The sequence below is a fragment of the Seriola aureovittata genome, chromosome 21 (genome assembly GCF_021018895.1).
Source record: "Seriola aureovittata isolate HTS-2021-v1 ecotype China chromosome 21, ASM2101889v1, whole genome shotgun sequence".
In the NCBI taxonomy this organism is placed as follows: Eukaryota; Metazoa; Chordata; class Actinopteri; order Carangiformes; family Carangidae; genus Seriola; species Seriola aureovittata.
Genome location: NC_079384.1, coordinates 16,753,787 through 17,035,306, shown reverse-complemented (window position 1 = coordinate 17,035,306; position 281,520 = coordinate 16,753,787). Strand labels below are relative to the sequence as shown.

The 281,520-nt window shown below is 40.9% G+C and overlaps 5 protein-coding genes across 11 annotated transcripts; 4 read left to right on the top strand and 1 right to left on the bottom strand.

Moving 5' to 3' along the window:
• The first annotated feature begins 1,486 nt into the window (after window positions 1-1,486).
• ormdl3 (ORMDL sphingolipid biosynthesis regulator 3) lies at window positions 1,487-18,725 on the top strand. Of its 6 annotated transcripts, XR_008826296.1 has the most exons (5): window positions 1,487-1,797; window positions 3,013-3,221; window positions 3,741-3,892; window positions 12,705-12,818; window positions 17,008-18,725. XR_008826296.1 is itself a non-coding variant. In XM_056366434.1 (4 exons), the coding sequence occupies exons 2-4, from the start codon at window positions 3,048-3,050 to the stop codon at window positions 17,123-17,125; spliced, it is 444 nt and encodes a 147-aa protein (XP_056222409.1). In that variant the 5' UTR covers window positions 1,487-1,797; window positions 3,013-3,047; the 3' UTR covers window positions 17,126-18,723. The 6 variants fall into 6 exon arrangements, 5 of the variants coding, with proteins under 5 accessions (XP_056222409.1, XP_056222410.1, XP_056222408.1 ...); XM_056366434.1 differs by lacking the exon at window positions 12,705-12,818 and having other exon boundaries at window positions 17,008-18,723; XM_056366435.1 differs by lacking the exon at window positions 17,008-18,725 and having other exon boundaries at window positions 12,705-13,742.
• Window positions 18,726-77,181: 58,456 nt separating this feature from the next.
• Window positions 77,182-215,490, top strand: thrab (thyroid hormone receptor alpha b). The gene is made up of 11 exons (XM_056366540.1): window positions 77,182-77,721; window positions 98,364-98,446; window positions 133,748-133,816; window positions 174,589-175,006; window positions 183,685-183,746; window positions 188,263-188,363; window positions 189,435-189,582; window positions 189,935-190,140; window positions 197,414-197,560; window positions 199,773-200,031; window positions 200,860-215,490. Exons 4-11 carry the CDS (start codon window positions 174,951-174,953, stop codon window positions 201,108-201,110), a joined length of 1,230 nt encoding a protein of 409 aa, XP_056222515.1. The 5' UTR covers window positions 77,182-77,721; window positions 98,364-98,446; window positions 133,748-133,816; window positions 174,589-174,950; the 3' UTR covers window positions 201,111-215,490.
• A 7,985-nt stretch (window positions 215,491-223,475) lies between these two features.
• Window positions 223,476-233,556, top strand: LOC130162739 (ATP-dependent RNA helicase DHX8). The gene is made up of 23 exons (XM_056366535.1): window positions 223,476-223,645; window positions 223,948-224,033; window positions 224,143-224,215; window positions 224,534-224,625; window positions 225,085-225,191; window positions 225,331-225,729; window positions 225,962-226,106; window positions 226,198-226,404; window positions 226,524-226,611; window positions 226,831-226,928; window positions 227,240-227,387; window positions 227,908-228,089; window positions 228,523-228,717; window positions 228,911-229,096; window positions 229,191-229,401; window positions 229,503-229,684; window positions 229,995-230,135; window positions 230,308-230,463; window positions 231,118-231,255; window positions 231,474-231,602; window positions 232,173-232,369; window positions 232,464-232,643; window positions 232,757-233,556. Exons 1-23 carry the CDS (start codon window positions 223,537-223,539, stop codon window positions 232,974-232,976), a joined length of 3,669 nt encoding a protein of 1,222 aa, XP_056222510.1. The 5' UTR covers window positions 223,476-223,536; the 3' UTR covers window positions 232,977-233,556.
• Window positions 233,557-235,690: 2,134 nt separating this feature from the next.
• On the top strand, window positions 235,691-244,573 carry LOC130162740 (ATP-dependent RNA helicase DHX8-like). The gene is made up of 23 exons (XM_056366536.1): window positions 235,691-235,822; window positions 235,962-236,047; window positions 236,125-236,191; window positions 236,281-236,372; window positions 236,536-236,642; window positions 236,782-237,117; window positions 237,209-237,353; window positions 237,536-237,727; window positions 237,816-237,903; window positions 237,977-238,074; window positions 238,790-238,937; window positions 239,440-239,621; window positions 239,759-239,953; window positions 240,073-240,258; window positions 240,367-240,577; window positions 240,782-240,963; window positions 241,234-241,374; window positions 241,510-241,665; window positions 241,842-241,979; window positions 242,257-242,385; window positions 242,596-242,792; window positions 243,110-243,289; window positions 243,845-244,573. The coding sequence occupies exons 1-23, from the start codon at window positions 235,720-235,722 to the stop codon at window positions 244,062-244,064; spliced, it is 3,579 nt and encodes a 1,192-aa protein (XP_056222511.1). The 5' UTR covers window positions 235,691-235,719; the 3' UTR covers window positions 244,065-244,573.
• A 405-nt stretch (window positions 244,574-244,978) lies between these two features.
• On the bottom strand, window positions 244,979-276,893 carry etv4 (ETS variant transcription factor 4). 2 transcript variants are annotated; one of them, XM_056366537.1, is made up of 12 exons: window positions 276,727-276,893; window positions 276,001-276,091; window positions 275,737-275,784; window positions 270,218-270,271; window positions 256,269-256,398; window positions 255,345-255,527; window positions 254,401-254,861; window positions 250,726-250,794; window positions 249,977-250,024; window positions 248,834-249,006; window positions 246,788-246,889; window positions 244,979-245,493 (listed from the first exon to the last, which is right to left on the bottom strand). In XM_056366537.1, exons 1-12 carry the CDS (start codon window positions 276,781-276,783, stop codon window positions 245,266-245,268), a joined length of 1,644 nt encoding a protein of 547 aa, XP_056222512.1. In that variant the 5' UTR covers window positions 276,784-276,893; the 3' UTR covers window positions 244,979-245,265. The 2 variants fall into 2 exon arrangements, with proteins under 2 accessions (XP_056222512.1, XP_056222513.1); XM_056366538.1 differs by lacking the exon at window positions 276,727-276,893 and adding an exon at window positions 276,307-276,514.
• Between the last annotated feature and the right edge of the window lie 4,627 nt (window positions 276,894-281,520).

The following is a 281,520-nucleotide window of genomic DNA, read 5'->3' as shown; positions in this document are numbered from 1 at the left end:
TTTTATCGTTTAACAGTCCCCTGAAGTGTATTTATTTTGCCGAAATGACCCTTTAGAAAATGTCTCTAAATGTCGCATATATATCCAGATGAGGACTTGCTGAAGTCGGCGTCATCGTTTGCCCCCCTCTTGAGGTGTATTTTATCAATGTCATGTACTTGGCCATTGTTCCCGTGCCAGCGATGATCTCACAGCACTGTCATCCATCGTCCACAGTTCAACAGAGCTCTAGGTTTACATAGCTGAGACAGCCACAGCACCCAAGGCTACGAGCATATGAGAGAGTCCACTGTCAGCCGGCCAAACCTGTCTGATGCCACTCATCACAGGGGTGCCCTTAGAAACAGTGGGTGTCGTGTAACATCGCATGCAAGTAGAACACAGTTGACCCCTCAAGCCTCGGGCTACTGTGGGCCTAAATTAGTATTAGGGCTTATCTTGGGATCTAGAACATGACACTGTTGATCTTTGATTTTGGGACAGGAGTATCAGTCCCGTCAGTCAGTTTTCTTTGCCTCTAGCAAGGTCTCCTCTCACCTTGGCTACACAAGGAGTCAAGGGCCTCCTTCACAGAGGTATCAAGTGCTAACCAAAGAGCCAGTGACTGTTTTAATTGAATGCAAATGACAAAACTCTTAATAAAGTGAAATTAGATTATATCTTAAGACCTTAACCTTATCTCAAGTTTATTTCTCCCTTGTTTTGTAAATATCTGCAAGAGCTACTTTATTTTTAGCCACACAAGTGGCTCAAGAGGTGGCTGTAGCCCAGACTAAAATATTTCATCAGTTATTTGATGGATTGCCATGACATTCATAGTCCCCAGAGGATGAATCCTTCTGACTCCTGTGGTAACATGACTTTTCCTCTAGTGCCACCATAAGGTTCACATTTGTGGTCTAAAATGTCTCAACAACTACTAGATACATTGCCATTAAATTAACAGACACTCATGTCCCTGTCAGGATGAAATTTAAAACCTTTGGTGATTCAGACATTTAAATTAAACCTCACAGAGCCGGTAACATGGAATGTACAAGACACAGCCTGATTTTTCTTTTTTGTTGCATTTTTACAGTATAACATTTTAGCAATGAATAACATTTGAAAGAGAAAGAAAAAAGAAAAAAGAAAAAAATGTTTTTAAAGTTAAAATCAAGAAATATAGTAAATATATGATATCACCAGAAGAAAATCAACCAATTGTTTTCATTATTTAAAAAAAAAATCCACTTAATCTTCAAGGTACAGCATTGTTTCATGTACTCCTGCAATAAAATATAGAATATAGGCTTTATTTATTTATTTATTTTCATCATAGCAGTGTCAATCATGCCCCTTTCTTCGGATTCCTTCTACGCCGTGACGTAGAAGGGGGGCGTAGTCCACGTATTTCAACACATTGAACGGTGATAAGTCAGCGTGGCCACGTGACAGAGGGCAACCAATGACAGCAGAATGCGAAGAGTAAAGAAACCGAGTTCAAGTGTGGAGCTGTGAAAACGGGCAGTGATGACGTTACATGATGAACTGTGCTGTGTTGTCACCAGCTGTTGGCTCGAAGACGAAGGAGAAGTGGTTGTGTCTCAATGGATTGTGTGTCTGCGAGCGGACCGGAACGCTGAGCGGCACGTTTGGAGCTGAACGGCGGCACCGGATGACTGATCAGGACACCGGAGCCTCGCCAGTGTCCCGGTGATAGTATCAGTTATATAACTGAAGGCAGCGTTAAGACAAAAAACTGTGATAACGGACTAGTGCCAATACAGGTCGGAGTTGAAGCCATTTTTCTCTGCAGTGAGTGTAATGATTTATCTTCTCAAATATGTGTGTACTTTTAACTCCATTACAGCCGGGCAGTCCACTTGTAGATCTTTGTGTGTCGCCACGTTACGGATTATTTTGTATCCAGTTACATTTTCAACTCCGACAACTTAGAAAACAACAACGTGCTGGAATGTCCAACGCTTGCTACATTGTTTACTCTTGTAAATTAATTTCTATTTACCAGGCAGATACTGACCTGTTCGTTATGTTTCTAACATAAGAAACTACTTACTTTAGCTTTAGTTACACGTTAGTTCCTTAAAAACTCATCGTGACAGAAAATACTGGCTTCTGATTGGCTGGCAGGTGTCACTTAAAATCATAATTGATTGGGTTTAATTGTACAATAGGCCCGTCTCAAGATGAGTAAAAGGTTGCTAATTGGGGATTGTAGTAAAAGCACTTAGGCTACAACACGTAGGACTGGGTCATGTGGTTAATCAGTATCACCATTGTGATGATAATGAGTATTTGTTTGAATTTTTTTTTTTATTCGAAATTGGAATTTTGTAAAATTAAGTAAATAAATAGAGCTGAAAGGATAAATCAATCAATCAATGAGTCAATACACTGAAAGAAAAATTGGTAATCGATTAATCATCTAATTTGTGAGAGTGCAGAATATTTGCAGATTTTAGCCTCTTAAATGAACCTTTGAAGACATCACCTTCAGCTCTGTGAATGTGTGATGGACATATATTTGGACAAATCATTATATTATATGTATTTACTACTTTATTTGCAATAAATTGAGAAAATAATAGATTAATTGATAAAGAAAATAGTCATTAGTTGTAACCTGTAATGAATAATATGATATGATCATAACATCAATGTTCATTCCTTCAATTTCACTGAAACATTGTAAATACATTAATGTGGATCCTTATAAAAGCAATAGATAATAAATAGTATGATGCCACTAAATTCCGGCAAGTGATAATATTGAATTATCACCCAGCCCTAGATAGAAGTGATTATTACAATTGCACAACTTGAGCAAGGAGCAAGCAAGTAATTAAAATCTACAGTCAAATTATACAATACATTCTGCTCAGGAACATTAACATGAGTCTAAATAACCTTCCTCATTATGATTTGTCTGATAACCCTTTGTAGATTCACACAGACTGTCACACCAGCTGTGTTCAAACAGAGACCATTTGGTGTCTGCCCAATGTACAGCAGGTAGAGTGCTTTAACGTAGCACCGCCGCCATCATGAATGTGGGCACGGCGCACAGCGAGGTGAACCCAAACACCCGGGTGATGAACAGCAGGGGCATGTGGCTGTCTTACATCCTGGGCATCGGCCTCCTGCACATCATCCTGCTCAGCATTCCCTTCGCCAGCGTGCCCGTGGTCTGGACCCTCACCAACCTCATCCACAATCTGGTTAGTGGAGCGGAATGCCCATAGGCAGCAGCACTAACACAGTTTGCCTTAACGTTTATCGAACAGGTCAGCTCAGTGAAGGACACATAGCAGTGCAGTGCTGGCCTAGTTAAAGAGTTTGGGATTTGGGGAATGAGAATATCTTTATGAAGGAGTCAGAGGAAAAAAAAAAAAAAACACAAAAAACTCTGCACTACTAGAAAGTATGAAAATGTCCTGCCTGCTGTTTCACTGCTCTTAGTAATGTTCTTTGTTAATAAATTAGTGCCAGTTTTTAATTTTCAGAGCTGGAAGATTTGTCTGGCCCACAGTTCCTGAGAACTGTATTATCTACAGTTTAATCTCTTACAGAAGTGTATTTTAAAGATGTGGTTTTGGCTGTACACAGATCATACAGTTTGCATTACAGTCAGAATTGCTAACTTCCTGACTTCCTGGGTAATTAGTCATTTATGTTCTACATATCTGTCGGAGCGGTGACTTTTCTTTCTGTCTCTGAGTGTCTCTTTCCTGTTGCAGTGCATGTACCTCCTGCTGCACACAGTCAAGGGAACACCCTTTGAGACGCCAGATCAGGGCAAGGCCCGCCTCCTCACGCACTGGGAGCAGATGGACTACGGCGTACAGTTTACTGCTTCACGCAAGTTCCTCACCATCACACCTATTGTCCTGTAAGTGGAACATCCAAACCTGACGCTTAGCTCGGCCTTCACAGGTGCAGGGAACAGCTGATCATTAGGCGTGGGTTCAAACTCGAGTACACGCTTATAGAGTACCAAAGCTTGACATAGGTGATGTGCAGACAGAAGACAGTTTAGAGGATAACTCCCGACTGCTCAGAAAGGACGTGATCCCTCACTGGCTTCCCACCCACCAGCACCAGTTGTGTCACATCACCAACACTGCTGCTCAGGATTGAGCCTGTGTCTCTGTGGTCATGGGAGCGTGCCTGCCAAGCTCCTTAATCAATAAGCTACCTTAAGTGAATTTATCCAGTGCACCTTTATTTTTGCCTGCTTGTACCTTGATTTGAAATGACTGTGAACCTGTTCTGGTTCATCTGTGCAAAAAATGTACATTAATTAAGAAATCGTGCTCCTCTTGTTCCTCTGTGCTTGAGTTTGCACTCACAAAGAGTGTTTATTGATTAGCATCCCTGCTGCTCCCTTGTTACCCAACTCGTAAATTGTTCAGGGGCTTAGTGTTTGCAGCAGCACCCCTTGCTGCTTTCATGCCCTTTTCTGTCCTTATTAACCAGCGGAGTTCAGTTTACAGGAAGCACTCCGGTTCCCTGGGGTTGATTTGCCAGCTCAGCCTGAACATTGTAGTGATAGCAGTTTTGCAGGTGTACACTTTTTTAAAAAAAAATGTTTTTTTTATTTCACAGTAGTTTCAAAGGGCTCTTCAACAGTGCCAGCAGGAAGAGACAAGGGGTCAGTCTCTCGTCTCCACATGGAGAAGAAAAAAAAGCTACACTTCTGTGAAAATCTTTTGGGAGGGTTTTTTTTTTTTTTTTTTTTTTTTTTACATGTCCTCACTTGTTCAGCAGAGAACAGGATGTGCAATTCTTCGTTCTAAGCTCACAAAAACCCTTAGTGGTGTGTGCAGCTATATTTAAAAATTCTGCTTACATCAAATCAGCAGAGCTAGTTTCTTTTTCCCTTATTGATTCTGGTGCTTCACCAGAAATGTCACACCCCTGCGTCTGGTGCTGACCTGAAACCAGCATGTTGTCAGGGTGTAATAAAAGTTTTTCTTCACTGAAGACCTTGTTGTATATATGAAGTGTATGAGTTAATCTGCTACCCATTACTTCTTCTTCTCCTACTTATCCCTGATTCAGGTATATCCTAACCAGCTTCTACACCAAATACGATCGAGTCCATTTTGTGGTCAACACTGTTTCCTTGCTCACCGTACTCATCCCCAAGCTGCCACAGCTCCACGGCGTTAGGATCTTTGGGATTAATAAGTACTGACAAGGAGGAAGAGGACTTCCTTGCCTAAGTCCCCATGGACTGCTGAGAGCACGCAGAGTATCAGGCCTCTGATTTGGCTGCAGATCCACAAGGATCCATAGCTCTTTGGCTCCCGACTCTGCAGAGCAGCGCTCTAAATGAAGCCTACTGGGGACACTGCCATGGTACCAAACCCCAGGAAAGAGACACAGGACTCTATAGAGAGAGCAAAAAAGGGAAAGTGTACTGTTGTGATTGTTTGACACTTATCTCCCTTGAGTTACAAGTTTTCAAGAGACACTTAAAGCATCTCTAAAGGGGAGTATTATGTCCATTTCTGTAGAAATGACAATTTGTTGATGTGACAGGTGTTGGGAGCGGAGGAGTAGTTGCACAAATAATCGTGCCATTTTACACCCATTGGCACAGTGAGACAGCGATCAAAGCGTTTTTTTTTTTTTTTTAAATAATACACTGCTGTATTTATTCAGCTTCACTTCCACATTAATCTTCCTCTTTCTAGGCTTAGAGGAGAGTAACAGTACGTTAATGAATGGTAAGAAACCTGCGAACTGCTGCAGAAGCGAGACACGAGAAACCACAAGGTTTTATATTTAGCTCTCACTGCTCTGCTCAGGGCCATGAATGGGAGGTTAAGCAACTCTTATTTTATCTGACCATTTCCATATTTGGACTCCTCTTGTCCTGGTTTGTGTCACAGCGAGCCTTCTTTTTGCAAGAGCGTCTGCCGTGTGAGCAGAAAGAATGCACAAGAGCGCACTACTGGTCCAACATAGTTCTGTACAACAAGTTCTGCAATCTGAGTGAAGACATAAGTGTTTCTGTCCTTACTTTACTCATAGTTACACTACATACGGGGACACAGGCTTGCAACTGCTCTGTAACTGTACTCAGGACACATAACATTCACACAAGCCTGTTATGTCTGCATCTTATTTTGAAAACCTGCAGGCAGACTACACACAGAGCTACCAGTTTATTAGGTACACCTGTGCAATATAATGCAATCCAGTGCAGTAATCATGAAACTGTCGTTTGTTTCTAATGTTTTCTTCACCCCTATTTACATATATGAAGGGGTCAAAATATTTGACACGCTCAACAACGAACTCATGAAATGTTAAGAAATAAAAAACATCAAAAATAACAATAGACAAACAATTTAAAGCTGTATTAATTTCCCCTTTCAGCCATTTGGTGGCACCAAACAATCTTTAAACACAGCACTGACATCATCTTAGAAAGTTCTTATGGTGTGAGGAAAAATTGTCTGTTTACATACTGTATTTAGAAGATAGTGAGCAACATTAGTATTTGTTCTGAGTCACGTGTTCATTCTTCATTTAACTTTGGTTTGGCCTCCACCAGCTAGTCGCTAATGTTGTCTGTCTATTGTTTGGTGCTGTGCTGCTCGCCTACAGTGGATCTAACTTGGCTTTTTTCTGATTGGACCTGATTGGGTTGGTCCTTTCACAGTACACACAGTCATTTGATCCACAGTTAATATAGAAATATTAATTGGTGCAGCTTTAAGATTCATTGGAAAGAGATATCGGTCAGCAACAGGTGATTTATTTATTTTTTTTTATTTTTTTTAGAGTATTGTGTCCAAGTCTGATCCAAATCCTTACCTTTCAAGAACATCAAGTCCTCACCCTGTTAAAATCTTTTTTTTTTTTTAGGATCCAAGGAAATGACAGTTATGTGCTAAAGGGATGTTACAAAGCTGCTTTGCTAGATTAGTCTAAAAGGCAACATAACATGCGATGTATGTTTTAAAGTTTTACATACTTCTCGACCAATGCATGTTTAGGATCCTTTTTCATTGTGCATGGCAGTGGAAGGCTGGAGTGTCTGTGAATCATTTCACCATGGCAAGTCTCAGCGACAGTGAGTTGGTAACGTGAAGTAATGACTAATAATATGAACATGTAGGGTGTGAGTCGCCGGCTTTATGGGGATTTGGTTCCTCAGTGTGGCTTAAGAAACGACTGTTTAATTTGGTGATGGTCATACCAACCTGTACAGTTTTCAGATAAACATGTGAGACTGTGTTTATTCATACAAGTTGAAAAACAGATAAAAAGCAGAATACAGTGTGTTTTAAACATGTTAAATGAAGAGGCAAAACGTAATATGAATGTTATGTTTCTGTTAAACACTGTTGTCAAACTGGAAGACTGGTTTTAAACTGAGATCTAGACCTACTTTATTTTTTAAAAAATGTTTCCTGAGGTTTGCCTGAACCACACATTTCACTCTCGGCAGTAGTAATAGCAGTAGCCATATTAACATTAATATTGACAGTAGCAGCAGTACTAGGTACAATAGTAGGTTTCAGTCCTGGTACTTGAGGGACTAGTTTTAACCCAGTTGGATTATTGTAATTCATGCTGTTTCATATTAATTATTGCTGAAACCAAAATGATTCCACTCAATTATTCCTTTTAGCAGACTGATGTATTGAATTGGCAGAATTTATAATTGATGCATCGAAGCACAGACCAAAGATCCAGACACTTGAGTTGTAAATACTAGTTGCTCTGCTGCAGCGTTTCTTTCTCCGTCATGATGTTTTCAAATGTCGTCATCAGTTATCACCATAAAGGGCTTTATTCAAGGACAGGCTGTAAGAGTTTGTAGCACAAAGTGACCATGTATTTTACATGTGTGTGTTTTTCTATTTTACTGGACTGTTGAAGACAACAGGTATTGAAAGATGGTTGAACTGAATGTTGGTTAAATGTGAAACTGTGTTCATGGCTTCTGCTCAGTGGTAACTGTACTTGCTTTTTGAAGGAAATGTCATTGTGACCCTCTGTAAGAGTGCTTGACCCAAAATACAGTATTTTTCAAGTATCATCTCAAAATTCTTTGGCTTTTGTTGTGTCTGATTTTGTCAGTGTTTCCCTGACATGCACAAAATGCCTTGGCTTTATTAAGATAGAAACCACTTCATTGTACAAATTAGTTCTAAAACTGTTGCTTGGTACGACGCCTTTTTGCGGCTTTACTTAACTCTTGTATTAAATCTACACATAGTTTGAAAGATTAGCAGGATTACTGTTAATCTGAACAAAAGCATCCCTTTCTCTTTTCAGTGAATATGGTATATTACCATGTCTTACTTGTTTTGACTTGCAGCCTTTATTTATGTTCACTTCAAAGGTTTAAATGATTTTTTTTTAAATGATTACGTCATAACAGTCAATTCATTTTACTGAGGTGGATTTACAATACTTACACTGCTGTTTCCACAGAAGTGATTATGAAAAAATGCACCTAATAAAAGTTGCATCCTCTTTTTAAAATTACATTTCTCAACAGTTAGCTTTCTCTATGGAAAATTGCATTTGTTTCTTCACCTGTTTTTCACTAGTTCCAGGGATTATTATATAGTATTACGTCATTCTGATACAAATGTCATCACATCTTCCTGATTGCTATTCAATAGCAATACTTGCTTCAGACAAATAAAACTTAAAATAATTGATTAATATCCCAAACCGTGCAGCTTTAACCCATAGTGCTCTGCACTCCGTCAGCTCCACCTGGAAACAAAGCGGCACTTCAAATCAAACATTCAATCCTCTGTCTTTATTTCAGCCTTGCAAACTGATACAGGTGCTGTATCGCGCTCGGTCTGTCACACAACACCAGAGGCTTTTTAAACATTGATTAAGTGAAAGTAACGATGAGGCATTAGTATGAATAAAAGTCTGAAATTCACTGAGTGAAAGGCAAACATTCACTTTTATGTACATTTCTCAGTCTTTCCATTTTTACAGTGACCATTCAAAGAAGAACAGAATCAGCTAAGACATGTTCGTGTAATTATCTAGCAGATGGAAATCTGCCTCCTATTCTAATACAAATTATTACTGTTGCTAAGGCAGCTAGGATAATTATGAACTTTAATTTAATTCTTTAATTTAATAGATTTTAAGCCTGATTGCCCTTCCTCTCAAGATGCTGCTGCACAACCCTTTAATTTCATATTCTTCTCATGTGATATGAGCTTTAAGAGACCAAAGCCTGGGGCCAATGTAAATGTAGATTTGTGAATGTGAGGTCATGGTCCAATTAACTGAATTACACCCTGTGCCATGTGGTTAAAATTTCAGGCATGTAATGCACAATAATGCGTATGCAATATACTGTGATAACAGTTGAATACTAAAGATTAGCCGTTCAGTGGTTAAAAATGAGGGATGTGGAGCTGATACACAGAATACTGTGTGTTTTTGAAGCTAATATTATCCACGGCGACAACTAGAACTATCTTTGTCCAGCAGAGGGCAGCAAATGGTTGTTATTGACCCTAATCTGAGGCCAGCCCCTGTAAATAGGAATGTGGTAAGGGAGAGATTGTTGGTCTGTTTTCTTTTTCTTTTTCATTTACTCATTTATGCACATAAAGATTTACAGTCTCATGGAGGAATTAATGATTTATTTTCCTTTTCCTTCTTTTTGTTAAACCTAGCTTTCTATGACTTTGCCTGACAGTAAACACATGACCCATAAAACTCACCACTTGTAGAGTCTGTGTGTAGAATGTGAAAATATGAGCAGGCACAGAGAGCAAGTGTTCTGTTCACTCATAAAATAAAAGTCAGGCGGCCCAGTAAAAGAAGGAGACTCCAGACATATCTGCTGTGTGTTTTATGCCGGAAAATGTGCAATGGTGTGTGTGTGTGTGTGTGTGTGTGTGTGTGTGTGTGTGTGTGTGTGTGTGTGTGTGTGTGTGTGTGCGCGCGCGCGCGTGCGAGTGTGCGCGTGTGTGTGCGTGTGCGTGTGCAGAGGTATATTTATATCTGCAATTGGTGCAACGGTGTAATGAGTAGCACAAGAAAAAAAGGAACATATTGTTTTGCTACTCATTACGCCGTTACTCTTTCCCACATGATTTCTATATCCAGTTTGTTTACTGTACTGCCTCAACATTCACACTCATTTGTGTCCTCTCCCTGGTGCTGGTGATTCAGAACCATCAAATAAAGATTAAAAATACACAAAAAAGCTTAAATGTTAAATAATCTGATAATTCTCTGTCCAGCCCAGCGAACACACCGTGCCTGTGTACGTCCAACAGGTGCAGTTTGTGTACCTGTGTTATTCGCAGTTTGCTTTCTCTTGTAAAGTGCTGATGCAGTTTCAGGGTGAGTGAGTGTGAATGTGTTGTTTGTACCTCACTGACTGACTGTGCCTCCTGTCTCACCCTTAGCACCCACACCACTGGGTAACAAGGCTGTAGTCGGGATTTACTTCCTTCGCTTCCTGTGAGATGCAGTTAAGACATAGTTAGCTGTAGTTAAGTGCTTGATAGTTTCCATTATTACTTTTGCTTCACTTCATTTATTTACCAGCTTTATTAATTACTTTTCAGATGAAGATTTTACATAAAAATGGATAAGCTGCAATGCACTGTTATAGATTCAACCAGTAGTTCCCAACCTTTTTGACTCTTGACCCCTACCAAAAAAAGTCCACTTGGGGACCATTGTCATGTGATCCATGATTTATTTTCCCTCTAAACTTCTCAAATTGTTTAATTTGAGTCAAATGACTCTTGTGTGACCCAGTTAAGTAACAATCTAAAGCTCCATATTTTACACTTTTCCTGTGTTTTATTTGTTGTGTTGATCCATAAGAAAATATAGTTGTGGTTTTAAGAACCAAAAACCATCTCAATGTAGTTTTACATCTCCTCTCTCAGGCTTCTCTCTGGAGCTCTAGTAAAACCAGGTCAGAGCCTCTCTTCTGATTGCAATACTTCAAGGTTGGATGGTGGGTCCAGGTGGGCGGGACTTGGGGCATGGCTAAGAGCGGTGACGCTTTGTTGTGACATCACAAAGTTACAGAAGTCCTCATGGCTTATTTTAGGGCTCAGGTTCTGAATACAGGCTGTGTGCATTTCTCTGTGGACTGAGCGTTTTGATATTTTCACAGTATTAATATAGAACCTAGACCTGCTTTATAATCAAAGAAGACACGTACATCTACCTTTATACAACATGAGACCTTTAAATGGAGGAATTTTACTTACTATACAATATTTTTACAGTGTGGTAACAGGGTCATTTTTACTACTACAAGTACTTTTACTTTTGATACTGTACTTTAAGTTAATTTTGCCAGTAATTCTTTTGGTTTTACTTTGGTAGGATCATTAATATTAGCCAGCCCTAATTTTAACTATTATTTTTAATTTAATTTGATTATTTTATTCTATTTCGTCTTGACTCATAACTTTATGAAGAGTTTATGCTGGCGCTGGGGCAGGCAGCGTGTCTGCTTCCCTCTCAGAGGAAAACAAAGTCACATGGCTGCCACACGACCAACATCATTCAATATGGATGGCAACCCTGCCAGAAAGGCAGCGCCCCAAACAGGCCCCGAGCAACCGGGGGAACACGTGGCGATGCCATCTACTCAGATTGAGCATTTGAAATATGCATGGCCCTATGTAGCGAGGCTCCCACTGCGTGTGCTCTGTTTTTCTGTGGATGTGACAGCATCAGGGACGAGATAAAACACAACAAACCTTGGATTCGTTTCTCAGCCGCCCTGCTGTGACATTGACACAGTTCAGCCTAATAGTAATAATGATGTGCTTGATCACGAGTGATGTGTGTTTCATTTATGAGGGGAAGAAGGAGGTGTAACTGCATGGAAGGGGTCAGCTATAAATAGAACCAAACGAGAGTTGGATCAATTAATTATGAGCTCTGGATACCCCACGGGGTCTTTGAACTCACTGGGAAAGCCAAGGGCAGGAGTGATGACAGGAGACAGTGCCCCCTCGAAGCTACTGCGCTGTCACTGAAATGCACTGTGGGGCTTCCAGAGAGAGCCTGTAGACTTTCTTAAGGTCAGTCCACTGTCTAATGGCTGCTCTGCCAAAACAGTAAAATCAGCTGTGCTATAAAAAGGCTTTAACAGCTTACTTAGAAACAGATGTGATATGAAGCAGAACAGTACGTTTGTTTGTATTACATGTTTGCACATAGCGGCATGGCATCAATTGTTTCTCTGCTGTGCTCCAAAACCTAAATTCTTATAGGCTACTAAAATTTGCATTTAAATTTGTTTTTATTTCCTCTGTGGTTGATGTTCTGTCTGTGTGCAACATTCCATACTTTCCGAATTCACAAAAACAAATTTGACCCTTCAGATAATCTACAAAATCACGCTTTTTATTGTAGAAGTGTAAAAAGTGGTTAGATAATGGAGTTTAGAAGGGTTGTAGGTTCGATGTCAGGAGGAGGGTGGGGATGGCGATGCTTCATCAAAACAACGCAAAACAAATCACAGATATATATGATGCAAATAACACCTTGTGCTTTCCTTAGTCTGATATGATAATTAGAGATAAAATTCTATGTGAGTTGCTCTTTAAAATCACAGTTTCAACAACAGACACCTGATTCTTTATAATAGCCAATGTTGTATTTTTATTTTTAACAAAACAAAGACTTAATCTTTTACTTTGTTATCTTTCCAGCATCTCTTCCAGTTCTTTCAGTTCTTCTCAGGCTGCCTGTGGAGAGCCTCAGATGTGAAACCCAGGGAGAGAAAAGTCCATCAACCACTCACTGCTGCTCATAACACCTCTGCTGTGAGTGTACAGAAAGATTTCAACATTTCTTAATCAATTCAGAGCTGGATCAGGGGAAATTAGATTTTGAAAAGTGACTGCAGATACTCATCATTGGATCTAGCTGGTCATACCACTATAGACAACCATTTACACAAGCTCATGTGAGCTAAAAGATCAACATCCAGTAAAAAAAAAAAAAAATTAAATCCTTCAATCCTCATTAGGATCCATGTGGTCTAAAAATACTATGGTTTAAAGCTCGTCAAAACTTGGGTCAGGGTTAGGTTGGTTGGTTTTCTTTGTAAGATGAAATATTCATGATAAGCAGTAATCAAAGTTAAAGTCTTGAAAAATGCAACATCCTTATTATTTATTAAGTGAGTTAACCATCAAAGACTCTTCAGGACTGTTTGGATGGGTCAGATGTGACTGACAGTGGCCTGTCAGAAGAAGCAAATAACTACTAATCATCAGAGTTTGATATAAATGTTGCTAAAGTCTGATTTGGTGCAACAGACATACACGTATGTGAATCTCTCATGTAAAATGACCAAAACTTTGGTAGAAAACTGTGAGGTCATGTGAGGTCACATCGCTCACTGGAAGCTGCTGATTGAGAAAAATAGGTTTTTAAAAATAGCTTCAACGCTTCCAAGACAGTCTGCAGGCCACAGTGGTTTTTCCATCATCAAAGTCAGCTGGAGTGACTTCAAAATAATAACAATAATAAGATAGATAATGTGCTATCTGACTGTAAGCAGCAAGAGCAGAAATTGACCTATAACTGATGGCTGGAGTTAATTTCTCCCTGACAACATGTCTGTTTGTTGAGGCGGTATTATATTACTGGCTCACCCCTTTAATAAAGTAGAAGAAACCACTGAAAATATATAAAAGATGTCAGATGCAGAGGTTTGGACGAGTCTCACAGAGCCCAAACTGTTTGACTTGAGACCGAAAACCACTTTAGTGCTGTTACAGATGAGACGGTCCGCGGTGACAACTTCAAATGACGAATAGCTGTTAAGAATGAGCTGTCTTCCCAGGGTGGAGCTATGAGCCAACTCATAAAGCCTTACCCAGATCTATCATAGGAACTATGAATATTCATAAACTGTTCTTGTTTTACATTATTAACACACTCATTCCGCCCAATAATAAGATTTATGATTGCTCTGTGACATCCAGAGTTCAAAACCAGCCGAATCACATTTTCCGGTCACCATGGCAGTGCCGCAGAAATGGAGAAAACGGTCCAGAAATGCAGTCATAAATAAAACACACCACAGCATAAGAGACAGGCCTAATTAGCTTTCACTTCGCTGCAATTTAGCACTGCACTGCTGGGTATTAAGCCATGACTGAATCTGAATATTCTTAATTAATTACCTGGGGCTTACTGAGCATTTTACGCTGGCTTTGTGTTATTTTTTATTTTCCCTCTTCAAGGACCTTCAACTCTATTGTTTTCCAACAGTGTTTGCGCATATGTGGGTGGTGTTAGCAGTGGCTTCTGTGCTGTATTATTATCTCACTTTGTGTCACAGAGGGGAGAGTGTGTTGAGAAGAAGAGAGGGGAGCAGTGTGTGTGTGTGTGTGTGTGTGTGTGTGTGTGTGTGTGTGTGTGTGTGTGTGTGTGTGTGTGTGTGTGTGTGTGTGTGTGTGTGTGTGTGTGTGTGTGTGTGTGTGTGTGTGTGTGTGTGTGTGTGTGTGTAAATCAGGTCTATATAAAACCACTCAGCTCGAGTCTGAGACTTCCTAAAACTCGGAAATCCAAGTCTGAACATGTTTCAGATCAAATGAGAACGGAGGAAAAACAAAGAGACAATGTTCTCCACAGTGAGAGTAAAATAACTTCAGATGCCACACATTTCCCGTGTCTAAAATAAGGATGCTTTGTTGAAACATTACACTATAGGAAACAAGAATCTTGCACACCAATAGCCGATCACAGTCCTTATTCATTGGCACTGAGCTCCTAGATCTGTTAGATCTGAGAGCTTATCTCTCTTGTATGACCCACGGTCACGACTAAAACAGGGACAGGGATGCATTTTAGATAAAATAGTCCTCTATTCGTCTCACAATGGGGACATTTGCAAAATGCAATTGGTAAAAATTGCAAATTTACCATTGTGTACACTGAAGTCACATCCTCAGTACTGTGTGTGTGAACTTATGGTTTTAACAACCTGAAAAGGAGTTTACATCAAAACACAAAGTTTGTTAAACCCCGCCCCCAACTAGTGATAGACTAATCGTAGCTTAGTAACTGCAACTGAGCACTTTCATATCTGTGCTGGTCTATCTATATCTAGACTTATATGAAGCTTTGTATGCTTTTAGAAAACAAACAAACAAAAAAAAGACAGTGTGTCTACTCTAAGCTGCAGACGTTAGCACATGCGGCTAACTAGCTTACCACCAAGGAGTACACACTGTATATATAGCTACATTTATATTTGTGGTGTTACAGATTAATTAAAAAAAAACGTTAATCTGAAATATTTTCTTTTGTGACTTTGAAAGTGAAAATACAATCATGTATGTAACAGTCTGAGCTACATTTTTCCTTATAATACACTACAATACTAGGACTAAACTACAGTAATGCAATAAAATAACAATCCTGTTTTCATGTCTTATACAATTATGCGACTTTTTGCCTGGAGCTTCCAGCTTTACCCTCAGTCTTTTAGCATGACATCTGCATGTCAAGACCCTTTTTACAGGGTTGTTTTAAAACGAGTCAGCCGGAAACATTAAAAAGTCTGCAGCATGGAGCTAACGTTAGCTTATTCTGATATTTTCTGGACTAAATGTCTCTAAATGGTGTTGTTTTTGGACAAAACGTAAAGCAAAAGGAGGGTTTGGAACAAAATTAGGGAGGATCAAATTTACAGAGAAAATTATTTAACATTTAAATTAATTAATCAAAGCTGGTGTCTAGTCAAAAATGTCATCAGGGTTGGTGGCACTTGGGGATTTGCATTCATGATATCAGTATTTCTGGCTACAGCTGGGACTTGAGTGCTACAATGCTAGGGTGTGTGTGTTTGTCATTGAAATTCTTAAGTGTTCCTCTTACCATCCAGCCTGGACTCTCATCACGAGTGCCCCCTCAAGAATGCGGTAATTTCATAGACTGTAATACAATTACATTACTCTCCCATCACTTTGAGCCTGCTCAAGGATGAAAGCCTCTCTCTTTAGGTGAGAGGACATTTTCGACGTGTTAGGAAGACATATGACACACGGGTGTTGCATACTGTATGTCTCTCAGACTGACGTGCTTGTATTTAGCTGACCTTAGTGTCTTTTTAATCTCCTTAAGGGGCCCAGGTCCAGAGCTCCTGCAGGATCAAAACAACCAAGAGAAAACTGCATCTGGCAAATCACTCCCGCATCGTTTGTTCTCACCCTGCTGCCTACACACATCTTAGTATTGAATCTTATTGATTCTATTGATTCCATATCTGTTTTCATCGGTTGGATCATAGAGCTTTTATCCAGCTATGGTATTTCTTGCATTTGCATTTGCACGTGCATGAATATGAATGTGCAGTTCAAAGGGAAATGCAAAGTTAAAAGCTACATTTTAAATTCAGTCACTGACCCTGTCCAATATGATGATTAACAGTAATTCATGATGATCACCGCACTGATATTCAGGCTGTAATGTAGAAGAATACACCACAGTGTTGTCTTGAAGGTAAATCATTTAACTGAAATTATTCTTATAAATGTCCTATAATTTGGAAGTATTGCTTTTGGTATGCAAAGTTAATCTCCTTTTTTGCATTCAGTGACAAAAAGTTAAAGCCTCACTGGTAAAGGAAGCCTCTCCAGTGGGTAGTTATGTGGAATATTAATCATTTCATCTATACTCTACTTTTTAAAATAGAATCACTCAAGCTTTCTATCTATTTATCATTAAGTTTAGAGCTTCTCTCCCCTGTGATATTACCAAGTCTCATTGACAGCTGCTGCCAGAGGGCATGTTAGTTCTAAAAAATAATTAGATGGGATGGTTCTACTTTGAAATTTGGACAGTTTTTGCATTCAAAAACATTTTTTAAAAAGATTACAGAAGCTTTCAAAATATTTTCTTTGTTCTTTTTTGGGGACGATCATGAGAACAAATGATCTCTCTCTGAATAAGATCACATGCTAAGAAGCTTTCTTTCTTCCTTTCTTTCTTTTTTAGTGCAGACTTCTGGGAAATCCATACAATCAGGTTCAGAAGACTCTCCAGCCAAGAAAGCCTGACTGAGCAGTTTCTTCATTGCATGTCTAAAGCAAGGGACACTACGTTTAGCTATTAGAAGCGGTCTTGGAAGCTTTAAGAATTGATGTCATATATATTTTTTTTGATCTAGCCAATACTAAAATGTTATAACACATCTATCTCTTGTCTGATTGCCTGGAGCAAGACACTGTCGTGAAGCTGCAGTTAACTAATCAATATCGAGGAAAATTCACAAAAAAGGCAAAAACCTACAACTTTCATTGCAAATGGGAACATGAGTTTTTGTTCACTTTGGTCAAAGACAGACCAATATACCAGATTTGTCACCAAGCTGTTGCCGTGGGGGAAAAAATCCTGTGTGTAACTGGAGCGTCATCACACCACTAACTGCCAGAAATTCAGTGACAACTTTCCATCCAAAAGCGCTCTGTGTTCCAGCGAAGACTGAGTTGAAGTTGGCGTTGAAGGCCCAACAGTTGCTCTTTGACAAATCCATAGACGAAAGTAAGGTTGCAACAGAGTCTCCTTGTGTAAATCACATCTCGGCTAAACTGGTCAAGGAGGCCGTGTCTGTCACTGCTGGCACTTTATTCAAAGACTGTAAAAACAAAGACGATATTAAAAATGTGATAGTGATCGTACCACTTGGCCTGGCAACTGTAAGTGAGAAGAGGATGTGTCTCAACAAGTGCTCAAAGATTTGCCCACCTGCTGTTTTCTGACACTTCTTTTTGGAGGATGCAGCACGACGAACTGTCACACAATGCGTGGCTTCTCGATTTCTTACAGATCTGATGGCCGGATTGAATGAGCTCAGCTCTGAACTGCAGGGTAAAGGCAAAGAGGTATCACAGATGATAAGTGCTGTCAAAGCATTCAAAGCCAAAGTGGATCTGTGAACCTCTCAGCTGAGAAATGGGAGACTGAAACACTTCCCAAAACCTGAAGAGACTGGCACAGAATGTGAGAGCAGATAATGCCGAACAGTTCTGTGCCCATTTGGATAAGGAGGCAGCTGAATTTAACAGGTGCTGCATGACATGGAGGATACTGTCAAATTCATCACAAACACATATCTCAGTGAGATGGCCTTTTTACAGCTGAAAATAATCAAAACAAAGCACAGGAGCGGCCTGTGTGAGACTAACTGTCTCCAACTACAGAGCATTAACAGATAATGTGCCGTCACATGGAGGTTTTCCACAGTTTGGAGTAAAATACTGAGTATAGTTCCTAATTGCTTGTTTATTTCCCTTTTGTTGTCATGTGTTATATATTTCAGTGTGATTAATACTGCTCTTTTTACCTAGGTAAATTACATTTCATGCATTACTCTAATTCATATTTTAAATTTCATATTTTTTATTTTCATACTGCATCTTGACGAAACATATGATAGTTGTAACTGGACTGGATGTAAAAAAAATAAAAAAAAATAAAAGAAACTTTTTGTTTTATGTCCTATATTTTGGAACAATATATCTTTGCCTTTATTTGGTCATGAGAAGTTATCTTGGTAACCACTGGTCTAGAAAAACTGTCTTTTGCTGAAGGAACCTTGGAGGAAATAAAAAAGTCAGGTACAGTAAGGTCAGTTTATTCACTGCTGCATTGCTAACAGAGTCACTTTTACAAAACATGTGAAAAAGGCCTATTGAGAAATATTCTGTGCCCCAACTTAATTCAACATAATTGCATAAAGTAAGTAATATTTACAGATTTTCATATTACTGTTCTATTTCTTTCTTTCTTTCTTCTTCTTTTTTTGGCGGTCTATTTTAACTGCGTTTGCGCCGCCCACTAATTTCCTGCATTGTGTGTACAGGTTTGTCCGGAGTTGACACTGCTGCCATTGAGTGCAGTGACTGCAATTTCTGCTTTTTATTTTCGCATTTCACAACGAAGCTCATCTCCTTAAAATCTGGCCATGTTGCTAAATGAAGTTTTTGCGAGGGGAAAGAATTCAATTTTGGTTGTGCTGCCCCTTTGCCGAGATTTGAAGGGTTTTCCCTCCCAAAATGGCAGACGAAGAGAAAACATGGAGGCTGTCCAGGTAACAAACAAACTACTTAAGCTAGCTGACACCATGTAAAGTAAAAGTGTTTAACTGTCTGGTTGACTAACTGCTGGCACATTGTAAGCAACACAATTGTTATATAAAAGTTTGCCTGTTTATATTTGATTGTAGTTAACTGAATTTTAAACAAAGTGACAGTAACAATTGATACTTAATTTTCTCCACATGAGAACGAAGTACAAGAGAATGTTTAGTTTCACTAAAATGTAATGAAATGTATTGTAATTGATTTAAGATTTAAATACAGCCGTTGAATTGTTAATTTTGATATTTAAACAAAGTTGTAATGATATGAAGAAACCAAACCACACTTTTTCATTTGATTATCAAGACTCATTCTTTACTACTGAAAAAAAATCCTATTTAACTCCACCATACATCTTCTGTGCAGTTAGTGGACAAGTTGTTTTGCATTTGTTTAAATGACTATTTATATCTAACATTTGTTAACACTAATGTATTTCTATTTTGAAACGTCTTACACAACAATGTATTTTTCAAAGCAGCCACAGTTATTATGCGCGGCAAGAGGTCTGTGCTCGAGAGGGAAATCTGAAAGAGAAGAAGAGATGGAATCTGTGACCAGAATATTATAGTTCATAAAATGAGATTAGACTATAACTCTACTCTGCTAGACCTCCAGGCTTTAGAGCCGCCTTTAATGTTTCACACCTGGATCTAGTTCATAATAACGAGCTACTGTATAAGCATATCTTAATGAAATGTACTATATATAGCCCGTACATGGTCACTGCAGGGCAGTAGTAAATGCTAACATTACCTTATGTGGACTAGATTTCAGGGTGATGGGATGATCCTGGAGGACTCTTTGCCAGTGCTCTTTGGTTTTTTGGTTCAGTAAGACAGTTGGAAAACACATTGACACCTCTGAAACCATAAGTGTGTGCTTCAGAAAAAAAGGAAAACAATATATAAATACATAAAATACCTTTTTAATGCTTGATGGTGAGGAGTTCAACAATCTTTTCTTGTAAGATGATGGATCTTTGATGAGGTTACTCCTGCTTAATGCCACTAGCTGCACTGTACCATACCACACACTATTATTATTGTGAATGTTTACAGTATAGTTAGAGAAGCCATATTTAGGCTACTAGACATTGTCGTTGAAACGGCAGTGATTTTAATTCATATTTAATGATTTATTTACTGTTACCCACAGATGAAAGGAAGCTGCTCTGGACCAGCGATGTGGATCGCAAACTCTTTAGTGGCACCAGTATCTGTGTTTAGGTAAGAACTTCACTGGTACAGCAGAGTTCATTATCTCAGTTTCATCTTCTTTTTCATTTTATCAGAAACGGATAAATGCTAAATTATAAATAACAGATATGATCCTAGTTTCATAATACTGGGAAATTTCGTTTGCTTGCATTTTGTATTTTATGGCTTTATCACCCGTAGAGATGACAGTGTGAGAGTGATGCAACAAAGATCTGAACCACAGACATTGTGTTTCATGGTCAGTCTTGGTCCACTGCTGCTGTGGCATTTTTCTCTTTTATCAGTTAAATCTGTGCGTTTGTCTGTCAGTCAGAGAATGTAAAGCCTGGTTAGTTCATTTTTTGTCGTGACGTGAGATCAAGGACAAAGGAATCTTTCCATCAGCCAACTTGCAGCTCAGACTGGCAGCTCAACAGAGGGGACAACTGAGGAAGGATCTGGAAGAATTTGAAAGGTTCTGGAGCTTAAGAGCTTAATTACTGCACCTTATTAAAGAAGTTCTCTCAATATCCATGTGCTCCAGATCTCATCAATCCAGATTTTAGAAAGATCAAGGCTTAAATATCAAGATATTTTAAGCCATATTTTCCACCTCTTTATGTGCAATGAGCCACAGATAGGGATAGGTGATAGAAGATTTTGGTTGGGACCAGAATCACAAAAACAGACACGTTTAATTATCGAATGATGCCTCTTGTGTGTTCAACTATTTGACTGAGTGTTTGATCTAACATCACAGTCGTCAGAAGATGAAAACTTTCTATTGACAGGGCATTTTTCACTCTTTGTTGAAATAAACAGAAGAGATTTTTTGTATCTGTCCTATCATTACTAGTATCAATACGATGGGTATTGATTTGCCCACCCCTGCGGTGGACTCCATATTCATACAGGTGCTGTGGGCTTTGATGTTTTCCTGGTAGCAGCCCCAGAAGCTGGGCTCCTTCCAGTAAGTGCTATTTTTATTTTATCCTGGAGGCGGGTTTCACATTTTATGAAACATCGGACTGAATGAATAAATTATGTAAGAAACACTTCACCTCTGGTCTTTAAATTTTACAACCATGAATCACTGCAGTATGTTTAGCCGTAGCATCTTGTGACTGACCTCTAAGTCAATGTTTCCCTGTAGGGATCTCACCCCCATCCTTTATGGATCATCAGACGCACTACTCATTATTTTAATAATTCATAGGTGATATAGCATGTAAATGATGACCGAGGTAAGTCACCCTGGATGAATCTAGTGCTGCGATGAATAATGTAGACTGCAGCAGGATCCCAGGACACTGGACACAGCTCTCTCGACGTCATCCCCCACCAGCCCATCCCCTCCCCTTTCATGTTCAGTTCTTCTTTCCTCCATTCCTCCTTTTTACTCTGTCTTTATGTATCATCACGCTCCTCTACCTCTCCTCGTTCTCTTTGTGTCCAGTGCTTATTTGCTCTCTGTCTCACTATCATCCATTTCAACTTTTTGCCATCTCTCTGTCCGCCTCCTTGTCTAGCTTTTTCCTCTCCCCTTCCCTCCCCCTGACCCCTTTCTTTCACCCTCCCTCTTTGTTCCTCTGTGAAAGCATTAAGAAATTATTCACAGTGATTTTTTTTTTTTATTTATTTATTTTTTTTTTTTCCCCCCTGCCTGGGCTTGGGCTGAGTGCTTGGCTGATTCGTGAGGAGTACCAAGGTCAGCTACAGTGGCTGCTGCTGCGAGTACATCTCTCCCATTACCTCTTTCATACATTCATGGAGGAAAATAGCCTGCTTCCATGGCCTGGAGAAACGTGTGTGGCTGTTAAACCCACTTCACTTGTTTGCTTGTCATTCTAACTTGTATTCTGTCACATTGGCCATAGCAGCACTTTGGTCAGTCAGTGTTGGCATCACTTTAGCTCCCACTCCTCTATGAAGATAAGGGGGGGTTAGTTAGACCAGGCCACAGTCACAGGCACTGTAGCACATCCTGAACTTTGTCAGAGACACCCACCAATATTATGTTTTTTTGAGTATTTATTGAAGAAAAGGAATAAAATTTTAGTCAACTCTTTAAAAAAAAAACATAAAAATTATTTTTTCTGAGTCAGAGCTTGTAATTTTGGACTTTCCGACGTATCATGAGCGCAGCATTACACTGGACTAAGGTGATTTTATCAACCTCAAAGCTACTCATGGGGAAAAAGAAGGGGACAAGTGTTTTTGTTAAGATGTTAAAAATGATACTGACTTGTGCATTTGTAATTCTGACACTTGATGTTTGCAACCACACAACCTCAAGAGGAGGAAGTAGCATGATATTGTTACAACGCCTTGTATGAGTGAGATCAGGTTGTATGATTGTTTGCATCTGTTCTTTTACCAACAATGAAGTTAGGTTTCATTTACCCATGGCCACGTTCTTTCCCTAACCACTAAGTACAGAGGTTTCAGATAATAAAAAGATCATTTGAATTATTGTTTTCATATTAGTTGTTTGGAAGTGACAAACTATGTAAAGACTGCTACTTTTACAAATTTATGTTGTTTAACGTAACTAGTTGTTCATTTCATCTATCTATTACTGAGCTGGGTAAAAGAAGTATACATTTAGTTGAGTTGTCAGTTAGGTTACTTTTTAATGCCATTACAACAAAAGGAACTTGCTCATGTGAATTAAACATTTGTTTGCTTGTGTTTGTAGGTGATGCTTTCTGAGTCAGTGAAGATGGATTCTGACCAGCTACTTGCAAGAAAACTCCCAGAGTCCCACGGTAAGGCTCATTTAATCATTACAACTGGTCTGCAGCTAATGTTGCAAGTGTCAGTGCAGCAGATGTCCATTGTTTTCACATGAAGTCCAGATTCAAACTTCTGGAGGGACATGAGTTATGTGAAGCTTTCTTGTTTTGAAAATCTTGGGATGAGATGAATACGTGTTATTGGCAGAGTCAGATGGTCTTAAAAGAGAGTGGAACCTGCCACGTTGCACCACCATGTTTTTACAGAAACGCAGAACAGACAAACCAAACAGGCTGTAAGGAGGGTCCTTTTGCATTTTCACCATACCTGAAGGCCACTGTAGGTTCTGCTATACCATGGGAAAGGGAGGGGTGAGGAGCAGGGCTGTTTGTAGTCTGCATCCTCACCACTAGATGCCACTGAATCCTACAGACTGGTCCTTTAAGGTCATGCTGTCATGTTTAATTAAAATGGGTGCTGGAGATACATAGAGACTGACCCTGGATTCTCTGCTGGGTCATCTAATTCTAGATGGACTTTCTGTCTGAGATTATATTTCATTTACGTTTACATCAGAGGCATTTTCTTACCGTGAGAGCTGCAGTGGAATAATATTAATTCCTTAGATCCAAAAAGTTCTGTTGTCGGATGTGCACGGGTCAGTGATTCCCAATCTGGGGTCAGAACACCCTAATAGAAATCACAAGATGATTAACAAGATAGGAAACACTTTTGCGAAACAAAAATGATAGATATTGTTATGTGAATTACTGGATAATTTTACTTCTTGTGGTTTTTGAAAATATTCAGATGATCATTGTTTGCAGAGTTACACAAACTTACAAATGCTAATGATGGATCACAAGTTATCTTGGAAAGTACTTGTTGAAATCAGTGAGCAGAGAAAAAAAAAATTCCTGATTACGGTTGGGTATCATTTAAAAATGTTTAATATTGATGCTTTTATAAAAACAAAATGCTTCTTTTCTGATACCTTAGTTAAAAAGATATAAACTAATATAACTTGGCCCTGATTTTAATAGTTTAAAACTGGCAACTGGTGGATAAATATGATTGATGAATGATAAATCTGACTGGAAATTCACTGGTGCTTGAAAGTTTTCATCACTGCTATGCTACAGATTAATTTCAGTTGGTAGCAAAAGTATTGAGGTTCGATACCCAGGCTTAATAATGATTAAAACTGTAGTGAAGAACAAGAAAAAGAGATTGGAGCTGGTTCACTGTTTTCCAATTACTTAAGCCCATTTTATTATATAGGTTTACTTTAATAACTCAACTTTAATATAGTTTCTGTGATTTGATCCCAAGATTAAGGGATGTTGCATTTGTGTACTGGGGAAAAGAAAATATTACCCTTCTAAATGATTGATTTGGCTGATCTTATCGCCACCTTTTCAATATTGTGGAAAGATATCATCAGTGGACGGGCTGAACAGGGCTTTTCTCTCTGATTGCTTTTTATATATTACTTCAACTAAGTCAAATATTACCTTGACTATTAAAGTCAATGAATTCTAAAAGCCTGTCCAAATGCAGGTAATCTATAGTTGTGAGCATGTGTGCCTGAATACAAATTGTGGCTCTGCAGACCAAAGATGTTGCTGCCTTGGGGACTGGGGATGGGGTGGGGGGTGGGTGGGTGAGTGATAAATGTATCTGCATCCTTGTAACTGTGACACTTATCCATAACCACAGCACTTGCTATGTCCCCTGTGGGAAGGTGGCTGGAGTGGGACATAGTAGAGAGGGGTGAGGGGGTGATGTACAGTGTGCATGCATGACATTGAACTGAAGCAGAGTGGGGGTTGGGTGTTAGAGTGGAAGACATGGCCGGCCGGCTATTAGCCATGGCCTGACTGAGACACGAAGCATGGTGTAGAGGCGATTAGCTGACAATGAGAAGACGAGTGGCCTGTCCATCTGCGTGGCATACATCACGCAGACAGGCTGTGGTACTACTGCTTGCATTCGCGGTCCCATTAGGGAATCAGCCCTTGGTCATATTTCTTAGGTCCAGGCTGAGCAGATCAATGAGACGAGATAGACTTGCTGCCAGCAGGCCACTTGTGTCTGAGTGGGGCCATCACATCTCTCCTTGTCTGTTCTGAAGCGGACGTGGGTAGAGCTTTGCCTCAGCACTTTGCCTGAGGGGTGAGGAGTGTAAACAATGATGAGTCACATCCACAAGTTCTTTATTGATCGGCTGTGGGGCATAATATCTCAGTGCTCGTTAAGTATGCTGTCTTCCCGTCTGCTCTGCTTATTTGCAAATGGAAATGATGATCTTTGAGACTGACAGTGTTCCTGCTACTGAATCGGTTATCATGGTGTCTGAAGAAAGAAATGAAGCGGATAACAAGGGATCAGAGGTTTTAGTGTCTGTCAATCGGGCAGGTACATCTTTTATTCTATTCCAGATTGGTTTTGGTTTGCTGGAGATAACATATTCCTTCTGGCTGATGTGGGAAAATGAATTCAATTCAGGCGAGCACAGAGAGATTTTGTTCCACGAAATGTGAGTGTGTGTATGTGTGCAGAATTGTGTGGTGCCTATTAAAATTCCGCACAACATCCACACTGCACCACTATCACAATCTGCTCTGTCTCTCTTTGTGCCATTTGCACATTTCTGCAGAGATTAGCCATTTGTTTAAAAAAGCAAATCTCTAGAGGAGAGTGAGAGACGACTGAAAAGCTGTGCTTAGAAACCAAACAGCACTTTAACTTCATATTCTTCGGTACTGCTGCTAATTGAAGCTGAGTTTTGGCACTGAATACTTTTGAGAAATACAAACATGTTTTTCTACAAAACGTTCTTAAATGCTAAATGTTGGCTACAACACAAGCAGCAGGACAACATCTTTGCATGAATAGAAAATTGTCAATTTTTACATTTTAAATCAGGAAAACTGTGCTAAGACACAGTTTTGTCAGTATCAAAAAGTATTTAGGTCTATTACCCAGACCTAAACGTGAGTCTAAATGTGAATTCACCTCCTCTCTAATGCTGGAAAGACTATTTTCAAATGAATTCTGCGATGGTGCTACAAAACAAACATACTGCATGTCGTGGTAATGCTGACAGCAAGTGAGTAATGTTCACTCATCTGTTCCAGGGTAGAACGTCTGAACACGTGCCCTATTTTTAATGCTTCGCCTCCCTCTAATCTTTGCCTTTGGTCATTCCTGCAGACTTTGCTTCATGTGTAGTTTCCCTGAGCAACACGTACAACGTCTACAGCTACATAATGCGACTGAGGCGACAGGTGTTTGCGACTGTGGTCTGACACTGCATGTGTCCTGCGGCTTAACGATACTGGGATCCCTGTTGGCAGAATTCAGGCACGACCAGCAGGGCGTGTTGGTTATGTGTTATTTCCCCACAATAATATGTATGTATCAGAGCTGACAGCTGTGGGTTACACTATAGTTGGTGTACTGCATATATAATGAAAAATACAAACATGTCTACTTACAGTACTTTGTAAAAGTCAGTGCTTCAAGATTAAACACTCTTATCTTTGATTCAGAGCCAGCTGCGCTGCAATTTATGGGTGTCATAGGAAAAATGAAGTGATGTATTACAATATAAGATGGCAAGAAGTTGCTGCTTTGCCAAGTATTATCTGTACTACAGTGTTAACTGTGTTAATGGCAATAAGTAGAGACAGTGGCATCCTCCTCCCTTTGAAATATAGTGTTATGTTCTCATGTGCTAATGTGCTTATTATAAAAAAATTAATATAGTATTAATACAAGTTTTAATAAAACGCCAAGAAGCAGCATAAAATGAAGGAATAAAGGAAAGTCTGGAGGAGACAAGTGTCTGTCAGTGTGGATATGTGAGGAAGAGGAAAGGAAATACTGATCGCATGTGGCCTGTCCCGACAATGTCTGTAGTGATACATGATGTGTGATTGTGTAGACAACAGTCAGTGACACCAGTGACGCTGTCCTCCGTGTCAGGCTTAACGATAGATAGATAGATAGATAGATAGATAGATAGATAGATAGATAGATAGATAGATAGATATCATGGGCAGAGCCTGTGAAAATGGTTGTATAATGTCTTCGGTTGTTCAGCTGATTGCATTATGGGAAATGAAGGCTCCAGTGTTTTTTTTTTTTTTTTTTTTTTTTTTTTTTTGAGACCCACACTACAGATTAAAGGTCAGGATATCTTGGCCTCTGCTGCTTCAATTTTGTCCATTAATTTTTTTAAATTTGTCTCTTGTGCGTCACCCAACTTAATGGAATGCTAACCCCTCTAATCAAAAGATAACAATCAAGAGATAAATTGATAGTGAAAATAATCATTACTAGTAGCCCTAGTAGATGGATAGTGTTTCGCCGCTTCCCCACACTCTCCAATCAGCACGTCTCCCTTCTTCTCTTTCGCCACATATTTCTTTCTCCTCCCTCTGACATCTCCTTCCCACCTTGTCTCCTCAGACCTATTATGTTTTATATTTTTTTGTGCTGCTGTAGTGGCCAGCTCTCATAATAAAGACTTTTAACCCAGAGAGCTGACACTAACAGAGATAGAGCCTGGCAGCTTCGTGGAACCAAGCTTACTCACCTCTAAACATCCTCCAACCAATGTGAAAGCAAGTGTGTGTGTGTGTGTGTGTATGTGCGTGCACGTGTGCGCGCACGTGTGTGTGTGTGTGTGTGTGTGTGTGGTCAAATGTACAGTATGGTATTTTATTACAGTCAAGTCCATAAGTATTTGGACAGTGAGTAAATGTCAGTCTGAGGCACTGGAAGGAAAGCATGCAATATGATACAGACCATGTATACATTCCACTTCCATCAGGCTAAATAAATAATAAATCACGTTTCTACTGTATTTGCTCATAAAAAAGCCATGAGCGTGACCTCGTCTGCATGTCCAAGCTGTGAACAGAACTCGTTGCCTCTGAAATGTTAGCTTCACAGTTGCTGACAGAAACCAAGAAAAACAAATGTCATTCTTCACAGAACAGGACACATGAAGTGAGATTACCACAAAGTCCTAGTGTGTTTCTCTGTTACTTAAAACAGCTTTTTTTACCCCCAGAATTTTCCTATGAATATTGACAGCTGTTGGTTGCAGACACAAAAAGCAAGATACAATTCTCCATTCCTATGGTGTTTGATATCACACATAGTGACACAGGGAATTAAGAGATGGGAAACTGGGAACGTTTGGTGTATTGCATGATCTGACTGCAACATACTGCAACAAGTTGTTTGGCAATTTTTGCATCTGGAGGACTGCATAGTTGATTCACAGACAAGTTTATTTTCCAACTGTAAGTTGGCCTTTTCTGCACATACAGTAGGGTCCAAAAGTCTGTGAAATGTCAGAAAATAGTGGAAAGTGCAGATGACGTGTTCCCAGAATATTTCTCTCGTTTTGTCCAAAACCCAAAGATAATAATTTACATCAAATATAAAACAGGGAAAAGAAGGAAATCCTCTCACTGGAAAAGCTGGAAAAAGGAAATGGTCAGTCTACTTAAAAAACAAAAAAACAAACAAAAAAAAACGTAAAAAATGACTTCAGTGATTATCAAAATATTCGCTTGTTAATGAATGATAAGAGAACTGAGAAGTTCTCAAGTACGGAGAACACAGCAAAAGAAAATTTAGTAATATTGAATTTAACTCGCTGTGACGTTGCAGAGGCATACACTACACAGCATTAGCTGTTATGCATGAGCAAATCAAAAACAGAGTGTATTGCTTTAAGTTGCATCAATTCATGTAATTCTGGCAGTGGCATAACTGAGGGAGCATCATGTTAGTTCAAGCAGGTTACATCAGTCATGCACCAACTCCATATAATAAAACAAAAAAAAAACCTAGCTTCACTTTCTCCGTTCTGTTTCCCTGTTAATTAATATACAGATGCTGTATCTGATTTCTGCTCCTCACTTAAAAATCTGTATCTTTAATGTGACTTTCTATTCTAGTCCCTGGTGAATTTTCAGTCTACTGCATATACACAGTGAGTGTTCATGACTGAAGTTAGATTCAAACTCAACTTTTTTTTTTTTTTTTTCTTTTCCACAGATTAAATTGAGGTTTTTATTAATTTTTTTTGTTAAGATTGAATCTTGAATTAGTCCGTCAGTGAAGGTTTGTGCAAATTTGTATGCTGCCAGCTGGCCTCTGCACTGATTTAATCTATCTGAGCATTACAGTTGTGCTGCAGCAGTTCTAAAGGTCCATACTGTATAATTTGAATGTTAAATATATTCACCTTACTGCTCTGTACATCACATGTAGTCTGCCCTCCTTTTTAAGAAGAAAACACCCATGAAAGTCACACCCAAAAGGCGTTAATTCAGATGTTTTGACTTCAGTCTGTATTTGCATAATACAGTTATATTACGATTCTGTGACAGGCAGGCGGTCGCACTAACAGCCAGACAGCAGCCTGTTACACACCACAGTATCCACAGACTCGTTCAATGAGCAACATAAGGAAAATCCACTAGGACAAGTGCATTGCTGCTCAGCCAATTAGCTGGTCAGGTGCAGTACATTAAAAAAGCATAAAAATGTTTGTGCAAAATGTAACTGCAGTTAGTTTAGATGTGGTTCTCATTCTTCAAAACGGCTGTTGACAAAACAGGCTTCACCAAAGCACAGAATTTGTTTACCTTGTTCATTTAGTGGGTCTCTCCACTGTCACTCAAACAAGGCAACTTTACTTTTGACTGCAAAAAAGGATTATTAATTTAGCAGGCAGCAGTCAGGATGCAGTACCTTATTTTGTCTGTGGTCACTATGGTGCAGTGTAAAATGTCTCAGTATTGCACCTAAAATCATGTTACTATTACACCGGTGGATTGTTCACAATGACTCTGCTGATTTATATGAATGGACTAAAGGATAAATTGCTGACGCATGCATTCAGAATAATAATAATTTTAGCCATAATGAGGATTTCTGAAGCTCAAATTTCAACTCAAACACTCAGTCACTCTTTATTGTCATTGAAGCAGCTCCACACTGCTCTTACATTACAGTTTTTTCTTTTTGGATCTTTTTGGATTCAAGTCAATCTTAAGACAGTGTCCTCTGCCAAATTAATAACACAATGTGAATTTCTACTTCTATTGCTCTCTGATATATGGTATGTAATTCCACTGCTGTATTATCCGTATAACAAATAACATGTCTTTCCGATATGATAGAAATAGAAAACGTGAACCTCAATACAAACTGTCTTTTCTTGCATGTTTTTGTTTGAACTCTGTATGGGTTTAGAGCAGATTTATCTTCCACAGGAAATTAATTCTTTCTCAGTATTAAACTGTCTTAAGATCCACTGCTGAGATACGCCGCAGAACGACCAAATAATTGACTCATAGATAACCTATTACATAATGTTAGCTTATTTGGTACAGTAATGAGAACAATAAGCAGATAAGAGTATAAAGTTAAACAAAAACATACATCCTTTGTCAGAGAAAAATGTTTGAGGAAATGGTTAAAGCAAAGAACTTTTTTTTTTTTTTTTTTTTTTTCTAAGAATGGGAAGAGCTTTTAATAACCAAAACCCGAAGGGTTTACATCAAGGCCCGAGAAGAAAGTAGCGGTTCAGAAAGAGGGGAAAAAAGTGTCAGAGAGAGCCGGCTGCATCTTCATATGGATTCAGAGTGGAGCTCTTTGATGGGGTTTGCATTTTTTAAGATGTTCTCAATCAGAGAGCTTCTGAATTCATCCCAAGGTTTTAGTTTGGTGCTGTATAAAATATTAGCCCAGAAGAGTTGTCCATCTGACTTTCACAAGAAAATGTCCTTTTAAGTTAAAGAGGCGGAGAGCACGTGGGTGTTGCGCTGTGTATGAATATATACATAGAAACACACACGTGCACACACAGTTGTTGGCGCGCTCCTCCTCCACTACGGAGATTGCATTTCTCATTCCCTTTCTGCAGCTGTCCTCGTGTCTCTGCCTGGCCTTTTCCTCCAGCTGTTGCTTTGATATTAGCTTCATGAAATCTGTGTGAACACCATAGACCCAAGTAATCTGCCCCACTGCAAGGGCTCGTTCAGATAGTCTCTCTCATTCTCTTCTCATCTTCTCGTGTCTTCATCGCACTCTTTAATCCTCCCACCCTCCACAGAACACAAGAACTGTCAGTCATTACTCTTTTTTTCCCTCCTTTTCATAACTTGGAGCAAGTTGGGTGAAAGGATATAATGTTCTTCTGGGACATCTGACTGTGAAGCTTTTGATAAGGTTTCCTCCAGGTGTCCTGATAATCAGGTTCACTGTTTTGTCCTCCGCTCACCCATTCTGTACCCGAGGCAAGCTGTTGTTCTTAAAAAAAAAATGTTTCTCCGAAAACTAGAGATTCAAGCACCACAGTGAACGTCATCAGCCAGTGGCACGGAGAGCGAGTCCTAAACTGACCTTAAGCAAATCAGTATTAAATGAAAATATTATATTAACTTAAACACATTTAAAGGAAGTCAGCCCGAGCGCATCTGGTGCCCTATTCAAATTTAAACTTTAACTAAAAATGTTTTGTATATTCTTCTCTTGGATCTTATATAGTTTAATACATTTTCAATCAGTTAATAATTAGGTGTGCTTTGTTAATTTATATTTCATAAAACTTTTTAGTACTGATTGGACTGTGTTCAGAGCAGTAGCCTATTGAAAACTGATACTGAACACAATCCAAACCCTTTTTTTATTTACATAGAAAAATGGTTTTGTAGGAATATGTTCTCAAAGGTTTTAAACAGTATGACTGGTATACTATAGTACTGAACGTCAGGTATTGTATTTGTAGATGTAAATTGCTTTTACAGCTTCAACATGTGCTCACTGTTTTACAGTTTATTTAATAAGCACCATTTAGACACAAGGCATTTAAAAGTGCTTTACAGAGGCATGGACATACATTAACAATAAGACATTAAGAAGACATTAGAATTGCATTTAAAAGACAATAAAAACAAGGTCATTCAAAGTGGTTTATAGAGGCATCAATTAACATTTAAAACTAAATGATAAGAAGATTTAGAAATTACGTTAAAAAAACAAAACATTTATATAAGAGTTTTATACTTTAAATCACTGACACTGAAACAAGAGTCTACAGCCAAGCTGGAAACTCAGGGAGGCTATACAGCAAATTACCATAACTACCATGGTTACCATGGTCATCATTATTGTATATAGCATGTTTACATTTTAGCACTAAATACAATTTATACAATTCATTATTTTGGAAAAATAAATGTTTGTCTGTACCAAAATGTCATGCTTACCTCATGATAGTGATGCTCAGACTTTTCCTCTATAGCACCAAGCTCAGCCAGCTTCATCCACAGGGGGACATGAATGTCTGTGCAGCCACTGTGGCCAAAACAAACCACCAGTGGCTGCTTTTACAACCATTGAGATTTGTAGCGATGTGTAAGCAATGATTGTGACTGATTGTTTATATCTTAATGGTTATAGTTCTGACATTTGGTCAAGCGTCTCCTGTTGGAGCAAGTTGTATTGATTTGATGTTTAACACAATAAGCCTGCCCCTGTGCACCTCTCAGTTCAAGCCCCATTAGAAAGCTCTAAGAAGGTTGTTTACAAATGAGAAACCCCTCACTGCTCAAGAGACTTTTCTCAGACGGGTCAGAATCAAAGTATCAATGTTTTCTATTGACTGGCAGGTACAGCTGCTTTCAGTTTTGACCGTTAAATGTGATAATTAATGAGATGCTTCAGGACCTCATTATGGTATCGAACATGAGTAGAGAGTCTCTTTTGCCCAGCTGAAGGAGAGATGATGGAGCTAAGCCCATGTTACCTGAGTCTAAGTAAGCTTGATGCAATAATAGAGCCCTCATTTTTGTCGATTAGATGAACTCAGCTGCATGTCTGTGCAGAAACATATCTCCAGGTTTTACATTAAGGTTTTCAAACTGCTGATGTGACTGAGATGAAAGTGAACTAATTTAAAACCAGGACACACACGCTGTGACTACACGCACATTTCATTTAAGATGAGGCTTTGCAGGAATCCTAACAGACGCATTCACATTTCACATGCACGTAATACTCCACACATGAAAAATCCGATTAAGGTGCAGAAGGATGTGTCGCAGTGACATCCACCTTTAAGATTAAATATATTCCCCAAGAGGGAAGCAATTTCACATAAAAACAAAGTATTGTATGATCAGCATTTAGAGGCGATGTTTCCAAAGAGATGAGTCCCAATGTTCCTGTGAATGCATTGAATGAGTTTTTGTGCTGTGCTGCTGCAAAACCAGCAAAAATGATCATCATCTATTATTAAAATTAATATTACTGTCATTATCAGTATGAAAAATGTATTTTATGATTAGAGGATCTGTTCCAGTCATCAAAATAAAGTCCACATATTCTTTGTTGTCCTGCCAAAACTACCGAAAGTATTTATTTCTCAATATAGTAAAATGCTGTCAAGAAGATGTATGAGAGCTTTGACTCGGGCTAATGGAGTAAAACGGGGGATTAGCATCTTCCTCTGGTTAAAATACCGTCATTTATCTCTATCAGTAGAAGGATTTTTATGACCGGTGCTTTGCTAAATTAGACCCCCAGCAAGTCCTGGAGACCAAACAATGAGTTCCAGCATCTCAGAATAACTAATTTCTGTATCATTAATCTGAAACCTGCACAAGTTATGATAAATACACCTGTATATATATTTTGATATCTGAGATAAAAGGCGATTGCAAAGGTCGTTCACACTCTCTCAAGACTGTCATTTTGGGCTGAACCCTCGATGCAGATCTTCTAGTGTTTAAAGTAGTGTTATGTTTATTTTAGTCATGTAAACTCATGTAAAATAGATTATTATGTGAATGTTTAGTGTTGTTGTTTTATGTCTACACTCTGATCTTGTGACTGCCCACAAGCATACACTGAACTCAGCACAGCAAGAGCAAGGGGTGGGGAGTCGCCATAATAACTTCTTCTAGTAGGAACGAAGCCTCAGAGCCTGCAGATGGATGCTAAAGTGGAGGTGAGGCTTAGCTTTCATTAGAGTTGTGCTGACATGTATCGCAAAAGAGAGAGCAGAGCACTGACTGCTGTCATGATCAAAAGGAGGCCTAATATATATAGTACATTGCAGTCAGAGGAGACTGATATGTTAGGGTAGGAGAGTGTTGCCACAGACTAGGCTTTATTTAGTTAACATTTAAAGGTGGCACAACAAAATACTAATACTGTTGACTTGCAAAACTCATTGTGTACCTTTTGTTGCCTTCAGAGCCGAGTGCTGCCACCGTTACTGTGGAGGCACACTTGAAATGAACACAATTCCACTGAGAGTTTAAGGGGAGATGTTTAGGTTAATTACAGTCGCCCCCTCTGAGGAAGGTGGTCTGTGTGAAGCCTGAAATTGGTTACAACCAAGGCTTTTGTAGTAATAATAATAATAATAATAATAATAATAATAATAAATGTACCAATGTAACAATAATAATGAATGCACCACTTCTGTCTGACCTCCAGTCAAACCAGGCAGGAATTACTCACTAGCTTATGATTAAAATCATCAAATGTCATTATTTTTTGCATAGTAATCAACAAATGCATCATTTAATAAAAAAATCAGAAACACATGATACTGTAAAATTGAAAACTAAGGAAAGTACCAGAAGAAGGAGATATAGGGGCTAGCAGCTCACCATTAGCAGCATAAAGGCAAATCATTTGGCCATGAAGACTTGTCTAGCTCTCTGTTAAAACTATATTACAGATATTATATAATACACTGTCTTGTTTTATGCTGTCTTTACAATCGATGGCGTCTTGTCTACTACACCTACAACTGTAACTCTCCGTGGTCCTGACGGTGGTGTGAGGACAACAAGAACAAAACACTTCCCATCAAAGATCCACTCATCTAAATTTGCTGTGATTTTAAAAAGTTGCTGTTCTTCCTACAGCATCTTATTACTGTTACACTTTAGAAATAACTCATGCAGCTTGGCTGTGAAACACTCTGAATGTATATTAAACAAAACAATTTGTATCTTACAGCATGTTGCAGGGTGAGTTATGAGACCCTGAAGAGGAAATTATAGTGAGAAGCAATAAAAAGTTATTCAAAGTTATCCAAGAAGAACTTTTTTTTTTTGGCACTCAATAGCCCCTTTTCAAACTGCATAACTTGCATAATTATTCTGAAAAAGTAACACAAATGAAAGTTTAAAAAAAAAAAAATGCAGTTTACACAAAAAGAAGGAATACTGATGAACACCAAAAAGATTAACTCTCATGTAAGACCATTTTAAGAATAATGAGCTCTTGCATGAGGATATGTGTTCTTCTTGAGCTGCTTGTAATGGCAAGAATGACACAAGGCCACATGTTCACATCGCTCATATGTCTCTTTGAAGCAACTTGAGCTTTCCTCTCACTGCTTTCATCTCTTTGCATTCACATGCTTTTTGGTTTTCCTCCTCTCTGCCTCTCGCTCTCCATGTTCTCCCATGTACCTACTCACAGCATTTGATGTAAGAATTTCCTGTGTTATATGGAGACATCTGTGGAAGCGCGGCTCAGATTAGAATAGTCTGTTTTATTGAGGGGAGGGCACATCAGCCCTGAAGACTACATTGCTCTGCTGAAGTAGGTCTGAGTCAAACAGGCAATTTTCAACACTGCATGTAAACCACAATCTGGCTGGAAATGTCATCCAGGAAATTGAACCCGAACAGACAAAAAAAAAACCTAAATACACAGTCAAGCACATGCAGGCTCCTCAGTCACAACCTGCAGATACTGTACCATAAACACATATGGGTAAACCAGGTAAACAATGCACCAAGTAAACACATTCATATACAACTTCAGTTTTAATGTGTGTAAATGCAGAAATTAGCATCACATCCAGGCACTAACTGTGGAATCTGCAGCTTCCATCATTTATTTACGCCTTGCAGATGCTTACATGAGTCTAATTTGTATAATATTTTTGCAAGATAAACTGACAAGTGAAGTGTGTACGGAGCCCCTAAGGGGACATGGGGGGTGGGGGGGTACGCACCATAAACTTTCGCATGCTCACGTGAAATTTTTTGTGAGCTCGAATGCTGTGCACGTGTTTTCTGAGTGTGGACATATATTTTTCAGTGCACCCAGAAGTTTCAGTATAACAGGAAGACACCTGAAACGCAAGTGAGGACCGTAATTTTAAAGCTACTTCCGGTTTCACCTCTTCAAAACAAGTATTCCCATATGAGTCTTGAATTTCAACGAAAAGCCTGTCGTATTTTGTCAGTCAGCAAGTCATTGCATTTTGTAGATTATAGAGCGAAGTATAGTAGCTTTCATTAGCAGACAGAGAAATGAAGTGCATCAAATAAAGGTGACGAGAAAAAAAGTTAAATTTTAAAATCAGGACAGGATGCGGTGATTTCTATTTCCATGAACTTGACGCTTTTGTCTCTACGGTTTTCAGGAGCTTGGCATAATTGTCCAACCTGTAGACTCCGATGGGCACGGTGGACCATCAGCTCCTTGGACAAAGTAAAAACTTCATGGAGAGTAGTAATGGCAGGCAGCCATTCGGAGGAGGCTATCAGTATTTTGAAGAGGCTCCTTGGTTCACCAGATCTCATGACTGGTCTTATAATACATCCATGGTTACACTGAAGCAACTTCCAGGTGCACTGAAAAATACGCGCCCACACTCAGAAAACATGTGCACAGCGCTCTGTGCCAGTGCAATGAGCGCATATGTATCCAGAAGTCAGTACTTTAACACACACAAGCAGCCTATAACCTGCTGTGTTAAGATGGTGGGGTGTGTATCTGCAGGTTTTTGGTGTGTATGTGAAGTTTTCATTGTGTATGTGGTCAATTTGATGTGTATGTGCACACTTTCATGGTGTTTCACCCTAATCGTCCTCCCATAAATAAGCCTACTTTCTCGTGAGCACATGAAAACCTTCGCATGCGCACACGAAATATCGTCCAGCTCTATTTCACCGACTATTATATACATGTTATAACACAATGTTAATATTACACTGTAATGTACATGATGGGTTTGTGCAGTTAGCTGATTTAATAACTTATTTTTATGACTGGCTAAATTATTAAGTGTGATTGCATGTTGAAAGAAAGTGTGGCACAGTACATCCTGTAATGAGTTAAAAGTTCACCCATATTACAAAACACCTATTTTCTTACCTACCTCAGTGTTATGGAGCCATGCAGATAGTTCTGCTGTTTCTTGCCGAGGTTGTGTGATAACAATGTTTGATTTCTGCTTGAACTACTTTCATCTGAAGAAATGGCCCTTATAAAAACTGTTCACAGCAAGGCCTGAGGATTACCCATAGTAACAACTTAAGGGCACTGTTGCTCAAAGAGATGTTGCTGTTGAAATTTTGCTGTGTACCCTAATGAAATTCCTTTTACCTCATTTGTGTTGTTGTGGCAGCAGAAATTTTAGACAGGTTTCTGAAAACCCAGACATATAAAACCAAAATATCAATGGCTAGATACCATTAGAGGTAATTGGGGAATGTTTGTATGTAATTTGGGTGAATCAGTTTGCAAAGAAAGTATGTTTTTCCAGGATCATAACATACTGTGAAATGATACTTGCAACTTACGGTAGATGTTGTCACATTTGTGGCCCAGGGCTTTGCTGGTTCTCATGCCGGCCAACTAGTCAGAAGCCGATTTACACCTGTGATGCCAGCTGAATACATCTAATTAGATAGGAGAATGGAAAGCCGCACACTGGCTCAATTACCCAACACTTAGGCTCGATGACAGCTCATCAGTCTGAAATATAAAGGACGGAGTCAATGATTCACAGCTTAATTGGGTGCAGGTAAACCTTGTTGTCCCAATGGATATCTGCTGATGATGCTTTCTGCTTCTTGACTGGCACCTGGTCCTGCTCCCACCTGCCTCATGTGTAGGACATACTGTACATATTGCTGTATGTTGAATAGTGCCTGTCCTAATGTGTACTGTAGTTATTGGCACCTTAATATACATGCACAAGAATCCTCCTGCAAAAGGACTAGGTATGTAGGCATAAACCTTGGTAGCAACAACTAAAAGACAATAAACACAACATCCCCACCTATAAACGCCACATGTACAGCATATACAGTATACTGGGGTATAATTTTTTTGTTTTATTCTACTTCTGCTTCTTACCTTCACCTATTTAGATTCTGTTGTTGTCCTTCTGTCCTCAGCTCATCAGTTCTCTTCCTCAAAAGGAGCAGACATTGGGAATTGATCTGAGACCAATTGGTTCAACAAAGCAAAGTAGCCCAATGTAATCAGCTCAATAACCCGCTAATATAATCAAGCTAATTCAAGGCTTTTTTTTAGTATGATTTCCCTTCTAGCCTAAAGCCAATGTAGAGATCCACTGAACAAGAACAGGAAATCAATTCACAAGCTTTTAGAAGATGAAACTTCTTAACCAGCTGGATAGAAAAATGGATTTTCCAATTACTCGATCTTTTCATTTGCGCCTTTTCTCAGTAACATACGTCTGCGTTAAATTTAATTTGTAGGCAGTGGTAATTTGTTGTTAGTAGTTCAGTTAGGGCTGCACAATGTGTAAAATGTCTTTGCATTGAGTCAGTACAACATGCACAAAAAGGTTATTTAAGTTAAAAGTAATGTTGATGGTAGCTGGCTGTACAACAGTCACAGTACACTGACATGTTGTCTGTGCTGACTGTTGTGGCTTAGGATGGCTGACTCTGGCTATCTCATGGTGGATCTAGAGATCACATCTATGAGACTGAGAAAGGACTGTACACTGATCAGAGCTCTGTGTTTGTTTTCTGGCTACAAGATATGCGCCTGTGGAAGTCAAGTGAACGATGCATGGATTTCAAGCCGTCCTTGACGGGAGCTAATGCTGGCTAACAGCTGTCTGCAGATATCAGGCTGAAATCAGCACAAATGGTGCAGATGAATTAGTGAGCAATCCTTCAGTTTCTGTCCTGTCTGTGCTCAAAGTGATCATTGAGGTGCACATATGTATTTAGTTGTTCTTGCTCAACTGTTTTGCACGTTTGTTTAGTTGTTTTGCATTTGCCAAGAAAAATAAATCCTAGGTCCAAAGTTTTATGACTGGGAAATATGTTTGCAATTTAGTCTGTAATGTGCTCTTTACAAAATTTTCCATTCAAGGAAACAATGTGAATACAAGAGGTTGAATTGAGTTGCCTCTGTAAGGTAGCTGGTGCTACCTACTTCCCTCCGTTACGCTCTGAACTGTAGTTGGGAGCATTTGGATTTGTTTAACCTGGCTCGTACCTTAGTTGATAACTAGCTTTCGGTCTGGACCTCTCTGCTGAGGAATGATGAGGCATTGTTGAAGTGGTGTTTGGAAAAACACTTTCCCTTCCTGAGAGTCAACACAGTTCCCTGCTTTGTAGCATCTTTATGCCGCTATCCTATCGTAGTTTATCTAGACACTACTGACTACCTGTAGCATGTGGTTTTACTGTGGGTGCAATAGCATCTCACTCACACACGAAGGAGATCTACTTCCCATAACCACTGAATGACGACATCACAAATACAGGTTACCCACAAGGCCCCTGCCCTTAAAGGGGAAAGCTGGGCCGGTAACACTGTGCTCACCTTTATAGAAAGGGTTAGGAGCTCAGAGTAGAGCCGCTCCCCCTTCAAGATGAAATGAGCCAGTAGAGGTAGTTCAGGCATCTGATCCAGATGCCTCCTGGGCGCCTTCCAGTGAAGGTTTTCTGGGCACGTCCATCTGTTAAGAGACCCAAGGTAGACTCAGAAAAGGCTGGAGAGATTGCATATCTCATTTAGCCTGGGAACGCCTCGGGATCCCCCAGGAAGAGCGGGAAAACGTTTCTGGGGAGAGGGATGTATGGACTACCTTGCTTAACCTTCACTACGACCCAATTCGAGATAAGCAACAAAAAATGGATGGATGGATATAACAATGTTGTTCACTTGTTGAATGTAGAAAAAATTTTAGTTCCCAGGATAAATTCAGAGAGGCACTTAATCATCAAGAATTGAATCAAATTGAAGTGTTACTGGACTTAGTGGATCAAATTTGAGTCGGGAGATGAGTGCAATATACAGCCCTATTATTAGATATCTGGAGGCTGTCTAATGCCTGTTAGGGGGGATATGCTACATGTATGATATACTACATGCTCTTCTTTCACTGTCACAAATATCACTCTAGAAGCAGTTTCTTATTTGATAGTGTACTGTAATGCAGATTTAGGTTTCGAGGCAAAAGGCTGATTGAAAATGACCACTGCACCCAACATTTAGAAAGTTATTAGATGACTATTAGATTTTTGAATAGCAAGTGTATATCTGTAGTGTAGAGATAAAAAATACATTTGTATGAGAAGGTTTCCAATCTTTGTGCTCAGCTCAGTGAACCGGCTGCTGGTGAACCTTCATATTCAGCACCAAAGATAATAACCTTTGAACTATTCCTTCTAATAAAACCAGGAAATGTGAGTGATATAAAATTGGATTTGATTCCACGTAAAAAGTAGTCTTGAAGATGAAGAGGATGCCAAACATATTGTACATCTCTTTGATTCAAGAGACATATATGATGGTGTCAAGATATTTGTAGAGCTTCAATTTTTTTTGTCTTGAGTTTTGTCAGCAGCTTGAAAGAAATATTTGGGATTCAATTTTTTGTTTCTCCCGGGACTGATGATGGAGATGAGGAAGGGAAATATGATGGAGTGTGCAAAATCAGCAACATGTGACACAGCTGGTAGTGAGCAACTGTCCATCAGCTAATCAGTGAGTCTGTTTCAAGACAGAAATGACAGCTCAGAGCATCACACGACATAAAATTGCAGTAAAATAATTAGTTTTTGTTTGTTTTTTAAAATTCCTATTAATTTAAATAGAGTCAACTGCAAAACACTATCATCAAGGGACTTATATCCATCATCAAAAAAGTCATTAAATACCAAATCCTAAAGGTGGCAGCTTTATGAGGCAACAGAGAAAATTGTTTTCATCTTGAGGGCGTGTAGATGGTAATTTTTTTCAATGCTGTACAACTCTTGAATATCAACCTTCCCTTCCTGTTTGGATGCTCGCAAGAAAGTGAAGGGGGGGGGGGGGGATAGATGAGGAGGAAGCGACAGATGAGTGACAGTACTGCATCTAAATATGGTTGTGCCAATAAAGCAGTTTGAATTTGACAAATGCGTGGTTGAAACTGAGCCACAGGAAGCCAGCAGTTCATATACTTTAATCCCCCCGTGCTTTGTGTACATTTTTATGTGCTATTTATGTAGTTATCAATTTTTTACTTATGTCAGCTTTAGGCCCTTCAATGTCTGGAGGGATGCATCTCTTCATTTCTCTCATCTTGCAGACATCCTTGTGCCTTGTGTTTAATAGACTGCTGTGTACATCAGAGACATATAGTACAGGGCTCATGAATCCTAATCAACTGATAATAAACTCCAACCCTGTTTACAACTTTCATTGATGAGCATGCTGGGTTACCAGATTTTAATTAGTGCAAAATTAAATCTCAGTGGCAGTATCTGATCCTCCACACCACCTCCACAGGTGGACAGAGATGCATTAGAGTTGCCTTAGAAGACAACACTCAGTTGTTATCAAAGAGGCAAAATGCACCAGTCTTAATCATTAATCACACTTTCACTTCATTACATCTTGTGTCTTATTGTTTGGAAACTGATAACAGCTGAGATTCAGGAACATGGTGATTTTGCTAGAGAGAAATAAAATGGGGTGAGAAGCACAAACAGTCAGATGACGAGTTTTAAACAAACCCCCGGGTTAGTTAAACTTATCTGCAGGAGAAAACAAAGTTGAATGAAAAAATAATGAACTGAACTGTTTGTTGTGAACAGCTGCATCCCCAGATCTGAGGATAATTGTGTGAGAAGAATGTTATTATAACCGATAGACATGTGACTGGAAAAATAAGACCTAAAATGATGCTTTAAATTTAAGGCTAACCTTGTATCTCTTGTGTCTTCACACTAACTGCAATTACTCAGTCAAGTGTCATAAATACCTGATTATACCAGTATTTAAAACGGCAAAATATTGCTGCAAACTTGTGGATTTTTTCGTTGGGGTGCCGTTTAACTTTGAACAAATTTGCGCCATTGATTAAGGTGTCTTGACAGTGCTACACCTTTGAGGGAAAGGAAAGTTCAAAATGGAGGACACTTCTGTATCTTTTCAGCTCTGTCGCACCATTCATTTTTACCTGTCGTATGTATTAACCAGTATAAACTGGTCCACACAAGAGCAATGGTTTGATGACATTTGTAGAAATTTGTCTTTTGAATAAACTGACCTTACTGATCCATTAGTGATTAAGCTAACAAGCTAATAAGCTTGCTGACTTAGCGATGGTGTTCTCGTACCCAACAGAGAAAATAGAAAGAAGCCTCTAGAACCAAAGGTTTTGCAAATCTGCAGATTAATTTCATAGTGCCACTGGTGAGGCCTAAAAAACTATTTATTGATCAAGGGTTGAAAAATTAATCAAAATATTATCAAAATCACAACATGGCCAAGTGCAATACCCAGATTGGAGGGGCTGCATTTTTTTTTTTTAATGAAGGTAAAATGTGTCACATCACATCATTATTAATGAAGCATTGGGGTGCACAGAGATGTTCCAGCTTACAGTTCATATTCTACAGATGTAACAGGCAGGCAGGAACAGACTTGTTGGTACAGACCTCAGCAAAAATCTCCTCATTTTTTATTCTATATTTTATAATTCAAAAATTACTTCTCCCACTAAAATCATGACTCTCATCTCATTTATTTTGCATATTGTTCAGCTCTACATTGATCCTCTAGGCTATAAGACAGTCAGTCAAATTTCTGCTCTGGTGTTCATTACTCCCACATGTACGATTTTTATGACCATACAGAAACCTATTTCAGCTACTCAAGCTTCAATACAATCATACTCATAAAAATGTTAATGTGCACATCTGTAAATGTTGTTATATTGAAATATATTGCAAATTTATTGAGACGTATGATGTGCGAAAATGATTACAGCTTTGAGTAAAATGTAATTCAAATTCTCCATTTGATGTTATTTTCCTTTCTCTTTGATGCATGGAAGTTCACATATTGTCACAGTATGTGTGTCTCTTTTAAATGCCAGTTTCTCTGTGCAGTGTAGCACATGCGTCCATTCTGCTTTTTTGCACATGTATTATTTAAACTTCTGGCTCCAGGGCATTGTGAGAAGTTAGCACATAGCCCAAACGTTGCGTGGTGGTTAAAGAAAGCCTGACCAAAATAAATAAAGCTTTAATCAGACATACTCGGCACGCACACACCTGAATCCTGGCTTGGAAATCAGTCCCCCATCTTCCTTTTCACGACTCTGATCTCAGAGATGGTGCCTCACACATCTCAGCCAAACCATGACTCAAAGCTGTGAGTCACCACAGAGAGGCCGGGGATCGGAGAATTAGAGCTCTTCCTATTAGGCAATCATTTTGATCCAGAACACCCTTTTTAGTCATTAACTGCAGTGAAAAAAATACTCTAAACTGCCTCAATTTTATGATGTTGGCGAAGAAGTATTTTGCATAGCCCTATTTGTTCATTAGTTTTGGCTGACCCTGTTGCCCATGGTGACGTAACTCCGTTGGGTTTGGTCTTACATACATATGAGCTAAACCAAAGCAACCGCTATAGAATTCATTATTTCCATAGCTTTTTGGGATGTGGTTTTGTCTGTTTGCAATTGTGGAAAAGGGTGTGTGTGTGTGTGTGTGTGTGCGTGCGTGCGTGCGTGCCTGAATGGACAGAATGGACAGTGCTGAAAGTTTGTACCAAAATAAAGACAGCTTGAAACTAACCTTTCTGAATGCATAAACTACTGCTAAGGTAAGAGGTTAGTGAAAGTGTCAGATCTTAGGATGTGTTGTAGCATTCAGATCAAGGAAAATATACAATTGCTACTTAAAAATAATATTTATACACAACTAATTTGCATGAGCAAACACATTTTCTAGGAAAGTATTTATGGTTATATTTAGGCCACTCAAAGTTGAATTTTGAAATACTGAAAAACAATGGTATAAAGCATGAGATGGAACATGGTTCCTATTTAAATACTGACCCAAAACCGCAATAATTTTTCAACTTTAACTAAGGATTTTAAGTCTAATATCTAAACAACACATGGGGCACAGGATGCAAACCTCGTCCTGTGTTTTGTTTTATAAGGTGGTCACACTCTCGCTTAATGTAATCGTTTAGTACAACTTTGGTTTAATATTGAGCTTATTTAGGGCTGATTTCAGCTACTCAGAAAAGTTGTCTTATTGTCTTTTCCTGTATTATGATATAGGAGGAGACTGTTTTACCCTTATTTTGCCCTTTTGTCTGTTTTTATAGATTTGAAGAAGAAAAGTTGACTTCTTTACCACCTCTGAATAGATCATTTATCCAGTGTTTATGTACAAACAGATTCAAAATAGTGCTTGTTGATATACGTGATCAAAGTCCCTGAGACTGAAATATCATAAATAAATATACCAAAAGCCAGTGAGAGTGTGTGTGGGAGTTTTACACCTTTTTAAAAACATTGCCATGACTGTAATCCAGGCAGCTGTCATGTTTCCTCCAAAACGTCCGTGGCAAAGCATCTTAGAAAGACTCAGTTGGTACGTTTTAGTGCTATGAAATATTTAATATCTCTATATCCTCAGAAATTGAATTGAAGCATTGAGCCTGTTGAACTGTATATCTATAATTAATCTTTCAAATATGCCTGTTTATATCAGTTTATCTTTTTTAAGTTGCATGGGCTAAATCGGTCTTTAGTCTCCTTTTTAATGAATATATAAACATTAAACACTCACAATCTGACAACCTGCTGTATTTCATAGCGATACGGGTGCATCAGGACAACATGTGTAAACATATGCTGTCCAAGGCAAACAAAAAATATGCCCACTTTTAATCTTAGAAAGATCTCCGAGAATATATTATTAATAGTGAGCGGACCAGCAGCAAAGACATGACCCTGTATACTTCCCACTCCATCTCCTCATTACTGCCTGATGAGAGCTGGTACATCCCTTCAGGGCCCAGGCAGTGCACTAATAGCTTCTGTCTGGTGACTGAGGTCTGGTGGAGAGTGCAGTCACCCATGCCATACCAACCCTTAACCACTCATTTATTCAGCCAGAACAAATTGACCCCACTAGCAGCAGCACCTCCTGTCATCACAAGTGGTTGTAATGCAAGAAATACAAAATGTATAAGTAATCATATATACTTTAGGATAAGAAGGCGTAAAAGGTGGAGAATGGCTAAGATTAGCTCGCTTGTTTGCAGCCTATTCCTCGAGGAATAAAAAGCATGCTCCAAAGTGTAGAGTAGTGTGTGTTGGGATTCTTCCTTAGCACGGTACATAGAGGGTTCATCAATGAGATCAAGAACACTGAGCCTCATTCATGAAATGTTTGTTTTTTACAGTTAATTATAGATAAATTATAGTCAGTATTTAAGAACTCTGAAAATGCAGTTCCACACAGGTGTTCTCAGTAATTCTGACCGGTAAGACCACTCCTCATGTGGAAATCAGGTGGAGCTACAGCATGCTGGGAATTTTTTGAGTTCCTCAAACTGTCAACAAAGATAGGGTCAAACAATGACACAACAGAACAGGCAAAAAACTGGGTGTTCAAGGGACTGTCAATCAAGCATGGTCTCTACATGCCAGGGGTGAAAGAGTACTGGGATCTTTTACTTAGATAAAAGTGGCAATACTGCAATGTGAAAATGCAATGTGGGAGGGCTGTGGCTCAGGAGGTAATCAGAAGGTTGGCTGTTCAATTCCCAGATCCTCCTCTGTCCTTATATTGAACCCATAATTGCCCCTGGTAACAGTGTGTGTGTGTGTGTGTGTGTGAGTGTGAGTGTGAGTGTGAGTGTGAGTGTGTGTGTGAGTGTGAGTGTGTGTGTGTGTGTGAGTGTGAGTGTGTGAGAACAGCCTTTAACTCCTGTGACACGGGTCAGGAGAATTGTCGCTTTAAAGTTACAATGCAAATTTATTGGGAACCACCACACATTTTGATGTAATAGCTGGTTGGGGTCGACCTAATTCTAGAGCAGTACAGACGTTTTATTTTTTTCTTTTGGCCACTTAGTTATACTCCACCAGTGGTGCACTGAACACAGTCCTGAGAGGAGGTGTAAATCAGTGCTTTACTCAGCAGTGATTTGTATTGGTTTGTCTTTGATTGTACAGATGTATCCTACCTAATAATAAACTGCTACCTCAGTGTATCATTATCCTCCTATCTGCTGTGTTGACCGCCTTGGGATGCTAAATTATGATTCAGCAGCTCCTGTGTAAATACATAGAGAGCTACGCTGAGGCAGAATGATACTGGTCATAATTTAACTTGGCCTAGAAAAATCAGCAGAGTGGGGGTGAGAATACAGATCATATCAGTGAATACAGATCATATGAATTTGTTGTTTAGACATAATTTGGATTTAATGGATTTAATTTATGTTGTTAATTTCCATATCTTAACTGTTCAAGTTTTTAAATGTTGCCCTAGTTGTAAAATGAGTCCATTTTGTTCTGTTTTCTCATTCCTGTCATTTGTTATCATATTTATTCAGCCATACAATAAGCTGATAGCAAAGAGAACAGCTGCCAAGTTCCCACAATGCAACGTGCTGTTTAGGCTATATGTTTTCCTGCGTTTGTTGACATGGCAAATAAATTGCGCTTATTTCCAAGTAATCATTTCCTCATATTTACTTTGCCACTGTGAGGGAGCAGACAGCATTAGATTTACCGGCATCCTCTAGTGCAACATGTTATTGTGACGTGGAGGAAAGTGATTACATGATGTTAGTGTTGGACATAAACAGAAGCTTGAGTCTCCTGTTTTGTCTTCACAGCTGTCAAAGAGGAGCAGCTTATTTGTCTTACTTGCTGCCTCCTTTCTCTCCCTTGGAACTTTTCCTTTCACCCTGATGCTGTGGAGAATATTAAGAGTTGTAAAGTCCTTAATGGCACCAAACCTGTTGATTTCCCAATACCACATTACCATTATTAGGTCTAAATGATATAAGATTTATAATATGCCACCAGTAATTCATGGCCTCTAGTAGCAAATTTGGAACATTGTACTAAATCATACATTTATATTCATATAACACTGTGATTAACATCATGTCCAGACTACTAACAAGCCATGTAGTGCAGGATGATCTAGTCCAGGCTGCAGTGGGTTATGGGATACTGCAGGCTGCGAAGGACACTTGAATGGTGGGAGGCCTTGTAGTCCTGTGATGATGTATTCAGTCTCAAAATGAAGCCGTCAAGCCCCTGACCTGGCACACAGCTGATCTGTCCTCAGGTTACAGGCGAACCAAGCTGCTGAGACTTCTCTGTAAAATGGCTGGGGAAAAAAAATCATCTTTATCCAGAAGTTAATTGAAATGTAGTCATCTGCATTGTGTTCAAAGTCTCTCAGCAAGTACACCCACACAGGTGTAAGCACAGGCACGGAGAAATCTATTAACCTTCCTTACCTTCCCTTCATTCTGCAGATGTACTTTCAGTGAGTACATTGCTGAGTTTAATATAAGCTGTAAATTGGTTCAAGGGAAAAATATGATGTAGTTTTTAATGCTAATTAATTGACAATTAACGGGATCGATCTTCCACAACATTGGCCAGTCAGTTTGTCAGTTTTGGTTTGTTGTGCATAAAAATACCATGTCTAGGGCACTGCAGTTGATTAACAGTATTGATGTGAACGATGCATGTTTGGCATCTTAACCAGCTGTTACGCACATGGAGAGAAGTCTGATCACATTTACTTCTAGACGTTTGCCTTTTTCTTTTCTTACTTCTGTTTGTTTTTTGTGCTGGTTGGATTTAAGTCCATGTTTGTTCAGTCTAAGCCATTATCTGTGTGACCTTTTCAGATGCTTGGTTTCAGCCTGAGTAGGCGTACATAAATGATGCACTACATAAGTATACATCAGACGTCTAATAATCAATGCTCGCTCAGGATGCTGCTCACAGTGTTCGGTCGGAGGCTCTGGTTGTAAAACTGTTGAGGAATTTCCTTCACTTTAATGTGATATTAGATATTCATGAGAAACAGATGCAGCACATTTTGCCACATTAAAATGAGCATCTACAAACCAGAAACTATAGGGAACAGAAATGATGGCTATTCCTGGGGATTTCCGAATGGACACGATCACTGCCTGACAGGTAATTCAACATATCTGAAAAGCAGCTGTAGTGTTATTTGTATAATAATTCTTATAGGTAAAAATGGTCATGAATTCTGTTTTCTGCTTCAAATAATAATTTTTAAAGCAGTCATTGACAAGTTTGACAATACACCACCTCTGCTCCCTATACGGAATTACGTATTGTATCGATCTGACACTGGCTGCCTGATCTATCATCCATTCCTGTAATTTGTTCACATTTTTGTCCACAGTCGACAATAATGTGGACGGATGTTTAATATTTAATAGGCAGGAGAGGGGAAAATGTAGTCGCTGGCCCCCAGAGCCAGACCTCTTTCCTCTTCCTGTGCTGCCGCTGAGTTGGCAGGATGTCCTCAGCCACTTAGCCACTCAGTTACCGCTAAACAGCTACTGAGGCCCATTTCTTTCAAACAATACACACAAACACAGTGGTCAAGTTGACATATTACAGATATGAAATGGTCAGATGGGAATAGAGAGAGCAAAACACACACACACACAGACTGGCAGCAATGCTCACCAAAATACACCAAAATACTCAAGCAGCAAATGGACAGATTTGTCTTTTATTTACTTTTTTTTTTTAATGTGGATGCTTCTGGTGATACAGTTCAGGGTTCTTAAGTAAAAATAAAAGTTCCTTAGGTAAAACACTTTTTTATTCTAGTTATAGACTATGGTAGGTAACTGGCAGTTGGAGCTTGGATGTAAATTAAACTCTTGTCATGAATCAGCAGTACAAATGATGAGCAACTGTATTAAGTGCAACACACACTGTCCATATTGAAGTCTAGAGGATCATGATTTTTGACGGCCTTAGCACACACTGGACGTGTTGTACAGGCAAAATCGGTTCTGACTCAGTTTTGGATGAATTTGAATTTGAACACTATGTTCCAGTGTCTTGTTTCCAATTGTAACTGATTTGCACTTTTTAATGTATTCTTCACCATAGCAACAGTGGATAAGGCTCATGGGTAGAGCCATCTGTCATAACAGACTGATGGAAACAAACCATGATTTTTCAGAAACAAAGTTGACTTTAATCAAAACTGACAACCAAGACATACACCTATGGTTAATTCAGCAAAAAAGATTTCTCCAGTCTCTCTGTTGCTTTACTTCCTCTCAGCCTTTACACGCACACCGAATACCTGTAGACATAAGCTGACCCCAGTATCTGACACGGGTCACTTTGTGATATGAGGCAATAAAAAAAACCACAGCTTCCGTGTGGAACTACAGATCAGTGAAGCTTTGATTTTCTCACGTTGCCCTCCTCTGTCGAGCCTGCAGTGCCAACAAAACCAATAAAAGTCCGCTGGAAATATCAGTGTGGGCTTTGCTCGGGAAAGAAGAGATATTGAAGACAGTGGATGAGGAGAATAACACCGGTTTTAATGAGTCTTTCCTCAGCATTGAAGCTTAGGAGTAAAATGTCTTTGATTTTAGACCAGCTGGCATTTTCTTTACAGTAGTCTATGTGGCTGTTTTTTGAGTTTTGCTGGTGTTTGGGAGCACAAGCAAATTTTTTTTCTTGACAACACATGCAGAGTTATTTGCTCTTCACACACACACCACAAACTGTCTGCCAGGATGGCAAAATTAGGGAGATATTTACCTTTTAATCTGCATTTATTAAAGAGCAGCACGGTTTCACACCAGCATAATAGAAGAGGAGCTGCACTGTTGAAAATTGTGTGTTCTGCCTCATAATAGGTATTTTGAAATCAGTGATGCAGGGAGCAGGACCCCTGGAAAAAGCAGGTGTCAAATCTGTGACAGTGTTTCATGCAGCACATATCTGGAGCTAATGGTTCAGACAATCAAAACACCTTCGTGATAACAGCAAAGAATATTGCAGCAGTGCATGTAAGACCAGACTCATTTCCCTCGTCTTGCTTGAAAATGTCTTTTCTTCTGTCTTCCCTTTTAATGCTGTCACTGATCTTTTTGTTGGCGTGACAACATTCGGCAATATGACTGATATTTTCTTGCATATATATTGTCCCCAAAGTGTCCTCTCTTTGAATAATATTTCAATATTTCATTCTTTTTGAGCTCCATTGCTTTTCAGACATGCACAACACGTCTCAAACATCCCAGCATCAGGTCTTATTTCACTGCACTTCATGCAAATCAGATGAACTGCTGTAGGGCTCATTTACATGTACAGTCTCAGTAAACACCCTGCTAAATTGGAAAAAAATGTTGATGCAAAATGTTGCTCCTCTGGTGGTAATTTTCAGTAAAATAGTGTCCTCTTATTCCCCATAACCGTGTTCTCTCATCTGCTCCGTTTGGTTTGACCTTCTCTCTTCCTCTTTCTTCTCCTCTCTCGCTCTCTTTCGCTCTTAAGATGATTTACACTTGGACATTAGTTAGCCACAGGGATGCTCTCAGTCTCTCCTCTAATCGCTTACTGGACCTGCTCCAGAGCAAAGGGCTTGCATTCTTCCAACCTTTGAAAATGCCTGCATTGCAGAAGAGACTAGTTGAAAGATGGGTAGAAATGGGGAGATGAAAGGGAGGTACATTTACAGTATGTGTGGAGAGGAAAAAAAATGCTTGTTTTTTCTCTTTGGCAGGCTGACTTTATATTGGAGTGATGGGAGAGAGGGTTTAAGGTTACATGCCAAGAATGGAAGCTTTAGACAGTGTATGAGGGAGGCTCAAGCTGTGCCAAGAGTCTGCAGTTTTGCCAGTAAAAAGCAGCATATGCAGCATAGTTTATGTGTATATATCCATTTGTAATGGAAACAGAGTAGAAATAAATCTTAAATGAGGTTTATGGTTGAGCAAAAAATCTTCCATACTGTTTTTGCAGTGTCATCAATCCCTTTAATATCTCTGGTTTAATAAGGCTGTTGTGGTTGTGGTCAATGTTAAAAATGAATGAGCAGGACTGTTTCATTGGATTTAAATGATCTTTTTGCATCAATGTGATGCTCAGGAAAATGTACAAATACATTTATGATATAATTACCCCCACCATTATTGAGATTGTACAAACAAACAAAAATTGGATTATTTCTCATCCTAGAATTTGAGCCTCCTAATTTTTGAAAGTGCATTTCCTATGTCATTAATGCATAGTTTAAAGTTTAAAGATTCACAATGGGACACATTTTATTTTGAAGGTGCAAAAAACAAGATTTCAGATACAGAAACACGAGAGGGAGTGGGGTGTGAAGAAAGGGAAGTAAGTGAGCTGTGGGTTTGGGATCAATGGGTAAAAAGAAGAAAAAAATAAACGCTCGAGTGAGCAAAAGGGGGTTAGATGTGCACAGTGCAACACAGCCAAGGCCCTGTTGTGCACAGACATGACCTGTTAACACACTGGGCCCTCTATCTGCTCTGAATCGCTGATCCTTTATTTCTTGGGGTTGTGCACACCAAGGGCCAGCCCTCAGTGGACAAATCAATGTCACCATATCCGACAATGCCAGTGAAGACTATATCCTGTGCTGTGTGAATTTTTCCTCAAATTTCTAAGCAGGTATCACACCAAAAACAAACTGATTTAATCAATGCAGCAGCAATTTCATATCTAGTTTGCCCCCTGTGGTGTCTCTAATAATCTCAGCATGTGCCAAGTAAGATCCCATGCAATTACGGATACAAGAGATTAGAGAGCCATATTGGAAGCTGCCACATCATCCCTGTACTATGAGTGTATCATCCCAGTGAGTATTGCATGCCTTATTGGTGTAGAGTTCTTGCTTTTGGCATTTGTATGCTTATTTTTGCCCAAAGTGCTCATTACATGGTATATTTGATGATAATAAATTAAATCTCAGTTGGATTCGCTGAGAGCTAAACAAGGGAACAACAAAGACATTTAGTTTGGCAGCAGCACACATGAGAAATTAGAGCTCACATTCTTCCTGCTCGCATACCTCTACAGCTTCTCCCTGCTCTTGCTTTCAGTGTCTTGTTTTCTCAGGCTCGTGTGGAATAAGAGACATCTGGGGAGAAACGAGTGCACGGCAAACCTGCCGACGGAGCGGCTGAGGCTGTGTTTGTTTTTGGCTTCATGTCGTAGATGAGGTTTATGACAGCTGTACTTACAGGCATGCGACATTATAAGGCATCTTATGAGCTCTAGGCTACATCAATGGCAGACAAATTCACAAAGGTGAGGGGGAGATGAGTGGGCAAAGTTTGCTTGCATTGTCTTAGATGATGAGTTTGAAGAGAGATCACAGCTGTTGTTGCATCACATCTCCCCACGTTCCCTTTCTCCCTCAAGCTTATCTTTATTTAATGTAACTTTACCTTAACTTGACACAGACAGGAAACATGGAGTAAAAAAGGGAAATGATATGTGATGAAGGCTCCCTGTTGGACTCCAACTAGGGACACCAACACATGGACACAGAACAAATCTCAGAGCAAGTGGGCATCTTTTCTGCCACGCTACATTGTATGTTTTAAAACACACAAACATTACATGAAAAAAAGTCATAAGTTATTTACCGGTGTTTGACAGCGATATCAGAAAGACAGACAACCAAACATTGTTGCCTTGTTCCCAATTCTTCTTTTTATTTAATGTGGACATGACTGACTGCAGATGGTCCTCTTCACAAAAAGATGGAGTTTTCCTTTTGTGATGTACTTCAATATAAATATATGTAATGAAATATCTATCCAAAGTGTCGGATGTCGCATGTTGAGATTCATCTGGTGTGGAAGGCTCGGTGGCACAGTATATGTGTACTTGTGGGGCGAGTTGGAGAGCTACCCAGGAACATGACAACAGTAGCCAGCTAGCATAGTGAGCTAGATGGCTAATTAACTCCCAGTTAGCGCTCAGTTGCCAGCTGGAAAAAAACCATGGGCTCACTGTAAACCATGTGTCTTTACTGAAGCAGTTTATACTACAGCTGAGGACAGTTAAACAAATGTGGATGGTTTTGCATAGATAATATCAGAGCTTCCTCTATTTGCCAACAATGCCAACATAGTACACTGAGCGAAGTGTATCCCACAAATCACCACGGTGTAGTGCATCACATCGGACCGGATGCTGGCGGTAGTGCACCTAACAGGCCGATGTTGATAAACAGACATGAAGAAGTTGAAGTTTGTGACTTAATGTTGGATTCAGTGTGAATATTATTATTCAAGCCCAGATCCAACACAGTTACAGTGGAACCTCAACAGATGGTTTTCACATCGGTTTATTAACAACCTGTTCTTCATGATGGGACTGAACAGTTTAGTATTACAAATCTGACATTGTAAAGTTAAATATATCTTTTATCAAAAGTTTTGAGAAATATAATCCATCAATCCAAACACACGTCACGCATGTTATGTGTCCAATTAACTTGATTTTCCTCCTGAGCTCCTGCATGTGCTTTATTTTATTATTTATTTACTTTTACCATGATCTGATTGTAACTGCAATACTGTATACTTGATTTTATTGGTTCCAACAGACAGTGTTGTGCATGAACGCCGTTCATTGAACACCTTCATGTTTTTTGAGAATGCTGAACTGAACGAAGCGGTTTACAATTGATGCTGCTCGTGTTTCATGACAGTTTTACGGCACGCCGGCTGGCGTCTCCATAGACACGGCCCAGAATGGCTGGTGCTAGCGGTACAGACTCTACAGACGCATCTGCTACTGCTGAAGCCAGTTTGTTTGAGCATTTGAACAAACAAGTGAAGACAGATTATATTTATATGTGTATTTTAAATACAACAGAAAGTCCATTAACCAAGTGTTTCGCTTTGAGCTCTGATAAATTTCCACACGCTTGCAGCTTCAATGGGTGCTTGGGCGCTGTGGGCACTTGACTACTCACAGATACGTGTAAGTGCCGGGAGAGACTCAGAGCACCCGTTCACATTTACTTATTTGCTTTCATTTGAGTGGAACCGAGGCAGTCATGTCTGACTGGACTTGCTGTATTAACCTCTATTATGTTTTACAAACTATTTATACTAACTATTTATTTTAGGAGATGATGATCACATCCTCATCTTTACCTGAGCATGAAACACCAGTCACGTCACAGTGCCAGTCCACATCAGATAAAAGGGGAATTGGGAATGAGACATCAGTATGCAGGCAGTTTTTTGTCATTCCCTTTTGATGAGGGTCTCAATTGGCCATGTGCAGACTGGGGAAACATGGCCCTGACTGCTTTGCCAACTGTCAACACTGATAGATGCATTACACTTTGTACTGAATAACGAATGCTGCTTCCAGCTCCCGAAAACACTTTTCAATCAAGGCCACTCCAGTATAAACTAACCCATCTCTCCCAGGGCTCTTTTATGTCCGACTCCCAGGTCCTTAGCAATCACTGTGCCAGCACATCTTCCATTATCTTCAGCACAAAAGCTCATTGAGGTATTGGTGAGTGAGTGGCAGCCCTGGTGTAACACAACAACTTCATCAATTTGTAGAGTGCATGAAACCTTTTTCTGAGGGGGAAAAAAAGGTGATTATATTGTTGCTTGGTGTTTACCTGTGTATTTAGGGAGGAAGAGATTAAAAGCAATGTGCAGTGGTGTCAAGAGGTCACAGCAGATGTTACTGCAAGATTCCTGTTCTTCAGATCATTTAGGAATTAGGACACCTGTACTCAGCTGGTAGAGCTGGTGGGCCGTTAATTGTAACGTTGCTTGAAGTGTCCTTGAGATGAACACTGGAGCCCAAAGAGCTTGTTTATGTGAAAATTGTGAGTTGTTTGGATAAAAGCATCTGCCAAAATGAACATAATACAATGTACCAGGGCAGGCTTTGTTCCCTGGCTGAGCTCCAGCACTCTGACTATAAAGAGACTACATAACAAACGGAAATCGCTACACAGTGACCCATGTTTTCACCTGACACACTTTGGCTAACTATGGAAAATGGTTTTCTCCATCACCTATGTGCAACAGGAAAACAAAATGTTGTATTGTTTTATATGTGTTATATTTATACCTGTGACTCAGTGTGGCTTCAGAGGCTGTACAGTACTTACTTACTTTACTTTAAACAGCTTAACAGTAAACAGGAGCATATGTTTCATGGTAAACTGAAAAACAAGAATATATCATTACCTGAATCAATAACATTGTTCAAATGAAAAAACCATCCCTGTCCATTCAAATGTTATTTTAAACAGCTGCGTTTGCTGCTGCAATAAGAAAAAGTGTAGTATTTGAAGTAATTTTCATTATTGTGTCATTATCAGTGTTAAAAAATTGAATATTTATTTCTCTGTCATGGCATGTACTTACATAAGTATGTAATATATCCTATATAGTTGAAAAGCAAGGATAAACAGTTAAAGAAAAAAGAGAATTCTGAATTAATGAGGAAAAAAAGCAATATGACAAAGTCAGATCTTTTTGAGAGAAGTCATGAGAGAAAAAACTCTATATACTAATATTTTATAGTTGTAATATTATGAATTCTTTCTTAAGAATACAACTTTATTCTCATAACATTGACTTTTTCCTCAAGATATTTCTTCTTTGAATTTTTTTTTCTACCAGCCTAATCTTAACACTACTTTGTACCTCTGGGTTCAGCTATCATATTAACAAGCTGATCCATCACTATTAGCACAAGTTGTGACTTGACATCCTCAAAAATCTCCACCAGCTTTGCATAATGAGATTTTTAAGACAAACATCTTGAAGGTTCAAACTGATTCCCCACTGGAGTGAGCCCACTGGCCCGCAGTGCATGAACACGAGCGTCAGGGCGGCTTAGGACGGACACGGGAGGATTTTTCTGATTCATTTCCCAGCTGCTGTGAACATGGAGGCAGGAAGTCTTTTTTGGAGGACTTGTGCTCATTTTCTTCTCTTGGCCATGAATATCGAGCAGGACTTACCAGCCTCCTCGCTGTGGTAAATCCTCTGCACCTGCCGCGGTTTGATCCTCGGTGTCATCCAATCAATGCGGACCTTGTTTTTTTTTGGAGTGTTGATGTGAATACGATGAGTAATTTACATATACTGCAAAGACGGTGTGCGAGCGTGTGTGTTAGGGGCATTTTTGTTTCTGTGTAATGTTTATGTCATGAATATATAAAAAGCAAACACTCATCACAGGGAGCTGTAGGCTTAAACATGTATCATAGACTGCTACCTGTTTCTGCAAACTTTATGCATGGTTTTTGGATGCGTATGTGGTTATGGAGAAATCATAGGTGGTGTATCATGATGTTCAAAGTCATGGCATTCCTAGTTCTAGTCTGTTCTAAGGCTGTGGCTAATTATTCTGATTAGAAACTTGAAAAATGTTGTTTCTCAGTTGAAATGAATTAATAATCTTATAATGTACAGTCAAAAACTTCAAAAATATTCCATTTACTTGGATGTACAACAGAAAAAAGTGCCGACATTTGAGAAGCATTTTCAGTTGCTGCAGAGGGAATTGAATCATCTGACTCATGTGTGAACAACAAACAGATGAGTGCTCTTGAACACGTTTTAGGATATGGCAAAGTGATGTGTATAAAATGAACAGATTTTGACAGGCGATGTTCATTGAGCAAAGATGTCAGTCAAAATCAAAGTAAGGAAGACATGACAGAGCCGATCTTGCTCTAGGGTTCACTCTGCGTGATGGAAGAGTCTTGTCTTTTGTGTCTAAAAACTCTGGCAGCTCAGGCGGCACGGTTCCGTCAGTTGTCTCCGTCAGTTAATTATTCTAGTACTTTGATTTATGACCAAACTCCTGCTAAACTCATGACACTCTCACCAGCCTCAGCTGCTCTGTGTTTAGTGCTTATTAGCACATGTTAACATGCTAAACTTTAATGGAGATGATGGTCAACATCATGCCTGCTAAACATCATGGAGCACTCTCAGTGTTAGCATATTATCTTGGCCACATGCTTAGCATTAGACATGAACTCTGTTGTCTATGACGGTGAAAGAAATCATGCAGTTCATAGTTTGGATGCCATCATCTAAATGCTAAGCTTCACTGATTTTACTGAATACCTCAAAATTGTTGATTGTAGATAGAGAATAACATTATTTTCTGCTTCCAAAGGAGGGCATGACAGAAAAAACTGAGAACCACTATAACAGCTAGAATGGCAATAGAGCGCATGCGTCCGCCAAGCTCAAACAATCCTACACGTTGGTGAGATCCAGATTATTATCTGAATCTGTGTCTAGGTTATTGTCTGGATCTGCGCCAAATTGTGAAAAGCCATAGATCTCAACACTATACTGTCATTTTTTATATCAAGAACCATACATTATTTCCCGAGAAACTGATGAAAATGTTGAACAATGTTAAGGAAAGTGATTCCTGGATCTGCCCGAAAATGTAATGCACTCCTCTTTGGCCCATTCCCCATACCTGCACCAAGTTTGGTCTGAATTGGTTCAGTAATTTTGGTGTAATCCTGTTGACAAACAAACAAATACACAAACCAACAAATAGACACTGGATGAAAACATGACCTCCTTCACTGAGGTAAATTCAAAATTGTAGATTCTTTCCAAATAATGGAGAACAATACTGTGTGTGTTCCAGGGTACATATCTGTATATGAACATGCTTTCTCTTGTGGGCTCAGCACAGCTATAGACTGAAGTGATCTCATTTATAAACCTCTCCGTGTCTCTCTCTCTCTCGACACACACACACACACACACACACAGTCTCGCATGGACCAGAAATATTCAGAATTTGCTTGAGACGCATGCCAGCTCCCCGGCAGAACGGCTGGCATGTGTTAGGGGCACGTTTTTGCAGATCATACAGGCCTTCTGAGTGCTGCCAGGAGCCGGGTTTGCATGTGCGATCCTGACGCATTGCAGAGGGAAACCAGTCTTGGACATGACTTTGTACACACACACGTACACATAGTGTACATGCACACAAATTACACAGACACACATACGCATGGTTGTCTGTTATCATGCTTTCGCCCCACTTGTCACTCACACACTCATGCACTCAGCCCATGTATTAGATGGCGCCCCGCTTGGCAGAAGAAGAAAGGCAGTAGCAGTGGGAATCTGGAGGCTGTACATTCTCTCAAACAGCAACATTAGTATGCAGAGGAGCCCAGAAGCCAAAACACAGGCGATCAAGACGCTTCTATAGCTGCTTGAAAAGAGATGAGGGCCACTTAAAGGTATAATGGGATACAACCTCAAGTGTCCTTTTGGGCTTGACAAGCAATTTAGCACATTTACATGTAATATCTTAAACATTTGAGACATTTAAGTGTCACTGACATTCACAATGACCGACTCTGAATAGATATTTCTGTTGTTAACCTCATTGGTGTCCACCCATGTAGATAGTTTTTCTGAGGTAATCTTCTGACATATCAGTCTCTGGTTTTTGATCAACATCAAAGGGCTCATATCACTCCGCTGCTCATTGACCTCCACTGGCTGCCGATGGCCGCCCAAATCAAATACAAATCACTATTACTTGCCTACACAGTGGTTTCTGGGTCTGCACCCATCCACTTGAACTCAATCATACTGGCTTATATTCCTACTGAGGAACGTCCCCTGCCATTGTCATCCTTACACACAAGGCTTCTCAGTCCAGACTGTTCTTGTCTGGTTACACAATGGTGGAACAAGCTACCAGATCAGAGCATTTCTTGAAGACTCATCTCTTCCGAGAGCACTTCCTCTCCTAACACCCTAACATGTCTAACTAACACTTACTGTGCATTTCTTTACCTTCTCTCCTTGCACTTCGTCTTATGAACAGATTTGGTACTTAGAGTTTACCTCAAGGTCTCCTACTGCACTGAAGCTTTAGTGTTGTTTCTCACTTGTAAGTGACTTTGGATAAAAGCATCTGTCCACTGAAATGTAAACTTAAATGTAAATACTTGAGGTGAATGGAATTTAATTTATGCTGCTCAGCATTAAGAAAGATAAACTCCACAGTGATGTGTTTTTTCAGAAACATTTCTGAATAGACGACATAACTGATCCTGTGTGTTTAAAACCAGTGAGAGACTTTTGAGGTCATACCTTTATATTAAATGGGTTCTGAAGCAAACCACTGTTTTAGACAGTCTAGACAGTCAAATTTCTTTACACTGCAGTATGTGCTTGATCATTGATCAGCTTTAAGTGGAACCAAATTGCAATGATCGTGAGTTATTTGAAGTATAAGTTCAGTTTTTAGTTCTTCTTTTATTGTTGTTGGTTTTTTGTCTGATCTAATGTGTAACAGTGGAGCACATCAATCACATCAGACATCAATATCAGAAAACAATTCTTATTAATATAGTGATATTGTTTCTTAACATTTTGCCCAAGCCCTAATGTGATTCACTGTTTTCAGTGGAAAAGGTAAAACGTTTTCTGTTGTTGAGGAATTAGAAATGTGTTTTATGTATTATAAAGCATAGAATTTGACTTCAAAAAGTGCCGCATCAACATTTCACTGCAACAACTTCATATCAAAGGAACAGTCCCAGTGGAAACAGTTGAAAGGAAAGTCTGTGGACTGTTCAGAATAACAGAGACACTGTTTCTGGAAAGAGACGTCGTTATTGAGTTGTTCAGGTGTTTCTAAATATTTTGAGCGGCACAAATCAAATACCTTTTTCTTAACGTTGACCATGGGTTACAGCACAAATTTCAGAAGCAGATAAAACTATAACTATATGCATGATCAGATAGTCGTATTGGTAATTTCCTTTTTTTATGTGTAATTTTGGATGAACTGAGCCTGCGTGGTCGGACAGGATAGAGGTATTTTTTTCTTTTTGATCAATTGAATTTGTAAATTGAAATTTGTTGCACACAGTCAAGGTTGAACTGTTCTACCATAACATCACAGCTGTAAATGAATAATAAATTCACAGAGGTGTGGTGAAAAGTAGTTAAGAGGCAAACTATTTTTTCAGCATTCAAACACACGACGACTCACGTGTAATTCAGTGATGTTTTCACCGTTATTTTCTGTCTTCGGTCTTCTGACCTTCAACACAAGAACATGATCCGTAGTGTTTGTGATAATTTCTTCCTCTGTTTGCCATGATCTCTGTCGCCATGGATACATAAGCATACTGTCCACAGGCATTGTCAACCAGTTTGGATGCCCCCTCAGAGTACATGCTCTCGGTAGCCTACAGAGTGTGTGATTACAGCGGGCTTAAATGTGCAGCACAGGGCATCACACAGCGACATACGCAGTGTTGGATCCTTGATCCTATGATTAAAAGCTTCAAAGAAGCTTTCAAATGGTAAAGTGTTACAGGACGATAAGATTTTAAAAACTTGCTGGAAACATTTTCCACATTTATATATTAGAACATTTATTTCTGGTCTCTTTGCTTTTGATAATGTGATCTTAAGCGTTCCTATATGTGTAGAAAACAAGGTGTCTCTACGATCACAAAGTTCTCTTTGTAGGAAAATAAATGGCAGAGCACGAGCTGTCATGATCAATAGGAAAAATCATGTAGATTTCAACAGTGACAGCACATCAAAATACCTCAGCTGTCACTGTCGGTGTCAACTCATTCGTCAACTTTCAGAAAGAGACAACTGCTTCCTCTGTTGTACAAATCTTTAAACGTGTATCTTCCCACTTGTGTCGCAGGTAACTCCCCCGTGGTGAGGAGGGATTCTTTCTTTCTCAGCTTTCGTGTTGTTGTATCTCTGAAACTTCCTCAAACAAAACTTCTCAGCAGTGTTTTTTGTCGGGTGGAGGGGTGGGCAAAATGCCACGCTATTATTCTGAAGTGTTTACTGTAACTCCAGCGGCCAGCCCTGGCTTTACACCTGCTCCCCTGATGAATGGCAGAATGTTTACATCTTGCAGGGGTGTGATATTGATATTGTGTTGTCGAGTGACAGAGTCTCCAGAGACTCACGCACTCTGTTTGTGTATTCTGAGTTGCGCCTCAGTGGGGCGAGGATAAATGATGGACTAGCTATTACGATTGTTATTTGTATGCATAGCTTCACACGACTGCATCACTAAATGGTTGGAGCAAACAATGCAGCATACAGTAGAGAAGAGTACAGCACAAGCACTCCTCCTGGATTCTCCACCAGGCTTTGAAATGTTTATTCCTGCTGTTCAATCAAGGTGTCAGTTTCCTGTCGGACTGGGATCTTGATTATAGACATACAGACTGAAATATTATGTCCAGAGCTACAATTCTTTTCTACTTTTCAATTATGGTTCCATTACCAGCTGTGTGTCAACGCTTGACTGACTGCAACTGCTCTCTAAAAGCTTATAGGACCATGTTCCAACAGACTTTCCCCTTTTGTTCTATCAGTTCTAACATGGGATAAATAGTGGGCTCAATCTGGCAATCTGTCTGTAGAGGTGTGGGATAGTTGATTTTGCTAGCAGAGTTATCACACTTTCATTTAAAAACCTGTTGCTGCAATAACAGTTTCTCTTTGTGTGAGAGCTGCTAACTGAAATATGTACAAATGGGCAGTGTAAAAACCTTTTCAAATAGGTGAGTGACAATACGTCATCTCAGTGTTTTATTTCAGTCACTTCAGTGTACACAAACGCACCTTTCACACACAATATAGACTGTAAACAGCCAGGCTATCAGCTCTGTCAGGCAGATCTTAGGCACAGTAGTACTTTCAGTTAAATGCTAACATAAGCATGCTAACATACTCACTGTGACAGTGCTAACATGCTGATGTTTATTCATCATTTGCATTGTTCACCTACTAAGTAAAACATAATAATATGCTAGCATTGCTAATTGGCACTACATTTCGACAGCTGTGGGGACCGTGAATGTCTGGAAACGTTTAGTTGCCATTTTACTGATAAAACACAGTGTGTTAATTAGCGAGCTTTAAAGTTGTTGATTGGTTATTACTGGAAGTTCATATCATCCAATTATTTGATCTCTTTTACATTTTCTCAAATTGAAAGTATGTTGATCTGTATTTATGATAAGAGCTTAATATTTGTGGCCAGTCTTCAAATGATTGTAAACAGATTATCTGTTCTGTATGAAGGTCCAGCACCCCCACACCCCCCACCCCCATTGACTGCTGGACAGTGGAAATAATAGGATACCTATTCCACAGGTATTATCTTTAGCATATATTCAACACACCATGATCCCTTAAGATTTCCACTCATCTCCGCACACAGAGATATAAAACAGAGTAGAAAATATTGTAGTAATCATTATTCATAGAAAATGCTTGTAGACACTTCAGAAAACACTCACCATAGGAACTTATAAAGCTGCTGTGGATATCGCCATTAACAATCCACCTACAGGAGCGATGAGTGCTCATGCATTATTGCATTGCTTATTTCCACATGATACACAAACGAAAACTAAAAGCACTTAATAATTGAGTGACTCTTCCAAGGTTCCAAGATATTCGGCTGCTTTTAATTGGTTCTGTGAAGTAGCAGCGTACACTGAAAGAAAAAAAAGCCCCAACATTTTTATCCTCCACCCAGAGGCCCTCTCATTATCGTGCAACAAAAGCCAAACTCATTACTGTTTAGGAATATCAACTAAATGCACAGACACACAGCGTTCAGTGTCAATGCCAAGAGCGCTTTGAAATAAAGCATTCCTTTTGAAACTTGTGGAGCACCTTCTCTCCGTGCTTTTAGTTGATCCCCAGCCACAGGTCTTTTCATTGCTTTGTTCAAGATTTTTTCCCCATAAGCCTCCTCCACTTTGTTTGGTCTTTCCTGCACATCTTTCTTTCCTTTCGCTTCATCTTATCTCCTCTCTGTATTCCGCGGCTTGCTTGCATATGTGTGTGTTTTCTCAATGTAAGCACGCGGCCATGTGACCTTGGTACACGTGTTGATGCTGCTTCCTGAAAGATGCGCCTGTCAGTCAGAACCAACCGGGTCGATCAATGCCGGACCGTGTCCAGACCAGAGTCTATCAAATGTAAACTTGGGGTTCTACACAATTGATGGAAAAGTGCTATGTGACACACACACACACACACACACACACACACACACACACACACACTCTTAGTCTGAGTGATTGTGTGAAATGGACAAAGAAAGAGAGCAAACATAAGTGGATATTCTGGCAGGGAGAGAATTCAGAGAGGAGCAGGCAAAAGTGTTTAAGAAGCCCATTATTACTTTGCAGCCATTAGAGTTCAGCCACAAATTTTTCAGACACGATGATGACCAGGCATCTCCCATCAGCACTGACTTGTGTTGTACACTCACCATTAAAATAGCACCACTAAATAAATGTTTGTTCTTCCTAAAAGCAAATCTCCGCTCGAGCATCTCCAAACCTCTCTATGTATCCATATGTTTCCTGTCAGAAAGCGATGACAATCACGCTCGGTGAACGCTCCTGACTCTTGAGAAGCTAAACCCTGTGGTCTGGGTGGACAAAAAAAACACACACAATTAGAAACAATTGAACACAAACATATTTTCAGGCCAAAGTCGGATAACATGTTTGGAAGAGAGTGCATCTCAATCATTTCTCCATTCGACACATGCTGTGTAATTACTGCTGCTGTCAGATGCAAGTAGATTGTTGTAATTATGGGCTGATGAATGAAAACTGGATGTAATGATAATTGATACTATATAATTCTAGGTTTTGCTGCCTTATTTCATTGAGAGGATTTAACTGGACGAAATATGCTTTTTAAATATTCATAGGCCCTATCTACAATCCTTCATTGGTGTTCCAGCTGGTGAATACATCCTACAAGGCTACTATCACCACAATAATGATTTTTTATTTATTGATTTATTTTTTGTAAATCAAATTATATTATTTTATCACCGGGAGCCCTAAATACCACTTAAAGTTCATGGCTAAGAGTTTCCATACATCTACTAAGGGCGACTGTTACTAGAGAAGAGTGCTTGACCCTGTTGTTATGGATGACATCATATTTCATGAATGTGAAATAAAATATTTATAACTTCACAGGAGCATTTACAATGAATTCCATTAGGTAAATAGAGTAGCTGGCTCATAGTTCACACATGAAATACAGAATATTAAGTTTCAGTAGTTCAGCATTCAGTAGCTCTACTGCAGTTAAAGGCAAATTAAAAGTGGACAAGGAGTCCTGTCAGCAAAAAGGGGAAGGATGTACAACTATTTAGGTGGGTTTCAATAGTAAAAATCAGATCAGATGGCGGACCCTGGGACAAAATCTTATCAAATGGGTGGGCTGTGGTCTAATTTGTGTCAGTTTAGGGGTCACTGATGTGAAAAAAATTCTATGGGTAAACTTGATCTGCTGATGAAGATCTTATATAATTAAAAGCTCCAGAATAGCCACCTCTCAAGTAAAATATTGACTTGTCAGGTATATTGAATCTGTAATCAAACTCAACCTGCATGTTGATATTCTTCTATATTTTCCAAACAAATGGGGTGAGTGAGTCTGAAGATGGCAGATACAGAGCAACATTAGTATTCATTTCCTCTATTGACTTGTGTGTCATTCACCCTGACAAGGTTAAGTCCAGTATTCACTCCTGAGAAAAACATCTTTTGAGCTGCTAAGTGCCCTGCTATGTTCACAAGCTTGTCTCTAATCGTGTCTATCTGCTGTTTGGTGCTAGGTAGGAAGTTTAAAGTGGGTTTTTACAAGTTTTTCAAAAAACAGTCAAGTGCTGTATCAGGAAACAACACTATGAGTGCAGTAAGAATGAACCCAACAGTAAAGTTGTGAGCTGTAAAAGCAAAACAATGAGCTGAAAGTAGCTAAAACTTTCTTTAGAGCTGAGGTGAAGTGCACAGTTTGGTGGTTGTCACTACCAGCTGTCACATTACACAGTTATTTGATTCAAGTACTTATTACATTTGCTTTGAAGTTCAAGTACAGTACACAAATACTACCCTCTTTTAGGAAACAGGGACTCTGTGTGCTTCTCAGTGTGTGTGTCTGAGTCTGCACGTGTGGTTTAACGGATTTCAGCTAACTCCTACATCTCCATATCACACTGGGTGTTGCTAATCACTTCTAAACAAGGTATGTCTCCATGATGGAATGAGACACTTGGCGCTGTGCGTTTCAAAGAGTTCCCCTCATGACTGGCCATATCCATTCGGATTTTGCTCCACAGGGATTTTGTCTCTCTCATTTCCTCCCCGCCACTGCAAAACCAGGGGAAATCAGTATTTGCCGGTGCTGAGCTCTAGCCATAATGAGATTTGAAGGACATCAAAGTGCCTCTCCTTTGAGGAGGATAAATAGATGTGATGAAAAATAGGACCGAAATGCAAATATCCCACTGTGATGATGAACATGAATCAGCTTCCTCAGGAGCGTGGCACAAAGGGATGAGACAAGTTTGGCCAGCTGAGAAGTTTGGGAAATGAGTTGATGGATGTGTTCCAAAGATGAGATGTTGGTGTCTAAATCTAGATAAGAATCATGTTGTGATGGAAGGCAGCAGGGGGCTCCAGGCTCCAGCAGAAAGAGTGAAACTCACAGGTATTACTATGAAGAACAAGTCAACAAGACAAACACAGTGGTATCACAAACGGTGTTGTTAGTTCCTTGAAGAGCATGAATTTAGGTGGCTTCTGCTTTGATCACCAATCACTCACCTCACCGTCTCGTCACACAGGGTTAGAGGGTTCATTGTCAAACTTTAAAGTTAATTCCGGCTTTTCAGTCTCATATCGACGAGTTCAACCTGAGCTCCGTTGCCATGGTAACTGGGGGCGAATATCAGTGGGACATACTGTTGAATTAGTGGATAATGAGAGGGGCTGTAGATGATATATTAAAATATTTCACATATTATTATATTTCTCATTTGCTTTTTTTATTTTTATTGGTTTGCTTTCTGAAGATGTATTTTTATTCCTCAGTTCTGATTTATTTGTCTGCATGTGGTGTTCGTTGTGTTGTTTTGTCCTTGTGAAGCACTTTATAATCTCTGTTTTTGATAAGTGCTAAATAAACTTTATTATATTCGGGTTTGAGCTTTATTATATCAGAGATATAAGAGAGATATCTAATAAGTAGCTAGTATTTTTTATGTAGAAATGTTGAGTATAAAATTCTTTCATAGAACACTTCACAGAGTAAGGCTGACTTTAAGGCAAAAACAATAAACCCATGAACTCTTCACTAATGAATCATAAAGGCATTTTCTGTATCTGTGATTTATCTGCTGCGTTCCTCTTCCTCAGAAATCGTCAGTGTTTGTGTAGTACTGTGTTGCTCTCATCTGTTCATTAATAAACCAGCCATGTAGAGTCTCACTTGACCATTGATCATCTTCCCCCTCCAGCTACTGATACTGTCAGAGGGTGGCTGAGTGAAAGCTTCCTGTAAACACTAGAGGACAGATGACAAAAGTATGTGCATGAACAAAGACAGAAATATATCCATTCTTTTCACCAGATTTCTAAAGTCGCGTTTAGACATGATTCTGTTTTATGAATCTGTGGGCACACATGCACAGTGTCATGGAATAGCAAAGAAATGAAATCAAAAAAGTGCCACATCAGCTTGTTTCGTCAACTATGCTGTCACTACCCATGACCATTACAGGGGCTCGGGAGTAGGTAGATCCCGTCACATGACCATCCAGTGTATTGTGCTCGTTCAGTGATGGAAGAGTTGGAATCTAGTGATAAGACTATTTTGTGTTTGTCAATATGACCAGAGAGTAACATCTAAACTCACACAACGGCAACAACATGACATTAAACAACAGCGTTGAAGAACTTACACTAAGTCATCAACAGCGCTGACTCAAGTTTGCGTATGATTGCTTGGTGACAGAGCAAGGGTGCATATAAAGACTGAACCTCCATGACTGAACTTTAACTTATAAAAGATACATAAAACCCCTTGATAGCACATTGCCAAGTTACTGTCATCATCTCTGGATATTTAGCCATTTTAAGTGCCCATATATTTACACTGAGTTCTTTCATTTCTTTTGATAAATTGTTCAATGTCTCAGTGAGATGGTGGGAAAGAAATGTCGGATGTTGGTGTCACTGGTTCTGCCATCTGCCAATACAAAGACCAATAATAAAAAATAAAATGATGCCTCCAATAAAGGAATGATAAAACGGATCACACTAAATTAAAATTAAGTTGGTAAATACGCCTTTGATTGACATTTTATAAAAAATTATAAAATTAAAATAATTACACAATCAGTGAAACTGGCTGACAATCTTTTTGTCTGTCCATCATTTATCACCCTAAGGTCGATATTGGAAAAACAGTGTTTACGTCTTAAATTTCAATAACGTGAACAGCAATGTAAAAGCCTGCACCTCTGAGAGTTAAGGGTCATTTCCTGGCAGCAGTTTGAATGAAGCTTGACTGCTCTCACTGTTAATACAAGCAGAGCATTTCTAGGAACATTATATGAGTGTTGTGAAGGTTGCTGGAAAGTTTAGAAGCAGAGGATTATAAATTGTGTTTTAGCCTCTTATCCAAAAGTTAATTTGCTTAACCAAGCTGGTTAGCTTAATGGCGCGCTGCTCATAATCACTGTTGTTGTAGTTACAGTATACTGTAGGCTGCCTGAGCAGGAGCATGATTTTATTTGATGTACATTTCTATTCAAGCTGGATTTGGGCAATTAGTGTACAATTTGATGGACAGAAACAAAGGTAGAGAAAAGAAGAAAAGGAATGAGAGGTGAATTTAGACTGTGAGTATCATACAGTATAAGGAAGCTCAGCCTAGAGCCTCCAGGTGAGTTTGGAGAGTTGGTTGAGGTTAAATCATTTGGCTTCTCTTACACCGCTGGTCTCAGCGAACTCCTTTTCATCCCTGGAAGCTCAGTCTGTTGTTTAATGTAGAAGAAAAAAATGATGAAAATCCCATGGGGCTGGTAAAAACAAACATTTCTCTGGAAAACAGTGAAGATGACAAACAGTAATATTGTACAATGGAATGATGTTGTAAATGCATGTATTTCACAGTTACATGGTACATGTGGGGTTGCTCGGAAAACAATGATAACAGGATGTAAGAGCAGACATAGAAGATGATAAATGGAAAGAAGCCATTGAAAATATGTAGATATGAAAAATGGAAATTAATAATGGGTCATGATTTCAAATGGTCGCCTCTTCAGAGCATCTTAGCAGCTTGTTGTGAAAGCACGGACGGAAACATGTCGTGAATCCACAATGAGTGCCTTCAGTGGGAGAGTGACATCGACATGAATTCATTTAATAGACCTGATGAAATGGTTTCCTTTGGAGAAGGATAACTATTGCATGACATTTTTTATTGTCAATATCTTTTATTTAACTTTTTCACATATGAAAAATACAAAACAGGCCAGACAGCATCAGAGGGAATGGCTATGCCACACACAGAAGAAACAGGGGGTATATCACATCCCAGCACAACATCACAAACACCTAGACACACAAATACATAGACCAACACAAACAAACACAAAATCAATCCAACAGTTTCTTGCATGACAATCTCAGGTAGTCATACATTTGCCCCCCCCCCAAGATAACTGAAGAAGCTGTTTCAGTTGCATGTTTACAAGAAGTATGCAAACAGTGGAGGTTATGTTGTTTCCTCCTATGCTTTTACCTTTTGTTTAAGAGCATAAAAAAACAAATAGATCTGCTGTGAAAAGAAATGGTTCCTTGAATAATAAATTATTTTAAAGAGGAAAACTGTATTGCATCACACCACCAGTCTGAAATCAGCTGTATTTACCAGCCCAGTGTGTTGTCTCATTGTGGGGCTCCGCGTGAGATTTCATGAATGTTTTGTGTAGCCGAAATAATTTCCTATTTATTATTTTAAAATCGTCATCGTTAAGATTTCAGTCCTGGTTGACTCAGTAACGCCTGTGGTTCCTGGTTGTTGTGCAGCTACTTTGTTAGAAATACAATAGGAGAGCTTGTGGTGCATCTGTTTACAGAGCAGTCAAACAAACTCATGTTGGTACTAAATAAACCAATCAAAAATAATTGCAGCAGTGATCTGATTTCATGCCGCACACACCGAGAGCAGTTTTCCAACAACAGCAGGGCACAGTAGGGTTTTTTTTTTTTTTTTTTTTTACCTGGCTGGGGAGCTGGTGGTGTGAAACCTGTGGCCTGAAACCCGTCATCGAACAACTTACTGTCTTGTCACATTACTCCCCACAATATTTAAAACAACGTCGAACCAAATACATTGTGTTTCCTTTGACTGCTTCACAGTAAGCAGTCAGGCAGTAAGCAGCGCCTGTGTTTCTTCAGTTCTGTGCTTTTAATGTGAAGCAGTTGGACATTTTTGAATTAGATTTAGCAGTAACTTAATGCAGCTCTGACACAGTAGCAGGAGAATGAACAGCAAACGGTGTGGCTGATATCAGTTAGATAACATGCTGCATCACTTCCTGTGAATCCCTCATGTGTAGGCGGGCATTTCGAATCTAGTGTGGGATGTGCAGGCTTTGCCAAAAGCCATTGAAACTATTATCTAGAGTGGTAATTACCAAATGCAGTATAACTACACTGAATTGCTGAAAAGAACTGTATCAAAAAGGTGGTTTGATTTAACAAAAATCTCAAGGATTAGCCCTTTATCATTTAATTTCAAATTGAGAGCCAGGTTATTATACCTTGCAAGATAAAATCATGTAAGACTTGGATTCCCAGAGAGGAAATTGACATGTTACAGCAATACAAGAAACAGTCTGAAGAGGTAGGAAACAGATAATGAGCTATTTAAAACAACAATAATACAAAAACCCACAATAAAATAAAACCATATTTCAGCTAAAGTTATAATAATTTGACCTGTTCAGTGTTGTTTAAGGATTTCCTGAAGTGTTAATATCTTGAAATGAGACAAAGTAAAGCAAATGGATGCACTTCAGGGGCAATCATCTATACCACCTGTTTCCTATAATTAGAATTAATGTTATCTGAGTTTATCATTTTTATCAAAACAAGCTTTTACTAAACTTCTGTCTTAAGAACTTTGAAAAAGCAACAGTTTCCTAAATCACTGTAAGTTTTGCAGTCCATTAATAATGCATTGCCACGTAACCTTTAACACGGCAGTGTCTGTGTAAACCAGGGAGCAACATGTTAACATGAATCAACAGAGAACTTCATCAGGGGCTAAGGTTAGGCACCGGTGCCATTAAAGCAGAGGACAAGCTGCAGATGGAGCGATCCATTATTCAGAGCAGAGACTCTCCAGGATCAGGCTCTGACAGCCATTTGTTAGATTAACTCTCACTTGTTTGCATTTGGACAAAGGATGAGTCATAATGAAAAACGTATGGGCTAATTGGAAAGCGTTACATTTCAACCTATGCACATAAAACTCTTTGAGAGATTCACTTAAAATGGCAGATGCTGATTGGGCTCCTATGTTTATATTCAGAGAGGTTTGGATGACTCATTTGTTGTTGTAGGTTTTCAATGTGAGGATCTCCTGGCAAATGTCACAGGTGCAGCCTGCCATTAAATTTGCTGATTGCTGCTGATTGATTGTGTGCTGTTTTCTTGTTTGATAATAAAACGGCACACAGTCACTGAAAGGTTCAAGAATACGAGGGCAGATAAGCGAGAAATGGGTAAAAGGTCTAAATTCACTAATGACCACTTCAAACCACTTGTTTAAACCTTTTGTCCTCTCAAGTGTAAAAGAGATTCAAGTCTACTGGATGATTGGTATGAGGGGGAACTGAGAAAGATGATCCCTTTGAAAAACGTGACTTACACCATTCATGACAATGTTGAGAATTCATTAAGACATGGCAACAATACTTTGACACGGTGAAGCTCTCCGAACTGGACTTCGTTCTAGCTAATTAAGTGTGTGTGTGTGTGTGCGTGTGTGTGTGTGCGTGTGTGTGTGTGTGTGTGTGTGAGAGAGAGAGAAGTTGTGACTCCTGGTGATGTTTTGTTAAGGTAGTTCAAAACTGTGAAAAAATATTCTGTACATGTATTGAACTGTAAGCTCTTTCTGACCAAATACTAACCATACTTTGAAATCAAGTGTTTTATCTCCTATGTAAGGAAATGGATGACATCCATACAGCAGCTGATGTAATTGATATTCAACTTATTTTTCCCAATTTAAGAACAGAGCCATTAGCTCCAAAAATCCTATTTAGTTTTTGCTAAACAATAAATGGCACCAACCAAATACTTTTACTTTGGATGATAACATAGTAAAGTGCACCTAAGCAAGCTTTTGTGAATTGTCACAATTTTTACATCTTCACTTGTGGGGTAACATCAGTGACCTCATCTTTACATTTAGTCATGAGACTGATTAGAGCTTGAATAGTCGATGAAAACCGTCATGCAGGTTGGTCCATTACATGGTCAGCTGTGTGCATTAAGGGATGCACATGAATTAATGAAAAATAAGTATAATCTAAGATAATGATGCACACTGCTGTGGATAAATGTAATAGAGGCTATGCAGGAATTAATTCCTTGACTGCGTGCGCTAAGGGGCAAAGTACAAGGCACTGCAGTGCTACTACAGTATCAGAGTTTGAGAAAATCCACAGGCTGATCCAGTTCAACACACACACACACACACACACACACAACACACACACACACACACACCACACACACACACACAACACACACACACACACACACTGTTTTCACTGTTTTAATCCAATCATAAGTGCTGCAGCCACCAAATGGAAGCAAATCCTTCACAACATTCATAGTGTCAAGTGCAACCCTTGAGATACAATGAAAAAAGGAGGGTTAGGGTTAAAGCTGTACATAACAACTTTGCTTTTATATGTACAGACTGAAGTAAATGCAAAGGCCATTTTAAAGATGTTATGGAAACTAAAAGTGGACGAGAATGGTAATAATATTAAAGCATTGCATGTCTGTATCTGTGTGTGTGAGTCTGCTCGCAAACCCTTGCTCTTCAGTGTTTGATTTATTTATAACCTAAGCAATAAGCAGAAGTTTATTTATGCAAAACATTTCATCCCAAAGGTAATACACAGTGCTTGACAGAAGAGCAAAGATTGTTACAAGTAAGTAAGTATGTATGCATGTGTACATACATGCATACATAGTGTGCTAACAGAGTTAAAACAATCTAATGCAATTTAATACACAATGACACAAGAAAAATAATAAAATAAGCAAAGAATAAATATTAATAAAATATTTGTAGCTTGTTTTACAGGATTGCAACATAATCATTAATTTAATCATCGTAGCTGTTGTAGCATTTGTTCAAAATTCATGGCATCAATCTAAGCTGGCAAGCAGTTACTAGAAAATAACAACCGATACCAAATCAAGACATCACAACACTATGACACTTCAAAGATTTGCCTGTGGCAACATTCCCCTTTGACCACATTTGGATTTTGTGGCTTCAGTAATGGCTCTGAATAGTAAACCCACATGAAAGCCTCCAAGGTCCCAGATGCTGCGTCCATGTTTGTCTACAGTCTGTGGTGGGAATAGCTTCATAAAGAATCCGTGCATCCTTGCACTCATTCCCATATTCATCCAAACATTCTCCAGGCCAGACGTCTTCTTCCAAGGCAACTTCCTCCAGCTGCTTCACAGCCCAGTCTCTATCGGAATAATTTTCACTTCGATGATTCTGCAGCCAGTGGTGGAAGTAGAATGACATTTATAAAATGCAGCCAAAAGTAAGGTTGGAGTGGTGGATGGCAGCATAATTAACATGCTTAATTGGACACTGGAGCTTGGATTTGGAAGGATCTGTGTTTTTTTTTAATATCCAACCTTGAAAAAGATCTTGGTTTGGATGTTTAGCCACGCAGCGGGGCACCACGGATAGAATGACAGGGGTTGGTTCACCTCTTTGATGCAGACTGAAATATCTCAACAGCTATTGGATGGATTGCCATGAAATTTAGTACAAACATGCAATTTCCCCAAAGGATGAATTGTAAGAACTTAAAGAGATTCCCTGACTTTTCAACTGGCACCATCCCCAGGTCAAAATTTGTTTGGTTTATGACCGAATACTTGAGCATTTAGCTCAAAGCAGCGCTGTGCCTTTGTACAGCCTCACAGAGCTGTTAGGTTGTAGTCTACGTTTTTTGTCCCTAGTAGCTTTGAAGTGATCTTTGCTTACCGTGGATAGACTGTAAAAGATGAATTAGCCAAGGACGTATTTTAATGCATATTTTTTATTGGAGGTGATGTCCCCATGTAACATGTAACTATGAAGACATACCCTCCTGCAATGGCTCAGCAGGTCTGTGGAAACATGAAGAAAGAATCTCATGCTAACCAGATGCCCACCTGATTTAGCTAACTCATATTAGCATCACTACTAAGGATTTGTAGGGATATCTTCAAAATCTGTATGGACAAGAGGAATGATTACAACAATCAATAACTCTTTAATATGTATATATGGCATGAAATAGACCTATTCTTCGATTATTCTTTATTCTCTCTCTGTTACCTAACCCTATAGCTTTAGTTGCCTAAATTTAACCTTAATGATGCTGTAGATTCCCTGTTGATTTTGTAAAAATAATTAAGACACATTTTTAGCTGTATCATTGTATCGTTGGCTGAGTCACATCGGCATGATGGGAGAGGTCGTCCCTCCTGCCTGTTCCGGATCTGTCCGGAAATCTCCTCTGAAGGTCTGTAATGTATCCCTGCAATCTGAAAAACTGTAGGGAATCTGGTAATTGGTATCCCTCAGTAATTGGTATCCTTCAGAGTTGTCACAGCAACGGAAACAGATAACATTTGCTCTCTAAACCAGGCGCAAACTCTGTAAATCATGCATGCATTCAAAGCTAACACGACCAAATGCGGAGCTAACTCATTAGCAGGTGATGCTTCTCAATATGTTTCTTCACATCAGGCTGTCAGCGAATGTGGACGCTCTGCTTTGTTCCATAGAAAAGACCAGTCAAACTACTGAAACTTCTCTGAAACGTCCTGTTTCATGGTGTTTTATACACTCACACGTACTGAAATGTCCAAGCATTGTACAGTCAGGTAGACACACACACTCGCTCACACACATCGATAGGGGGTTTCAGAGAATAAGCAGGAATCCTTTATTCGAATGCTCTAGTGGCATTTGTGCTTTAAATAAACCTTTATTCTCTACCACAAGCTCTCCCACTTCTGCAATTGAAAACCATAAAATGTAAATGTCACACACGCTAGATCAGTCGGACAGTAATATCTGTGCGGCTGTTTGGAGGCTGCAATCAGCAACAGACATTCTCTCAGCACATAATTTCTGAACAGAGGAAGGAGAAATCTTTTAAATCATAGCTGAAGCCATCTTCATAAACCCTGCCTGCCATACGCATTTTAAGTCGGAGTTCACTCTAAAAGAGATGTGATGGTTTGAATTTATAAAAAACCTTATTCACTCTGCCATATGTTGACATCAGTATCCTAGATGTTTTCAGGATGGTGATGTCAGCATGTGGCCTATTTGAAGCAATTATGGTAATTTTGGAGACACAAAGGAAAAAAAAAAAAAAACGTTTAGAAAAAACGAAATGTTTTTCCAGCTGTTATTTTGATCAAAGTCAATGAAGTGTATTATCTCTCAACTTGAAATGGAATTCAGTTATGATGATGAGGAAGAATATTATCCACGTCTGTCTGTCTAGCTGTCCGCCGGTCTATTTGTTGGCAGCCGTTAAATAAATTAATGATGTACAGAAAACCAGGGATCAGAGTGAGTTCTTATCCACCCTGGTTGTGTTTACTCTCATAATGACCACCACATTGGAAAGTATCACTTACAAATTCATTCATTCAAAATCATATTATATGATAACTGTTACAAATTTAACAGGGTTATATAAAATATCTATTGCTTTTACTGTGTAATTGTCTTTGAAAAAACATAGAAGTCAAAGGTCAAATTTCCCAAAGAATAATTTGCTTAGATTGTAGTTCTAATTAGGACTGCAGCTAATTATTATTTTCATTGATTAATCTGTCTTTTTATTTCATTAATTTATTCAGTCTTCAAAATGTCAGAAAACAGTGAAAAATGCCAAACCCACATTTCCAGACCTCAAGGTGACGTCTTCAAAGTTGCTGTAACTTCCCAATGATTTCCAACAATTTTGGCAATTGATTAAGCGCCGAAGGCATTCATCAAGCAAATTGTCAAACATTCACTGTCTCCAGCTTCATAGATGTGACGGTTTGTTGCTTTTCTAAGTTTCATATTTTTGTACATTGAAAATCTTAGGATTTTGTTCTGTTGGTCGAACAAAATAAACCCTATGACTAAATTCACCCTGGATATCTTTCCCTATTCTGTGATTTTATTGACTAACTGATGAACAACTTGAAATTGACAGATTAATTGATAGTGAAAATAATTATTAGTTGCAGTCATAAGCAGTCAAAAGCAGCAAATCTTCACATTTGAACATGTGGACTCGGAGAAGATTTAACGTTTTTCCGTAATAAATGATTAACTGGTTATCAAAATGATTCATTTCCTGTCCATTAACAAAATGGTCATTCAACTTATTTTTCACTGTATCTTAATTTAGCTCAAACAGTCAAGAAATCGATCAGTCAATCAACACAGATCTATTTTTTTTATTTATTTTTTTTAAACTTAATGTTTTGAGTAGCAAAAAATATTGCAGGGACATACAAAACAATAAAATGAAAATGCACCAAGTTGAACACAGACAGAGGAAAACAACACATGAAGGCTGCCAGACGGTTTACAAAATAACAACTGGCTCTTAGAAATGTTGTCATGATATTAACAACTGGTGAGCGACGTAAAGGAACATGAATGCATGAATTAAGTTAAGCACTGCACAGTTTATTGAGGGAGGTCCGAATCCCTATAATTGCGTGGCAATATGACACTGTGCCAAGAAAGATCCTTTTGAATCTATCCTGCGTATTGGGTTTATGCAAATTCAGTCTCTATTTGTATAATGGACACCGTCTCCTTGAGCTGATGCGTAAAGCAGTTGGAGTGGTCGACTTCCAGGTCATGAGAACAAGTTTTTTAGCATTATTATTATTCTACAATGCAGAGCAATCTTCACGTCATACAGCAACTCAGAAGTCTCTGCAGAGCATCCACAGATGGCCAGGTTGTAGTGTGACTGCTATTTCTGAGTGGCTCTCAAAAGCCTGTTCCAGGGACATTCAGCCCAACACTTGTATAAAGTAGGGCAAAACCAAAGAAGATGTGCTAGTGAACCTACAGCAGAGCCACACTCATCACATACTGATGAGAAGATGGTTCAGTTTTGTTTTTGAGTAATGCAGTATATGTTTCACCTTGTACTGAATTAATCTTTAGCACGATTAAATAGGTCAACTTCTTTAATAATGGATTCATTTTAATTACTGATCATACAAAAATTCCAAAGGTTGACTTGTTCTAGCCTCGTCAATTTAGTTATATACAACAGTGAAAAGCAGAAAATTATCACATTGCTTATTTAGTCTGAAAAGCAGTCTTCACATTCAATTTAAAGACGCTCTGGATATATTTTCCATCATATTAGAGAGTAATGATCAATTGATTAATGAAAAATAGGCAGCTATACTTCTACGTGCATGTTTTGACCAAAAAGATATTCAATTAACAATGTTATGCTCAGTGTTAGTACTCATTTTATTAAGATATTTCTGACAAACACCTATTTCAGTAATACAAGCTGACAACTGACAGCTATAATAAAACCTGTAGACTATGTAGACTCGTCTCCCTCCACTGAATCTGAAATGTCCTATCTACCTAACACAAGGTGGACTAACCTCACCTTCCCAAAGGGAGGAGGGGGAGGGAGGAGGGGGCGATGATGAAGTCAATAAATAAGGACAGCACAGGCGACTCGAGGCAGACGGTGTTCCGTAATTCACATCTCGGCGTCCCAACATGTGTTTGTGTAGAGTTTGTGCTTTACAGTGGTGGTCCTGTAGAGAGCGGTAGATAGTTTTAATAAGTGGTTACACAGCCGAGCGCTCGCCTTACTGTACTGTACATAAGCGGAGGGAGGAGCGACCGTGTAGTATTTCTTTTTTGGTTCTTTCCCCCTTGTCGTTGCAACCCATCCAAACGTTTGTGGAAGGCAGCGAGAAGGGGAAACAAACTACTCTTTTTCACGCAAATACAAACGCTTTTTGTAGGAAGGAGGACTGGGGGAGCCGTGTGAGTGAGGAGCGGAGATAATTTGACGGTACGAGGCGCAGCGGCTTGGCAGAGGACCGGGCTCGGGAGTGAAGTGGGGGACGTGTAGCCATCCAGCACCGCCGCTTACACTTGTGCAGTAACCAGAGGAGCTCCCGCTGACTTTCTCCCGCTTCATTTCCGCCCTAATGCCCTAAATATCCAACCCGAAACTGGCGTCCAGACCGCGTGGGGGGTAACCGACGGTAAGTGTCGTTATCGGGCTCCAGCCTGCCCGACGTCCACAGCACGGTGTGTGCATGCAGTTGTTTGGCGGTGTTAGCTTCAGTAGCCTGGGCTGGTTTGACAGATCAGATCAGCAGCCAAGGTACACACGGTGTACTGTACAGGAGGAGAGCTCTTATCTTTGTTGATCTGCGGCCATTCTGTCCACTATTGTATCACTGTGCTCCATGATTGTTGTCGTTTAAACGCAAACACTGCCGGATGTTACTGTACAGCAGTAATGGTGCCTTTTTGCTGTATTATGCTTGTACTGTGTGCTGCACACAGGCCCCGAACTTGGATTTATGCCCGCTGCACTCTGGCGCGCGCATGGTCCACTCATGCATGCACATGTGCACACACACACTGAGACAGATAGCTAATCGATAAGCATCACTGGATACAATACACCCATAATACTCCTATGGGGAGCTTTTAGTGTGCGTGCTGCTCATTGTCTGTTCAGTTATCTGACCCTAATTTACTTTTCTCCTACAAATGTTGCAGAAGTGACATTTAGCCTACATATGTGTTGACATTCTTATTTCAAAAATACTGTCAATATTGTAATATTAATAACAATATTATCTAAATGAGGTACTATAATTGAGGCAAGTCTGTACTGAAAGGGACAACTTGCATTTGCCCACCTTATAAATGTTTGTAAACACCATTCAGTGAGTGCACTGGCTCATGTGGCTCATTAATATTCACATAATTCATGCATCTGGAAATATAGAGGATTATTGTGTATAATGGCCTCTGTGATGTGCACAGACTGGCATTCAGAGTTCATTAGTCCATCGTTTTCCTCATGGTTATATTATTGACTGTAATACAACAGATGCCCAGCGCAGCCCACATGATCACTATCTGATGTGTATTGAACTGCCAATATCAGAACAGGGCATTCTGGTTGGAAACAATGTGTGTTGCAATAAAATTGCCAGGGTTGGATATTAAATTACCACAGATGTTCAAAGACAGCATAGCCCAGGGAGTTGACTTGACATGAATGCACAGATTATAAAGGAACTCGAATGATAAATGTTGCCAAGGAACGGTGTAACAATACAGGCTGATGTCCCACAGCCCTGACTGACTGCTGACAGGCTGCGCTGACACTTTATCATTCACTCAGACCATGCGAAAATCCCCAGGGAATATAATCTCGGTGCATGATTGAGCACAGCGGATCACAAATATAATGGTGACAGTTTGCATAGTGCATTTGCAGCTGTTTGTGTGTGAAAGCCTTCATCACCACATTACAGTGCTGTAATAATTAAATCACTCAATGTAACCACTCCGCTCAAAGCCCTTTCAGGGTCTCGATTCTTAGTCAAGTTCATTTTCACAGTAGTATCTTGCACAGTGCTGATAGAAAGTGACAGTCTAAAAGCTGTATGCTCTCGCAGCTGAATCCATCAAGCTGGCAACACAAGCATTTCCTCTGGCACGCTGAAGCTTATTTTAAAAGGCAGAGAATAGATTTTCTGATCATCATGGTAACCAGTGAAAATTTTAAATAATTTAAACTCTTAGATGTTTAAGTTGTTGGACTCTAGACTTTAAAAAGGTTGTAGTCTCTGTGCAGTGTTTATAGTTATGAATACAGTAAATCAGGAACACATCTTTCCTAAAGCTTTTCTCAATATGGTGTAAAAGTTATTAAATGTGTTTATTTTAACATAGTGAGTTTAATGTCAGCCAATTTACACCTCAAAGTGTACTTAAGTGCAAAGGTGTCTGGAAGGTTTATAGTATTAATAAATGTTTCTGCTATTATTATGTAAATGTGTATGGTCCTAAACCACTGCAGTCTTAGGATTTTATGCAAAAAACAGCTAAAATAAAGATCATTTATGTCAGATGAGCAGGTATGGCACCAGATGCCCACTGTTCATTAATCATTATCCCTCAGTTTAAATCGCAGTGTTCTCTCCCTGGGTTGATTATTAGCCCTGGACAAACCCACCATTCAAGTATAAACATTTTCTCCAAGGATCCAGTTTTAATGCACCAAGTGTGGGCCATGTAGAGGGTAAAATCCCATGTAACCAAAGGCACATGTGTGCTCCATCTGAAACAAGCTCATCTCAGCATCAAGATGTTTTCTCACACACAGGTGATTTTGGTCCGTTATTGTAAATATTTTTCCCCATGCAAAGTAAAGCAAATGGGAAATATTGGCTTTGTTCCTGACGGAGTGATGTAACAGTGTTGTACATGAGATCTCTTCTCTTCTCTTCTCTTCTCTTCTCTTCTCTTCTCTTCTCTTCTCTTCTCTGTTGGGGCTCCTTTAGGGGGCCAGAGGTGACCTTCTTCAGTCTTTCCCTGCAGCGAGCACCCCAGCGGGCCTCTCTTTTTGTGGCCCTGTTTCTGTCTGTCTTTCTTCCTGGCCTCCTTGCTGCCCCCCCACCCCCACCCCCACCAAGAGTCTACTCCCATCCCTTCCTACTCCCCATAGTGGGGCAACAGCACTGAATGCTTAGAAACATAGAGCATTCACTTATATAACCTCGGCCATGTAGCTGATGTCCTGGTCTGTATCTGTTGTATAATGATGTCAGAGCTGTCTAGAGAGGCAGAGGGCATGCTGGGTAGGCTAATATGTCAAGAGCTATTCCTGAGCTGAGTGTGGTGAGTGGGTTGAGCTCCAGGGTTGCCTCTCATTTCCCCCTTTTTGTTCCTCACAGGGTGATTTAGGAAAATTCCTCAGACGTTTTATTTGTCAGTTTCAGTGAAACGTGTGAACAACGCCTTCCTGTATAAGGAATGTCTTTGACATGGCAGTAATTGTCCTGAGGGAACAGCTTCACAGTTTGCCCCATTTGTCAGTCTGGATATCTCAAGACATCGCCGCTATGATGTACTTATGTGACTTTGGAAGACGTTGTAACTGTAGGTCAGTGATGTTGACATATTTGGTGCAGATTAGCAGAGGTTAGCATCACACGTGAATTGTTTAATGCTGCCCCCTCCGCCTTAGATGCATGTCTTACACTACAATAGAAGGACATGGCTGTTATTCCCTCTCCTTTACATTGGCTTTGACCTCACTTGACTGTTGCTCATCCTTTAGAAGCGGGGCCCCAAGGCGCTTTACCATGTTGTCTGTGTTTTCGCCTATGACTAATTAGATTATAACACCATATGCTGTAGACTTGTAGGTTGGTTCATAGGATGTATTCAGCCAGGGCGGATGCAGCCAACCACAAAATGCCATATCATCACAAAGGGTTTCTGCACTAGAACTGAACTAATAGATATTGTGGCAGTGTACATTATAGCTTGTTTTAGCCAACATTCTGTGATTAGATGCGTCACTTCAACAAAGCCATCTTTATAAAGGAGCATGTTGAATAGAAATGTTTGAGATTTGAGCAAACAAATTGACTCCTTAATGCATGAAGAGATTGCTCAGATGACTAACCAAACATCACGCGCCTTTGTCTGTTTATGCCTGTGCATCATTATGTATACTAATTAACAGTGTGCAAGCATGAAAGAAATCATGATTGATGACCTGCTGAATTGGGTGCACTATAGGAGAGCTTGCCAGCCACTGATTGAGAGCCATCTACCGCTCACAAACCTCCTCTTGTTCCACCAAATTCAGTCATGATGGGAAATATACAGCATGTACAGCCTGCTGCTTCAACTGACAGAAACTGAAATGACAGAAATGCCAAACGGGGTCAGACGTAAACAAAGAAACAGTGTCACTGCTGCATAGTTTGTCAACTAGAGAGCACCAAGAAGCTGGTTTTTGCAAATTGTAAAATGTCCTGTTTAGTATGTCTCTGGGTTATGTTTTATGAAAAAAAATCTATCAATGTTGTACCTGCAAGATTTTTATTTTGTCTGCCAACAGCTAAATTTTTTTCAGTATTTTAGATATTTTGAATGTTTCAACTGCAAAATCTCAGCAGCGAGCAACATACATTTTAGTTTTTTAACATTTTCTGGTTCATTTTCCGGTTGTAATTTTAAATTCTAATATTAGAAATTTAAGAGGTTGCTGGTAGCCATGATATTGGGGGATCAAGCCCAGCTCGCCTGGGATTATTGCAAATGATCAGATTGAGTTCTGACTCGCACTGTCTTTGCGTTTAGTGATAATGACAACCACGCTGTATACAGTGTCTTTATGTGCAGTAGAGACCATCTCGTGATAGGATCACACCAGACCTGTCAACAACTGCTCAGAAGTCTTTTCCACATTATTACTCATGGGTCGGACCAAACCCATGTTCGAAGTCGGCCTTTGTTTTGATCTCACCTACACACCTGTAAAGTTGCAGGTCTGTATGTTGTACGGTTGTGACTTTATCGTGGTGACAAACTCTTACCATAGAAAGACAGACATATAGACACCTGCCAAAGTTCTCAAAACCACCTCTGTGGTAGTACGACCACATTTTACCATGATGATGACACACAGACTTGCAATGTGAAAACAATACCAGCCGTATAATACAATATATAGTGTGTGCGTGTGCGTGTGCGTGTGCGTGTGCGTGTGCGTGTGCGTGTGTGTGTGTGTGTGTGTGTGTTCATGTTGTGATTATATGTCAATTAATGGACTCATTGTTTCAGCTCTCATTCAAAGGCCGGGTCACGGGCAGTCATATGAAGTCTATTGAGCTACAGTCATTAGTGTCTTTGAAAACTAGGTCAAGTCTGCTGATATCTATACGCAGTGGGGGGCCAAAAGAAGAAGTGGTCTCAGACATTTGGACCCCACTGAATATCAGTAAGAATAATAGATTACGTGCTTCCTCTGTCCTCTCTGCCATAAAGGAAATGCAGTGCTGTTTCCTGCTGTAATGGCTGGCACACAGATTAATGAGTGTGTCCTCACTGGCAAGTCAAAGCTCATTAGCTGAGAAGAATGAGGCTAACTTTCCGGCGTGGTTGTTGTCGCTGGTTTATGTTGCACTCTGGGACTCCTGAAGCTCCACTGCTGATAAGCATGCCGTCATGGTGAACACGACAAGAGATTATCCGTGCGCTCTGCACCGGTCTTCACACGGACCACTGGGGGTCCTGCTGTCTTCAAGATACTGTGACAACCCATCCCCCCTAACACACAAACACACTTGCAGACACATGACATCAGATGTCAGGCCGCTGCTCCAAGTTTGTGGCTTGTTCTCAGTGTTTTGTTTTTTTTAACTCTTAATGTGTGTTTGATTTAGTTTTATTCTATTGTAGTCGTTTTTTTTCAGTTGACTCTGTTGAGCAGTGGTTTCTATGCAGATAGTTACCAGAGGCTCCCCTTTGTCTTTTTTATGCCTTTGTGCCATTGAACTGTTGTTACTCTCCGCTCAGCCAGCTTGCGCATCATCAGCTTCCAAATCATTAGGGAAAATAATAACTTGTAAAATGACCTTTTTTGGCCAAAGAGAGTAGCGGAGCTGTTTTTACACAGCCGCACTTCTCTCTTATTAACACCAGTCAGCTTGGCTCTGCCTGGGCACAACTGGGGCCACTCACAACTGGCTTCTCATCAACGGGAATACTTGGCACCGAGGCTTGCAAGGTTTATTTTTGCCAGGGCGAAGCGGAGCACTTTATGAGGAGGAGTCCATCCGACGTTTGCTGGCACTGAACCGCTCTCACTCCCTCTCTGTGAGAGCCTCTTCAATTTAAGCAGCAGTATCAAAATTTACTCACAACATATTTGCAGACATGTTAGACAGCAAGCAATTCCCATGACAATAAAGTGACTACTTTTTTCTCTCCTGTCATAAACACTGAGTCATTGAGGCGTGTACAGAGGGATTCCCTTCATGTGGATTATAATAACAATGATAATAAACTTTATTTATAGAACACTTTTCATACAAGATGTGCAGCTCAAAGAAAAACAAACAAAAAAAAGAAATTGCACATTTAAACAAGGGCGCATGGGAAGACAATAAAATTAGACAATAAAAAGACAGTATATAAAACAGTAGATTAAACTGGCAATAACAATTTCAGTCTCTGTGGCCCTCGGGCAGAAGATAATCAGTTTATAGTCAGAGTTCCTGAGAGGAATTAATGTGTGATTACAGGTTGGTTTGTATGTGGGGACTTGGAAATAAAAATGATAAAAAATAATCGGAAATTTACTCAAAATTGTTATGGTTTTGGGAGATGTATTAAATCATTAGTGGTTGCTCGATATACCTGCACTTAAAGTAAATATAACACCTGCAGAATTATACACATGTGCTACAACTCAAACAAATGATTGTGTTTATTATTGTTTCATCTGCCGACTAATTTCTGAATGAACTGATTAATCATTTAATCTAGAAAAATGTACAGAAGTGATGAAAAAGTGCTTATCACAAGTTCCCAGAGCTTATGGCAACATTGTGAAACAGTCAAAAGCCAAAAAATATTCACTTTACAATGGTAAAGAAAGATGGTGAAAATGAACCTTAATAAGAAGCTATTTTAATAATCCTTTGAGCTGTAGGACATTGTAGAGTATTGTATATTTGCTGGCCTGTGTGTATATAGACAAATGATTTTTACCACAATCAGCCACCTCCCAGTGGTAGAGGAAAGCACGGTTGATGGGTCTGATGATTAAGTCAATAGTGTTAAAATGCATGTGATAAGAGGCAAAATAATTAATCTGTTACACTGCTACCGCTTGGAATTTTTCCATGCTTCAACATATTATCTGCTGAGGTAATGAATAACTCTGAGCAAAGAGATGCTTATAAAACCCCACAATTAGGATTTTGGCTCAAACCCAAGTCCCACTATGGCCACTCCGCTCCTCCAACATGTACTGTATATGGGTCAGTATTTTATTACTGTTGGGGGGGAAGAAACACACAAGTAAAATAGAATAGTAGAATAGTTTGACCTTTTTTAAAATCCTATCAGAGTGAGTTTAATGCTTCTTCCTTTGGTGTTGTTGTAAATTAAACTTAACCAGGATTTAGCTTTTTTGGGTGAAGCTAGAGTTTGAGATGTTTTCTCTTTTTAAAGCCTCCACTGCTCGAATTCCTCTGCTGGAATAACCCTGAATTTGGAGCTGGATAAATGTCTGTCTCTGCCGAAAAAAAAGGCTGGAGTTTTATTGCTCCCTGTTTTGTAATCTGTCATGCTTGAGGAAATTTGGATGGACCTGTTCCAACGCCTGACGGTTTGGCAAGCTTTAACAAAACTCCACCTCTTGATCATTGTATTTTTAAAAAAAAAATTTATTGGGGTTGGAGCTAAGGCCACTTCTAATGCCAGACACCTATAGTAGTTTTGCTACAATAATTACAAGACCAAAATAAAGACCTGTAGTTGTACAAATGGCCATCAGAATAGAAACATGTAGCTTCTCATTAGGGCCACGGCCGTTCAGTCCAGACAGTGTGGAATTACAAGTGTCAGGAGTGAATGAGGCTTTAGTGCGCTGGTTGTACTCCTCAGAGCAACTCGAATATCTCATCCGCTCCACCTGTCATGTCCCAAATGTGAGTTTGAATTGATTTCAAACTGGACATTATTTAATGAATGTTGATATAGAAGTGGATACAACGGTCAGGTGGGGTTAAGTTTGTACTTCTTAGTGTGACAGAAGCTGCACATCACAAGCATTCATCCGTTTCTTTAAACTAGCTACTGACTCTTTATTTCATCTATTTTTAGCCATTTCAACTTTTTACTATTAGCTATTTCAATAACTTTTAACTATCGACAGTTAAGCTACAGACTCATACGTCTTTGTATGATTTATCTAGACATGGGGTGTTATGATGTACCGGGATTATTTAAAAATTAAATCTTAATATTGTGTTAATGATGCACATATGATAATATGGTGATGGCAGATATGAGGCCTTGTGGATGTTTTGTTTAGCAGTTTATCTGCTTTTCTTTTCCCTTCATGCTTAATTGTTCTTTTTGTATAGTTATGGTTATAGACTTATTTTCCAAAAAAGCGATGAAACACACAATAAACTAAGTTAAAATGAATTTGACTGATAGCATTATCATTATTTATGTATTTATTTCAAATCCTCTACAGAGATGATAATGTTGTTATCGTGAATTCTTTTGGCCACAATAATCAGTGAAAATCTGATGACAGCCCTCATCTGTACTGAAAATGTTTATTTATAATTAGATATCGGTAAAAGGTTGTTCAAGCTACGAATTGTTTTGTAATGGTTTTGATATGTTCAGTTATGGCAGGCTGCCTCTCTCTAGCTCTTACTGTACAGCTCTCCTGTCAATTTAAGGCAAGGTGCTTCCTCAGTTCAAGAATGCCCTAGATTTCGGTCACATGTCTGGTTTCCACAGCAGTCAGGTCACAACCTTGTCTGACTGAGGCTACAAGTGAGTGTATGAGTGCTTGTGACATATTCATTCCCCTGGCTGATGAATTAGAATTTGGTTTATGTTATGACTGTCTGTGAGGTTAAAGATCACTTCAGAGTTTAGATGGGCTTCTTTGAAGTGTGACTGACAGTGACCTGCTCTCTGCTGGGCCCCTCCGTTACTGCCCAACACGAACGCCTCTGTTTGGGGAAACTTTTCTTTTTCTGACATCACATCCAAGCCTTTTCTGAAACTGGAGTCATCTGTGCCCCAACGGCGATTTTTCCTTCCTCTCAGAGACTGAAGTCAGACACTCGCTGAGTCAGGTCAGTGCATCTGTTGAAGGAATCGCCAACAGCTAGGTGCCTTTCTTTCTCTGTGTGTGTGTGTGTGTGTGTGTGTGGGTGTGTGTGTGGGTGTGTGTCTGTGTCTGTGTGGGGGTGTGTGTGTGTGTGTGTGTGTCTGTGTGATCGACTAATGATAGTGGCGGAAATTGTCTGCCATTATATTACATCTGCAGGTGGGTACGCTGTGGTTTTGTGGCGGGGCATGTTTGAAACAGGAAACACAAGTGAGTCACCTTTTCGACAGTTTGTTGATGTTGTGATGCCGAAGCTGCCTTTGATGAATCCCTTTTTCTTTGTCACTTTCTCATCTACTCTTGCTTATTATCTCTAATTCCTGCACACACACACACACACACACAAACCTTGGCATTCTTGACATTCAAGACTGTCCCAGTTTTATTGTATATTGTATTGGTTTTTTTTTTTTAAGACAGTGATTAAAGGATGATCTAAAAAAAAAAAAGATAATTAAGGAGCAATGATCATTCTGATTAACCTAAATATGAGCTTTACAGCATGTGATTTTGAACACTTAAGTGTATATTTGAACATAATTCTATACAAAGATAAGACGGTATTTGTTTTGTCCATGTCGCTCTTTCCTCGTGGCTTTGTGGACAGAAAGAAGTAAAGCAGTAGCACGTGAAAGGAGAGGTTCACCTGCAAAAATGCCGCTAAATGTGGACAGTTTTTCTTTAATCCAGCTTGCTGTCCATATGGGTTTAACCTTTTTAAACTTTTTATTACAAACTCAAATGTGGTGTAGAAAAGCTCAGCTGGCTTTTCTCAAACCTGCACGCCCTACATTTGCTTCTAATATGTGTGGATTTCATGCTCTTCTTTATCATATCAGATCGTTAAGTGAATGTCGCCTGTGGTGGAAATTATAGTGGCTGTTTATCGATATTTTCGGACTTTCTATAGAAAAAGTAAGTAAGTTTCAGCCTTATCTGTGAGACTGTTGCACAAGGTGGAATAAGATGATTTCTCCAAACTTGAAGCTTCTTAAGGGGAAAATAAAACCGAGTATGATAAACTGCGTATTATAAACTGTCATTGAAAGAAAAGCGTGTAATTCAAATGTCCATGGTTTTTCTTTTCATATGATGTATCACATTTGTTTTAGTCATTAGGATTCCTGCGCTGCCGTGATGCCTTTTTATGTGTTCAGGGTATTATTCATGTGAAAGGTGTGTGCTGGCTTGTTGAAAGGGGAAGTTTGTTCAGCTCTAGGTGAGAAACAAGCAAATAATCAAACAAAAAATGGAATAACTGCTCTTGTGCTGACAGTCTGCCCTTAAACACAAAAGGGAAAGGCGGCTGCACAAGGGCATTCTCTAGCACACAAGCTCTGTGATTACACCTTTAACAACTGGAAGTAATAGTTGAGCATCAACGTGGGACACATAAACAAACATTAACGTAACTCTATATGTAAGATCAGCCTGTCCTCAACACAACCCAGATATTGTTGTCTGGTTCAAATGCCTCATAAATCCAGGGATTTGCTTTGCTCATTTTTACCCGTTTTCCACCTGATTTGGAATATTGAGAAAATCTCCAAGGATGTTTTAGGACCATAAAGTATGGATGACAGCAGGTGCCACAGAGCCAGGGAGAGTGTTTCATCTGTACCTCTTAGTGTTGCTAGCCAAGTAGAGGGATGGAGAGCTGGGAGGTCTATACTGCCAACTTAATGCCAGGTGCCCTGAGGCTGTTTATGTGTGTGTGTTTCTCTGTACGAGGATTGGAGACTTGTTGATCTGGCAGGCACGCACATTCCTCCTCTTGAGTTGTCTCAACTGCACCAATTAACAAAAGTTACAGTAGTTAGTGCAATCCAAGATGTTGAAACTAATGCCTCCTTTTTTATTTTTTTTATTTTAACAAACTTGCATGTGTCGGCATGTGGCAACACGACGTGTTGTATGTAGATGCTTATGTGTGTTTGTGTGTGGGTGTATGCATGAAAGGCTGTTTGTGTGAGCTCTGTATTTCTGCAGCATCTCTGTGTGTTTGGTGTGGGGGACAGGCTCATGTTTCCCTCAACATAGCTGGCCCACATAGCAGGAAACTCAATAGGCAAAGTGTGAAGCAATCACTCTGTGATTAGTGCACACTACTGGCCTGCAGTAGCTTTGGCCTGAAAACTGAAATTCAGGGATGTTGCATTCAAGCTTTACACACTCGCACAGCCTCTCATACAACTGATACTCTTGTTTATTTGGGATGCCAGCCAGGTCTCTCTGCTGGGATTAAAGATTTTGTGTGAAGTCAGTATGTCTTGGTGGTTTTTCACTTTAAAAACTTTAGTCAACCGTCAACAAAGGACGCAAGCTTAATCACACTTCCCTCCCACACATAGAATACAAATTAAACACACAAAACAAGTCTTAAAGCAAACATTTTCATACACTTGAACCATTTTGTTTTTGTTTGAATCCCCCCTTAAAAAAACAACTATCCCACACTGCACAGAAAAAAAAAAAAAAATTCCATTACTGGTTTTCCTTTTCAATACAACTCAGTTCAGCTCAGGTCAATTCATTTCAAGTTTAACTTTAGTTCAGTTTGTTTTCAGGTTAAAACAAAAAACAAAACAGCCTCAATGCACAAAAAAAATCCTTTATACTATACTATCTCATCAGTCTGTTTTTCCTGTCATTTTGCTGCTGTTATCAGGAGAGAAACAAACAGGTAGAAGTGTAGCAGTGATCCAAGAGGAAAGACACCTGTGAGGACGGTTGTCAGAAGTAATGATAGTGAGTTTACTTTTGAATTAATTTCACGGTAGTGAGTGTTTCACTCTGTCCACCTGCAAAAGTAGAAGTGGTTTGAATGGTGGTGCAAACTGGTAGCAAACCAGTAAACGTTCATGTGGGTGTTTCCGTGGGTGTTTACAAACAGCACCAGGAAGGTGAATCCTGGTTGTTACGGTGCATGTACTTTAACAGACATTCACACCAGCAGAAACGCATCTAATAACCGCACAATCATGTTCACAACCACATACATGCAGCTATTCTTGGTGAAGATGTTATCATTCAAACTTTTTGTAACTCTTTACCCTGTGAAGAACACATGTTGCAACAGATAGTGTTTGTGCATTACTGTACATAGCGATACACATAGAAGCACTTAGAGTTCATTTTTCACCTAGCCAGCTCCCTGTTTGTTCAGCCCTGTCTAAACTGTCTCCAGTGAGTGTTTAATGCTGTGCCCAACAACAGCTGTTTAATGCAAGATGACACTGAGAGGAGTAAGACGCTGCCAACAAGCCCGTGTGACTGGAACAACTTCCTGTATCAAAACAATTGTTTGTCGAGTTTGACAGAAGAGTTTTTTTTTATTTATTTTAAATTAATTGATTGTAATCATTAGGAGACTGTTGCACTGTTTATCCATACTAAAATCTAAAAAAACAAACATCTTTACAAAACAAAAAAAATTACAAAACTTTACAAAGGTGTGAAAATGAACAGCCAGAATAATCACATTGGCCTATAGAGGGTTCTAGATGGAGGCCCAGGGTGACTGACAAGGGTGACAAGCTGGCCGGGCCCTGAGATGAGGCTCCAAATGCTGCTTGTGTTCTCAGTCATGCCCCTGACCCTTGTCCAGGTTGGACAGGCTCCAGCTGGTCCCCAGAGCGAGCTCCCCCTACTTTCACATCTGTAGTCCTCCTCTGTGCCAAGGCAGGCAGCGCTGACCCTGCTGACCTTGTATTTGTGTGTGTGTGTGTGTGTGTGTGTATTTGTGTGTGTGTGTGTGTGTGTGTGTGTGTGTGTGTGTGTGAGAGAGAGAGAGAGAGAGAGAGAGAGAAAGAGCTAACAGATAGCATTAGAGCTGGGAATTAACATAAAAGGAGAGATGGTATACAGATCATGAGTTGGAGCGTGACTTAATGTATTCTCTGTGTGTGCCTGTTTGTGTGGTTATCATGTGAAAGTACATTGTTTACAGTCCATTGCTTCCCCTTGTTATTCCTTTAATTGTGTGTGTGTGTATGTGTGAGTTTTAATGTGCTAGGCACGAGTGTGTCGGCAGACCCTTATCTGACACGGGGAGGTGGGGGTGTTAGTTGACCGAAAGCGACCCCTGGTCTCCTCTACCCTTTGCCTGCAGTAATCCTTCCCCTTGTTTTTCCACAGATTGTCACTAAAGCAAACTCTGCAGCAGATACTGTACATTCATATAAAGGACCATACCGGCTGTTTTGCATGGTTTAGCCCAAATTATGTATTCTCAACATTCCTGTTAATCACTTCCTGAAGCGTATCATATGTTTCTGATTTTATTCCCCTCCTTCCAGGCAGCTGCTGCTGGTTTCCTTTCATTTTCATTTCATTATGTTATCAAAGGGTCAGTTTGTCCAAATTACCAAGAAATCTTATTTTCTAATGTGCTGTATAGCCATGCAGTTTTCATTAATTTGCCAGTGTTTGTCATTAAAGTCATAATCCTTAATTTCCCGAAATCAAACCTGATACAATCTATGGTCCGCATTTTTTCAGCCAAAGCCATTCAACACAGTTACATTCACTAATTACCTCGCAAACAATAGTTGTCATCGTTAGTGGCAGAGTCTTCCGTTCCCCTGTGACGTTCAAACTGCCTACAAGAGACTCACAGGAAATGATGCAGTGTGTCATCCAGCATCACTGTGCATAATTTAATCTCATTGATATCATCCTGCTAATGCAAGCCAATCATTCCCTGCATTTCGTACACATTCAAAGAGTTAAACTGATGAAACACTAGATGGCTTTTATTGTGAAGGAGTCTCAGAATTCTAGGTACCTGTAGTATTGAACCACGGTAACCAGACATCTCCAAATCATCCAGGACTAAACTCTATATGATTATACCTTTAAGTTTTCATTAGCTTCACGTAGTGCACACACAATTGAAGAAAATGGATGAAAAGAAGAACCTGACAACATTTTTTTTGCCATTTTGCGCCATTTTTGTGAGTCCAGTCATGCAAAAACACACACATTGCTACTAGTTTCTAGTATTGATATTTAAATGAAATTATATATTTTAAGATATCCATCTCTGAGACTTCTGCTTAATCACTAAAACAATGGTGGTGATGGAACATAGTTAGTGTTGAAAAATGACATTGAAAACTTAAAAAACAACCTTTATAGAAGTAGATGTTTCTTTGTAATTTGGGTGAGCTGCCCCTTTATAATTAACTTGCAATTACATAAAAGGTAACTTAAAGTGAAGATATAGTTAAAACGCGGTTCTGCTAGAACCACACTGTACACCACATATGCTCAAATTTAGAAAGCCATAGATTAATAATAATATTATTATTATATTGTGATGTGAAATTGCTAATATGCCCCAATGCTATCAAATGTCACCAGATCATTGTATGTAATTACTTGTTTGTATATCCATCATTTTTCCTTTAATTGATTAGATTAGATTCTTCAGAAATGTAATGATTAAATATTTTTGTCTTCACATCAAACAGTTGTGCATCTGATTTTATTATTAGAGATGAGCACCAGTGTGTTTCCAGCCAGTGAGTAATTGATTATTGAATTGTCTCTGTTGGAATACAGGCTTCTCATTATGCGTACTGATGAACACATACAGTACATGTGCCTGCCTCGCATAGGCTGCGCACACACATTCCCATAAAAGCCCACACACAGAATATAAAGCAGTTTCCAGCTCAGGCATAGCATGGTGTGTTTTCTCCTTCCAGTTATTGCAGTGCTATGCTGCAGATCAGGTTGGCATATGTGGGTGTGTGTTGTTGTAGTGTGTAGGTTTGAGTCCAGTGGCGCTGCTTTTCATAGAAACGCACAACTCGCTGCAGCCCCACTGAATCTGAGTCATAGTGCTTCTCTACCATAGATTAGAGGAAGGAAGGAAATCGGAGAGAAAGGAGCAGAGAGGGAGAGAGAGCGAGAGCAGAAAATAGGTCAGACATCTGAGAGCCAGGCATTCCTTTTTCTGCGATGGGTGTCAAGACATTATCCAATCACACCTCTTTTTCTACTTCTTTTTCTTGCCTTCTCCTCCCCTTATGCATGATTTTTTTTTTTTTTTACTTCCCACTTTTCCTGGCCAAGGAAAAGTGCAGAGAGAGGAGAGAGTTATTGTGCTTGGCATGTCTGCAGAGGACAGGCTTTAATTTGGACACAGCCCAGCTGATCAATCTCCACATTGGCTCAGTTACAGCACTGTGTGTGTGTGTGAGTGAGTGTGTGTGTAAGTGAATGTGTGTGTGTGTGAATGAGTGTGAGCATGTGTCGAAGTCCATGTAACAGCTAAGCTTTTAAACTATGCAAACCAGCCGGTTGGTATAAAAGTAAAAGCACACTGGATTAACCCTGTGTGGAAATGACTTATTCTACACACAGGGCCGTGGAGGAACAATGAATTGGATTAGAGCTGGAATGAGCTTTAATGGAATACATGCTGCACTCATCTGTAACAAAGTCAAAATAAAGGAAATTAAGTTTACTCTCTGAAAGGCAGTCTGGACAGGAGCACCAGTTGAACGCCTGAAATGGAAATGTGTGGTTTTATAGGTGGCACAGCTGATATGAGTGACATTAACATGTCATAGTAAACACACACAGAGATGAAAACGTACTCTGATTTATACTTAAGTAACTCCTGCTGATTTGCATAATATGCAAACTCATGGATGTGAGTCAGTGGGTGGTTTGGCAAAGTATAAACGAGCCTGCAACGCTTCCTGTTTTGAGGTCTTTCTCTGGCATCGAAAGCACTTTGCCAACTTGTGTTTGAAAGTCCGCAGTTTTAAGCATGACAGCGGCTCTCAGAAACAGACTGCAGACTGCAGCCAGAGTCCCCTCGCAGTTCATTCAGCATTAAGGAAGAAAAGTGAAACAATCTGCTTTATTCATACTTTTGCTGTAAAGAGACTAGAGCTGATTATTTTCTCAATCGATTAATCGTTTTGTCTAGAAAATGTCTGTATATAGTTTAAAATGTCTGTTACAATTCCCCTCAAATATCTTGTTTTTTACGGCCAACAGTCCAGAGTCCAAAAATATTCACTTTACAATTATACAAAACAGAGAAAAGCTGACATTTCTCACATTTTTTTTTCATTCTTGCTCAAAAAATGATCAAAATAGTTGCAAATTGATTTTTTTGTCTATCAGTTGATCAGTTGATCAGTTAATCATTGCAATTCTAAAAGAAACATGTTGAGTCCTGGTGTTTACAACTTATAAGATATGGAAAAACATAATATAAGTATGATTAGACTAAAGGGAGACATTTCATAACAGAAACTCAATGAAAGGCATTATTTTCTCCTCTATACATCCTCCTGTTTTATTTTAAAATGGAAAAGCTTGATGTTTACAACATAAACTTCTGACAAACAGCTTCGTCCCAAATGTCAGATTTGTCTAAAAAGATTAACAGTGGATGCAGTCTACTATTAAGAGATGCTGTCATTTTACAAGAGAGATTTTTTTTTGTTGTTGTGAGGATTAGGCAACATTGTCTCCCTGCAAAACTCTTCATCTGTGGGACTAGCATAGCAATCTGTCAGACATATTCTGTCAAAGTCACAGGAAAACAAAAGGGGGGGGCAATAATTCACTAAGTGTGATGCAGCTTTGGCATGAAAACATAGAAGGTGAAGTTTCTTATTCTTGGTTTGATGGATTGAGCAGACAGCATTAAAAGATGCTTTTTACAAACAATCAACACAGAAAATATGATGCCTCTCACTATTAAGATGGTGATTGCAGAGCACACGGGCAGTCTTATATAAATACCGTATCAGCGTGACTACCTTTTTTTTTCTTCTTTTATTTATCTTGAATAAGAAATACAGTCACATAACAAGGTGAACAATATGTCATCAGTTTTAGTGCAGAGAATCATCATTCAGTTTGTCTTCAACCTTTCTCTCATAAAAATAAAACGCATGCTTAGGAAATACTTAAACATTTACTCTTGACCACTTTTTTACATTCAGGATGTGGTCATGTGATGGAGGAACACCTTATATTCTTTAATGCTTTAAAAACCCCGCTTTAGGGCCCGTACCTTAACCTGCTGTGGCCATCTACTGAACGTCGAAATCAGTCGTCGACCAATTGATGTGGTTGTGTATTGTTGTGCCCTAAAGTATGTCACAAGACCAGAACTTTTAGACAAAATAATTCAGTGTCTTCCTGGTTATTAGAGTGCAGACAGTAATATTGTTGCTGCTCTTCCTTGTATCTGTTGTTCTGTCTATTAAAGGTATGTTGCAGGATGTTCCCGATAGGTTTCGATACATGAGCTATGGTTTTGGTCTGTACCTTCACAGTATTGAGGTTCTGATTGATTCCCAGCGCTAGTGTTGAATAAAGGGGATATTTTGATGCTGCTGTATGAACATGGTTGAATCATTATTGCATGTTTCTTATTTGCAGACGCTAACTTGCTACTCTGACATTCTGGTTAAAGAAATATGGAGCACCGACTGTAAATGGATTTGAGTGGTGTCAGGTTAAACCTCGTCTCTGACGCGCTCTTACCTGTCTCGTCTGCACCAATGCATATTTATCTGTCCTCGAGCGGCTGAGAGCTGGCTTACCATATGGATTAGCCAGAGAATCAGATGCATGGCCACATTAAATCGCCATAGCTGCTGATGAAAACAAGCTGGTGGTGCTGAGTACTTCACCTCAGACCTGAGTCGTGGAAAGCAGCAGCTTCAGGAGGTCCCTAGCTAATCATTCTCCAATATACAACCATCCTTTGACCAATCCTACAGATCCCACTACTCCAGAAGAAGTAGTTTGACCTCTTGAGTGCTTTCTGTTAAAAATTGAAGGCACTTAATGGGCTTGCAAATGTGAGGTTGCATATATATTGAAATTGTTACTGTAGAAAATACTGCTAGTGTATAATAGATAAATAAAATAAATGAATAAATAAATAAGCTGTTGAGCTGAATAAAAGAAAATTATGGTTAAATGGTTACTGTAGCTAAAACGAGATGTACGAATATTTGCAATATTTAAATATATTTTTGCTCTAGAGTAAGCTGTACCTGAGGGAAATAGAAAAGGATATGAGTTGGAAACATCTGCCTCTTATGTCAGTATGAGTGTTTTCACTGTTGAAGAAGCCTGTATCTTACAATATGTTCTAATACTGTTTGTATTAGTCTTTTTCCTGGCAGCTAACAGGCAGTTCCTTACAGCTATTTAAAGTCTCAAAAATCCATCAAAAGTGTGTTTCTCTAAAGCAGATGTGAAACTGTTTGGACTCAATAGAAGCATACCATTAGCTCATCCACTGTACCTTAAAAACCTTGCTTACTTGGAAGTGCATTTAGCAGTCAATGCTTTGCTTTGTGTACTTTCTGAAAAATGCTTAATAGTATCAAAGACTTATGCAGAAAGAAATCTGTTTAATGGCAAATACAGAAGTTTAGTTTAACATACTGAAAATGCATGAACTCTGCAGCTTCTATCTCCTGACTTTGATTTGTGAAAAGTTTGATAGCAAAAGGCCACCAGTTCTGTTTCACGTTTCCTTTGATTAACCCAACAAGCAGTCACGTTTGTGTGCGTCCAAGGATTGTTTCATTATCTCAGTGTAAGATAGGGATGGCCTTATGTTTGCCGCCTGCCACGGTGGAAAGGTGAGAATGCTGTGGTGCTTCTTGGCTGAATGTCAGCAGATAATGATACAAGCTGGAAAACATTATCTCGTATGACAGAGACAGAGATGATTATTATGTAATGATAGTCTGTCTGTGTGTGTGTGTGTGTGTGTGTGTGTGTGTGTGTGTGTGTGTGTGTGTGTGTGTGTGTGTGTGTGTTTTTCAATCAGGGATGAAAGTAAAAGTCAATGAATGGTCTGGTTGAAGGACAGGAAATATATTGGATACATTTTGAACATACTGTACTTCAGGCCTGCCTCTGTTGTCACAAGCATTTGTCATTGGCCCTGACATTTTAACAGCTACATGTAGAGGTGTGTGTTTCTCCGAGATCAGATACAAACACTATACAGATACATTTGTAATAATATGATATTATCAGTTTTCTATGGTTCATTTTTACTTTTATAATAATGAAAGTGATTGAAAATATAAATAAATTTCAAATATTGAATTAAAAATACCACAGTAGCAATAGTTATCTCTAGCCTTTTAGCTAGTCCATAGCAAAGATGAATTTTTTTCACAGAAATGCTGCTGACTGGGCGTGGTTCCTAAGTCAGTTTCTTTATTTGGTGTATTCAGTAAGACAGATGGCTTTGTTAACCAGGAAGAGCTGGCGGCCAGTTGTGAGTAGCATTAGCTGCTAACAGTAGTGTTAGTCGCCCTTCTGTAGGCTTGAGGTTTGAGGTGCCACTAAGTGATTGATCTATAAAATATAAGAAAATTGTGAAAAATTTCTCACAACCACAATTTCCTAAAGTTTTATGTTTTATGTAAAACCCCAAAGATAATAATTTTATTATCATATGAGACAAAGAAAATTAACAAATTCTCAGAATTTGAGAAGTGGAACTGCTAATTATTTTGCATTTAGCTTGAAAAATTACAATTAATCGATTATCAGAATAGTTGCACTTTTATAGGGATTGATTAATCGACTACCTGGTTCAGCCTCACCGTTAATGCTGGCTTCAGGCAACATTGTACATGGCACATGTCGTCATTGTAGGAATGTTGTGAGTGACTTGACACAGGTTTGTGATCAGGGAACATGGTGACCCAGCAGGAGAGGGGCGGGGCACACAGGGAGTTATTTGCGCAAATTGTTTTTTGACAGCCGTCAAGATCTGTAGTTGTGCATAAGTGAAGCTGAATCTCTGACTCTAATCTAACCTAATCTAATCAATCTTCATACCTCTACAGTATTGATCAACTGATCAAAAATCGAAATGAATGAAAGCAGTTTTAGTTGCAGACCTAATCTGCCTGTTTTTATTTGTGGATTATGTTCTTTGATACATGTTTTCATGTTAATGTGTGTATACAGCATAGATGTGATGCATTACTCAGCGTGCCTCTGCTACATCACTTTTATTTGATCCAATGCAAAGAGGCAGATTTGCTCCTGTTCAGTATAAAATGATTGAATGAGCTGTACATTGGAATATAAACATCAAGGTTAAGGCCACTATGTTCTAAACAGCAGTGAAGGTTTCTGAACAGGTATGTTAAGCATGCACACTCTGCGGTTTGACATTCACAGCAGTTATGCTAATTCACACACTAGTGCATTTCTCATCTTCACCTTGGTGATATTTGTCGAAGAGTGACTGCTAATTATTCACTTCTGCAGTCAGGTTTGTGACATCTAGAGTTTAAGTATGAGTGATGATAACATTCATCTCATCCGAGCCATCTGGTTGATATTGCCCGGAGCCTTTCTTTTACGTTAGCAGTACCACAGGTGTAAATAATAGGCCTTGTGGCATGGAGAGCAAAGAAGCCACAGAGATGATAGAGGGAGTACCTGCAACACATTCCTGAACAGATGCTCCTGGCATTTTGAGAGTCTAGCAAAGTTCATACTATAAACTCCCTTTGATTCCTTTGGCCAGCCTAAGCCTTAAGTTAGACACTTCATTTGGCTAAAGGATTAGACTACTAAGCCTTTTAGTGGTAAGCTGGTCACATGAAAATCTAACAACGGTTTGCATAGACAAGAAAACCTTGCACCTCCTTCTGGGATTTTCCTCTCTTGAACTCTGAGACTCCTCCCCATGTCATCCCTGACTTAGCAGTACATGCATGCATCAGTGGCCATGTGGATTCCCTTGCGCTAGAGCTGCGGCTATCTGTAGGATTTGGCTAAGTCTCTGTCTTCGCAGGATCACTCTGTAAGGCTTTTCACTCCTCGTAGTGTGTTTACTCCTGGCGGATGTTTTTCTTTTGTTGGCAAAGATATGAAGGAATCACAGATCGTCTGTTCTGATTACAGAGTTCCCTGAGACCTATGTTGGGATGAAAGCTGGGATCAAAAGCAAAGAAACAACACTGAAGTGAAGACAACTGACCACCAAGGTAAGGAATATTCCCATAGCTTTGTGCTGAGACTGACGTATCTGCTGTTGAATCACTAATTATTCCTGTTCCTGCATGCACCTAATTAACTGTGAACCTACATCAGTGGGATCTGTGAGTGTACAGTTACACTGATACCTCAATGGTGTCACAAAGTCAGAAGACTGGTGGGGCAGTGGTGGGGTTGGTTTCATTTTTCCATGCTGGAACACAGTGTATAATTTACACAGGCGCAGATATCAGATTTGGTGTCATGGGGGGAAAAGCCTGTATTTATAGTACATATGAGGTGTGCAGGGCATATGAACAGACCACTGACATGTTTGTCAGCAAGACTGTCCTGTAAATTGGAAAATGATCACAAACTGATCAGTGCAGCATCCACATACCAAGAGGCTGCAGCTCAACTTTCCTTTCAGCCTAGATGAGATATATGACAACTGCTTTCTCTCTCTGCCACCTGAGCAGCATGAGGGTGACATATGATGTATGATATGATATTCTGTAAGATAACAGAATGATGTTTTAGCTCTGTGTGATGTGACTGAACCTCCTTCACCTTTGTGCAGTGGGGATAAGCATCTCAACATCACTGCACTTTATTTGGGCGACCAGGATGAGAAATCACTTTACATTTAAAACAGTAAATGGACACACTGGAATTGGCTCGGTATTGCAACAGGGTTTTCTGGACCCGTTTTTCTTTACGCCTGCTGGCAGCGGGCCAGCGTGGCGTCACATAGTTCACAGACCCCCGAGTTGCAACAGTCAGCGCTCCTCCTGAGGAGCGATACCTCGCTCTGTGTTGAACTTGCACTTTTCCCTCTTTTCATCGCTGCTCTCCACAGTCCAACGTGCGGTGGCTCACTGACCGGTCACACATTCACTTCAAGGCAGTTTCCATGTTCGCTGATGATCTTTTTCATATTGCATTTTCATGCTTTATATGTGCACTGTGCGTTGACATGTGCTGCAGGATAGAGCAGTTATTGTTAGGGTTGAACCCTGCTGTGTTTCAGTTTTCAACATTTTGTTAGAAACATTAAATTTAGCTCTGTAATCATGATTTTGTGGTAGAAAACTGCAGTTTTGAGCAGCAGCCAAATTAATGTTCACAACTTGTAAAAAATGAGATGAACAGTGTATGAAATGTTGATTAAATGTGTATCTGACACATGAAAATAACAGCTGACCACACATTGAAATAACAGCTGTAGCCTACTGACTTCTGCATATCCTGCAGTTCCACTATTCAGAACATGATGAGCTTAAATTACTAATAATAATTCTCATGCTGTGATTAGTGCGATTGTTTTTAACAGAAAAGACTCATAACTGTTGCTCTTCTTACACAGAGTCTACTACTGGTTGTAGAGCGTTGTTGGAGAAATGCTTCATTCTCTAACTGACAATCTTTGGCTGAATACGAACACCAGCTTGCAGAGAGCCAAGATTCATTTTGACCCTTTGGCAAGTTTCTTAGGCTGGAACATGCTCCTCTGCACTGTGTGTGAGCAAATATGTACAGTTGTTATTTGGAGATATTTTTAATATTTATACGTAACCTAAACACAAGTTTTGCAATAACTTGGATCAACAACAACAATTTTCTCAGATAAAGGAAAAAATACAGAACCATACTCCAGCTATAGGAGACCGATTCTTCTGTTGTAATGTGCAGAACAACTGGACATTAGCTATTAGCCTAGATTTTGTAAGAAGCAAGTACTGGAATCAAAACAAGGTGACTTCTGTCAGGGATGAGAGGAGATCATGGGCGCTGCACTGCCACACACATCCTGCCCTTGTGCTTCTCAGGTGGCAGAGAGAACAAGCTGAGCCACTCCCTGCCCATCTGTCATGCCCATCAGGGGAATCAGTTTCCCGCTCTGGCACACACACACACACACACACACACACACACACACACACACACACACACACACACACTCACAAACATGGACGAGCCCACACACACCCAGACACACACACACACCCACCCATCTGGGCACGCATTCACTGACTCAAATACAAACATGCACACACATAATCAAATGGACAAATATGTACAAACATCCACATGCACACAGCCACAGACAGATACAAACGCACACTGTCTCTCACACATTCAAATTCATACACAGATAATCTCTGTGCCGCGCTGACATTTATCTTCAACCGGGGAGTACTAGGGATCCATGGAGCAGGATAGGCAAACTGTGAGTGGGCTCGGAGCCAGCGGTTGAATTACTTTTATTCTCTGACAGTTTGACTCACCACCTGGCCGGGTAATCCCAGCACTCGCTTTTGGACAGCTCCCGTACTAAACCTCGATTTCAATTTGAGTGAATTGAATTTCTCATATGGCCATTCATGCGCTGCCCGGCTCTAACTGGAAGAAGTGAGTTTTATGACCATTAATGTTGTGCAGAAGAGAGACACAATGACATTTAAACTGAAACCATTACAGCCAGACGGATGTGCTGCTCAAGCTGTCGCTATATTACTGCCGTCTCCTTTTCTGTTTGTGACATTTGAATAAGCATTTTTTCTTGATAATCAATAGACTAACTTAATAACGTGCCTGAAGGCTCTTGGATGTCTAGACAGAATAGAGAAGTGGCAATTTGGTTTTACTCTGCAAAGAAGCTGGGGATTAATTTAAAAAAGACAATTACCAAGCATGTTGCTAAATGACATTTCCAGGAACTGTGGAAACAATAAGTGAATAATGACGCCGGCTTATACCGGGTTCAATTAGTTTGTCTTTGTGCGGCTTAATTTGTGGTTGTGTTAATGCCGTGATACGTGGCTTTACCTGCACTGTAGCCGGGGGGCTTGGCTGGATCTCAGCGCAGCGATGCCGGGCGGCGAAGGCGTGACGCTCCGGGATATTCTTGTTGTGAAGGGCGAGTGCAGCTGTAATGTTAGGTTGCAGCATCGTAGAGCTGGAGTGGGTGGTATTTCATGAAAGTGTGCGGTTTCTTGGACAGCTCTCTCATTCACTGAAGGGAAGTGGTTTTTGCCTGCTCTCAGCAAAGCACAGAATGTTCCTCTTTTGCAGCTCTCTGTTTATACTCCGTTATTTCATTCATTCTTGTACGATCATATCAAAGTGTGTATTGACACAGGGTCTGTTCGGGGTCAGAGGGAAGCGGAAAACTGCAAACCACATTTGGCAGAGAGTACAGAGTGTTTGTGGTGTAATGTTAGGTAATATTGTTCCTAGTTAAGACTGCTTACCCCTCAGAGCTGTGTTTGTATTTTAGCTGTAGTTGATTGGTCCTTGTTTCCAAAGGCAGAACCTGTGTAGATTGTCTTCTTTTAAATTACATTTTTATGCCTTTTTATATGAAGTTTGAACTGTGAGTAATCCACATCATCGATCCACAAGTAACGTCAGGCCACTGCAGCAGAAGTCTGGATTAAGGAGCTGCAACAGTTAACACCAAGCATAATATGAGCTCTGCTATATTGGAGACATGGCGCAGAATTCATTGACTAAATTTCGTAGCCGTACAGGACGGTGTGTCTCAACCCCACTCAGTTATCTTGTGCTTTTTTTTTTTTTTTTTCTTTAATACTCTTTGGTTTGTTGGTCTAAAGTTATTTCAGATTGGATTCATCAGCAACCCTGTTTCTGGAATCGGTTTCTTAAGCCTTTTACATAAATATACCCTGTGGAGTTTCTGGTAAACACACACTCATGTTTACATTGAGTGTTCCTCACCAAAACACATTCTGTGTATCACTGAGACCGTAGAAAAGTACTGAATGCCTTTTCTTCCTGCATGAAACAAAGTTGATATTTGGATATGATAAAAGCAGTCTTCTTCTTCTTTGCTGCCTCTGGTGCATTGCTATGTTTCTTGGTGCTTTAAGTTGGTCAGTGAAACAGCAGGAAACTGTATTTGTGTGGAATGTGTATTTGTGTTTGGAGCATCAGAGCTGATAATACATTAATCGGTTGATATTTTCTTTATAATCTAACCCTTTTAAAAAGACAAAAAGTAGTGAAACATTTCCGTCTCTATTTTACTGCCATGGACGACAAAGAAAAGCATCAAATATTCACATTTGAGAAGCTGGAACCAGCAAATAATCGACTTTATTTTCTTGAGAATTGACTGAAACAACTCATTGATTATCAAAATTGTTGCAGATTAATTCGACTGACTTATTGATCAATTGATTTGTTGCAGCACTCACAAGCTTTTGCAAATATTTCACAGTTGTTTTCTCGTGTTCAAATGATCTAATGGCAACACTTCAAATATTAGATACATTTCGTACTGTAATTTCTCCTCACTTATCTTGGAGTGTGTATCTGTTCTGCGGTCAGACTGGGTGATGATATGAGTCATGCCGACATGTCAGGCTTCAGTCAAAAACTCAGTTTAAAAGACTGACATGTTGAAATACACAGCAAAAATAAGACGCAATGTTCCCTTTAAGACTGACATTCATTTTAAATCTTCAGCAGCTCAAAGGACAGGCAGCACAGCTTCTTTGCTGCCCTACAGAGTCTTCTTTAAAGTATATTTCTTGTGCTGTGATAGCTCTTTGTTTGATCACTCAGATACAACTGCGGATTTGAGCCCACGACGAGAAGGGGAAAGCATCAGATCTGACATATTGATTACAGCGTGTTTCGAGATGACAGCTGAAATGTTTGCTTTTACCCTGAAAAATTTTCTTGCAATTTCCTATGTGAATGGCAGCCCCCTCTGGCCCCTGCCTGGAAACCTGTGATCACAGCTTAGACTGCAAGTTACATCCACGTTGCATGTCACTGCAGTTCCTCGTCAGGCGCTCTGAATCGCCGGGCCACTGCAGCATCTCCTGTCAGACGGCCAACTGGATATCATGGTGTGAAACAGATATGATTGGATCAGCTGCTATGCAGCTTCAGACTAACAATGAACGACTTCTCTTCGCAAACCAGAGTGGACACATTGTTCTAAGTTCACACGTTTTACCGTTTCCTGATGCAGCAGTGACAGCCAGCCTGACAGGAATATAAATATTTTAACTTTGACATTGTAACACATTTACATACTTGAACAGTAATGAACATTTTCTATAGGCCTCCAGCTTTTTAGGTCTGTATATAGACAAAACCCTCAGTATTTTCCTAGCTGTAGTGCAGATAGCAGGATGTTTACATAGACAGTCATTATTGTAGCGCTACCTGCTCCTGATTTATCTGCTGCAGCGCTTTGAGCCTTTGGTGGCAGTTGCATGTTAGTGAGGTCTAGGGGATTGTGTAACTTAGCCATTTCTAATTACAGAGCCTGATAAGACATTTGATACAGATGGTAATGAAACATGGTTGAGGGCATATAAATTAAACCACTGTGTGAAGGGCCTCCGTGGTAATCACATCATGGCAGCGCCTGCAGAGATGGCCTCAGCAGTGCCTGTCAGGGTTGTCTATTTAGCTTCTCCCCACATGATACTCATATTACTGTCTATGATAACTCATCTCATATTGAGTAATGGCATCAAAATCCATATAAACATTTATAGCTATTGCCACTGTTGTCTCATGGCTGGTGTTGTAATAGCAATTAACATGCCCATCTGTATCATTTATAAGAACAGTGACTAGTGCTGATATGATTGATAAACGTGTAATTTGATCATTAATCAACTACAATTTTGATATTTGCTGAACTATTAATATAATGCTGCAACGAATAATCAAGCAGTTAATCAGGAAAAAAAATTTCTGCCATTTTTCAAGTAAAAATACCAGAAGGTTCCAACTTCTCAAATGTGAGACTTTGCTCTTTTTCCTTTTCTGACATTTTTAGTGAAATTAATATTTGGATATTTGGTCAGACAAGAAAGGCGATGATGTTAGATGGTGTTATCAGGGATGATTGGAAGAACCAAATGATTAGACCAAATAATTGGTGATACACAAACAATGAAAATAATTGTTAGTTGTATCCCTTCATTAACGCTGGCTGCAGCCTCTTAAACTTTTTAGATGAAGCAATTTAGCCATTTGTTAACAAATTCATTTATAAATTAAATAATCATTTGTTGGGAATTCAACAACAATCCAGTCATAGACTGATTTAGTAAATACAGTATAAATCCTGTCATTGTGCTTTTATGTCTGTTGTGTTCTCTGTCCATCTGTTTAATTTGAAAGAGCAACAACTTGGCCCAGGTTCAACAAGTTCTTCAACCTAAATAACAATACAGGTCCTTTGTCACTGAACTCTAAAATGACCCCATGAAGCGTTTCATGATGTGACACGTCCATCAACAGGATGACAAAACAACAACAGGCACAATTTGATAACACTGTTTTTAAAAAAGTACAAAATACACCCAAATGCAAGATGAGATAATGAAAATATAAATAGATAGGCAAAAAGATAAGAGAATAATACGTGCATTTTGATGACAGCAAATTTGATCAACAGTGACACTTTGTTTGAAGCATTAGAATTATTTATCCTGGTGAGGACAGCCTCCCTCTGTTTGTCATTATAATTATCATGGGTTAGCGCTTTCACTGAACAGTCACCAAGTTCTTTTTACAGATTATTTCTGTCACGTCCTCACACTCTGGATTTTTTTTGACACTGCAGATGAAAAGAATCAATACATCCTCTACATATGCAAATAAACGCAAAACACACAAGGCAGTGAACTTTGTGCACACTATAGTTGATGGAAAACCTCAACTGTTGACAGTCCTGTACAGTATGTGCTATGGTGAGTCATTTTATTGGTTGGTCATGTGAACACGCCTGATGAATCCCTCTGTATCTCTCTGCAGCATTTAATGCTAAATGTTTAAAAGGAGTTATATTGACGCCACAGATCTGCTGTAAACAACAACAAAGGATCTGAAGCAGTTTGTCTATGTTCATCACAGCTGTGTTTACGCTCAACGTGTATAAGTTCTAGAAGATATGAGGGCCTAATGCTGCATTACATTTTGTCCCTCTTTCTCTCCCGGTGTGCCACCTCCCCCCCCGCGTAATCTTTCCCCAAGGCGGTGTCAGTTGAGGCGCAGAACAGGTGCAGCAGCAAGTGATAAGAAGACACAAAGTTCCTGCTCAAACAGTTGGCCCCTGCCACATTATATATGTAATATACGGTCCAGACCGCCACTGCACAGCCATTTGTAGAGAAACAGGTTCAGAGTACTCGAAAGTACACACCAGACATATTCTCTTGTTTAATACCACCCTGGGTGTAACTGTGTCCACAATCATATAATGTATGTAATGAAGACTTTGAGGGAATTTAATGGAAAGGATCAACGGTTTGCTTCAGACCTCGATTTTGAGGGCAGGGTCTCTGGTATCGTGGTTTTGGTCTCGGTTTCAGAATTGTTAAACCCCAGGGTATTAAGTGTATTTGCAGAATATTATGATGTCACAGTGAAATCAACTTTCAAATGTCATTACATCATGATTTTATCCTTTTAGACATTTGTGTGAAATTTTGTCATAATTAGCATATGAATTCTTGAGTTATGGCTCGGGCTGAACAATATGCAAAAAAAAAAAAAAAAAAATTGCCATTATTCTGGAGTCACGATTTCAGATGGAATGGTAATTTTTGCATTTTCATTTTCACTGAAAAAAGCTTGTCTCCTTATGTTTGGAGAATATAGCTTGTAGCCCGGGGTTCTTCTCTAGCACCACAGTGCTTATTTATTGCAGGTTGTGACACATTTATGTGAGGTCACGGTGAACTTGACCTTTTTATCCACCAAAATCTAATTAACTCATCCTTGTTTCCAAGTGAATGTTTGTGCCAAATTTGAGGAAATTCCCTAAAGGCGTTCCTGAGCTGTCTCATTCACAAGAATGGGACATACATACTTATGCACGTACGTATGGATATGGACACAACGCCTCCAGCCGCAGCTGTCGCTGGTATGGAGGCAGCATAATAACATGTATGGCGCAGACTAAGACCTGACAGTATCTTTCACCTCTAGTTAAGGACACAATAGCAGAGCGTCTGCTGGTTTTCAAGTTTAATGAGTAACACATCAGTGTGGACAAGTAGCACTGTACAGTACGTCTTGTTTGGAGAGAAAGTAGCACATGGTCTGAGGGAGCACATGTAAGAACATGCTGGCCCATATGGTTCTATACCTGCTGTTTATAACTGTATATAGTCGTGTGTATGTGTCCGTGGTGAGTAGGGTCTGATAGTGTGCACTCTGGTGAACAGTAGTCTCAACTCCAGAGATGTGGGTGTAAAGAGTTGGTGTTAATTTCAAAGCTCCCTTCTGCCCAAGAAAGGATGCCTTTGTGGTCCCGGGCACCTCACTGAGACTCAAAACAAAAGCCGGTATATCTGTAGCCAGCATATTTATTATATGCATACTGTGGTAAACATGGGTACAAAGCTCTGGATACAGTGAAGAGTTCCATAATCAAGACCAGACCACTTTTCCTAGAGGGGCAAAGACACGGGGAGAAACAGAAAAAAAAAAGGAACACAAAGAACAGAAGAATTTGAGAAAGACAAGAGGGAAAAGAGGGCAGAAATAGCTTGAGAGTGGTGGGCAGCATTAACCAGTTTAGAGAAGGGCATTCCAGCTCTTTTGTTGTGGGGCCACAAGTATTCCAGTCTTCCCTGCTCGCTCCTACTCCTTTGCCACACATCCAAAGTGAACTTTAGGTGACTCCAATAAAGGCGGAGAAGAGGGAAGAGTATTAAATGCCTGGGGTTAGGAACACTGGCTCACTACATACAGTGGACACTCATTTAGCCATGACACTGACACAGTCTGGTTTGAGTTTTACGCAGGCATGTGGAAGAGTTTCGGGGAGTTTCTGTCCCTTTGCGTTTACTCTAGAAAAAGACAGACAAGGGGAGAAACAAACACAGGGGTTTGGTTAAAGCTTTCTGCAGATATACATGCACACACAAAAAAACCCATGCATACAGTTTAATATGTGCACAACATGTGTGCAGTGTTTGAAATTCTTCTCGTACTCACTCCAGCAAGTAGAGAGGGGATGGGCACAGGAATGCTTCAGCGTACCTTTTGTATTGTATTTGAATGAGTTCCAGATCAGTGAACCGTGTTCTGCACCTTCTCATTAAAGACGCACTTATGTAAGCTGGTAGGTTGGTTTCAACATGCCATGACTACTTAAAGCCATATTGGGACATTTTCCCTCCATAACTGTGGGCAGAGAAGTCGACTAGACTTCCATAGATCATGTAATTAAATGTTTACGCCTCATTTTATTCAGCTTGATAGTTGACTGGACATTCACTGAATGTAGGCTTTAGTCTTTGCCAGCGTGAGTGATATCATTAATAATATCAGAGCGATACGGAAGCCAGACGTATGACTCATATTATCTCCTATATTAGTCCCAAATGACTGGAGAGGTCTCATTTTCTGTCTAATTTTATTTAACTCTATTTCGTTAATTGCCCACGTGCCCTTTGGCAAAGCACTTCCTGTGTGATATCTCTGCCAAGTCTGTCAAGGTTGGTTCAGCTGAAATTGTGCCATGTTGGTTTGACACACCCCCTGTCTATGTGTGTGTGTAACTGTGTGTTGTTCAGCTGCCGTTAGAAACTTTCAGTTGAATCTTTGTTTTGTTTTGTTTTGTTAAATCTTAATACATTCCAGTTAAACTACTGGATTTAGATGAGTTAAAATGGCATGTGTGAGAGTCACAGTATGTGTGCTGTATGTATGCTGTGCTCTCAAAAAACATGCAGTCTCAGCCTTGACCTTTGACCTCTCTGCAAGACTGCATCAGTCTGAGCAAGGTTGCTGAGGTCATTATCAGTCAAGTGCCATGTTCAAGTGCTCCCCTTGACAGATCCTAGTCTGTGGGGTTCCAGCAGACAGAACTTGCGTTTGGCATTTCCTATAACTCGTTACTTTGACAGCACCCTCTGTGATTTTTACTAGGGTGTCGAGACATTTCACCTCGGACTCAAAATGAAACTCATTTATAAGGTCTTGAACGTAATGATTTATGTACGAGTGCACACTCAGTGGTAGAGTGGGTCGGCTCTTAATGGTGAGGTTGGTGGTTTGAGCCCTGGCTCCTTCTGCATGACACATGTCTAAGTGTACTTGAGCAAGACTGATGCTTGCTGTAAAAGGTAAGCTGTATTGTTCAGAATAATCTGCTGATTATCATTTTTGATTAATCAACTTATCTTTTGTTGTAAAAAATCAGAAAATAATGAAGAAATGTTCATGATAGGTCCCTTAAGTCCATGATGATGTCTTCAAATTGCTTGTTTTGTTGTACTAACAGTCTAATAACCAAAGGTGTTCAGTTTATTTTCATGGAGGGAAAGGGAAACCAGCAAATATTCACCTCTGAGGTATTGCCTAAATTTAATATATGCAGTGATAGATTCAAGTGTAAAACTTTTAGTTTATGTGTGTGTTTTTATCCCAGCCTGTGTCTTTATTTGACTCTACACAGTACGTGTGTCCTTAAATGTGTTTGCGTGTCCTTGTGTGGTCTCTCTCAGTGTGTTTATCACTGTCTGTTTGTCCCTGTATCTTTTTCTACGTGTGCACGCCCCAGGCTGTGTGAGTCCATGTCTGTGAGTATGTTATTGTGTGAGTCCCCTCCTGTCTGGATAATCCCAACACTCTCCTTGCGCTCTCGCATACAGCAGTGGGAGACGAATGCAGAGGCATGCCTGGGGATGTGGTCAGGAGAGGCCTCTGTTTTATGGAACATACTGTACTAAGCTGAGCCGCTGCAGTAGAGGTGCTATAAATAGAAGGTGCTGATAAAGAAGAAGAAGAAAAAAAAAAGGGGGGGGCTCAGTGTGAAACACACTCACCAAGCTGGTTCCTGCTAGAACACTCAGCCAGCGGCTAAAGGATCACTGCAAGTCCAGGCTGAGCTAAAACCAACACCAAGGTGCATAAGAATTATTTCCAAGAACAGAATTAAAAGCAGCAGTATGCTCAGATTTACTTTTTAATTTATGTGTTTATGTTAAGGGTTAGGGTTTCAAGCCTTGATGTATTTATGATTTTCATTATGGAAGTAACCTACATTCATATATGTCAAGTGTGCTAGACTGCAGCCACATCTGACACCACCTTGGATGTTTATTAGAGTATCTTCTGTCTACAAGTGAACAAATGTTTATCAGAGGGTCTAGAAAAACAGATATGTTGGTGTCAAATTCATTAGTGTTAAAACTTGTAAGGGATAAGTTTGATGAGGTTGGGTTCTTTCCATATTTACTTCACTGCAGCACAGTATAGTACCCTAGCCTTGACTCCGAGTTTGGACCCGATCCGTGGGAAACCGACCCAAACCCGACATGCATAAATAGACTTTTAAAAAAGAGGGCTGATCCAAAGACAGTAAGACCTGGTTTGAAATAGACCCCAGGATAATTAGACCTGATCCAAAAATGTGGTTCTGACCACACTGGAATAGAGAGAAAGAACACCAACACTGGTAGGAGCTCCATCAATCAACAAGCTGCAGTGGTGGAAAAGAGCGGCCATTTTTTCTGCACTTCAAGGTTCACACTCTGCCTCTCACTCCTAAAACAAACTATTTTCTTTCCCGTCATAATTATGACACACCCTGTAATCAGGGCTGATAGCAAGCTCACTACTCAGCTATTAGACATGTGGACTCACAGATCTCGTCTTGCTCCTGGTTCTTTGTACTATGTATGTACTATGTTTGTTACTGGGAACCAAGGGGACTCATGAGGACTCCAGAGCTCTGTAAACTGTAGCCTGCTGTACACCTTGAGAAGAACATGTGTTTTGTGGGATTAGCCATTTAGCTACTTGGCCATCTTGCTATTTCAATAAAGAACTGACATTAATGTTTATATTTCACACCTTCTATCCATCACCACTACTTCTACTAGACATCTCCTCCACTGTGTATCACATTCTTACGTGAAGACAATGAGTGTAGCTTGCAGATCGTTAACTAACAAACTGTCAGAAAATTTTTTTCTTCTTTCTCACTAATATAGTAGTAGTGGTAAATACAGTAATGGGATTTTTTGACAGTATTACATAATGTAGCACTATTGCGCATCAGCCATCATCACTTTTTAAAGCTTGCTAGTGCTTAGCCAGCTGTGGCTATCAGGTTTATAGAAGGCTGAATCAAGTAAAACCAATTTTATATTTACATTGCTCACGATTACAACGGTGTCTACAATCTCTACAATGTGTGGCACCCTCTCTCCGTAGGCATTCATGATTGTAAACGATATAACCAAAACATCTTGTACGTCATTGATTGATTCATCAAAGTGAATCACAAATAGAATCAGTGAATCTGGTTTTCATGAGCTTTTTTGACTTGAGAAATGCTTTCACACTGCAGCCTCTCTAGCTGCAGAGGGACTGGAGGAGGCTTGCTGGTTTTCTGGTGGTTGAGCTTGAGAAATGAGAGGAGTCTTAACCCCTGTGGTGGATGACTCATTCTCAGGAAAGAGGAGTTTTGTAAGTTCTCAAGCAAACTGCTTGCCCTCTGATCCCACAGGTTATAATGGGGCTTACATTGATGGATGAAGGCAGGGAGCTTTGTTTGCTTAGCCTCAGATGAAGGTGAAATACTTATGGATGGGAGAAGAAAACTGTAGCTCTCTCGTTAGTATATCTGCTGCCTCTGGTTTATAGCATGAAAAGGACAAGAAGGCCTTCAGTAGAATATGCCACAAAGAAAAACTAGTTTTTCTTTAGCTTGTGAAGGTGTCTACAAGCAATTAATTGCCTATTAAACACAGTGGACTCCTTCAGGTTGCTAATACATATTGAACAGATTTAGCCCCAAGGTTGCACCACATCAGTTTAAAAAACATGAATGAAAAAGCCGGTGTCATTGCCAGTTTTTCTTCAAAAGCCTCCTCCAAGAAATCCGATTTAGAAAACTTGCAAGGTGCTCATTAATTTGTTAAATTTCACCTTGAGCATCTTTTATCAATACTGGTCCTTCAGACTTGGTTAGGCACCATATGAGCTCACTTTCCCAGTAGTGTGACACTCTTTCTTTTGTTTGAAGAGGCTAAATCCTCAGCTGACACCTAGCCCTCTTAAATGACACTGTAACCCATTTTAATGACCTTGTTTTTCTTCTATTTTCTGTCTTTTGTCTCTTTCACACTGTCCTTGACCCTGATCTTCCCTCATCCCCTTTATTCTACCTCAGGTTGTACCTCCATAACACTCCTTCAAATGTACTTTATTCCTCTATGCTAACACAGTCATATACACACACACACGCACACACACACACACACACACACACACACACACACACACACACACACACACACACACACACACACACACACAAACACATATGCACATGTGAACCGTCTGGCACACACTGCACCCCCAATGTTCCCATTTGGAATTCTCCCATTCCCTCATTCCCAGAATATTGTTTCACCATAGCAACACCAGCATGTCTGCTCTCTCTCTCTGTCTGTCTCTCTCTCTCTGTCTGTCTCTCTCTCTCTCTCTCTCCCACTCTCTCTCTTTCTCTCCCCCTCTCCCTCTCTCACATACACACACACACTCATTTCATATTCACCACATTCCCTCTTTCCCTCTCTCCTTTTTTTTCTTTTTTCTTTTTTCTCTTTATACGCCAGTCCTGGGCTGGTTTTTATGGGGCCCCCCCACCCCCCACCCCCCACCCCCCACCCATGCCCTGCTTACTGTGTTCCTTCAGGAATTTTGGCTCACGTTCAAAAATCCTAAATCAACTACAGACTGCTACAGCACCATGGGCCCCTTCGCTCCGCGTCTGTCACCCCACATGTTGACCCCAGGGAGTGTTTTTTTGTGTGTGTGGAGAGGAGGCTGACAATCAGGCCACTGACAGTCTGCAAAACCTTCGTGGGACAGGTTGTCACCCCCCTCTTTTCTTTCCTCCTCCCTGTCTGTCATTTTCTCACTCTCTTACTTCCACTTTGCTCGTTTTTGTCACTACCTGATAAATCGTCCAGCAACGTTTAACTAACCTCTCTGACCCACATCACTCTCACTCTCCTTCAGGGACGGTTGAGTTTGTAGCCCCCCCACTTAAAATCTCATTATCTCTCACAAAGAGCTTCACATTCATCTGTATATCATGACATGTGCTTGCACAAGTTACATCTTCTTTGCCATTTTCCAAAGAGCACATGCAATAATAGAAAAATGACATTATAGTATCGTAATTAAATTAGAGGAACTTTCGTCCCCTCTGGATAAATTAAGGAAAGAAAAAAGAGGAGGGAAAAATCCTTTTCCCTATTACAGTACAATCAGAGCATCTTCCAATTCCCTCTGTAGCCTCAGAAACCCAAGATAGTGTAAGTTGTGTTTCACCAGTACTGTAGAAGAGGTAGAAATTATGCCAGACTTTCCAAAAGCTATCTATTAGCAAGTTTATTTTGTTTAAAGAAGTTTCAGCCTCCAGCTTAATTAATATTTAGAGGCCATAACACCCTCACAAAGTGCCTGCATAAGTGTTGTTTTGTATTCCTGTGTACATGTGCATCATTTTTGCATTTGGCAGCCTCATTCTCATTTTGTCTCTTTTCTCTTTTTCTTCCAAAGCGCACCCCACTGTGCGTTTCCTCTTTGTGAGGGGAAGAAAAGAAAAAAACAAAAAACAAAGTCAAGTGGAAAGAAATTTGTTCTACAGATGTTGTCTATCCTGGAGCCAAAAGCTTAGTCGAATAGAGGATTGCTCTCTCTTCTTACCCTTCCTGTCTTCATCTGAGTTACCCCTGTGATTCGTCTGCCTTCTCTCCACCTCTGCATGACCCTTCTGTCTCATTTTCTCATCTTCTCCGTCTATTCTCTCCAATACATCACGTTTGCCTGGTCTGTGAATGCTAATTAACAAACTACCTCTAATTGTTTTACTGTGTTGGCGTAGTGTAGTGCTCAGATCTTGCTAAGACACGTCAACACAGGAATTCCTCAGCTCTGCTTTTATGTGGGCTCATGGAAATAAGACGTAGCGTGTACAGGGACAGCATTCAAGTATTTTTTTGGTGCATGTGTGAGATGCTCAGATGAGAAGCCTGCTGCACATTTGTCCAGTTATTTAGTGAGTTTGGCTGCGGCGCCATCCTTATCCCCTCCTGCCTTGACTCCCTTGCTCATTCATCCCTCTATAGTAGGCATCTGTGGTCATCCATTGTTTTTGGTCTGGTTCAGATTTCCAGTTTGGTGGCTCTTCTGAGGGCGGAGAACACATGTGCAGAGCGGATGTGTTGTCTTGCATGTTTGCAGCCAAGTCAGCTCCCGCACATCTTGCCAGTTCCCTCTGTCATGTTAAGAGCCAGAACCTGTGTCACTGCAGAATGGCACTGCGCTGGTACATGTAAACACTTGTAGTTCAGCCACATTTAAAAATAACAGCATCAGAAATGATCCTTGTGTCAAAATGAAGAAAAAAGATACTGGGCTTATGATTTTTTAATGGGGACACATGGAAGTTTATGGCTGTGTATTAATTTAAAAGGCATCAAACATATCTGGGATATGTGGGTATGTGTGGGCCTGAAGGACTTTGGACATCAAATTCTTTGTAAAAGCATATCCTTTGTTGATGCTGCTTTCTGTTCTCAACTGGTAAACTTGTCCTAATCCATCCATCATCTTCTTCTGTTCCCGGGCCGTTTACAGTGAATGCAAATTCAAGTGTATTTATCCAGCCTAAGCCCATTGTGGTCCACGTTGAAAGCCAAACGCGGTTAACAGACCATTCCTAACTTGTTTAGGAATCACATTTTTTCCAGTATTACATTAGAGGTTGTCCTCTTTGGTCTGAGGAGTCAACAGTTCAATGGCCCTGAAGAGCTGCTTACAGCAGTGCTTTGTTTCTGGGCATTACACACAAAGCTGGTCTGTTTCACATCTCCAGTTTATTCAGCCATTCAAATAGTTCTGTTGTTGTTGTGCTCCTTGACAACTGTTGGAGAAACAACTGACAAATCAGATCTGTGCTTATTTCTTGTGAAAATGCTACTTGCAGCAACTGCTACCACAACTTCTTTGTTGTCTTCAAACACTATCACTCTTTACTGATTCTTTAGGGCAAAAGAAAACAAAAACAAGCCCCTCGCCCAAACACGAAATGGCCTGAATCTCACATGGTGATCAGACCAAAAGAAATGCCACAACATAAACGTAGCTTGGTGGCACTGTGACTATTTGCAGGATCAGTTGACAAACTACTGTAGCAATTAGCTAACTATAGCTAGCTACCCTTCTGCATCCATGAAAAACAGTCACCACAAAATGGTGACAGGCAATTAACCTAATTAGCATTATTAAGTAATTATTAATTAACCTAGTAACCACTTTCACAGCTTCCATGTTAACTGATCATTTTTGTCACTGGATACATCACCTACCACTAATTAGTTAGGGCAAACCGAAATAAATATAACCTTCCAAACTGAAAAATGTGAACATAATGTCAGACTGAATAATGTGTGAAGCTACACAAAGGCCTCTTACACTGCAGTGGAGGCTGTTGCATCAGGCACTCAGAAGTCTTTTAGTTTTTCTGCAACCTTACAGTTTAGCAGCAATATATTCATGCCAACAACCACAAAGCGTCCTCCAGGCCTGTTGTGGTTGCTGACATTTGTCTTTAAACAACAGCCTGTATTTTACCATCTCAGATTCTCAGGAAGATACAACAGGCCTGACTCTCTTTAACATTCCTCAGCTGGCAACTACTGTATATAATTGTTTGATATCTTCAGATGAGTGGATGAGCTCTTTGTTCTACCGGTAGACAACATTTCAGGAACCGTTATCAGATGTCAGTGACACAAGCCAGCAGAGCCAAAGCAGCAGGTTTCCTGACCCAGGGTTCACAGAAAATGTTTCCACTTTATCACCGATTTGATCACAGATAATATAGCTGTCACATCTCCAGTTCTCTGAGCACAAAAGGCAAGCATACAGTTACTCCTCAAGGAGTGTCTCTGTCGGAGATACGCGATCCGACCAAAACATAGCAGCTCATATGTTGAGCCATCAATTATGTACTTTGAGAATGGCATCACGTTTTCAGTAATGGGGAAGATCCACTGTGGGTGTGAAGCATTCTTAATTCAGGTTTGGCTCTGACGGTGTTGCACATACAGTAGTTATTCTGTAGTTGATATTAAATGGATGGTGATGTTAGTATAGTAAAACTTCATATATCATGTGATCCAGTGGCTCCATAGAGCTCAAGTGTAAACTACTACAAGTCATTTAGCTTAAAAGGGAACCTTCATGGTAGATTTGCCACAACTTTTTTTTATTAGTTATTAGTATTTGTTTTTTTGTTTTTTTTGTTTTTTTTTAATGCTTTTATTAGAGTAGCAGTGAGAGAGAGACAGGAAGGTTGAGGGGATGACGTGCAGCAAAGGGCCGTGGGTCGGATTCATACCCAGGCCGCTGCGCTAAGGACTAAGTCCTAATGGTATGCGCTCTACCAGGTGAGACACCCTGATTTCCCACAACTTCAACTGTTTGATGATAATAATAATAATAATAATTATAATAAACCTTCTCCTAAGACAACTGTATGACAACACTAACCCACAGGCTATTGAGAAATGAGTTTTCTCTGCTATGGCTGCAGCAGGTAACATACAGACGCAAAGAATGTAGAGGCACAGTATTGAATGTTGAATACCTGCAGGATATTGTTGGTTAGCTGCTGCTGCACCATGTGCTAAGTATCTGTGCTGCGCTTCGCAGCGCTGTTGTTGTTGCTCTGGTTTTAAAAAAGCAACACAGCACATGTACACAATCAGAGAATTTGGCAGAGCCATTGGTCAGAGTGCGAGGCTGCCAGTACTGACGCTTTTTCCTGCTGCCTGTCAGACGCCTGTCTGTTCCCCCGCCAGGCCTCTACTCCAATGTTGTTGTGCTATCTGGCGAGGAGAGTGAGGGAGGTGGGAATTGGCTTGAACTTATGACAAAGTCAAAGTTAGTCCAGATCAGCTGGGAAACTTTGGCTCCTGTGTGTTCATCAAGCTGCAGCTAAGCTCCTGAATGTCTTTCACTGGGAAACTGGAAACTAACACTGCAGTGTGTATTACTACACAGTTTATTTACTGTGCTTGTGTTTATTTTGATTCCTTCCAGCATTGATTTTGCAGGGTATTCAGTACAAAATGAAATACTGTTGTAGAGAATGTGACAGGAAATACTTAAGAATTTGATCTGAGTGATCATATTGTCAGCAACCTGTGATTCACATGCTTCTAAAGTCGACATATTTTAACTTAATTTTGCACATTCCTGACTGGTAATTTTGAGAAAAACATATAGCATGCATTATGAATGACACTAGAACTGTCATAGACTACAGTTATGTACATGACTGAATTTAATAAAAGAAGCTTCTCAAATGTTAAGTTTTCTAAACTCTAGCAGCCAGACAAGAATTTTTTCTTAATAAAATAGTTATAAGTGGGCAGAATTGTGGTATAATTTTAAGAAATATCTGATCAAAGAAAAAAATAACAAGATAATAAATCTGATCTTTCACTGCCACATTATGGTATGAAAATGTTTGATATTTGGTGCAAAAGACCTTTCTGCTTCTAGATTAGAAAAAGCCTGTTCTGCTGGTTGGCTGAGTTTGTGTTGTATGACTTGTGCAGCATGTTGTTAGTCCCAGGGGGAGCGCCGCCCTGACCTCATCCACACATGAGGAGGTGCTGAAGGACTCAGGCAGAGGTCACTGAATCCAGGGTTTACAGGAGCAACATCACCGGGGAAAACTATCCATGAAATCTGTGTCCATCCTCCCATCCCCCTTCATAACCAGCAACATTAGTCAAAAATTTGACTGAACACAGGTCAGCCTACATTGAGCAGCTTGTCCGTCTCCCAGAATGGTTTATAGATTGGCAGTGACCTCTCCACTGGAAGGGAGGAGGTAGGACAGGAGGTCATGAGGCTTCAGGCTGGGTAATAATTTTTCCTGCTGCATCTGGCAGCCGTCCCATTCTGCCCTTCCCTTCACACCTTCCCTCCAAACACCTGTGTAGCTGCAAAAATGTTATTAGCTGTATCTTTTGTTATTGTGCGCTCTGTCGCACTGAATGAATGCAGTCTTATTCCCTGTTTACAGAGTGTTGTTTATGAATTCCACGTTGAACCTTGAAAAATATTGTAACTAGTAAGTAGTAAAGTACCCACTTAATTTCATACATCGACTTCAGCTGAACCCCATCACTGACAGTGAAATTACTTTGTGACCAGTATGGACATGAGGAATAATTAAAGCAACCAACGGTTGTGTCGGTGTAGCTTACATGTGAAAAAAAATGTGAGACTGTCACCAGGCATTCACCGTACACTGTCACATGCCTCAAATTGATATTGCACAGGATTTTTATTAGACCCATCCTGCACAGTGACATACAATAAATTTACACTGCTACTATTGTGGCACAGTCTTAAGGCTACTACATAAACAGTAAACAGTGTCTTGACATGACTCGGGATGAAATTTCCCTGTTGCTCCGCTGTGCTTCTACAAACCTTTCCTACTGTTCCAATACTGAGAGCAAAGACGCCTCTCTCTTCTATGAAATATCCGCAGTGTTTGCAAAGAGGGCGTATTACTGTTTTCATATGAGTGAATGGGAGTCTGTCAATTTCATCATTCTTCCACCTTTTTAATGTTGTTAGACATAGTGAAAGGCCACAGCAGGGTATAACACCATCTGACATGCTGTCAGCTCTAACATAGACCTGCATCTTTGGCTTCACTTGATGAAGATCTCTCTGTGTTCATGGTGTAGATCCTCTGGCATCGCCTCTCCAGCTGGGACAATGCACTCTCACATCAGATTCACAGACCAACAGGCAGCGAGGTAGACTCCCTTCTTATCTGTGAGAGGAGACAGGATTACTAAAGCCTGGGACTGTAGCACAGCGCAATGCCATGGTCAAGTACATAATGTACTGCACATTTACACATGCTGTACTGTACACTGCAGGGTAGCATTAAAAGCTGGAGCCCAGCTAAGACAAATAAGGGTGTGTCTGCACTGCAGTATGTCCTGCTACAGAATTCAGTCATCAAAACATGACAAGAAATGAAAAAAAAAAAGCATCAGAAAAGCAAAACTGTTTTGTTCAGACAGACAGGAGGAGTGTACTGTGTGAGATATTATCTATGGACTGGGTCAGGGTTTCAGCATGTATGCAGAGCATTAGGTAAGGTTCTTAAGGGGGAACGGTGCAATGGAGAGCAGATGATGTGATTTCTCAGTCTCTCGCTCTCTTGGCCAATTTACTAACCCTCATCCTTTAGTTGCGGCCCCTGCAGATAAAAACTAATCTTAATTTCAATTATTGATACTATTTCTTTCAGTTAATTGATTATTTGATTGGCCCTAAATGTCCAGAGCCCAAGGTGATGTCTTTAAATTGCTAATTTTGTCTAAGATAAGAATTAACTAAAAACATATAAAAATAAAGAAAAGAAGCAAATTTTCTCATTTGAGAAGCGGGAAGACATTTTTCTTATAACATAAAAATAAAAAAATGATTCAGTATAATTTCCTCTTTGGCAGTTGTTTAAATTGAGGCAGATTGCAGCAATCTTCTTATGCAAAATTTCTTTGTATTGGCAACAGGGTAAAATAATCTCACCCCATTGGCAGAATTTCTTCTCAAGAAGCTGCACACAATGTCCAATCAGGCTGTGCAGACACCACAATGACTGCATTTGGTTTCCTCGGGTCGCTTTTGTTTTTCCTGGCACAGTGTTTCCAGCGCAGACCTTCTCTGTGCCGCTGCTGTTGCTGCACTGTATCTGTTTGACAGCGATTGTGAGAGTAGGCTGCAGGCGCCTACGGCAAAGCAATGGCAATATCTCGTCCCAGAAGTACAGCAATAATACAGCTTCTCTTCTTATAGTCGTTGGAAATCACTTTCACATTTATAATAATTCAAATTACGAGAAATCAGCCTTTGGATATACTCAGATTTAACAGTTTGTCCTTCAGCTCACCCAAGTTGGTGAGATATGGATGGAAAATTTCTAAAAACATAAAGCAAAGTAATGTTGGTGTTGAATTTATATTTCTGCTTGTAGCAGCCTTTAAACAAACTGTTGCCAAGAGTTGGATGAGAAGATCGATACCACTCTCATGTCTGTTCATTGAATATGAAGCTACAGGCAGGAGATGGTTTGGTTAGCTTAGTTTAATTAGCTTAGTATAAAGAAACAAAGAATTGGATAAAGAAAAAAGTACCATTTACATAATTAATTTACATTTTATTTTGTTTAATTTGCACGTTATGAGGTTACCAGTCTCTGCATCTGCCCAAGAACTATTCCAGCATGTAACCTTCTGCAAAACCACACAAATAAGATGCTAATTAGTGAGCTTTAGATGTGCTTGTATGCTAAGATAAGATGAGATAAGCTAAGCTAACTTGCTTAGAGCGTGAGCAGATGTCACGGGTCAAGAACAAACCTTAACACTTCCTCATGTGAACTGCAGTTTTTTTTTTTTTTTTTTAATTCTAACAAATTATTTTATTTTGTTTTAATCACGATGGCTTTAAATTCCTACTGCAAGTGCAGAAGTTTATCATTAAGGTTTGTTTTTCACTCTCTTCATTTTGAATGATCTGTTGCACCTTCTCACTCACACCCCCTCTGTTTTCCCTTTCTTAGTCAAAATTCACTCTGTCACTTTTGTCGGGTTGTTGTTCTTTGACACCCTTGGAATTTGTTTTTGCTCGCTGACACTTTAAATTCAGTCTCCTTCTTATCTGTCTCTGCCTCTGTGTAGTTGTATCTACAGGGACCATATGACACAGCTACAAGAGGCACATGCAAAACCTAAAAGAGAGGGAAACCTCACAGGCCTTGCATTATACTGTACGCCATCGCCGTGCATTTCTCAATGCAAAGAGAATGGAAAATCCACAGAGGAAAGCAGTGAGTAACAAGAGCCCAGGAAAGAAAAGAGGAAGATACATAGACCTACAAGTAGTTTGAGGCTTGAAAGGGTTTTCCAAAGGCTTTGTGTGTGTGGTTCCCATGACAGTGTGATATCTATATCAACCTACCGCCATTGTACTGACTTTCAGTGAAATGAAGGCGTTGTGGTTTGAAGCTTTCTTGCAATATGTCTCACGTTTGTTGGCTTTCCTGTGAGAGAAATACCTGGGGATGGGTGACATAAATACTGATATAATACAGGAGCTTTGGTTCTGATTATTGATGTGTCAGTCGCGAACGAGCCAGCTCAAAGAGCGAGAGTGAACGATGGGAGCTGGCTCCCGTCCAAGCGCCTTTTTTATTTATTTATTTTTTTTGTAAATTAATACAAGGCAGAATGATAGAATGATTTTCTCTGTGCCACGGGCAGGCACCCTATGCTGACTGTGACTGAATGATTTGTTTTTTGGATAGTCTATTATTTATTTTATTTTATTTTATTTTATATGGACATCACAGTATCATTAGAACTGTGACATATATACATACATACATACATTTATGTACGAGGACCAGATGCACTGTGTCAGTATATATAAAACGTTTAATACATGTGTAATTAAATGTTCTTACATTTAATCTTTTTATACTAAACATGATGTAAAATTATGGTATTATGGAAATTATAAGGTTTATTATAATTACATTGAATAATTTAAGTGATATATGTGCACAAATACTAATTATAGGTCAAAACAGCGCTAAATTTGGCTGAATTATAAAAGGTAGAAGTGATAAAATGAAGAGCCGTTTAGGAGCCGAAAGAGCTGGAGTTACTAGAAATCACTAGTTCTGATGCCTAAGTGATAAATTGCCTCAATAAACTCAGTCTCAAATTTGACACATTTTTTTCAGGGTTTATCTCTTCAAAGAATAAGTGAACTAAACTACAAATCAGTAAAATTATTCAGATACCGATACTAGTACTGCCTAAAATAAGGTATCTGGTATCGGCGAGTATGAAAATTTATGTACGTAATTTATTAATAAACTTCATAATTTCACATCCAGATAAAAGGGCAGTTTCCTCCGGAGATGAATTCTTCCTTGTTGCTCTAAAACAGTAGTCTACACAGCAAGTTGAGCTACTGTTTTAAAACGGCAAAGAACAAGTGATTTCCTGTCAATAGTGTAACGATAGCCATTAGCAAAATGTCAGCAATTTGGCAACATTACACTGGAAAGTCCCACTAGTAAACAGGCACTGTGTACAGTTTGCAAGGCCTTAATTTCATGGGAGGCAATTAGTGTGTATTTATTTCAAGATTAATTTTTTAAATGATTGACAGTCACATTAGGTAATAAAAGAAAGATCTCATGCCATTCATATATCTATTCATATTTTACGTTAATGTTAAGGGTTAGCCTCAGCCATACAACAATGATAGCAATCATATCACATCCATACAGGGTTAGTAGTGTACATTTTTGCTATTGGAATGGTATTGGATCAGTACTCGTTATGGGCCAATACACAAGCTCATGTATCAGGAAGGAAAAATGGTACTGGGACATCTCTATACATCAGACCTGACAATCAATCACAGCTTTTGATTGTTAAGAGTTTTTAACATTCTTCTTACTGATGCACATTTTGGGCAAAAAATAATTTGTTTAGTTTGGATCCCCCAACCTATCAATATGTGAAATCTAACATGTACTTAGATTGAAAAAGAATGTGATTTTTGAATATGCACTTTATTAATGTAAGCATATTTTGCTGACATTTAGTTTGCTGACATTGAACTTCCTGTCAGGTGTCACGTGCTGTTGACTTTACATATTCTGTCTCTATAGGTTCAATCTCAGGGTTAAAATATTACAAGTACAGTGAGGTGCAGTTGAGGTTAACGCGAGGAGCAACATTGTACAGACGTGCAAGTGGAAATAAATTGTAAATCTGTGAAAGTTCCTCGGCTTGTTGCAGCTGAGTGTTGTGTCTGTTTCTGTGCAGGGGACAGAGCCAAACCCACAACACAACAATCCCCTGTCCCTCTAAATATCTGACTGCATAACTGAGATTTAAAAATGGTTGTGTTGCAACTCTCAAGTCTTTGTCTATGATTGTGCGTCAGGGTTGGGACAAATAATCAATATGATTATACACAGTCATATGGTCTCTTGCAGTACTGTGTTCTCCTGCGACACTGAAGAGGAGGTGTTTTCTTCTTCTTCTGTTACAGACATTTGAACTCTTGACTGCTCCTTCTCTGGCAGGTAACCACTGAGCTATTTAATGGCTTCTTGACATTGAAATGATAAAATCTTGAGCAAAATATCATGGTAATATTTTATCATGAGGTACCTGTTTGATTCCTACCCCAAGCATTTATATGCATGCCTATTCTTTGAACCCAGGTGGACACACTGTGGGATGACTTCTGCTCTGATGAGTTATGTTACAGCCCTCACTGTCAAGTCCATAGCAATTTCGCAGCAAACTGTGTGTGAATCTCTGCACTTGTCTCTACCTCTTTATTTATTTGTGCAGTGGAGAAGAGGGAAAGTTTCAATTTAAAACAAAAGAAGTGACTGGGTGCTAAAAACGGTTGCAGATGGGGCAGAGTCAGATACACAGTCAGAGATAACAGACCCATAGTCACATGTGGCATCATTTGGTGAGGCACATGGTTTGTTGGTTTAGTGTTCTCAACTACTACCTTAAAACACCATAGCTTCAATGGCGAGCTAATACTGTTGTTTGTTTATATGTACTGTATATATACATATATACTTATTTATGAGCATGCATGTGGTTCCTGTTATGTTTTTTTTTTTTTCGCTTGGGATAATGCGCCTATTCAGATCAGTATGTGCTGTGGGCAAAGCTGTATCTCAAAGGTTAATCAGACTCATGAAATTACAGTCGGTAAAGTTTTGAATGTTAAACATATCATGTGGTGGAATCTGCTGCATCAGACAGTTCCTTGTGTCTTCTGGCCCCTCATCACATATGTTTTGAAGGCACTAACTAAAGAAGTGAGTGCAGCAGTGGCCCCTGCAGTGTGCTGGGTTATGTTAATGACATGGCTGCACAAAGGAACTGTCTGCTTTAATTATGGAAGAGTGTTGGGCTCATGGCTCCTGCTCCCCTTTCTGTTTCTTTGATATCCCTTCCTCTTCTTCCACGCAGTTCCTTCCTTTTTTCAGTGCTCCCCTAATGTTGGCCCTTTGATTTCCCCTCCCCTCCACTGCAAGGAGAGGTGGACTAATCCTGTGAATCAGATGTGTCACCTACTCTAAGCAGGAATGAATAGACCCTAGATTACCACCAGACACTAATCGCATTTAGCCTCCACGATGATAGCTTCTGTTCTGGGCTGAGAAGGGTGATTTAATGCATCTCTTGAGCTTTGGTTGGGCCCAGCTGTTGTTGTCATGCACCTGTGGAGCTTCTTCCTTCCTTTTCCTTCCTAGATTTTGTGGTGGGAAGCTCATAGACAAATGAATGAGATGCACAGATGGGGAGGAGTCAGGTTTGTTTTTTAAAACACAACTGCAGACCAAGAATAGCCTCTAGGTCAGAAATACCAATGTCACTTACACACATACAAACACAAGTGATGTTTAAGTGAAGTATGTGTGATGCGGTGAAACAGATAGCCTGTCTGAGCAGCTGTAACACTAACTAATAAACACTGTATCTTATTTGTTTAAGCCATACAAAAAAGTGTAAAAACAGCACATTGCAGTCTTACAGTTGGTTATGGGTCAGACTATTTCTAGACCGGGTGCAGTGCTTGGTGAGTGCAATGCTATCACAACTGAAATTAAACCTATGGAAATAACATCCAAGTTGTAATAAACAGAACTTTTCTTTTAAGCTTTAACCTAGAGCATAGAGCCCAGAGTGGTACATCAGAAAACAGACATCAGACATTTAAATAAGTGACAACCTATGTAGAGCTTTATGATTAAATAACATAATCTTAAAATGCAGTTAGCATCAAGTCAGTTAAAATTCAGCAGCATTTGGCTGGTGTAACTGCTGATAGATCTTAGAAAAAGGCAGCTTCTAAACATACAAGGACTCACAGACAGTTACAGCTTTGATTTTGAAGACAGCTCAAATCTGAAACTCAACTGATCTGACCTCTAAATCAAAAAGATGGAAAGAGTCCACTGGGGAGAAAACTGCAATGTGACCAAAAGTTCTATTCTTCAATCGTCCAAACTAGTGCAGCACTTCCAATATTAACAGCATGTCTGAAATGGTAAATTGAATTTCCCTGAACCGGAATCTGATGAGTATAATTAGTTACTAGAAAATATAGACGAGGATAAATTATTTGAATAGCAAATGTCATAAAAAAAAGTGCTTTACATGTTGCTTGAAACATAATAAAAATGTTTCAAATATGATAATCTTGGTAACTCACGTGGTAATTTCCTAATTATATGTGGGACCCAGTATTGTGTCTCAGTCATAAGACCATATTTTGTGTCTAGCCTTGATTGTGTTCCATGAGATTTGAATGAGATCATTGTGGAGATCACAGTATTTGGTCAGAGGTGACTGACTGACTGCATCCTGCCCTCTTTACATGGCCCAGGAAAATGAATGGAAATGACTGCACATTCCTCTATTCCTTTGGGTTGGTTTAATAAACCCAAAACCTGTGAGGGAAATTATACTAACCTGTTCTACAATAAGAAATTAATTTTGTTTTTGCATTTGCCATTGCATAGGACATTATGAGTCATCTGTTCATTTGACCCAGAAAAAAAGAAAGAAAGGTTTTAACATATTTTAAACTATGTAGAGCCAGTCTCTCTCCATCTCACGCCCCGTATACAGATTAGCATTCATAGAGCTCTAGCTTCCTTGCTCTTTCCTCACCCTCCATGCCCCTTGCTCGTTTTTTCTCAACACATACTTCATGCAAAATACATTGTCGAGGGCACTGGAGGAAAGCTATCTGCAGCTTGACCAACAGTAAATTTTCATTTTGACAAGCCCTGTTGCATTGTCTTCTTCCTGTTTGCTGTGACCTTCTCACTCTCCCCCTCCCCTTCTGTCTCCTTGAACCACCCAGCTGTGCAGCCTCTTATCAACGAGGCCTTGTGTTCCTCGGTCTGTCAGTCTCGGTGCCTGTCTATCTTCGTCCTCTCCCTCTGTGTCGCTGTCCTCCTCCTCATCTCTCTTTGGTCATTTTCTTCCCCAGTGCTGTGCATTTTATGAATCCTCGTAGAGCGAGTCCAGTCTTTCACCAGGACAAAACGACTACCCTTGGAGTGACACCATGAACATGTTGCAACCCCACCCCCTCTTCACCCTTCCCAACCTGAATAGACTGACACACAGATGGCCTGAAGGACATTTACTGTAGATCATGGGGGGGCATGTCCATGTATGTGTGAGTAACTGGTTTTATCCACAGTTACACTCATTGCGCATGGCTTAAGAATTGATTCCTGATGTTAGATGGCTACATCTTAAGCTTTATAGTCTGATTGAAGAATGCATCGAAACCCAGAACATGTTTTGTTTTGAGCTACATGAAACAGCTAAAATACCATGAAGGAACATTTTTTGTCCCTAACTCTACATCAGTTCCAGATGGGCAGTACACATTTCCCAAATGAAATATTTACATGTGTGTGTACTGCTGTCATGCAAAGGCAATCATGATGTGGTTTTAGGATGAAAATGCCCACACTGACACGCATTGTGGACCACAGACACATGACCTAGCGGACTGTCACTAAAGGCAGGAGCTACCTTTCACTCCAGAGGGACTGTATCCCTCCAGTGAGGTGAACCCCAAGCAGTGTGGTCCAGTTTGACCAACACTGAAAGAACACCCAGATATAAAGAAATAAGAATTTTGCACAAAAAGCCTCTTTAATAATAACTACCCCCAAGAGGGTGTTTTTAGTCATAATCGAGAAAAGGTTCTACAGTCGTTGCAGTACCGTATACTCATCCTATTAGTTAAATAAAGTGGTTCATTCATCCATTCTTTGTGGCTTCACAAATATGATGTGGATTGTTTTTGTATGATCAATTAATTCTGACTGCTTGGTCATAAGTAACATATTTTGCGTATTTTTGCTTTTAAGTCACAATAAAGCTCAGTGAAATCTGTAATTCAGTCAGTGATTATTATTAGCCAAGATAGCTGCAGTGGCCGCTTCGCTCCTCTGACAGAACAAAATAAAAGAGATTTTGTCCGTAAAATGGAAGAAAATAGACTTGATGCTTAAACCAGCCTTTGATTGTTGGGTTGCACATTTAAAGTGTGAGTGAAATGTAAGCCATTATGAAAAGCATGTTGTGTAAACAGCCTGTTTGTGCAAGAAACAACTACTTTTGGTTTCATGTTTTTTTTTTTTTTTTAAACTAATGTGCATTTTCCAAGAAAATCTGAAATTTTTAATTGAACATTGGTGAAATCTGAAAACCACAGTAAAAATGGCAGTATGCTTTCAGCTTGGGAGGCTGCAGTTGAAAGACTGGACTGGCACTTGGATGACCAATGGACGCCCTATTTCTGCCTTGACGTGGCATCGATGTGACTTATGCCTCGATCGGAGATACGCATTTTATACTATTTTCTGAAACCAATCATCCTCCATGTGATGAATTATTGGTTAATCATGTAAATGCACACATACACACACACGCACATCACACAGATTGCACACCACTCTCTTCAATCCATACGTCACGCAGTTCACTCTCTGACTCTCTTATAACGACGCATCATTTTCTCTCTTGTTCTCTTGCCTACACTCTCCTGCCAGAAAAGTTTGTTCTCCCTCAGGCTGCTGGCATCGATGCTCATAAACTGCTGCAATTGTTTGATAGTATTTTTCCTTTATGCCACTGGTTTGTGTGGGTCGAGTTGAGTTCATCCAAAAAAGATCAAAAGGGTTTTTGGATGTTGGATCTAACTAACTACTTATTTTGTGATGGTTCAATATGAAGTGCCATGCGAGGAGGAGATAGTGTGAAGGTGGTGATGAGTGGGATATGAGTGTTATTAAAGGGCCCTGTTTTCATGTGAACTCAGCAAAGCCATTGACAGGGGAGCCGCTTTACACCAGATTAGTTCTGAGCACTTTCCCACAGACAAGCCACAAGAATATCCATGATGCAATGCACTGCTGCAAAGTAGATGAGTGGGATCTTGGAGGGCATTTCTACTGTGAATTCCCTCAATCCAGCTTAGACAACTAGTCAAAGCCATTGCAGTGTATACTTCACCATGAAATATTGCATTGTTAAGAGACACCTCAAAGTATTTCTGGAGACATCTGTTTCTAAAACGTCCTGCCAGTCTTATTGTCAAGTACGATGTCCCTTGCTGAAATAACTTGGTTAATTTGGGCCTTTGTATGTTAAAATTACATTTTGCCGGAGCCTTGCATGGCTCGGTCTGCATCGTCAGAAGATTGTCTCCCCGAAGGCAGAGCAGTGAGGCAGGATCTGATCTTTTCCATCCACCATCATTCATAGTCCTGACAGGCCAGTGAATTCCCCACACCCCTCCCAGCCAGCAGTTCAAAGGCTTACATTTGCCACCAGAGGGGGGGGGGGGGTGTAGTGGTGAACTTGGGGCCCACTGACAGAATTTACCCTCAAGATGTTTTCAGTTGGATGTCCTCTGAAGTGGGAGACTTTTTCTGCTTCTGTTTTAGACTTCCTCAAGTCCACTGTGAGTATTTTATCTGGTGAGATCTTACTGGTGATATTTTCGCTGGCATTTTTTAAGACACTTGGAGGAAGCAGCGGAAGCACATATGGTACAAAACAACCCTCTCTTGTAGCATGCATCAAAGACATCTCAAATGTAGAACTTTGCCACAAGACTTATAATTGAGATGCCTCTGCTGTTGCTTCAGCGTGAAACAGCTTTTCCTTTTTTGTATCAACTAATGATTGTTTTCAGTGTTGGACTGAAAAATAGTAGGGCAAAGACTCTGAAATGCTTAATTGGCATCCCATAACATGCCTCAACGAGAGCTTGTGGTCAGATTGTTAAAACATCATCTAAATATATTTACAAGACAGGTTTTACAGCCTCCCTTTGAAAATGCAAGGATGTGGTGGTGATGTTGGAGTGCAGGCATGGTCAGATAGGCATCAAACAATCAGTCATGGCACGGGAGTCAGCCTTTCATGGATCTTATCAAAGCCCCCCGACCCCCTTTGTTTTTCTAGAGTACTTCCAGGCTGCTATGGTTAATGTGAAGCTATCAGATAATTAGATTCCTGTTAAGAAGATTCTTCGTGACATTGTGCCTTTAGGTCAAATGAAATGCATTTTGACAGCACCAGCCTTGCAAACACCTCCTGTACCTTTGATCAACCTCTCAGCAGAACTGGATCTCCTTGTGATGTCATCTGGGATCTGTTGTATCTCTGCCATAGTACTTATGTTGCTTATTTTGGTTTGGCTTTTGAACCACGTATTTATTTGTTTAAGCGCTACAAAAACACAATTTCCAAAGACGTACAGTGTACTGCATATTTTATTAGATAAAGAATTGCTGTGCTTCTCCTTGTCTAATTACAGTCTTTTTTTCTTTTTTTTTAACCCTTCCCAGAGTTGTCATCTGCAGTACCTCAGTCAGACTTGCCCTTTGCTATGCAATATTGAGAGTGACCCATTTTTATGCCGCTATGCTGATGAGAGCCGTGACTGAAGGCAAGTCAGGCATCTCTCCTATTCTCTTGAATGCAGTATCTCAGGAACACTTGAGGGAATTTCTTCAACTTTGGCACTAATGTCCATTTGGACTCAAGGATGAACTGATTAGATAATGCTGGTCAAAAATCAAAGGTCAAACTCTCTCTGACCTCACAAGATGCATTTTAACCATAACTCAAGAATTCATACCCTGTTTATGAGACAAACTCACACAAATATCTTATAGGATAACAAGTGATGACATTTTATATCCAAATGGTCAAAGGTCAACTCTAATGTGACATCATAATGTTCTGCAAAAACACTTGTGGCCATTATTCAGCGCTATAACTTAGGAACATTGCATCTATAGTTCACATTTGGTCGGATACTGAATCGCTGACACTAATCTTGTCGAACTTCAAACCGTGGTGATTGCATAGATCCTCTGTGCTGCTGGGTTGAGGGTGTGTGTGGTGCATCCATGTTTTCACTACATAGCTACAAGGCACGCAACCGCGAGGCAGTAATTCTTGTCTTAGTACATTAGCATGTGTAACCTCACAACCGTCTATGGTTTACTGTGTTTGCTTTGTTGACAGGAAATAGGAAGTTGCCTGTTTACATCTTGGTCTGCCGTTGCTTTATTGTTGATGCATCTGCACCTCCTAAACTTGCTTGAGGTATCAGTATGAGGTTATAATTACTAAACACACCTTTAGATGATGATGTGTCTGTTGCTCGGATGTTTTTGTAGGTTTAAGTCAGTTTTTAAAGGTCTAAAATCAGGTCAGACAAAAGAAAAAAAAAGTAATGCAATCCATCCAAGTCGGTGCAATCCATCATGAAAGCTGTTGACTACATGTACTGTATGAGCCTTGAGTCATGCCATTGGTTTAGACCCAGCTCCATATACTGTACAATGAGATCTGATACTGCAGCAGGATCAGCTTAGATACACCATAAAAGATGTGATAATAATTTTAAAAAATACTGGGTCCTACACTTCCCATAATTCATTTTGGTTGCATCTTTCATTAGAACTTCATGCACGCTGTTTTCTGTTCAACATTTAAAGCCTCATGCCCAACTCAAGGCAATCACCAGGGTTTTGTTCTCCCTCCAGAATAATACACTCCATCATGAGTAATTTGAGCTTTATCTGTAAAATCGGTGGAGGACCCCTTTAAAGTCACATTACTAATCAGCATTAATGAGACATTCAGCCCATCCTAAGCTATAGACAGGCAGAGTGGTAATTACGTTCTTGTCGGTCAGCCACTCCCCAACAATTCACCGTAAGCACTGACTGGCGGATTCATATTGGGTTTTGACAATCCAATCCTGGTTAACCACCTGTCAGGTTTCTGCCTTGAAAACTAACACAACATGGGGGCTGAGAAATTCTTTCCCACTCACCCACATTTTTTTCCTCCCCTCAGTGCAGAACACTCAAATTATATAATTAGTTAGTTTTAGGCCCAGCAGGAGTGCATCGTATGACTGCTTCTGCATTGAGTTTCCTTATTGTTTGCCTAGCTCCCCTTGCAGTGAGCTACCGCTCCCTTTGTGCCCTGTCTTTTTTGCCCACACAGGCCTGCAGAGGAAGAGCCCTCCAGCTAATTCGAGACTTGCCAGTGGAATTTCACTGTGACAAAGGGTGCTATTCATGGCGGCAGGATGGTGAAAAGGCCGCGCTGGCAGTGGCGATAGCATTGAAAAAAAAAAATGAAGAGACTTCACTTTGAAGCTCACTTTCTTGCAAAGACATTGAAGCCCTCGACCCAATGCAGTGCTGCTCTGCTGTCAGTGCCCCCTCACTTTGCTTCTGTTTTCCCCTCTGCTGCTAGTGTAGGAGGATAGATGTGAGTTGGCCTCTGTCACAGACTGTCAACAGGGGCTAAATAGTTGACCTCCCATCTTAACATGTTGTCTTCAGTGAGTTGATCTAGTGTCTCTGTGGCATATCTGACCCATATTCTTTCAATGCACTTTTCATTTCAAACAGTCAAACACAGCACAAACTCAGTCCATTTCACTGACTCACTACAAATCCACTGAGTAGCCCAGAGATCCTTTGTGTAAACTCAGTGTATGACCTTCAACCTTATCTATTAGTAAAATTAGTCATGTTTAGAGGCTCTTGTGCTTCTTTGATCCTCCATCCATTAAACCATTCATCCACCTACCCACCATTCCTACCATCCACATCCTCTCCACAGTGTTTCTGCAGGAAAATCGATTCTTTATGTTCAGGCTGAGGGGAGTTCCCCTCATGTGGCATGATAAGTGCAGCCATCCTTGTCTTTTCCTTCACATATACACACATGAATGAAACAGTAGGACTAGGCAATATGGTACGGTATTAATATGTGTCATGATGTAGGACATCTTCTGGATTATCACTTGAAAAAAGTGATTTTCTTTTTTTTTTTATTCTTTTGTTTTTGAAAAATCTAGTAATTGAAATAAATGGAAAATCCAGCTCCACTTAATAGCTCTTTGTAAAGCTTTCAGCCACAACCTGTGGTAGTCTTCAGCAGATCGAGTTTGCTCAGTTGAAAGCTCCAGAACAAGCTAGAAAGTTTAGCTAAAGTTAACATTTCTGAAAAAAATACCAAGACAAGATTTTCTACTTGTCGAAAATGCAACAAATCAAATATCTAAAAATTCAACATCCACTTTCTTTCCCAAAACTTTCAAGTGCATCCTTTGGAGTTCCTTAGCAGGTAGGATGTGTGCAGCTTAAAGCTACAGAAAAAGTAAGTTAACGTAAAGTTAGGATATTTTTGTCAAATTTTTATGCATGAGATAACAAGACAGGAAAATATGTAACTTACTGATACAACACGAGACACAGACACTCTCTAATTTCACATCATATGTCCACATATAGAAAAACAGACAAACACATATGCACACGGTCCGGTGGGAGCATGAATACATTAACAGCTTCCCCTTTCCTCTCCCGTCTCAAAAAACTTTACAGTTTAGGTGGTTTCCCTTCCTTCCCCTTTCTCACTTTCACAGATTTTCAGATTTTCTGTTTGTGGATACCGTCTCATTAAATCTCTCTTTTTCCTCTGTGCCAAGCAGCTGTCTGTTGAGGCCAGCATGTCTAGTAATGCTTGTGGGCATTAGCGTCCATGTGGGATTTTTATGGAGACACGAACCGTAATGAATTGTAGCAGGGCTAAATATCCTGTAAAAGCTTAGATACAGATTGTCAGGCTAATATATTCATTATGAAGTTGTAATTATCGTAATAGACCTCACCAGAGAAAAGAAGTGTTGTGTGAGGTACAGCTACAATCTGCTTTTCATTTTGCGCTTAATAGAAACTGACTGACAGGAACTAAAGTCAAAAGCTGTATTGGAGCACAACAACAAGGTGACATCTTTGTCCTTCATTTGACTCTCATTACACTGAACCATAGCTCTGGTTTTGTCATACATTACATTGCTTTTCTGACTTACAAAAAAAAAGAACATGAAAATTCAGCTGCCATGCTGTGAGTACTGTGGGCAAATAGACAGTTCTGATGTTGAAAGGAATTGTTTCTTGCTGAGAGGAAGATGAGAATATCTACACCATTCTCATCTGTGAGTTAAATATGAAGCTGCAGTCACTGGAGAAAGAAGCTCACTAAAGTTTCTAAAATATTCCTGTCACCCGTAAACAGCGCTGGGTGGTGGATAAACTATTGTTCTTCCAGAAGTAGTTCACATACAGTAACTCCATATAACACCACAAATCGTCATATTTATATACAGGCAATCTGTCTCACCCATTTCCAATTTTTATGCTAAGCTAGGCTAAATACAGCCAATTCTCATCCAGAGATTTATATCGATCTTTTCATCTCACTCTTGGAAAAGAAACCAAAATGTTCTTCAATTATACTGAAACTTGCTGCAGCTAGCTTAGCATAAGAGCGCTGCACTAGCTTCTTATCTGAGTTGGCGAGGTAGTACACATCAAAGTCAGAACTTAGCGGTAGCAGAAGTCTATAGCATGCATGCTAATATCTACCTGATGCCAGTCTGCCAAAGTGCCAATACTCACATTAGAACCAGTGATGCTAGCTGTAGGAGGGCGTTTCTGCACCAATTATAGCATGACTGTGACGCAGGCCCATAGATAAATGTTTGGCTTTCATGTCTGTCTGCGAGGTAAACAAGCCGAGGCTCCTGAGGCCAGAGTTAGATTTTTCACAGAAGGACGGGGTGGAGAGAGAAGTGAGGGAAGAAAACGATGGAGAGGAAAAGGAGGGAGGAATAGAGCAACAGAGGGAAAGTGAAAAACAGAGAGAAATAAGACAAATATGAACAGTTGAGGAACGAGGGAACAAAAACAAGGTCTTCGAAGTAAGAAGAACAAGAGACTGAAGGAAAGAGAGGAAAGATGAAGGCAAAGAAGTCAACAGATGAGAGACACAGAGAAACAGAGAAGAAGAAAAGTAAGCATGAGGAATCAGGGCAGAGGGGATTTCAGTGGGAGGATGGGTGGGTGTCCTAGCTGGCCTTTGTACTGTATGACCCTGTTTGTTTTCTATATGCTATTTCCCTCCCTTCCCTCCTCTCTCTGCCCCCCACCCTCTGTCTCAGCTGCTCACCCACCCTAACAATCCTCTTTTTATTTCTTCCAGGGCGGAGACGAGGCGGACCACACAACGCAGGAGGCCTGGGGAAATCATTAACCTCATACAACATGACTGGTAGGTTATTTTCTGCCCGTCTGCCCATGTGTTTAGTAGGATACATGTACACTTGTTATGTGTGCGGACATAACACAGACGCAGCGAGCGGCTGGTTTGGAGATGCTGCTGTTTGTATAATGATTTATTATCTTTATCACTTCTTCTGTCTTCATTCTGTATTTGTGTTGCATATGCAGTATGCTGATGTGTTTACTCCTGCTTTAGCCCTACGTCTTACAATTACAGTTCTGCAGTTTATAAGCAAGAAGCTTAAGTGACGCCCACTGATGAGCTGCCATTACAGGGGTGTAATTTCCACCTGGGATGGGGGAAACGTGATCCCCTCACTTTCTAAAATTATATTTAGGAACTTTTAAAGTTTGATTTACTCACTAAAATCACTTGAAACAGCATCGATTACAGTCCAGCAGCTGACACAGTTTAAATTAAAGGAGCTCATCATGGTCATTCCAGGTTTTTACCTAATGTTTTTTAAGCTTTGTGAGTAGCGTGGTTGCTTTATAGTCTTTTTTGCCCTCTGTTTTGCCTGTCAGGCTCACTACAGTTTTGGTTGTTGTTTGTTTTCTTGAACCTTTATTGGAGACTTAACAGAATGATAAAATGACTGCTATTAGTGATATTTTTTATAATAACAATGTATAAAATGACAAGCACCAAACAGCAGGAGCATTTAGGGGCCAGCTGGTGAACATAGTGCAGAAGTTAGCAGCTAAAGAGACAGATATTTCCCTCCTGAGTTGGTAGAAACCAAAAACAGCTGAAAGAGAGAGGTGTATAGAAATCTGGCAGCAAATTAAAGCTAATGTTGCTCTAATGTTAGGCTAATCTTGCTCTCTAGCTGTTTGCTGGCTGTTTGCCTTATCAACTTGAAAGGTGATGATATGGCAGCGCTTTTTTTTTTTCCCCACAACTTTTTGTTTTATTCACAACTTGCTCTTTAGTGGTTAGAGATGTGAATACAGCCTTAACTCAGTCTCAGCTCTCTATTAATAAAACTAAATGTAGATGGTGTCTCACTAATGCAGACAGGAAGGCAACCTTTTACTCTCTTTTGTTTGACTGACGGTTTGGTATCTCAGTTATATTATATATAATGTGTAAGGTGTTACTTGCAAGGTTAATATTAATGTATGTAAATAGTACTGTTCAAATTTTCTCTGGTTAATCCCCTCAGACTTCACTCTGCCCCCTCACATCTCAAACCATATTCTATATACATCTCCTTATGCCCAAAAGACACCAGTCGCTCAATGCAGCAGCATATAAACAAGATGGCACAGCATATGAAGCATAATGTAAAGCATATAAAGTTTGAATGGAGATTTTAGTTGTGTCTGATGTTATTTCATCCGAATCAGTCTCTCCAGCCGTAGCTCACCATGAAATGTGTTTTTTGAAATACTGTCTCAAATAAGATGGGACTGTGGCTTGTAGATACCAGATATCTTTGTACTGCAGCAATAAGTCCAATGTAATAAATATAATACCATAGAAGAGGACAAAAAAAAAAGTTTTAGTTTAGAAATATGCTTTTTTATGGAGCATTGGTGCTGAAACATAAGAGTGACAGTGATGTATTTTGACATGTTTTGTACACTGCTGGTTTGTTCTGGACTCTTTCTACTGTAGCTGAATGTGTGACTAGATTAATACTGGATCAAAGCCGTTATATTAATGTCAGCTGCTACAGCTCGGCCAAAAAAAGGAAATAATAAATCTTGCATTACAACTCTTTGACACTGCATTACAGTGCAGACTTGTGTAGCTTGAAGTTACATAATGAAACACAGCATCATTATTAAGAAGAGTGCACAGAGTGATTGATTACTGTAGGTTTTTTTTTGATTGTGATCATCTTCATTTGTCAGAGGGATGATAGGTGGGAGCTCATTTTTAAAATGAGAACCTGTGATCTATTTGAATTTTTGACAGTAATTCTTTTATCTCTTATAATGAGCACATCAGACCTGAAAAGTAAAAAAAAAAGTGCATTCAAGTGCTCATCATTTAGACACCTTGTCTCAGATTTTTTGTTTTTATTATGTAATAGTAACTCTTTCAATTAGTGTAATGTAGCCTCACACCTACAGTATATTAGTGAACATGATGGCTTTAAAGGCTTTTTGTGTGTCATTATGTGTTGTGAGGTCTTAATGGTTATTGATGACGAAGCCGGTGAAATGAGTGGTTTTTCTCAGCAGAAATCTGCAAGACAAGAAATTGAAATAATCATGTTGTTGAAATGATGGAGCCATATGCGGAGCTCAAATTCAAAGAATTAGACTTTTATTTAGATTCTACCTCCTCTCCTCTCCTCTCCTCTCCACGCACAGCTGGAGAGAATGGGGAAGTGCATAATTGAGGTTTAATCCTGCTCTAAGTCCCTGCAGCATTAGGGAAGCAGCAGAGGCATATAATGCATAGCTGCTCGGGCAGAGTGAGACGGAATAACCCCCAGAGTTGTTTGGACAGATGTTTGGTGAGAAAGGCTTTAATGGTAGAGAGCTCACAGCAGACCAAAGGGGACTGGTGTCAGTCACGGGCTTGAGTGCTACATGCCGGTACTAGACACAGGTGATACTAAACTGAGCCTGTGTAAATGCTGCTGTGACCACAAGAGCTAAATCTAATATAATAGATCTTTGAAGGCTTGAGCGAGTCTTGCCATCAATCTACATATCAATATCCCTCATTCTTGCATGCGAAATGAGGTGGTGTCATTTTCAGTTGCGACCCTTCCTTGTGTGTTGCCACAGCGATCAATGCAAAATGTACACATTAGGTTTGGTTGTGTCCCACTCCTGTGCAGAGGTTGTAATGAAGTTACCATTACTGTGTCAATATATTGTTGATGGTTATAATGCTGTTGTAAATAATTAGCACTGAGGGAGTTTGACCTCTCTGAAGTCAGAGAGGTTAGTGACCTGGTTTGACTGGAGTAAAAGCTACTCTGATCATTTTTCACCTGTGGTCTTTATCTGTTATGATGCTGTTGTAAACCCATGTTGCTGTCAGATAAACACAATTTATAATGAGGCATAATATTCCACACCTTCAGAAATTTAATAAATGCATTTTAAAGCTGGATTTTCTTTTGGACAAACGGAAGTTCTGCATGTATATAATTCATTAAAAATTAGCTTCCATCATGCGGACGTTCGGGTTTAAAAAGTCAGACGAGTAGAAAATGATAATCTGCAAATTATGTGGACAACAACGGTTGCAGTTGATTTAGGAAAAACAAATATACTGTGATGTATACCACTATTGTCCGTGCTTTAGGCTGTACCACCCAGCTCTACTTTTGACGCTTATAAAAGCTGTGAAACTTGCTCCTTTGTGACTGGCTCTAGCAGTGACCTTTCGAGCCACTGGTCCGCACTTATCTCCGTGCTTTCAAGATTAGATGAAGACCACAACATGTGTGATTTCTCCATAGGAGGAGGAGAGCTTTCTTCAGTGGGGAAAATTGAAAGAAAATTGTTGGAGTCAGTGGAATTGAGCAGCGGAGATATTTTAGAAGGTGTGTTTATCCCCAGGAAGTGAGTCTTTCAGTGCAGGGTATGGGGGTGGTGCAGATGTTAGACTCACACTTAAAAGTTCAGGGGTTGTTGTGCGTGTATGTGTGTGTGCAGGGGGTGTGCAGCCGTGTATTCATGTGAACGTGTGCCGTTTAGTGCCTGTGTGTGTCGTTAAGTAGGAGCCAGGCGGGGTGTTAGGCAGGGGCACAGGCAGGCGAGGAGGTGGGATCAGTCTCCCATCACTGGGCTACAGGCAAGCATTCTTAACACCTCATAAATATCACCTGGTGCTCTAGGACCGCTGCTGACATAGCTGCTGCAGTACACACACACACACATACACACATGTACTTTTTAGTGGGTGCATGTTATATGCTGCCATGTGTATATGAATATATATGGTATGTTTAATTGCACACATGCAGTAAAGTAAGAGGCTGAGAGTCAGTCATGTCAACAGCAGCAGTGAAATTGGAAAAATAAAGTGATGTATAATCTGTCTGTCAGTGGTCTCTGTTGGAACAGAGCACCTCTTATTGAAAATGATTTCTGTTTGAACAAAGAAGAGAAATAACTGAACTAAAAATAAGACAATCTGCCTTTGTTGTGTCTGAGTTACACTAACAAAAGCCTCCTGTGTCTTGTTGCTTGATATCGTGATTTGATGTTCTCCTCCCTCTACAGGTGCTGCAGAGAAAGAGCATCTGGTCTACTCAGTCTTCTTTTCTACCTGGGTTAGAAAGCATGCAGTAACGTGCAGAGCTGTGGTCAATCTTAACAGGAAATTCCAGTTTATTGCAACTTGGATTTTATTATTGTTTTTAGTTATATGGAATGAAGGAAGGAACTTCTTATAAGGAAGAAGTTACATATTCAGAGAGGTTGCCTTAGCTTTATCTTTAGGTTTGACTAACCTATGTGTTTAGTGATGCTCTCAATGTTAATGAGTTTTATGATAAAACAATACAATCGGAGGCCGATGCTTATAAATGAGCGACACACAATAACTCCCGTGAACTTGGATGACATTGTTTTGATTGTGGCTAAAATAATTTGCCACTCTTAAACAACTCATCCCCAAAACATTTCACTCTTCCTCTGTTTTGACACACATGAGAAGGAAGTAAAGTTAATCTTGGCAGCATTGTAGACGCGCAGAGTCCAACCCATTGAATTAATCTGCCACACAGTAGCCCAAGTAAAACTAATCCCTCCTCCCGTTTGTCCTGTTTCTCATCACATTCCAGTGACTTCTACGTTAGTGCTCATTGATTCAGATTTTTGTCAGTAACTGTCGAAACCAAGTCTAAAGTCTTGACATTATGCAAAGTAGTGGAACCTATTCTTCCCACTGAATATTATTCAGTGGATTTTCATATTATTCCTGCTATGACAGTCTGTCAACTCACATTCCTGTGACACTGAGCCAGTTGGTGATGTTTCTGAAATCAGGGGAGAGTCTTAGGCTTGCTACTGACATGGTGTTTTAGTGGTTTCAGTTTACGGAACACAACAGAAATGCTTCTTTAGCTTAATAGTGTTTTTTTTTCCTCATTGATTTTCCAGTGAGGAAAATAATAATAACTGTGATTTGATATTTGGTGGTTTTTAACAATTAAATCTAATCATTTTCTGATTCATTTCTGCCACCAGTTTTGGTTGTGTAATTTTCTGCAAACACAGCCCAGGGGCTCTCAGCACAAGAGTAGAAAAACATATTTTCCACTCGGGTTAAAAAAAAAAAAAAAGAATCTGCTTCTTTGCTAGAGGGAAATGACATTTAATCTCTTTGTGCTTTCCATTTTCTCATCCGCTAAAAAGCTGGATGCATTGTCACAGACAATGAAGCAAATTACCCAAATAACCCCTACAAATGTAAAGCGAATCACTGGTATAACTGCAGTCAGAAGACATGCAATTACTGGTGAGGGGCATTAGGGTGCTTGGTTTATCTCTGCTGTTGTTGAGGATGTGTGCACTCAGTGAACTGCTGTGCAGAAAGGATTGCAGTGCAGTATAGCCAGAGTCCATTATATATTCCATTCACTTGTGTACTTTTCTATTAACTGTCCACAGGTGGCTTAATGCAAGTGTACATATACACACCATGGACTCTCCTGACCTCAGGTTATTTGTTTCCTTATTACTGTAGTAAAGGCCTAAGCTTCCTGAATGGAAAGGGAATATTCCACACTGACTTCAGAAGCAGTAAACATTTCTTCAGGGGTACTGTTAACACAAATCAGTAATGCCTGGATTGGAGCTTTTCTCCGAAACCGGCCACACGGTGCACCTGCTCTGTCTTTTTAATCCAAGAACATTAGTGATGACTGATTTGCCCAGTCAGCACATCTCACGCTCACACAAACACACACACAGACTTGACTTTAATTACCACGAGGCTGGGTTCAGTGGAATCAGTTTTTTTTGGAAAAGTATGACAGGTAAGCTCCGTTCAAGGTAAAATCTGTCTGCCTGAGGCATCATGGGAACAGGCGAGCATTCTTCCAATTTACCTCAGCCAGCTCACCTCTGTCAGAGATGCTGTTTATTTGCTAGATGAGACTTGACTTTTCTCACTATGTATTTCTGCAGGTGACTATAGATACTGCCTATGTTTTTAAGAGTTGGCCAGTAATTTTCTTTGGAGCAAAGTCATTGCAGGGTTATTGGCATCAGCACTCACTTTCTTCCCTTGTCACGCTCACTCACCACAGAAGTGTTGAGAGGACAGCACACGGTGTTACTGCCACTTCTTCTTTTTCACATGACTGTGCAAAACACACACATGCCTGTGAAGGTTTGCACAGTAACAGCAAGCAGAAGCCACCAAGTCACTGGCTATTATACACACTCCCTCAGATATTGGTAAGAATAAGCATTCACATAGGAAATAATCATTTCAATTAACTTAAACTCTACTCTCTGATGTTTTTGTGACTAGAATAATGTCAGTGTTAAATCAATAATAATGGATAATTGCCTTAAAAATATGAAAGCTCTATGAATGCTATTATTGTTGTTTAAAAATAAATATTATAAAATATCAATTTGAGCCCAACATGACATCTGCTTGTTATGTCCAATCAGCACTCCAAAAAGCAAAGAATTTTTGCTTGATAAATGACTCGAACTGTTTCAGTGATTTGGTGAATTTCCAACCTGTGAGAGGTCACCAGATGATTAGATAATATAAGATAAACATTACTACTTGTGACTTCTCTCTGTTTTTTTTTTTTTTTTTGTGAAATACTGGACACTTTCACATGCTTTTAAAAGTCCTTCAAAGGAAACAATCTTGAGAAGGAAAAATCACACTTTGGTTGAGCGGTCCAGTCGCCATAAAGGTCATAACCCCTCATAACTCATTTTAAGGGAGTGACAGGCCTTTAAGTTTGGGAACTGCCACTCTGATTGTTTTATGTCATTCATATTAAACAAAAATTTAGGTAACACATGTCACATACACAGACACACACACACACACACACACACACACACACACACACACACAGACACACACAAATAGCTAAAAAATACAGTGTAAAGCCCTGCCAAAATTAACAAAAACACAAAGGCTCAAGCTCACACTCACAGGGGTTGGCGGGCACGCACTCCTGAGAAACCACGTAAACACAGGCAGGCAGGGGGGCTCATGGCCGACAGCAGTGGCTCAGTGGCTGTGTGTTTGAAGCATGACTCCTCCAGGCCTGTAACAACCACAGAGAGAGAGATTCAGACACACACAGAGAGGATCTTGGCTTGGTCAGCCTGAATGCGTCTTTGCTGGTCTCCGTCAGAGAATTATCAGCTGAGCTAACTAGCTGTCTGATGCCATCCTGTCCACAGCTCATTGATCACCGGCTCCCCCAGCGCTCAGGGGCTATTTGCTAGTGGCTCAGAGGGAATGGTTTCCTGGCAAACAAGAGTGAGTCTGGGCAGGGATAGAGTGTGTTCTGTGTGGCCGGCCCGCATGCTCACAGTGACTGAAGTGAGCAATGTTTAAGCTTAACGAGAGATCGCATACATTAGCACAGAAAATATACAGTGCTGACCTCGCAGCTGACCACCACACTTCATGGCTGCTGCTGATGTTTTTGAGTGAGTGTGGTTATTTTCCAGCTGTCAAACACAAGTGAGGCCCTATTTTGTGGTGGTTGAAGACCAGACTCATTCATTTCTCCTGTGGCATTTTGATTTGTATTTGAGGATGTCAGCTCCCCCCTACGTTCATATGCTTTTTTTGGGTCTTTTTTGCCTTCTATTCCCAGACCTGGTTAACATTAATGAGCTGTTATGTTAGCCGCATCTCTCCTCTCTGAGGCATCGTGTGTAGCCAGGCTGAAGGTCCCATATTTTATGTGCTCGCTGGCTGCTCTCTGCACTGCTGCTGGAATCTGGGCAGAGGCAGCATCATGCAGGAGTTTTGCACTATTTCCTCCAGCATTCAAGGATAATGCCACTGTTATTCTATATTATTTATTGTCAATGAAATCTTATGGAAAGACCAAAACCAACAATCAAACAGTCCACTCACCAAATTCCATATCCTGTCTGAAGCACTCACCCTAAGCCCATTGGTTGCTATTGAAGAAGCATTTGTTGGGGACTATTTTTAGCCGTGGATTAATACACATTAGGTTCTTGTGAGTATTTCCAGCAACAGGATGGTGCTTGTTTTCATAGTAATGAAGATGCATGTGGCTGCCTGATGTGTTTTTAGTAGATTTCCGTCAACAAAGGAGCTCTGTGGCACAGAATAAGATGTATCAGGTTTGTTGGTTTTGGTCTTTTCATGTCGTTGGTTGAAAATCAGAAAAATATGCTACATTGTGAGTGCATAGCACGTCGTTGCGTTGCACCTCAACATGCCTGAGGTGCAAGCATACTGGTCTCTGCCACTAATTGGACAACAATTTGTCTGCCATAATTGCAAGCAGATTACAGCGTGTCTCCTCTCTGCTGCAGTTTCCTGCCTGCATGTATCAGTAAAACCGAGGAGGCTTTGTGTTGTTTTGCATCAGCATATGCTCTGCACTATGTGAGGATTTGCAGCCTGCCAGAATCCTCGCTGATAATTTATCGTGCAGTAATAATTGTTTGTTTTGTTTTGCTTTTCCATACAAAATCCCTTTGAGGTCAGAGGCCCAGGCTGTCATCAGAAATTTCACTCTTTGAGCGCATTGACATCAGATAATGAACTAGAACAATTAAGCCTCCCCCTCGCTCTCTCTCTCTCTCTCTCTCTCTCTCATGATCTGTCTCGCTTGCTCTCCTGCTGTGGCGGTGTCAATTGTAATAACTCGTCCACATCCTCTCCCTGCTTATCTTTTGGCTCGTCTCGCTCCTCCTCACATGCCTGCCGTCATCTCGCTTGCTTCACAAGCAGAGACACTGATGCTGTTCAGCAACAGCGCCTTCTTATTAGGAGCAACAGACTCGGAGAGCACCCAGAAAAGTGCCTGTGTGTATTGTGTGTGTGTGTGTGTGTGTATTTTGTATTTTTGCAGCCTGTTAAATGTGCTTATGTGCAAATGTTTTTAGTAGTGCTTGTGTGTGTGTGTTCCTTCTACAATTTACAGTCCCCCCAGGACTTCAAATGTGACAGAATGTAAATATTCAAACACTGTATTTTATCCCAAAATGGCATCTGCATATTCAGGAACAAATATTGTGTGTTTAAAAACATTTGGAATAACAGCATAAAGAAATCCTTGTTCTGCTGCCAAATCATTGCAGTTCTTTCTCCTTCTATTAGACCAAGATTTATTCAGACTTGTCAACTTGTATTTTTTTGACCTTGCATATACAGTATTTCATCTGGTCCTGGCCACCATTGATGACATCAGAGCCTGTACAGGGCGGGTCTTTGCTAATCAAACGACCACATATGAACACAAACGGCCACCTGGCCACTGTCCCATCAGTCAGCTCGTAAATGTCATCAGAAGGATGTGGGATGTGGCAGCTTTGGGACAGAAACATGTTGAGAGGACTTTTATCCTGCACAGTGGGATACAGTGGGAGGTAGAACTTTACTCCCAGCCTGGCCGGTTATATAAGTTAGAGCCTGGTTTCTTTAACTAGCAGCTGGGGCCTGGTTTGGGTGGCAGGCCTACGTCCTGACATAACGGGTATATTCACGTGTAAACTTGGATTTCACGCTTGGACGTGTATTTATTTCTGCACTGTGGAGGTGTAACAATGCAAGAGATGGTGACTGTGTGGTTATTGATCCCAGATTTCAGTGGATAAAATTAATAGAGAATAAACAGTGCTTTCTAGGGCCAACTCTAAAAACTGGAATTATTTAGCAAATTTATGAAGGTTTGGCAAAATAAAACATGAAAACACAATTAATCAAGCATAATAACATGCCCCTGCCATTTCCCTGCACAAGATTGCATTTGTATTGTGTTGCATTTGGGTCATGCTGCGCAACCAAACGATGCTCAGTCCTGCAGAGCTTGAGGAAATGTGTATAAAATGAGTGGAACAAGATGATTTTCCAACTTAAAATCTACTTAGAGGAAAACTAAAGGGATAAGCTACATTTTAAGGTACATTTTCCATGTGTAGTGTCATCATCAGCTGTTAGGATAGTTGGAGAGACGGCATGAAACAAAGGACCCTGTCCGGACTCAAGCAGGGGACATAGTGACCATGACAACTCTGCTCTTTTTATTCTCTGTTTTTGGGCCTTTCTGGTGGGGTGGAGGTTTGTAACAGTGAGAGGCAGCAGGACATAAATACTTAGTTTACAGAAGAACCAGACGGTTTATTTGAAAAGTCTGTTTCCATCTGCAGCAAAAAACTCCATTGCATTTTTCCCCCCAGATTTCCCCTGAAGAAATTGTTTTTCTGTAACACGTGGAGTTAAAACAGAATCATAGTTGAAGACTGATTAGCGTTCAGTCTTCATTGTTGAGTCAGTTCAGTCTTCATAGTTGAAGACTGATTAGCGTTCTGTGGTGGCTGTCATATCCAACAGTGCTGTTAGAACTTAACAGCACATTTCACACACCAACTCTGCACATGCACAACACATTCATACAAGCCACATATAAACCAAATACCTAATGGTGTGGATTATTATAGCCCACCCACAGTATCAGCCTGGACCACTGTCTTATCTGTTTGATCAGATAATTACCACTATTATGCACACACACACTCACACTCACACTCACACACATTCACACACACTACCCAAGAGACCAGTTTTATGCAGTGAGCCGCTGGGCTTTGGCTCTTCCCGCTGCCTCTCCTCTCTCCACACCGTCCCTCTTCCTCTGTTCCTCCTTTCTTCTTTATTCCTAGTCTCAGAGCAGCCTTGGCAGCTTGTGACTTATAGAAATAAAACAAGGTCTGGAAACTATAAAGAAAAAAAAAAAAAATTGGATAAGTGGCCTTGTGACTTGTTAAATTTATATCAGTCTGTGACATTGCACTCCAAAAGATCATTCCTGGCACTAAGCTGCATGTACGTTTAATGATGGCGCGGTAATATGAAATCTAAAGTTCTTGATGCCTGTAAATTGTGCATTTACAGGAGCGTGATTCAAGTGCTGTTACTTAAACATGGTTTATTTAGCTAAGTCCGACAGAGTTTAGGCTCGGATCTTGATCTTTGTCGCACTGCTGCTGCCCTCTGAATGTTAACATCTGAGCTTCGACTCTGCGACTAACAGCTATGTGATATCATTTGTTAGCATGAGAGAAGCGTGGCTCTAGGGATGGAAATCTCTGTCCACCACTCTGGTCCAAACTGAAATATTTCAACAACTACTGGATGGATCGCCATAACATTCTGTACAGACATTCATGATCCCCAGATAATCTCCTGATTTTGTAAAAATATTCATGGTTCCCAGACAATGTAGCCGAATGATTTTGGTAACCACGTTTTCCTCTAGCGACGCCAGCAGTTGGACATTTTTGGATTTTTTATTATGTGAATAACCATTGGATGTGGTGATCCCTTAACTTTTCATTACTGTCAACATGTTAATTTGTTGAAGTTAGTATGATTTGGTGCTAATTTGCTAATATTCACCTGCTAACTTGCCAAGCTAAGATTATATTCTTTACTGCTAAACATCAGAATGTTAGCATGTCGATGTTGCATTTAGCTAAGAAGCAAACACTAATGACTTCACAGAGCTGATATCGTGGCTGTAAACTCTTAGCCGTGTTGTTAATTTCATCTGTAGTTCTCTCAACTCGCCTCTCCTGCCCCCATCTTCTTTTAACCACCATCCCTCCTTCTCACCTTCTCCCGTCCTCTTTTTTCATTTGCCTTTTTATGTTTTCCCGTCACATCTGCCCTCTCTTTTTTTTTTTTTTCCCTGCTCTCCTCTCTCCTTCATTTCTCCTCTGCAGCCCAGCAGAAGGAATGAGACACGTTTCCTCTCTGTTAATTGCCGTAATCAATGATGGCCCTGCCACCGTGTTACCCATAGTGCTGCTTTCCACTGTACTGCCACCTATACTGCTCCCCCTCAGCTCCCCCTCTGCTCTCCCCCCTTCTGAAGCGGCTCCTGCTTGGAAAGATGAGGGTCATTACCTGGCAGCAGGACCTGGAGCTCTGCTCAGTGCATTATAGCCTTAAACTTTAACCTATATCAAGTAACTCTAACGCACAAAGACAACAAACAACCTGGGCCATTAGCAGCTTCTCTGGCTATTATATTCCTTACCATAGGGAGTGAGAATATTATAGCAAAGGCTCTCACTGCCTAGAAATACATTTAATACCTTTTTATTAGTTTGACTATGAATTTCTTCAGGCAGGATGATTTATTTTATGTACGGTTCAATCATTTTTCTTGGGTTTTACTCTTTAAGCTTTATATTTTTCAGTGCTTTAGGGTCGTCGGTGAGAAGGGCTTAGCTGGAATTCCCCCTATGTGAGCCATGTGCTGTTACAGCCTTGTGTTTATTCATCATGTAACACTGCAGTTTTACATTTCCATAATTTAATTCCGGCCCTTATAAAAGCCAGCTAAGCAGAACGGGCTGGATCACATCCCCAAACCGCACGGCTAGATTTCTAATTTTAGCAGATCATTAGAAAATATTTATTTTGCTTTCTTCCCCCTCTTTCTCTGTCCACAGGCTTTTGACTGTCATTCAATCTTATGTCCACAGTCATACATCAGTGGCTATGCGGTGTGTAGATGGAAAGCTCTTATAGGTGGTCTGAGATGAATTTCCCACTATGGGATAAGTGTGTGGTTTAACGGGCGGGCTCTTGGAAAAGCCACAGAGAAAATGAAAAAACTTCTTTGACCCAAAGGAATGAACTCTAACTGAATCTAAAATTTGCTCTGTATTTCTAGAGGAGCTGTACAACATAGGGCGGCTGTCACCTCATCTCACCTCATGAAGTACTTAGCTAAGAGCTTATCAATGAAGTAGCAGTGGCATAAAAACAGTGTGTAGGTGTGACCAGTGTGTTTTGACACAGCCACTCACTCTTGGCAGCTGTCCTCTGCAGTTCTCAGTCCAAGTCTGACGTTGGCTAATGCGCTGACTCTAGCACTAGTGTGTTGGTATGTGTGTGTTTTTCTTAATGTCTCTGCAGGAATGTTTGCATGCATGTATGCGTGTGTGTATGGGTGGGTGGGTGGGTGTGCAGTCACATTACAGAGATGCAAACTGTAATTGCCCAGTCAGAAAGGCCAGGAACTGGTGCCAGGAGCCTCAGTAAGCGTTTCAGAGAGTGGGTGTGTCAGGGGTATGTACTACTTTCAGCCAATCGGCCCGCGGCTCTGTCAGGAAGTTGTGGTTTGAACACGTGTTACTGCGGCAACAAGGGAACTGAAAGGATAACGCACAGGGAAGAGATTGAGCTGTGTAGCGCTGCCTCTGCAGTTGATTTAATACTATTCTTTAATTACAGATACAGTGACATAATATGAAGCAGAGAGTTTAACACAAGTTTGTAGTAATTACAGAGGTGTGAGACGATGTCAGAGAGCTTCCACTGCAGAAATGCAAGCACTCAAAAATGAACATGGATACACACACACACACACACACACACACACACACTGATAAAAAGAAAAGACAAACTTGTCTGAGACATTTATTCTGACATTTCACAGTAGAGCATTGTCACAAACTGATTAAGTGTTACTTTGGTTATGTTCTCCTCACACTCTTCCGCTGTCACCTAATGGACTGGCACAGTATAGAGGTGTTTTCCTCACACACAAAAGGCATCACAAGCCACCCAGTGTACTCAGTTATCCTGAGAGGAGATTGAATGACACGAGCCATTATCCTCCTGCCCAAATAGCTGCACAATGATGCTTTTGCATGGCGAGGGAACAGTATAACAAAAGAATTATAAAACAGCAGTGAAGAAACTCAGACATTGTCAGGAGGGTACGTGATATACAGGTTATGGGATTGCATTTCAGAGGAATCTCAGCAAAAAAATGAGTGAAATATGTCTTCTTCCCTCAGGGAGAAACAGACACCACTGTGCACCACCTCTGAAATTAACACCAGGTTTTGGGAGGAAAAAAAAACCTTGCCTTTTTCACATAAATCCAGGTTGGATTAATTAATAAAGATCCCCTGTCACATTGTGACAAAAAGACTGTAATGCTTTCACTTTATAGCATCTTTTTCCTCTTTGTCTCACCACCATATGCTGCCCCAGCCACTCCAATCACATCAAAAACAATGGCTCAGTATCAAACAGGCTCCGGATTCGCTGCCAGTTTCCTTGACTCCAAGCAAAGCGGTAATGTCTAAACTAGCATAAAGCTCTCCTGTTGTTTCTCTACTCCCTGGCATCTTAGACTGGTGTTTCATCAAACATAACATTCCTCCCATGTGGCGAGTCAGAACGTTTTAAATTGAAGCTCTACATCTGCTCTTCCCGTCTTTGTTAAATGTTTCATAACAATGTAGAAGAAGAAGAAATTTTCCACGCTGGTATAAAAACCTGCACATAACTTGAGCTGAATAATGTTGCTGGGTTAATATCCAAACATTTGTCTTACTATTCAGCGCACATCAACGCCTTGTTCGCATTAAAACACTACATACATTAGCATAATATAAGTTGCAAAAATCATGTCGCCAATTCCCCTACCTGTCAGGCTTGTCAGTAATATATTAATCTGGTTACTGTATTAATCAGGCACACCTTATCCTTGTAATGAGGTGTGTAATTTGCTTTAGAGTCATGTACTGAGAAGTGTGTGGTAAAGAAAAAGAGAGATAGAAAGAGAGAACGAGCAGGCATTTTATTAAATCAGAAATTCACATTATGCTCAGTGTGCAGGCACAAAGGCTGGTTTTCCCTCGAGAAGCTCACTGCCTGGCATTTCCTGCTCTGGGATGGCGCTGTCCAGATTAGAGGAAATTGATTTAATGGCTTTAGTTTAATGGCTCAAAAGGCTACATCCACTGTGGATGCTTTCTTGTTCTGTCTGTTTTATTTCTTCCTCATCCTGTTCATGTTTGCACCTAATTTCCTTTATTTATTTATTTATTTCTGCAGCAGGTATTGTACAGGAATTGCTGTGTAAGTATGTGTAAGTATGAGTGGATGCTGCTGCTGTAGGAGGCAGTATAGCAGGCAGGTCTTTGGTTTGATAAAGAAACAGACCTGGGATCGATAGCAGTGGTAAACCAACACCTACAGCCTCAGGCCCAGCAGGGCGTTCAATTAACTGGAGCTGGTACACACAAACACACCATCTGCTCTCCATCAATGCTGCACAGCTGCATTAATACAGATGTCCGAACTTTGAGGTGTTTGAGTGTAATACCGTGAGGCAGCACATGGCAGAAGAATCAGACCGGCTTGACCAGTTTTGGACGTGAACTTGAGTTCACGTGCTCCAATTCTCCAAGATCAGTCGTATTTCCAAGAGAGTGGTGCTCACGCTAGTTGATATGCCTGTTCTGTTATAGTCCCAGAGGCGTCAGCCAGAGTACACATCCCTACCTTCGCTTGTGTGAGGGTCGACACCCCGCTGATCCTGAGTGACCCAACTGCCTCTGGAGGAAACCCTTCAAATGAAAAAACAAAACACAACCGGAGGAAAAAAAGTGGACGACTTCAAACAATGCACAAAAAACATCCAGCAAAATCATCCAGCACTCATACATGTAGTTGCAGGAGAAATGTCAAAGATAGAGGAAGATTTAACAAGATACATTGTTTGTTTATAAGGAAACTGGTGACCTCACGTAGCTCGTTATCAGGATTGAAAAGCCATAAAACTTTCTCAATCTGTTTCTTGTTATGAGCTGTGAGATCACAGTTTTGTTATTTCATGAGGGATTTTTGTATTATTATATTTTTCTAATTATTATTGTGTCATCAAGGCTCGTCTCACTGGTTCAACATCGGTGGGATTCAGTTGGAGAGAGATTTCAGTCATGATTTAGCAATATTTGAAATACTTTGACAAACAAAAAGAGTAAAGAGAGGTTATTGTCTAAATGAATGTGTTTTGCAGATAGCATTAAACTGTTGCAGTGCCTTGATATAAACCTCCTGGTATTTGACATTTTGCCAGTAGATCTATTGACATTTTATTCCAAAAGACAGGAACACATGAACACAGCCTCTTTATTTACTGCTTGTTATGAAATAAAATCACTAAAATTCATACAGTATATATTATAGTATTGTTGAGTCCAAGAGCAAAGGTCATGTTGTAGAGCAAATGTTTAATGTATAAAATGTACAAATTAATAAGTAAGATAAACATTGATCTGGCAGAGAGAAAGAGAGAGAGAGAAAGAGAAAGAAAAAAAACTGTTGCGACTTTTGATCTGAACACACCCATAAGGTGTTTAAGCTGTGGCACATGTCTCTGTGGAGAGGGTGTATACCTACAATATGTGAGGAATGTGCATGTGAGCATTAAGTTTTATGGGCCCTCTTTCAGCACTGTTAAAGCTCCACATATAGATACATGACAGGTGGGAGTCAAACCGACAACCCTGAGGTCGGGGGCCTAGTGAGCGTCAGAAATGACCGTCAATCACAGTTTCCCAAAGCCTGAGTTTTATCCAACCAACAGTTCAAAGACGTTTTGTTTACCGTCACAGATGGCTGAGATAAGCAAAGGTGGAAACAGTTAGTTATCTGCACATTGGCTTGAGAAATGAAACAGAATTGACAAACCGTTTTCACTGTAGAGAAGTAGTTTTACAAATGGGGCATTTATTAGATGACAGTGTACAGAGGTTTCTACTTTTTCTGGCAAGTGCACATCATAATAATTCAAATGACCAAATGCATTGCTAGCATGCATGCAAACAAATTTCCTGTGCACATAGAAACACGTGCAACCACTCATAGGCTGAATGTTTAATTTAATGTTCCATGTTTGTTTTTTTCTGCTTCATTCTTGAGCATTGCACAAGCATGTAAACAGAGAGCACTGTGATCCCAGCTAAGTCATCCACAACCCCCCACCCCCACCCCCGACCCCCTCACTGTAACAAACAACTGATGTTGTTGTGACTTCTATAATGTCAAAAACAATACTGGATACCGCAAATGACCTCATATTAGATATCCCATGCGGCTGTTCGGTGACAGATGTTCACAAGCAATGAACTTCCTTGGATGGCCCCCATTCAAAGTGCAATTAATTAAACACAGACACAACAACGACATGTGCCCAGTCTCCAAAATGGCCTGTGTGACAGTTAATAAAGATAACCCTGGGGTTTTGACTAATGAGGAAGGTAATTATATAGCCACATACAATGTGATTAGCTGCAGCGTACAGAGGTCAGTGAGGGGACACATACACGTGTTCCTTTCACCAGTGTCGAGGGACCGTTAGCGAAGGGAAGCAGGATGGCTCCAATCCTCTTTCCTGGTCCCCTAAGGTCCCATGTTATTTTAATGTTTCCCATCTGACATCGGCCATGCATGTCTGGCTCTGTTAGTTAACGGCACAGAGAAGCCAGTGTAGCCACTCTGTCTGCTGTGTTACCTCGCATGATCGTGTATGGTGTGTGTTTGAGTGTGACAGATGAAGGGATGCAGTGCGCTATCTAGGTTATCTATTTAAGACTGCTTGTTTAGTCGCAGAGAAGCCTTGAGGGCCGCGATTATGAGTCACCACGGTCTGAATCCTTCCCTCGTTTTCTTGCCTTTATGATGCTGAAATAAATAATTCAAACTGCTGTGTGATCATCTATTGCAACAGTGGTGCACGTCTTTATTGATGTGGAGGATTGTACACAACCGGGCAACTTGTAGACTTTGTACTTTAAATATTTGTGCACAGATATATTAATATTTTCAAGTTGGTCAGCTCTTGTTGCCAGAGGGGTTTTATGCATAAACATCATAGCAACTGTGGAGAATGTGCCTAATGTGGAATCTTAGTATATCCTCTCGTGTCCTAAATATTCTTTGTTGAGGGGATTAGAGAGTGTATACAGGATTTTGGCAAAGCCAGTCTTCATGAATGTATCGCAGCTGAACAGTTTCAGCTGTGGTGCAGTTTGTCAGTCGTACAAAGTCACAGTTTGCTGACTTTTCCTTTTAATCCCTGGATTAATACTGGTAATGGGTTATGGTTCATTGCTTATCCAACAGAGGCACCAAGAGAGTACCGGCATCATTATATCAGCTTCACAAATAATGCATCGATGTTCAAACGCTCAGTAAATAACGTCCCCATAGGGGTGCTGCATTCAAAGCGCCGGCTCAAACTTCAATGAGATCAAAGACCACACATTTGATTTATAGTCCAATTACACAGCAAAAGATAAAAACTCTCCAGTAAAAACTTTCCACATGCTCTAAAAACATGTATTTGGCGAGCAACTAAACTATTGCCAATTGTGTTGATTTATAATTGGAGTGGTTTTCATCACATCCAATCCATCGCTCAGCTTTTGTCAAGAAGCATTCTGTCAATGCAGGTACTGGATTTTATTCTGAAGGTGAAATAAAATAAATATGTCATGTTGCTCCTGGCAGTTCATTAATAATTATATTTCAAAATGCTCTTTCCCCGTCATTTATTCACTGCAGCGCTGCACATCCACAGAGGCTTTAATATTTTACTCTTTCACGAGAAGTCTTGGGATGCAGAATGGGAGTTGTGCAAACATAAAAGAGAATGTTTAAAAAAAAAAAAAAAAAGTTCAGTAAGACAAAGGGCTGCCTCACTTAGTTGCTCAAACAATCCTCAGTTATGCATATTTGCTTTAGGCAATGTAAAGGCCAACTCCACCTAAACCATTCCTTTACTTCCTCCCGAATCTGTAACTCTGTGCTCATTGATGTTTAAGTCTAGGTTCATTCATAGGCATCTGTTTGATGTCCTTCAGTTTAGCACAATATGAAAATCAACATCCACAGGCTGAAAATTGCACATTCTAGATAAACCATCACACTGGATATGAAGCTATAATTTGGTCTTTGGTCTGATTTCTTATCTTGGATATTTTCATATTTTGCAAAACCCACAGGAATAAAAGTCTCTCACTTATAGTAAAAAATATGTTTTATTATGTTCAATTCTGTTTGGGTTCAGTTCTCACTTGGATGAAGCTGATTATTGTCCCTGAATTCATGTTCTTGCTGCCATGTTGTTATTGACATTAAAATATACCCACGCAATCAGTTAGAGTTTGGCACATTAAGCAAGCTTTGTCTCGTGGTTCTCGTAGACTAAATGTTGTCTTGGACCTGCTTTAAAAACTGATATATCACTGATGTTTCTACACACTGCTCCATGATTCGATTCTTAGCCGTGAGAATCTTTTTGGTTCTCTGCATGCGTGTCATGGAAAGTTTTAAAAAAAAAAAAAGAAAAAAAAAAAACTCAACTTGAGCAAAAAGGTGTCATACTTCACACTGGCTATCTGAAGATCTTACAGCATCAGTCACAATCACATCTCATGCTTTCTCCAATCATCCTCACGCTGCCAGAAGACGAACAGTGTCCTCTGTGGCTTTTCACCTTGCTGTGGTGAACTAGATATTGTCTGAGGTGTTGATGTTGTAGGATTAAATCTCTGTGCTGTGAAGAAAACGTACCTGTTGTTGTTGTTGTTGTTCATCCTGCAGCACTTACTGTCAAACTTTCACTAAACACTCTTCTCGCTTACATCAAAAGGTGAGCGTGATGCTTCTTAGCTGTGAGTTTCACACACAGGCTCCTACCACCACCACCACCACCACCACCACCGTACCTCTGTGCAGGGCTAAGCATTTGAGCAGCATAGGACCCCTCTAGCTGTGATATTTTATTCAGCAGAAACTACCTGGTTTGAATTCCCAATCCTCTTAAGCGGGGATATTGCCACAGTGGGTAGCTCTTGCCTCTCAGCATCCGTGCAAAAGCATCTCTGCAACATGTGGCTGGTGCAGCATGGCACCGAAACAGAGGTCTGGAAAGCCTTTACCGTGATATCTACAGCAGCGGTCTGTTCCGGCTGCTCACTACATATTACTGGCACATTGCTCAGCCTGTTACAGCAGTTGATATTAGATTAGAGCTTTGAAACATGTGTTGTTTAGAGGTTGTGGATGCAAGATAAAAGTCTGAAGGTTTTTTACACTAGAGGATGCTGATAAGTGGGGGAGTTCAAGATCACCAGGGAGATTAGGTTGGCATTGGTGTGATGTAGGTCTGTCGAGGTGAAGAGGAAGCTGAGCTCAAAAGCAAAGCTCTTAATTTCTGGTAGGTTTACATTCAAGCCACCTTTTAACTTGAGGCTTAAATGGTGATGGAAAGGAAAAAGATCATGGACACAAGCAGCTAAAATGAGTGTCCTACACAGGGAGACGTGGCTCACACTTAGAGATCAGTTGAGGAGCTGAGCGATTCAGAGTAGATCCACTGCTCCTTGGTGTTGAAAGGAGCCGGTCGAGGTGGCTCGAGCTTCTAATAAGGATACTTCCTGGACACCTCCCAGAGGGTTTTCCAGGAACGCCCAACTGGGACAGACCCAGAAGGCACTGGAGCATTAATATTTCCCATCTGGCAGGGGAATACCTCAGGATCCCCCAGGGAAGAGCTAGAGGAAGTAGCTGTGGATAAGGACGTCTGGGCTACTCTGGCCTACCAGGACCTGGATCCGGATAGATGGCAGGAAATGGATTGATTTTAAACACAAGAAAACAGAAATGATAAAAGACAATGAAAAATAGAATAGGGTTAAAAACCCTTCTTTTTTTATAAGATCTTATTGTATTAGATAAGCTTGTACTTTGATTCAAATGTCTATTATATTTCATTTCAAACAAATTACCGTGCTCTGGTTCGTCAGCCAAAAACATGCACTTTCATAAGACCTCGGTGGAGTAAATTAATTATACATTATGTGTAATTGACCTAATTACCTCTCATGGTATCAGTCTTCTGTACACGCAGGACAACAGGAATATCTTTGGGGCTGATTTGTTCTACACGGTTTGTCACCCTATGAAATCTGATAGGGATGAAATCATGTGAACTAGATAGAGTGTTAGTGTGTTATAGATTATGTTATACACTTGATTTGTCCTCAAGCAACACTTTTGTGCGTATCTTGTTTCTATTTTTCACCATCATGGAGGCGGATCAGTAACATGAAACCAAACAGAAATTTAAGATGCTTTGTAAAAGATGCTTCCACCCTGGATTATCTGAGTTTGTCCATAAAGTGTAATCACAACAAAGGAACAGGAAGATGGATCATCACGTAATCAAGAAGAGATCACAACTGTAAGGTAGAAGGCTTCCAGCAGCAAAAGCCTGCCAGTCAATTATATTATTAATGGCTCTGCACCGACCTGTAGATCTCAGTGATATGAGCTCTGCTGGCATGTTAACATTAATCGACCGCCCATTAGTCTAATGATAGGTCACATTAGCTCCAGGCAGCTGGCACAGGGCTGCTGCTTGTGATAAGGCTGCTGAAGCGGCCTGTTTGTCTCTGAGTGCAGCTGTTAGAGGAGGGCTGTGGTCACAGCATAATGGGCTCTTTTAACGTCTACATGTGAACAGATGCAGGGGCAGCGCGGTCCCCAACAACAGACATCAGGCCACTTGTAGTTGTTTCAGTGTTTATTTTGTTCTCTTTAACATTTTTCATTTTCTGGATGTCGTCTAACCAGAGCTTTGGTAGCAGTTTGAATGGCTGCAGATAGTGATAAGGTAGTTCATTAATTTCTCTGTAATAAAGTGATCAAAATGAAAATAAAGCACCATTTGAACAAAGAGACGAGTTAAAGTTCTTTACATAAGGCAATTAAATGCATTAGAACAACAAAATAAATCTCATAACAAATTAAACCTTAATAAAAAATGAAATAAGATATTAATGGACAAGAAGTAAAGCTTTAGTGCTTTGACAAGTAAATGGAAAGAAAAGTGCAGTAGATAAAACTGATTAAAGGTAGAGGAAAACAAGTTCATTAGTTTTTTATTTAGATCTTAAAGAGGCTAGAAGTAGTAAGCCAAACAAGGTTACTGGATTTCAGCTACGTTTCCTTTAACATTTCCAAATATCCTGTGACCTTGATGACTGAACAGCTTAATTGTTCATTTCGCAAATTGAATGCAAATTGAAAAGCTGGGGTGGCCTCAGGGTTAGGGCAAAAACCGTGAGCCACAGAAACCCCGGGTACACATCTGGCCAGGTGCAAGTTATTCACTCATTTCTAATACTTGACATAAAATTCATCAATAATTTGTATTTTCTTATTGACTGGAGAAACAAGGGGATGGACTTAAAACAAAGACCTTTAGCTACATTCAAATCCAAGGATATTATGGTATGTGTCTTAAACCACTAGGTCACTGGGGCCTCCTGGAAAACCTTCTGTCAGGTAACCTAATCCATCGGGCGCCACCATCCCTGGTGCTTTGCGAGCAATTTAACGGATACTACGTGTCCTTCGCACATGCATGCTGTACACACTGACACACACACACACACACATCAGGTGTCTGTGTCATAGACTGCGTGACCCAGAATGTGTTGCTGTTTCAAGGTGTCCACATGGCGGTACAGAATGTTTACTATGAAGTCTTCAGATGCCATTGAATGTACGTAGACTACACCGCTATATATCTATACATGTCCTCCTCGTCTCACATTCTCTCTGCTTATCTTTTGCTGCCAGCCCCCCCCCCCCCCCCATCTTCCTGTCTTATCTCCGTCTATTTATTGGATGCTGAGCCAGCTATTTGGTCTGCAGTAATGGCATTATAGCACAGAAATATATTCCTAGACTGAAACTGCCTATCCAGTTGCTATTTTGTTAATTATTTTTTAGCACGTGTGATTTATTATTTAGGAGAAATGGCATGCAATACAAGTTGAGGTGTGTTATAGTAATATGTCCAGGGGAACAGGTTTTGGGCTTTGGGCACAGTGCACACAATTAGCTATGTTAATCCTATGTAAATATAATATTTCCTGGATCCTTCTTATCTTGTTGCGGGAAGTCAAACATTTTAAGAGTTGTTCAGAACTGTGCATCAATAAAAGCCACAAGTATTCAGAAATCCTACAATACAAAATGAGTGGCTTTTTGGGCTGTGGTGTGCATAAATATCACAGGGCTCTCAGTAGGTAGCTCCCCATCACTGTGCTACTCGATGAACCTTATCTGCTATCTGTGTTACTCCGGCTGCTGCCCCTCCTTCAGCAGCTATAAGCTTGATTTCAGCGATCGTTGCAGGAAAATCTCCTTTCTAACACAACTCTGTGCTCAGCTTAAGTAGAGCAAATCCTACATGCACTGCTGCAGCTTAGTGTCCCATGGCAACATATTATCCCCCATCATATCTCTGTCTATGATGCTGACGGCACATTTAAATCTATAGATCCCAGTAGCCCTGCATTCTGCCGCTGGGCTTAATGGGGCCGAGGCAGAGCTTATTCTCTATTTATTTCACCTGGGTGCTTCCTGGAAGACAGTGAAGAATAACAGCCATCTTTTGAACTTTATTCCCAGAGATACGAGGTAACTGTTTCAGCGAAACAAAGGCCACGTTTGATCTCAGGTTTATAAGTCTTTATATTGGCCCCGGTGTTGGCTGTGTCCCACTTGACTAATGAGAGCTGAGGGAGTGGCTGCTGGCGGTGCACTAGATACTGGATCTGCCATTACACACTGTGCTGGCCTGGAAGAGCCGGTTACAGTAGCTAATTGATTGTCTTTGACTCACAACAGATTGTTTGTCTCTGATGTCTTGGTTTGGTCAAATTGATAAATGAAGGCATTAATTCCACAATAGCAGTGTGTATATGATGGCACAATTCCACTACGCTCTCCGTTCTGCTTTGCTATCTTTGGGGAAAACTCTGTTGGAATCATCTTTTGGTATTTTTCTCATGCGTGGCATTTTTTAATTTGTTCAAATGTTTTTCTTTTTGTGACATTGATTCTGATGCTGGTGTGATGGTTGGATACAGGTCAATATATAGGAAAAATAAAAGGATAGGTTGACAAATCTTTCTTAAAACAACACCCACATGCCCCCGTGTACATTAAAGCAATTTCTGCTTGAGTAATCATTCCTCCTGTCGATAGTGTCCATTAAGAAATCCCTTTCTGATGCACTTTCATTGTGATGGGGCACAGAATCCACAGTCCTCATTCTCTGCAAAAGTACTTTACAAAGCAAGTTGATATGAAAGCTTCAGCAGTTTTAAGTTTGAAAAATCGATTGAATATTTTCCAAAGTTACAGTTTTTTTTGTATTAAATTCTCTCTCTCTTTGTGTTACTGTCCCTTCAGTAGCTCAGCCAGGAAAAGACTGTTCGAGAAACTCAGAGAGGGAATTTGGGACTAAAAAGAGGAACTTTGGAAGATTTGAAAGAGAGACCCACTTGATTTGATTATTTCAAATTTCTGAGGCCTCATATAAACTTCATATAAACTTCTTGGAGGACTGTGGATTTTGTGACAAAAGTGGATAGAGGCAGTGCATCTTAAATCATATGGATGAGTGCTGTTGAACAACAAATTTATAAGAGAAATGTTACACAGAGAAAAGGTCGCCAGGAGATAAAGACGGTGTAGGGACGAACTGTAATTTGCACCTGTTAATCCAGACTGTTATGTTTCTAGGATGTTGTGACAGACAGCTTCCCCTATTGTTCATGTATGCGTGTACGCCTGCATGCACCCCCATATACTGTAAATCAAACATATACAGATCATGGTGTGAAGTCGACCGTGCTGGCATTCTATCTCTGTCTGCTTTGTTTATCTCCATCAGTCTCCCTCCTTTCTATCTTCCTTACTTAGCTGTCCTCCTTTTGTCTCCACCTTCTCTTTGATTCAGAGGAGCCTCCGGGTGAGAGCATGCAGGGGTCGGTGGGCCACATTAGCGCAGTGCTGAATAGTTATTATTCTATGAGGGAGCGAGACAGAGGGTTATTTGTGTGTGTCTGCGTGTGTGTGTGTGTGTGTGTGTGTGTGTGTGTGTCGGGTGCACTTCTGCAACCTTAAACAGCCGGAAGCGAAGCGGTGAACTTAAGCGCACTGGACCCCTCTGACCTTTTTGTGTGTCTGTACAGTATGTGTGTGGGCGTGTTTCTGTATGCGTGTTATTCTGCGCGTGTGTGTTGGCACCTGCACCGTTTTATGTATGCATTTATGATATGAACGTTGTGCTATTTTGAACGCAGACTTTGTGAAGTGTGAAGGAGACTCGCTGCCATCTGCGTTCCACAACCGCTGTTATGTATCTGGTCAAAAAGGACAGTGCCGCTATAGTTCCTTCTCATTCTTGTCCCAGTCGTTTAGCACGTACACAGTGCTGGCTTCGCCTCGAGGGGGGTAACTGCTCAGACAAGAGCTAATTAAGCGCACATAATGATCCGTTTGTCCAAGATGCTTTTCATCCACTGTTCAGGTTAATTAGCGTACTAACTGAGATCTGCCATTTGCAGTTTTGTCCAAACATATGTTTCTTTAAGCTCCAGACAGTGTTTGTATCTTACATCACTGCATGTTTCCTTCTTACAGTAATCCAAATTTACTTACTTTCTCTTGCTTTTTGTTCACACATTTCAGGCCTTTGACCACTATGACCACACATGGCTTCCTGGTTAAAGACCTCCACTCAGAGAATGTGTTTTGCTTATTGTTACTTTCCTGTGTGTGACCTTCTCTGTGCAGAATGATGTGTGTGCAGTTTGACACTGAAGGCTGTTTTTACATTAATTTGTGAGTGTATTACTCTCCTCACTTTAAACCACACTTTTGTTATGTCACAACTAGTTTGGTGCCTAGTTACAAAAGTGTGATTAGGAAACTTGAAGATCTCTAGCAGTCAAACAGTTAAAAAATTATATTAAATTACATTCATAGATTTTTCAGTGAGGCAGAAAGACTAAATGTCATGTTAAGAATCTTTAACAAGGTAATTTAATTTGAATTTTGTGTGTAAGCCACAGCAGACGCAAATGATCATTCCAAGCAGTGTTTTTGTATCTTAAAACATGCCTGCAGGGGATCTTTAACACAAGCAGTATAATTTACTTTCCAGCACAAATCCAGCACTACGTAATCTTAATCCACATACAGTAGAACATGCATCATTTACATGAATTCTGATTATAGTGAGGTGAATATAGAGAGATCACACAAACGCACATACTGTAGCGATCACACATACCCTGCTATATAGCTCCAACACGTATTTTACATGGCCTACCCGATCATTACCCAGATTCCAACCGACCAAGGCAGAGACACAAAGCGGAGGTGGTGGTGACGGGCTGCTGACAGCTTGCCCTGCCCTGCCCTGCCTCCCCCCCTCTTCCTCCTCCTCCTCCCGCGAAAGGACTGAGCGTGCCTCTGTTTCTCCAGCCTTTGCCACATGTAGTTTACCTCATTTCAGCGTTGGAGGCATGTGGCTGCATGCTTAATTGGAAAAATAATAGCCACAAGGCTTAATTGTGTTGAAGTGCTGCTGTAGTAGAGAGTCAAAACAAGTGAAAGTGGATTCTCAGTTACTCCCTTTTCTAAATGTGGACAACAGGATCTAAACTTTCCATATCAGTACATGAACCGTACGTTTTGCATATAGAAGCAGATGGAATATTTATTAGGGCATCATGTGGTTGGTTTAAGGGAAATAACCACCATGACAGATAATAAATCATCAGCACTCATAGAAAAAAACTTTCAGACTTGCCCCTGAGGTGTGTGTAAGGCAGGTGGCGCCGGTCTGAACACACATCCTAAAGGAATACATGCTGCTCCCTTCACTCTTTAGCCCTCCCACTATTACTCTGAACCGTAATACTGACAGAGACTTACAAAGATTCAAAGACATGTTCAGGTAGCATAAAATCCATCCTGACTTCCAACCTCAAACACATTTCTATCTTTCTCTGTGTTTCTTTTTTTAACTTCCTCACACACATTCACATACGCAGCCAGGACATGATATGTATAGGCGGCCACATGGACTCAGTTTTCCTCAAGTTCTTTAGGCAAATACACATTGGCAGCAAACTCCGGATGAACTCATACACACTGCAGAAAAACATCTCTCTCATGCGCATACAGTGCTGTGTCTGTTGGCTGTAGACTGAATGTACTCTATCTTTGTGTGTGTGTGAGTGTGTGTGTGTTTGTGTGTTTGTGTGTTTGTGTGTGTGTGTGTGTGTGTGTGTGTGTGTGTGTGTGTGTGTGTGGGTGTGTGTGTGTGTGTGTGTGTGTGTAACATCCATGAAAAGAAAACAAGGAGAATGCATGGAAAAGATGAAATGATTGAGTAACTGTTTCATTTTATTCCTCTGGGATGTTTGCAATGAAAATTCCAAGCTTTGCGCTCTGACAGCCTTGGCTCTGCTTGAATTCTTCCACTGCTTCTCCGCTCGCTTTCTCTTTCTCCACTCTCCCATTTCGCTCTGTTTCTTATCACCATCTTGCGTTTATGAGTCTGAAAAACTCTAAACTGCCCGTCTTCTTTATCTCTTCTGACAATGTTCAGAGAACAAGTGAGGCTCTAAACTGTGAGGTGTGGTTGCACTTTTGGAAACGCGGCATATGCACAACATGTGTACAGGAGCCTGATTGGCTGTGTTTGTGTAAATGCTAGCCTGCGTTGCTATGCACATGTGGGCATCTAGACTTTGTGTGCGTCTGTTGTATGTGATGGAGGGCTCGGTGCTAATCAGATCCAGGACCACACAGGCACTCGGGTGGGAACTGGTGGGAATCGGGGCCCCTGGCCCTTGGTACCCCAACCAGACTCTCTGCCAAGAAAATCACCTTCCAGCCTGTTGGCTCCACCTTTTGGCCCCCGCCAAGTTCCCCTCCTCATTTACCACCTTCTCCTCTTTCACAGGTTCTGCTGTGTCCAGTCAGGAAAAGATGGAGATTATAGAGTGGGTGGGGGGTGGGGGTGGGGATGTAGTTATGTTTCTGGGGCTGGGGGGCCCACACTAGGCCTTGTAGGCTTCATTATGCCCCTGGGTGGGAGGGGGAACATGTAAAGAAATGTGTTGGTCCTTTGTGAGTGTATCTGTGGTCTCTTTACAGTATGTGTTTTATTGCTCATTACAGAGGTGTCTGAGATGTGGGGATGAATGGGAGAGCTTTTGGGGGGGGGGGGTTTGTGTTTGTGTGTGCAGGTTTGTGCACATCTGTGTCTTAAAAACATCTGCATCTACATTCAAGCACTGTATGTTACAACTACTGTTAAAGGAAAAGTTTGTCCCAGTCCTCAAAGGTGATTACGAGTCTGAAGAATTTTCGCTATATGCTGGGAACCACCCTGGACCTCCATCCTGGACCTCCACATACAGCCAGAGCTAAGCCTCTCCGCCATGCCCTCGATTTTTCCTGGCTGAAGTCTGCAGTCATCAGCTAATACAGACATGGAGACAGAAACAAACATACCTGTTTCAGTAAAGAAACCAGACAAGCTGCGGGCTGCATCTTAATATTTTTCTCCCCGTGGAGCTCCGCCTGCCTCGCCCCTCAGACAGAAACCCATCCCAATTTGTTGAGGCTTTGCTATTTTGCTTGATAAATTTGCACATATTTATTTATATCATTTTATTTGTGCCCTTGTTTATGCGCCTGACGCGAGTCTGGTTTGTTTTATTTGAGCTGCGGCTGGTGCCTGGATCCCAGCCCTGTTTGTAAACTCCAAGAAACTGAGCGCACAATACACGCACTGAAACACACACACACACACACACACACACACACACACACACACACACATATACATACACAATATTCCCTGCCAGGCTTGTATAGCGCAATACTACATGCACATGCACACACACACACACACACACATAGACTTGAACACAATTGCTGTTGTTACACAACCACTTTGGGAGACAGGCATCTGTGAATCCATGTGTTTCTGAATATGCTTTTATATAAACAAACAACCCTTTAAAGTTAATGCTCCTGTGTATTAATTCACTGGAGTTGCCTTTTTCGGTAAAGTGTAAGATAAACAGAACTCAATGAAGAAAAATTTAAAATATAAGGAAAATATGGAAAAAGTCAGATGAAAGCAATAAAATTTGTTAAAATAAAAATGAAACAGGCCAGCATCACTAAATTAGAAAACCATTAATGGTGCAGTTGTGTTACTAAAGTCGATTATTAAAATAACATAAAAATGTTATTTTTAAATTGAGACATCTTGATAGTCATTTGAACAACTAGCTGAAGCCTGGTTATTGTGGGTTTTTTCCAGAACACAGCAAGTGTATGTTTGGGAGAGAGAAAACAAACATACACCATCTTTTTTCTCACTCATTCATTAGGAAACATATGTTGATAGTTTTTGATATTTTTGATAAACCTGTCCTTGCTGCGGGCCTTTTGGGGGTTTCCCTGTTTCTCCATTGCTAATCTGGGAAAAGGAGACCTCTCCCCGGGCTGTTGGCATGGCAACGGCACCTGTGTGGGTGCAGCAGAGAGATGAAGCAAGGGGGAACAGGAGGAGAAGGCAGAGCAGAGTGATTGCCCAGATTGCTGGCACAGTTGGATAAACTTACCCATGCAGTCACAGACTGTGTGTGTGTGTGTGTGTGTGTGTGTGTGTGTGTGTGTGTGTGTGTGTGAAAGTGTGTGAGAGAGAGTGAGTGAGTGAGTGAGTGATTATGCACGTGCGCGTGTGCACGCACACACATAGTGGTGCTGCAGGTTAGGCTCTGTGCCCAGACACACCACACACACATGCAACCTCTCCTCTGGCCCGGTATGTTAGCGCTGCCAGCTCAATCTGCCTAATGTTGGATACACACTCATGTATACTCTAACACACACACATTAATAAACTAATACACACACACACACTGAAAATGGAATTCCCTAGTCTCCTACCCTATCTAATTATACCACCCACACATGCTGACACACACTCGCACTTTTCCCGCCTTTTCAGAATGAAATTTGGTATGACTGCTTTCTCTAATCATTTGTACCAACACAGGGATTCAATCACCAAAGCAATATGACTGTGTGTGTGTGTGTGTGTGCGTGCGTGCGTGCGTGCGTGCGTGCGTGCGTGCGTGCGTGCGTGCGTGTGCGTGCGTGCGCATATGCTTGCTTTGCAAATTAAGAAACTCATCCCTGGCATTCAAATCAGGAAAAACTTTGGATCAAATTAAGTTTCTCACTTGGCTCCTGCATTAGTGATTAGTAATTAGTTTCCTTCTCATTTTTTTAATCTTAAAGAGGTTAATATATCAAACCACAAATAAACAAATGTGTGTGTGCAAACAGGGACAGTAACTGTCTGCAAATGGAAACTGTACAAACCCTCCTTATCAAACTTAAATGACCTGTAAATCTTTAACCTCCTGAGAAATCAGCAGCCGTCTTAAAAACCCACTTCATCCCCGCGTCTTGTTACAATTAGACATTTCCATTAGTTGTGAGGAAATGAACAAGTGTAGGGAAGTGGACATCTCCGGGAAAATAATCGTGGAAAGCACACACACACACACACACACACACACACACACACACACAGCCTCCAGTTTCACAGAGAGTGCAGTTTTTCTTAAGGTGGGCCGCAGGGGGAAACACAAAGCAGGAGAAACAGCAGAGTGTCTGTTCTGGAGCGCTGGGCAGGAACAGGACAGGATTATCTGAATTTAAAAGTTACACATTGAGCTGAACAAAAGGCAGTGATGTGCAGATAGTGTGATCCCTGTAAAAAAAAAAAAAAAAAAAAATGTCAATGCAGCCTTTGGAAGTGCCAGGAGGCTCCGCAGCACTCGTGGGCCCACCTTAAGAAAAAAAAAACTGCAAGTGGAGGAAAAGAGAAGAAGTGAAAAAAAGAGAAGTGAGCTGGATTTGTTTTCCAAATGCAGTCACATTCTTGGCAGCACCTTCGCCTGTCCTGGCCAAGGGAGGGTGGGAAGAGGAGGGATGAGCGAGGTAGAGAGAGAGAGGAGAGAGTGGACGTGGGAGAGAGAAAGAGCAGATTGTTTTTTTTGTTTTTTTTCCTTTTTGCTGACTGCGTAGAAGATAAAAAAGTTAATACAGTATGTTGACATTATCTATAGATTTACATTCATCTTTGGCCTTGACTCACGTCGCCTACGAGCAGACACATTTTCATCTTTTTCCGTTTACACATGTAGGTCTTGTAGAAGTATACATTGCCTCATTTAGCCCCTGCTGACAAAATGTACCATCTTATGTTTACTCTTACAGCTACACAAGCCAGAAACAGAACGTCCATGGATATTCCCACTGCACTTAGCCTAGTTTGTCCGTCCGTATATACAGTAAGGCTTTAAAAATACATCCAGCATACTTTTATATTTCTCTGTCAACACTAGTGCGTGCAGAAAGTGCAGCCACTGTGTGCATTAAGTTATTGTCGTTGACTTAAATATTCCTTTAAAACATATGTGATGACTGCATGCTCTCTGGTATGAGACACAGTAAATTAGCTGAATTTTTTTTTTTTTTAGTCTCCTGATAGAAAATTAACGCACAGCAATTCTAACAACTGATTAATACCAAATGTTCGCTGGGTCCAGCTTCTCAAAAGTGAAAGGTTGCTGCTTTCTATGATTGTAAACAGAATTTATTTGAGTTATGGATGTTTGGTTTAACAAAACAAGCAATTTGACCGCATCACTTTGGGCTATTTAAACTTGCGATTGGCATTTCTCATCACTCTCTGACACTTTGTAGATTAAATGATGAATCTATCAATTTAAAAAAAACTAAAAAAACCCAAAAAACCTCAATGCACAAAGGAAGATGGAACTAACAGAAAAGACAGAAAAGAAAGACACAAATGGTCACAAAACAGCTGTTGTATTTATATCAGCCTGTCATGACGCTGCTCATTTACATTTGCTTGTTCGTCTGCTGCAGTGGGACAGTAAAACAATAAGAATGAGGCACTTTATAACGCTGAGAGAGGCTGGCATCAAGACGTGCCCTGCCAGTGTTCGGACGTCATGTGTAAATTTATGTCTTCGACTGCTCATCAGTGCCAGGCGCCAGCCAGCTGTGCCTTGCTGTGCCACTGGTCTTCCCTTTACACTTCCTCTGACGACTACTGGTGATGACTGCTGAGGAGCCGCTGAGGAGCCCTTAAGTCTCCCAGCGGCGCTGCTCAGTGGCCGTTGTCTGAGAACTGTGGCTGCACGGGGGCAGCTTTTTGGCGTGAATGTGTGCTCAGACAGCCTCTTCTGGGTAAACAAAGGTTTTCAAAGAGCTGCCGTCTGCCTGTTTGTATGTGAACTGCCGCCGCTCTCATCCGACCAGCTTTGTTCCGTTTCTTCAGACTCCTCTGCACTTGCTTTCCCGTTTCGACATCTTTCATCCCTGTCTGCCTCTGCTGGCCTTGTTGCAATCATGGATGTTTTATGAGACGGTGGGCCCCTGGGCACAGACTTGTAAAAGGGCCCCTACCCCTCTTACATAGGAGCAAGGCATCCAGAGACACAAAACGGCTATGGAAATGTTGTTCTTTTCTTTTTGCAGTTGTTTTGCTTCTCTTTGTCATCATGTGTCTGCTTATGTTCATTTGCTGTCTTCTTTGTTTCTTTTTGTGGTCACTTTCCATCTCGTTGCAGTTGTTTTGAATCTATTTGTGGTCTCTTTGTGGTCATTTTGCTTCTTTTTGGAGTTGCTTTGCAACTTTTGTCCTTTGATTGATTTTCTAACAAGAAATCTTAAGTCACTTCAGAAACTCGGCGCTCTGTCGGCCAGTTCAGTAATCCATCCGCAGCTGCAATGTTGATGTAGCATGAGCAATTTTGGCCTGATGTTTATAGGGGATCAAAAGTAGCAGAGTTTCTGTCACAGAGGTTCAACTTTCCCATGGGTTTTGTTTTAAAAGCCTTATCATGGTCATTATCATCATTAGTTTTGAAAGTGACGCGCAGACAAGCAGAGGTGGTCGGAGAAGTGGTGACTGAAAAAATCTGCTGAAAGACGGATAAAGTAAACGAGGAAAGAAATTTGGAAGGGGCGGATGAGGCAGTGCGAATGAAAAAGAGAATGAGAAAAAGCAATGGTGACAGAAACAGATACAGTGTAGTGTGTTACCATGTGGCCGTGTGCCCAGTTTGTCCTATGTGTCCTTGGCTGGTGCAGATGTATCTGTATGCACACTCAAACAAACTACAGACAGAATAAGAAACGTACTGTTTAACTTGAAGGAACTATTGTTTCCTTGTCGTCTGATTTGGTGCATAGAGATGAAGTGAGTTCTACTGATTGTAGCTTGAAAGCTCAGTGTCAAAGTTCAAACTGTTTCAAACCAGAGATTCATGTCTCGCTGTTTTTCTTGAGCAGCTTCCTGCATCAAGTGTGACGAGCTGCTGAGTCAAGTGTCATGAATGAGTGCTAGCAGTTTCTGAGTAGATTGCATTTTTGTACTTTATCTGACGAGCATGAAAACCCCCAAATCACCACTTGTGTATACACATGCAAGTTGAACATTAACATTTTTATGAATGTGGGCGTCTGTGTTTGTGCATAATCGAAACATCAAGGTCACATTTAGAAAGAAGCCCGTACAGGTCGCATTTTGTCACTTCACTTTACTGTAATCTATTAGCACCTATTAATAATCCCCCGACAGTAATTAGCCTGGCAAGAGAGCGAGCTGAGACGTAGCATGAAACATGATCCTTTTGCCTTTGACAGCCTGCGACCCTGGGGTACTAACAGCCACCCAACCCACCCCACCCTTTCCTTTTCCACCTCCATTTCCTCAATGATCAGACTGCGCACACCACATCAACAACTTGGACCTGCCCCTGCTCCTGCTCCATTACTTAACCACTAATTGCACCAGGCCACCTTTGGGAGTCGGGAGCGCTGACCCCCACGTTTGCTGTCATGGTGTGAATTTTAACAAGGGTTCTCCTCAGGAGCTCAAGGGCTGAAATTTGCTCACTGCAGACGAGCACGTATGCACCGTGTTCTGCTGCAGAAACACTTAGGTTTACATTTCTACCTGCTGTACTCTGATCTTTCTGCATTCACAGGGAAAGATAATGCCACAATTGCTGTGTTATTTGAAATGAAAAGAAGTGAACAATTTTGAGTGAACTTTAACACAGAAGCCGCTTTCGGCGTATTAAGAAAATGACACATCTGAGCTGTTGCACATCAGAACAGGCTAGCAGCTGCAAGAAGCATGTAGCTTAACACCTGCACCCCTTAAAGTCAGTGAATTAAACGAACCTGAATCTAATTGTAAAGTGTAAGACTTCATTTTTTACAAATTGGTGTGAGACAGTGACATTTAAATGGACTGAAATTTTAAAAGAGACGGGGGAGGGGGGATTAGATGACACCAAAGAAGCCAGACGTCAAAGTGTGTGAGAATCTACTGAGTGTTTTTTCTGTTTCTTTCACTGATGTTAGGACATGAAACAATTAGTAAATAAATCAGAGTTTCACTTGTCCATCTTGCTTTTTAGACTCCTTGAGAGCTCGACTACATAATCGTTGTCAGGTTTGGTGATTGTGTAACTTTGTCTCACCAGCTGCGTTATTTGTATCTGTCATAATGAACGGATTTCATAAGCTGAGAAACCGCAGATAGAAACATGATGAATCCAAACATCGAGATAACCATTGAAAAGGTGGACAGTCTTTATCAGTTCTGGATATTTTGAACCATATTTTTATTAAGAGTCTTGGTAGAGATGGGAAAGAGTCCTATGTTTGCGAGTGAGCGTTCACATCTCAACAACTCAAGATGGGTGTACGACGGCTCTGCTGGTCATGTGAGGGTTAAAAATCCTGTGCACTGGCAATACAACACTGTTCATTTAGATTACCTTGAACAGCGTACTTTGAATGGCATGAGCCATCCATGCTTGTTTTTGTTTTCAGGCGCATCTTCATCCCAAAGCACTAAGTTTTATGTTTCAGAAAAATCCAAATGTGCATTTGTAATGTGTTAATCTGAAAGCGGTAACATTCACACATTGAAGCTGGTATATGTTTGGGGAAAAAAGATGCTCTCGGGCACCTCAGTGGAGGTAATGAGGGAGGATGAGCACTGCTAATTTGGTCCATTTACCAAACAAAAAGCCACAAAAATCCGCATCGATGTTCTTTATCCTCCTCACTCCTTCTGCTAATGGTATAAGTTCTACGGCTCACACACTATCAAAGTGTGTGTGTCCTCAGCTCACTTAATTTTTTTTTTTCTCTGAGGAGAAACAAAGTTCCTAAATATTGTTTCAGCACGCTGTCAAAGCACAGCCTAAACATCCTTGAGGTTTAATGACTTGTTCCTGTTGTAGATCTGCATTTCACACCGCCCTGCTTATTACTGATGAATCCATCCAGCTCTGTGTTTGGGCTCTCTTTCTGATGAACAGAGGGACATCGATCTCTTTGGCCTGGAACAGAGGAGAAAGAGAGTAGGTCATGTTTAATTAATTCAGAGCTTCTCCAGGCATCAACATGCTTTCACTAGTTATTCTTTTGATGCATTTTAAAGTCTGTATTTCAGAGCGCACAATTAAAGGTGAACCCTGCTCGAGGGAGAATGCCAGTTTTTGCAGGCCCAATTAAAATTTGGAGGCAGTTACTGGAAGGGAAGGAAAATCAAGGTGCATGTGGCTGAGCCATGTTAGTTGTAGTCTGTGTCTGTGTGTGTGTGGGTGGGTGGATATGTGGTTGTGTGCACTCACTACAAAAGTGGTGTTATTGTAAAACATCTGAGAACTTACATGTTTGGTTCTATTCTCACAGGAAATGTGACTATTTGATTTCAAACCACTGTCTTGATTTATGCTCAGTGATTACAACGTTTTGAATGTGAAATTGCAAAGATGTAATCACGGGCATCAGAAATGCTGGATCTGTACACCATTACGCCAACCAGTCAACACAGTGACAAAATATGGCTAAATACAATGCAACAACCCTCCCTGAAGCTCCCAAGGCTTTGCAGGATGTTGACAGATTAATAATGAAACAGCAGTTATTTAGAAGATACTGAGAATACAGAGGAACAGTGGAGAAGTTGGTGGTGGTTTGAGGACATTTTTAGAGCCACCTTTAAAGTATAAAGCAGACTCGTGGAACAGTTTACTGTATGTACCTAGGGACTACGGATGTAAATTAGCATTTTACTACAATCCGGCATGTTTACATTGTGTATTTTATACTGTAGTTCATTAACATACATTGTCCCTATGAAATGCACAAATCCATAAATAAAAAATTGTGTTTTTAATAGCCAGAGGACAGATTTTTGGGGCAAATTGTTTAAGACTGCATAACTGCATAACTAGATGTCTTGTCCTCGTCGTCCCTCTCTATCCCATATTTCCTCTGCACCTTTTTACTAGTCTCTATCAAATAAATAAATCAATCAATTTTTGGATGGAGTATCGCTTTAACTTGGCCGCCATTCGAAGGTTACCCAAGGACACGTTCCACCAAAGCCATTCGTCACCTATATAAAATGAAGTGATAACATGTTATTACAAGTTTGGTTTCTTGATCCAATCACACTGTGATACGCACAGTGAGCTTGGTATTCACAGATTATTGTGCGCAGACCATAAAGGGTTGTATTAAAAACCTGTAACTGACAACATAAGTGTGTAATTACAGACAGGCATTTAATATCTATATATGTAGATTTGAGCTGAAAACGGCTAAAAAGCCCTAAATTTGCCTTTTGACACACCCTGTTCTCTTCCTGTTATTTGTCTTCTCGCTGTGATAACTGGGTTTATTTTGTCTTCATTCCAACAGTGCTCTAAATCAAGTCTTTTTATTTCTCTTTCATCAACTTTGCCCTTCCCAGAACACACTATATTATCCCATTTTATCTCACTCTTTCTTTCTCACTTTATCCTTATCTCCTGTTTCTCACTTTCCTTCCTCAGGCATGCTGTGTACTCCTTTTCTGGCCCCAGACCACTTGACAGACTGACCCTGGATATAGGGGGTGTTAACATAAGAATAACTTTCTGGGTGGGGGCAATGACGAAGGAGCACATGCATGAATGCAGTACTTGAGATGAAAGAAGGCAACGATATGGCTTACTTTATCAGACTACTATTGTAGTGTGCGCTATTGTTTTCCTGGAAATATCTTGATGCAGTGTTATTCTTTAACCATTTCTTTGTCATAAGAAAAATAAACTGTATGCCCTAAATTGGAAGATATGTTCCTAAAGGAGTTGTCAGGTGGATTTTTCCCTTGAAATCCAACTAAAATTAAAAAAAAAAAAAATTAAAGAAATGGGTATTGGTCATTTGGTCAAATTGTTATAACCAGAAAGAGGAAATAGTAGTTTCTATTTTCCTGCGGTGATGCATACAGATGTTTTCTGACTAAAAGTGTCGGTCCTGTTATGTGATTGGTCCGGTATCGATGTGGGAGGCACAAAATATAGTTTGTGTTCTCAGAATTTGCATGAAACTGCATGTCATGATTTAAACCATGCAGTAACTGAGGTTGTGAGACTTCCTCCTTGTTGCAGTGAGTTTTGACAGTCTGGTTATGTGGCATGACCAAGACTGGACCTGTAAAAGAGACGCAGCTCACTCCAGATAGATGCTGGACAAACACAACACTGAGAGTGTGACAGTGTTGAAACAAAATGAACTAAAACTAATGTCTAGTGGGAATTGGTGCTAATGTTGGCAAGCTAGACTCACTCGCTTCCGCTCTCCGAGCAGAAGCTAGTAGTTTGTTGCGTCCTCCCAGATGTTGACTGTTGTAAATAGACGTCTTAAATTACCAATGGTACACAACCAACGCTATGTGTTATGATATATTTCTCCTAATGAGGGGGGACATTTGCTAATTTATTTGGTGGTACTTGAATTTCAATTAATCAGCTAATGAAACAATGGGCTCCCTTTTCTTATCTGTCCTCTCCGTCCCACTGTGATGAACAACCACTTTGTGCTTGTGCACAAACAACAGCAGTGAGGCCAGTGCCACTTCAACAGCCAGCGTGACAGAGGGAAGGCGTTTGATAAGATGCACTTCATTAGTGGGATATGTTATTACGGGTTATGTCATCACTGTCCTGTTCACCATCACACCGCAGTCGGTCCTGCTACGGTCAGAGAGGCAGTCAACTCTCCCTGACCTCTCACATAACAATGAATGGAGTCTCCCTGTGGTTCCCTGACAGCAGTTTGTTTGTGTGTGTATCATATGTGTGATTGTGTGATTGTGCTCCAGTGTGTACTTGAGGGATAGTGTTTACTGTATGGTGAATAAGGGTCTGAATTAAGATTCTTTTTACATGGAGACAAAATAAATGGGGTAGAAGCCGAAGAGCTGGCTCTTTATGTTGTTTTAGATGTTAATTAGCAGGCGTTAATGTTACAGGCAGCAAAACAAATCACACCATATCTTTCTAATATAATACAGCTTTTTATGTTATGAATGAAAAGACTGTCAGCAATGATTTGAAAGAGCTGAACCTTCACAACATCCCCCGAATGAAGTACCTCCATTTCTTATCTCAACCTCTTGATGAGTCACAAACAGATACGTTCTGCCGTTTATTGCTGTCTGTTACAAGCCTTTAGAAGCAGGTTGCAGCACTTATATAAACCATACACCTGAGTGTGCTTAAAGTCTGTGTAATTTTCACATGTGGATTCAGTAATTCTGCACAAAAGTTCACAAAGTTCAACAAAGGGAAGGTGTTTCAGCAGTGCATTAAGACTAATTCATAACTAATGGACAATTTTGCTTTTCACTTACCTGAAAAGCAGTTCTCAGCAGCAGTTCTTACCTGAAGTTCTCAGACGTGAAACAAGGGGACCACTGTGTATAGAGAAATCAGTGTTTTAATGATTTTTTTTATTTTTTTTTATTTAGTCCATAAAATGTCAGAAAGAGCAACAATACAGAACAACAAATAAACAATAAAGAAAATACATATTATATATATATACAACCCTACACATAAAGGTTCAGGGATGTGGATGAGTCGCCTTCTGCTTGTAGAATAAATGCAAAAAATAAACATGCATGGAGGTGATGAAATGCTGCTTTGCCTGCAGAGAGAGGTTGTTTTGAATATGTGTATAATCTCTCTATTAGGAGTAAAATCAATAATAATATCAGTCATGTCTAAGGCCATTCTCATGTCCTGTATCCCACTGTTCCGGATTAGAAAAGCATTGAACCGGGGATTAGCAGAGGAAAGAATAAAGCCTTCCTTGGCCAACAGCGGAGGGAGGCAGGGGCTAATGGATCAAGACCCTTTGAGTGCTTGTGTATGCACCCACCCACACACACATACACACACACACACATACTCTTTCACATTGATTCAGCTGCTCATCCTAAAGCTACTTAACCCTGTGTAAGAGCTGACATTGTGTAGGCAGTTCTCCAGGAACTATCCAGTTGTAGCAGTAACAATTGAAGGTGACAGACTTTGCCCTCTGACCTCCGGGCCACTGTATCCAGTCTTAACTTGGTGTGTGACTTGGAGGAATCCCTCTGCTGCCGGCAGCATGAGGAAAAGCCTCTGTTTCATGTGACTAAGGGTCATGTAATGCTAGATGGAATGTGAGACTAACTCACATGGGAGACTTAGTGGAGTTGACAGCATAACGCAGTGTAGACACAACATGTGGTGGAGCGTTTAGGGAAGCTCCCGTTTAGTCACTCAGATAGATATCTTTGGAACAACTTGAGAAACGTATTTAAGACAAACTCCGTGATCTCTGTCGAGGTCTGGCGCACACTCAAACCTGAGACGCTGCCATGCCTCGTCGGGCTCGGGATGTGGTGCTGCCTTGGGTTAGGTTTGGGTTGCGTTCGGGTTTGTTAATTTTCCAATGGAATACGTTGAGAAATTTCTCTCTCTTAGTGTGGCAGTCATCTGCATCTGTGCATGTCATGTGTTGTAGGTAGTTACACAATGAAAGAGACACAGTGTACCCTAAGCTTTGCATCAGCTTTGTGAGCTAATGGTTGGCAAGAGCCGAATATAAAGCAAGAATCTGGGTCTTGCGTTGGGTTTGGGTCTCAAATTCGCAGCTTTCAGTCATATTCATTGGGTCAGGTAATAAAGCCTGGCAAGCCTTTAGTCTTATCATGAAGCTTTTGCAGAGCTTTAGATCTCAATGAGAGAATCCATCAGCCCTGCTACGAAAGCCGAAACCGAAATCTGAAAATCAAGTTAAAAGTTGAACATAATACAGTGCTGAAGTGGGAATATCTTACTTTGACTGAACACTTGATTCCTCTGATATTTGTGTGATGCACCCTGCAAAGGCCTGGATCAAAGAGTTGTGTGTTGAGTCGTGCACTTGGTACAAATAAGTCGCAATTTGGTACAATTTGCAAAGGGTTTTTAGACCCTCTTAGAGTAAATGTTGCTTTCATATTAAATCATGGGAGACATTTTGTTGACAAAACCTTGATAAATGCATGATTTAGAAAAAAAAAAGATTTATTAAAGTAAGAAACAGCTTTTTGCTTTCACATCACAGACGTGACTATTTTCATTACTGATCAATTTGGTTCAGAACATGTCAGAATGTAGTGAAAGTGCTCGTCACAATTTCCCATTTCCTAAGTTTCTATCCTCGTATATCTTGTTTTTTTTCCCAACCAACAATCCAAAAGTAAAAGATAATCAGTTTAATATCATAGAGGACTTTGAGAAGTCAGAAACAGTACTTTTTTGGACTTCTACTTAAAAAACAACATGATTAAGGACAGTTGTCGATTCATTTTATGCCTGACTGATGAATTATTTCAGTTCCACAGACACTGTAATCTAACTTTCTTCTTTGTTCTCTTGTAGACTGGATCCCACTCCACGCTCTGTATCCCTGAGACCGACATCCATCTCCAGCCCCCCCGCCCCCCACCCCCACCCCCCGACCCCCCAACCCCCCCCGGCCCCCAGGGCCTGCCGATTTACCCACAGCAGAACCTCCACCATCTTCCATATCTTGCAGCTTCACACCAAGCTACAGAACACCCAACCTCAAAGGGGGTCAGCTCCTTTTGGAGACCCCCCCTCCTACCTCCCAAGCCCCCTGGGACGGGACCCTGTCATGTTTCACTGACTGACCCTTCCCAACCGGCGAATGACAAGTGTGCATCCGAGGGTGGGGCTTGCCTCAGTCTCTCATAATTGGCTGCTGGATGGAATTAAGGTGAATGGAACACATGCCCAAGGAGCAGGACCCTAACCCATCAGAGGGAGAAGAGAAACGGTGAGTTAATCATTGCTGTCTTTATATCTTGATCTCCTATCTTAATCCCCTGCTGCTTCTTCGGCTTTCAGTCATTGTTCCATGTTGGTGAGGGTAATGTTGTGAAACCCGTTTCCTTGTCTTTCCTGATGTAAACCCCTTTGTCTGTCATTATGTAATGCTGTTATGGAGGAGGTTTTCTGAGGACATCCAAAGGAAATCTTTATTTTTCAGTCTGTCTTATCGTCTAAATCTTTCTCATGGCGCTCTGTTTTCACAAGTTAAACAACATAGCTGCCTTTTTTCTTTTTTTTCTTTTTTTTGACTTCCAGTTGCTTTTTTCCTCTCGTCTGACTTGTTTTCAGAGAACTTGGGCCCACAGCTACATCTGACCCCAACGGCACTCCTCCCCTTACTCCTTCATTTCTTGAGAAGCAGAGCCGCCCAAACACAAACAAACACGGTGCTGTTTAAGCCCCTTCTCATAAATGAAAACATAATATTAGTGGAATGGAGCCTCGCTCGTAGTGCTGCTGCAAGAGGAAGGGGCCCTCTGTGTGGAAGAGGCCTCTGGGTAAAAGGGAAGGGTAATCAGTCTATATCAGTCTGCTTTGGCTTCAAGAGAGGAGTTCAGTTAATTTGCAAAATGCTATTCCTTTAAATTAAAAAGTTAAATTATTGAATTGATCTCTGTCTGAGAATGATTAAAGTTGTAATCCTGATGACTCCTATTGAAGTGTGTTTGGAAGCTGCTGTGCAGGAAGCTTCTGTTTAATCACATCATGTTGTCATCATGCTGATAAGCTGGCGATGAAGTACATGTTATGTATATTGCTGTAACAAACATGTTGTATTTACTACTCTCAGACTAAGAAGGAACATATGAAGACACTAGTTACAGGCCGTTAGCCTTCTCACTCTTCTTTTCTGTCTCCAGAATTAAATTAATCTAATACTGACAATAACAATAATATGAGCTTATGTTCTTTCATTAGCATGTGGAGGGAGTAGCTGGCAGCCCAGAATGCAGCATCACATTCCTCTTCCCCTTCATGTCTTGTATTACAAGCTTGTGTTAAGAAAGTCAATCCGGAGCCTCGATGGATTCCTCAGCTAACACGGACACCTGTCAGGAGATTAACAGCTCTGCCGCCGGGGGACGGAGACAGTTGGTGCAGTCATGGATGTAGGAGTGAATGCACAGGCCTGTTTCGTTTGACATGTTCGGGGTGGAAGTATTCTGCGTATCCCTGCTGGTGTGCCAACACCTGTACCAAGAGCTGGCTGCAGCGTTTTGCACCTCAGGGATAATTAAAAGCACAAAGCACTGAGCTCTCATGGGCTTCATACTGGAGCAGTTGCTACATAGAGTGGATATCAGTGTGGGTGCGTGTGTGTGTCTGGCATGATAGTGGATTTTATTAAATCACTGCCCCACCCCTCTGCACGTTGTCAGCCTGTTGTTTTGAACTGGTCTGGCTCTTTGAAGTGATGCTATGGTTACCAGCATGCAGACAGAGAAAAGAACACTCTGGGCCTATGGATTGAAGATTGTTTGATACGTGCTCAGCCATTTCTTCTTTGACATAAATGTGAAACATTCTGTGGACCGTAATGAAATATTTGACATGCTGGATTTAATTTCAGGCAATCACTTTATTTGAGGTTTCTGAGCTGATAACACAAGAAAAATTTGGCTACTTTGTACCAGTTTTCTTCATTGAAGCCACTCGTACTGTGGCTTAATGGCTCATTGAGATGCATAAATTGTTGTACAGTTTATGTCATGCCGGATTTAGTTAAAACATGGATCTGTAGTTGCAACACTTCTCTTAACTTGTCACCACAGCTGATGCAAGGCTGCTTGCACCGTGTTGCATTAACAGTGGCAAAGGCTTGCACCATAGTGTTGTGTGTGGCTTGTCGTATGCAGGAATCTTTGTGGCTGACGTGCTTCAAGAGGCCTGTTTTTCTCCTCTGTAGTCGGAGGATCTGAATCTCAGAGCCTCCAGTCCGACGCGTATGAGAGCAGATCACAGTTAATTGTTTGTTCGCGTTTCCTCTCGCTGCTCTACAGATAAACTCAGCGAAATTAAGTAATCCTAATGACTTAATTACTTAACAAATCAGATGGAGGCACTAAGATGGATCGGGTGCCACATCTGCATGTAAATGTTATTTCTTCTTTAATCCCACTTCCTCCTTTTACCTGTTGCTCAGATGAATTTCATATTCACCGCAGGTACAAGCTGTTTTCTCCCAGCTGTAAATAGCATGAGGAGGGTGGTGATAACTCTGCTGTATTCATGTCAGGAAACACACTAATCTGTGCATCTAGAGGGAGGAAGATCAACCTACCCAAACAGACATTGCTGCCTTTAATGTATACCAAGGCCCCTGCTTCCCTGTCATGCCACAGTACGGTATGTCTGTAGTGAAGCTGAAAACGTAAACAAGATTCAGCTTTTCCTTCCCCTGGACGAGGATGTCCTGTCATGCCCGGGTTAAAGCCATTGTTATTTTCTCTCTTGCTATTGGTTTTATGGCTTGTTATGTCACTGGTTCCGTGTCTTCTGGGGATTTGAATATTAAGTTTTAAGGCTTTAAAACTCAGTGAATCATATCATGTTGAATAGACTGGGCGTAATATTTTTGTCAGAAGACGTTTGGTTAATATGAGCTTTATGCAGGATATGGGTGTGTCCACACAGAATGTGTGGTGTATATATATAAATCTAGAACAGCATATGAAATTAATTGCCCTCTCAGCAATAGATCATTAGAGAGAGGCAGCCATTTACAGCCAGGTAAGTGAGAGTGTGCTTCAGTGAGTCAGTCAGCATGCACCTCTACTAATCAGTGATTGAGTTCAGTTAATTATTGTTCCTAGAGAAGTTCCCCTGCAGCAATCTGTGTAAGCTGTGACATTTTCAAGCCGACATTCACAGAAACTGTTTCAAGGAAAAAAGAAAAAATAACTGATTTCTGCCCAGTGAAAAAGCAGAAGGTGGCCATACTTCATACATAATGCTTCATTTGAGCCATTATATTATGATCCCAGGTGGATAATAACTGTGAATGGATAACACATTGCTTGTGTGACTCACTGGTCCACTACATTTGTATTTTCCTTTTAAAATAACTCCCATAAACGGGTAAAGCTCCTGGTAGTCTGGTTCAAGATCATGAACTGGCTTCATGCAGATTACAAACTGGAAAATTTCCAGTTCATCAGTGCTTTGTTTTGGTTGTGATTTGACTGGCAGTGTTGACTTATTAACAAGTGCAAATACAATGCAGAGAAATCCCATTATGCAAATCTGCTGGCATAGATTCAGAGGCACCTGCTGCTGCAGACATTTGATAGTTAATCTAAGATAGAGGAAAATCTATCAGCCAAATTGTTTTTTTTCCCCCATTTTTTTATCCAATCAAAATTAATTATTTCAATATATTTACAAAGTTTGACCAATTCATTTCATTTGCATTGTCAAAATGGCATTTGAAACACCATGTATGCGGTTTGATTATTGTTGTGAATAGTGAATATGATGGGATTTATAGATGAAAAGTCCACATCAGATGCACATTTGAGATGTGAAGTAAATCCAGCCAAATGCAGAGTAAATGTAGCTGTTTCCTGTATCGTACAGGATGTATCAAGCTGTATATATTTGAGGTTTTAGCTCCATCTTTATTATTGGTCATATGTGGGTTACAATACACTTGCGTTTGGACAGAGGGAGTTGTCTTGCTTTCACTTGGAGGCATGTTATATCCCCTTCCAGCTCGGTCTGTAATTTAGACAGTGGTGGGGCACATGAGTGAACAAAGTGTCCATTAGCACTGGATGTATAGTACGGGGCAGACCCAGCTGAAGGCGTGCATGCATGCTGAACAATAGGCTACAGTTGCACTCTAAACATAGGACAGGGGGCCTTATTCAGACACTGTTATGGATATAATTCTCTGGACTATTCCGAGTGCATCTGCATTGTTCTGTCTGGTTAAAGAGCATGAGCTTCAAAGCAGGTGTTTCTCAGTCTTAAAGTCAGTTCACCCACATTATAACCAAAAACATATCGTCTCACTTATGTCTAGTGGTATCTGGCCATGCAAATGGTTTTGGTTTAATTTGAAATATCCATCTCTTGAGATTTCTGCCTCTATCCCAATACAATGGAAGTGACTGGAAATCTTATTTGGGGTGCTCACAGAAATGAAAAATGACATTTAAAAAATTTTACAGCAGCATCTCTTTCCAGACACAGTGTCCCTGTTACACTAGATAATCCGCAGAACTTGCTGTCAACAGGGTTTTTATGTGGACTTTTCTTCAGTAGAGTGCCTCTGAAAACTGATCATTGTGTCTTCTCTCTAAACGAGACATTGTTTCTGGAAAGACTCATTGCTGTTGAATTTACATTGTTTTGAGAAACACAAGCAAACAGACAGGGCAGGATAAATAAAGTATTCAGAGACTGTCTAACACATTGTTGGTTTTGATCTTTTTATCAGATTTGTTGTGCACAAGAAAGGTTTAGAATAACACTAACTTTTTTATTTAAGTGTGGCAGCTTAAGGGGATCTTTAAGGACATATAGCTCTCACTCAGTATGGATCGCGGTTTTGCTTCGCTCCTCCGCATCTTTTGCAGTCATGCGTGCTGATTTAGCCTTAAAGAAACGTCTTAAAATAGTCAAGTCTCATGAGAGTGCTCAGTTACCTGGCAGCCCAGCAATTACCTGTTAGACGCACTCCAAAGTCGCCGTCAAAGTAACAGTTTAAGTCAAAGCTGGCTGTGCTCCAATCAGGGTAAAGTGGGTGGTACCAGCAGCAGAGCAAAGAAGTCCCACAGAATTGGGGGGGGGGGGGGGGGGGGGGGGGGGGGGGGGAGTGTGTGTTTGAGTGGATCAACAGGCTGAACATACTATGGCACAACTAGCAGAGACATCAGGATGTAGGACAGTGAGAAAATGGAGTCCATACATGAAGACTGTGTAGCAGCTCATCAGCTACATCTGCAATTTCAACTAGCGCTGCTCCTCTGCCATGCATATTTTACAGTCCCACTGCGTCCTCAGGTCAGCACTCTAGGCCTAGGTCTCATCTTTTTGGCTCATGTTGTTGATTCTCCTGTTCTGTATTTGTTTCGGGCTATGCAACATGTGTGTAGTTGTGCAACATGTGCACATATTCTGCAAATCTATTCGTCCATAGGACGGAAAAATTCTTGCTCTTACACATCAACTGAAGTTTTAAACCACGTCTGTGATGGAGCAGGATCAGGTTGCCGAGGCACAGTGTGTGGAACCGTGCATATTTGGAGGTGTGTTGCAATCCGTGTCCCATCAGAGTATTAAGAGCTGGAAATTGAAAAGCGTTCTGTGGTATGCCTGCGCAGCGCACAGCGCCGTGCCCCAACATGCAAAAACTCACATTCCATCAAAAAATACTCAATTATGCATGATGTTTTCATCTCCAAACAGGAGTCCATGTATTTGTGCCACACCTTCACCGGCTGTGTCTGAAATCCTGTCAGGCTGACTGCTGTTTGTTTCAATGTTGTTTTATTGCCAAGAGACAAGATGTTAATTATTGTTTCAGGTGCAGCCTCCTACAGAAAATCTTTTGCACTGAACCATATGTTTTTAAATTGTGTTTTACTGTGGTTGTTTTTGGTTTCTTTCCAGTTTCATTGCTTCCTAGGGCCACTTGACTCCTTCTCTCTAACTCCTTCACTAAGAGCTCTTAGAATGGTGAACAGCTCTTCCAAGGCCTTGCCAAGAGTGCTAAGCTCTTCTTTTAGCTGCGAAGGTGCTAATATTTTCATTAGTGCTATTTTGGGATCATTCAGATCCTAATAGTGGGTTAGGGCTGGAGCTTATTAAAGGAGCTGGTGATTTGTATTATCATTTCATTATCATATCATTGCTGTGCCGATTCTCTGGCGCGTCTGTGCTGTCACGTCTCTAATGCGTGCTTGAAAACAAAATACTGCGCAAAACACCCCCTAAGAAGAGGGAAAACAAAAGCTTTCTAACACTTCGCAGGTTGTGACATCTTAGATTATCAAGGACTTGTTGTTGGGATGCAGGATCGCAGCACAGAGATGCAGAGAAGGTGTAGTTGTCACAGGAGTGACAGAGACCTGAATAAAGAGTAGCTGTTTTTATCCTGTTTGCTTATATTTCCATCTATAACAACACGCTGCCGCATGGGAGGACTGAACTGTCACGTAGCTGACAATTTGATGGTTGCTGCCTGCAGCAGCTGTGTGGAGTGATGGGGAAGCTATAGCAAGCAGAAGGAGAGACATTTACCTTTGAATGTCTCTCTGCTGCTGTAGGAGCTGTACTTTTCTTTCTTCTTTTTTTTTGCCCACAGTGAATGGAAAGCGCCCTCCATGTTTAAAGACTTTGCAGATCATCTTAAGCTGTTACACTGTGAAATATGCACATTGCAGCCTTTGCTTTTATTGTGTGCCAATAGGTGTTGCTTCACATATGACTCCTGTAGACAATTCCCATTCACCTCCCAGATCCCAGCATGACAGGAACATTATATCCACATCCACGAGTTGGGCTACAGATAAGTCAAAGATACAGACACAACAATCATGATAAATCAAGCTTTAACTCAATAGGCTATTTAAGAGCTTAATTTAATGCCCTGTTAAGCCATCAGATGTATTCTGAAAAGGGCAAAGGGAACCATAACTGAGAACGAGACAGTGCTATTATTGAAGCCAGGGTAGAATGTGAAGGGCTGTTTGAGTTGGCATTTAGGCTCAATTACAGCAACTCCCTGAACTTAACAGCCAGTTATATTGTTGTATTTCTCAGGGGCCGACAGCGTTTGCTGGTGTGAAAAAATGAAAAACAGGCTGACTCACAAAAGAAGTAAGAAACCTTTGGGACATTTACAGGCAGTGACTGGTATTGGACCTGTGGACCCTTAAATGGAAAACAGAAGAGTCACTTAGCTTATAATCTCTGCATGAGGCACAGACACTTTAGGAAAAATATGTAAATGAGCCCATGTTTTGGTAAAAGTCTTTGCCAGGATGTGTTTCTTTGTAAGAAAGAAATACTATACATAGTGTCCTGATATATGAAAGGAAACAAGGTGGAGTTAAAGGGAGTTTTTTGCATCTCAAGATTTAAAGAAACTATCCGAACAGTTAAATACTTTGTTTATATACTGTATATAGGCCACAAATTTTTCTCAAAGGGCTTTATAGTCTGTGTAACATACGACTCCCTCAATGCTCAGTACCTTCAGATAACTAACAACTCCGCAAAGAAACCCTTAAATAGGACAAAAGGTCAGACTTCAGGAAGAGCACCAGAGGAGGGATCCTTCCTCCAGATAATAAAAGAACGTACGACTCTATCACACAGCATATGTAAACCATAGACCTGTGTATTGCATCTCGAGAGAGCGGGACCACATTTTATTTATGATGCTGTCCTGGTCCCTCTGCTGGAGCTGGAATTAAAGGGCCCTGCCGTGGGAGGAGAGCTTGAGGCTATCAGGAGTGTCTGAGAGCAGAGAGCTGGACTCTTGGGATTCCAAACACATCCAACACTGACATGGAGCACTCACTAACTCTCTCCCATACTCTCTTTTCAGAAAAGCTCCCCCCACCCCCCTCCTCTACTTTACTGTCTCCCTCCTCCATCTCCGCGCTTTCATAATTCCCTTCAGAGCAGCCAGTTCCCATCTGTGTTTTACATGCCTTTCACATGTGTCAGTGTGGTTGCAGGTGTGTGTGTGTGTGTGTGTGTGTGTGTGTGTGTGTGTGTGTGTGTGTGTGTGTGTGTGTGTGTGTGTGTGTGTGTGTGTGTGTGTCTGTGTGTGTGTGTGTGTGTGTGTGTGTGTGTGTGTGTGTGTGTGTGCTGCTGAGTGCACATGCTCATTGAGAGCGCATGTTGCTGTGTGTACGCTCGATTCATATTGGAGTGGTGGTCTTTGTGTTTCCTCCGTGTAGCCTAATAATTAGAGTTGTTTTGGGGCTTTATTTATTAATTGTATTCCTCCACAAAAACGTTGTTTTCTTTTCTACTGCTTGGATTTAGATTTCGAGCACCATCAAGAACACAGCTCTTTCTGCCAAAAAGCAACTTTTTTTTTTTTTGTAAGAAAATCTCCCTTCTCCTTTCACTTATGACATAAACTTCGGTCTGGAGAGCTCCATTACTCCTCTGTTCGAAATGAAAGTTGCAGCAAATCATGCCTCTGTGTTTTTTTTAACCTAAATTGAGTACCAGATGGTTGGCTGGTAAAAGGATACAGGATGATAGAGGGAGAAGGTTACACAAATACAGAAACGTCTCTAAAAGTCAGTTTAGTATCCTTTTTCATGAGCTTATATGCCACTGCCTGAGTTGTACTGTTGTATATCATAACTGTGTAATAGACCCCATTTACACCTTCCTGGATACATTACCTGTAGTCTCTTGTCGGACAGTTTGTTGTTTTTTTGTTTCTTTAAAATGTGGCCTGTACAAACTGCTTTCACACTTGACTGAGATCCGATCATCACCTCAGTAGATGGTGATCTGGCTAATCCAGTTTGGATTGCTATGCTTTTTGCATACCTTAACATGCACGTTTCTTTACCCAGGTAACACGTCCAGATACTGATTTCTCTTTATTTTCTCTCTTTTCTCCATGTTCCTCTTATTTTCTCTCAGGTGGCTCAATGGCCCGAAAAGGAAGAGGAAGAACAGCCAATGTTCGGTGAAAAGTATGACTGGTGAGTAAGTGATGGATGGTGTTTTAATTGTGAGAGAATCTCAAAAGCAGCTGTGAACTGGCAGCTAGGAAACAAACTTGAATGAAGTCTGAATTCCTAAGTATCTCGAGTCTCTCTTTTCAAAAATAAACAGGGAAACATTCATCTTGGAATTCACTTCATTTACCTGTATTTTGTATATGGATGTCTGATATATTTTTGGAGTCTTAAAATCTTAGAAAAGGAAGATTGCTGCTTTCTGTCTCACCGCAGTGAATGACTGCACAGAAGCCAGTGGTGCATGATTCATCGCTGCCTCGTGTACATTATGTTTTCGATTTGTCACCTTCAAAGAAAAAAAGTAGAACATTTTGGCATCTGTTATCAATGAGCGAGAGGCTTCCGCTCAGTCGGACGCAGCACATTGTCTGAGTGACAGCTCCAAATCCCCGGAGCTGAAAGAGGCGGGAGAAGCAGGAAAGAGAGAGATATTGACAGAGATAGGGCGGGAGGAACACCAGCATATAAAAATCTGAGCCTACAGGATGGTTGATTTGGCATTTATAAAATACATCTCCCAAGGCGTGTCCTTTCCACACGTTTTCCCTCCCAGCAGGCTTGTTTCCTCCTTCTATGCATCACTGCTGGAAATTTGTACCATATTCTACCTGCCATGGTCCATTTGAACTGGGAAAGTATGACAATATGTCTGCCTGGGGGGTATGGTTGTCTGAGATTGAATTGCATACACTGTGATGATGTCAGCATTTTCCTGTGGGGGAGTGGACCCTCAACCAGACTTTGGATGCTTCAAGGCTCATTCAGGACACAAGAGGACTTGTGTAACATGTGCATTGATATTTGCCAGTGTTTCAACCTGGTCTGTAGAACGCACATCTGGACACAGCTGGATGTGGAGCAATTATAAAAGCGTTAAAACAGCTCAGTCACTGCTCATAACCCTTATTTGGTGAAATTCTTAACAGAATGGTTTCTGTAATGATTAGAAACAGGTTTTAACAAAGTGAAATTAGGCCACACAGACTGTTTTAAGTTGCAGATATACGAATGTGTAGTAAATGTGTATTGAAAATGCAGTTTGCTCAGAGATGAATGAATGAGTTTTAGTGTTAAGATGATTAGTGAATTGATTAGTGGACGGACAGAACATTGTTTGACATTTTTAAAGCTGCACCAATCAATATTTTTTTATTAGCAATGGATCAAATGATTACAGTATGTAGGATGTGAAAGGGAGTTGCCGATAGTGGCAAACTCACAGAGAATTATCACCCAAATCTGCACTTGGCAGCATTTTAGCATCTTTTAGCTCCTTGTTTTAGTTTTCTGGCCCGCAACAATATTGTTTGGTTCAGTCTGACCTCTTTAAGTTGCCGTATTTGCAGTGGACTATTTCCAGCAAAAAAAGTTAGCTAAAAGTTAACTTGCTGGTGAACATGGTGGAGAATTTCACCTCTTAAGTAGGCAGATGTTTCACTCAGGAGCTGATGGAGACCAAAACAAAGCTAAAATAAAGAGAGTGAATATTGCATTTACATTTATCAGGTGGACACAAACTTTACTCAAATCAATGCTAACATTGCCCCATGACGTCTCGATATGCTAATGGGCAACTGTTTGCTAGCATGTCAGCTAAAAGGAGTTTATAAGATGATATTAGTCCATGCTGTGTTTTCAGCTGGTTCTGCTGCCCCCAAGTGGTCAAAGACTAAAGCAGCTTTAACATGAGCTGGTAAAACATTGTTAATTTTGACTTTGGTGTGAGGATTTGCAGCTTTTCTATATCTCGTATCAAAATTAACTGAATCCTTAAGCAATTGGTGTAGATGATGACCAGGGACTAAACAACTAAACAGACTAAACAATTAATCAAAACAAAAACAGATTAATTGATGATACAAATAATCATCAGCCTTAATTAGTCTCCTCTAGTTGTGGTGTAGATTGAACCCTTTTTATTGCATTTGTGAATAGTTTTTGAATTTGAAATAAAACAGTATTTCTGTGCCAGTCAGAGAAGGGGGAGTGAACACAGCAGCAGTGAGCACAGTAGATTTTGTATAAAGGCTGTTGTTTTATCTCCAGCTTCTGTGTACAATTTGAATCTCATCGCCTGATGTCTTCAATGTATACTGCCTCAAATGTCACCTCACCAGTGTTGTTGTCATGTAAGGACCTCAGAGAAACAATCCCAAGATTCCTTCAGGAACCAGATTCATACCCCCCCCGTGATCCATACACCCTCTGAACGGCAAATGTTACGTTGGGAAACTTGTGAAGACAAAATATTTATCTTGACTCAGCCTCACTAGAATGAAAAGAAAAACCCTTCCCCTTCCTGGGTTTGGTTGGTGGAGGTATTGCAGGACCTGCTTTGGGAGGGGCGGGAAGCAAGAGCCAGAGAGCTGCAGCAGTATTGATTTTGGGCTTGGCTTCCAAACACAGGCACAGCAGACTGGGTCTGGGATCCGGTTGCTGCTAATGCTTGCCCCGCCAACACGCTGGATCTGACATTTTTCCTATATGATCGTTCTCTGATGTCCTTGTTATCGTTCATTTGGCCTGTCTCTCTTCTCCTTCCTCTTACTCCCCCTTCTCCACCCCTTCTCCTCCTGTGTCCTTCCCAATTCAGTTTTTTATTTTCTCATTGTCTTCTGGCTGCAGTGATCTCTCTTTTTTTCCTCTCATAAGCATTGATCGTCATTTTCTTTCACTCTTTATATTAGCAAATACATTTTTTTCTCCATTAGTTTTTTTTTTTCTCTCCATCTAAATTCTTATTATGTTTCCTGGATGGGTTTTTCTTATCAACAGAAAGAACTCAAAAGCTTTTCAACAATATATAAAAATCAAATTGGCTAGAATGTCACTTGTGCCCCTTCAGCTCTCGCTCTCATCTGTTCTTCTCCTCATCTTTTTTTATCTCTTTCCCACCATCCTCTGCTTGCCCTTTCCCTCCTCCTCTCAAATCTGTAACAAAGCCAAAAGGCAGAGCCCAACTGACACTGCCAGTCACAGCTCTCACCACGCCTTGGTATATACACACACACACACACACACACACACACACACACACACACATACAAGCATGTGTCATGGGAACATCACACACATGTGCTGTATGTCCATAGCACAAAGATCTGCCACCTCCCACTTTCTTAGCTATATGTCATATGAAATGGCTGGAAATCTGCTATTTCCTGTGTCTCTGAGCTCACTCCCTCAGTCTCACTCAGGCAATATGGAAAAAGAACAAACTGTCCTACTCCTAAGTTAAAACAGGGAGAAGACTGCAGAAGGAGGGAGAACAATCCAAATACTGTAAATGAACATTGGTCAGCACTGACATTTATGTAACCTAAACACATCAACACCATATAATAAGTCAGTAATGTCCAGTTGTAATAACATTAAAGAGCAGATCTGTAATGTTGTGACTACACTGATCTGAGGTATGCGTATAAGTAACTAAAGAGGATGAATTAGACATGAAAAATCCTTCTCATCCAGTCATAATTCAAAATAAAAGCCTGACATGAGCCAAAGTTTACAAACGTTACTTATGTAATAAATCTTTTACAGCACAGAAAACATTAAAGGCTTAAATTTCACTGTCCAGCTTTAGTCGCTCTATTAAAAGACGGGTCAGTCATTTAGACAGTAATTAGAAAGAGTGGATGTCCCGACGTGCAGCTCTCTCTGCATTTGTTAGCCACACCAAAGACAAATTTGCATTACCGTGTGATGCTCCTTTGTTTACATGTGGATCACAAAGACAGTATAGAGAGTCTGGGACCGGAGCCATTGTGCGAGTGTGGTAGAATTTACTGAATGTGTCTAGTTGAAGAAGCGTTGGACCTTGTAAAGGTGCCCTGTTGAATTTTATTGTAAACAAAACTAAATGTATGTTTACAGTTAGTGTTTCTCACCGGGAAAGAAACATATGTATATCCTTGAGGGCTGACAAATGTGTTGAATTAATTTTCCTCCTCATAAAGCATTTTCAAAACTGCACCCGCAAGACACAAAACAAACATTGCTCCACTGTGCTGATTGTGTGGCCCTGCAGGTCAGGTACCATATTCTTGAAAAACTAAAGTGTCTCCATAAACAAAGCAAGACAGGTACACCACCACCTCTTATGTCATGTTCCTCTCTGGCTTATATACTGTATGTATGCTTTTACTTTCTTACATTAGAAGCCTCACATATTGTATGTTACATGGAAGCTTGTCCTTGGTTTAAGAAAATAAAAGCAATCATATAGGACCTTTTGAGAGTGAAATAGAAAAGTTAATTTATTTGTTTTTCACAAAACGGGTGAAAGGCTACTCGGAAGTTAGGAACTCATGGAGTCATGGAACTTGAAGTTATGAACTAGTTGTAGCATGAGGCTGATATTATACTAATGTTGTGTGATAGTGTGATGGGACAGAAGGCTCGTCGATTACATCTTCAGTGATAAAACAATATATAATGTTACTCTGTCTAACCTTATTTTTGCTCTCTGTTTCAGGGTACATCCCCAGCTACCTCGAAAAGGATGAGCCATGTGTGGTGTGTGGCGACAAGGCCACAGGTTACCACTATCGTTGCATTACATGCGAGGGCTGCAAGGTACGCCCACACGCAGAACCAATAGTTTGACACATCAGGTTCATAACCTGTGTAATATCTTCCAGAAACCCTGATATGATTCCTCTGAGGTCAGCGGCTCTTACACACACACTCACACACACACACACACACACACACACACACACACACACAACACACACACACACACACACACACACTCACATATTGTATCTGGCAAACACACACTCTGAAACAGTCACTTAAGCACATACATTCACACAAGCACATTCCAAGGTCGTAGGCACAGAGTGTACATTCGCATAAAGATGATGTATTAGCATATTTGCATAAGAGTTGTCAGTGTGTCACATCAGCTCTCAGCCTTGTTTTATTTGTCTTCCTCGCTGTCAGGCAGGTCTATGATCAGTCTGCTTCTGTTCTTCTGTTTGTTCATCAGTGACACGGTGTCTGAGGCAGCACTGAAGGGATTGTGATTAAACTCAGTGGCCAATTGTGTGTTTGATGATTGTGTGTATGATTGATTGGGCAGCCCCTAAAAAAATTAGCATATTTATTTTTGGTCTTTAGGCAGTCAAACACACAAACTTTATGCAGTCTTTATGCAGCAAAATAATACTTTCAATCTAATAATACAGTCACAATACTGAGGCTTAATTTATGGATTTGTTCATCTCACTCCCACATTATTGCCTTCCAGCAATTATAATACTTGGATTTTAACGTTTACACAAATTGCCTCAGAATTGGAAGCAAGTCAGACACAAATTAGATTAAATTCTAGATTAAAGATCATTTTTCATAATTAGTTTTTATCATACAGAGAATAAGCAGTAATGGTAGTTAAAATATCTCCCTGCCTGTCTGCCATTCAAATGGAAATAAGCAGCAATATGATGTATCTTTGTGTCCTTCCCTGGTACTTTTATTTCTTCCTCTTCATCTCATAATCACTCTCTCGCTTACTCATCTTGCCCTTTTACCCTCTGTAAATCCTCGATATTCTTCTCTTTTAACTTTCAAATGTCTCTGATTGTCTCTCTCCATCTGTAACATCCATTCCTCCATCTCTCCCTCGCTGTCCGCCTGCAGGGTTTCTTCCGCAGGACCATTCAAAAGAACCTCCACCCCACCTACTCCTGTAAATATGATTGCTGCTGCATCATCGACAAGATCACCCGCAACCAGTGTCAGCTCTGCCGCTTCAAGAAGTGCATTGCAGTGGGCATGGCTATGGACTGTGAGTGTTGCACTTCCATACTTGATACACACTTAATATGAAGAATGTACATTAATGGACCTTCATACATAGCTGTGATTTGAAGTCTTGCGTGTGTTTAAAATGACACTTTTATATTCATATTCACTTTCAATTTCATATTGTGATGCAGAGGAGAGAAAAGATGTGGGGACTTTATATAGAGGGTGTGTATATAAACTTTATATAGAAGCAGCCACTGAAGACAGTTTGCAAACTTTTGGCAACAAGCAAACTAGTTGCATACCTCTTTTTTTATGCTTTCTTTTCCTTGGCACTCTCTCCGTCTGTGGCTCTTTTTCTTCCTCCTCTGCCTTCCTCCCTCTCCTCCCAGTGGTGCTGGATGACTCGAAGCGGGTGGCTAAACGGCGCCTGATTGAGGAGAACAGGGAGCGACGCAAGAAGGAGGAAATGGTGAAATCCCTTCAGAACCGTCCAGAGCCCACCGGGGCCGAGTGGGAGCTGATCCGCCTGGTGACGGAGGCCCATCGACACACCAATGCTCAGGGCGCACAGTGGAAACAGAAGCGCAAATTCCTGGTAAGAAGACGTGAGAAATGGGCAGATGTGTTGACCCACATACACTCTGATTCTCTCAAAGAGTTGACGGATAAATACAGGAGGCATTTTGGAGAATAAAATTTTATTTTTTATAATCATTATGGTTCTATATCACAATTATGGCCAGGGATATACAATTTTAAGGGATAATTCAAGTTTATTATGATCCGGGTCTTATTTTTCTTATCATTTCTATCAGTTACGATCTTACTGCACTCACTAAAGTAATTGTGTGAGTTCTGGCAGGACAAGAAACGAGCAGTCAGGCAATGAGACAAGTATTAAACAAGTCAACAGTTTAGCCCGATTACTGTAAACCACTTTATTTGGAGGTGAAACTGAAATCGCTACTATCCTGTGGACGTTTATAACGGACAGTAGTCATAATAGGACAGAAGTACAGACAATAATTTTACTGTTTACTGTCATCTGAGTCCTAGTATTTCTTCCCATATTTGACCTATTTTTAGCAAAGTCAAGTATTCCCTGATAACAGAAATTCATTTAGTGGGTTCAGTGTTTAATATCCGATAGAAACAATGGCCAAAACTACAGAAATCATTTGTAACAAACCAGAATTATGCTCTATATTAAAATGTTAAAATGTTCATGTGACATGAAGTGTCTTATGAGAGACATTCAAAAGTTTATTAACCCTTTTTTAGGAGGCAAGTCGAGTGAGAAGATGCTTAGTAAACAACAACCACAGGGGTTTTCACACCGTAAACTGCTGCTTTACTGTTCGTGCGTCGAATCCTCTGCTCTCGGATCCTAACAACAGGAAGATATGGATTATGTTCTCACACAAACATGCAGGCCTAATCAGAAATGATAGGGTTTCATTTTATCTGGGTGAGCTGAGTCTCTTTCCTCATATGACTGACTGCCACAGTAGCTCTTCATGACTTTATCGCTCTGTGTTCCCTGCTGTCTGTCTGTCTCTCTCTGCCTCTGTCTTTATTCCTCAGCTCTCTCTAGCATTTGGGGGGTTTATTCATCCTAATCCTTCTGGGCTCTTAACCAGACCTAATTCCCTTCATAGTTTTATTGACACCTTGAGTCTCTCCTTTCGCTTTAATCTCTTTCCCGTCTTCATGTCTTTGTTTCCTCTCTCACTGTCCCTCAGGGTCTACCCTTACTTTCCCCTCTCTATTTTGCCCGTCTGTTTTTTGTGAGCTCCCTGCTTATCTCAGCCAAGGCAAATCCTCAGTCATGAGCGCTCATCCCGAAGTTGGCAGGGATGTTGGCAGGCAGAGTTTCTCTCTCTCAAACTGTCTTCCGGCTGTGTTGGCACTCAGATCTATCCTGGACAGCCCTGTCAGGGTGTCCTTGCCCAGTATCAGTCTTCCCCTGTCACACATAAACACAGACGGACACTGACCTCATGTTTTGGCCCAGATCATTAACAGTTTCACAGCAGCACTGGACCAGAGCTCATGGCCAAATCAAGGAGCTTTATTTAAAAAAAAAAAATTCTACTCCAGGAACCCGAGGTGTAGGTGTAGATGGGGGTTAGATGAGAGAAATGAGGGGCGCTCATCTGGAGAGGGGTTGAAAGCACTTGTGGTGTGGTGGCAAGTATTGTGGAGGGAGTTGCTAGGCAACAAGTACAAGTACGAGTGATGGGAAGCGGGCCACTTGGGGATTACGTAGGTGAGGAGGTGTAAAGCTCCAAGCACAGAGGAAGATGTTTCTTTAAGAATTTCTTTAAAGAGAAAAGAAACATCTGAAACCCAGTTTTTATTTTGTGTGTTTTGTTTTGATTTGTTTTGGTGAAGTGAGTTCATGTTGTCGTGTCCCCACTTCTTCAAGAATCAGGACTTATGTTGAGGATAAAGCCTAAAGTGAGAAGGTTAAGGTCAGAATTTAGGTTAAAAGACATATTTTTATAAACCCTACAAAGTTGTAGAAAGCCTGTCTGTAAAGCAGGGCTTCCAAAATAAGCCGCACTACTGTGAAATACTGTATATTTTAGCCCTCAGCTTGGTTCATCTAAAAGGATAAACAGTTCTATTTCATACAGGCTTCACCCTCTAATGGGGCTCTAGAGGCTGTAGCCACTGAACCCTGAATATCTAAATTTACATGCTAAGCCGACCAGGATGAGCCAATTCAGCCCTATGGGGATCGCTGCCATAAAACGACAGCAGTGACACTGCGTCTCATGCACTGTACTTTAGCTCACAAATGATGACTACCCGCTCAAGGATGACTTGGTTGAACGATGAAGCCAAAGACTGCTGTCTTTTAGAGGAAGGAAGCCCTGATTAAGTATCTAGGGTGAGAGGGTTTATAAGACACAAACATCTTCACCGGCACGTTGATCCACGATACCAGCTGTTGAATCCACACCATGCACCGCACTTTCACTTGGTGGGAGCCGATGTAGTTTCCAAAACAACCCACATTCTCTGAGGTGTGAATTCACACATTGAAAGGATGCAAAACATCATTAGATTGTTATTATCATAGATAGACTTTTCAGGACTACATTTATATTGCAAACATCTCCGAACATAACAACTCATCTCTTTGGTTCACTAGTTATTACCACATTTCTTGAACCTGTTTGTATTTATTTTATTTTATTATTAAGTATCCTGTTTAACCTGTTAACTGCCCATGAAGGACTGTACCTACTCAGAAACAGTTCTGGGGATCACATTGACTCTGAAATGGTGGTCTGTGGGTACTGAATAGTCCAATGTTTCAGGTTTTTCACACCAGACAGCTGGACCATATTGAAACCTGCTTCATTGCCCATTGTATAGTTTGGCTGAATGCAGCTAAGCCTTTAGATGTGTAAGCACACACACTGGTCTGAGGTAGAGTCTTCTCTCTTTCACACAGTCTGTGGTCTGGCGTCTGGAAACATCTTTTAGGAGAGCAGAGTCAGTTCATACAGCTGTGTTTGTACGTGCACGTCTACGTGTTGGTTCAGAAATGGTCCTAATTATTTGGTAGCTCATTGTATTACAAATACGTTGAATTTCTTTGATGCAACATCTCACTTAAAAATTGAAAATAGCCAACATACGGTATGTGATAATCACCAACAAGATTCCAAACATACAGTAAATACATAAAGTTATTGTGTACATGCATGTATCAATATGTATATTGATGTACTTATCTGTGCTTGTCGGAAAATCTGACACATACAAACAATTCTGTCAGGGCTTGAATCCAAGGAAAGACGCTGGTGGTGTCAGGTGTGTGTAGCCAAGATCAACAACCGCAGCTCATACAAAAAATGGCTGCACAGTGACGAAAAAAAGAGGCCTTCAGAGGCAAGAATTGATTTATTTCATGTGCATATTTTTTAAATGTACTTTTTTGTCAGTGTTATGGTTTTTTTCCTATGAGATATAACTACAATGAACTGGATCACGCAAAGTATCAAGTATGACTTCAGTTTACTTATATTTACTAACATACAGGATGCTCTGTAACTGTCCGTTAGTCCCTACTATTTTGTTAGTAAAGGTCAATATACACTTTACGCTCCAAGAATTTTATTTAGTGTTTGCGGCCAAGTGAAGCATAAACCGACTGGCAGCCTTTCAAATCACACAAATTCCCCATTTTCAATAGTTTGTGAACTTATGAACTTTATCCACAGTTGTTTGCTGTTGGTCCCACAAAACTAACCAAACTGGACAGCTCAACCTGGCTGGCTTAAAATGTTCTGCTCAGCTATTATACTAAAACGTAACAATCAGAAACAGAAACAACTGTGACTCAGTGCATGGAGAACATATGGTTTTGGTTGAATGCAGACAATTAGACGTTCAAAAACATCAATTTTTGAACTGTATACCTGCAGATCTGCTCTGATGAGGTGATTGTTGTGGATTTTATTCTCTCTTCTTCTGTTCTCCAACAGATTTTATCAATCTTTCACTTCAGGGTTCATAGGAACCAAGTCAAAGACACAGGAGGACGAGAAATTTAATACTGAATCACACAATTTTATTCTTTAAATAACAGAGAGTACAAAGTAAAAATCTGGCATGTGAACAGTCTGCAGAACAGGAATCACTTATCCAACATGTTCTTTTAACTTTTTGCACTCCATACTCCTCCTGGATGGAAGCAATATTACTTATTGATCAACAGTTACACACAGGATTGTCTGGTTGGCCTACTTCTAAAATATTGCCTGGACATCACTATAGCAGTTGCTAGGAAAACATCTAATTAAAACTAAGCTGCTCGTCCTTATCAGGAAAGTTTCCATATGCACACTGGTACAGTAGTATACCTGTCTCCCTTCTCCTCCCCTCCTAGCTAACCTTGAAAGATAATAAATGTTCTTCAGGCCTTTTAAAGAAGCTGCAGGTCAAGATGATCTCCTTCTCTTCTCCTCCATTCTGTGCACATTTATGATTAAATCAAGCTAACGATAAGCACCATACAGTATTTCCTCAAATAAAAGCTGGAAGTCAATTAAAAGTTCCCGTCTGGCTATTGTTGCATGTACTATGCCTGCAGATGTTTCCCAACAAAAGCCCTGTTAAGAAATAGAGAGTTTCTGTCCACTGAAAGGCTTAGAGGGCTTTTGATTGGAAACAGTTACAGGAAGTGTTGAGTTTTAATGCAGTAACTTAACAGGGCAAACAGAAGCGGATCAAACATGGCTTCCTACACATATCAAACAGAGGGAATTAGAAATAAAGGTCTGTTACCTTCTGCAATTGAGGTGAATAAAGGCCCCGGCCTCTATTTGAGGAAATTTGAAAACGCTCCAGAACTAATCCATCTGATAAAAGGTCAACAGTTGAAGCTCATCGTATAAATGATAAGACTTCAGTATGAAGTTTTTCCCTTTCCTCCCCTCAGTGTAGAGATTGTTAATTCCCAAAGTGTAATATGGCTCATGTCAAAGTCCAAATATTTTGTACCCCTTTTGGGACAGTTTGCAAGCTGTTTGTTTTGTCTATACGTGCCAGGCTTTGCAGCAGCAAAGAGATAATCCCTCGCCGTCTCTGCCGGTATAGCCGAGTGTTTCCCTACATGCTGCCCAGATGGCCGTGCAGTTAATAAACAAACATTAACAGTTCCAGGAAAAGCACATTAGTCCATAAGACAGTGCGTATGAGCATATAAGCACAAGCTTAAAATGTGGAGAACATTCACAAACACAAATTAATACCCATGTACGGCATAATTGCACCCATTTTTGTAATTGTGTGCATTGTGCATTAACTAGTTGTTGATAGAGTAAATGCTTCAGCAACACTGGTAGTATTTAGATTAACTTTATTATGAAATTGCTTACATAGCTGAAGGATAGCTAAACATTAGTAAAGTTAGCTGCAGCCCTAGCATAATGCACACTTCATTCAACGTTCAAGGGTAGTTTGTCATCTTGCCGTTAAAGGGATCGTTCACCAAAATTAAAGAAAAAAAAACATATTTTCTCACATTAATTTCATGGTAGTTTTGGTTTCATTTGTTTGGTGATATCTGTCACTGAGATTCCTGCATGTGTTGCCACTGAGATCTGAGGGTTATTCAGACTTACAGGAAACAGAAGTTGCCGTTGAACTTTTTTATATTCCATTTTTCAACTCTGTCAGCACCTCTCCTGCCTTGGGGTTGAGGAGGAAATCTTAGATATGTCAAGACCTGGACAAATAAAACCAAAACTATCTTCATGGTTGGATGCCACTGGAGCTGCGTGAGAAAATGTGTTAAAGACTCTGTATTTATTTCTGTCGTCTGCGCCAGTTGTGACCCATGACACGCAGCTGACCCTGCACTGTCTTTGTCTTGCGGTTTGTCTCTGAGCTTCTGCACTCCGAAGCGTGGCGTGCATTCAGCAGCTCTGAACCTCAGCTGCTCTCTGTGTCTCTCTCCGGAGAGCTATTTTCTCAACACTGAAATGAAAAATGCCACTGACCTCCACCAGTGAAACCAATGCTTTGTTTTGGCTCCCACACGACAAGAATTTCAGTCCATCAGAGTTGTTATTACAGTTATTTAAATTTTCCATAATTGCGGAGCTCTCCGCTGCAGAGCAGAGAACTGGCTAAATTTGCCCTGATTTACACAATCCCTTTCCTTTCGGATTATGATTGATGGTTCCTCGTGTGAGGTGATTATTCCTACACTTTTATCTCATTCCATTTATTGTTGAAGCCCGGCCTGAATAAATGACTCCAGCCTTGACACCAGCTTTATTCAGCGGAGCGTGAAACAATATTTTTCATCGTCACAGCCTCGATTCACACAACTCTGTAAACGTATGTATTACTTATTTGTAGCTCCCCACTGCAGACCTCCGCTACGTAAGCTCTATCTGTATGGTGACATGTCCCATTCCTCTCACACAGCACAATCTGCTGTCCCTATCTGATGAATCAGCTCGAATTTTTCAGATAAGGAAGAGTATAAACTTGTTTAAAACTGTGTTGTTTCCTCTACATTATTTCACTCTTAGACCCACGCCGCTCTCATCAATTCTTCTTTAATCTTATTCTATTCTTTTTATTCCTTTGGCTCTTTAATTCCAAGGACACACCCATCTTCTCAACTATACCTTGTACTCTATTACAATCTATTGTAGAGCACTTCCCTTCTTCTCTTTATTCTACCCACCTCACACATGCTCCCCTCTCCTCTGCTGTGGTTTATGCACTTTCATGTTCCATTTAAACAAGGCTGGTAATATTTAGTATTTTCCTCGTTGTCAATAAATCCCATGAAAAGACTAAAACCAACAGCGTGTTAGTCCGTCTGAATACTTTCTGACTCCCATACCCAGTCTGTGTCACTCTGCCTCAAGCACATATGTTCCTACTGAAGACTTACATCTTTAAAAACAGCCTAAATCATTTCCTTATGGGCACTGTACTTTTTAGCAAATGTTACTCAAACGGGAGAAAATTCAGCATTTGTTGGGGACTTTTCATTTGATGCTGTATTGAGTATTTCTGGAAGCAGGATGCTGTATGCAATAGTGTGGCTCATTGATGTATTTTTTAATAGTGTTTAGACAACAGTGGAGCTCTATGGCACTGAGGAATAAGATATATCAGGCCTTGATACACATACAAGCATTAATATTGCTGGTTTTGATTTTTTTTTTTTTTTTGTAGGATTTTCTTGACAATAATAAAATTATGAAATGCTTCAGCTTGTCCTCATTCAGGTCAGACTTCGCCAACTCTTTCCCGCTCTCCTTTGCTCGCCTCTAATTTTCGACTTTGCTCTAATCAGCCACCCACGTTCACTTTCCCCCATGTAGCCAGACAAAATTGGCCAGTCCCCGGTTGCCCCCACATCAGACGGAGACAAGGTGGACCTGGAGGCCTTCAGTGAGTTCACCAAGATCATCACTCCTGCCATCACCCGCGTCGTCGACTTTGCCAAAAAACTGCCCATGTTCTCTGAGGTGAGTGGTGGTTTAATGGCCCTAAGCAGCAGAGTGTTGGTGGAGTGTGTGTGTGTGTGGGGGGGGGGGGGGGGGTCCTGACAAACTTTAACACACAGCAGACACAGCCAGGATTTATTGAGGAAATGTGTGATTTAGGGAGGTCAGCTTGTCTAGAATTAGTAGTTCCTCTGTTTGAGAAAGACCACAGCAACATACGTATAGCATGTGAGTTACAACTTAATACCATACTGTAGAAAACACACAGATGTATTGTGTCAAGTGTCGGTGGTGGTGACAATCAGAGATGCACATGTGCTCCTGTTTTCCTTGCCTTAATTGGCAGCATGTAATCACGTCTCTTGTCTCTGCTGACTGTAATGAGACCTTGTGTGATTGGAGAATTATCAAAGTAGCTGTTGTTGTCTAGTGGGGCAGCTGCAGTGTGTGTGTGTGTGTGTGTGTGTGTGAGAGAGAGAGAGTGAGAGTGTGCCCTGTAATGAATTACAGGAGAGGGAAAGTTAAAACTGAAATCCAGTGCTGTGTTTGATTCATCACAAATACAGTAGAGGAAGTAGAGGTCTTTGCTTTTTCAATCAGCATATTTTAAAGTAAAATTAATTCCTATTGTTCTATTATGGCACAAATCTTACTATTATGATGGATACTACAATTCAAATCAATGTGTAAACTAGAATAAATTCCTCATACCGCTGCTGGGTATTAATTATAGAGACGCAGAAATTAAACAGCAGTAGATAAGGATGGAGCTTTTTAGTATTCCAGACAACGAAACACATAATCAGTCATCGTTTTTAATAGGTTATCTTTTATTCACAATATAATAAATTGCTTTATGAAAGAAGCCTTTTTTAATCTGATGAAAGAGGTGGAGCGAGAGAACCTGTTTAGCCTACATGATATCTGCCCATGCCACTGCAGTGAATTACTGATAATAATGCAGTGAAACTAAACCAGCACTCAGTGAACCACTAAAAATGAATCTATTGCTTCTCCCTCAAACTGATGCAGCAGTAATTGCATTATAAGCATTTACTTTAAGCGTGCCCCCCAAGGTACAAATTTACAAGACAAATCAAGCCAATGAATGCCAATTAGTCTACTCAGCAGTCAAGAGCGGTGAAATAAGAAACAAGCTTACATTAAGGTAGATTTAATTCAGCACACCAGAGTCTGTAGATTTAATCAAATGGGTTTCAACCCAGAGATTCTAATATCCATGTAAATCAGGGCGTATTAGTCATAATCTGTGTTCACCCCTTCCCATCCTTCCCTCTTTACTGCATCTCTGCTTTGCTCCCTCACCCTTTTTCTCTTCCCTTCTTTTTCTGATGATTGAGAAAGACTCTGGTTTATTCCGACTTGGATGCTCATCAAGTTGATGGTTTGGATTTGGGAATACGGCATTGCAGCTAAAACATCCAGTGTCACCATAAACATGGGCAGTTAGATAATAAGCAGTCAGACAGGTTATAGTAAACTGGAATTATCCTTTCATAATGTTCCAGTATCAGCTAATGGTAGACATCTATCTCCAGTAAAGTCAAGAGTGAAAATATCATACGTTCAGCTTATGGATGGATGGATGGGAATTTTGTTTTCTCGTCTTGTTTTCTCCGAGTGCTGTGGTGTGTTTGTGTGAAAGTACCAGAATGTAATAAACAGTTTGTCACAAAACATTCACTTTGTGAATGGAAAAGTAAAATTCTCTAACTTGTTTACCAAGAAGAGCCTAAATACACCTCATCATTTTTATAAATTATTGTTTAAAGCTGCTGGAAATTGGTGTTTTTTTTGCTTTCAACATATTTTAGTGTCCATTTATCCCCAATTTTGCCTTTTATAAATGTTGTTTTGCTCAGCTATTTTTATTTAAAAGCATTACTAAAGAAGCAAGATGCAACCAGAAACAGATACGCTGAGTCCAGTCCCTCCTCCATTTCTCTTTCTTGTTTTCCTCCGTTCTCTTTTTTATCCTAGTGTTTCACAACAGTAACCTTAGCTCTAAAATGAAAGAGAAAATACTAATTACATTGTTACTGTGAGAAAAAAAATTTCCTTCAGTGAAATTATCTACAATAATTTCCTTCTTGTAAAGCTTGCTCGGTTTTTTACAACCTCAGTATGTTGTATTATGGTCTATATGACAATTGTTTAGAGATATATGTTTATAACTGTCCAGCAAACATTAAAAAAAAACTTTGTTCACCAGCTGCCTTGTGAAGACCAGATCATCCTGTTGAAGGGCTGCTGCATGGAGATCATGTCACTGCGAGCTGCCATGCGCTACGACCCCGACAGCGAGACGCTGACGCTGAGCGGGGAGATGGCTGTGAAGCGCGAGCAACTGAAGAACGGTGGCCTGGGTGTGGTGTCGGACGCCATCTTCGATCTGGGCAAGAGCCTGGCGCAGTTCAACCTGGACGACACGGAGGTGGCGCTGTTGCAGGCCGTGCTGCTCATGAGCTCAGGTTGTTATTTATTTAAGAACTTATGACTTAGCTGTTCAGCTTCTTTTCTCAAACTTCCAACTGCAGCATGACAGCGCCGTCTCTCTGCACCGGCTGCTTGTAACAGTGGTAGTCCAGGAGGTTGAGCTTAATGTAATGTAAATTTAAATGTCAGTTTTCTGTGCCTTTAGAGACACAATCCCATGACAGCCCATATTCCCAGCCGTTACCCGCTGCTATACACAGCATATATTGTAGCCCATTGTGACGCAAAATGTAATTATGATAAAAGCCCACATACATATTCAGTGGTGGAGGGACTCCAAAGCTCCTCCTGAATGTGATTGGAAAGCCTTAACTCTTAGTTTGCTCATTGGAAAAACTCTGAACATGAGACAAACTGTTTTACATTGTGACGAATAATATGTTGCAGGTTTACAAATAATAGGATGCATTATAAAGAGAGGATGTGTATCATCCTAGAGAAGCAATGTAATTATTCTCAGTGTATCCACAGGTTATTAAAATGTACGAAAAAAATACAAAAATAAATTTGTGAAAATAAATGAGATAGGATAGATTTATATTTAATAACTAATAGTGATATAATAAATATAATAATAATAATATTAAAGTGCCACAGTATGTGGTTTTATACACTGAATGCTCTCCACCTTTCCTTTCTTCCGTCACTCTGTTCTTCCACGTCTTCTGTTCTCTACTCGTTCTCCATATCTTCTCTTGCTCCCATTTTTCCTACATTCGCCCTCATCTTTTCCTGCCTCCCTCTTTTCCTCTGCACTCACTCTTCCTGCCACCTTCACTCACCCAACCCTCTGCTTCCCGCAGACCGCTCTGGCCTGACCTGCATGGACAAGATCGAGAAGTGCCAGGAAACCTACCTGCTGGCATTTGAGCACTACATCAACTACCGCAAGCACAACATTCCCCACTTCTGGCCGAAGCTCCTGATGAAGGTGACAGACCTGCGCATGATCGGGGCGTGCCACGCCAGCCGCTTCCTTCACATGAAGGTGGAGTGTCCCAATGAACTCTTCCCTCCGCTATTTCTGGAAGTCTTCGAGGACCAGGAGGTGTGAAACACAGATGCCACCAGGCAAAGGGAAGAGGAAGTTGGGGCAAACTGGGAGATGGGAAGGGCCATCATTTTTATAGGGGAAGGATGGAGGGAGAGTCCTCTCGGCAGGAATCGGCATTTCTCTGACATCACATTTACAGTATGTGGATTAAAAACTGGAAACAACAATAACAGAAACAACACACCAGCAACAGGAGAGTCAAGCAAACAGGATTTTGTTTTTTGAACACCCTCTCCTCCACCTCTTTCTCCTCCTTTTACTTACCCCTATTTCGAAATCCGTGTGGGGGCCCTTCTGTCTGAGCATGATGTCTTATCTAGCAAGAGTTGTAGCCATTTGCCAAGACGCGCACACAGACACACACAACACATGCGCACGCACACACACACACAAACACAAACACACACACACACACACAGCCACAGCCTGTTCCACCTCAGTTCTTCAGAGCAGCACTCTTTGCAGGGGTCGGTTCCCCCCTCTCTGGTTCTTTGTAGTGGTCACAGATTTACACACGTTTTGAAGCCCGTGTCTCAGCACCTCTCAGTATTATTTCTGAATAAGTGTTTAGGCAGTAATTCAGAAAATATGGTCAACGGTGACATGTTATCACACTCACAGCAGGCACACGCAATCAGCAAACACTGCACATTGAAATTTCAGTAGATGCTTTATTATTCTGGTGTATAATGGCCGTAGTAATGCTACCAGACCTAGTTATTATCAATTTCTCAACTCAATCTGAGCCGTTACAGCTGTTTTTGGAGCTTCTTCTTCTTAGATCCCAGTGAAACCGGTGCTATATTTATATAAGGCTACTCCAGTTTTATGAAATTGTGTTGTCTACCTTTGAAAAACGTGCAGACCATGGCTCCATATCTACCTTCATTTTTGTCATTGGACCGGCTCCTGTGACATACAGTACATGCACACACACTCACAGACACACACATGAGCAGACTTGCCTAGTCATTGCCCGTGCTGCTCGTGCCAGCAACCTAGCGTCTTATGAATGACAATTAAGCGCTTCTCTCTCCAAGGAGTTAGTGCATTGAGGAAAAGAAAGAAAGTAAGTAGAGAAGAGAAGGAGACACTTGGAAGCCGAGAGGAGGGAGGGGCAGAGATAGAGGGAGGAAACAAGATTTAATAGCTGGACTGTGGATTCAGAACCAGGGGTTAGAAATAAATCTCCCAAACTAGGCCTCCAAAGAGGTTTTGAATAGCAGCAACCACCAGCAGGACAGCAAAGCTCATCCAACACACACATACACTTTCTCTCTCTTGCTCCCTCTCTCTCTCTCTCTTTCTGTCTTTCCCCCTCCCTCCCTCCCTCTCTCTCTCTCACACACACAAACACACACACACACACACACATATACATGAACACACACAACATCACCTCAGAGTAACGTGAATGCCTCATTTTACTGTACACACTGCGCGGCAGTGTCGATATACAGCCCTAACCTGCAGGGTTTGTACCGAGTCCCCTCCTCACGGACTCAGCTCAGTGTGGCCCCTCCAGGCTTCCATACACACATGCCTTTTTTACCATGGGCGTCACTGAGAGCAGGCAAATGCCAAGAAGGCTACCATTTACCTCAATGCGGACACACCCCCAGGCTGGGGCAGCAATACTGCCCCTGTGGTGTCAGGCACTACCTCACCTCTGTGGACACAGGGCAGCTGCCCACAGCCTACACACAGACATACACCATTCAAGTTGGCGCATGTGTAGATTAACACACAAATGTGCATAATTTTTGCGTAGGTGCACACTTGTAGTACTGGAAAGACAAAACACTCACAGCATACACACACACCCTCAGTGCTATCACTTGGTTGAAATGAAATACCACTGAAGACAGGAGGGCCAGCCATCCCCCTGGGAGGTTTCACCCACTCCAGGGAATGGTACCCATTACATTCGGGTTATCTCTTTTTGTTATATGGGACCAAGTGTCATCTTTTGAAATTTGGATTTACTTGTTTCTGTCAAAACAGAAACCGACTCAAAGAAGTGACGAAGGACAGTGTAGATGTGAAGCCCAGCTGACACCCATCTAAGCAAGTGGCAAGAGGATAGATCACATAGAGAAACTGAATAACCAGTGGTGACCACATCTGTTGAATTAGCACGCATAGAAGCGCAGTCTCTGTCTGCATCATGGTGATCTTCCACAGTACACTTATGACGGCTGCCATTGGATCTTGATAAATGTTTTCATGGGAATAAGCTTTCGTTTGTGCATGGACAGTGCATTAGACCTAAAAAGATGGGATGTTCTCAACCTAAATGACGCCTCTTCAGAGGCAACTTAACTCTTTTAGTCTCATGCACTTTACCAATGCTCCCCTATATAACAGTAATATATCCTGGCAAATATCCGTGGCAGATATCATAGTGTATTAGCCAAACAACCATTCAAGAATGTTGATTTGATCATAAAAGCCCACTCTGTTCATTCCAATTCTGGGGCCAAGCCGAATCTAACTGGCTTTACACCTCTTACAAGAAGAGAATGAAAGAAAAGAGACTAAGAAAATGTATTTTATATTCAATGCCAAGCAGTAGTTCATACTGGGCACTTGTACAGGATGGGTAACGTGCACCCCTTAGAAGAACCTAAGCAGATTATCGTGCGCCAGGGATCGTGGGTAATCGTCACAGATGGCCAAGCCTAACTGCTTCAAACGCGTGGAGCAGTGCTGGTAGGAGAGAGGAACTGGAGCACCACTTCGGGCATGATGGCAGCGTCTGGTCTGAATCCCTTCCTCAAGCACATCACCGCTTCCAGAGATCAATCACCTGCCCTGCCCTGCCCTACCTTACTCCAGCCCACGACGGTGCCCTTTCTGGAGCCTAGCTCAGACTGAATTGCACCCCACCACCATTATAACAGCCCCCACCCAGCCAGGCTGGAGGGAGTTTTTGCACTACTGCAGCGGTCCTCTCTTTTATCCCCTTACTCCTCAAAGTTTAACCAGTGTCCCTCATTGGATTACACATTAGTTCCCCCTCCCTCACCTCAAATGGGCATCCTGACCTGCTCTGTGTAACAGAGGCTGGCAGTTGCAGCGGGCTCAGTCCCAAACCTGTCTTGTTGTCAGTATTAGACCAACAGCACATAAACCTCATCCCTTACCCAACCCAAACAGGGGCGGAGAGAGATCCCTGAGTAGAGGAGTCAGGAGGGCTGTGTAGCACTTACTCATTCTCCCTGTAGTACTCATTTTCCCATCATCCCTCCTGCAGCAGAGTCAGCCCAGTGACATTTCAAATTCTGAGCCCTCCTCCAAACAGCTTCCCTTTCATCGTCATTCTCTCTCCCCCTCTCCTCTTCCCTGAGCACCCTAGCTATCTTACCCACTCACCGCTGGGTGAGTCCCCCCCCCAACCCCCGACAGCTTGGCCCAGAATCATTGACACAGAATGGGATCCAGGCCTCTCCCTTGTGAGACAAGGCTGGCCATAACTGCCCTTTAGAGTGGCGCCACCGAATGAATGTGAACGGCAAAGCAGCAGCGGCGGGAACGAGACACTTGAGCGCGGGAATGTGAGGATGCGAGAGAAGAAGAAAACGCGGGACAGGAAACAAAAAGCCGAGGGCCTCGACCCTCACTGCCATCACGGACATGGGTGAGAGAGGGCGACGTGGCTGGCTGTAGAGACGATGTTAACGAACACTCGGAGGAAGGGGAGACGGCGTAGTAGGAATATCTACGGTCTCCCCTTCAGTTCCCACAACAGCCTCCACACGAGCCCCCCGCTCCCATGCCAGCTGACCCCCCCCCCCCCCAGCTCCCTCAGAAAGGATAACCTCCAACTTTGATATGGTGAGGGAGAGGATCAGGAAGAGATCCATTCCAGAGATGCAGGTTTGGAATTCCAACACATCTTTGTAAAAGAACTGAAAAAACAAACATTGACATCCTTTGTTCTCGTGAGCTGACTGGGTATGTGTGTGACAGTAGGGGTTCTAATGCTGCTTTACCTTCTGAGTCTGATTTAGATTAAGAAAAAAAGATATATGAAATGATTATAAATCCATAAAACAAAATGAAAAGAGATGACTTTAAAAAAAGACTCCTGAATAAAATTATTGGAGATTTTTCATTTTATCATTTTCTTATTTTTCTGTTTGTTTTTTTTGATGCTTAAACTGCTCTGTGTAAAAGAGGAAAAAAACAGCTGTAGTCACTTTTTGACCATGCGTGCAGTGTAATATAGAAAATATTTCACTTCTTTTTCACATCTATAGTTTGTGTTGATAAGCCAACTGATATGTTTGTCTGTGTGTCTGTCCAGTTGTCCGTCCCCTCTTATCAGGAGGAATTTACAACCAACAAAACAGGAATTTCTTTTTTTTATATTTTGTTTTCTTTTTTTATGAAATACAACTTTGGAGAAAAAAAAACACAAACAGGAAAAATAATGCAACAGAAACTGAAAATACGAAAAAAAAAACAAAAAAAAAAACAAACACAATCTTGTCATACCTCACACAACACAAAACTCAAAGGAACTTGGGAGGAGTAATATTTTGCAGGCACATGTGAAAGTTCTGAGATGCATATATAGATTTAAAAAAAAAAAATGTATATGTTAAGATAATATGTGCTTGTGTGTACGCATCAGTATAAGTTACAAAAGAACTCTTCCCTCAAGCTTTGGTGCTCTCTATCTTATCCATTTGGTTCTCAGATGACGGGAGAGGCAACTCCAACTCAAAGGCACAGTCTACAGAAAGTACATTTAAAATGTGAATGGCCCAGAGACTGAGGGATTGTGGCTTTTGTAATGGCTGAGTGTTATATGGTATTGAATGTAGCTGACAGGAGGGGGCTGGACCTGAGCCCGGCACCCACAACCTAACTTCCACACACCAGCAGAGAGGATAGTGGTGTCACATAGAGGTTACAAACAACCAACAAAACTGAGAATATATATTGCCCATCTGCAAGGTGCAATACTATGTTATGTATTTTTGTATGTTTTCTGTTTTGATTTTATTTTCATTTCATTCACGTTTTATTTTGGCCATAACCAAGGATGTAAATACATAAACATGCAACACTTAAGGTTTATTGCAACAAAGTAAATTTAACCGCTCCATCCCACTGTCATGACAGAGGAAAAAAAAAAAGGAAAAAAAAGCAAAGTAATGTGTAAAGCTTCTTACATTTGTATGTGTGCACTCTCTCACGTGCATGCAGATCCATATTCAGAAGTGCCCCGTGACATTAATCATGAACCCTGTGCCTCCTCTTGTTTGCAAAGAGATTCGTATCCCTCATGTTCTCATAACAACATGACACGCTAGACATGAATGCCTATAGATGTGTGTGTGTGTTCACCTATGGAATCAGATTCAAGTTCTTCCAAACTATTGATGTGAGTGTCGCCAGCAGCCACAGTGGCTAAAAGGTCAAGAGGTCAGGAGGGCGGCGGGGTTGAGTGAAGTTGGAGGTGGAAGAAGGGGATACGGAACAAAAAGAAAGCAGGTTATTATTTGGCATGAATGTCAGCTAACCTGGCTGCTACACACCCACATTATAGTTGGAAAAGTCCAAATTGGGTTTCCCCATCTGTCCGCCAGCCCATAGCCTCCCAGGAGCCAGCCTGAAAATATCGCAAGCTCAGTTTTTGACATGAGGTAGCTGAGAAAGTCTGAACCAGGTATTAACTGGGACTTTTAAAGGCCCCGTTTACACTTGTCCTTTAAAGTGTCTTTTCATTTACATTTAAGCACTTCTATGCATCTCTGTTGGCCAGATCAAAACAATCTGATTGCCCCTGTCTTGGTTTTCCCAGGATATGTGCAAATCAGGATCACACACCTCCAGCCCAGAGGGTGGTGTTAAAGCACCGTAAGCTGGTCAGAAACTGCCAAAATGCTAAAACAATCAGATTAGCATTAATAGAGCTAATTACTGTCTGTAACTAATTTTAAACGTCTTTACAGGCTCTCATGTAAGCCACTCCCTCGCCCAAAGATCAGTGCTCCCTCACCCTGATCAGGGATCAGATTAATGCTACAATAGCTAGATGTGACCTCCGTATGCAAGGGAGAATGACGGCTAATTTCAGTGTAACTTAATCACCCGTTATCACAAGGGACAGACCCTGTAAGTAGCTAAACCTTACTTGGGAGGAGTAAACGTTACATATTGGTCGAGACGGTCTAGATTGGTCATATTGGATAGACGGATGCATTTACAACTTTTCGGCATCAGGCTAGAATCTATCTTTGTATCTTTGTGTCATCTTCTTGGTGGCATTCACAGCTTTTGATGTATAAATGTGTTGCTAAATGTTCCATAAGTGTAAATGGGGTGTGAGATGATCATGACGATGATGTTTTAACAGAGTACCATATTTGGGTTTCAACTCTCACCAGTTAAAGCTGAAGGTAATTTTGTTTATGCCCAGTAATGACACCCCTAACTCCAGCAGATCCAGTTTTTGGCGGACCACAACAAAGCAAAGCAAAGCGTGGTTTTCAAGGCTGGCTCTGTGGCGCCTTTAAGCTCATCCCTCCATAGATATTATGATCCTGGTTTATTCTCGCATGTTGACACATTGGACAAGGGTGGAGATTGTCTGTGATGTTTTTTGTTTTGTTCTTTTGTTTTTATGGTTGTGTTTGGTCCCCTCCATGCCAAATGTAGAGTTTGTGAAGACATGCAAGTAGCAAGATGTCTATGCAATTTCCCTCCAACTCCCTCCAAAACACAAGCTCAGTGTAACAACACTGAGCTAGTTTTGCTTATGAAATCAAATTCGGACTGGCTTGGATTCCAGAGGTTCTTTGCTTTGACCTAAAGACCCTTGCTACTTTGTGTGGGCGAGGGTCCGGACTGCCCGGGTGAGCTAGCCTGTAGCCCGGCTGAGTGGCTGGCCCTCAGGCTTGGTAACTCTTTGCGGTAGTCTCGGTCCCAGAACAAGTAGGAGGGGTACTGGGGATGTTGTGGAGAATAAGGAGTCTACGAGATGTGCTGTTGTTTGTAAACTGCTCAGAAAGTGGTGTGTGTGTAATTATATGTGTGTTGTTGTTGCGTTTGGGTACTATTTACCTGATGCAATGCTCTCATTGTTCGGTGGGTTGAGTGTTAAGGCCTCAAAGCCTCGAATTCCAAGATTTAGACAAGCCCCTAAATTCAATCCTTCTGCAATATGTGTGTGAAGCTTTAATTTTTCTATCCTGCGACCAAGTTGATGTAACGTTAGAGAATATTCTGGGTGGTTGATGTTCATCAGTGGGATCTACGTAGCATAAGCAAGTTTACTTAACCCCCTCACCTGTGCTTTTGAGACGTGACAAAAGGATTTGACCTGATTTGGAATCAACATCACCCCGCTGGAGATGAACATCTACACCCTGCTGACCATCACTTTTACTAGAGCACTTATACAAAAAGCACTTTGAAAGGCCCGAACCAACCCACGATAGGTGGAAGAATCTTTGGTGGTAATAATTGCAACAAGATAAAAAATATATATATATAAATTACACCCAAGCCAAATGCCTTTTGCACCATTTAATGTTTTTTAAATTAGTTTAACCTGAGAATAAACAGAGCTGCAGCCTGTAGGCAGAAACAGACGATGACTAACTATAAAGTTTACAATTATTTTTTAATGAAGTGCAATAAGTGAGTGAGTGAACCTTTTGGCGTATTTCTCGTCTTATTGGATCTTTTTTACACATAATAATCTGATGATTGCTTTTAAAATGCACCCACCCGTGAGAGCATCAGCTAGACCCACTCCAGACACACACACACACACACACACACGCGCGCATACATACAAACACAGACCACTTTTTGTGACTGGGTAAAGGAAGCTATTGAAGGATTCTCTCAGGTAAAAGAACATTTTCTAATAAATGATGATGAACCTTAGATGAAAAACCATTGTTAGCTCATCTTTTTTGTCTCAATTCTCAATTTACAATCAGCAATGTACCTTTTTTTTCTCCTCTGTGTTCGGTCCTGGACAAGTGTCAGGATAAAAAAAGGTGTAGACATCCAGGTTTCAAAACATTGGACCCTGAGTCTACTTCAACCATAAAGAATTATGCCCTCATTGCTTTCTTAACCCTGAGTGAAAACACATTTCTTCATGTGTGGACGTGGGAGAGTGATGTGACTGGGAGTTGTATTTGTGTGGGTTCAGTGCTGCACTGTGTTGAAGCCCATTCCCTCCAGGAAAAAGACAGAAATAAATGAAAATTTAGGAATGACCACAATAAATTGTTCTCATGGTAAATCGAAATAATTTTGATTCGAAGTCACATTTTTGACTTTTTACAATCTCATGATTTTGATTTACTCTCTGAAAGTGAATTCTATTATTATAATTTTGTCATCTTTAAGCGTTGTCCTATTATCTCAAAAGCATGACTTAGTGTGACATAATTTTGATTTTCAAAGTAAATTCTTTTGACTTACAGCCTCATTAGTTAAATTTTTTTTCACCCCTAATTTTTTATCTTTTAATCCCATTGGCAATGGGCTGCCATACCACAGTGAAAACACACAAGATTTAATTTATTTTTCTTACTCAGACAAGCTTATTTTTATTTCAGAAGTCCAGCTTGAGCATTTGATCCTAAATAAATCACATTTTGACATTTCTCATGAACACGTGCCAGATTGTACAAAAGCAAATTCAGCCCTTACTGTCAGTAATAGCTTAAGCTTTGCACTTTCCTCCATTACGGTCAAAGTGTCCGCAGCAATACCCAGCTCTCCCTCACCCAGTTGGCTAATGGTGAACATACAGCAGTACATGGCTCCCGTTCAAGCCAGGCACCATCCACCCTCAGGGCTGGGGGAGGGAAGGGCCAGAGGAACTGGCTTTGTTCTTCCATTCCCAGGCCTGTTCTATTTCAGTGTGCTTACTGTTTAACTTTGTGATGTACGGGAAGGTTTGGCATGGCTAAAACTGAGGCTGTGCATGGAACAACGGGTGACAAGTTAAAGGAAAAACCTGAATGATTGAGTGGAGAAACATAACAAATGCAGATGCTTCCTGGTACAGTTAAGCAATCAACATCCCATCATGCTCTGTGGCAGGTATAAAAATACTGATCAGGCCCAGTTGATTCTGATTTTGTGTCAAGATGGCTGCAAGAGGAAAAATGTGCATTTGAGAGTTCAGTTGTGCAAAAACCACAGGCCCTCGTCTACGGAGATGTGCAGAAAAGTGACCTGGTCAGATGAGTCCACCAAGAGGATGGTACAGGCCTTACTGCTCGACTCCTACAGTGAGGGGATCAGGTGGCTCTGTTCTGCTGTGGGGGGCATTTTGTTGTCACGGTTTGGGTCCACTTGTCCCCTTAGAGGGAAGAGTCACTGCAAAATCAATACATACTCATTCTGCACGATCACCTTCATCCTGTGATGAAACATTTCTATCCTGATGAGAGTGGTCCCCTCCAGCAGGATATTGCCCTTGTCCACAGGACACAAGGGGTCACTAGAGTCCAGAGACTTGTAGAAAAAGCAGCAGTGGCTGTGGCACCTTCCTGAGACACTTGATGTTTGGTTTTTCCTTTCATTTGTCACCCGTCTATATAGAGCTGTGTGCATGTAAATGTCAGCGCTCGTGTTCACGTGAGAGAGCTGTGTTTGGTGTGTGAACGCTTTGCTATGATCACCCCCCCACCCCAAAAAGAAGCACCTTTTTAGGCCGCGGTATGTGACAGAAGTCTGTAAAACAGAGTCCTGTCATATTCTGTCATATTATTATTTCCTTTTGAAGAATGTAACTAATATTGTGTTCAGCAGGCTAACAGATTAAACGGGGGGTGGGGGGGGGACTTGGGAGCCATTTATATGTGTGGGTGCTGCGCTTGTCGGAGGTGAATCCTGAATTGCAAGAGTGGGTAATACTAAAAGAAAAGCTGCAACAATTCCCACAAACAAAGGCCGGACTGTTACTCGCAGCTTACTGCCGCAGTTGCAGTCCAAACCTTCGCAATTTGGTTTCTCTTTTCAAATGATGGCCTTATTGATTGCTTTTGTATCCCTCCTCCTGTGTGGCATTGTTCTACAGCGTGATTCATAGGGCGCCAGAGGATTTATTATAAAGGCTTGCACTTATAAAATGCACGCTGTGGGGTTTGATCTCTGGTAAACAGTGAATTAGTGTGCTGGGGGGTAGCAGTTAAGTTCATTTTTAGGTTGTTACACATAGTATTAAATAAATGGATCTAAGCCAATGCTCCCTATGTGGCCACATTAACTCAAAAATAAAAATCTGTGAGGAATATTTAAGCCCATGAGCTGAGAAATGTAAACAAAGTGCATAGTGATGCATGTTCAGACTGATTTTTAAATTGACTGTTAAGATGCTGTTTGGAAGCCATCACTTATTAGGTGTTAATGGCTGCGTATGAGGGGTTGTGTAAACAGAGAGTTGCACTGATTGCTTCATTCGCTGCTCTGCGCTTTGATCTTGGCCACTAGACATTATGAATAGCTTTGAGTGGACAGCTGTTTTTAGACCGTTCCCTAGCACACCAAATCCCAAGACTGAGCTAAGAGCACTTATAGGTGGTAGTGTGGCATCAAGTTGTTTTGTGCTGCCCAGACTATGTACGAGGCGGTTTATAGTCGTGTTGATATTTTTGTAAACGGGTGGGAAATCGCATGCCTAGACAGCTAAGAATGTACACAAAAGAGCTCATTTATTTATAGTCTATCAATCAGAAATATAGATCAGAGATTAGATTAATTACTTGAATTGTATTGTGGGTTGGGGAGATCCTTGCTGATGAGAAAAAAAATATGCAATGTTTGTCAGGTAGAAAATAAGGTTTTGAACTGGTTCAGAACTGCTCAGGTTTGATTAACCGGCCTCAAAAGGTGCTTTCTGTCCTCTCTCTCTCCCTCTCTCTTTCTCTCTCTCTCTGTGTCGTCCCCCCCCCCCCCCCCCTCCCCTTGTGCTCTTGGTCCAACATGCCTCCTTTTGTCTTCTGTTCTGTCAAACACCATTAAAGCACATACACTCTTAGCTCTCCTGGCACATGCAGTACATAAGCCCTCTGTTGTATGCAAAACCAGAAGAAATGCTCTCTGCTCAGCAAACCTAAAGAAAGAGATCAAATTATGAACCATTTCCCACTCTATAGCAGGTCCAAGCCACTTTATACAGCACCAGCAAATCACCAACAACCACCTCTTTAAGGCTTCACGTCCACTGGGAGCGTCTCCTGTACTGTGCCACCTCTATGCTCACGTTGTGGACAGCAGGAAGGACTAAGTGCTGCATGTACAGAAAGCTTAGCATGCTTATAGTATGTTCTTTAGAGCTTTTAGCAAAAACACACTATGCTTCAAAGAGGTTTTTTCAGTGGTCTCCTCAACAACCGGACCAGTGTTTCACTAAACAGCAGTTACCTGGTGGACGTGACAAATTCTACATCTTGTATGGAGCAGTTGGTGCCGGTATATGTTTCCATGTTCGACTATTTCTAGATGGGGTTATGTTGTACAAATGTCTATGAGCTATTTGTGTCTGTATTCACTATTTTACTATCCACCGTCCTGTCAGAAAAAAAAAAGATAGGATTTGAAAAGACAAGTGCATCAGAGAGCATGTGATAAATCAGGAGAGATCTGTGGGTCTGAATGAATGGACCGTAAGCATTGACAGTGTGCAGGAGTTTATTTTGATTTAACAGATACCAGGTTTCAGGTCTGGACAACACATTTAACAACCTTTTACAACCAATAGAAGTGTGCTGAAGTGAATCTGTGTCGGGGTTCAGTTTTGATTTGTTGTTTCTTTTGGGAATTCTGTCTTTCTCATGGACCCTGTTCAGCCTGCTCAATATATTCACAACTATGGAAACACATACTATAACTCTGTTACTTTAATCCAGCAGTAGATACTTTACAAAACATACAAAAGCATAAACATGCAAATTAACTATAACAAATCTTCACCACAACAGCTAATACAACTACTTTTCTTACTTTTGTATCACTCCTTCAAAAGTTCCTTGCTTCACTGTGACTGCAGGGGCTGCTGGGAAAACCATGTTGTGTTCTGCAGACACTCAGGGGTCACGACCTGTCCGGTCAGGGTCAGGGATAGTTGGAAGGTGCCAAAGACAGAATATGAGGTGTGTTTGTCAGTTATGTTGAAAGCGTGTCAACCTGTTGTCACAGCTCTCCATGCAAACTATAAACCAGGCAAGTCCTATTTTCTCTGGAGACAACTGAGAACGACAAGGTACAAGAGAGTGAAGCAAGGATGTCACTCGTCCTGATCCAGGACTTTCATGTGTCCATCCAGTCCTGGATGAGCATCTTTTGAAACCAGACATTTCAGCCACTCAGCAGCTCAGTGACAAGGTGGAAAAAAATAGGAATTGCTCAAAGCGAAAAAAGGTTCCATGTAATACTGATGTTAGTCGAATGCAAAGTAACGACAAAACCAAGAAAGGTCTCCAACGTCAATGCATGACCATGTCTAATGGAAGGTAGCACAGTCAGACTGCTGTGCTGCTCAACCTATTGGTTACACTTTTAATCAGGCAAACTTTATTTATATAGCAACTTTCATGCTATTCAAAGTCAAACAATGGACTGGGAGACAAATGTATACCAAGACTAGAATGTCAAACCTCCGCCAGGCAAAGTATTGATGAAAATGTCAAAAAATGTTTAGTTGTGTTCCTGGACCCGCCCCCTTTAACTGAAACAAAAATGAATGGGTTGTTCACTGGACCACGCCCCACCCCTCCACCAAGTTTGGTGCGAATCGGTTCAGTAGTTTCCACATATGAAAACATAAACTCCTTGGCGAAGGTAATTAAAATAAAACACTATAAAGAGAGCTGGCAGCTGTCAGTCTGTCCCAGTGGTGCTGCAAAGAAAATAGCTCCCATGGCACATGAAGTGTTTTCCCCTTAGATCGCCACAATAAAAGACATGTCTCTAAATCAGTTGACAGGAGCCTTGAACTGAAAACAATGTCAATTATTACTCTTTGGTTTATGATTATTTTAAACCATGAAGGTTTGATATTTGTCGAACTTTCCCAGAGTCTAGAAAAATGTGGGATGTCCCAATGTAAAGTCTGCAGTCTGAGGGGGAATGTGCAGGCAGGGCCAGCAGTAGAAACATTAATAAATGCATCAGCAAATCCTGAAGGTAGAATACCAGTTCTTATGATACATCTATGGTATTAAATTTAAAGGCTTTTCTTGATCAGTTTTGTTACTTTGCACATTGTTTCACTAAGAGGATTGCCTACCATCCAGAGAGTTTGTATTTTGCATAATGTTTCCCATAATGAATAATGAGCTGGCGGGTGTCGGAAATGTCCAGCTTTGTAGGTATCATGGTCCTGGATCACAGCTGGGCTGTCACATGCTAAAGGATTTCTAGAGAGAATAAGAAGCCAAAGGAATAAATTCCACATGGTTTTCTAATGTAAAATAACACATTGTTCTTACAAAGTGTGACAGAGGTTGCAGGTACACCCTAAGCTACAGTCTGCTGCAAAACAATGGGAAGCGTGCACAGTATGTTGGGAAACACATGGCCATTCACTGTACAAAGAGTAGAGATCTTCTTCAGTCTCTATCCAGAGTTGCCACATAGCCATCAGGGTAATACAGAGAGTAGCAGAAACTGTTATTCGCATTTATCTTTCTTTGACTATGATACTATGTAAGTTGCCCTTTGCTACAAACCTCAGCCTCTTAACATCTGGTGCAGGATGAACCAGACCGTAAGAAGTATCTGAAATCTGAAAATCTGATTTTATGACCCGGGTTTCATTCTTTACCTCTCTGTGTCTCTCTTTATTTAACTCTCAGATGACATCACTGTCACAGGCACGCCAAGCAAAGGAACAATATTCAGGATTCACTCCCATGAAGCACAGGGGCGAACAAACATGCAAGGAGATACAGTCGAGCTTTAGGCAACGCTCTGGGTTAACTAAACACACACTCTCTCGTCTTTCAAACGAACACACACATACGCAGGAAACCTCCGAATATCTACTGTGATCTCCTCTCACACCACCCACACCTTCATCACACCAAACCCCTCCTCACCTGGACCTGTCCTCCCTGCGATTACCCAATCCCCTCCTGTTCCTGAGCACCCAGTACCCCCTTTTTTTCCCTCCTCCTCCTCCTCCCAACATGAGTCCAGTGGGTGGTGTGATGTCAGGTTTTTGTGGTGGGCTGCTTACAACAGGTCCAGACAATCAGCGTGTTTGTAAATGTCAATGTGTGATTTTCAAATCTTTGTTTATGGTCAGGGTTTTAAAGGAAGATATTTTTATGGTAATTGTCGCTGGTCTATTTTACTATATATTTATGTAATAAATATGTGACTAAATCTACATCTCACTGGCTCTTTGGTCTATTATTGGTTCTCGGTTCTCCGGCCAGCTTCATCATTTGCTGGAAGGTTTTCAGTAATGGACTAATAAACCAAGAAAACCCTTTTGTTGTTATGATCTCATTGTCTCTTTGTCATATGATGTTGTACATGTTTGGGAAAGAAAATGTAGAACTTTTGCTGAAGGATCTATTCACTTTATTGTGATCTAGATTGGTGAAATCAAGGGTTATAGCTAGATATCTCCTTAAAGCTCCATATTTAACATTTTTCCTGTGTTTTATTTGAAGTGTTGATCCATAAGAAGATATATTTGTGGTTTTCAGAACCAAAAACCATCTCAACGTAGTTTTACATCTCCTCTCTCAGGCTTTTCTCTGGAGCTCTAGCAACAATAGGTCGGTGAGCCAATCAGAAGAGAGGAGGCTGTGAGTCTCTCTTCTGATTGGCTGATGTTTTTTGAGTGATCAAATATTTCAGGTAAACGCTCAGAAAAACAAAATCCTGCAATGGATGGTGGGTCCAGGTGGGCGGGGCCTGAGACGAGGCTGAGAGCGGTGAGTGTTTTGTTGTGACATGACAAAGTTCCAGAAGTCCTGACAGCTGGTTTTAAGGCTCAGTTTCTGAATATAGGCTGTGTGCGTTTCTCTGTGGACTGAGGCTTTTATACTTTCACAGTATTAATATAGAACATAGACCTGCTTTATAATCAAACAACACATGGTCTTCTACCTCTAGACAATATGCAACCTTTTATATACAATCCTGATTCTTGACGCATGCATCGTAGCAATGTTTAAAAATCAATGAATTGATTCATACCAATATGAAACATTAAAAGTACATTAGCACTTTAAAACCTCACTCAAACATGCTCTGCAGTCTTGACACAGGTTTCAGTAATAATAGATGAAAATGTAAATGTCCCCCCGGGTACCATAATCCAAGATGAGCATTTAATCCTACTCAGATTGAGGACAGCTATGTTTGCCAGTGGTATGCAAGCACCTCCCTTTGGTGAAAATATATTTGCATAATTGAAGAACAGTGTTCTTTCACACTTGCATGCAAAAGAAGCATGATAAGTCAGTGGGGCTGAGATAATGGCTAAATGAGGAGTAAACAAGGTTTGTCTGGTCAAATCATTGTCGGAGTGGAAAGACGGGCGCTGACAGCACTGCTCAGTTCATCAGCACATGTCGCAGCACATCCTGTCTGACTTATTGACAGATCAAATCAGATGTCTCTCACAGCGCTGTGAGGTTTCCCAGTGAGAGACAGCCGGTCACAAGGCTGTGACTGCTAACTCTTCACCCCAGAATGATTTCAGCGTCACAGATGGGAAGGCCTGCATGCTTAGTTAAAAAAAAAAAAAAAAAGCTGTTTAATTCACTGGATCTCTGCTGATGATGTGTTATCGCCCCCTCAGTGAGCTCCAGTCTGTCCTGTTTTACTGAAATGTTGGGGGGAAAAAAATCAACATTATTACACCTACCTTGTAAATCCTCATGTCACGGGTTTATGATCCATGCTTTTGCTGCAAGTTGTGGCAATTTGGATTAGGGTTAGCAGCTCAGCAAATTGTAGAAAGCCTGTCATCAGCTCCCCTGTGACACCTTTAACTCAGACAGTACAAATATGGAGAAATATGTCCTTCCAGAAGCATAAAAAAAAACATGTAAAATAATTGTCAGTTGCTGGTGGGTGTAGTTTGAGCTGTGACAGAAGAAAACAATGATAAAATGATTATATGAAGTAAAGGTCTACAATGAAGGGTCAGGTTATAAATGGTCACTTGAAGGTGACATGTCCAGTCTGACAGTGTATGACCATCTGGTGATTAAATGATAAAGGCCAAAATTCATTCATTATCAGCAAATCAGCCACTCAGAACTTTTAAAGGTCACATATTTTACAATTTTCCTGTGTTGATTCATAAGAAATGTATATAATAGATATATTTGTGGTACCAAAAACCATCTCAATGTAGTTTTACATCTCCACTCTCAGGCTTCTCTCTGGAGCTCTAGTAACAACAGATCAGTGAGCAAATCAGAAGAGAGGAGGCTGTGAGCCTCTCTTCTGATTGGCTGAATGTTTTCTGATTGATTGAATAAAAATAAAGCAGATTTTAGGTAAACACTCAGAAAAAACAATTTCTGCAAGGTCGGTTTCTCTGAGTGTCCAGGTGGGAGGGGCTTTGGGCGCGGCTGAGGGCGGTGACTGCTTTGTTGTGACATCACAAAGTTACAGAAGTCCTGACGGCTTGTTTTAAGGTTCAGTTTCTGAATACAGGCTGTGTGCATATGCACATAGAGCAAGCTGAGTGTAAAATACTACATCACATGGTGTGCCTTCATTAAAACTGTAAGGCAAAGAATTTTTGCAGTTAGTTTGTTGAACCATTGTTAATATAAAAATAATGACTTTAAAGATAGTAACTAACAGCTGTTGCACTCCACTTCTTAGCTTTCAGGATGACAGTTGTGTGTTACCATTCCTGTCACATCTTTTGTGTCGCCCTACTTAACAAGGTCAGTATTATATGACCTGAAAATCAGTGAGACTTCTCATTGTGCATGCTTCACTTTTACCGGACGAAGCTACATGTGTATAAAGGAATAAACTATAATTCATGGTACTCTGCTGTATATGAGGAATAGTAGCTGTAGTCTGCCAGTGGAAGGTCAAATCTAACTTGTCTGGAAAAGTGTGTAATTGGGTCTATTACTGTGTAGTAAGTGATGTGAGTGACTTGAAGGCTGCACTTCTTTCAGAACACATTTTTTTGTATAAATTTGGTGGAGGCAGGGTGGATCTTTTCACATGAAGTCCGTCGTGTGGGTGGAAGCTGTTGTGGGGGCTGTGATCTCACAAAGGCAGCTTTTCCGCCAACCAATCCCTCGCTAGCTATTTGGACGATAGCCCAGCCCCCTCGGATCACCCTCCTCCTTCCCTCTCTCTCCCTCTCTCATGTGTGTCATGCACACACACACACACACACACACACACACACACACACACCCTCCTCACTCGCTCTCTCTCTCACTCTCTCTCACATACACACACTTCATGCTCCATGCTCCGTCATAGCAGGAATTTTCCACTCAGCAGCAGGAGAACATTGCAGCCAGCTGTGCTGTCAATTGCAGTATATGCTGCAGAGACTCTTTTTCATCCAACCCGCTTTTCCTGGCTTTCCTCATGTGCATAGCTACATGCACGCACGCAACCTCAGCTACACAAAGCACATGGTGTACTGTACGTGGTCCGTGCACGTCGCCCAGCAGCAAAAAGTCTTCAATTTCATCTCTGTTTGTACTTTTACTTTGACTTTTTCTTGCAAAAATGGCTTAAAAGAACTTCATGCAAGCATGAACTTGTGTGCTCTGTACACTGTGTACCAGGACAGTGGAGCAGAAGAATGCAAATCCAACTATTGGGACCCAAGGGAGACAGGATGGCCTAGTAATACCTCCCCCTCCATCTCTCCCTCTGTCGCTTTCACTCTTTTGTACACACACTCTCTCCTTCTACAGAATCTTACATGGATCAGCTCCAAGAGAAGCTCTCTCCTTTTTTTCTCTTCTCGTCTCTATTTCTCAGTCTGTCTAATCCTCATAGTCACTGTCTTTTTTGTTTCATTACTGCTCATCACAGAAATCATGTATAAACTCTTGAAAGGACATCAAGGACAGCTATGTACACGTAGCATGTAGCATGTAGCATGTGTTCTGTATACATTAGAGGCCTCTTATGTAAGTGTGAGCACAGCTCCCCCTCCCTTTCCTGTTGCCCATGCATTTCCCTGCTTCCTCTCAAATCAGGTCAGGTGAGGACGGCAGAGTGAGAGAACTAGCCCTATATAACCTGGTCATTGTAAATATATACAAAATCTTGGAAGCCCGCCCCACACAGGGGAGTCAAAGGGAGAAAGGGATTATTTGAGGCATATTTTTATAAATATTGGCTGGATCTGTAGCAATGTGCATAAATGCACAAGGACTGAAAATAAATAGATGTTGTATGAATCTTAAGTAGCTAGCAGTATGGTGCTGGCTGTTTCAACATCTTGTTTCTGTCTGTGCTGATTACCCATAAGTTACCTCTATCTAAATTATATGGTCTAAAGTTTTATGGAGCCTACAGTTTTTGGTCTGTGGGGCTGTGTTTCATGGTTTGGGTCAGGCTCCTTAGTTCTAATTAAGGGAATTCATAATGGAGTAGTTTGACAGGGATTCTTCTTCCTTTTCTTTCTGAAAGTTAGATGAAAAGATTGATGTTACTCTCATAACTATGCACTACATATGGAGTCAGGGCCTGGAGGTCGATAGCTTTGCATAAAGACAGAAAGCAGGAGGAAATAGCTAGCTAGCCTGGCTCTCTGTAACATTCAAATATACATGAACCAGCAGCTCTGAAGCCCACAGGTTGTTTACCTTGTTAGACGTGGTGTAACTACTTCTTGACAAACAACTGTTTATCCATCCATGTGTCTTAACGGGACGACAAAAACCCCTGGACGTCACCACACCTGTCTGTTGTTCACTAACAGACGTAACTTCCCATAAAATCATAAATTATTGTTTCTACATTTTACTTTGTGTAAGGGTTAAACAAACATCATACATTTTGTTAGATTGTGAGCTTCTGAGGTGATTGTTGTTGTATTTATTTAGAATAATTTTTGTATTTAGAGCGTTAACAAGACTTGCTGTTTCCACCTGCTTCCAGTCTTAATGCTAAGCTAACATAATTCCCTCAGTCTAGCTTCATTGAATTCACACGTGAGGAAAGAAATGAAGTAAAATTATTTCCCAAGATGTTTAAACAATACAATCATATTTAGCCAAAATTGTGCTACAAGTTTTTATAACAGTTTGGGAAAGATTCACCTTGACAAAGCCAGGTCCATAAAGGATTTTTTTTTCCCCAGTTTGGTTTGGAAGAATTTGTCTGGCCTGCACAGCGCCCTCACCTCAACCTCATCCTTGGGGAACAACCTTTGGGAGGAACTGGAACACTGACTGACTCCCAACGTCAGTGTTGGACCTGATTAATGTCTTAACGTGTTGATTATTAAAAATCCGAAAAGCCAGTCTTTGCAGAAGATAAGAGGCTATTATAGCAGCAGATTCATGTGCATGGTTTTGGAGTGAGATGTTTAACAATCACATGTGGATGAAATGTTCAAGTGTCTCCTTACTTTTGACCATGGAATTAACATGCTATGAACTTTTGGCTAACAGATTTGCATAAATTTGGGGTGTTTGTGATCACTTGAGTTACTTCATGAAATGTAGTAAAAATGTATTTTCCTTTACTAAGACAGTACCCAAAAGTCGAACAGCTGAATAAATTCCAGATCGTAATTTTTTTTTTTTTTTACAGTACAAGCGGGAGGAATACTTGGATGTAAAAATGCATCGACTTGGAAAAGATCATGTGGTTCTTCTGAGGAAAGTGACCTCCTGGGATGGAAGCGTCTAAGAGGGAATCCATTACTGCCTAAGTCAACATACTGCAGGAAGACATAAAAATGTAAAATGTATGCTTTTAAGGAAGCACAAGTGAGAGTGTGTTGAATGCGAAGTGAAGCAAAAATAATTACCAGAGATAACAGAGGTTCAGTGCTCGTCTGAAACACACATGCAGACATAATCTTCTTCCTGAAATTACAAAATGTCAGAGGTTATATGGGCATGACAATTGTGCGAGAACTTATGAAAGGTTTCTTGATCAGGAATTATGAACTAATCTGTTAAATAATTAGTATGTTTATAGATGGATAATGAGGATTAAATTTGATAAGGAGATTAGAGGTAGGGGGTCTGAGATAGGAAGAGGGGTGTGGGGGTGGGGGCAACTAAACACCGGGAGAGGGAAACATGGAAAGATGTGAGACAGTGTCCATGTGAATGTGTGAGAGGGTCCACAAAACTATAAGTCAAGGAGTTGAGGGTTATCCTAGGACGGGGGGGAGGAAGGATGTCTCCCATGTCCAGCATACCAGCACACACTCCCAACATAAACACCATACACTTGATACAATACATTACATTGACCCTGACAGCTCATACAAACTGATACAATATACAGTCTTGATTTACTGGTCCACACTTCTCCCTCCGTGAAACACTTTCAAGACTCCATGAGTCAAAAACCTGTTAGTGCATATAGCACCATGAATCATGACTGCATGTAGTGACACTCTGTGTACTGGCCAAGATAAAAACATAGATAAAGTCGCGGTGGAAGCCTGAGCTAAGTGTTGAAGATTGCATAGAGTGAGTCATTGCTGAAAACACAGTTCTTATGTCTTTAAACAATTCTTGTTTTCACTCAACACTTTTTTTCTTGGTACTCCGAAGAATATGATAAACACTGCACAGCCAGCTTACAAAATCTTCCTCCAGATTTTTGAAGCTGGCTGCAGGGATCTGCTCCCATTGAGCCAAAAGAGCATTTAGTGAAGTTGCCAACCTGTCCACACACTTAGTGAATTTCATTTGGGTCAAACATGGAACAATCAACATGCTTTTTTTTTTAAAATGTCTAAAATATCTTAAACCCATCACTGTTAATAAATTCTTCATTGCACTATAATAAATTATTCAGGCAGCTACTCCTGTAGACATAATGTAGGTCTTGCTATGCGTCCCAAGGGTGATAGCAGGATCTGTACTATGGCCTAGAGAACATAAAACATAAACCATTACATAATTTCTATCTGTAAGGTCTTTACCTAACCTGCCAAAATGTGTATTAAATATTTACAAAGGTCATACAACGTTGATACCACAAGGATCAGGAGTCTAATACAAAGAAAAATACATTCATTCCACTTTGTTTTAAAATGATAGAGTGATTTCAGTGGGACAGCTTTTGGCAAATCTCTCTTTAGACTGTTAACAGCTTGTCAAGTCCAGCTAAAGTGATCATTTTTCCCCTTTAAATAGGTTTTCATCAGTGAAAGCAAATTGTAGAAATGATCTTAAAACAAGTTATAGCGGCATAATCTTCACCTGTCATCCTCTTTTGCATAAGTGTATATTTATGGTTGAGTGGGACACTTACTTCAGCATTAAAGCTAAGCATGCAAGTGAAAAAACAATGCAAAATACTTCAATTAATTTCTGTTTATTGTCATCATACAGAGCAGAGCAATGTACAATGAAATTAGCAGTGTCATCAAGGCAGTACGGTAGAAAAAGTGTAATTTATAAAGACAGGAATACATTTATTCAGATATATATTTAATTTCCCCTCTCCTCTCTCCCTAGCAGCTGCGCTTGTCATTTCCTGTAGGCTAATTTATATATTGATTTTTGTGTTTCTGTTGTCTGGTTCGTTGTGTTTCTTTCACCAGTCAAGACCTCTGTTAATTACCCAGTGAGGTTTCAGCACTAACGCTAGGGCAGTTGTTGTGACTAACTATCAACACTCACACAGTAAACAATCCGTAAGCTCTCTGCAGCTCGGACTTTCCGGATGAAAAACAATTTCTTTTCCAGCTTGTACTCCTGTCTCCTCACCCCCAGTGAGCAATAACTGGAGCGAGCCAAGTCGCAACACACATACCCCCAGTACTTTTGCACACTTTTTATATGCACTATATGTACCCCCAGTGTCAAATAACTGGAGCAAAAGCCCAGTTTTGTTACGTGTGCACTGGGTTCAGTAATTTTGTTGTCCTGAACAATGACAGTAAAGCTCTATCTATTTATCTAAGCCTGTGGAGTGCCTCCCTCAGAGATGCTTTTGGTTTGATGGATCACTTTCATACCACGCAGATTTTTATAGTCTGCCACCTAGACCCAGGTGACAAATCGAAGTTTCACAGTAAACACTTCACATGTGGCGAAATCAACAGCGGTGACTGGTGTAAATGTATCATTAAGAATTGTAGCACCATCGTGCGGCAAGCAGGGGCAAAACAGGAAACCCTGTTGCCACGTGTTTCCGTTAAAGACGGAAGCGGAAGTTGCCCGTATTCAATATGTCTACCGTCGTTTAGCTCTCTGAACAAAAACAAGACTCGTGGAGAATGGCAGATGGTGGAGTTGACGAGCTATCGCAGCTTGAATATTTGTCTTTGGTGTCAAAGGTCTGCACAGAACTCGACAACCATCTGGGAATAAGTGACAAGGATTTAGGTGTGTATTTTGTGTCTAAGAACAGCCGCCCTTAACGAGAAATCTCGGCTAACTAGCTGCTAACTAGCTGTTATTAGCTGGCTAGCCACAGATTTTTATTTGTTATCATTGTAAAGTGTCATGTTTTCCCAGTAGTTTAAGTTCTTTGTAAGCTTATTTCTGTAACGTTAAGTACATTCGTTTGCATGTGACAACACCTCACCATTGTCAGTATTGTTGTTTCGTCTTATTTTCTAACTTCTAACTGCAGTCTAACGTTTAACCGCAGTCCACTGTTGAGTTACTCTTTCATTCGTTCGCAGCTGAATTTGTCATCAGTCTCGCGGAAAAACAACCGACCTTTGACGGATTCAAAGGTCTTCTGCTCCAAAATGGAGCCGAATTCACAGTAAGTTCAACATTATAAGCTACATCAGCAGACGTGATATGACAGTTAGCTACCTCAACAGGTTAACTAATCCCTTTGCTTTTCTTCTGATCTGCTGTAATTATTGTAGGATTCGCTCATCAGTAATTTGCTCAGGCTCATTCAGACAATGCGACCACCATCCAAGGCATCAACAAGTAAAGGTAAGCTATTGTTACCATTAAGTAATTGAACTTAATGGTTGTCCTCCAAATAATAGTCCTTAACTCACAGAAGTAACCGTTCACTTTCTCTGCTATAGCTATATTTATTGTCAACAATGGTGAAAGTGAGGGTTTTAGGATGCATAGACATCTTTTAAACTGAGAGATGTTCTTCCCAAGAACCAGTGTAATATCAACTTGTTTAATGTCTCTACTTCTACCACATAATTGCTACTTATCTGTCCTTTGTTTGTGTAATGCTATGTGGTGTTGCTTCATCATCAAAAGTCCAATAATGAATATCCATCTCATCTTCAGCCTCTGAGGCTTTGGTCAAGCCGAAGACAGAAAAGGATAGGTTGAAGGAGATGTTTCCTGCACTTTGTAGAGCCAATGATCCAGCACCAAAGGTATGTAGCATAAACACATTAATTGTAGGTGGCATCTGTCTAACTTGTAATGTCACCATTACTAATAATGTTGAGAGAGTGTTATTATTTACACCTAAAACACAGAGTTACATCTAAAAAAGAGACATTGTGTTCCCTTTGTGGCATATTTGTGGTGCTATATATTCATGTGTGGACTTTGAACACCAATAATTTGCTGATGGACCCCCGTTGCACTGTTGACGCTACGCTTTTGATGGACTTGCACTGGAGCTCACACTAGTCTGCACCTTGCTGTTTGTGTTCTTGAAGTTAAAAATGTGACAACTATTCTACCACATCCAGTGTTTGCCTCCGAGTTGGCAGTATATTCGATGATGTGAATATTTAAAAATTAATATGATGATAAAACCAAACCAAGATGTTAACTAGTGAAAGCTAAAAGCTACTGTTTTGCTAATGTATGGCTAATTCCCTCAGAGGCTACTAGATGAGGATGATGTGAAAGTCGCAGCTGATGCCATGAAAGAGCTGGAGATGTTTATGCCCAGTGTCAGTGGGACAGACACAAAAAGCAGCAAGAGCAGGTAAGATGACTGAGGACACAGGTCATATTTTTACTTCCTTTCTTGAAAAAGAAGTTTTACATGTTATATATAGGGCATAGTGTTATTATTATTGTATTGTTATTGAATGTGACTGTACTTTTCCCACGTATTCTTTCAGGTCGGAGAAGAGCAGACGCCACAGCCGAAGTCGCAGCAGAAGCAGAGAAAGAGACAGACACAGAGACAGGGAGAGGGATCGCGATCGGGACAGGGACAGAGACAGAGACAGGAAGAGAAGACATCGTTCTCGATCACGTTCCAGATCCAGGTCTCGCTCCAGAGACCGCGATCGACACAGAGATAAAGACAGAGATCGCGGCAAAAGAAGAGACAAATCATCTCGCTGGACTGAGCGTTCACCGAGCCCCAGAAAAGACCAAGACAGAGACTCTGACCGTTGGAAGGACAAACATGTGGACCGCCCTCCACCAGAGGAGCCTTCCGTCGGAGACATCTATAATGGCAAAGTCACCAGCATCATGCAGTTTGGATGCTTTGTTCAGCTGGAGGGTTTAAGGTCAGTACTGAGTGACCAAAGGGCCATTAACAGAACTGTAACTTAACTTCAGGGTGGCAGCTTAGACTACTGGTTACTACACTGGATGCAAGTGTTAAGGTCTGCAGTCAGGTTGCATATGCACTTCTATGATTTAGGGTGTGTACATGGATCTTCAGTTATTAGGCCGGAACTGTATTTTTCAGTCTGTTAATCTCGTAGTAAAGTCAACCGTGTTGTTTTCCTTGTGTAGGAAACGTTGGGAGGGTTTGGTCCACATCTCAGAGCTGCGTAGAGAAGGCCGTGTGGCCAACGTGGCTGATGTTGTCAGCAAAGGCCAAAGAGTTAAAGTCAAGGTGCTCTCATTCACTGGCTCCAAGACCAGCCTCAGTATGAAGGTAAGACAACATTCAGCAATTTATATTAGTCTGATATTCTTCCCATTGTGAATATGTCCGATTTTTAAGTTCTCCCTCCTTTCCCTGCCAGGATGTGGACCAGGAGACAGGAGAAGACCTGAACCCCAATAGGAGAAGGAACGTGGGCCCAGACGGAGGGGAGGAGATCTCCATGAGGAATCCCGACAGACCAAGCAACTTGAACCTTGGCCACGCCCCTGAGCTGGAGCAGGACGACACCCTGGAGCGCAAGAGGCTCACTAAAATCTCTGACCCAGAGAAGTGGGAGATCAAACAGGTGGGCGTATACAGTATGGATTCCTTCACACAGTTCAAAGCATCAGAAGCTGCTTAAAGCTTTGAGGAAAAGTTTATTTTTATCATATGACTATATTAATCCTGATTTTCTCCTCACAGATGATTGCTGCCAATGTGCTGTCCAAAGAAGAGTTCCCTGATTTTGACGACGAGACAGGGATCCTTCCTAAAGTTGACGATGAAGAGGGTAAGAGATCTTTGTATCCTCCCATCACACAACCACTTCAGTAACCGAAAATGTGTGTTTCCTTAGTAGAACTCACAAAACTGATATTCTTATTGTTGCAACACATGATTGTCTGCACTTTGATTTGATCTGAAATATTTGATAAATTTGATTTTTCTTTTACATGATGTGAAATATGAATGAGCTGCTTTGTGATCGGCTGTGTTTATTCTAATTCAGATGAAGACTTGGAAATTGAGCTGGTTGAAGAGGAACCTCCATTCCTGAGGGGACACACCAAACAAAGCATGGACATGAGCCCTGTCAAGATTGTCAAGGTACATTATACCTCAACATATATATATATATATATATATATATATATATATATATATATATATAATCATATGCTCTTTCCTGCTGAACAAATTGATCAGTTCCGTTTCAAATTTTGTCTGATTAATCCGTGTCTACTGTATAACTTGGGGAAGATGGAAATGGTCAGCAGAGTGAATATTAGAAAAGAACAGTTCATTTTTGTTCAGTTGACTTGGACGCAGCACCAACATACATCAACATAAAAAACATTTATAGCCTATTAAAATGCAGTCGCAAAGTGACCCCTATGTCTTTCCTCTACTGTCCATAGAATCCAGATGGTTCTCTGTCCCAGGCGGCCATGATGCAGAGTGCTCTGGCTAAGGAAAGACGAGAGCTGAAGCAAGCTGCACGTGAGGCAGAGATGGACTCCATCCCCATGGGACTGAATAAACACTGGGTTGACCCGCTGCCAGATGGTAAGAAATCCATTAGATGTGCATATTAAGTCATGTCTAAGTCACAGATGTTGAAGCTGAAGTATGATTCATCAAATCAGTTTATATCCCTAAAAACATCTGCTAGCTTGAAATGAGCATATTATTATCTTATCTCTGTCTCCAGAGTTTATTTAATATATTTTGAGTTTTATCTTTGCTTTTGGCACTTGAGCTTTAGATATCAGAATTAATTTCAAAATGCAATCTATGTATGAAGCCTCCTTCATAAAAACTGCAGCCAAGTCTGAGTCGGGCATGAAACTTCCTCCATGATAGGAGACAGTACCCCTTAGGCTTGCCAGTACTGGAGATGTTTATCTGGCTTCCTGCAGCCCTCGATCTGGCCGGATGGAGTAGCTTTGCCATGGTTCAGTGTTCCTGTATGCCCTCCATGGCCCCAGGTGGTCAAACTGTTTCCAGGGGTGGGCATTATTAGTGAGATGTAGTAAGTGAAGTTTCCTCTTCATTCTTAAGCTCTTTTCTAATCCCCTTTTTACAGCTGATGGTAGACAGATTGCAGCCAACATGAGAGGCATTGGCATGATGCCCAACGATATCCCAGAGTGGAAGAAACATGCCTTTGGGGGCAACAAGGCCTCTTATGGAAAGAAGACCCAGCTCTCCATCCTGGAGCAGAGGGAGAGTCTGCCCATCTACAAACTGAAGGAGCAGCTCATTCAGGTTCATCAAAGAGAGACGTTTTCAGACATTTATTTAGATGCTTCACACGGGACATTATAAGTGCTTCTGATTTGGCTCCACTGAAAATGTGATTATCCTTTAACAAGCAGATGTTGATGCTTAAGTACATTTACACATCTAATGAAAACAGCTGCCAAATGTAAATGACCAGATTTCAGCCTTAGTTCACGTTTTGAATTTGTGTTCTCTGGTGCTGATGAAGTATGATATCAAACAAGTCCTGCAGCAATGTGGCAACAGAACAATGCAGATGCTGTGAAGCAGGTGGTGGTATTGTTTGCAGTGTTGTTGTTCTGTTGGTGTGTTTTTTTTTTGTTACTCATGTTAAGTTTATTTTTGAAAAAAAATAAAAGGGCAAAAGGTGGTGAGGCCAGTTTGTAACTTTTGCTGTCTTCTTGTTAATCTGTCACAGGCTGTTCATGACAACCAGATCCTGATTGTGATTGGAGAGACAGGGTCTGGTAAGACCACACAGATCACTCAGTACCTGGCAGAGGCAGGCTACACCACACGGGGGAAGATTGGCTGTACGCAGCCCCGTCGTGTGGCTGCCATGTCGGTGGCCAAGAGAGTCTCTGAGGAGTATGGTTGTTGTCTAGGACAAGAGGTGAGTGATCTACCAGCCTTATATCTTGTCATTTATTAATAATGGTAGTTTTTAAATCTCAACTTATTTTTGTTTTCTTTCTCTGTATGTGTTGTTGAATCAAAACAACATGCTGTTTTAAGAATCTCCAGAGACCTCAGGCACCCATTCCAAAATGCATCTGTGGTTAATCTCTTTGTTGTTGTTGTTCCAGGTGGGTTACACCATCCGTTTTGAGGACTGCACTAGCCCCGAGACAGTAATCAAATACATGACAGATGGTATGCTGCTGAGAGAGTGTTTGATAGACTCCGAATTGGGTCAGTACGCCATCATCATGTTGGATGAAGCTCACGAGAGGACAATCCACACTGATGTTCTCTTTGGTCTGCTCAAGAAGGTGAGCTAGATGAGCACAGGCTCATGAATTCATTTTCTGTCACAGTGGAGAGGGAGAATTTAAAGAGATGCTGAGTATTGTGTTTGTTTTTCAGACTGTACAAAAACGCACCGACATGAAGCTGATTGTAACTTCAGCTACACTGGACGCTGTGAAGTTCTCTCAGTATTTCTATGAAGCGCCCATCTTCACCATCCCAGGCAGAACATATCCAGTGGAGGTTCTTTACACCAAAGAGCCTGAGACAGACTACCTGGATGCCAGTCTCATCACTGTCATGCAGATCCATCTGACTGAACCTCCGGGTATGATTTTAAAACCTTGAAAACACACAGATGTTCCTTTCACCATTACACCCTTACATCAGTCCATATCAACATTCTCTCTCTCCCTCATCTCTGTCCAGGTGACATCCTGGTGTTTCTGACTGGACAGGAAGAGATCGACACGGCCTGTGAGATCCTGTATGAGCGAATGAAGTCACTGGGGCCTGATGTTCCTGAGCTGATTATTCTGCCAGTTTATTCTGCCCTGCCCAGTGAGATGCAGACCAGGATCTTTGATCCAGCACCTCCAGGCAGCAGAAAGGTGCCTACATTTAATAAAACATAGGAAATATGTCTGTTATGTTCTTATATCAAAACTACCAAAGTAAATTCATGTATGGTCTGTATCTGAAGCATGCTAGTTCTGGATGTTATGTCATTGTGGTCTTACTTCTTACAAAAGCCACTCTACTTACCTTCAGTGCCAGCTCTAAAACAATGTAACGAGTAAACCCAGGCGGAGTTTGATAGGCAGTGATGTTGGTATAAAAAAAAATCTAACTTTATGTATATTGGTTTAACTTTTAGATTAAATGTGGAATAATCTTTATTTCCCCCTTTATTCTCTGTAGGTGGTCATTGCCACAAACATCGCAGAGACATCTTTGACGATCGATGGAATTTACTATGTGGTAGACCCAGGCTTTGTCAAGCAGAAAGTCTACAACTCTAAGACTGGTATTGACCAACTCGTGGTGACTCCCATCTCACAGGTACAATTTTCAAGATGTGTACATAATATTGCAAACATTTATTTTCTTCAGATGTTTATACTAAAATCTGTCCTGATATTGGTCTGAAACAATGAAAGCAATTAAATGGCTTATTGAAAAGTATTTGAAAATGTCTGGTTAAATAGAATTTGTTTTCTCTTTCCAATATTAGGCCCAGGCCAAGCAGAGGGCAGGTCGAGCCGGCAGAACAGGCCCAGGGAAATGTTACAGGCTCTACACTGAGAGAGCCTACAGAGATGAGATGCTGACGACCAATGTGCCTGAGATCCAGAGAACCAACTTGGCCAGCACTGTGCTGTCTCTGAAGGTAGAGTTTCACTCTGCAGCCAACGTGCTGGGCTTATTATCCCGCACTGAACTTGATCGTCTCCTATAAATGTAGATTAGATATTAAAAGAAAGGAGAAATTATGTATTCGGAGGTCACAGAGGAGCTTTTATGACGACTCAAGCGGGAACTGTTAAAGACACATAATATCTCCTTCTGTCCCATAATTGAACCTGTGATGTTCAGGATTCTACATGAGACATGAAGTGCATTTAAATGAAGTCACAGGTCAGTGTGTGTATACAGGCATTTAGTGGCACCACTGTAATAGGAGTTCAAAATGTATGCTAATTTTATGTTTCTACTTTAGTGCCACTTTATTACTCAGATAGCATCACTAAATGTCACATTAACTGAAACATGTAGTCACACTTAATTTAAGCATCTTACTGAATTTTCCCCAAACTCATTATTTTTCAAAGTAATCATAGTTTTAAAGATTATGGCCGGTCCTGATGATTTTATTTGGCCTTAAGAAGTACTGCATGCAGTAAAAAAGAATAGAATAGTAAAAAAAAAAAAATAACAAAAAGAAATTAAAGTTTATTTAAACCTTGACATTTTGGTTTGAATTGAAACCATTAACAAAGTACATTGGTATCTCTTTTCTTAATGTATTTGTTTACTCCACCAGGCCATGGGCATCAATGACCTCCTGTCCTTTGACTTCATGGATGCTCCTCCCATGGAGACTCTGATCACAGCCATGGAGCAGCTCTACACTCTCGGCGCTCTAGACGATGAAGGATTACTCACACGGCTGGGTAGAAGGGTAAGGAGTGTTTATACTAGGTGCTTTCTCTTAGGAGCAAATATAAATCGGTTGAATCTGTATCAGGTCACATCTATGCAATTTATAGTTTGAATAAACTAATTATAAGTCTGAGTACATCATTATGTGGATCTCTTCTCTGGTCTTCACTTGTCTCTTGTCCTCTGGTATCACTCCAAAAATATTCATCTTTCATCTTCTGTGAATCCGTCCTGTAGATGGCGGAGTTCCCTCTGGAGCCCATGCTGTGTAAGATGTTGATCATGTCTGTCCATCTGGGCTGCAGCGAGGAGATGCTCACCATCGTGTCAATGCTGTCTGTGCAGAATGTCTTCTACAGGCCTAAGGTATGCCCAATACAAACAAATGACTGGATAAAAATGTTTTATTCTGAGTGGGCAGCTTTCTATTTTGTCTTTAAATTTGCTCCTTGTCAATGTGGAAAGTACAAACTGTAAAGTTTATATTAAATAAAATTCATTATAGAGAATTCAGCCTGTATTTGTTTTATTCTACTAAGGACGTACGCACTCAAAATTACTTTTATTACTTTGAATAATTTGCTTCTATAAACAACTTGTCTGAAAATGAATTCACTATAACCCAAACACACATTTAAGAAAACAGAGTTCAGACCAGAACTGTGTCTTAATGAATCATCCTTAAGTTGGAAATTTTGTGCCTAAAGTTTTGCAGGTTTTACGCACTGGCAGACACAGAGCAGACTGTTCAGTGTGTTTTTATTGCTGTTTTAGTTCTACTAAAGAGTTTATTGGTCCTTTGGAGACAATTTGTCCAACAACATTTCATCTCAATTTTTTCCAATGGAAACATCAGATCATGCAGCACTTTAATTATTTAAAACTTTTGTTCATTCATTCTCATCTTGTACTCTTTTTTTTTTTTTTTTTTTCCAGGACAAGCAGGCCTTGGCTGACCAGAAGAAGGCCAAGTTCCACCAACCTGAGGGCGATCACCTGACCTTGCTGGCTGTCTACAATTCCTGGAAGAACAACAAGTTCTCCAACCCCTGGTGTTACGAGAACTTCATCCAGGCTCGCTCCCTGCGCAGAGCCCAGGACATCCGCAAGCAGATGTTGGGTATCATGGACAGGTATGATGGAGTCGTGATATCAAGAGAATGGGGAATTTCATTAAAATCTTGTAGATTTCTCATGAATATCCAACGTGCTCCCTCTTCTCTTCAGACATAAACTAGATGTGGTATCTTGTGGAAAAGCCACAGTGCGAGTCCAGAAAGCCATTTGCAGTGGTTTCTTCAGGAATGCAGCCAAAAAGGATCCTCAAGAGGGCTACAGGACCCTTATAGACCAGCAAGTTGTATACATTCACCCCTCCAGTGCTCTGTTCAACCGTCAGCCTGAGTGGTACGACAGCACCTCATTTCAAACTTTTATCAGTTTGATAAGATATAAATTGTATAATAAGCAATTGAGACATTAAAAATGGTCATCTAACTTCCTGCCATTCATCTCCACAGGGTTGTGTACCATGAGTTGGTGCTAACTACCAAGGAATATATGCGAGAGGTGACCACTATCGACCCTCGCTGGCTGGTGGAGTTTTCTCCAGCCTTCTTCAAAGTGTCTGACCCCACGCGCCTCAGCAAGCAGAAGAAACAGCAACGTCTTGAACCTCTGTACAACCGTTACGAGGAGCCCAACGCATGGAGAATCTCCCGCGCCTTCAGACGCCGTTGACATGTTTGAGGTTACAGATGCTAAAGACCGGTGCATCGTCCTGTTCCAGCACTGGGCATGTGATCAGATCCTGCTGATTTGAAGTGAGTCATCACAGCTCAACTTCAAGCAGAGTATTCACTCCATCTGTTAAATTTGTACACTTTGTACATATTCCCCCAGTAGTTCCTGAATGAACCTGTCTGCCTGGGTTTCGGTGGGAATTTTAGTGTCATTATTTTAGAAAAAGCAAAAATATGTACTTTTTATAGCTCTAAACCAGAGGGAAAAGGAAAATTGAAAGTTCATCTTCTGTGAGAAGATGCTGCAAAACAGTTGGATTATTTCTTGGTATTGGCACTGCACATTTTAATAGCACGTTATGCAGAAATCAGGACCTATTGAATCATATTGGGGCCTTCCTCTCACTAGTTAATACTTTGGGGTCAGACCATAAGGATGGAACTTTTATGTTTGATAGATTTTGTACTATAAGTGGGACAACTTTCAATCACTTGTCTGTGTATCTGAGACTGTTCTTTGCTATACTTACCAGTGAAACTGTGAAAATTTGTCTGCATTAAATACTAAATTTTTCAAAGTCTGTTTGTTGTGAAATTGTGTTAAAGAAATGTTTTTTTTGTTTGTTTTTTTTACATACAAAAGTGAAAAAAAACAAAAAACATGTCTGAATCAGGAAGTTGACCATGAGTCTGTTTAAGTAAATACCCAAGTACTGGACTTGATGAAGTCAAATCAAAAACATTATTTAAAATATTTATTTAAAGTATTCTCATCAAAATGCACCTGCATGGTCAAAACTAAAAGTTGTAGTGTAGAAAACTGAGTGTAAGCAGAATTTTAATGTAGCTGTGCGAGGTGGAGCCAATTTTGTCGAATACCCAACAGTATATAAAGTAAACTTTATTTACTTTATATACAGGTGAAACTCAAAAAATTAGAATATTGTGCAAAAGTTCATTCAAGTCAGCAATTCAACTTCAAATGTGAAACTAACATGTGAGATAAACTCAGTACATGCAAAGTGAGATATGTCAAGGCTTTATTTGTTATAATCTTGATGATCATGGCTTACAGTTTTTGAAAACCCCAAATTCCAAATCTCAGAAAATTAGAATATTTGGAAAAGGTTCAATACTATAGGCTCAAAGTGTCACATGCTCATCAGCTAATTAATCCAAAACACCTGTGAAGGGTTCCTGAGTCTTTAAATGGTCTCTCAGTCTGGTTCAGTAGAATTCACAATCATGGGGAAGACTGCTGACCTGACAGTTGTGCAGGAAACCATCATTGACACCCTCCACAAGGAGGGAAAGCCTCAAAAGGTAATTGCAAAAGAAGTTGGATTTTCTCAAAGTGCTGTATCAAAGCACATTAATAGAAAGTTAGCTGGAAGGGAAAAGTGTGGAAGAAAAAGGTGCACAAGCCGCAGGGATGACCGGAGTCTGGAGAGGATTGTCAGGAAAAGGCCATTCAAAAGTGTGGGGGAACTTCACAAGGAGTGGACCGAGGCTAGAGTTAGTACATCAAGAGCCACCACACACAGACGGATCCTGCAAATGGGCTTCAAATGTCGTATTCCTCTTATCAAGCCGCTCCTGAACAACAAACGTCAGAAGCGTCTTACCTGGGCTAAAGACAAAAAGAACTGGTCTGTTGCTCAGTGGTCCAAAGTCCTCTTTTCCGATGAGAGCAAATTTTGCTCTCGTCATCTGCTGGTGTTGGTCCACTGTGCTTTATTGAGTCCAGAGTCAACGCAGCTGTCTATCAGGAGATTTTAGAACACTTCATGGTTCCTTCAGCAGACAAGCTTTATGGAGATACTGACTTCATTTTCCAACAGGATATGGCACCTGCCCACACTGCCAAAAGCACCAAAACCTGGTTAAATAACCATCAGATAACGGTGCTTGATTGGCCAGCAAACTCGCCAGACCTGAACCCCATAGAGAATTTATGGGGCTATGCCAAGAGAAAGATGAGAGACATGAGACCGAACAATGCAGCAGAGCTGAAGGCCGCTATCAAAGCATCCTGGTCTTCCATAACACTTGAGCAGTGCCACAGGCTGATAGCATCCATGCCACGCCGCATTGAGGCAGTAATTCATGCAAAAGGGGCCCAAACCAAGTATTAAGTACATATGCAAGATTAAACCTTTCAGAGGGCCAATATTTCTCTGTTTAAAATCCCCTTTCTATTAATTGTATGTGATATTCTAATTTTTTGAGATTTTCAATTTGAGGTTTTCATAAGTTGTAAGCCATAATCATCAAAATTATATCAAATGAAGGCTTGAAATATCTTGAGTTGCATGTTATGAACCTATGTCATACATTAGTTTCACCTTGTAAATCTAATTTCTGGAATAAACGAACCTTTGCACGATATTCTAATTTTTTGAGTTTCACCTGTACTGTTGGGTAGTTTCCTCTATAGCAATATGAATGTTGAATGTTTTTCTATGTAAAACTTAGTTTGCAAAGTGATTTTCTATATCCATCTGAAATGTAGTGGTGTAGAAAATAAAATGTGGCTTTACATGGAAATACTCAAGTACAATGAAGTATAAATAGCTCAAAATTGTGTGTGAACGTTCTACAAGGTTTCAATGTGTAGACTCTATGTAATGTTATCTGCCTGTTGACCGGTAGGGGGCAACAGCACTGAAACATGTCGCTGGAGCACAAACTAAAGGAGGAGAAGTAGAAATTTCCTGTTCTTCCCAAAACAAAGCAGAAAAATGGCTGCTTTAGACGAAATAAAACGTCTCGAATATCTATCTTTGGTGTCAAAGGTGTGCACAGAGCTGGAGAATCATCTGGGAATAAGCGAAAAAGATTTGGGTAACGTTACGATACATGACAGCATTGTTTTCTCATCTAGTGTGCTAGCTAACTTTGCATTGCTCAGTTAGAAACAGGCATGATAATGTCAACCGACAAGGTTAGCATGTGTAGCTTAACACTAGTTGCTGTTTTGCAGCTGAATTTATCATCAACCTCGCCGAAAAACACCCAACAATTGAGGAATTTAAAGCTGTGCTATTACAAAATGGAGCAGAATTTACAGTAAGTATATAACAGCTTCATTTTTCATGTATGTATGGATCGGTGTTGTATCACTAAATCCACTTTTTTTGTTTCAGGATACCCTTATTGGTAATTTACTCAGACTTATTCATACTATGCGCTCCTCACCATCTACAAGTAAAGGTACAAATATTTTTAATACGCTTTATGTTCATTTTTAGCCTAGGTTTTGCAGCTATTAGCCCACTGATATATAATTTCTTCTCTATCAGCACTTCAGCCAGAGGCGAACCCAAAGAGTGAGAAGGACAAGCTGAAAGTGAAATACCCTGCTTTGTGTAAACCAGATGACCCTGTGTGGATCGTAAGACTCACTTCTTTCATATTCATTTAAACCTCTGTGTGTTCTACTTGTTTAGTAGGAAAATCAGCATTACCAAATACATGTATGTATTTCAGAAGTATTGCAGTTTGTAGTATTTATGGAGCTATGAAGCTGTTGTCTCTAATTATTACTTTCCTTCCAGATTCCCCCGCCACACACAGATAAAGACGATGAGCAGATTGCAGCAGCAGCCATGAAGGAGCTGGAGATGCTTATGCCAAGTGTTTGTGGGGCAAGCTCTGATAACAGGTAATTTATACGTGGATTCCTGCCATTTGGAAAAAGGTGTCTCTAACTGACAAAACAAGAGACCAATGTAAAAATATTTTTAAATTGAATTGATTCTCTTTGGAATAAAAACTGGACTCTCTTTCTCTTTTCATCTCAGGTCAGACAGAAATTCACAATGTGACAGAGGTCGAGATGCAGACAGAGAAAGCGGATGTAAGCGAAGTCGCTCTCGCTCCAAATCAAGAGATCGCGATGGAGAAACAAACCACAAGCGGAGAAGGAAACGAGTGTCTCGCTGGAGTGACCGTCCACCAAGCCCGAACAGAGGTAACAACGACAACAACAACAAGGAGGAGGATGGGGACCGCTGGCGTGAGCGTGATAGACCTGTGGATCGGCCTCCGCCAGACGAGCCTGTTGTGGGTGACATCTACAATGGCAAAATCAGCAGCATTATGCAGTTTGGTTGCTTTGTGCAGCTCGAGGGCCTCAGGTCAGTAAGATAGATGGATAGATGTTTCCAGTGTCTTTTGGTGTTTTCATCCTGATCCTAAACTGTAGTGTGCAACTGTCATTCGCTGCAGAAAACGCTGGGAGGGTCTGGTGCATATCTCAGAGTTGCGCAAAGAAGGACGTATAGCGAATGTGGCTGATGTGGTCACCAAAGGCCAAAAGGTGAAGGTCAAAGTGCTGTCATTCACTGGAACCAAAGCCAGCCTCAGTATGAAGGTAAGACAACTTCATCATTTATGTTTTACCATTGTAGAAGAAGTGCTGGTCAGTGTAGTTAGTCAGTATAATTCATCCATTATTCTGAAATATTTCTCATCTCTTAAACAAAAATTACATTAAACAAATGCAGACATTGATTTGCAAAAACGACTCTGATGCATTGTGGTCCTTGTGGCTAGGATGTAGACCAGGAGACAGGGGAGGACATGAACCCCAACCGAAGAAGAAACCCAGGTGTTGAAGTTGTAGATGAAAACATGAGGAACCCTGACCGCCCCAACGAAGTCAGCATGCTGGAAATAGAGGAAAACCCAACAGAACACAAACGGCTCACAAAGATAACTGACCTTGAGAAGTGGGAAATTAATCAGGTATTCACCAAATACATTCACAATACTGGCTTAATGGTGGTATCTTCATTGTTTGGCAAATGTTTAAAAAATGATCTCTCTCATTCAGATGATTGCAGCCAATGTTCTTCCTAAAGAAGAGTTCCCAGAATTTGACGAGGAGACGGGAATTCTTCCCAAAATAGATGATGATGAAGGTAAAACTCTTTTTCACAAGTTTTTGCAAAGTGAAAGTTGTTCTGTGTATAAATATGACGGTTCCCTCCACAGATGAAGACATAGAGATTGATCTGGTTGATGATGAACCACCATTCCTGAGGGGACAGACTAAATGGACCTTGAATATGAGCCCAGTTAAAATAGTGAAGGTACGTATCCAGACTCCAGAGTTATTTGTTGTGTGGGTAAACCTGTGCAGATCCTCTGAATATTTCTTTCAATAATATGTCGTGGAACTTTGGTTAGTATCAGATTATCAGTTCTGCTGTACTAACCTGCCTTATCCACTGTATATGAAAAAAGACCTACTGATTCTAACAGTTTACTGTTACCTTCTATATGCAAAGAAAAAAAATTAACAGCTGCCACAGTTTTGGCACCAGGAGGCGTAAAACGTTACAGGTGGATGTTTTTTGGTTTTTTTTTACGAGTTTGTTTTGAGGTTTTGCATTAAACACCAACTAATACCAAGTGTTAAAATAGAATGAATTGTGCTACAGCCACCTCCAGTGGATATTCATACTCATGCGATGTTATTTTCATCTTTAAACTTAAAATAGTTAACTATCCAACCAATAAAAAACACCCGAATTTTGAGATGGAAAAAAAGCTGTAAAAAAAAAAAGAAAGAAAGAAACTACAGCTTTAAGTCTCAGTCACTCTGCAGATCTATTAGTAAAAGCACAGATTACTTTTGTTGCCTTGTACTTATTCATCCTTATTTATTTTACATTAAGCAGACTGTACCCCGGGAGTACATTGGTATCTATAAGCTTGTGCTGTAAACACTGTTGCAGTTTGACAAAATGTTTCCTGTAGTTTCTCTACGTTCATACCAACAATTGTTCTGATTTTGTCCATTAGAATCCAGACGGCTCCCTTTCCCAGGCGGCCATGATGCAGAGCGCACTGGCTAAGGAGAGGCGGGAGCTGAAGCAGGCGGCTCGCGCAGCAGAGATGGACTGCATCCCTACTGGTCTCAACAAGAACTGGATAGACCCAATGCCTGATTGTAAGAACCTAGACTACACATTTCACATGATTCAGCAAATACTTTTTAAATGAGGCTGTAGATTTAAATGTGTGCAACCCTTAAATTTAAATCTTAAAGCTTCAATCAGAAACTAATTACGAAACAAAAACAATCCATGTTGTGTTAGTGAAATTTGGGAAATAAAATTCATCTGTCCTGTGCCAGGCCTCTTACACTGTTTCACTGTGACCATGTCATGGCTGGAGATGGTTATCTAGCTTCACTATGAATTTATTCTGGCACACACAGACACACTGCACTGCGTCTCTGTCTTCCATTGCCTGAGGAGATATCAGAGGCTTTACAAGTTCCTTCCGGCTGGTCACTACCTCTGACTCATAGTTTAATATAAAAAGATCTAGTTGGGAAGTTCATTATCGTCGCAGTTCATCTTAATTAAACAAAATGGTAGATTGTAGGAGGTTGGGATGAATCTTGCCGGAACTGAACATCTCACGACTTGCTGTTGCTCTTCTTATAGATGAAGGAAGGCAGATCGCTGCCAACATGAGAGGCATCGGCGCTATGCCTATCGATCTTCCAGAGTGGAAGAGATACGCCTTAGGAGGGAACCAGGTATCGTATGGCAAGAAGACAGAGCTCTCCATCCTGCAGCAGAGAGAGAGTCTGCCTATTTTCAAGCTTAAGGAACAGCTCACTCAGGTATGAGCAGTGGTGAGATCACATTCAGAGCATTACTTTATTTAAGTGATGAAATGATTGGGAAACCGAATGAGACAGAAGGTGCTGAACTCCACCTGAACCCACTTTACTTACTGATTCATTCTCTCTCCTGACAGGCTGTTCATGATAATCAGATCTTGATTGTAGTCGGAGAAACCGGGTCAGGTAAGACCACACAGATCACTCAGTACCTGGCAGAGGCAGGCTACACCTCCCGGGGAAAGATTGGCTGTACGCAGCCCCGTCGTGTGGCTGCCATGTCAGTGGCCAAGAGAGTCTCTGAGGAGTATGGATGTCGTCTAGGCCAAGAGGTCAGTGACCTTAGAGAGAGCTGTTCCTCTCATTTGTAGCATTTATCAATTTCAAACTAGTTGCAATTTTTTAAGATGTCATTCAGATTACCTCACATATTTTTTTACCTTCATTTTAGGTGGGTTACACCATTCGTTTTGAGGACTGCACCAGTACGGAGACAGTAATCAAGTACATGACCCATGGTATGCTGCAGAGAGAGTGTCTGGTGGACCCGGACATGAGCCAGTATTCCCTCATTATGCTAGATGAGGCCCACGAGAGAACAATCCACACTGACGTGCTGTTCGGCCTCCTCAAGAAGGTATTCCACATTCTACAAACCATATGAAATTTTTTAAGAATATTCACTGACCTAATTCCATACCAACAAAGCGTTTTCACGTGTAATAACTTTCTCTGTCTCTTGTAGACGATACAGAAGCGCAAAGACATGAAGCTGATCGTGTCCTCTGCTACACTGGATGCTGTCAAATTCTCCCAGTATTTCTTTGAAGCTCCCATATTCACCATCCCGGGAAGAACCTTCCCAGTGGAGATCCTCTATACCAAAGAGCCTGAGACGGACTACCTGGATGCCGGACTCATCACTGTCATGCAGATCCATTTAACAGAGCCCCCAGGTATGGTTTCTGAAATAGGATTGTCTAAGCCATCTTGAATTTAAGGTCACTGTTGTCCCGGTGACAACAGTCATGTTTTAAGATATTCTATACTTGTGTTGTTTTGTATATAAGAAACCTAGTAGTATCTCTATTGGGAAAAATGAATTTGCATCAGCTTTTATGTTAAAATAAAATCCTTTTTTCTCCCTGTCTTTTTCTCAGGTGACGTCCTGGTGTTTCTGACTGGACAGGAAGAGATCGACACGGCCTGTGAGATCCTGTATGAGCGAATGAAGTCACTGGGGCCTGATGTTCCTGAGCTGATTATTCTGCCAGTTTATTCTGCCCTGCCCAGTGAGATGCAGACCAGGATCTTTGATCCAGCGCCTCCAGGCAGCAGAAAGGTAATATGCAGGATAAAATTAGGACTAGTTTTACTGGTTAAAAGCAGTTCCAGTTTTATTCAAGTTCTAAAATTGCAATTCTCTAATGAATATAGTATGATAAGTGAGACTGTCACTCATTATAACACTATCTTTCTTTATTAGAATTCAAATATAGTCAACTTGAGATGACAAAATTGCCTTTTAGTGAAGTCCAGAACAGAGCAAATAGGTATTACATGCAGCCACCATATAAAAATGAAAACTTTTGTTTCTTTTGCTCACAACTAGGTCATCATTGCCACAAACATTGCTGAGACGTCTCTGACTATTGATGGAATCTACTACGTGGTGGATCCTGGTTTTGTTAAGCAGATCGTGTATAATTCCAAGACCGGCATTGACCAGCTTGTGGTGACTCCCATATCACAGGTCATTCATTTTAACACAATCCCAGAGGTTTTTATTCTAAGCTGACAAAATGAAAAAGCATCATTGGTTAGTGATATGTTAGATTGACATCTCTTTCCTCATTAGTCCTTTAATTACCTCCTGGTTTCTTTTCAGGCCCAGGCCAAGCAGAGGTCAGGTCGAGCCGGCAGAACAGGCCCGGGGAAGTGTTACAGGCTCTACACTGAGAGAGCCTACAGAGATGAGATGCTGACGACCAATGTGCCTGAGATCCAGAGAACCAACTTGGCCAGCACTGTGCTGTCTCTGAAGGTACAGTCCTCCACAAATCAGTGGCTATCTTTTTTTTTTTTTTTTTTTTTTTTTTTTTTTTTTTTTTATTAGTTCTAGTTTTTTAGAAGTGGGCTGCTTTGCCTCTCCTGGAAATCCGTCATAAGAATTTTTAATTTGATTTCTCCTTTCCTCCTGTGCTCTACTCACCTCCCTAGGCCATGGGTATTAATGACCTTCTGGCGTTCGACTTCATGGATGCTCCTCCCATGGAGACTCTGATCATAGCCATGGAGCAGCTGTACACTCTGGGAGCTCTGGATGATGAAGGATTACTCACACGGCTGGGTAGAAGGGTGAGAAGAATAGGAATAATTGCATTTATTATATTGGTGACAGCTATATTTATTGTATTGGTAGAGTCAGTGTGTGGTCTTAAAGTAGAGCTTGAATCATCTAGAGAGTAGATTTGTCCATTTTGTCCTTTGCTCCTTGTCAATGAAGTTAACTTATTGTACTGATCACTAGTTGTTGTCAGTGTCAGGTTTACCTGTTTGTGTATGAGGTCCCCACACTTAACATGTTTTATATTACCTTCAAAATTGTGTTTTCCCACCTGTCTCTGTGGTTCAGATGGCTGAGTTCCCTCTGGAGCCCATGCTGTGTAAGATGTTGATCATGTCCGTCCATCTGGGCTGCAGCGAGGAGATGCTCACCATCGTCTCCATGTTGTCTGTTCAGAACATCTTTTATAGACCAAAGGTATGCAGCTAACACCTGATTTGACTTCAGTCTCATTCAGATCAGAATTATTTCTATAACACATACAAATACTTCCTTCATGACAATTAACAATATTTTTTTTTGGGGGGGGCATGATTAAAAGAAACAACACCTCTGTGAAATAACAGACATATCAGACTCTGTTTCCTCAAAAAACAGAAAAACAAAATTCAATCCTTCTATTTGCAGGACAAACAGGCCCAGGCTGACCAGAGGAAGACAAAGTTTTTCCAGCCGGAGGGAGACCACCTTACACTGTTGGCTGTCTACAACTCCTGGAAGAACAACAAGTTCTCCAACCCCTGGTGTTTTGAGAACTTCATTCAGGCTCGCTCATTAAAGAGAGCTCAGGACATCCGCAAGCAGATGCTGAGCATCATGGACAGGTAGTCTGCATATGAAATTTAACCGTGCTTTAACCATTAGATTTCCCCCTGTGTATTTCTTGTACTAAATAGAGCATGGTATTGAATTCCACTGAGTAACACTGATATAATTTAAACAGAGACCATGTTTTACTTTATAAAATGTGGAAATGGTAATTGATGTATAAAGATATGCAGCAATGTACTTTTAATATATGTCAAGTTTGAGGTAAACAATTACTCAGTAATTAACCTCAATCAAACTATATAATCTGTACACAATGTCTTATGAAAAACTACAGGTATACGAATATTAAATGAGACTAAATATTTCTTAGACACAAGCTGGACGTGGTGTCTTGTGGGAAAAGTACGATGCGGGTCCAGAAAGCTATTTGCAGCGGTTACTTCAGGAACGCAGCCAGGAAGCACCCTCAGGACGGGTACCGTACCCTGATTGACCAGCAGGTGGTGTACCTCCACCCCTCCAGCACTCTGTTCAACCGCCAGCCGGAGTGGTGAGTCCTCATTGTTGACAAGATTTTAATCCATATCCCAAAAAACATTGCTTAGGTCTTACTTAGAGCTGTTCTGGTTGTGTCTTCCTGCAGCTTGAGTGATTAATTTGTGTGGATGTCTTGTATAATCATCATTATTGCTGAAATGATTAGTTAATCAAAAGGAAATTAACCAGCTTGTCACTCTTTAGCATTTACTGTTTTTCTTTGTTTTTTGCAACTGTAGTTAGAATATCTTTGTGCTTTTATATTTTACTGTTTTCTGATTAATCAATAGATCTGAAAAAATAATCCATGAATATAGATAAAACTAATGATGGTTTTCATTAGCGATTTAATGATATGGTGATATTTTATTTATAACTAATCAGTTATCTGAACTGACTGAAATTATTGGTTTATTAAAATAGTTTCCGATTAATTTACCATCTATGGACAAATTTATTAAACGACTAATCATTTCAGCTGTATTAGTCATTTATTATTGAAACTAATCATTAGTTGCAGCCCTAATCATTATTAACTGTATTTCTGTCCTTGTTGTTCTTTCTCCAGGCTTGTGTACCATGAGCTGGTGTTGACCACCAAGGAGTACATGCGGGAGGTGACTACCATCGACCCTCGCTGGCTGGTGGAGTTCGCCCCGGCTTTCTTCAGAGTTGGTGACCCCACGCGCCTCAGCCGGCAGAAGAGGATGCAGAAACTGGAGCCTCTCTACAGCCGCTACGAGGAGCCCAACGCATGGAGGATCTCCCGCGCCTTTAGACGACGCTGAGGATGCTTCAGGCTTATACCAGGTGGACATACTGTGTAGAACAAACGGAATCAGATAACGGCTGAAAAAGACACTTTGGTTTCATGTTTTTGATTTTGCGTTGCCAAAGCTAAAACTTCGACCAAACCTTAATAAACTGTCTTATGGAATAGGAATGTTTTAATATTTAACTTTCTTTATTCACTTCAGTAATACTTAAATTAGCCATGTTAGCTATGTCATTACCATTGTTAGGTATTAACACCTGAACTGGTTAACATTTCTTATATTGTATTTTCTATGAAATGTTTTATGTTTAAATAATTTAGAAATGTTTTAAAATTTTCAATCATTGACGTTAGTTTTTCATCATTTCGGATAAACACGGGATGCAATCTTATCTGCTGCTGCGTTTTAACTCTTCACCGTCTTGTTTGCATGAATATTGGCAAATATGAAATATTTATTTGATGCGTGCGCTAGGTGTTAAGACCAACTGCTGTTTTGGTTAAAGTAATAGTTGCAAATGTTGTGAAACTTGCTCATCTGCTTTCTTTTAGAGTTAAATGAGAGAATTTATGCCATTTTCCTGTCTGTGTGGTAATATGACGATACTGCTAGTAGCCGGTGAGTGTTAGTGAGGCTAGCTGTTTACCCCTGTTTACGGTCTTTATGGTAAGCTAAGCTAACCGATTGCTAGTTTAGTATTTACCACACAAAGATGAGAGTGGTGTCAATCTTCTCATCCCTCGGGTAGAAAGTGAATCAGCATGTGTCTTAAAATGGTAAATTTAAACAGCCTGAGCAGTTAAATCACATATTTATAAAAACAGGTTTTGCCCACCATAATCCTCCTCGCTTGTAAAAAGGTGAAAGTACCCACATGTGGCTCACAACAAAAACACAGAAAAGAATAGTCCGGACTTCAGTTTGGGTATTATTATGGGTATTTATTAAGCAATCTCTTCAACCACAGTCATGTTTATGGATTGAATAGGCCTCAGATGTGAGAGGAATGCAGCTCTTAAAAACAAAACAAAACAAAAAAAAAAATCCCTAATGAGATTAATTTAAAACAAAAACACCATAGCCTTATATACAAGTGGATGGGGTGGGCATGTGCAAGAGGTGCATGGGGTTTCGGGGTGTGTATGATGATGGGTAGGTACAACAGGAAGATTTCTGAAGGCGGGGAGAAAGGAGAGAGAGTCGGGGGCTGGCTTTAGTACATGTAGCCTTTGGAGTAGGGCTGGGGGCCCATGTTTTGGGGGGCTTGTTCCGTGGTGTAGGGCACTCCCTCGTCCAGGTGGGACAGGGGCACTGTGTCCTCCTCGTTGACGTAGCGCTCAAACTCGGCCTTCAGGCTGGGCCGCTGATTGTCGGGGAAGGCCAGGGAGATGAGGGCCTCGGGCTCACAAACAAACTTGTAAACATAGCGCTCCCCTGCCACCTGGAGAGAGAGGGGAGGGCTTGAGTCATATAGGAATGCATGTAAAAAAAAAAACAAAAAAAAACTAAGCTCTTTTTTTTTTTTTTTTCCAGGTAAGCAGACTTTTCAGTTGCCTGTTTGAGTTGCATAGGTGTGTAACACAAATCTTACTGTCTGTCTATATTTAGATATCCAGTAGAGGATCAGATCTGCGTCACAAAAGTGCAGTGACCCAGTTATCGTCTGACAAAAGCCACTCAGCTGTGATTGATGGTGATTTTAGTGAGATTAATAAACATTTAATTTGACTCATATACTGTACGCCATTACACAAATATGCAAATATGGCCACTGCAACTCTTTAAAACTTACTTCTTTCTACAAATGTACACATTAATGTGTATCTTCTAAACCTCAGCTGATGTGAAATTATGAAATGAGACTAAGGTTGATGCTTGATGCCTAAGAGATTGAGTAAATGTATTACCCTTTTCTAATAAGTAACTCTAAACTCAGGGAATTCATCATTTAAAGTTTGTCCTTTTCTTTTAATATTATAGTATTTTAACCTTTTCTGTTGCTCAAACCTTAAGTTTGCTTAAGTTTCCTTCCATATTTTTGCCTTCCATATGTCTTCATAGTAGGATAACTAGAACAGGTCCACTTATATGATTTTATACTATGCTTTCTACTTTATAAAGTGATTATAAATTGTAATTATTGGCTTTTTAATGGTTAAGGATAAGGACAACTTTTGGGTTGCCAGTTTGTGGAAAATGTCTCTTAACTGGTGTTTATCCTCCTCCAACTAAATTTGCATTTGTCTTCTTGGCTTGCACTTAAATCCACGACCCCTCCAACGAACCAGTCAACCACTTACTTTCTGGAAAAGTTGCGCAAAGCATCTGGATCACAGTCCATTTATTCGTGGCTTGTTTACAACTGCACACTTGATTGGCTGTTGTAAAAACCTTTTATGCATGACTTTCTAACATTTATAACTGCAGACCTGATGGCCTAGTAAAAGGTAAGAAACCCATGAGGATTGAAAGTGTCATACAGGAGGATGAGGGTAGGTTTCCTTATTGTTTCCTTAAATGTAACTGACCTATTAACTTTTTCTAAAACCATTAGTTACAACTTGTAAACCTTTTACAAAGCGTGCCATGTTAGAAAGTGATACTATAAAGTGAACCATGATATAACTTGAGCAAACATAAGGTTTTGTGGACATTGATGGCAAAATTTAGAAGATTATAATACCTGAAACATAAGGACAATATTAATAGTAATATAAAAAGGACGTGTTTTGTACCTTCTGCATGATTCCCTTCTCGTAGTAATAGCGCAGAGAGCGACTGAGCTTGTCGTAGTTCATGGCTGGACGGTTCTTTTGCATACCCCACAGCCTGGCAACCTGAGGAGAGGGAGAACGAGGAGGTCGAGGAGGGGAGAGGACAGCAGAAAGGAAATGGTTGTGGTTACACTTATGGCATAGTTCAGCTTTAGTGAGGTTCATTTAAAGGTGAGTGGGTATTTCTAAGCTTTTGAAGTTCTGAAGAATATAGCCTTACTCAAATGACACGTCAACATTTGAGAATTGTTTGCGTCAGCTTTTTTTTTTTTTTTCCTGAAGTTCATATTCCCAAAATCATAATCAGACACAGTTGTTTCTAATTCCAAGCTGTGGCCACTAGGGGTCCTTGGTGACAAGTCAAAGTCTTCTCTGCTCCTTAACTCAGCAGCGTCAACACGCCAAGACCAGGGCGAGTCCCCACATGTGGATTCACTTCCTTTTTATGTAACCCATTACCACTTGAATGCAACCAGAGTCCCACAGTGTTCGCAGTGAAATAAGAGTCATGGCTGGTTGTCAGAGGCAGACCATGAAACACAGCCCCAACCCAAAATTGAACTCTCAGCTGATGAGGGACCACTAACTCGGATAGAAAATTAGCATCTCACAACAACCCCGCACAGGCAAGGGGAAGTAAATGAAGTCACAATAGGCACCGAGCCTCATGTTGACAAACATCTCAGACCCTGGAAGAACAGTAAAGCTGGGGGGAGGGACGCCGAGATTCATGACTCATGAAGAGACAGGTCGTATCCCACAGTGGCCATCCAGCCAGCAGCCCTGTTTGATCTCTGAGTGTGCTCTCAGCCCTAATTGCTCTTGTAAAACTCTTACCCCCATTCATTATTAATGTACAGTAAAAAGATAATGGAAAACACAGTATAGTCCTGTCCGTATTAGGACCCGCCTAAAAGGACGCTCTGTCTGATAGATCCAATCAAATTGCAGACTTAAACATCGCAAAAATGTCTCGACTGAAGAAATGTGAGGAGGTGAGAGAGAACCGGGGTGTTGGGTGATTCTGTGATAGCGCTTGTCCTTCATTTATCAATCCAGCGTTTCATGTGTTGAATAATGAATGGGGAACTAATGGAAGATGGATCAGAGAATAGAGCTGCGAGGAAAGTGGCCAAATCTCACTTCTAATCGCTCTAATCTAGGTAGCGCCTTCAAACCCTGCTAACATAAATCCATTCCCAGAATAACTCTTCTGCTGACCTTATCAGATTTATATTAACATCATGATTTCTATGAACACTTCTCCACTATCCCTTGATGAGCACATACAGTAATATAGACAAAAAATATTATTGATGCATTTTGAATGCTCCATATATTTGAGATGATACTATTAATAGAAAGAGACTTTGGCCTAGAGAGGTCCTTACACTATTCAACAACAACAGAGCAAGAAAATGATTGTCATTTTTTCACAGTTAACGCACCGTCCCTTTTCTTTGGTTTCACACCACCATCATGAAAAACTAAATGCAATCTAAATTGTGAAATGAATTCAGTTCAAAAAGTCCCAGCTTCTCTCTCAAAATCACAAGCATTACATTTTCTTTTCCCTCACAAAATGTTCTGACCGCAATATCTAACCAACAGCCATAGTGGTAATTTTAAAAATGTTTCAATAAAAGATCTTAAAAAGAGACTGAGTGTATTTGCTTGATTAACAGGAGTCTCGGCCTATCACACTGGATCTGCTGGTTTCAGTAAACACAAAGACGTGTGTGAGCAGTAAAGAAATATACAGTAGTCACAGCCTGTACATTCATTTATAGTCATTACTCATGATACAGTGAAGGATCTGCTTTAAACAGGCAGAATACTGCACCTGTTCACATAAAAAAAGACCAGTAACTGTGTTTAAATGACTCTAATTAATCAGTGAATTTCTGTATGGCACCACCCCCACTCCTGCTGTTTTTCCTTGTTAATGTTCTCTTGAAAGATTAAAAAAAAAAAAACACTGATTAAAAGAGATTGGTTCAGACAAACCTCTTCAGGTTCAATGAGTTTGAACTCCATGCCGCGGCCGGTCCAGGCGATGAAGTGGGCATTGCCCGGGTCGTCCAGCAGGGCCACCAGGAACTGCCAGAGCTGCAAAGAGCCACGGCGCTGGTAAGGTGTGCCCTCGCGAAAAACACCACCCCCCTCCTGCTTCACCTCACCTGGAACGAGGAGAGAACAGACTGGAGGTCAGCAAAATGCTTTCTTTGTATAATAAAAGGGACTGTTACTGAACTCTTTGTAGCTTCGATTGTGACTTTGTGACCAAGTTTATTTGATATTTGATACATTTGCAGCACATTAATCTACATCAGACCATTAAGCTTTAAACATTAAATTAAAGTCTAACGTGGTTCTTATGTTACATGTGAAAACAAGAAAAGTTTGTAACAGCTGCAAAGCATCTGAATTCTAGAGGGGCCAGTACATCAGCAGGTCATCTAATCTGATGTTTCATGTTTGCAAACTGACGTAAACTGAATGAACTGCTTACTAACAACGGCTTATCACTAGAAAGGCAGCAGTGTGTTGAGTAGAGACGGAAACAGAGGGGAGATTTCAGAGGACTGAGAGATGAAATTAAAAGCATGAAGTGGCTGCACAGTTATTTGAAACAAAAACAATACCGGGTGAAGCAATATGTGCGTAAACAGACACTAATTCTCGTTTGGTTCTCGGTTGTTTACCGGTTATTGGATATGTTGCACACAAGTGTGGGAACACGAGAGGCTGTGCTAAGTTACTGCTGTTGTCTCTCAGAGAACTTGCACACTTCACTGGTTCAACCAGTGCTGACACCCTTGGGCTCTCCACTCAATCTCCTTTAGTGTCAATCACCAAAAAACACCATGGGAGACTGCATGTCTCTGTTCTCAGCGTGACAGGGGAGCCCTACATTGTGTGCACGGAGAAACCAAACCCACTAACTAAGTTTGTGAGAACACAAAGACCCATGTAGCTCTTACACAACGCTCTCTGACGTCTATATAAGATGATCGTCGGGTATAGAGATCGGAGTGGGTGACTGTACGGATAGTGTTTCTCTCCTATAACGCCGTCATATAGACTAACACCTCGACAAGTGGACTGTGGTGTGTGAATGCGGAGGGATTATGGGCGCAGCAGGCCTACCTTCGAACTTCTCTGGAACCACACGGGAGTCATTTTCAAACAGATAGCCTGGAAGACAAGGGAAGAATTGTGTTTAGGTTTCAAGGGGCCTTGAGCCCAGCACAACTAGGTTGTTCATTTGGGATCTGTGCCAAGCTTTGAATACCAACCCAACAAAATACAAGGACCTATTCACGCATGAATAACGTTAAGCCAATAAGTGTGTACTCTGCTTTTACAAAAGTGGACCGGAGCACTTCAGTAACAGGGAAAGGATTTCATAGTGGAAACATTTAATGGGTCTTGGATCTTTGCTCCCAGTTTCAGGGCCAATTAACTTATTTGTAACATCTTTCAGGCCTTTCACAGTCGTTTTGTTCTGAACACAATTGGTGAATAAGAATTTGAATTACCCAAAATGGTGTGACAAACAATGGGAGTAAGAGGAAGGATTGTTTTCTTTTTTTCGCCGGGGAAATAAGTGTGCTTTTTTCCAGGAGTTATGTTTATTCAGGGATTCTTGAGGCAGGGGTGAGCCGAGAACCTCTGCCAATGGAAACATAGGCACACCGCTGGTTAGCCAATGGAAACACGGACACTCTACGCCGGTTAGCCAATGACCACAGAGCTCTAACCAATGAGGGCTCAGTGAAGATAAAGGGATGAAGAGGAGGAGATTGGACACATTTGGTGGCAGAATTTGGAGGTGGTTCTAAAAAGGGGCAAAATATGAAGGTTATTACAACATAAGTCAAAGAAAGTCTGATTACCTTCATTGCTGTGCTGGGGGTTTGGGTAGCCCTCACTGTGGTGGTACATAGAGGGGCATCCAGGCACATCTGTGACAGAAACACAAACAGCTTTAAGTCAAAAATATATTTATTTCAGCAGATTAAAACTTTGTGTTTTAACAACCATCCAGTTAAAGTGGCAGAATAATAACAGCACACAAGGGGTAAAAAATATTTACGTGGAGTAAATTGAATCATTAGTTGGTGTGCATGGAGAAACCCAAAACGAACTTATTGCTTACTAAGCCAATATCTGCATGAGAAGGTGGCTGCAATGTACAGATATTTTGTGTGATCACCCTGAGCACTGCAAGGACGAATGCTGCATTTATCATATCCCTTCTCTTGTCTCTGGCGGTATTTTTAGGCCATGAACAAGCACCTTCACCAGACCAGAAAAGTGGTACAGTATACAGTGTCTGCACTTTGTCTGGGCACATCATTGACTGTCTCGAATAGCCGCATTCACCAAAATAGATTTTTATATTGCTCCCCGTAAAAACCTTCAGGCGAAGTTCTGTGCAAGCTGGGACACTTGTAACGCACCTTTAATGTGTTATTATGAGCTCTGCGAGAGCATTGTGCTCGATTTCCTGTGACTACTCTGCTCACCTTTGTGTGTGTGTTTATTTTCTTTTTCTTTGGCTCTTTGCGGTAATTAAAAAAAGGTGTGTCACTGACTATTCTGTATGTGTTTGTCCATTTGTCTTTCAACTGTTGTGAACGACACAAGCGAGAGAATAAGAAACTGAAAAGGTGCAGCTCTTTGCCTCTGGCTCTGGCTGTGACTCACTCCTGGGGAATGCAGCTGCAGCGCTGCGACTGTGATAAGATGCCAGTGGGGAAAATCAAACCCTCCATTCCGGGGCAGCGGCACTCGATCATACTGTAAATAATATGTCTGCCAGAAATGGCAGGGCCCCCACCAGGGAGCGATGGGCAGATTGGGTGTGAGAGCACCGGGCTTAATTGTGTACTCGGTGGCATGAGCGTTTTGTGTCTTTCATGTGACAAAATAGCAGTGATTACACGATGGAATGGCATTTCATATGTGAAACTAGGAGTCTCTTTCTTTAGCCTGCTTTTAAAATAGGACTTAGAGGCATTTGTCTGCCATAAAAGAAAACACTGGTGGTGTTCTCTTTACAAGCTGTTTACTTCAATACACCTCTTTTGTACGCTCTATTGCCATTTCACCATTACATGCCTGTTACCGCACAATTTGGGAAGGGGTTTTTCTTTCAACTAAATGACCATAAATGAATGACATTATAAATCAACAGCAAATAAACAACACTCGCCGGAGCCGATGTGGCAGTGTTGCTTTTATAAACCATTTAAATGCCTATGATTTAGTTTGCAGGGAGCATTCATTGAAAAGCTCTTTAACACAAATTATCCAATTAACTGCCTGAACGAAACTATATTTTCACTGAGTCTGCTAATTAAATTTACATTATTCGATTTATATGGTCATAGATTAAGGTTTCTCATTCATACTCATGCTTTTCATTAGATTTTTTTAAGACTACCTGGCATCCCATGACTAATCCCTTCAACAAATTCATATTTTTATTTTTGCCTCACATCATCCATTGCATACAAACAATTCCATACACTGGGCATTGAGAAGATCTGCTCATAAAGGGATAAAAGGATTGAGTGAAATAGATTCTTATTCTCCAGACATTAATTTGACAAAAGTATCTCCAAATGTTCAGCCCCTGTAACCCTGCACTACTACCTATCTCCTGAAAAGCGTGGCGCCTTTGCAGAAATGTGGAGGTCTGCAACAACAGAATGATAAACTCTGATCTTTCATGTGTGATCCGCTTCTGCAGCTGGTCAAACTCATATCAGAGACACAGGAAACTCCACCAAATTCAACTTTCTCCTCCTCCCTGCAGTTATCCACACAAAAACATCCTTTTGTACTTTCCCTGTCTTCCTCAAGGTTGTGTGATTCCTTGTCCCCCACCCCCCCGCCCTTCCCATCAAAGGTGAGTATGAAAACATAGTGAAAAGAATTAGGTTGCTTTTTTCCTGGGGTTTTTTATTATGCATAGAGGATGCAGGTTTCAGTGCTGGAAGGCATGCTTTGTAGCCATCCACCAGTGTGCACGGAGGCCCCTCAACAAAAGCATTGTACACTGTCAGTCCTACAGCAGCTGTAACACAGGTGACTGAGGACAGAACGTATGTGGAGTGTTACATTTCTCGCTCCGTCTTGTTTTAAACCTCGGAGAGCAAAGCGGAGGAGCTGGTTTCTGTGCTCTCCAGTGGTTGAGCTTGTTGTTAAAGCCCCTGAGCTGGCCACCCCACCCCGCACCCATCACCCCACCACTCCTACCACTCCCTCCCCTCACCCTCTCCCAAAAGCCCAGCCAGTGAAGGGTTCGGGTTACTGCGGCCACGCTCATTTTTCCATTATGAGTTCATCTGCCTGCAGAAAAAGGAAGCCGCTGGTGCAACCTGAAACCCTGGAGCACTCCACCGGGGACTCTAGTCTTTCCAGTGCCCTCCATTTTCTCAATGAAATTCCTCTGCCTCTCTCTCTGCCTCTCTCTGCCCCCCCCTCCCCCCTCTCTCTCTCTCTCTCTCTCTCTCTCTCTCTCTCTCTCTCTCTCTCTCTCTCTCTCTCTCTCTCTCTCTCTCTCTCTCTCTCTCTCTCTCTCTCTCTCTCTCTCTCTCTCTCTCTCTCTCTCTCTCTCTCTCCTCTCTCTCTCTCTCTCTCTCTCTCTCTCTCTCTCTCTCTCTCTCCCTCTCTCTCTCTCCCTCCCTCTCCCTCCCTCTCTCTCCCTCCCTCTCTCTCCCTCTCTCTCCCTCTCTCTCTCCCTCCCTCTCCCTCTCTCTCTCCCTCTCTCTCTCCCTCTCTCTCTCTCTCCCTCTCACAGAGAGCAGTGCAGGAAAGGAGGGAGGGAGGAGTGTAGCTGCAGCAGAAAAAAAAAATACTTTTTTTCTTTTCTTTGCAAAGTGTCAGAGAGTTGAAAGGAGGAGTTTTGGAGGCGGGGAGGGAGGCGAGTAGAAGTCTTCATACAGTGAAGAAGTTTGTTTTGCCATTTGGACATTTTGTTCTTGAGTTAGCTGCCCACACTGGGGAGGCTTTTCTTTAAAAAGGGACTTTTTTGTGTCAATGCAATTCAAACATCCCTTGAGAAACACATAAAAAAGACTCCAGTTTCATTTCACAGGTACATGCCATATTTGCTTCACCCTCTTAAATGCTAAAATTTGATTTTATAACACAAATGAGTTTGAACTGATCCTTGATATTTCTCTATGACTCTAAATTACAACCCAAAACAACTGCCATTCATTGTACTGTTTTGGTTCCAGATTTCCAGTCTGAGAGTTAATTGAATATCCCCCAGCAGGACTGAAACAGTTAGTCGATAAATAGGTTTTTCCATTGCTTTTTGTTCATTGATTAATCATTTAGTTAATTTAACAAACGCCTGCTGGTTCGTCGCCCTCAAATTTGAGGATTTGCTGCTTTTCTCTGTTTTCTAATAATTCATAGACTCAATGATTAATCGATTAATCAGAAGAATAATCAGCCACAGTTCCCCGGTGATTATATTTCACCCACAGGATGTGAAGCCAAAAGTGACTCCTCCTGCAGCATCATGTTTAAGTATCATCTGTATCACTCACCAGGTTCGTAGGTGTAGTCTGTGGGCTCCTGCTTGACCATCATGTGGGCTGGTGGGAACCGGTGTGGGTGTGGGTGTGGATGTGGATGTGGGTGGGGGTGAGATCCATGACCATGGCTGTGGCCGTGTCCCGGCCCGCTCCCGTGCCCAGGCCCCGCCATGTGAGCCGCCCGCTCGTACAACGGGTCCAGGTATTCTTGCTTAAAGCTCTGCTGCAGGTAGGGCATGCAGGGGTCAGAGTGCTGCCGATGATAACCCGCACTAGCACCGCCACCGCCGCCGCCGCCGCTGCCGCTGCCGCCACCACCACCACCGCCACCTCCTCCTCCTCCACCCCCTGGCCCTCCACCGGCTCCACTGCCGCCGTGTCCTGCTGGTGCAGATGGCATACGTTGAAAAGCCTGCCCTGGTGGGGGGAACTGGGGGCACATGGGGTCTCCTGAAGGGCCCTGATACCTGGAACTGAGAAATAAGACACAGCAGCTCAGTTTAGGAACTGTACTGTATTAAACACTTAAATAGTTCCCAATATTCTTTTCCACATTGTTGGAGATTTTTCTGTAACTTGATGGAACAAATTTCAATTATACAAGTTTTAATTAATAAAATAAGACTTTTGCTTGGATATAAAAGCCGTAATCCAGGGTGACTCTACTGGAAACTTTGTATCTTTGTAACTCTGTGTCACAAAATCAAATTTTCATTATTTAATTCTAGTTTATAGTTTAATGCAAAAATGAATAATTGGATGTGTAACATATCCATATAAACCCCAATGTCTACAGTTAAAATGTCATCAAAAGCTCATCTCCTTCCACTCAGTGCTTACACACCATTTGCTGCTCTGGAGAATAATGTGTTTCCTTTAAAAGAAATTTGTAAAATATCATGCAAGTGGTAAAAATGTCAATCGCAGCTGCCGCCTGGATTTTTCTGGTGTGTCACCTGGTGTTGATGGGGTAACTGTTGCTGGGCAGCGGCTGGGTGGTGGCAGCAGGGTTCATGTAGCCAGCATCGGGCCGTCCGGCTGTGGCAGGTTTCGGGGAGTAATGCTGCTGCATGGGAGACATGGGGGTCCCTGGGCAGGAGCTCTTGGCCCCTCCTGCAGCCCTTTTCTGCTCATAGGCACTGTGAATGAAACAAAAATGAACGCACTCGTGAGGACACGCACCCGTGCACATGTCACAACAGGGCTGCAACTGGTTTTACAAGGTTTTCTTTTTCAGTCAATACAACAAACAGAGCTAATGGGAGTCAGTGGGTGGGGGTTCAGTGGTCAATAGCATGTGATCGGTGTTTTAGCTGCACTGACTTATTCATGACAGCTGACCAGTGCTGGGTCATTTACAAGCATAGCTGTTGTTGAGTTGGGTAAAATAAAGAAATTATTGTTTCATTTATTTTGCCCTTGGTAACAATGGATGTCAGTAATTAGGCAGGGAGACAATAAATCAGCACCACCATGAATCATTGGCCTAATTTAATTTGGACAAGTTTCCAAATTAAAAAAGCCTGGTACATACAAGAATTAAGAGGAGGAAGAGACAAGCCTTCTCTTTGCTTGCTTTGAGTAACATAAGGGTGTGTGTGAAGAACGCAGAAACGAATGACTTTCTACTGAAGAAATAGTTCCTTTGAAAAACGTTTGGCCGTATGCTCTGTGGATTATCCAGAGTAACCAGGAAACTAGTTTCTGGAAAAAGAGGCTACAGTAGATTTTGTACATGCAAATTTCCACATTGTCTGTTGATAGATTTGCTGATTTTTTTTTGTTTGTTTGTTTGTTTGTTGCAGAAACCAAACTTTAATATAAAACCACTGTGAGGTTTGGAGACTGTGATTCTTCTCATGAGGAGAACCTGGACGAACCTGGCATAAAGGCACTGCTCTCCATTGGGGTAGCTGAAGCTCTGCTTGTGGCTACAGGACTGGCTGGGGTCAGAGCCTGGGCTCTGCGGTTCCTTCTTGATAGTGACTGGAGGGCTGTGAAATGCCACCGCTATAAGAGACAGAAAACAGAGGTGAGGGTTGGCACACACACACACACACACACACACACACACACACACACACACACACACACACACACACACACACACACAGTGGGCTTTGTACATCCTCTCCCCATTCAGCCCTGCCCCGATACTACTGTTGTTAGGCTCAAAGGCAAAAGCAAATACTTCTGTCTGCGCAGGAATCTCCTTTACGTGCCAGCCAAAATGCTTAAGTGACTGTCAGCTGCAAAACACAGGGCAGCAGACAGACACATATAAATACACACACACATAGGAACGAGCACACAAAAAACACACACGCTCACACACGACTGCATTCCAGCATTCATTTGGAAGTGTCCTCGCCCACTTTTCCTCGCTCCTCCAGACACAACAGCAGCCAAAACTTCCTCAGTCAAAGTCAAGCTTAAAGCTAAACAACTCTACGGGCCAGAGAGATGTCTGTGGACTGATGAAAGCAAATGTCACACCTCTGTTAGAACAGCATATACACCGATTGTGCGTCTCAGCATTCTTTCCTATTGGTATCCAGATGTAAGCCATCGCTTGTACGCTTTGTCTTTTGCCTTTGTGCAAAGAGGGTAACACGAAAGAGCGTGTGATAATCTGATAATGCCACGTATTCCCACAAAGTCCAAAAATATTTAGCAACATTTTTACCACTTGATGCTCCCCTAAAGGCATCCACTCGATGTCCAGCAGACCTGACTGTCTGTCAAGCTGGACTGCCGGAGGGGACCTTTGCCTTGACGGCCACAGAAACCACCCAAAGTGGAGCTTCAAACTGCGCCGAGGGCTTGTGTTTATTATATGAGGGGAGGTTTTCACCCGGAGAACTGTACAGGATGTTTTTCTGGTCCCGACAGGGTAAACAGCAGCAGCTGTGCACTTCCAGCTGGGGAGGCCTGTATTTATGTGTGCGCATGTGTGCATGAGAGTGTGTTAGTAATCTCAGCGAGTCTGTATCTACTTGTGCGCTTGTGAATGTGTGTGTGTGTGTGTGTGTGTGTATAACTGCTTAAAAGTACATTGTGTGTGTGTGTTTGCAGTGGGTGTGGAGCTGACGGAGCAGGCCACACTGAAAGCTCAGCCCAGGTAATTACATACTGTCGTCCATTCACAAAAAAAAAAAAAAAAAGGAGAAAAAATGTCTGGCTGACTGTATAAGGCCCGAGACGACTGCTCCGCTGAAGGCGAGAGACAGAAAGTGAAAAAACGAAGGAGGAAAAATAGAGTGAACGAAAAAGATTATAGTGACATTACCACAAACAGCCTTGAGGTTCTGCTGTTATACTTGCGTTTGTGATTTTCCTTCAACTCTCAACTTTGATAAAGTTGTCTTTAAAACTGCCCCTGGGGTAGAAAGCAGAGATTTAAAGGGGGTTGATTTAGTGCTGACACGATACAACAAACAGATGTGAGACGTCACTTTGAAGTCACCATTTTCGGGCGATTTATAGACTCAACAATTAATTGTTTAATCAATAAATAATAAAAGGCAGTTTAATAACTGTTAACTGCTGCCTGAGCTTCATTTTTATTCTGTTTCCCTGTTTTCCCTGTATTACAAATACGTTTTTTTTGTTTTTTTTAAATGAGTATTCAGAAACAGTGAGTAAGTAGTGAAGACAGTTAGATCCCTGATCAAACAGCTCTGGTGGGATGTGATTCATGAACACCTACGTAAACTTGTGCGCTAAAAAAAGCTTCAACACTTAAAGATTCTTAAAGTTATTTCTGCTTTGAAAAGTTGAAATTCCTTCCTGACGCTAACCAGGTGTTTATATCGCTCTGAACCCGTTTGCTCTGAGGGAGAATTTGGAGCACGTATGAGATGATAAACATGAGTCTAACAATCAAACCGGCGCTTCTCGTCCTATTTTTGGTTTGTACTCATTCTCCCATGGCAGGCAGGCAGGTGAGGAAGTGTTGGCTTTAGCAGAGGATCAACAGGATTAGAGAGCATTTACCCAGATTTCCCAGACAGACGGGATGGGATTCCAGCCTCCTCTAAGTCTCCGACAGCTCGTCTGCCAATACACACAGGGTGGCACATGACTGCCGCACTAATAATACTAGTGAGTTTGTCTATTGACATTCCCCCCTTTCTCTGCCATGGTCATGAACTGCAAACAATCCTCAGAGAGTGTACACAAGTCCAGTCACAATGTGGCCAAGTAGAGCCACTAATGTGAAAGGCAGGAATATCGCCCTTGATGAGGCTCTTGGTTTATGAGGATGTTCTATTTCAAAAGGGCCCGGCCTGGGAACGGCGTCAGCTGTATACGGAGGGGTTTGTGTGTGTGTGTGTGTGTGTGTGTGTTTGTGTACGCTTGTGTGTGTTTGCTCTGTTTGTGTGTGACCTTTCCGGAATATTAATTAATCTGGTAATTGAGCATCAGACTGGCTTTTTGTGTTTGTGTTTTTGCCTGTGATTGTGATTGCTGTTGCGTGCGTTTCCAATTAGACAGAGTTGGTTGATGTTCTGGGTGACAAATGCTTGAACAAAGAAAACACCAATTTCAGCACTAAACACTAAGTGCAGATGAGGTTGACGGGAATGTCATTACTTTTGCAAGTATTTGCTCATAAACCAAAGTATAAGACACATTTAAAATGTGTTAACAGCGCTGGAAAAAGAGTCAGGGCATCACCCAATTCCTCCTGAGAGGGACATGAGTCACTGTACCAAATTCAATGGCAGTCCATGCGACAGTTATCAAGACATTTCACTCAAAACTAGAAATGTCAACATGGTAGTGCTAAAGGATAAATATTAATATCAGTAAAAGATAAAACTTTGACCTGTTGGTTTAGGATTCATCCTCTGGTGACCATAAATATCTGTACCAAATTTAATGACAGTCCTCTCAATTGTTGTTGAGATATTTCAGTCAGGACCGAAGCGACGGACCAACAACGTAATTTCTAAAGCCGTGCAGCTAATGTGCGTAAAAGCATGATTTTGGAATTAATGTTACAGCCAGATCCAAGAATAGTCCTTAAATTAAAACAAACTCTGGTCTCCACCAACTATAACAAACTCTCTGGCAGATTACAGTTAATCTCCCTGTCCAAATGATGTCAAATTTTCTGCTAAAGTTTATAAAGTAGTGGCAAGTCTTGTAAACGGATCCAGAGAGAGTTATGTTCTTCAGGGTCCCTTCTCTTCCTGCTTTTATTTGGGGCAATATGACCTGCTCTAACTGCTTTGTTAAATGTTACATCACCCTTTCAGAGATCCTCGTGTTTCATAGCTTCTCTTTACACCGGGGGGGCGGGGGGGGGACGGGGGGTTTGCTCATGAACTTAAGCACAGAGTGTGAAGAAACCTGAGAGGTGTTTAGAAGTGAAAAGACAGATACAGTACACAGTAGCTGTTGCCTCTTAAGTCGGACGATTTTGAGCTGATGCAGAAGTGTGTAGAGTAAAGTATATGCGAGTATTTATGCCTCGGCATGCTCGTGTCCCTGTGGGTGAATGTGTGCACGTTCTTCTTCAGCATTGGGCGGACCGCCGCAGATTCCCAGCACCTCCTCAACTGATAAGGTCAAAGGGTTCTTCCTCACTCCAAACTCATCTTATCTCCTCCTTCCTTATTCTGGGGCCTTCTTCACCGTCTCCCATTCACACCCTATTCTGAGCGCTACGTATGGAGATGACCCCCAGCTAAAGGCAGGGTGGAGATGGACTTTTACATATGTAAATGTTGGCTCTAAGAAGCGGAGGATGCAGGGTGAAAGGTGATGGTCATGGTTGAGTGCTTTAGGAAGTAGAGGGATCATTACATAGAGGGGGTGGGGGTCCTATTCAGCAGACACCCACCGCAAACAAATCACAGGAGCAGGGATGGCACACACCCCCCCCCCCCCCCCCCCTTCCAACACACACACTCTTCTCTACACAGTGGGCCCCTCAGCTGAGCCATGTGGAGGAACGTGTGAACGTTGGGAAACACTATTGGATTCCTACAAACAAAAACAGCGCTAGGTTTGGTTTGTGCACAAATAAGGATGTTGCTGATATGCTAAGAATAGAGAATTACAAGTTTGATTAATGTACTTTGAAAATCGAAAATTTTTAGATGCCTGGGAGAGACAAAATCAGGAGATTAAACTTTCATCTAAACATTTAATATCACCCATGAATGAGCCGTTTTCAGAAGTTTGACGAGACCTCGCTCTGAACTCCCCCCCGTCCTATTTTACACAGAGTATTTCCTACCATTAAAGGCCCTGGTGTAGGGAAATCCAATCTGAAGACAGGAGTGGATCTGGAGAGTCTTACCTTGGACGTTTATGTGCAACTTGGCCAAGTCTTAAGCCTCTGGAAGTCTGTAGCACACGACAGCCTCGCTCACAATAACTCATTGGACATCAGACCCAGTGTCAAACAGGGTGACTGGATCTTGCTAAACCAAGGAACATGTGAGCTTAACATAAATACGCACTTAATGGGTCCAATCATACAAATAAGATTCGAGTCGTACTCCTAGAGGGACCATCTCAGGGGTATCTGGAGATCTGCTTCTTATCTCACATGATATGTATTGTACATGTGCAGTGCGAGGGGCACGTGGCCTCCGTGTGCTGTGCAGACGCACTAAAAGTGAGCTAGAAACGTGCGATAGGCTACACCTGGTTCTCCCGCTCTTTGCCGATTGATCTCTCGTGTGGTGATGGATCAATAAAAAACAAGGATACCAATTATGCCACAATGGTTTTAACGGTTAAAAGGGAAGCTATTGATTCACACAGGCTGCAAATGACATTAGTTGCTTAGCTGAATACATGGCTCCATTGTGGTGAGAGGGAGGCATAATAGGCAAAAGCAACGGTATAATTTAAAAGTATTTGACTGTCAACACATACACTATAAGTCAGACGTAACCTATACTTTAACGGTAATTTTAACGTTTTGAACGCAGTGGTATGTTTTCCCTTCTCAGACCAAGTTTAGGTGCTATTTCTAAGTTTCTAGCTCTGTTTTTAAGGGTATGACACATTTGGATGAAAATAAAAAGCTGACAGCAGAGCATCAGATTTTCTGAGGTTCACAAGAGCATGATACTAACTACACTGTGAATTTGAGATAAAGCAGAAAAAGGTCTTTATTTATTATTATATGATTATTTTACTCCCAAAATATTGATTGTTGTATGTTGTAATGAAATCAATATAAATTTATCTACAAAGTAATACATTTAGCATTAATTAAAACCAAATAACATGAATTCCACCAGAGCCAGAGGCTGATGTGGCACTGAACAGTTCGGCTAACGTCGCTACTCTGCTGATCTTTTAGCAGCTAGCTGGTGTTTCTTAAATTCTCTTGTTATTTATTCCTTATTTATGTTGACAGTGCTGAAAATGAATTCTCAACATGTTGGTTCATCAAAATTGGTGTTTTTCATTAACTATAACTTGTTCACTGGGAAACATCCAAAGTATATGCTCGTATGTCCATCCAGAAAAAACATTACACTCTTTCATTTGCACTGTATAAAACTACACAGTCACCTGACTGCTGATGTGGCTTGACCGCCATATAAAACGAAAAGCATCAAGTGGATAGAGGATAAATATAAATGTGGTAACCTAATGATTCTAATATGATGCAATGAATCATTATTTGTAAGATCCTCAACACTAAAACATTGCTGTGAGTGGATTTACCAGAATAACCACAATGACCTGATATCACTTCCTAAATTTCTTGACGGTTTTTGAGATTCACTGTTGTGCACAAATTAAGATTAAGGAGGCATGAATCACAAATGTGTGTGCACAAGTTTGAAAAAAAAAAAAAAAAGAGAAAAGATACTGATACCATTGTTTATGTGGTAAATCAAATGTCAAAACAGTCGTCACTGTTTCGACAAATATGCGTTTACAGCTATTTAGCTTTGTAGGTTTCAGGGCAGTGGAAAAATGAAGAGGAAGAGTGAGAGAAGGAGAGAGGGAAGGGAAGCGAGGCAATACAATATGATCCAGACCGTTTCGACTGCACAGTCTATCCAGTCATTCCACTGGTGCATGGAAACATGTGCTGTACATGTGTGTTTTGCTTCTCAGGTCACTGCACAATCAGGAAGACAGAGAGAGAGAGAGAGAGAGAGAGAGAGAGAGAGAGAGAGAGAGAGAGACACGCAGAGGGAGAGAAAAGCAGCTCGGCCAGCACTGACAAACTCATCCTCATCTCTGAGAGCCAACAGGCCCAAGAGTGGCTTCAGTATCTGTCTGCTCAGGGAGCCCAGGAGTGTTGGATCCATTAGTGTCTGCTCTATCTGATTTACAGGTCGTCCTCTCTCATCTGATAATGGTTCAGGCTCCTTGAATATTTAAAGAATGGTTGTCAGATACCTGCCAAACAAGCCTAACGAGATTGATGGAAAGTACAATGGTATCAGCGAGACACATGATTGGCCGGCATGGCACTGTGGCCCCTTCTCACAAATGGATTTTTTTTTTTTTTTTTTTTTTTTTCTTCTTGGCCGTTAAAACGTTTTTTGGTGCATCATATTGTGTTGGCCAACAGGATGTAGATCTGAATGACACCCATCACGGGAAAGGCAGTAGAACAGTGAATTTTGCAAACACCAAAGTTTCACTTCCCTTCCTATGACTGGAAATAGATCACAGTGTTTGTCTAAAGTTGTGGGAATGTTCTTGTTTTAACAAGTACAAGTGCTCAGCTTTATACTTAGAATGACTCCCTTGAATCTTCTCAGTGAACCCAGTATTAATCAGCATTGACAAGGGATATCAGTCATTGACTGAATCTAGTATCCTTATTTACTCTGGTTAATAGTAACCCCTAAACTTTAGGCACTATGTGTTAAAAGAGCTGTATCTCCCACACATGTCTGTCAATATTGGTGTAAACTTACTCAGATTAAATCTAAAGATCAAGAAATGTGTGACTGTCCAAATACCTGGCGATGGGGTAAGGAAAATAGAAAGTAAAAGAAAAAAAACGTAAAATGAAAGTACAAATGAGAGTTTACAGTACAGGCAATTGTAGGGGGGAAAAACACCCAAATATAATCGTAAACTTCGTGTTTCCAGGGTCTTGGTGGTATGAAGGAATCTCAGTTTTAATTGGTAAATGTTCTGACAGCTCACGTTTTCCCTATTGTCCACTTCACTTTCAATTGTGCCGCGTTGGCTTTTTATAAATGGCCATTGACCAGTCATAAATCTCACTGTCCCATTGCTGTTTAGTGGACCTGATAGAATACATCCCTGTCCCGGGACATGTGCATGAGAGGGACATCCCGTCGAAGGCGAGGGATGGATGTAATTAATCTGACACAGTATTGACTCTTTACTCTCCATCCCTCAGCCCCCAATATAGCTGTCCCCTCTTAATGTTTAATGTAGCGATCGATCCACCCCCATGCTGTTACTGAAATTATATAATGAGCTCCCACTGCCCACCAGGGTATCCTGTATGTGCCGGGTGGGTGGGTGGGTGGGTGGGGTGTGTATGTGCAGTGCTGCATTAGCTCGCCTATGTAGGAACGCATGCCTGTACGTGTTTTTCGAGCGGGCGAAATCTGCCTTATCAGAAGGAGATAACACACAGAAAGGCCCGGGACACCTTGCTTGAAATTATCAGCACACAAGCCACATCCACAGGTCTTCCTGCTCTTCTCGCAAACCCCCCACTCCACCCAGCCCACCCCCACCCCCACCCCTCTCCTCAGCCACCCTTTCACCCCATCTCAGTTCCTCGATCGGGATCTCGACCGTAATGCTTCACGGCACGTTTGACCCGCTCTTACCCCTCTCCTTCCCCTATCCGCCTTCATGTTGATTTATCTGTGCTTTATCTTTATCAAGTGATCTATCAACCCTCTCCATCTCCTCCTCCTCTCCAGGATCAGCGAGGATCGATACGGCCATATGCTGGCTCTCAGCTCGCTCCACACACCTACTACTGTCCTGTGTCAGCAGGTTACCGTAGGTCCACCCCTGCAGCCACCTCCTCCACTCACGTGCATTGTGTGTTTTGTGTGTTGATACAGACGTATGTGTGTGTGTGTGTGTCGAAATGTCAGGCTTATGAAAGTGGGGGAAAAAAGAGTTTGAATGTTGACCAAGACAGGATGGCAAATACAGCTCTTAAAAGTGTTTTGTTACAACTTGGGAGTTAATTTTCATAGCTTTGGCCATCATCTTTTTAACAGATATAACAAAATCGAACTCGCCGAAGTACCTGCCATGATCTGGGAAGACGCTGACATAGCTACAACAAAGTCAGGCCGGGAAGAAACACAAGCATTCAGACGGTTAGGCTGGTTTAAGGCTAAGGTAAGCTTGAAAAAGAACTATTCTGTGTAATGTTTCCTCCAACCATGTCTGCAGGCAGGTTGAAAAGGCCAAGGAAAGAGCAACATGCGACAGATAATGGCAAAGATTTCTCTCTGTCTTCGCCCCAAAGCTACTGATTATGCAGCACTCAGCCGTACATACGAAAAACTGGCGGTTGTTGTGTAAAGAATAAAAGAAAGAGCTTGGGAGAGAAGTTCAAATGCTGCCAACCTGGACAGCAGCTGCCTGTAGTGGAAATGCTTTTAAAATTGTTGGTTTTGGAAAGAAAAAAAAAAAAAAAAAAAAAGAAAATGACAGAAGCAGCCACCTCACTCCAATTCCACAGTGGCCGTTTAAGTAGCTGTTCGATAATCCAAACGTTTGAAGCATAGTGAAGCCTTTAGATGCAGTTTAGCCAGATTATTTAAAACACTTCATTTGGAGGTAAAACTAAAAGTGAGTGCACTTAAAATGTTGGATTAATCTTTAACTGTACGAGAAAACTGCATGCGCACAAATGTTTACAATGAGCGGTTTGGTAAATAACTCTACTGATCGCCTTTATACCCCTAATACCTTTGGCTAACCTGGAGATTTGTTTAAAAGCAAGTCTAATATTCTGATTGCGTGTGTTTCTTGACCTGTCTGCGGCACTCACTGTATTTCCACATCTCACCAAATTTGCTTGGTTTGTACAATCTTATCACTCCTGATAGGAATGATCGTTGCCTTCAACAGGCAAAATGTCCAAACAGGACTTCATCACTGCCATGTGTACTCAGTTGACACTCTCCCAGTATCTTCTTATTAGTCATTAATTCAAGTTTAACTACTGTTATTTTTATGGCCTCGCCCCTTCATTTGCACAGCATCTGTTCCTCTCTTCGGTCTCTGCTCGCTTTCAAAAGAGAGAAAAACACTCCAGCTGCAGAAAGATCAGCCGCCGTCCTCCTGGAGTAAACACGCTACTACAGACATAGAAATGCACAGACACGCATATGAGCATCACAGGGATGCACCAGTGCACACAAAAACTTTCTTTTCCACACACACACACACACACACACCTCCCTTCCACTCTCCTGTAATAAAACACACACTGCTGTCCATTCACAAAGCTATGCTGCGGACACTCGGGGCTGCGCTGCCTGGCTCAAATCCCCGCGGCCCCCTGGCTTTGACGGGGCTGTTCTGAATCAACACAGAGGAGCTCAGCTTTTACTTCCCGACTGGAAGCTGTTAAACGCCTATTACGCCACATGCCTGCCCTTTACAGACCCATTTTTTTTAAATTGGACTTGATTGACTAAAGATGAATGAATAATGCTGTAAAATAGCAATAACTTGTGCGCTGTCTTTTCTAGAATCTGACATCAAAACAAATTCAAGTTGAAAGCGTATGAAATTTGAGGCAACCAAAGATGTGGTTGGACTAAACCAAAGGAAGGAAATGCAAATAGAAAGCACGGATCTTCACCAGATAAAACAGTTGCATGCACTAAAAAAATAAATCTGAGCTCTTGGAAAAAAAAATGTTATAGTCAGATGAGAGCTGACAGAAAAACAGGCCTGTACCTCTCATAGGTGTTGTTAGTGGTGGAATAATGGCCCCCAATGTCATGAATGAATGTTCACTCCCCTTAACTCAATGTGCTGCCTCAGCCAGTCTTTCACAACCGACCCATTCATAAAACTGCAGGGCTGAAGGTTGTGTGTGTGTGTGTGTGTGTGTGTGTGTGTGTGCATGTGTGTGTGTGTGTGTGTGTGTGTGCATGCATGTGTGTGTGTGTGTGTGCATGCATGTGTGTGTGTGTGTGTGTGTGTGTGTGTGTGTGGGATCAGGCCAAGTGTGTTTAAGCGTGTGCAGGAGTAAGTGGATGAGAGTCTGTCAAAAGGAATCATCTGTTCAAGTCAGAGAAATCAACCATTTTACTCATAAGCAAAACAAAACACTGCAACAAACACACAACTCATTGAGGAAGCCTCGCCTCCCCGGAGCGAGTAAGCGAGCTGTATCCGTGCATATCTGGCAGGCACCTGGCTTGTTTTTGCGCACTTTGTTGCATAGCAGCTGTATTTTGGAAAGTGGAGAGCACAGAGTTGCATGTTTCTCTTTTCGGAGGAGAGAGGGAGTTGGGAAAGGGGGGGGGGGGCTCAATCCACCCATCGGCCCATGCTCCAAATAGGGTCTGATTGGGCCAGTTCTGATCCAGAAAAACAACCCAAACAAGAGGAAGGCTGTGAATTCATGACAAAGCAGAACACACAGAGCCAGAGAGACACACTGCTGGGAGGGTTTGGTTTGAGCTGGGTTACTGGAACTTCTCCTCTCGCTTGTTTCGTCCCCCCCCCCCCCCCCCTTCTTTGTTTTTATCTCCTTTTTCTTTATTTAGATAGATATATTCTTTCTAGTCAATCAACTTAAAATTAACTGGCAATTTTTTTTTTCTAGCCAATATGGCCAAAATGATGAGCTTTCAGCTTTTCATTTTTGAGGATTTGCTGATTTTCTTTGTCATGTTGATAGTAAATTAAAGATATTTTGGTTTTGGACTGTCTGAAAGTGCCATTTTGGACTTCATCTTTTACAATTTTCTGACATTTTATACACCAGACAATTTATCAATAATTGCATAATTATGCATACTTTACTATAAAAAGGAAATTCAGAGGAAGAACAGACGAAAAAAGATTTAATTAAGATCACATTAAAATCAAAAAGAGGAGGCAGATTTGGAAGGAGCATGTGTTCATATCTTTCTTTCTTTTTCTTCTATACACTCCTGAAGTCCCTCCCTTTTTTTTTTATCTTGCCTTCTCTCCCTTGCTTAACTTGCTCTGGTGAAAAGCACTGTAACGGCATTCTATAGCCACAACTTCCTATATAATTACTGCAATGCACAAAACTAAACAATCGTCCCACACAGGCCTGAAATCGCTGGATTAGTTCACATCTTGGAACACTCAATGTGTGTGTGAGCAGAGAGAGAGAGGGGCAAAGAGAGGTAGAGGGAAAAGGGAAAGGGGGAGGGGGAGTCCAGATTTTTAAATTCAACTTAGTTTGTACAGACACAGGAAGGGAGGGAGGGGTTTGGAGTATCCACTTGAACGGGGGGGGGGGGGGGGGGGGGGGTGTCAGAGAGGGGGGATCTGTAGTACTGTAGGGCTTTTTTATGAATGAGACCGAGGGAGAGAGCAGCCGAGGACTGAGGGAGAGAGAGGGAGAGAGAGGGAGAGAGGGGGGAAGGAGAGGCACACTTCCTCTTACGCACGCAGGGAAGAAAATTTATGAATGGGTCACATCTCTCGAGCTGCACCAAGTGTAAACAACATACTTGGACAAAGAAGAACGAGCTCTTGGCGCAAGCAGCGCCATGCTAAACGCTCCAACCCTGGCCTTTTAGTAAAAAACAGAGTGGGGACATGTTCAGACTATTTTAATTAACTATGTGCGTTATAAATTTGACTGACACCTCCATGTGTTTCCTCCCCCGAGGCGGTAAACAGACAAAGGAATCTGTCCGATGGCCCATCATCAGCCCTCAAAGGTGCTGTCAGCACCCAAAACCAAACATTAATCCTCCTCTCCTCTTGATGAGCTTTTAAGACTTCTGTGAAGGGCCAATCACAATAGTTGACTGGAAAAAAATATGGTGCGCTGTTATCACCAATGGCTCAATTACCTTTAAACACACACACACAGGCAGGTCAGCAAGTACATAAAAGTTGCATGTTTGCATAACCTTCCCTCAATGGCAGCCTGCAGACAGAGCATGCTTGTTAGCTGTGAACTAAGGCAGAATGGACCAGATGAGATAGATTTACCAGATGTGCAGGTATTGCACAATCCCTCCTTTGCCCCCACCCCACCCCACCTCCACCCTCCTCCTCTTCCCTAATCTAGCATTCCTACATGTCCCTCTGTTTTCGTGTCTCCTCTTTTGCTGTTTCGCTGGCTCCCTCTTTCTGTCTCTCCACCTCTCTGTCAACAACACCGCACCCATGCAGGTAACAACCTGACTCAGTAAACAACAATGTTTAATTTTACCAGGGTGCCGTTTTCAATGGAAGCCTCAATTATATCACGGTCACCTGGGATTAGAGCTTTGCTTTATGCTTTTTTTTTTTTTTTTTTTTTTTTTTTATGTGCTAGACTTTCCAAAACAGGTGAGTCACCTGTTTTTAAAAGCACAACCGTCTGGTTTTGTGAATGCCTTTGAGTTCAGTATGGGAAATGATGCCTTTTTATGCCTTTAATAGACCGCATAGGATGAATATATTTATAGTTGCTTGTCAGCTTCAATTTCCCATCAATCAAATCTGAATAGAGATGCTCTAACTAGACTCTGCGGCTATTGACTGTGACCAGCAGGGACACTGTCTGTCAACGCGGGAGTGTCTCTGCCGTGTATAAGTGAGCTGCCCGTCAAACCGAAGCCCCCGTGACCCTGCAAATCATACCCAGGTCAACCGTTAGCGGAGCCCTGACAGCTGATTGGCTGACAGGCCAGGGGGGTTAAGTAGACATGACCTCTGCGTGCCCCGGGGGTTCATCTGCACTTCCTCCTCTGCATTGTTTGGCGAAAACACAGTGACAATGTTGCACAGGGCATGTGTCACAGAGGGGCCGGGCAGTTGTGACCTGGAGCTGGTTAAATCACACGATGTTTACACACAAAAGACACATGGGTCTCCGTGAGAGGACGTGCCTTTGACTGGGACTGAACGCTGTCAGTTTTACTTTGGGGATGAGATTATTCTGGAGTTCTCTTTAAGTTGCTAACCCTGTCAGTGTCATTGCTAGAGACGGAGGGAGAAGCCTGCAGTGTGTTGAATGCGACAGAAAAAACAAAAAAAAACTGTTTGTGGAGCGACGCACATACTCCCACCCAGATCCTGAATCGCCATTGTCAAGACGCACAACAAAAAAGGGGAACTCATTCAAATAGCCGCTCAGTTGTGCCGCCCAGGAATTTGCTTTTCCATTTTACACCTTCCGATGTGCACAAAGGGCTAACTTTGTACCTGGGCCCTGAATAAATTTTTTTTTTTTTTACCGGTTTCCTGTGCCGTACCCATTCAGCTTTTCAAAGGCATGCAAATGGATGACAGCAGCACATAACGCCGGCATCCAAATTCACGTCATGACCGGCTCATTAGGCCTTCTGTTTTCTGCATAGCTTTGTCTGCCAGAGAGATTACTGTAACATCAGCGAGTTACAGTATCCCCGCGTAAGCCTCCGGCAGTTTCACAGCCAAAATTTGACCTCCGCTTTCATTCTCACTTTCTCATGACATGCATACTTGAGCTGGACTTGCATGAGCAGGCCAACTGACCAAATACGGGTGAGACAGCTCTCAATACATGGATCAATATCTGACTAAAGAAAAAAAGAAAACAAAGATCTAATGTGTGCAATACACAGTAGAGTCAGAAAAACAGATATTTTTGACAAATTGAGAGGACACAGAAATAGAAAGTACTCACAGTTCTCAGAATGGAAATCAGGAACAAATTGCTCGTCACTGTCAGGAACCTGAGCTGAAATTAGGAGACAAAAAAAAAAAAACAACCATAATTTTAACATTATTATTATATTTTAGACAAAATCTGACCTTTCCCTTTCCTCCCGCATTCTGTCTTTTTTTTCTGTTACTTGAAATCAGTCAGAGCCTGGCTGGGCTTCATCCAGGTGACCTTCACAGCACTTTTCTTCTCCATAGATCAATACATAAGAACATGGAGCTCTTGAGCGGCATCACACATGTTGACCTGCCAACCTGCTTCCATGTGGCTTTAACATTTCTTGGTAGTATAGACATTTGAGTTAGAGATTTCAGCCAATGTAAAAACTGACCACATTGACTGATGCCCCCCCCCCCCCCCACACACACACACACACAGACGATAAATCCTATTCTACTTTTTTGTCCACCCAAACTAGTGAAACATCTACATGCTAACGGTCAAGTCCCACTGTAGAAATCCAGACGGCTTAAACAGGCTGTTCTGGCTACACAAGTGAGGAAATCTGTCAGCGGGTGTGACAAACTAGCAGCACCGTCACAAGACGTACAGGGACTAGATTGTCTAACAATGTAAAAGCAGTCTGGATTTCATCTGCTGCATGGGCGAGGAATCACTCTCGGAGTCAAACTGGAAGCGGATACAGAGAACAAGGAAACAGGACTAAAAGCAAGAGGAGAAGCGGGGGAGTGAGATGAAAGAAAGTTAAGGTTAAAGCACTTCTTGTCAAATGGCTCCTATCAGCTGTGAATTAATGTGTTTTCTATGGAGCAAAGATTTGATAACACTACTGTTCCTGTTAAGACATAGAAACCGGTCATATATCAACCAACATCATATCGAGTTCAAGGCTGTGATGCTTAAAGATCTCATATTTTACACTTCTACCGTGTTTCATTTAAAGTGTTGATCCATAAGAACATATATTTGTGCTTTTAAGAACCAAAAACCATGCTTCTCTCTGCAGCTCTAGTTAACAACAGGTCAGCTCTGAGCCTCTCTTCTGATTGGCTGATTCTCTTTCTGTTTTCTGAATGATCTAATAAAAATGTAGCAGATTTCAGGTTAACATGTAGAGAAACCAAATCCTGCATGGTTGGATGGTGGGTCCATGTGGGCTTGGCTGAAAGGGGTGACTGCCTGACGGCTGGTTTTAAGGCTCAGTCTCTGAATACAGGCTGTGTGCATTTCTCTGTGGACTGCTTTATAATCAAACAACACATGGACATCTATCTTTATAGAATTTGGGACCTTTAAAATATGCATGTCTCGGAAACAACATACAGTCGGTTTACAATGATTTGTAAAAACAGGCGAGTCCATACGGTGATATCTTATATGTGTGTGTGATATCTTGATTTGATCAATAATTACTTGCAGTGGTGCATAGTTTCAGTTGCCCTGATCAGGCACTCTCTCATAATGAAACTCATCTAGGATCTAACTGAAAAAGCAGAGTCAGTGATGCCAAGCCCAGGTGCAGCAGAGCTAGACAGACACTATTGTATGCCTCTTTTTTCTTTTTTTTTTTTTTAGGAATCCAAACCCATTCACAATTGTCCCGTTGGAGCTTTGGACTCTGAGTCACACAAATAGGTTAGAAAAGCCCAACTCATTTGACTGCCAACACCCTAACAGGGGTGAGGAGGTCAGATTCACCCACTGAGGAATGAGCTCACTGGCATTACATGCTACCTTTTGAGTTAACGGCCAAAAACGCAGAAATGCAGAGCAGGACCGGGGCTAGCAAACCTTTCAACCTGGCACTCCTCCAGCTCCACAGGTTTCTGGCTTTTTTAAAAAGTGTTTCCATTGTTTGGGAGTCACACTTGCGTCATGGTACAAGCTAACTGGAAGGGAAAAGTTGATGGCTATCATTAAATAGCATGAATGCAATCAGGGGCATAATGGGCTACGAAACAAAATGGCACCACATGGCAGGTACTTCAACTCCATTCACTCACTAAAAATAAACAAATACATAATAGAACTTCCATTTAGAAGTATCTCCATATTATTCTCTAAAAGTAGATGCCAACCAACCACAGCTTTTGATTGTAACCTCACTCAAGACTCAAAATCTCACCCAGCATTCAACCTTACTGGCCTCTCCTCTCTCAGTTCATCCTCTGATACAGTTTCCAGACAATGATACACAAGACAGAAACCAAAACTCAGAGAGAGAGAGAGCGAGAGCGAGAGAGCAACAGACACAGAGGACAAAAAGAGGAAATAAGAAATTCAAATCCACTTTCTTGTCGTCACACTCCTCCTTCCTGTGCAGAGGAAACCGGATGACGACGTTTTGGAGCATGTTCAGATAAATTACATTGATTTCTTACATAACGCCGCATCCTGTGGCCTACTATACCATAATAATATTACCCCCTTTTAAATTTTCGCTCTTTTAGCCTCAGGGGAGGGGAGAGAAATAAAACTGCTGTATGAAACAAAGCAGGGGCCAATATTTAGTTGTGCAGACCCAACAATCAATCACTTCCACTAGTTTCAACATGTCCAGAGTGGAACATGCTGGACCTCATAAAAGACGCAGGAGAAAAGAAACACGGGTGATGACCATCAGACATGATCGCAACCCCCCCCCCGGTGTGCATGTTTGCGTCTGTACACTTTCCTGTGCGTGTATGAGCGCTTGCATGTGTATCTGATTTGTTTCCAGGAACACCTCGTCAGGGGCTTTGAGATGCAAGTCAGCACAAGAAGGAAAGTGTGTTTATACGAGCACAGACGCATGTTCTCCCTGATGCTTCCAGGCACCTTGAATGACTTTTTTTTTTTTTTTTTTCTCTCAGTGGGAGATCCTGGGCGGAGCTAAGCAGCTTCAGTCATATAAACCTAAAGGCCAAAATGAGACAAGATGTGACAAGCTCCTGAACTCCTGCCATTCAGTACTTCACCCCTTCTGTCTCTCTCTGGCTTCCGCTCTCCTTTGGCAAAAAAAAAAAAAAAAAAAAAAAAAACTCCCTTCAGCTAACCAGCTTTTACAATCTTGGTGAATCCCTCACAACTGCAATCAGTCATGATAAGGTCTTTAATTAATGCAACAGGAAAGGAGAGGTCTTAGCCGGGGAAGCTGAAAACAAGCCAGTACTTAGGGTTAAGTAACACTTTGATAAAGTTACACTTCCATCTTTCTGTCCTGCTCCTTCCTTTTATTTTTGACTTGAGTCGACAATAAGCTACCACCCAATTTGTTAAGTCAGTACACAACATATTTCCCTTTAAAGAGGTGGTTCATCAAAGTTTCTATACTTTCTGAACGATATTTAAATTAATTTTCATTCATTCAAATAGTTTTGGTTTTATTTGTCCGGGATTTGAAATACTGTTTCTGCTGCCACCAGTACACAGTGGAGGTGAGTGTAATGTAGATGGTGGCCTCCACAAATATGACAAATGGCATTTCAAACAACCTCTTCGAAACCTTCTGCCCCCGCTGCTCTACGACATCCAGGGAACATGCTGTCATCAGAGTTCATACTGACTGAAAGTAGTTCCAGTGAAAACTGACCACAGTGAAATCTGTGGCTTCTTCCCCAGAAAAAGACTTTTCTTTTTTTTTTTCTTTTTTTTAAGTTTTCAGCGCTATAAACAGAATTTTATTCACCATCATTGTAGTGGAATATCTCACAACCTTTTTTTTGGGGGGGGGGGTGGACTAATCCTTTAAGGATGGCCTTTATAGCTAAAATCTGTGAATACAAATAGGATCCAACTTTGAAGCAACACCCATTGTTGCCGTTTTATTGGCTCTGGCTCTTTGTCTTTGTCTGCGTGAGACGCTGGTGTGAAGTGAACTTGCTGGTGTTTGACGCTGCATGTGAAAAGGCGAGAAGGCTGATGTGCATACAGCACTGTTTGTCATAAACAGTGACCGCTCAGGGAGTGGGCTCAATTTAAATGTCTGTCTGGTCTTAAGACAGATGCGACCACTTCCACAGTGTCACTGATTGAAATCACCTCACCTCCCTATATTAGCTGACCTGTTGTGTTCTATGCATGACCTAAAGTCAACACTGAGACTCATTGTACTGTTTAAATGTGACATAAGCAATTCCTCATCATTAGAAATATTATGAAATTCTGCTGTAGCGATAAGAGAGCACCACCCACACACTTCATACAGTATGCACTTCATTAAAACAGCATTTACAAAGACAAATCTCTGCCATAAATTTAAGATTTCCTCCAGACATATAAAAAGCACTCTGCCTGAAATATTAATCTGTATAGATTCTTTTCACAAATAATGAATCTTGTTAAAAAAAATCTCAAATCTATCTATTTTCTTATCCCTTTTGAACAATCTATGAATATGCAAGTATTTTTCATTTCAAAACTTTAACTCTGAGACACAAGACGTCTCCCACTTCACTCAAAAGTCCACTCTCAGTGTGTATAAGTTGCATATCGGACCACAACTGGCTCATAACTTGTCATGATGTCACAAAATTGCTTTTACATGCAGTCTTTAAACTGAGATTTAAGGTGAGCACAGACAAACGTTTCTCTCCTCAGCAGATGAAATGTGAGAATGGCCGTATAACTCTGGACGTGCATCATACTGCACAGCGAAGGTCAAACAGACAAGTCAAGTAACAATAAGCAAAAATGCATTTTTGAGAGGAAGGGGGGGGGGGCTTTAAACAGGGTTCATTCAGGTTAGACTATAAACGTCAAAAATGAGTGGAGTTTCCCTTTAAACCTCCACATCAAAGCACATCAAAGCAACCAACACAACAAAATTCACACCTCCTGGTGCAATTCTCATTTTAGACCCACTGTCTTGCCACTGTTGGCCTCCAGATTAGCACCAAAAACAGGCACAATGACTCACGGCTTGTGTTGCCCCCCCCTTTGCATCCTGACATACAGTATAATTACTCTATTAGGGCTCATGTCATCATTGCAATTATTAAGTCTACAAGCTGACAATTGCCTCTGACTGGGCCTCATTTCATCGCTATGTGCCTTTGAGTGACACAAGCCAAATAGCCTGTTTGTTTGCATTGGCTGCTGGCTGGCAAGCATACTGCATGCCAACATGGCCAAAATAGGACATGCTCAAAGCTAATAATGTCCCGTCTGTGTTCTCTCTGGCCTTTTTTTTTTTTTTTGCAGTGTTGTATGGTTTATGAGCATGTGTGTTGCATCAGAAAGTTTGGGCTTCCCAACAACAGTCTACACAGCAACATCTTTTTCATTTTTTTCCCCTCCACCAAAGCCAAAGATTTATGAGAAACAACTTCAATAAAAGTGCATTAATGAAACTTTGTTGTTTCACTGTTGTACTGACAGAAAACCTGGAAGCTCCTAGGCTTCTGTGTTCACCAGTCTTTCCAGACAGACACACCGCCAACAACCTTCATGACTGTCATAAATGGTGGACATAATCACATAAGAAGCATAAATTTGGGGGGGGGAGAGAGAAAAAAAATCAGCCAGGAGGCATTTCTCACCTTCTGTGAGCCATGTCTCTTGGAGTTGGCTTAAATCCTGGAAGAGGTCTGAAGAGAGAGAAAGAAATACAATCAATACACTGCAGATTGACAAGCTGACAGCTCAGTAGACTTATTGCTTACTAATATGTGTCTTAACCCCATGATATTTAAATACAGTTACTAAGATACAAACTGGCATTGCCTGGGGTTCATAGACCGTGATGTAAACATGTGTCATGTAAAGAGACTAGAGGCCAAAATCGTGAACTTCCACTACTTTACCTTCAGATTCCTGAGGGGGTAATTCTGTGTCCATGTATTTCCTTTTCGCTGCCATCAACAGTCTATTTAGGGGCCCATTTCCTTGCGACTTCTGCAAAACCCATAGATTTTAAAAGAGAGGAGAAGTGAGAAACAAGACTCCATTTCCAACACATTAGTGTCGAAACAGATAATTCCATGTTTAGCTGTGGCGTGGAGAGAGAAAAAAAAACACAACTAAAAGTGATGCAGGAGCTAACCACTTCTGATGTAAATAACAACATTTAAGTTGTAATAATTTGTAATGGGTTACAAACGGGAGCCTACTGCAGCTAAAGGTGAACACCGGGCTCCTTAGAAAACAACACATTTCTCAGTTGTGGAGGAGATCTTGGAAAAACAAACGCGCTGTTTGCGTCTGAAGAAAGTGACCATTTGGCACCACACTGACACGCTCTACAACCGAACTATCCCACTGGAAAAACATTTTTAAATGCACCACTTGCTATGCTTCACTTTAGGAGGATTTTGTGGTAGTTTTGAGCGGGGGTAAGGAATTGTTTTCTATCGCGCACACACACATACACAGCTGCTTCAGCAAAAAAAAAAAACTCGTGCAAGCAGACGCGAGACGACAGAGAGATAAAGCCCGGTAGTCGAGTCATTAAAAAGCACGCACACATTTTTTTTTTTTTTTTTTTTTTTTACAAAAGCACTGAAGTAACAGAAGAGTTCATCCATACGTACATTTGCTAAAGTGTAAGGCACTTGCTGGTCCAAATATCCATCCATCTTATAATCCATCCGTTAACCGTTTGTGGTCATTTAGGCTGAAGTGAGTGAGATCCACGCAGCCTGCACAGAGAGGAGGGAGCGTTGCTTGTGAATGGAGCTGCGTGGAGGCTGCATGCATAATGAGCTCCATTCACAAAAAATGCCGAGGGGAAGTGATGGCAAGTGATTACCCAGCGGGCTGCTGAACTCTTTACAAATCTCTTTTGTGTGTGTGTGTGTGTGTGTGTGTATGTGACAGACAGCTCGTCACATTTACCTACAAGTTTCAGGTGAAGCTAGTTTTGCACCTCGAGAAACTATTTTCCCTTACTTTTTTTTTGTAGAATAATTCTGTTTTTTTGGGGTTTATTTTGCGCTTTCTGTTTTAAAAACATGTCATAAAGCGCGTACCCGATGAATAATGAGCGTTATTTACTGGCCTGTTCTGTTTCTTGGGCTTTTTGCCACGTCTGCCCAGATTGCCAGGCTCCACTTTCTTTAGGAAACAGTCCAGCTCTGAAACTGTGAAGGGAAACAGATGTTGCGTTTTAGTCGAGTCACAGCAACAAAACCAAACCCTGTTAAAGATAAAAGATAACTGACATTCGCAGTTAAGAGTGAGTTTGAATGAGTCTCTACTGAAGTGGGGTGACTTTAGAGCGCCAGCTGTGCTGTCATTTCTCGAACAGACATGATTTGGGGATAATAGGGAGACTTGCTTTTCTAGCTCGGGCCAGAGAAGGCTCGTGATTGGTGGATTTCCTCTTTCAAGGGCTCGAATTTCTTACCATTGTCCGCATGAATACACTGACTTATGAATGAAGTCTCGGTTCCTTCAGCGAGCCAATCAGAAGTCTGGTAACCGGGATCCTAGCAACGGTGGGCGGAGCTTGTGCTACAGCAGCCAATCATCTCCCGGCAGACTGTAGGCTTTTATACTGGATTTTCCAGTTGTTTTTCATTCACAAAAAAGAGAGAGGGAAAGTTAGAAAAAAAGAGAAAAACTTCCATTCATAAAAACCTGCCCTGGCACGAAAAGTCCTGACATGTTTTTCTTTTCCTGCCCGGACAAACTCAAAGAACCTCACTTTGTTTACCTCATTTCATGTCTCTGCCTCCACCACTAATGACAAGCAGTGATCGCAGCCAGGCAGGAAAAAGTGGCCCTACCTCTGCAGGAGACCTGTACATCAAAACTGACGTAAATCTGCTCAGGAATATTCACTCCTACATTCTTGTGGTTTTAAGTCTACGCCACACAAAACCAACAGGATTTAAAGTTCTCCACGAAGCTTTGTACACAAGACCAACAGAATGGTGAGAGGCTTGTTGCTTATTGAAATTAAACTGTCTAACTACAGCCAAAAGGAGCAGAAGCAGGAAACAAGGCTGTGATGGGATCTGAGTTTGGTTTCAGTGGCCTGGTGATTGAGATTCAGAGACAGGGACAATAAGGAGTTTCAGAGCATGTGCACTGTCCTCTTCTTCCTCTCTATTCTGTTGATATCTAATTCAATATCCATAACAGGTGATGCTGCACATGTTATTTCCTGCTTAATGATATTTAGATGCACATTTAGATGTACACAACAGGCTATAAATATTACATCAACCCTGCTCTGTGCAGCCAGCACTGAGTGGACTGGCTCGAGGATATTACAAAAGTAGATCATTATAGTTGTTTAGTAGTTGTTTCATTCAATTTAAGGCACTACATAAACTCTATGTACACGCCTAGTAGCTGCTTAGAGATAGAATAAGAAGCTCCAACATCCGGAGGGAACTCGAAGTAAAGCTGCTGTTCCTTGAAGTTGACAGGAGCCAGTTGAGGTGGTTCAGGCATCTGATCAGGATGCCTCCTGGGCACCCTCTATTGGAAGTCTTCCAGGCACATCCAACTGGTAGGAGACCCCAGGGCAGACCCAGAACACGAGAGAGATTATATATATCTCATGTGACATGGGAACACCTCGGGGTCCCCCAGGAGGAGCTGGAAAACATTGCTGGGGAGAGAGACCCTGGATAAGTGGCAGAAAATGTCTTGTTGGATGGATGGATAGAGGGACTTTATACACTCTTCTGTACGCATATAGACTAAAACACTGGTTCCCTCAGAAAGTGTCTCACAGGGCCACATGAATCAATAGAGGAGGGTAAAGTCACTCTTTGGTTGAACTCTACAATAAGGCCGTAACCTGGGGTCAAGTGAAAAACATCAGAAACCGCTGCAATGAACTCAAAGATAAATTGAAAGTCCTAATTAGAAAACATTAGCATACTAACATGCTAAATTTAGATGGTGAACATGGTACATCATGAACATCACACCCTCTACACGTCTGCATAGCGTTGTCATTGTGAGCATGTTGGCACACTGATGATAGCTTTTATCCCAAGGCTAAATTACTTAAAGGGGCTATTTGTAAGTTTTGCTATTTCCACATAGCTAGCGTTAGCATTAACAGCTGTTTACCTACTAGTTTAGAAGAAACGTTGCCAGTTCAGCATCAAACTTGATTCCTCCCCTGTCACCAGAGTTGGACTTTTTTTCTCCTGAAGTTTGCATGCTAACCAGCTAGCCCCGGCCCGTCTCATCCCTTTCCGATAGTGACTCACTGCAGCCTCTAACCTCGCCCGAAGATGTAGCGCCGCTCAGTGCATATTATAACCAGAGACAGTAGAGAAACCGAAACGCTTCATTTCCGATTATTTCCTGTATCTGTGTGACGTGGGTTGGGGCGGGGAGGTGGAGACCGGAAGCAGGTCTGAGTCTGTTCGTTCCAATGGGTGAAATGAACGAGATCACAGATTATCACCGATTCTTTCGCTCCATAGTCACCGAAATAAATATTGGACCCAATAAACGTTGTAAATTACATTTTTCAAACGAACAGATCAGGAGAAAATTAACTTTATTCGAGACCTGCCTCTGTCTCGGTGCAATACTCTCACGAGATCTGTCGACTGCTGACATCGTTTGCCAACCGATAACCAGATGTTTAGATGGACCAGAATGACTTACTTATACGTGAAACCATGGATTAAACTTTAAAACTTAAATAAAACATGTTTCATTGCTTAACAATTGCTAAAACAGATTATTAGCCTATTAAACTGACATGATTTTGCATTGGGCTGATCAGATGTCGTTAGTAGATAAAAACAGCGGCAAAAAAGGCGCAAATTTGTACTGTATCCGTGTTGTATTGTCTATTGTTGTATTCTTTTGGCAGGGACAAGTAATCCATCAGCTAGTGTTAAAATTGCCCGAGCTTTGTGCAGCAATAGGCTTTAATAACTAGAAAAACGCATCTGTCTTTTCTTTCCCAGAGACATGGATAGATTTTAATATTAGCTACTGTCACACTTCATGCCAGTTGCCTTGGCATGAGGGAGGGGTTGGGGGACAACGCCCACTTAGGAAACCGGAACTGTGTCCCATTTCATACCGGTGGTGCTGCCTGTAATGCGGTATCTTCTGTAGAGAGGATCCTTGTTATAACCTATTGTTTTGTAAACGATACAATGGCCGAAGCTCTTGCCAAGCCACAATCACCTCCCGGCAAGAAACTGCATTTGGTGGCAGAGAAAACTTACAAATAGCCCCTTTAGGTGATCTCTCTCTTTTTGTTGTAGGCTATTTAGCTGCATATAGATTTTTATTTTTTTTTTGTCTAGTTCACACGTATAGGTTTAAGATTCTATGATTTGATTTAGTCTTTTATGACCATGTTGAAAACATGTGTTCGAACTGGATTGGCATGTTTTTTACAACAAAAAAAAAATAAAGAAAGAGGAAGTATTTAGCCAGACTCCTTCAAATGAAACAGTCAAAGGAGGAAAAATCAGTCCTTAGTTGAATTGCTCAATATTTTTTCCACACTACAAGCAGAACCTGTGATGAAGGGTCATAAGCCACAAAGGACAGAGTTTGCTATTCTGAGACCTCCTTCTTAAGAGCTAGGAGAAAAATTATAGAAAGAGCTTCTGCTGATGGTTAGATTCCCCCTGTATTTGGGGACTCAAGATTATTGTATTGTAACCACACAGTATTGACAAATTCCTGCCTTGGCAAAAAAAGAAAATTGCACGTGGTAACCCACGTGACACGAAAGGATGTCAGCTGTTTGGGCATGAAATTCAACATTTTCCATTTAAAAATGCCTTTTTTTTTTTTTTTTTTTTTACTTATGAATCATCTCCCTCTCTCTATGCGAAATTAACTTCTCACATGTGAAAAATATTGATATGATTTCAAGTCAATAAAAGAAAGTTTCTCATGTGGAAACACATCCCCTCTCGCCTCGGTCCAGTGTCACTTTTCATCCGTGAGTCAAAAGTTTTACGTCTGAACTGTCACATGTGATCTCAAACAGAATTCAACGTGAAAAGAAAGTGGACTTCTGAAACGCGGCACGTGTTTGAGAAGCACATGTGTTTTTAATTCACATGCGGTTGACATCTTTAAATGAAAGGGGGCAGAAACAGCCCGTGTTAAATACCTACACTGTGATACACCTACCTCTACTATAGTGCTGATGCAGCCTACACAAGATTTACAACTTCTTTAGATCCTTTACGATGAATTGGAATCTTAAAGAACATAGACTCCGGCCATAGATCACCTCCCATGTATTTCATTTACAGTACACACACACAACACAGTACTGAAATGCATTGTGAAATCTATTGTAATAGTCATCCACTCTTGTGTCTAATATAGCTTTGTCAGCAGAGAGATAAGTACTGACAGAGACAGAGGGGAGA

Coding starts and splice junctions, on each gene's coding strand:
- thrab (XM_056366540.1), top strand. CDS start 174,951: ATGGAACACATGCCCAAGGAGCAGGACCCTAACCCATCAGAGGGAGAA. Junction 188,364..189,434: donor TTACATGCGAGGGCTGCAAG/GTACGCCCACAC, acceptor GTCCGCCTGCAG/GGTTTCTTCCGCAGGACCAT. Junction 197,561..199,772: donor AACTGCCCATGTTCTCTGAG/GTGAGTGGTGGT, acceptor TTTGTTCACCAG/CTGCCTTGTGAAGACCAGAT.
- LOC130162740 (XM_056366536.1), top strand. CDS start 235,720: ATGGCTGCTTTAGACGAAATAAAACGTCTCGAATATCTATCTTTGGTG. Junction 236,373..236,535: donor CAGATGACCCTGTGTGGATC/GTAAGACTCACT, acceptor CTTTCCTTCCAG/ATTCCCCCGCCACACACAGA. Junction 240,964..241,233: donor CGCCTCCAGGCAGCAGAAAG/GTAATATGCAGG, acceptor GCTCACAACTAG/GTCATCATTGCCACAAACAT.
- ormdl3 (XM_056366433.1), top strand. CDS start 3,048: ATGAATGTGGGCACGGCGCACAGCGAGGTGAACCCAAACACCCGGGTG. Junction 3,222..3,740: donor CCAACCTCATCCACAATCTG/GTTAGTGGAGCG, acceptor TTCCTGTTGCAG/TGCATGTACCTCCTGCTGCA. Junction 3,893..5,064: donor ACCATCACACCTATTGTCCT/GTAAGTGGAACA, acceptor TCCCTGATTCAG/GTATATCCTAACCAGCTTCT.
- etv4 (XM_056366537.1), bottom strand. CDS start 276,783: ATGGATTATAAGATGGATGGATATTTGGACCAGCAAGTGCCTTACACT. Junction 275,785..276,000: donor ACCCCCTCAGGAATCTGAAG/GTAAAGTAGTGG, acceptor CTCTCTCTTCAG/ACCTCTTCCAGGATTTAAGC. Junction 255,528..256,268: donor GAGCAGTGCCTTTATGCCAG/GTTCGTCCAGGT, acceptor TTTCATTCACAG/TGCCTATGAGCAGAAAAGGG.
- LOC130162739 (XM_056366535.1), top strand. CDS start 223,537: ATGGCAGATGGTGGAGTTGACGAGCTATCGCAGCTTGAATATTTGTCT. Junction 228,090..228,522: donor TGAAGGAGCAGCTCATTCAG/GTTCATCAAAGA, acceptor AATCTGTCACAG/GCTGTTCATGACAACCAGAT. Junction 229,402..229,502: donor CCATCTGACTGAACCTCCGG/GTATGATTTTAA, acceptor ATCTCTGTCCAG/GTGACATCCTGGTGTTTCTG.